We start from the raw sequence: 279516 nt of genomic DNA on the forward strand, positions 1-279516 counted from the left end.
GTAGCGGGTCGTGTTTGTGTGAGTGTTTAGAGTTTTCTTAACGGGTCGCGTTCGTGTTGTTATCGTGTCGTGTCGTTATCGTGTCGACACGATAACGACACAACACGCTCGATTTGCCACTCCTACATGGGAATATATATAGCTAGCCAATAAATTTACCTATTACTAATCCTGCAATAGATTAATTATTTTTACATGCACTTCATGTCTAATTTGATATTGTAAATAAATGCTATTCTTGTTACAGATAAAAAACCAATTGCATTTGTAGTTAAGGTAAGTAATTTTTCTTTTAAAGTGTAACGAATATTTCATTAATTTAAAGATATTTTGAATTATTGTACTTATTAATTATTTCATTAATTTTTTAGAGATTTTGAAAAGTAATTGAGGATCAAGTAAAAAAAATATTCCTCATATTCACAAAAAATATAATATTTGGATAGTTATTAAGGATCAAGATAATTTTGGTAGTAGTAATAAATTACCTACACCCTCCGTCTCATTCAAGATGTTCACCTATCATTTTTAGTTTATCTCATTCAAGATATTCACTTTTTATATGTGGAAATAAATCTCTCTCTCCTCTCTCCTTATTAAAATATTCAACTACTTTTTCTCTTTACTTATTCTACTTAACAATTCCTCCTAAAATTCGGTGTCACTCAAGAATATGGACATTTTGTGTGGAACGGAGGGAGTACATGAAAAGATGAGCATCAAAAATACATACAAGAAAAGAAGGGCCAACTCAAGAATTCACTCATTCACCTTGTATTCACTCTATACAACACACTTGTAATGCAGTTTCACAAATGAACATGGCATATGCAATAATAAAGCAACCATTTTTTACAAAATATTCATTCAACACCCCTGCCTTAGAAATCTACCATTGAAGTGGATGTCAAAGATGAATTTGGTCAAGTTCAATGCTCTGTTTATTCATCTGATACACAGTCTCTCTCCCACAAGCTAACTCCACTCGATCGAGCATTGCTTTGCGAGGTTTGTAGCCGGCTGTCCTCATTTCGTAGAGAGTTCTAACCGCCTTGACACAGAGGCCATGCTGCATATAGTTCGCAAACATTGCATTGTAACATGCGCTATTCCTCTTACTATGACCAAACTCGAACGCCCTTGTCGCATCACTCAGGGCACCGCATTTTCCATACAAATCCACCAATGCACACTGAACAAAGCTGTCGGAATCTAGTCCTAGTTTCATTGCATTCGCGTGGACTTGTCGACCGTACCTAATAGCACCCATCGTCCTGCAAGCCTTAAGAACAATCGAGAATGTGTACTCGTTCTTCTTTACTCTCTCCTCTCCCATCTCCTTAAACACATTAGCTACGCCCACAAAGTTGTCGTCGTTGCAGCAATTCACTATCCTAGACGTCCACACAGCCGTATCCCGACACTCAACTTGCTGGAAAACACTTTCAGCACCCTCGTAATGCTTCAGCTTCCCATAGAAACTAATCAAGAAACTGCTCAAAGCATCGTTTTTCGAAAACCCCACTTTCCACAACCAGCCATGAACTTGCCTGCCGAGTTCAAAGTCAACGGTGCACACACAAGCTCTAAGCACACACATGAGAATTCCCGGAACCGAAAATCCCATCTGATCAGCACCCGCGTTCTCTAATTCTTTATCACTCAGCATTTTAACGAACAATCCATTGGCTTCATTAAACTCTCCATTCTGAACACAACCAGCAATCAGAATGGCCCAAGAGTTAAAGTCCCGCACTGTCATTTCATCAAACACCTTGCGCGCATGTTCCAAACAGCCACTAGATACATACATCAATAGAATCCTGTTAATCACCGGTAAGCTCGGATGAATCCCACTTGTTCTAATATGCTCGTGCAATTCAATAGCTTTGAAAGGGTCACCAGATTCTGTACATTCTTTGATGAGTGAAGTGTAAATATCTATTGGTATAGGCAATTTAAGGCCGTCCATCAATCGCAAAATGTCGGAGGTGGTGGTGACGGGCTTCTGGTTCGACTTCTTGGCAGGCTTGATTCTTACGGGTTTTAAGGGTGGTTTATATTTAGGTCTGTGAAGGGGCAACTGGATTTGGGTTTTAGGGTTAGCATTGAAATTGTTGGGATTTTTCAATTGGATATTCATGTGGAGGAGTGATGGGGTTCTGGCTGCTGTGATTTCCATTTAGCAAGAGCATTGATATCGATGTGGTTCCTGCAATTCTTCGCCTGTAAAGTAAGTCTAATTTATGTTATACTGAGAATTTTGACAAAGAACTCGATTTGATTGGAATTGAAAAAATTAATCTAAGCTAAATCGCATAGCATAGCAAAACCGAAAGCAGGACAAATGCTTCTGTAATGGAGTATGATGTTTTCTGCACATCAATTGTAAAATTCAATGAATTTATAAGAACAAATGCTTTCTTAGTGTTCTAGTAAGAATTATAATCAGTGTGAGGTAGTATACTTACAACAGCAACGCGGCGGCGAAGGTGAGGCAGAGCAGAAGCAGAAGCAGACGGAACTTGGTGGTGCTGGAGGGAAATAGGTGGAAGCGGCGTGATGGAGTTGAATCACGCTGACAACAGCAGCCGGAGATGTAGGAGCGGAGGGCGGCAATTGGCGGCGAAATAAGAAGAATCAAATTGTGAGGAAAATGAGGCGGCGCGTGTCTACCTTAATATCAAATGAATTTAAATTTTCAGATATTAAAAATATTGAGAAATTTTGTAGCGATGCAACGAATACCTACTATGAATCGAAAAAAAAAGAACACTAGATTTTTGTGATTCGATTGTTAAAAACTAGGTTAACTCAGCAATATTTTTAAACTTTGTAAAAAATTTATAGGTTTGTCAATTTTATCAATGTGATTACTATCGGTTGCTATATTACTGTTAACTTAAAGCTATCCACTACGCTGTCTCTATATCATCCCTTAATTACTATTTGAGAGCCCCATTGTCCTTTTTTCCTACATCCCTTAACTAAGGGACGGAACCTGCAACGCTCCGTCCCTTAACCGTCCCTTAATTACTATTTATTCAATTTTATTTTTTATTTTTTTTCCCAACCCAATTCAATTAAAACAAACACACTTTATTAAAAAACACACAACATAATTTAAAATATAAATTTAAAGAAAAATAAAAAAACTACTTCGCCGGCTAATCATCCTCCGGAGGGGGTCGAGGTTGAGGGGGAGTCGGAAGGCCAAGTTGTGCTGCCATATGCACAATTCCGTTCCACCAGGCCGTGAATTGGGCGTACGAGAAGCGGGAAGTGTCCTCGTCCTCGCCCGCCTGGGGTTGTACACCGCCTCGGCCACCTCCACCGCCTCGGCCTACTCCCGGCGTGGGATCAACGGGAAAATCCTCCCGGATCTGAGATAATCCTTGCGAATACCGCGGGGCGGAGGGACGGACATATGCATCAAGGTCAAAATTGGGTGGTTGGTACCCCCCGGCGTCGCCGAACCCTGGGTCCCCGGCGTTGACGAACCGGAACCGCCCAATGTGTTGATCATGGTCTCCCAATCGCCGAACGCGTTGAGATCCCACCCGCCGGAGCCGGAGCCGGAACCGGAACCGCCGTAGTTGTCGTCGCCGTCGCCGGACATCTTGAGTTGTTATATGAAAATTTGAGAGAAAATTTAGATGATATGAAGAATAGATGTGTAGTTGTGTGTGAAATGAGGTTGAGTTTAGGAGTATTTATACAGTAAAAAAATAATTAAAAATTAAAAAATTAAAAAAAAAAACAAAAAAAACGGTATTATTACCGTTAGAAGAAAAATTTCTTTTATTTTTTTTTATTTTTTTTAAAATTCGATTTTTTTTAAAAAAATTATTTATTGCGTCAGCACTTGACGACGCCCACTCGCGGGCCGGCGAGTGGGCGTCACGCACGACGCCGGGTCGCGCCACGTCGCCTAGGCGCGTGGCGAGACAGCCCGTCTCTTGGCTCGACGGGACGCGACGCGGGACGAGACGCGGGACGGCGAGGGACGGGACGGCGAGCTGCAACGCGTCGCGCCGGGGTCCCGTCTCTCCGGGACGGGACGCAAGACGCCGGCGAGATCCGTAGTGGATGGTCTAAGTCTTGATAGTTGATGTGTTAATCAAATTTAAATGTAAATACTCCCTCCATTCTAGGTTATTCGCACTTTTTGTTTCTGACTCGTCTTAAACTACTTACACTAATATACTATACTAGTTAATTAAGTGTTCCCTATTAAGTGATTTCTCATTACAACTACTTAATTACACTAAAAAATCAATTTCAAATTTAAACTTAAAAAGAAAAGTGAGAGCAATATTGGATAATATTGGAGGCAGGAAGTATTAAATTCTTACAAACACCGTGTGTAATTGTGTATTGTAAGCATAGAGATGATATTGAAGAAAAAATAGTCTAGCTCTAGCGGGCATTATTCACCTTGAACTTTTGAATTAAAAGGAAGAGTGAGATTAAGCTCTAAACCTCTGTTTATGCATATTTAGATGAACAAGAAAACGCCTGACACCTAATATGTGAATCAGCTCCCTACGTTAGTGGTAAGCCTTTCTCACCACTACCTAACTAAAGCTTTTAAAGTATACATTTTGCTACTCTTTGTATTCTTGAACTATTCTTGCCATCAATATATCAATTCTGGTCACCCATTCTGTAACAGATTCCCGTTTTCTTGCCCGATAAGTCAGCCCGATGATGCAGCAGAAGACGTGGTTTCATTGCCTACCTGCACCCGATTTGGTAGAGGCCTAGCAATGAGGCCATCTAAAACCCAACCTGCAACCTCACTATCCTTTTTGACATGGTTGAATTCCCTTTGCACATATTCCAAAGATATTTGAAGCTTCCCCCCTGCTCGGCAATCGTCTACGATACTGCTCGACTTTATTCCCGCATTTTTCTCCAACCAGTACAAATAACAGACATGATACAATGACCTCAGCATGTCTTGTGGGGATGAGCTCTCTTTTAGTGCCACCTAATTCATACACAGGAAATGGAATACATTCAGAATGAAAAATATAAGTGACTTCTCAGTAATATCAAAAAAATTAAGATGAGATTTGATATCTCAAAAATGGGATAGTAATCACTAGTGGGGGTATAGCAATTGGAGATTAATGTGAGGTAATGAAACATGTGCAAATTAGAAAAAACATACACAATATCCTCCTTCGAGCTCTGTCAGGATATAAGCCTCATCTTTGTATAAATCAAATAAAGCAATGGCATCTTCCCTGTTTTTCAGAAACTCGGAGGGCTTGGAGCCCAGCTGTAACCGACGATCAATTTGAGCTGCAGCATCCTTCGCATCAGTGGATAGCAAGTCCAATTGTTCCTAGATAAAACAGGACATCGAATAACTACCCACACATGGTGCAATGTATTATACTGTCTGATTCAAATTTTCAACTGAAATTTTCCAGTAGATGGCACAAGTACTATTAAGAATTAGTTTCTCCTGCTGCTTTTGATTTGAACAAAGTTTAACATGGATCTAATTTTTTTATCAGCCATTCTTCACATGATAAGAATTATACTTGCTTTTCAGGATTGAATAATTTTTCAAACCACTGCCAAGTTAGTCAGTGTACAACTATCACATTTTAACTGACAGAGGCAGCAGACTCGGATAAAGGTATCATATGACAAGTGTGCAATTGTTACTGTATTCGATCTCTCGATTCATATTTCATGCTAAAATACTGAAAAAAGATAAGAATAACGATACAAGAAAAGAAACGTACTTCGGATGTTGGCTTTACAATCAAAAGGGGGAAAGCTGGAAACAGAGGCTCCTCATCATTAACCTCTCTAACTGAAGGTACAAGACCGCTGAGCAGATACTCACTGAAGAGTAAGCCTGTTGGGAACACAATAGAATATTTATCAAGTCATACGTCGCATATATAGGAAGAAAGGGCAGAAGAAGCAAAGCGAATGCAAGTCCTACTACAGGAATCTTGTTTAAAAAACAAAAACATCAATCACAAACATTTTTTGGGGTATATTTTATTGTGTACCATTGGGAATTTTTTCTCATTAAATTTTTAAAATTTTAAATCCAGGTTTCCACATATGAAGTATGAACTAATTGACGGCCTAATTTCATGGTTACTCCATTGAGTCATAGAATCATTAAACCTAACGGATTCGTAACATTTGTTCGGAACTATTCTCCCATCAGTTAGTACATCAAGTTCAAATATATCACTCTGTCTCAGACTCTCAATTAGTATATCTAAGTCGTTTACCTTTTCCTCTCTCATGCACATACAAATAGATTAGGTTAATAGTCTTCATACATTATAGTGCCCCCTCCATAAAGCTCCGCTTGGTCTATGAGAAAACTATAACTATCTTACGAATTTCACCGTGAGGAGGAAAACAACCATCGAATTGCAACACCAGTAATACTATCTATAAGACTTACCAGTAATACGATCTACAAGACTACAACTGGAACAAGTTGTAATGCAGGAACTAAAGTAACAAAAGACAAGCCAAGGAATTACTTGCACGATATGGATTCAATGTCCTTATCTGGATGGACTGATATGATTTCAGATTGCAGAACATGTGGACCCAAGTTATAACACCAAAAGAAGCAAGAGCAAGAGGTGTAGAAGACTGTACGGCATTAGCCAATACTATGCCAAGCATGATTCCAATTGATTTGCTCACCATTCCCTGAGCTTCACCCTTTGCAATTACCTGTCATTAAAACACTCCTTCTAAACCTCAATATTTTAAGAAGCAGCTACATCCGATGATCATATGAAATAACAAAAGAAAAGGGCCTATAATTTAGTTCCAAAACAAGATTATTGGGTTATGAAGATTAAATCTATAGTGTAGATTATACCTCCGCAAAATTCCTCTGTGCAGCAAATCCAGCATAGAAACAACTCCTAGTAGCTGCCTATCAAACAAAAGTTTCTTGTGTAAGGAGAATAATAAAATAGTAGTATCTTTCTATATAAAGCACATAAGATATGTGGAATAGTTTAAGTTTCTTCAAGGAAAACTAAACTAATAGAAACAACCCACTGGATTGAGAAAATGAGATATGAAGAGACCAAAAAGTAAACCGATTTAACTTGCTGATTATACGAACACAATTGCCCAAGTAATAGAAAATCATAGGAATCTAAAAGTTGTTACTTCAATAAAATACAGCCATACACGAACATAGTACAATTTCTGGCATTAACTGATTAAACTTGCTGATCTAACAAAGAAAAAGAAACCAAGTTTGAACCCTTATTGTAATTTGCTAAAACCAAGCTAATCACTAGTAGTATTTTAGAAGAGTAAGCAATCTTCTTAGATATCATGAATATACCAAGAGCTGCATAAAATTGACATACATTGACTCGTATATGGAATTTCTTCCAAGAAGTTATAGTCTGCAAGCAGTTACAGTTACATTAAGTTAAAACCAACCTGAATTAACGCCCCTGCAGATCTTCCAGCTCCAGCCAATGCACCAATTGGAACAAAGAGATGAGGGAAAGCAGGGGTCAAGATTTCCATCCCAAAAGCAGCATTTTCTAGAAGATCAGCAAACAACCTCCAACCCTTTGGATTCACGTCAAAATGTCTCCCGTATTTCGACAGCATTATCTTGCTTACATACCCAATCCCATCCTTCAGCACCCAATTCACTGCCGCTGCTGTAGGAATCGCCCCCTTTCCTAAACCAATAGCATAAAGCATAGCCTGCACGTTGATGAAACAGTAACATAAATTACTTTCATCATTAACAACGACATTTTCAGAGATTACAAACAAGGTCGAATCACCTGAGTTGCAAGCACGCCGCTGATTTGTGCAGCAATGCCTTGAACCCCTCTCCAAAGAGAATACTCGAGGTAGTCGCTCGTAACGCTATCAGGGAACCCTTCCGGCAGCAACAAACCCGCCGCTAAATCCCTACATTTCGCCCAAACATCTCCCAAGGTCGCCGCAGACGAGGTCGGATTCCCGTCGCTTGACCTCCAAGGCCAAAACAACACTTTCTCATGCACAACGAATTCATCTCTGCTGTAATCAGGCAGCAGCTCGATCCTCTTACCGCCTTTAATTTCGTAAACGGAATCATCGTTATCTCCATTTTCCGCTCGCGCCGGAGAAGATGAGAGGATGAAGTAGCTCGCTATTGAAAGAAGTAAAGCGCGAGATACGGAACGCGATTCTTCTCTATTGCTGAAAATCAAATGCCACGGCAGAAGAAAGAGCGATTTCCGATTAAAATTGAAGGAATTGCCGCTGCCGTCGTCGCCGCTGCCTCCATTTCCACCACCTCCAGAGCTACCACCTCCATTTCCGCCGCCTTTGTGGAGAGTTCGGGAGGAGTAATGAAGCGGCGTAAAGCGGTTGTGATTGAGGTGAAGAATTGTGCGTGCGCCCGTGAGGTGGGTGGGGAAGGGGGAGGCGATCGAGAGAGTAAAGCTTGCGGCAGAAGTGGTGGTGGGAGGGGTGGAAGGTGAAGACGGTTGGCGAGGAAGGGGGAAGGGGTTGCAGGCCGAGCAACCCATAATTGCGGCGACCGCGAGAGATTCGATGCGGCGGTTACGGGAAGCTTTTTTGCGAGTCTTTCTCAGTCAAAACGACAACGGAGAAACTACTCTATTGGGCCCTTCTCTTTTGGGCTTTCAAATATGCCGTTTTAACTGGGCTATTTTATCAGGCTCATTCTAGGCCTGAATTTTTAGAAATTGTGTTGCGTCGTGGAAAAAGAAAATAAAACAAAAAATAAATAAAACTGATATCGCCATATTCTTTAAAAATAAAAACTTTTGAATACATAGTAATATAAAATTAGTAAAATAAAAAGAGATAAAAAAATATATATACAATGAAAAGATAAAAGATAATAAAAATAATATTTATAAATTTTGGGGTCCATATTGGATATAATGTTATAATAATTGTAAATAAATTTATTTATATGAATAAACTCTCTGTCCTAGTTAAGAAGCCATATTTTTTAGTGGCATGAAATTTTAAGAGGAATTATTAGGTAGAGTAGGTAGATAAAAAAAATTGTTAAATATTTTAATGAAAGAAAAGAAAAAAGAAATTCATTTCTAAAGGCAAACTAAAAAGAAAATATAGAAAAGGTCTTATTTTTAAGAAATATATTAAAATAAAAATAATTTTTATTTATAAGAGAAACTATATTTTAGTGGTCAAGATAAAGTAATGACGGCAATATTGGTAAGTGGTAAGTTCAAGAAAAACCACGCGGACTTTGAATTTTAAGGATATCTTCAAAATTCTAACATTAAATTATTATTGAAATGTGAATGTGAATGTCAAACACTTGGAAGATAATAATGAAAGCTAGACTTGGATCTTAGTTAAAAATAGTTCAAACTATTCTGCATCTCAATAGACAATAGTTGATCATCTTCATTCTCGTTTCAATCTTCCAAAGGCAACGGACAAGAAATCTATCCATGGCAGCAGCTTTCGCAGCTCTAGTTTCTCTTGAGAATAATCTACTCCTTATCTACAATCACCCCAAACATTCGTTTCAGTTCGAGGAAAAACAGATTCAGTCCCTTGGGGGAAGTGTCAGTTTCCTGATCAAAGCTATGACAATTCTCATGGAGCCACAAAACAAGCTGCAGAAGCTTTAGAGATGCGAATTGCGCATGCAGCTCAAGTGGCAGAAGATGTGATCGAATCACATATGGTCGATCAGATCCGTGGTGGAAAGACAAGATCATGTCGTTTCCTGCTGGATCTGCAGAAAGCAATCGAAGGCATGGATTACATGAGGAGAAAGGCTTTAAACGTGGGAGCGCGAAGTGAAAGGGGCCATCAGCAGCAACAGCAGTAGCCGCGCAATCAACACCTCTCACCTTTACCATGGTCGGATTTGATCATATCTTGTAGGGATCAGACTTAGATTGGATTCACTATTTACCAAGACCTATTTGATCTTCATTAGGGAGCTCAGTCAAACTCCAACCATGCGACTGATATTACAATCAAAGTAACAAATAATCTTGAATACAGAATAGACCTATCTATTACACAAGATTACAGTTCACTCCAAACTCCAGCTTCTTCAACCCTGCACACTTGACAAACGAATTAGTACTACAAAGATCAGATCCTTTCAGATCTGAAGCAGTTACACGTATGAACACAAGATGCAATGAAAGAAAACACAGAAGAAAAACTGCTTTGGCTCAGACACTCGCCGATAGCACAAGTCTATTCTCAAGAACACAGATCCAAAAGGAGCACAGCAGAATCAACCGGTGATTAACCTCACCCTCCAGATTCCAGCTCAAACAGACTCCTACACCCCAGATCTACACCGTCTGAGAACACCTCACACCGAAACCCTCAAAGACAGAAACCCTAGTTCTCAACCAACACCGGCAACCGAAGTAGTTGCCCTTACTGCTACTGTAGCAAGGTCTACAGCCCTTTCAACCGAGAGAGAACTCACAGAAACCGTCGGAGAAGAGAGCAGAAGAGAGAGAGAGACAGAGAGAGTTTCGGAGAGCTTCGAGAAAGAGAGAGAGTGAATATCAAAGAATGAATAGAAGTGAATGGACTCACCTCTCACATAACAAGCACACACCACAATCCAACAGCTGAAAGCCTTGATTCGGGTGAGAGAACACGTGGCTGCATCTGGAGAGTGAGAATTAGTTTTGGGCCAAGCCCAACGCAGCATTGTCTGGGCCAAGGAAAAAACCAGCCCAAATGAAGGTCCACCAATTTATTCAACATATCTTACTCCAACTTCTGGACCTTCTCACTGGAGTTCCCTCAAGTCGGCGAGTCATCCCCATCCAAGGCATGGGGGGAACCGGTAAGACTACGCTTGCTAGAAAAGCATTTGAAAATAAATGTATGGTGGAACACTTTGACGTTTGCCTCTGGGCCACAATATCTCAAGAGTATAGCCTTCACAAAATTTTGTCAGAGCTCTTGTCTCATCTAAGAAAATCCGATAGTGGAACTGGAACTGGAACGGGAACCGTTGATGAATTGCAAGAAAGGTTATACAAGAGTTTATATGGGCTAAGGTATTTGATTGTTCTAGATGATATGTGGAATGTTAAAGCTTTGGATGATATGTTATTCCTGTTTCCGGATACAAACAATGGAAGTCGAATTATTTTGACTACCAGGCATTCAGATATAGCCAACGCTTTAGGCATTTTTCCTGTTGCAATGAGTCTTCTGGATGAAGACAATAGTTGGCATCTATTTTGTCAAATAGCATTTGCAGAGCAGCAAGGTTGCCCTCCTGAGTTGGAGGAGGCTGCAATGAAGATAGTTGCAAAGTGCAAAGGACTTCGCCTCGCAATTGTTGTCATTGGAGGTCATCTCAGAAAGTCCTCAATGGCTCTAGACTATTGGGAGAATGTTGCAGAATCAAATTTGAACGATGAACAGTGCTTGAATGTATTATCTTTGAGTTATAACTACTTGCCTGTTCATCTGAAGCCATGTTTCCTATTCATTGGAGCATTTCCAGAAGACTGTATTATCGATGCGTGGGATGTTGTAAAACTTTGGATTGCCGAAGGATTTATACAACAAGGCGAATATTCCAGCTTGGAAGAGGCTGCAGAGTATTGTTTATGGGATCTTTATCTGAGAAATCTCATTGTAGTTGATAAGTGGGATCAACGTGATGAAATTTATACATTTAAAGTACACGATCTAGTAAGAGATATGTGCCTGAAGATTGCCAAGGAGGAGGAGTTTTTATATGCGTTTGAAACTCCAAGAGCCATAAATAGAGAGCGTCGAGTTGTAATCAATGGAGAGACGAATCATGAAGTAATAGCCTCTGATGCTCCAGTCCGTTTTCTGATGTGGGAAAGAGGTTGTTATGATACCAGCAATCTGTATGACTTGAAACTGTTGAGAACGTTGCGAAACATTACCACAACATCAATAAGTGGGTCTATTCTTCAGCAACTGAACTTACGGTATCTTAATGTTGATCTTGCTTACACGATTCGCCCAATGCTTTATCATCTCAAGTCATCAATGTCATTGCTTTGGAATCTGCAAACTTTAATAATTAATATAGCAGATCAGTCAAAAGTGATTGCACCCTATGAGATTTGGGAATGCTTCAACTTATGTATCTTGAGGTTGACAAGATTTGTCTCATTGATCCTCTTCCGGTGGACAGGGAAAATCGCTTGGTAATGAGAAATCTAGGCTCACTTTATAGAGTGGAGAATTTTAGGCTCAGTGATGAGGTTTGCAAGAGAATCCCCAATGTCACGGAACTAAGGTTATCCTATTGTGATGAAGTAAGTTCGAATTATTGTCCCCGCAATCTTAGCTGTTTCTATCATCTGCAATGCCTATGGTTGCAGTTTGATGACAGTTCCAAGTGGCGTGAGTTTGTTACGAGCCTCACTTTCCCAAGCACGCTTGAGTTCTTGTGTTTAAGTGGTTGTGGTGTTGATTGGGAAGAATTGACAATGATGGTTGGATCATTGCCCAATTTTTTTGAGCTTCAATTACTTCAGGATTCAGTCACTGGATCTATTTGGAACCCAGAAGAGGAGAAATTCCTTAGATTGAAATACTTGACTATTCGTGGTTGTGATGATTTAGTTTATTGGAATGCAGACAGGTTCCATTTCCCCGTCCTGAAAGGTCTTTACCTTGGATATTTGTGTAAATTGGATGAGTTCCCTTCTGGTTTGGGAGAAATAGCAACACTCGAGTATATTGAATTGGAATTTTGCAGCGCATCTTTGACCATTTCAGCAATGAGAACATTAGTTGAACAAGAGGAGCAAGGTAATGACAGTCTTCGGCTTGATGTATATTTTCAGGGTGATAAGGAAAGCTTCAAACAAAAGGTTCAAGAAGAAGGTCTCACAAGCACTAATCTATCTCTGCATCTCCAGAGATCCTAAGCCCAAAACAACACTACTTTCTCATGCATGACGAATTCATCTTTGCTATAACCAGGAATGACCTCGATCCTCTTTCCCCCATTAACTTCATCCACGGAATCGTTGTTATCTCCAGTTTCAGCTCGCGCATGAGAAAATGAGAGGATGCGTGATACATCTCCAATCTCTCCTGTTCTGCTGGAGCTGATCCAACCTCTCCAGCAACTGTTGTGGCTGATCAGACACAAGCCGATGACAGCAATCAAGAGGCAGGCATGCGTGACTCCAAGTCTCGTTGCACACAACGCCCTCCTGTTCGTTTATGTTAGTAGTTAGTTATGTTGGTGTATTTCTTTCAGTTGTTTAGTGTACAATGTAATAATAGGAATAGAGAGTCGAGCGTTATTATAAGTTCCATGTCTGGTTTTCTTGGTTGGTTATTTCCCGATATGCAAAAGAGAGTCGAATCAACCCTAGGTCCTTAGTTAATATAAATACACAACTTATTATCTTAAGTCATTAAGCAATAATAAGATCTTTTTATTAAATTTTCTCTCTTCCATTTAATTCAGCAAATAGTTCTCAAACCAAAATTTTGCCTTCTTGATCGACGGGGAGGAATTGAAGATCGTCCAACACACTTCCCGCTGCCAACCACGATAAGGTGGTTATGGAAACAAGTAAAGGTGGTTCTTCTTTATTGAAATTGAAGAAATTGTCGCTGCTGCTGTCATCGCCATTGGCTCCATTTCCACCACCTCCACGTCCGCGGCCTCTGTTGATAGGTCGAAAGGAGCAACGAAGAGGCTTATAGCGGTTGTGATTCATGTGAAGAATTGTGTGTGCACCCATGAGTGGGTGCAAAAGGGGAAGACGATCCACAAAGTGGCGTATGATACTTAAAAATTTTGATAAGGTGACGGTATAAATTTTAATATGTTGTTACATGCCGAAATTTTGATACTTAATTTACGGTATCGACCTCAATATATGCCATGAGAACGCTATCTGCTGAAAAATACATAATACTATATTTTTATATATTAAAGATATTTATAATATAATACTACTCCCTCCATCTTAAAATAAAATAGACACTTGTAAATGACGCTAAGTTTTAATTTACGGTTTGTAAAGTAGGAGAGAGATGAGAAAAAGTAAGAAAGAGAGAGGGGAAAAGGTAGTGGAAGGAGTATTAGGGGATTGTGAAGTCCATATTATTAGGATTATTATTTGTTGAAAACTTTCCATTACTTGGTCTAAATTCAGGGGACAGCCCAAAATGATAAAACTAGTCTATTTTTTAAGAAAGTATAATATTATATAATGGTATAACGATATTGGGGTCGACCATATCAAAACCCCGATATATTGAAAATGCAGTACCATATTTTATTGAAATTGGTCAAATTGACAATTTTGAATCTTACCCAAAAAAACCACTTGAACTTTGAATTTTCAATTAGACGTAGACAACTATATTTTAATACAAGTTGAACTTGTAATAAAAAATATGAGCTCATTTACCCCCTTCCTTTTTCCTTCTAGCATATCTGTATTCTTGTTTTGTAAATCTGTATTTTTGTAGAAACAACGTTAGCTAGTTGCAATTGTAATTGTACCTTCATTTTTTTGTTTGTAATCTTAATTAAGTTTACAAAATATAGTACTCCAAGAATAAATAGTAGACTGAGATAAGGTTAAAAACTGTAGTTTCTAAGGAGATGTTATAAATAGTTAAAAGACAAGGTCCTACACCTAACAAAGTCATGGAATTGTTAGCCTGCCTTTCTGCCCCAGCGATTTCCACGACGTTTCAAGCCGCATGAGGTGCAGCTTTTCAACGAAAGGCTCCAAGACTTCCGCCTCCTCTTCTGGTGCGAAAGCCATGCAGATGCTCAGCTCTTGGACCACAGCCTCATATTCTCTGCACCGGTTAAGTGTCAACCTCATTTTAGCAGAGAACGAGCTCAGACTACTGCTAGTCACGACTAGACAAAGAAAATCCGCGTTGTCTTACCTTTTATAGTACAGCAGCATCCCGTAATCTCTTCTCAAACACCAGTTGTGCGGCTGAAGGATTAGCAATCTCTCTGAAGCCATGATGGCGAGCCTGAAAGTAAAGAAACATCAAGTTCGGTATTTTCTCAATACGGCCTCTGATGAAGAGACATAAATGCGCACAACGCGAACGTAGAAAATCACATCCATAACCAGTGATTCCAGTAGTTCTAGTTTTGTGGTTTCACACATCCAACATTGAAAATGCAATTAAGTATTCAAGAAATGAGAATCAAACAGTACGTTTCAATCGAATTAGTTGCAGAAATAAGCTGATAGAGATTGAATTTGACCATTATAGTAATTAAGAAACATAAAGATGTTACTAACGACTTAAGCTCTCCTAAAGACCACATAGAATAACACACGATCGCTATAACGTAAGCCCACTAATCCACTATCGAATGATGATTTTCAGCATACAAAAGTTGAATAAGAGAATTATACTATAACAGAGAGCTATGAAATGTTTATTTTAGAGTAGTGGAAATCAGTAGCATTACTATAGGCCTTTTCTGCCCAAATTAACGAATCTCTAATTTAAAATTTCCACATTCATAAAAAATTAGGCTGTTGTTCTTCATTTCTAACCACATTCAAAACGAGACCTTCACATTGATTCAAAAAAATAAAAACACTCAAAGCTATAAATTCAAATTTCCATATACTCCATTCAAAATTTGGCAGGTACGAAGTTATAAAAGGTAATATAAAGCTACCTTAGTTCCTGAGGCCGCAACAAAGGCATTTCTGGACTACCATCTTGGTTGAACTTCTCCTCGGATTTATGAACTGATCTCAGCGGAGAAGTCAACATCAGCCCGTGGTTCATTCTTGAAGCACGTTTCCAGTAAAGCCTCTGCAATATTAGCTATGTTTATTCCCATTGTATGAAAGCATATATCTTCACCATAAAAAATTTAGAGAGATTCATTGAGCAGTGAAGTTCTATGCAATGAAGTACTAGAGTATATTGAACTCACAATCAAATTCGCCAAAGCAATCCCAATTATATCTCGGTTTGTTGCAATCTCTAGCCCTAAAAGTGAGTGGCTGTTTATGTCGAGGCCTTAGATCGTGGATCCTCCACACACTTCCCGTTGACGACCCCAAACAAGCTGTGCCCGGAAGTTATCTTGAATAGCTCCTGTAGATATTACAAAAGGTCAGAATTAAGGGACTATTAACGATACGTCAGAAACTGAAATGTCTGTAAAATCGCTGTTCAAATTCCATAGTCACGAAGTCAGTAAAAATTTGGGGAAATGGCAACGTGAGACAAAATCTAAGACTTAAAGCATTGATGAAATAATAATGAAGTTGAGTAGAGAATGGTGAAAGTATACCACTGGCACACCCAGAGCTTAAAGCAGAGTGCAAATACGAACACTTTGGATCCACGATGACAGGTGACCTTCTAAAACTTCTCGACTCAAAAAGGACTTTGTTCACTGCTTCCAGAACTTCAGCCAAATGACATCCTCTTGAAATGGCATCCAGCTCCGCCAACCACTCATTTATATTCTTATCAGCCATTGACATAGCCTCCACGTTTTCCCTCCCTTTACCGTCACAAAGCAGTGACGTATCTCTCCTTTCATTGTGGGCGGAACAGATGTCAATCTCACGATTGAACGCCAAAAATGCCTCATCCTCAGCCCCAACATAAAGCAACGCCTACAAAGTACACGAAAGCAACATACGAATTATAAGCCATTAATATAAAACTAATGCATCCACAGATCCCGCCACTCACACGTTAGCACGTGTTCAGTTCAAAGAGGCAACGGCAATATGGGAATGAAAGACAGGTTTACAAAGCAAGAAATACAAAATTTACTATTTGCATTCAACAACTCCATCATCAACCAACGGTATTTATTGAAACGAGCATACCAGAACAGGGGAGGACTAGAGAATTTACCTTTGCAAGCGAGATATCTTTGTCTTTAGACTGAAAAGAGATCTCACGTGTAAATTTATCTCTAGCAGCTTCAAGAACCTGATATGTCACACAAAGATAGATCAATGATCACCCTATTATCACCAATTACTGGTATTCGAACGTGGTTATGCCACAAACTAAAGTGGCTACGCCTACAGACAAGCAATTAACAAGAGATCACAAGTGATAGTATTCCAACCTCTTTGTAGAAGTTGGCTGCAGACGAATTACGGGACTCTGCCAGAGCAGAAGAAGCTAGAGGTGAAATGCTCAACCTCGTCTTCTTGGACGCAGCATTTCCAGTAGCCGTAGACAATGCACGGGCATGGCTCATCTTTTCTTTCCCATAACCACTCCAACATCCACCAAGATCAAAATTACACCTGATGATCGTAAAGAACAAAGGGATATTGGATTACACCAAAAACAAGTAGCATCACAAATGCATCTTCAATCCATTTACTAAAACTTTTGCACAAACAAGCACAACCAAAATCATACACTCCAAATCAAATTCATCAACAAAACTGCATGCAAATTTGAGCACAAACAATCTCATCTACATCAAATTCACAACTCAAATAAACAAGTTTACCTTCCATAGTTCCCCAACATGAACAGATGCGTAGCCATGGAAACACGCAGCATTTTCAAAATTTTCAGAGTGAGATTATAGAAAAAAAATGATCTTTCAAGAAATTCCACAAAAGGGTCTTTGTAAAAAGGCAAGGTTTTCTTGAAAATTGAGTGAAAAAAAGAACCCAACTTTTCAGAAAACAACAAATATGGTTGCTGAAATTGGGCTCGACCGGCACCAGCTGTAATTAATGTGACCCCCAAAACAGCATGAAATCAGCAAGAATAACCAGAAACCTTTTTTAAAATAGTAAAGTTGATCAAAGAAATTCAAGAATCAAGCGCTCGGAGCTTGGAAATTGAATGGGGATACAAGGGTTGAATGATGCCATTTTGATTGAGTGAGAACTTCCCAAAAAGAAGGAAGAGGAAGACACAGATGCAGGCGGTGAGTAGAAGCAACTGCAGCTGCAAATGGTAGGTGAATTGTATTGGAAGCTGACATTGCTAGAATTCCAAAGATCCATAGTATTTGAAGCTCTCATTTCTAGCATCAGCAAATTTGATTACTACCCCAGCCCTCTATCTCTCTCTATATATATGTAAATATTACTATGATTTTGATACAGTGGAGAAAGCGCCTCATCTTTAATTAGGAGTATTAATTTTATAATTCCATGCTAATTACTTCTAAATGGGACTATAAAACTTGAAATTATGAATATATGGGTAACAAGTCAGCTTGATTAGGTACATCATTTCTCAAGGAAAAAACGCATCTTTGCCGATTCCGACACATTGATTTACTCAAAATCCATTTCTAACGCATCGCATATTTCTGAAATGGGATTTTTCGAGTTTACTTGTGAATTGTACATTGCTTGCGCTGTAAATTATTGATGTAAATTATGTAATAAAATATTTTGGGGGAAAAATAGAGGATGCTCCAGAAATAAAGTAATGGCAAAAATTTAAAAGATGGGCCGGAAATTACGTCATGTTTTGACTTCTTTACATAGCAATTTGAGTGAGATGAATATGCATTGAGTATTGACTAACAGGGTTTAGAAGAATATGCATTAAGCAATCCTAATTAACAAATAAAATTAAACTAAAAATAAAAATAAAACTGTTGAAATTTATAAAAAAATAAAACACAGTATATACATAGACAGAATCATATAGTACATTAAAATGCAAGTTATTAGGATCTCATGAGATGCAGAGATAGTTAGTGCTTGTGAGACCGTCTTCTTGATGATTATGCTTGAAGCTCTTAAGTGTTTCCTCATCACCCAGAAAATATACATAAAGTCGAAGGTTGTCAGCACCTTGGTCCTCTCGTTGCACTAATGTTCTCATTGTTGAAATGGTCGAAGATGCGCTGCAACATTTCAATTGAATATTTGAGTGTTGCTATTTCTCCAATACCTCAAGGGAACTCTTCCTATTTAGACAAATATCCAAGATAAAGACATTCGAGGACTGGAAAATAGCATTTGTCTGCATTCCAATAAACTAGATCGTCACAACCATGAATCATCAAGTATCCCAATCTAAGGAATTTCTCCTCTTCGGGATTCCAAGTAGATCCAACGACTGAATCCCGAAGTAATTGAAGCACGAAAAATTGAGGCAATGATCCAACCAACATTGTCAACTCTTCCCAATCAACACCACAACCAAGTAAACGCAACATCTCGTGTGTGCTTGGGAAAGTGAGGCTCGTAACAGACTCACGCCACTTGGAATTGCCATCGAAGTGCAAGGATAGACGTTGCCGCTGCCATGGATGGATTTTTGGTCTGTTTTGGAAGATATAAAGGAAAGTGAGAATGTTCAGTTATTGAGATGCATAATAGTTATACTTGTAAATCAAATTTCAATTTTAGCATTTAGTGAAATCACTAGTGCATGTTGTAATCAACACTAAGTGTTCAATTTGTGGGGTCAATTAATAAAGTAGAATAATCCATAGACTAACCGTCTACTGCAACAACATTTCACAATATATAAACAAAAATCATCACTACAACCATAATCACGACAAATCTTGAAAACTTTTTTGGACAATTATAGAATGTATATTGTGGAATCTACTCAAAACTGATTTTTTCTAAATACATATTCCTCCGGTTTAAATATTTAACATTATAATTAGAATATTTTGAAGTGATTAATTAACATAATTTTAATGATTTTTTCAAGAGATTTAAATTCTTGAATGCCCTATTCAGTTCGAAAATCCAATAAATATAAATAATAAAGTAAGAGATGAGGAGTAAAGATTTCGATAAATGAATATGGTCTATTTTTCTATCGTACCGACGGAAAAGAAAATATGACATATTTCTATGGGGGACGGAGTGAGTATTTATTTATTAGCAAAATACTATATTTTCTTTTTAAAAATTAAGATACAAAAAAAAATAACACTTCCTTCCAAAAGGTAAATAGGGACGAGGCTCATATTTTAGTTTCTTCTTCAAATTTTCGTTTTCGTTTTGTTTTTTATTTTGCTGATATTCTTGAAATATCCCTTTATAATGCAATATTGGTGTTGAATTATGCTTAATCCTAAGCGTAGCAACTATTGTGGAATCTGTATCTCAGCACTCTATTTTGGAGGTTGAGAGAGCCCTGAGAGGAATCATTCGAGGACTCTTTTTCGCTCTGGTTCTCGTTGTTGTTGGGTATTTCTTCCCCATGTTGGCAAGCACCGGAGCAATCTCGTTGCAGCCGTGTGTTTCAAGCATTGTGAGAAGAAGAAATGGCTTAGATTTTCCACAAGTTCTCGTCTTCCAGATATTCATGGTGCTAAGTGCTAACCGTGTGAATGAAACCATGATCCATCGATAGTTCTCATGTTGAATTATGTACATGTAAGATGTAACCTAGTAATTTTATTGGAACTCTATTGAGAACATTTTGGTTGCCTTTGAACAAACCAACATAACACAACTTCATCCTCTTTTGTACTACAATACAGAACACTCCAAATCAAGAATTCAAATACCGATTTAAGACATAATCATCTAGTTTTAAAGATAAAGACCAATGCCAAAAAAAACATCACGAGTGTGTGTATCTCAAGGAAACATCTTCAGTAAGTTGGGAGTTTAAAGTTTGATGTCTAACCACTGATTGTAATACACACAAGTAGTCGGGGAGACGACCCCATCGGGCGTGCACACAGCAATCCTGGGACACGAGCCACAAGGAATCGAAGCAAATTTACCTGTAACCGAATCCTTTTTAGCCCCTCCTGCTGCTGCACTCGGAAGCTTGTAACACGTTTCACCTATAGGAATCCGGAAAAATAATCCAAAACCAGTGCTCTTCACCTCCACCAATTCATTATCTAACACCATCGAAGTCAGCAGCTCAGTCAGCTGCGGCTTAGGGATTTCAACGGTAGCCACTTTGCCCTCCGACACAGCCTTGTGCAGCCCCTCCACAGTAGCAACCTTGCTCTTCATCACCTGCGTGCGGCAGAACCTTCTAAGAACATCAACAAACCCGGTGTCGATCTTCCCATCCTCGTACCAGATGCCCCCACTAACTACGTCAGCTGGCTTAAACTCGACCCCCATCAAGATTTTCCTTGCTGCACCGCCACGCTGAATGCCTTTCACCTCTTTGATCTTGCCATTAGCCAGGAGAGCTTTGGTTGCTTTCGTGATGACGGGGTCGGGGATCTTGAGCTGGTATTTGATCTCTCTAGGTTGAATGCCGGAGCCCTCTTTGCTTAGGATCAAATCAAGGATGCTCTGCTCATCACCTGATAGACGTGATGATTCCCTAGGCCTTTTGTTTCTGCCGAGTGTAACAGCCGCCCGATTCATCCCTATCAAAATCAATCGTTATGCAATTTCCCCCAAATTTATGAACCCTTCAGCTTCAAAATAACACCAAAATGCAGGTAACATTGTACAATTTCACCAATTCAAAATAACCAAATTTGCAGTTTGAAAACCCTCACGCAATTAGTGATGATTGACTTAGCATATATCATGAATCGATACCACACCTTTTAGAGTAGATCGGAAGGCCTGGCAGGAGAAAACCGGAGAGCGAGTTCAACAGTTGCAGGTAAGAGTTTGTCAGTAGTGACGATGTATCTCAATTAACCGCTAGGTTTGCTCTGTTTTAGTTCGATCGCACTTGCGATTTGCGAAAATTGGGGTCGATATCCATATCAAATAGAGTTCTGGAGCAGTTAACTTCTGGGAAATTTGCCTTTTCTTATAAAAAACGACTGCAAGAAATATAAAATCAGCAATGGTGATGTATGAATTGTGTTCAATTTTTTTACTTTCCAGACGCAAAACTGCAGAGGAATAGCAGCTTCTTTTCACCGGTTAAGGAGACTGTTTCGAATTTTGAGTAAAAAAGCAAAGCGAGAAACGTCAAATTGTTCAAAACAATGAAAATGTTCTCTATATTCGACGATTCATACTTACATGTTGAAGGTGGAAGCGCTAATATGTTGGTGGCGGCGTCTCACGTCTGTATCAGTTATTTTGTGCTAGTTTATAGGTGAAGTTTTCGGTTTCTGTTCAATGCATTGGATCATTTAGTTTTACCTTTTTAATACTCCTTCTACATAGGGTTACATTATTTTTTAAAAAAAAAACTAGAGCCCAATGCGACTCTTTTCGTTCACTATAGTAATAAACATTTTTTTTTTTAATCTCTGAATAAAACTTTCCTTTTGTGTTTGATAACATAATTCAAAATTTTCTTTTTTAATTCTATTTTTCTTTCCCTCCAATTTATTACTGTCATATTAAAATTTATGTTATTATCTACCAAAACTTAGTAGTAGTAAACAATTGCATTAGTGTTTTTTTAAGAAGAAAGAGGATAATTTATTGGGTAAGCAGCCATTTAAATTATTAAATTTAGTCAAATTATGATCAATCTCGTAACCTTTGAAATTGTAATATTAAATTACCAAGATTCAATTTTTCTCAACATTATGGGATAATTATACCATGCATACAAAATGTTTCATTAATATTTCAAATTAGTACAAAGGTTTTAAGTTAGCATATATCATACAAAAAGTTTGATTAGTGTTTCAAATTAGTACATTCCGTCAAATAACACTAACACCGTTAACTTTTTCTTATTTTTCATCCTTCCCTCCACTCCAAATTACTATATTTCTTAGTACTATTTTCATATTTGCATGATACTCCTGGAAAATTAATTTTCTAATTGATTAACAATAATACTCCTAGAATTTCATAGGAGCTTTTCCTAAAACTGTGCCTTAGTATCACATACGACCTTCTTAAAAGAATAGATAATATTTAGTCAATAAGTGACCACTTTTCTCATGCTTGGCATCCCATAAATTTTTATTTTTATATTTGTCAAATCCAATGAGAACTTATGTTCAAAGAAAGATGAGAGAAGTAGTGGAAACAGCAGTATCAGAAACAAGAAACAAGCAAAGAAAAAAATGAAGGGATTTTTCTAGAGCAAAAAGCAATGGGGTCAACAATTCATTCTGAAATAGAGGAGTGTAATGCTATTCTGCATCTGCTTCAGTTCAATACTAAATATTTGAAACAATGAAAAAAATTCGACAGTCAGACTCTACAACAAGGCAAATCAAAGCAATAAGACAAAAAATGAAGAAATGCACATAGCAGCAACGAGGCAGGAGGTGGCAAAAAAATCCATCTTCATTGCTGTTCAACTTAGACCAGCAGCAATGGTGTGCCATCATTCTTCAAGTATTATTCATTTTAATCATTATTCTAATGAAAATGGAATTTCATTCTAGGTGTTTATCACGATTTTTATTTCACGTATTATTCATTTTAGGTGTTCATCACGATTTTTATTTCCAGGAGTATCATGCAAATATGATGAAAAAATAGTATTAAGAAATAATTTGGAGTGGAGTGAAGGATGAAAAATATGAAAAAGTTAAAGGTGTTAGTGTTATTTGACGGAATGTACTAATTTGAAACACCAATCAAACTTTTTATATGGTATATGCTAACTTAAAACTTTTTGTACTAATTTGAAACATTGATGAAACATTTTGTATGTATGGTGTATTTAGGGCATGAATAACCCTGTCTCCATTTCCGGCCCCAAGTCCCCTCCACGTCATCATTCCCCTAAATTTGAGTCCCGACCCACAACTGCTCTAACCCTGCAGGCCCCAACCCGGGTCGCAACTAATAAATGACATTATTCACAACTCCAACTTATTTTACTCGTAAAATAGAATACGTTGAGCAATTATAACACGAGAAATTTATTTTTAATACAAAAACAATAAATTATAAACTAAAAATTATGAAAAAATTAGAAAATTAGAAAATTAAAAAAAAGTGCAAAAAAGAATAAAAATATTAAAAAAAAGTGATGATTGGATCTCGCCCCTCTCCCTCTCCATCTTCTTCCTCTTTTCTCCATCTTCTTCCTCTTTCTCCTTCTTCTTCCTCTCCCCCTCCCTCTTCTTCATCTTCCAAAAATTCAAAAATCCGTGAACAGTAGTGTCCCGGCCCACAACAAACCGGAAGCTCCATCGCCGCAAGGCCGGGCCGCGGGGCCGTCACCGGACCGCAAATGCGGCCCTGGGACCGGCCTGGGCCGTGCCGCATCCTCCTCCATCGGGTGGGACGGGCCGGGACTCGCGATTTGCGGCCCGGCCATCCGCGTTAAAGATGCTCTTACCCCCCAACATTATATTATAAGGGCTTGATTGGTAGCCCTGAAATAGCATGAAAAAGCATTGTTCACTATCTCTATCATTCGTTTGGTAGCCTCGAAAACACTCGCCCAACCTGGTAAAAAACAGGCGGGTTTCACACTCTCATATACTAGTACTATCTTTGTATGCAGTGTAACTCAATCAGGGGAAAAATCTCCATTACGCTAAAAACAAAATATTCTCCCATTTTTGCCCTCATTTCCCCCAATTTAAAACAGTTGTTGCCCACGTCTCCCTCCATTTTGCCAGTCGTTTATTCAATTGACGATGACTCCGGCCGATTTTTGAATGTTGATCGCGGTGTCCACCAAGTATTTGTAGCTAAGACTCTGAGGGAAATGCAGTATCTCCGGCAGATCCACCGCTGGAATCGACAGACAACCGGGGATCTCTACTGCATCCCCCAATTTTCTGCCGGTTTTGTCGTGAAATTGCGGACAGTATATCAGAGCGCAGGGGCCGGACGAGTCGGTGGTGTTGTAGAAGTAATCGGGATGTTCAAACTCTCGCAAATATCAAACGCGTAATTGCATAAGAAATCGAGAACTACATCTCTAAGGTTTGATTTCAGCGAGATTTGAGCTAAGGCTTGTCGAAAATTAGGGTTGTTGAGGTGAGGGGTTTCGAAGAAGAGCTCGACGAGGGTGAAATTGGCGCCGGGCAGGAAATTGGGGCGGGGAGGCAGAGGAAGGTGATGGAAGAAACAGTGGCGACGGAGACGGTGGAGAGGACGGCGACGGGGATGGAAGGGTGGTGTTTGGCGATGAAAAGTGCAAGGCATGTGAGGGAATTGAGGTCTTCTGGTGTGGATCGCTCTTCCATCTCCATTTATGTTATCTTCAACCTTCGTTTTAGAAGACCTATGAGAACAATAACAAATTGATGCTTCGGTTGTCAATTGTCATTCATAAACCAAGTCAGGGACAATTTAGTCATATTGTAATTATTTTCACACACTTGCCCTTTCAACTAAACAACTACTACATTGGGCTTTATGGATGTATTTTTTTTGTACCAAACACCAAAAAAAGCTATCCACATAAATGACAAAAGCCCACTATCTCCTAAACTATGAAAACTACTACTCCCTCCCTCCGTCCGTCATTAGGAGTCTCATATCTTGGCGGCACGGGTTTTAAGAAATGTTAAAGAAAGTGAGTGGAAAAAAGTTAGTGGCATAGGGGTCTCACTTGTATATATTAGTTTGAAATGAAATGTGAGTGGAATGATTTAGTGGAAGGTGAGATCCTATTTGGTAAAAGTGAACCGGGATCTTATTCACGGACGGACTAAAATAAAAAAACGGGACTCCTATTCGCGGACGAAGGGAGTACTTACTAAGGTACCGCCCCCTAAGGGTAGGTAGTATTCATGAACCGTCCCAACAAAATAGCATAAAACTCAATAAAATATGGAGAATGACGGTAGATAAAGATACAATCCATGAAACTCTCGCAAAACATGTTTCACTTCATTGTCACTCTTTTCATTAGAATTAAAATTGCTTTCACCACCCAAGGATCAAGAGATTGAGTCGGATTGAAGGGTTTTTTTCATTAACTAAGTCTAGAACCGGAGATGCTTATTAATTAAGGGTTTTTTCATTAACTAAGGCCTAAGGGTTCGTGGGGAATAATTTGAGTCGGATTATGTCAACTTGTTAAGAGTTGACTTAAGTTTTGTAATGTTTAACAAGCTATTAGGTGGTTTTATTTATTATCAAGGTAGTTTCCGATATAGTCTAGGTTGTTTCTCTATTTTGGTCTTTGGGATAATTTGCTCTAAATATGCATATCAAATATAAGTGTGGCTCTCTAATTACCTACTAAGTTTTGAATTAATGATTTTGAAGAAAAAATAAACCCTAAATTGCTTGAACTTTGCAATTGGGGAAGCCATAAGAGCTAATTAATTACTTACTGTACTATTTATCATACACTTCATCATTCTTAAGAAAAAATACAAAACCCCAACTCAGAAAAACAAAACCCTAGAGTTTGCTTGAAAATATTGAATTGAGGAAACCCTAATACCTATTTTTCAAGTATTAATGCTTTGATTTAAATAGAGATGAGTCACACATTTAGCCTATTATTTTTTTTTATCTAAAGCGGTTATAAATAAATTGTGACACTAAAGGTATTACTGTAAATTCATTTGATAGGAAGTATTCATGGTTTTATGAGACAGGGATAATAAAATACTAGTAAAATATTTGGTTTGGCCTATATAGACAAAAATTAAAAGAGAAAACCACCAATATTTAACTGGAAGTTTGCTGCATGAATTTTTTTCTCCCATGATAAGAGCAAGGAATTGACGACGAAATGGGCATAAAATTGGTAAGACACTTCTTAAACTAATAGGTTGATCAGAGGTTCGAATGATCAATTGTGTATGAATTGTAGTTCATGATAAGAAGGAAGTATTTTGTCTTATCATACATTAAATGTTAGAAATTTCAAATGGTAATGTGGTTGCAGCTCTCTATATAAAACAAATCAAGGAGTCACCTATGTGAAATGAAATAGCTAATGATGATGCATTACAATAAAGGATATTTGTTGAAAAACTCACAGACAGTTACGATGCCTGAATTTTGGGTTCTTGAAAATATAAATAAAAAACGTTAAGATGCCGAAAAATATAAACTAGTGATAATAGGAATTGTATTCACTTATACATAAAATAAGATTTGTATTGGAAATTCAATGTAGTTGATGATGTGGCGAATTTTTGATGGGAATAAATGCAAGTAATAAATGATCACAACACGGAAAATTACGTGGTTCGATCTACTGAGGTAAATCTACGTCCACGGGAAGAAAAGAGGGCAAATTTGTATTGCTTGGTCTCGCTTACAAATTACAATACTGATTTGCTATAAGATTCAGGATCTAGAGAGCTTAACCCCTGTCTATCTGATCTAGGTTCTATTTATACATTGAACTAAGATCGTGGTTTGCAGCACCACTCACTAGATCGTGGATGGTTGATAACTGCTTAACACCACTAAATAGATCGTGGGTGTAATGGAGGTCGTGGAGATCCTGCATGGGTCCACTATCTCCTTGTTCGGTCGAACACTGAGACCGAACTGCTGAACTTTGCCGATTAGCTTTTGCCGATCTGAGAGTAGAGCTTGATTGGTTCTTTTGCCGATCTGAGAGTAGAGCTTGATTGGTTGGCTTTTACCGAGCTGTAGGCTGCGACCGAACTCTTTGGTTGTGCCGAACCGAACTCTTTGGTCATGCCGAACTGATACTCTTTCTTGGGTTTTGAGAGTAGAGCTTGATTGGTTGGCTTTTACCGAGCTGTAGGCTGCGACCGAACTCTTTGGTTGTGCCGAACCGAACTCTTTGGTCATGCCGAACTGATACTCTTTCTTGGGTTTTGGGCTGATGGGCCGTCACTGTTATTGGGCTCGCAACTAGGGTTTAGTTGTTTAGTTCGTACCCCATCACCACCCCCCCCGAAAAGCGAAGTGAATCACTTCGGCATTTTGGATAAATGTAAGGGGGAGGCTGACGTCAGGGGACGTGCCATGCGCGTGTCTGCATTAAATGTGACAGTAAATCCGGCCGTTGAATCCAGAAAAAGTGGGATTTGAAACGGCGCGACGGATTTGAAATTCCTTTGCGAATCCGATAAATATTTCCTTTCTTCATCATTGGAAACACTTTTGCGATTATTTCTTCTGTATTCTCTCCCTTTTTCGAAAAATTTTCTTCCGCTTCTTCAAGACTTTCTTCAGACTTTCGACCATCAGAGAGTAAGAATCATGTCTTCTTCTTCTGAATCTGTTTCTGAATCAGGTAGCGGTAGGAAGGGGGGTAAGGGGTCTTCTGGCCGGAAGAAGTCCGGGGAGAAGACGGTAGAATATTTTCCGAGCATTTTGAGTAAGGATACTGTGATATCCTTACACGGAAAATATTTTCTACCTGGGGGTTTAGTGGTAATTCCCTACGACCTTCATAGGGCTGATTCGCCGCCGGAGGGTTACGCCACCGTTTACGAAGCCTGCTTGGAATGCGGGCTTCGTTTCCCTCTTCCCCCTGCCTTTGTAGAGCTTCTTGATTTTTTTCAACTCCCTTTAGGTCAAGTGACTCCGAATTCTTGGAGGCACTTATCGGCCTTTGCTGCCGAACTGCGTAGATTAGGAAAGGATCTGTCTCTGAGGGCAATCCTTAATTTCTTTCAGTTTAAGAGGAAGGGATCCTGGTTTTACTTGATCCCTTTACAGCCCTTTAGAGCCTTTTGTAAAACCAAATGGCCGAAATGGCAAAATCGTTTCTTTTTTTACAATAGGACAGCGGCTCCGGGCTTTCCCTGGAGAGGGCCGAAGTCCGTAATTCCTCATCCTCGGTTAGAACCGTTGAACGAGCTCGAGGGCGAGCTCAATAAGATTCCTATGATTAGGAAACAGTACTCGGAATCTGAGCTCGTCAAGGGTGACTTCGTGTTCGATATCTCGTCTTCGGACGAAGAGACTGAGGGTGAGGATTTCTTTTTTATGCTTTATTGCTTTAACGACGAAGACTAACCTTGTTTTCTTGCTTCTTGGCAGTGAACATGCTAAACAAGCTCGGTCGCAAATCCTCCGAATCTAATGAGCCGGAGAGACAGAAAGCCACCGGCTCGGCGTCTGATGCCGAGAAGAATCCGAAAAGGCAGAAGACCTCTTCTTCGGATCTAAAAAAGCCGGAGTCGACTTCGGCAAAGGGGAAGGGGAAGATTCAGAAACCCCCAAGAGCGCCGGAGAAAGACATTGTCTTGGCGGCCCCTTCGGAACATGTCTGTGAGCCTTTTGCATGGCCAACGGACTTTGTAGAGGTGAATTCCCTTCTTGATTTTCTGGCCTTGCTTTTTTCCTATATTTTTTGTGGCCCCTCTGTTGACTTTTTCCTTTTTCCATTTTCAGAGGAACAATATGCTCTCCAAGCTCGTCGCCGTTGAACTCTCCAAAGCGTCCAACGATTATGCTGAGATGCAGAGGAAGTTGAATGCTGCTCGTCACCAGGCCGAACAGGCTCGGGCAGACTTTGAGAAGGCAAGGGCCGCTAGGATCTCGGCTCAGGATGAAGCTCAGCGTGCCAAAAACCAGCTCATCATCCAGAGAGAGCAATCTAAACAGAGGGAGGCTGCCGCCGTGGTTGCTCAGGGGGAGGCTCTCCGTGTTTTCGCGGAGAAACTCTTTTTGAGCAATCAATTTTCGGCCTTTATCGGTGATCTGCTGAAATTGATGACCGATAACGCTGAGCAGGGACCCGAAGTCGTCCTGCCGCTGTATGGCCGAGAGATTTCAGCTCGTCTCCAGAGTCTGCCGCTCCTTGAGGAGCTTGCTTCTTCCTCGGTCCTGCTCTCTGCTGAAAGAGTCCGTAACTGCCGCGCTGACCGGGACGAGAACATGGAGGTCATCTTTGCCTCCTTGGGACCTGTTTCACCCGCTTCAATCTTTAACGAAGAGGGTGGGCAGGAAAACGAGGCCGGCAAGGAGACCGAGCAGACGGATCAGCAGGCCGGCGACGGGCATGCCGAGCAGGAGGTGCAGCAGATCGGCGATGGGGGCACCGAGCAGGCTGGAGGGAGTAGGGAGGCCGAGGCTGAAGCCGAAGTAGACAAGGAGAAGGAGGCTGAAACCCACAGAGGAGCCGGAGACGAAACTGGCGGAGTATGATTTCGTCTCCCTTCTCTTAGTTTAGTTTCTCTCTCCTTGTAAAATGGCCTTGAAGCCCTCCTTGTGTAAAAAATTTTTCTTGTGAATGAAAAAATTCTTCTTTCTACACTCGTGTCTTCTTTATAGCTTTTCGTAATCTCTTTTACTCCTGTTGTGGTTTACTACCTGCTCGGTAAACTGAAATGCCGAACTGACATAGCTGCTTTGTATTCTTAACTCTAAGGAGCTGGAGGTACTTCACTGGAAGCGGCTATACTCTTCGGCTTTAAACGAAGTTGAGAAAAAAGCCATAGATGACCAGGTGAAGTATGACGAACTCTTGGCTCGGTTAGTGGAGCTGGAGTCCAACAATAAGGACTTAAAGTCCATAAAGAAAGATCTGGATGCCGAGCTGAACACTGTCATCGCTGAGAGGACTGCATATGAGGATTTCATCTGCGGGCGCGGGGGAATGACCATATCTGAAGTTCAGAATCAAGTTGATGAACTGTGGGAGGAGCTTCATGTACTCCGGAAGAACAATGCGCTGGAGAGCTCGGCTTGCCAACAAGTTGTGAAGTCATTGCGGCGCTTGGCTTCTCGGTACGACATCATTCTTTCCCGGCGTCCCTCAATCGAGAGATTCCTTAGGCGTTTCCCGCCAACAGATGCTCACACTCCAACTCAAACCTCTAATCCACTTGCTCAAGATTCTACTCCAAACCAACAACGGACTCAGGATGAACCGGAAACGTCAAGACGAGAACGTACTCCAAGTCAGCAACGGACTCCGGAACAACCGGAAATGTCAAGACGAGAACGCCCTGAAGTTCGTAGAGGAGTTGTGATTATGAGTGAGCAAGATCAGCGGATGCTTCGTGAAGAGACTCTTCGCCGCCGAGGTGCTAGAACTTCCTGGACTCAGGGAAGGGGCGGTAGGTCGATCAGAGCATCTCGTCGACCTACTTATTCTTCAACTGTTCGGAACACCCGAACTCAGCATCATGAGGATTTTTTGGATAGGTGGCTCAATTTTAGCAACCGTGGACAGTAGAATAATCCTTTGTAATGGTATAACGCCTTCTCGTAGGGCAGCGAAATTGTATGCCGAACAAGACTTAATAAATGAAATTTTTTCATTTCGCTTCTATCACTGCGTATTTACAGTTCAGCGATTTTTTATTTCATTTATTGTACTCGTCCGCGGTCTTATGAAGAAAACTCTTCTTTGACCGGACTCGTCTTCGGTCTTATGAAGTAAATTCTTCTTTGACCGGACTCGTCCTTGGTCTTATGAAGTAAACTCTTCTTTGACCGGACTCGTCCTTGGTCTTATGAAGTAAACTCTTCTTTGACCGGACTCGTCCTCGGTCTTATGAAGAAAACTCTTCTTTGACCGGACTCGTCCTCAGTCTTATGAAGAAAACTCTTCTTTGACCGGACTTAGTTTGTGTCCTTATTTGGCGAGTTTTATCGCTTGGATTGGACTTTCCCTTTGTGTCCTAATTTGGCGAGTTTTATCGCTTGGATTGGACTTTCCTTTTGTGTCCTAATTTGGCGAGTTTTATCGCTTGGATTGGACTTTCCCTTTGTGTCCTAATTTGGCGAGTTTTATCGCTTGGATTGGACTTTCCCTGGTTGACCGAAGTGGTTTTCGGCTTATTGCAGTCCGTTTCAGACGAACTGCTTGTTTCTTAAGCTGAATTGTGGTCTTGTATCTTCCTTAGAAGCTTGGACTCACAATTGTCTTTAATACATGATCTAAAAAGGGGATCAGCCTTTAAAGATCAATATACCTTAGTAATATTTATAAGAGACAAAACGCACATAGAGACTAAACGCACATAAAGACAAATAAAAAAGACGAAAAAGATTTTAAACTTTTATAAAACGACCAGCATAAAGGACAAATAGAAACATGAAAGCACATATCCCTAGGACCGAACTAGATACAAGACTGACCGGACCTTGTCTCTTACAAATGGAACTTCTTGAGGTTGGAAATATGCCATGTTCGGGGTACTTGTTCTCCTGACATGTGAGTCAATTTATAAGACCCTTTTCCCAGGACTTCTGACACCCGATACGGACCTTCCCATGTGGGTTCAAGTTTGCCCAGCTTTTCTGCTCGGCTTACTTCATTGTTTCTCAATACGAGATCTCCCACTTGAAACTGCAGCTTTTTCACCCTTTGGTTATAATACCGGGTTACTTGCTCCTTGTACTTGGCTGCTTTTATGCAGGCCAGTTCTCTTCTTTCTTCGGCAAGATCTAGTTCGGCTCTCAGTCTGTCATCATTCAGTTATGTTGAGAAATTGAGTGTTCGGGGGCTGGGTATGCCGATCTCAACCGGAATTACGGCTTCAGTGCCGTACACTAGACTGTACGGAGTTTCACCGTTGGAGGTTTTTGGTGTAGTTCGGTAAGACCATAGGACTTGAGGAAGATTTTCTACCCATTGTCCTTTGGCTTGTTCTAACCGAGCTTTTAATCCTTTCACCAAAATACGGTTTGTTACTTCCGTTTGTCCGTTTGTCCGTTTGCTTGTGGGTGAGAGACCGAAGTGAACCGCTGTTGAATATTCAACTCTTGGCACCAATTCTTGAATGTCTTGTCGGTGAACTGAGTCCCATTATCCGAAATGAGGATATGGGGTATGCCAAATCGGCAAACTATGTTCTTCCAAACAAAATCCAATGCCTTCGAGCTCGTTATCGTAGCTAATGGTTCAGCCTCCACCCACTTTGTGAAGTAGTCCACGGCAATGATCAAGAATTTCATTTGCCGAGGAGCTTGTGGTAGTGGTCCTACTATGTCTATGCCCCATTGCATAAAAGGCCAAGGGCTTTGCATAGCACATAGATCGGTCTGCGGCATCCTTGGGATATTTGCATGGATTTGGCACTTCGTACATTTCTTAACGAGCTGTACTGCTTCTTGTACCATAGTTGGCCAATAATATCCCCATCTCAGAACTTTTTTAGCTAAAGCTCTAGCTCCGATGTGGCTGCCGCACGATCCTTCATGAACTTCTCTAAGGATGTAGTCCGTCTCTTCTGGTCCTACACATCGCAATAACGGTTGAAGGTAGGACTTTCTATATAGGACTCCTTCATGAAGTTCATACCGAAGTGCTCGGCATGTGATTTTCCGAGCTTCTCTCTTATCCTCGGGCAGTTGTCCTTGATCTAGATACTTTGATATTGGCGTCATCCAGTTCGGCGAGCTGGTTACTGAAAGTACCTCAGCATCATCAATGCTTCTGTGCGGTAATTCCTCCACTTTTGAGCTCGGATATGAGGCCAACTTGCTTAAAGTATCTGCTCGGCCATTTTCCGCTCTGGGAATGCGGATTATCCGAAAATAAGAGAAACTTCGGCTAATGCTTTGCGCTTTGTCCAAGTATTTTTTCATCCTTTCATCTCGGGCTTCACTTGTACCCAACATGTGATTCACTATGACTTGTGAATCACAATGGATTTTGAGAGATTTGATAAATAGACTTTGCGCTAACCGAAGTCCGGCAAGAAGGGCTTCGTATTCGGCTTCGTTATTAGTGGTTGGGAATAAGAACCGAAGTGAATAAGTTACCTCGTGTCCGTCGGGAGCGATAAGTAGAATACCAGCTCCACTTCCCGTCTTATTCGAAGCTCCATCTACGAATCCAATCCAACAGTCCGGCGGCTCTACTTCGGGTTCCTGGGGCTGTGTTGGTTCATCATTGGTAGGGCTTTTCGGTTCGGCAATAATAGGGATTGCTTGATCGAACTTTGCCTCTACCAGAAAATCTGCCAAGGCTTGTCCCTTGATGGCTTTCCGAGGTAGATATTCTATTGAATGTTCTCCCAACTCTATTGCCCACTTGGCAATTCTGCCTGATGCTTCAGGCTTAGTCAAAACTTGCCGAAGTGGAAGATCGGTTAAGACGCATACCTTGTGAGCATAGAAATATGGCCGCAGTCTCCTTGCTGCATTTACTAATGCCAGAGCAATTTTTTCCAGAGGTTGATACCTTGTTTCGGGACCTCTTAATGCTCGGCTTGTAAAGTAGATAGGACGCTGCTTTAGGCCTTCTTCTCGTACAAGTACCGCGCTAATGGTTTGATCTGATGCCGCTAAATATAAGAATATCACTTCGGCATCTGTTGGAGCAGAGAGAATAGGGAGTTCGGCTAAATAACTTTTGAGTTCGTCAAAAGCCTTTTTCTGTTCGGCTCCCCACTCAAACTTTGGTGCCTTCTTCAAAACATTGAAGAACGGCAGTTGCTTTTCGGCTGCTTGGGAAAGGAATCTATTCAGTGCGGCTAGACATCCAGTTAGCCTTTGCACATCATGTATGGACTTCGGCATTGCCATGTTCTGAACAACTTGAACCTTTAGGGGATTTGCCTTGAGTCCGTCCTTTGAAACCCAACAACCCAGAAACTTTCCCGAATCTACCAAAAAGGTACATTTTTGGGGATTGAGTTTGAGGTTGGCTTTTTTGAGCACGTCGAGAGTTGATTTGAGATTGTCTTCGTAATCCGAAGTGCTTCTACTTTTAACAACTATGTCGTCAACATAGACTTCAACCTCTTTTCCGATCAGGTGCCGAAATAGCTTGTCTACCATCCTTTGATATGTGGCTCCGGCATTCTTTAAACCGAATGGCATCTTTTTATAAGCAAAAATGCCGAAGTCAGTAATGAAAGCCGTTTTTGAAGCATCATTCTCATCCATTAAAACTTGGTGGTATCCTTTATACAAATCAAGAAAACAGAAAATTTCGAAGCCTATCAAAGCTTCTACTTTTTTATCTATGTTCGGAAGGGGGTAGCAATCTTTAGGACAGTGCTTATTTAGATCGGTAAAATCTATGCACATCCGCCATCCTCCTTCTTTTTTCTTGATCATCACAGGATTGGCCACCCAAGAAGGATATTTTACTTCGAATAATACATCCGCTTTCAGTAATTGGCGGACTTCGTCATGGATGACTTGATTTCTTTCTGCCGCAAAGAGTCTTTGCTTCTGTTTTATAGGCCGGACTGAAGGATCAATATTTAACCGATGTGTAATTACCTCGGAAGACACTCCGGTCATGTCCAACGGAGACCACGCAAAGACATCTTTGTACTCTTTGAGGAGCTGGATGGTCTTTTCCCGGAGCAGAGGTGTTCCCGCGAAACCGATCTTGACCGTTCTGGATGGATCATCTTCGTATAACTGAACTGTCATCGAGTTCGGCTCCGGTGTGACTTCGGTCATTTCGCCTGCCCCTGACTCCGGCTGCTGTGATTGCTATGCTTGATGGTGCCGATCTGATTGCTCGGCACTTTTAAGCGCAATCTGCAAACATTCTTTTGCTCTCTTTTGATCACCTCGGATGACTGCAATCCCTCCTTTAGTGGGGATCTTGATTGTGAGGTGATAAGTAGAGCAAATGGCCCGAACTGTGTTGAGCCAGTCTCTTCCCAGGATGATGTTATACGGGGACCGAGCTTTTACCACAAAAAACTCGATCATCGTACTGGAGCTAGTAGGCGCTCTTCCCACCGTAATCGGAAGGCTGATAGTACCTTCAGGGCGGGTGTCTTCCTGGGCGAAACTTTTCAGAGGAAGTGGGGCCGGACTGAGCCGAGCTGGATCCACTTCCAGTTTATCAAAACATTCTTTAAAAAGAATGCTAACCGACGCTCCTGTATCCACAAACACTCTGTGGATCAGTTTGTTTGCCACTCCGGCTTGAATGACAATCGCGTCTTGATGAGGAGAAATGGCCGGGACGGGATCTGCATCTGAAAACGTGATTACTTCCTCCTTCTTCAGCCTTTTATGCATAGGCTCCTCTCGATTGACGCCTCTGCGTTCTGCTTTTAGAGACGACTTAGTCTTCCCGGCTAGGAGAGCGTCAATAGTCTGGATTACTCCGTCATATTGCGGCTCGTCATCGTCTTCGGGATCCTGTTGCCTTTTAGGATCCTGAGGAGCGCAGTTCGCACCTCTCTGTTTCTTATTCTTCTTCGGCAGCTTGCTTTGGTATTTTTTTAACGTCCCTGCTTTCACAAGAACATCAATACCTGCTGCCAAATTTCGGCACTCCTCGGTATCGTGACCGTGGTCTTGATGGTAGGAGCAGTACGTATCCTGACTTCGGCGCGTGGCTGATTTCGTCATCCGCTTTGGTTTTTCGAACATATCAGAATGCAGTTCGAAAATTTCCGCTCTCGACTTGTTCAATGGTACGAACTGAGCGGGCGGTTTCTCAAGATCGAGACGTGGTCCCAATCTGCCTTGTACCGGTGCCCTTTGAATTCTTTCAAAAGGAGTTCGGCGAGGAAGCCCCTGATCGCTATGATCGGGCTTCTTTTTGTCTCCTCTGGATGAACTGTCTAAAGACCGTTTTCGACGGTCTGCCTCATCGGCACGAGAAAACTGGTCCGCAATGTCCCACATCTCTTGAGCTGTTTGCGGGCTGCACTCAACGAGCTTTCTGTAGAGAGCTCCGGGCAGAATTCCATTTTGGAATGCCGAAATGACAAGTAGATCATTGAGATCATCTACTTGTAGGCATTCCTTGTGGAATCTCGTCATGAAGTCGCTAATTTTTTCATCGCGACCTTGACGTATAGAAAGCAGCTGAGCCGAAGTGATTCGGGCTTCCGCTTTCTGGAAGAATCTCCTGTGAAAAGCATCCATTAGATCTCTGTAAGATCTAATGCTCCCTTGAGGGAGGCTGTCAAACCACCTTCTTGCGTTCCCGATAAGCAGCTCGGGAAACAGCTTACACATGTGAACCTCATTGAGACCTTGGTTCGCCATATTATACTGATAGCGTCCCAGGAAATCATGAGGATCCACTAACCCGTCATAAGTCATTGACGGAGTTCGGTAATTCTGTGGCAATGGAGTTCGGGTGATATCATCCGAAAATGGAGTCTTCAGCGCTCCATACATGGCGAATCCGACATCTCTTCGGTATGGTGGAGATGGAGTTCTCCTGTGATTTCGGTACCGAGGAGGAACAGGAACATGTCGGTGGTGAGGATTCTCTCTCCTGGAAGGTGCGACACTACTGCGGTAGTGACTTTCATGTCTGGAGGGGGAGGGAGAATCCGCCGTTTTCTCCTCCGGCTTCTGGCTCTTTTGCAGGAATGTTAAGAACTCATCCTGCTTCTCAGCCAAGAACAACTTGACAGCCTCATTCAAAGCGAGCTGCTGGGGAGGCTCGGTGCGATGACTTTTTGAGTGGTTCGTTCCTTCACCGTGAGAACTGGAGGCAGATTTCTCCCGAGGCTGTTTTCCAGACCTATGGGCTGGACTAGCTTCCTCACCTTCATCACGGACGGAAGTATGGGTATTATGTGATCTGGTACGCATTTTTTTTTTTGGTAGAAAAGGATCAAAAACTCGCTTTTATCACAGTTTTGGTTCTCTGTTTCCCACAGACGGCGCCAGTGATGATGTGGCGAATTTTTGATGGGAATAAATGCAAGTAATAAATGATCACAACACGGAAAATTACGTGGTTCGATCTACTGAGGTAAATCTACGTCCACGGGAAGAAAAGAGGGCAAATTTGTATTGCTTGGTCTCGCTTACAGATTACAATACTGATTTGCTATAAAATTCAGGATCTAGAGAGCTTAACCCCTGTCTATCTGATCTAGGTTCTATTTATACATTGAACTAAGATCGTGGTTTGCAGCACCACTCACTAGATCGTGGATGGTTGATAACTGCTTAACACCACTAAATAGATCGTGGGTGTAATGGAGGTCGTGGAGATCCTGCATGGGTCCACTATCTCCTTGTTCGGTCGAACACTGAGACCGAACTGCTGAACTTTGCCGATTAGCTTTTGCCGATCTGAGAGTAGAGCTTGATTGGTTCTTTTGCCGATCTGAGAGTAGAGCTTGATTGGTTGGCTTTTACCGAGCTGTAGGCTGCGACCGAACTCTTTGGTTGTGCCGAACCGAACTCTTTGGTCATGCCGAACTGATACTCTTTCTTGGGTTTTGAGAGTAGAGCTTGATTGGTTGGCTTTTACCGAGCTGTAGGCTGCGACCGAACTCTTTGGTTGTGCCGAACCGAACTCTTTGGTCATGCCGAACTGATACTCTTTCTTGGGTTTTGGGCTGATGGGCCGTCACTGTTATTGGGCTCGCAACTAGGGTTTAGTTGTTTAGTTCGTACCCCATCAGTAGTAATATAACTATCGTCCAAGAAAACTAGAATAATTATATTTCTATATACATTTGTATTGTAAGCATTGCATTTTTTGCAATGTGCATTGTAGTCTTATTATTCTCAAAGGGAAAACGAATTTTTTCAATATATAGATTCCGCGTTGTCGTTGGATTGATATTTCTTTGGCACAATACAATCTTTATCTTTTCAAGATGTATCTCCCACAATAGTAATTTTCGGATATCCCGCAGACATTTTTCAGTTGTTTTTTGAAACAATTATTTACCCTATAACTTCATTAATTTTATAAATTTAGTTACAAAAAAACTCGTATCTATGTTTGTATACATTATTTGGCAGAACAAAAGGAGTAATGCAACCACTGTCACTATGAGACTTCTCACATCCAGCGAAAGATTCACAATCATGCATAATGCTCAATAAACCATCCCAAACATAGAAATACTGAATTCATAAATTTTTTAGAATTTTAATTATTTTACATAAAATACTGAATAAAATAAAGATTATGAACATTGAATAGAATTCTTAACTAAATGGGCCCCATTTTGGAGGACCTTCAGAATATATGGGCCTGGGTCCAGTTAATGTGGTCATTTCTCATCCCCATCCCAATTGTTCTTCATCTTAGGCCCAATGGGCCCATCCTCCCCAAATACTTCCGGCGGCAGCCCATTAACCAACTTCGCCAACTGCTTCTTCAAAAACCCCGGCAGGAATTTCCCAGCATTCTTCAACTCCTCCACGGTATCATAACTCCTCGTGGGCCCCCATTTCCGGTAGTAATTCAGCCACGGCGGCTCCACCACCCCCTCCCCGGCCACCACCGCGAACCTCGCCCCCGTGTCCATCACCACCGCGCTCTTCGCCGCATCGTTCCTTAACCCCACAAAATCCCCTCCCTGCACAACCAACCCCGCCTTACGATACGCCGCGTGCCCATTCCGCGACGAATACACTGAAAATCTGTTGCCGCCGCCACTGAATTCGAGTTCCGACGAATCCACCCACTGCCCGCCGCCGTGCTCCGCGAAGTAAACTCTCCGCAGAATCCCGTCGAGATTGCTGATTCTCAGTGTCACGTGCTCCCAGTCCCCCACGTGCTCGCCGATTTTCCCCAATTCGACTCTTTTGAATGGCCCCACCTTCGCAGCTGCCGGGCCGTTGAACGGGTAGAACACCCACACCTGGATATCCGTCGCTACAAAAAAAACTTTTCTTTTAACCAGACAAAAATAAATATAAAGACGCACTACTAAAAAAAAGTCTCTGGCAAATTATATTAATCTTTTGCTTGACGCTGTCGTTTTGTAATTTGTATCCCTTAATTTTAGTTGAAAACACAATAATGAAAGACATTTTTTTGAAACGTGATGGTATATTTACAAACACATGGACATCTTTAATTAATTAGATTAAAAAATGTCATTAGTCATTCTTTGTAGTGCGTACCTGACCCGCCAAGAACTGGTTTGAAGTGAAGATAAGCCATCGCGCTCGGCAAATCCCCCATTTTAACCCTAGTGCCGTCTGGCTCTGCCGGGAGGTCGAGCCAGTACAACCCGTCATTCGTACCGCCTTGTGGGAGGTTCGAACCTTCCGGTAGGACCGCAACCGGATTCGACTCCTCCCCTTTCTTGAACAGCAAGGCACCGTTGCTGAAATACCAATTCACAGAGGAAGGGAGGTATTTTTCACGAGGGTGGAAGTACATAAACGGAGCATACGATGCAAACACAGCTTCAATTTGGGCTTGATTAGGCATGGCGGATAAAGCTGAGTCCTTGTTAATCAAACAAGATAATGGAGTAAGGGTATTATTGTCATTTCCTTGGATTGTAAATGTACCCACGCTTACTGATTTGGCATTGCTCCCTCTTACTACATACACGTTTCCCCAAATCTGGCTCTTGGTCTCTGCCTCGTCGGTGAAGTCGGCCCGGACGCAGCAGATCTTGTCCAGGGCCGGCTTCTCCGGCGAGGCGGTGACGACTAGCCCGATGGCTCTGAAGCCGTCGGGCGGAGTCGGGAGCCAGAAGTGGGCATCATCGTTTGTCGAGATGAGAGTGTAGTCAGTTGGCTGCTTCAGAATTTGACCTAATGTGTCGACTGCGTTCGTTTTAGCGACCAAAACCCAACCGAAAAGCGGTTGGTTGTTGGGCTGAGCGTAGCTGCCGAGCATGGTGAATCCATCCGGTATTGGGGAAGGTTCTAGAAAGGTGGCGCCTAAATCGGCGGGGCCTCCTTTGTAAGTTGTCGAGATTTTTTGAAACGTTGTGACTTGGCGGACTTGGAGGCCGCCGAGATCCATCTCTCCCGTTGCGAAGCCGCCGCCCGGTGGCCAAGTAGGCGGTGGGGAAGGGAGTTTGAAGACGGTGTCGATTGGAAGAGGCACGGCGGCGGATTTGACGTTGGAGGAGGAGCGGAGAATGTTGTCCATGTTGATGGTTATAGTAGCAAATTAGAATGAGGGTTTGGAGAGAGTAGAGAAGGTATTTATAGAGTTGAATTAATAGAGGGAGCATATTCTAAGCATTATCATATTGAGAAATCCGCACACGGTTGATGCAATGATGATGATGCATTGATGATAATAATGATGTGATGGTGACGTGGTTTATGCGATTATGAAGATGAAGAAGAAGATTAAGTTATTTTTGTCGTGTAAGTAATTGATGCATGGCTTCTTTTCCAACTGTACGTGGAAAAACAGCAAATGAAGATTTTATTTTTCATTTAACTTATCTAATTAGTTACTGTATTTCATTGTATATTGAGGTACCGTTAAGTTGGTATGACTGTCTATTTAGGATTAAGTTGTGTGATTATTTTAATTGGAGAAGTTAGGATGACTAGACTAATTATCATTATTCTATTTATGATTAAATTGTGTGATTATTTTAGTTGGACGGGATGATTCATTATCCATTTATGATTAAGTTATGTGATTATTTTAGTTGGATGGGGTGACTATGACTAATTATCATATAATTATCCACTTAGGATTAAGTTGTTAGATTTAATCTCTGAAACTAATTATCCTAAAAGATATACGCAGTACCATAAATGAATGAATAATGAGCTATGTTTGAATCCATATTTATCCATAATTTTAGAGTTATTGCTTCTTTTGTTTGAACATTTCAGTCCAATTTAATTACTTTTGGTATATTTGTTTAAACTACTTAGCGGCGACACATATTGCTTTTTGATACCTCAATTAAAGTTTATAGTTGAAACTTGAACGAGGGTTGATTAATTCCCAAACCCTACTTTTCCCAACTTAAAGAAATTGATAAATATCACAAATCACTTATTGGTGGGTACAACACTAATCACATGAGGCTCGGTGGTTGTTACTCTACGTTACAATTAGTTTACAATGCAAGTAATTACACCTTAAGGTACCAATCCTGGTTCTTATAATAAACACAAAATACTACTCCATGATACAAATGATACATATGTTGCAATAATTATGAACAACTAAATCTATAGAGAATGTCCGAAAAAGCATTGGTGAAAAAGAATAGCGGCAATTCGTTATGAAATTAGTAATTAGACAAAGCATCGATAATATTTTCTAAAAAATTGGTGATTTAACTTTTAAGAGAGTTCCCCACGACTAATTTTTCAGAAGAATCTGACGTGGCTTACTGCCTTAAAAAAGTGGAAGATACGCCTAAATTAAATACAGAATTTAATGCATTATGCATGCTGAGAATTCAAACGTTAAGTCATTAAGGGAGAGAGAATTTTACATTTAGCGCACGTTTTTAACTCGTCATCAATAAAAGGGAGAGAGCTGCGAGAAAGTGATTTTATTTAACACGACAAGTTCAAATTGGTGAATAATAGAGGAATAAGATTACGAAAATTGGTCTCTCGTTATTCACGGATTATAGAAATATTGTGATCTAGATTGAACCTATTAGAATCAAATATTAATTTTAAAATTGAATGTTCGAATTGATGCATGACAATTTTATTAAGATCATGTTCAGGAATTATTTTGTCAATTAGCACACTAATTACTTGTGACAATGACCTATTCTTGCAAGTTTTGACCAAATTAATTACTTAATTTGCATATAATGATTTATTTGATAATATGAGTTGGTGTGTCTAGAGTCTAGAGTCTAGACTAATGATAATTCATACTCCCTTCGTTCATTGATAAATGAGTCATTTCTATTTTGAAAAAAAGTTTTTATACTTCATTATCTCTTCATCTCTTTTACTTTATTCATCATCTATTTAAAAAATATTTTTAATATGTGTGCATAAAAGAAATACTCCATATACCTTAATTAACAAGGAGCTCAAAGAGTATCACATGAATTAAAATTAAAAATATTTAACTAGTTCGGTCAAAATATTGTTGAGATGGATGCTTTATATTGAAAAGTATGTAGTACTTAATATTTATACATTACTCCACCAAACATATATTTATGTTTATAGAAGAAAAACCTTTGTCAAAAATAGTTCTTATCGATTTTTTTTAAAATTTACAATTTTGTTAACTGGCAACTACATTAATACAGAATTAATTACAATAGTCATAATTTGGTTAATACTATTTAGATATAAGTGTCCATAAATCAATAAATAGAAATTATTACAATAGTCATAATTTGGTTAATACTACCATGTAATGGCGATGACTGATTTTTTTTAATCTAAAATAGTACTAGTACTCAGTATAGTAATTGAATAGAACTCTCTTGTACTTTTAAATATTTCTTCATTAACATATTTACTTATTTTTAAATGTTAAAATACAATTAAAAGTGAATGCAGAGTCTAGTGAGATATAATTTCCACGAATATCATTTTGTAATTAACTTTTAGAAATTCTAATTTAAATTTAGCATGACCCTTAATCACATTCACCGCTATACTCCCTCTGTTTGCCAATAAAAATATCACTTTGACTTGCCTCCAATTTAAAGAAATTTAATGAGATAATGAATAGTAAGTACAAAACACAACACTATAACTCATCCCCACTCCAATTTTTATTGAGCTTAGGCCCCGTGGGCCCTTCCATCCCAAATAATTCATCAAGCAATTTCACCAAACCCTCAACCGCCTTCTTCAACTCTCCCGGCAGCCACTTCTTCGCCCTCCTCACCTCCGCCGCCGTATCGTAATCCTTTGTCGGCCCCCATTTCCTCTCATACCCCAACCACGCCGGCTCCGCCACCACCTCCGCCTCCATCTCCGTCGCCACCACCACAAAACTCGCCCCTGTATCCACCACCTTATCGCTCTTCTCCCAATCGTTTCGTATCCCGACCCCATTCCCGGGCCCCTGCAGAAACGTTCCTGCCTCGTAGTTCCCAGCGTGCCCGTTCCTCGAAGCGTACCACACAAATCTATTCCCGCTTTGAAACTGCAGCTGAGTTATATCGACCCATCTCCCGCCGCTGTGTTGCGAGAAGTAGACTTTGCAGAGAGCGCCGTTGAAGTTGCTGACGCGCAGCGTCACGTGCTCCCAGTCACCCACGTGCTCTCCGGCTCTCCCGAGCGACATTTTTTTTATAAAACCTAGTTTTGCAACCACGTGGCCGTTGAAAGGATAAAACATCCACACCTGAGCGGAGCCAAGAATTTAATTTAGTAGGGGCAAAAATATGCATAGACAAATAATTTAAACAATTATCCAGGGGCATTTAGGCGAATTCAAATAAATGTTCAAATTTAAAGAAAAAATAGTATGGATGGAAATTTTTGAAGAGACCTAAGAGTCATGTAGCTCCGCCCTTGCCTGAATATCGGTGAAGGCCCCACCGAGAACCGGTTTGAAGTGGACGTACGCCTCAGCGCTTAGTAAATCCCCGCTCTTGACCCAATCCTCGGCTTCATCCTCAGTAGGGAGGTCGAGCCACTACAAGCCGTCGTCTGAACCTCCCGTAGGGAGGTTCAGACCCCCCGACTCGACCCCAACCGGGTTCGATTCCTGGCCTTTTGTGTATAGCAACGCGCCGTTGTTGAAAAACCACTCAACTGATGAAGGGAGGTATTTTTCCTTGGGGTGGAAATAAATGTAGGGTGCATAAGCTTGAAATAAGGTTTCCATTTGAAATCCATTCAGCTTTCCGGTTGTGTAATTAGGGTTTGTATTGATCAAACAAGACAACGAAACGGCGTCGCTTTGGAGGGAGAATGTGCCTACACTAACCCCCTGCGCGCCGGCGCCTCTGATTTTAGGCCTCAATCCATATACATTTCCCCAAATCCAATCGTCGATCTCTGCATCGGCGGTGAAGTTGGATCTGACGCATTTGATCTTGTCTAGGGATGGCTTTCCCGGCGAGGTGGTGACGACGAGGCCGAGCGATTTGTAACCGTCGGGCGGAATTGGGAGCCAGAAATAGGCGGGGTTGAAGATGGAGTTGTTACCGTTAGACCAGACTAGAGTGTAATCAGTCGGCTGCTTCAGAATATCCGATGAATTATCGGCGGCTTTGGCCACCAAAGTCCAGCCGAAAAGCGGCCGGTTGTTCGGCTGAGCGTAGCTGCCGAGCATTGAGAAACCATCGGGGATGAATGGTTCGAAAAATGTTGCGATTGCATCGTTTGGGCCTTCTCCTTCGGTCGACCAAATTTTATGATATTCGGATATTTGTTGCACTTTTAGGCCTCCTAGATCAAGCTCTCCCGTCGCAAAATCACCACCTGGTCATGATAAGAACGCACATTTTAGGTCAAATAACTCGATCTGATGATCTGCCGTTGCAAAATCACTACCTAATCAAGAAAATACACACATTTTAGATCATTTTAAGTCAAATAACTCAGGTATCTACCCTAGCAAACGACCCTAATGACTGTTTCATAACGATGCGTATCAAATGAACTGAATTAGACACAAATTAGGCCAAATAACTCAGATCTCTGCCGTTGCAAAATCACAATTTGATCATGATAATACACACATTTTAAATTATTTGGGGCTAGATAACATGATATCGACCCTAGCAAACGGCCCTTAATTATGACTGTATCATAACTATGTGTAGCTCATGTGTATCAAATGTATAACAAAATCAATGAAGTATTTATACCTTGAGGCCAATTGGGGGGTGGAGAAGGAAATATGAAATTGGTGTCGATTTGGAAAGAGTCAGCTTTGTGCGAAAATGAATTGGTTGTGTTGTTGAGAGCGTTGGCCACCTCCAAAAAATTTTAATGTAAGAATAAGTGAGAATTTAACAGTGGTAGAAGAAGATCCCGTAATAACAGAAGAGGAGGTTGTGTAAGAAGCATATTAATATAATCCCATACACACTCATTAGCTTTGTTGAGCGAATTATATACATATAGCTTACCATTCTAAAATTTACAAAATAATCTCATTGATTCAAGTATGAATGTATGTATCTTTAATCAAGCCACTGATAAAGGAATCTATGATTTGCAGAATTTCTCATAAATTCAAGTGTGAATTTTGAATTTTGAATTTCTATAATTTTAAATTTAGTCAACTCCCTTTTCAAACTTATTAAGAAATTTAATTACAAACTTAGCATAATATTCTAGTAGAAAATGGAAAGATTCTTAATTTTGAAAACTACATTAATTAAAATAAAATATCATACCGATCACATCTTAGGGAATAAATTATCATGACAATCACATCCTGTAAAAAAACATTATGATGTCAATCATATCCGGTATATTTATAACAAATTAAGAAAATTTTTGTCATGACAATAGCTCTTGTAGAAATATTAACATATCAATCATATCTTCCATATATATATATAAAAATACATATACGTTAATAGGTATTTTATGAAGATAAAAGTTAACTTGACTGAAATACATACCAGATTCAATGAAAAATGTTCCATGTGTAAATACATTTTCTATATATAGCGCCATTCCAATTCGTACATAATTCAAAAGTGAGCATTATATGTTTTTTTTTAAAAAAACTTACATTTCACACTAGCTAGCAATATACTGGTAAAATAATTCTATAATTAGTATTGACTTATGAGTCTTGGCCTCACACTGCTGACAAATGAATAGTATCGAGTATTCTCAAACTAATTTAATAAAATGATCATTAGTAACTTAACTATAATAAAGTAATTGTGTAAATAAAGAATGAGTTATGAGATAAAAAAAAATAAGAAAGACTAAACATGTTGTTATTGTGAAAATAAAAATAACTCAATTACTATTTAACGATCAGAAAAATATGTAGCAACAATAATGAGACGAATTCATCTAGAACCACCTAAATTCATCTAAAACCACCTAAAACCACCCACTAACTGACTTGACATGAAGGGTTCCTCAAGAGCACCTGCTATTACTGTGCATTATTAATACTGATTGCAAGAGTAATTATTATTCTTAATTGCATTTGGTTCAACATAAATGCAATTCATCAAATAAATCAATTCTATATCAAAACTAAGGTCAAGTTAGAGCTTTTAAATTAGGGTGAACAACCACATATATTACGCCGCATGACATAATTATAGATTTATTTTATATTGTAAGGACAAGTTAAGGAATCAATCCTTTTGTAGTTGTGGAAAAATCAAAGATGTTGTATATCACTTTTAATGATAGCTGACAATCCTTAAAAATCTCAAAAAAACTTAAATTTTACCATAACACTATCGATTTAATAAGTAACGATGTTGTACATTGGTTTGTCTATTGGTCTTATAGCCCATCTCTCATCCGTCTTAGAAGTCTGTGGATATTCTTCTTCAGCATTTTCATCACCTCCTATATCGCAAAAATCCCCACTTGATCCCATTAAAGGTTAATCAATGACAAGACTTTTTAATAACGAAACATCAAATGTACTTAATTAGAAATGTGAGTATACAAATCTTGTGGAAAAAGGAATTGGTGGCGTTGAGATGTTAAGAGCACAATTCTCTTAACGAAGAAACCTCGCTGATTACGTACGCAACACACCAATTTCCGGCGTCCCGAACAATGGGATCGGCGGCTGAACTTGTATCTGGCGCGGAGAACCCTCCTCCGTCGGCAGTGTTTGTAAATATTAGAGTATTGCACAAGTAATGTGGGCAAAATAATTCTTCATTGATTGAGAACGGAATTAATGAAAGCCATATTTAAATACTAATACCCTAGGGTTGGTTCGACCTAATCCTATACATCGGGAAAGAACCAACAAAGAAAACCCGACGGAGCTTATAAAACGCTCGACCCAAAAACAATTCGAATTACGGAAATAAATTACGGAAATAAATAAACAAAAAGGAAATAAAGAAAAAGAAACAAAAAACGTCTCAACAATTCATTCGTGCCTTTCGTCGAGCAGCTGGGTCTCTACTTGGTGACGAAGTCTTTGTAGCTTCCTTGCTGCTTGATCTTCCTCCTCGGTCTTGACTTACTTCCAGTGATGATGTTGTCGACCTCCTCAGCTCCCTCAGACTGCTCATCCAATCCTCCGCTGGTCGATGACTCTTCTTCATTAGCTGTAGGTGAAGTAGGCCGAGTCAGAGGTGGCTCGGCCATCGCGACGTTGCTCGGCATCGCTGAAGCTCGTGAATCCGTCGAGTTCGTAACAACTCCCCCGCCCTTAGAAACTTCCTTGTCCTCAAGGGAGAGGGTAGGATATTTTTTCATCAATTCCGCCAACGGTTCCCAGGATGGGGAGTCCGTCCCATCAGACCAACGAACTAAAGCATGTTCTACTGCTGCGCCTTTGTGCCACAATATCTTCGAATCCAAAATAGCCACTGGTTTGGCGATGGATCGATTCCCTATGAATTCCTCCGGGAGGGAAACGACCTGGTCGTCCTTTACGAATGCGCGTAGCAGGCTGACATGGAATAGATCGTGAATGCGACTCCCCTCTGGCAATCTCAGTTTATACTTTATACGCTACTGGTCCTATCCTCTGCACCACTTCAAACGGACCGTAAAAGTGCTTAGCAAGCTTTGCAGATACTGGTTTCGCCACCGAGTGTTGCCGATACGGTTGTAATTTTAGCCACACAAAATCTCCGACTTCAAACTCGATGTGACGCCGATGCTTATTCGCCGATGCCGTCATTCGCTGCTGAGCGCGTGTCAGGCTTTTGTGCAATTCCACGAGGAGTTCTCCCCGTTCCCGGATCAACTCGGCTACGCTCTGCGGTGTATTTGCCGATGGGACCGTCGCCACCAATAATGGAGGTTCTCGGCCATACAATGCTCTAAACGGCGAGGTGCCTAGGCCCGCGTGATGGAAGCAGTTCAGCGCTAGTTCGGCCCATGGGAGGAAGTTCGACCACGTCGACGGTTTATCCGATGTAAAAGCCCGGAGATACTGTTTGAGACCCTTGTTACGACTCTCCGTTTGGCCATCCTATTGAGGGTGATACGCCGTGGAAAAATGTAATTTGGTTCCGCTGAGGCGAAGTATTTCCTCCCATACCGCGTTGAGGAACACCGAATCCCTGTCCGACACCAATGTTTTTGGAAAGCCGTGGTGGCGGACAACAGTATTGGCGAATAGGTGAGCCACCCACAAGGCGTCAAAATGAGTAGGCAGGGCCGCGAAATGAGCATACTTGGAGAGTCTATCAATCACCACCATGATAGTGGTGTATCCTCGTGACTGCGGGAGGCCCGTGATGAAATCCATGGAGACATCGTCCCAAACTTGAGACGGAACCGGTAAAGGCTGTAGGAGGCCCGCTGGCCTTTGTGTCGAATACTTGGTCGATTGGCACACCGCACATGCATCCACAAACTTCCGAACGTCCTTTCTCATTTTAGGCCAATAGAATCCCGCCGATAATAGGCGAAAGGTACGCTCGTGACCGGGGTGGCCCGCTAACGGAGTACAATGGTGTTCCTCCATGAGCAATCTCTTCAATTTTGATGCCTGGCCCACCATGATCCTCCTATTAAAATAAATCAATCCGTCCGCGACGGCGAACTGAGGGGGTGCCACTCTCGATTTGATCTGCGATGTGAGCTCCACCAATTCCTGTTGGGAGGCTGTTTCCCTCCGTAAGTGATCAAGCAGCCTCGGTATCGGCTGTGCGACAGTGGCTAGACATGCGGCGTCAGCCGCCTGTGCCGCCTGATCTGGCCCGGCAATGTCCTCATTCTCCTGCGGCAGATGCGTCTGATCCTCGTCCTCCCTCTTGGACAACGCATCGGCTGCTCTATTCAATGCGCCTTTCTTGTACTCTATACGAAAGTTATATCCCATTAACTTTCGTACATATAGTTGTTGGTCCGGAGTTTGGACCACCTGTTGCAGCAATTCCTTCAAGCTCTTCTGATCACTGCGGATTACAAATTCCCGGCCTAGCAAATACTGTCGCCATTTTTGAACAGCCTCCACAATTGCGTAAAGCTCCTTGTGGTAAGTAGAGGCGACTCTGCGGCGCGGGCCCAACTTGCGACTGAAAAATGCGATAGGGTGGCCCTCCTGAATTAATACTGCCCCTATCCCCGTGCCCGAAGCATCCGTCTCGACATAAAAAGTTTTGGAGAAATCCGGCAGACGGAGCACCGGAGTCGACGACATAGCTGATTTCAGCGCCAAGAAAGCCTCGGTTGCGGCCTCAGTCCACACGAAGGATTCCTTCTTAAGTAAATTCGTCAACGGTGCCGCAATCACCTTTTTTCGAATAAGAAGCACTGGCGAAGAGAAGGGGCTCTGACTGTGTTGGATTATGCCTTGAGATAACATCTCTTTAACTTGACGTTCTATTTCATTCTTCTGAAAGTATGGGTAGCGATACGGTCGAACATTGACCGGTTTCGTACCCGGAAGCAGATGTATTCTGTGGTCAAACGGTCGGGCCGGGGGCATGCCGTCAGGTATATCGAGCATCAAGAACTCGCCGAAACTCCTCCGGTAGGTCCGCGGAAAATTCGAGGGGCGTAGCTGGGTCGGATGGTGTGCTCTCTTCCGGCTCCAGGGCGACGATTTCATAAAATTCATGAGTCGTAGAGCATGACGCCAACAATGCCAGAGAATGCAGCGAAATCTGCTGTGGCCCGGGTCGGCTTCCCTGTATCAACACCGATGCCCCCCCTTTCTGAAACTCCAACGTCTTACCCACAAAGTCAGCCGATATACGACCCAATGACTCCAGCCAATCCATGTCGAGTATCACGTCCCATCCATGTACATCTAGAATGTGTAAATCTGTCAGAAAATCAGTACCTTGTATCGCCAACTTGGTTCGTCTAGAAATGTGGGAAAATATGAGCGAAGCACCGTTTCCCACATACACCCGGAAAGGGCGAATACGTGATAGCTGAAGCCGCAAGTTCTCCGCAAAATGAGAGTGGAGGAAATTGTGTGTACTCCCCGTGTCTATCAAGATCCGCACCTTAGTAACGCCTATTTCCCCCACGACTTGGAAAGGGATAGAGCGGTTTCCTCCGGTCAGCGAATGGAGGTGAGAAATATCTTCAGTAATCAATTCTTCCTCGTGCAGTCGTTCGTCAGCGGTCTGATCCGTGGTCTCTCACTCGGCGTCCCCTACATAACACAATAGTCGTGCTACACACACATGGCCCGGCGTATACTTCTCCGGGCAATGCCAGCACAGCCCTTTCCGCGAGCGTTCCGACTTCTCTGCATTAGATACGCGGATCGGCGTCACCCGAGGGTGCTCCTGCTCCAGGTTTGGTTGACTTGGTTTCGGTACCAGAGCCGAACCGGGTGTCTGTGCGGAGGAGGGCAGCGTTTGACGGGTGTCCTTCGACGGCCACTGCCATCTCTGCGACGACGACGTCTGCTGATATCTGCGATCCTGATTTGCCGCCAATCGTAAGGCTAGTGCCATAGCCTCGGCCAACGATTGCGGTTGCTGCAACTCCACCTTTTCCTGAATGGGCATTTTCAGGCCTTCGATAAACACCGGGAGTAAAATGTAATCGGGTACCCCTTCCACCCGATTAAGGTATTTCTCAAATGTGTCGTGATATTCAGCTACTGAACCTGTTTGCACCAGCTTGGCCAAGGGGCCAATATAATTCCTGAAGCTCTGCGGATCAAACCTGTGGCGTACATCCTCTAAAAATTCAGGCCACTTGACGTAGCGGTTGTTGTTCCTGTAATTAAAAATCCATTCTGCGGCCGGGGGATCGAAGAGCATCACCGCATAATGGAGACGATCCTCCTCTGGCATCATGATGTGATCAAAATAGTATTCTACTCTCGAAATCCAGTTCGTGGCTTTCGATCCATCGAAATGAGGCGCACGCATCTTCACCCCATGATGCGCCTCCGAGCCATATGTGTACTGGGCCCTTTCCCTGGCCATTGGTGGGTCCCAACCAGATCCGCGGCGCCGCTGATCACGCCACCCCCGTTGGCGTGCCGCCGGTGGGTCCCAACTTGATAGTCGACGGGGCTGATATGGGACCACCCGATCATCGAGAGCCCCATCCTGCTGCCACTCGGCTCTTCTCCACGAGTCATCACGACGGGCGTGACCGCCCCGGCGGCCTCCCCTTGCACCCCTTCTGTCGCTGAACCCTAGTAGGTGTTGTCGAGGGTTTGCGACTCGCTCTCCGCCCTCAAACTCCCTATATTCAGCGTATTCCCGATCATCACCATCCAATTCATCGTCTGCGAAATCCATATCCCTGGATCGTGGCAACTCCAAATTATCCACCCGCACTTCCAATTGATCGAAACGTGCCATTATCCGATCAAAACCCTGGGTGATCGGGTCCGTTCCACCCGGTTCGTTCCATTGGCGGACCGATGCAGGCTGATCCACCCTGGGCAGTGGGTGGGATGTCCCTTCCCCGTCACGACGATTCCCTAACGGCGGGCGGCGATTCGAACCAATAACTAATTCCTGTGCGTTCCCCCCGGTCAACACCGGCGGCGATCGCTGCAATTCCTCCACTGGATCCATGAGTCCAAGGTGAAAGCACCAGTTGTTAAGAGCACAATTCTCTTAACGAAGAAACCTCGCTGATTACGTACGCAACACACCAATTTCCGGTGTCCTGAACAATGGGATCGGCGGCTGAACTTGTATCTGGCGCGGAGAACCCTCCTCCGTCGGCAGTGTTTGTAATTCTTAGAGTATTGCAAAAGTAATGTGGGCAAAATAATTCTTCATTGATTGAGAACGGAATTAATGAAAGCCCTATTTAAATACTAAGACCCTAGGGTTGGTTCGACCTAATCCTATACATCGGGAAAGAACCGACAAAGAAAACCCGACGGAGCTTATAAAACGCTCGACCCAAAAACAATTCGAATTATGGAAATAAATTACGGAAATAAATAAACAAAAAGGAAATAAAGAAAAAGAAACAAAAAACGTCTCAACAATTCATTCGCGCCTTTCGTCGAGCAGCTGGGTCGCTACTTGGTGACGAAGTCTTTGTAGCGTCCTGGCTGCTTGATCTTCCTCCTTAACGGACTTCGGCCCTCTCCAGGAAAAGTCCGAAGCCGAAGTCCTATTATAAAAAAAGAAACGATTTTGCCATTTCGGCCATTTGGTTTTACAAAAGGCTCTAAAGGGCTGTAAAGGGATCAAGTAAAACCAAGATCCCTTCCTCTTAAACTGGAAGAAATTAAGGATTGCCCTCAGAGACAGATCCTTATCTAGCGCAGTTCGGCAGCAAAGGCCGATAAGTGCCTCCAAGAATTCGGAGTCACCTGACCTAAAGGGAGTTGGAAAAAATCAAGAAGCTCTACAAAAGGTGGGGGAAGAGGGAAACGAAGCCCGCATTCTAAGCAGGCTTCGTAAACGGTGGCATAACCCTCTGGCGGCGAGTTAGCCCTATGATCGTCGTCGGGAATCACCACCTTCCCCCCGGGAAGAAGATATTTTCCGTGTAGGGATATCACAGTGTCCTTACTCAAGATGCTGTGAAAGTATTCTACGGTCTTCTCCCCGGACTCTTTCCGGCTAGAAGATCCCTTACCCCCTTTCCTACCGCTACCTGACTCAGAAGAAGAAGAAGAAGACATGATTCTTACTCTTTGAAAGTCTGAAGAAGTTCTGAAGAAATTCTTGAAGGAGCGGAAGGAAATTTTGCGCAAAAGAGAGAGAATGCAGAAGAAACAATAGCAAAAGTGTTCCAATGATGGAAAATGGTAATATTTATCAGATTCACAGAGGCATTTCAAATCCGTAGCGCCGTTTCAAATCCCCCTTTTTCTGGATTCGACGGCCGGATTTGCTATCGCATTTAATGCAGACACGCGCATGGCACGTCCCCTGACGTCAGCCTCCCCCTTACACTCATCCAAAATGCCGAAGTGATTCACTTCGCTTTTCGGGGGGGTAGTGATGGGGTACGAACTAAACAACTAAACCCTAATGGCGAGCCCAATAGCAGTGACGGCCCATTAGCCCAAAACCCAAGAAAGAGTATCAGTTCGGCACGACCAAAGAGTTCAGTTCGGTTCGGCACAACCAAAGAGTTCGGTCGCAGCCTACAGCTCGGTAAAAGCCAACCAATCAAGCTCTACTCTCAGATCGGCAAAAGAACCAATCAAGCTCTACTCTCAGATCGGCAAAAGCTGATCGGCAAAGTTCAGCAGTTCGGTCTCAGTATTCGACCGAACAAGGAGATAGTGGACCCATGCAGGACCTCCACGACCTCCACTACACCCACGATCTATCTAGTGGTATGAAGCAGTTGTCAACCTGCAAGCCACGATCTTGGTTCAAATGTATAAATAGAACTTAGATCAGATAGACAAGGGTTAAGCTCTCTAGATATCGAATCTCATATAGCAAGTCAGTATTGTAAGCTGTAAGCCAGATCAAGCAATACAAATTTGCCCTCCTTTCTTCCCGTGGACGTAGATTTACCTCAGTAAATCGAACCAAGTAACTTTCTGTGTCGTGATCTATATTTATTACCTGCATTTATTACCATCAAAAATTCGCAAATCATCACTCCTCGGTCTCGACTTACTTCCCGTGATGTTGTTGTCGACCTCCTCAGCTCCCTCAGACTGCTCATCCAATCCTCCGCTGGTCGATGACTCTTCTTCATTAGCTGTAGGTGAAGTAGGCCGAGTCAGAGGTGGCTCGGCCATCGCGACGTTGCTCGGCATCGCTGAAGCTCGTGAATCCGTCGAGTTCGTAACATGAGACTTCAGAGCATTTGCCACTACCAACAATATTTATGTAAGAATAATTAAGTAATCTAAGATGCGTAGAGCTTCCCTTAACTTAAAGTAAGAGTGAAACGTATGTGGCTAGGATGCATATCATTCCATGTAAGCTCCTTCGTTTATATCTACGTGTTTGAATAGAATAAAATAGTATTATCTATATGTAGTAGAGTATCTAGATGAATATAATTTAGATATAGAAATATATTGAATTTTCTAAATATTAATAATATCTAATAAATATTTAGATTTTTATAAAATACTATTATCTAATAAAATATAAATAATAGAATAGAGAAATCTAAATTGTAGTAGAAATCTCTATAATCATGTAGTTTTATTTATAAGCAAATAAAATTGTGTAGATATAAAATTATATAGAATTCCCATTTAAATAAATTAACATATAACTAGATTTGTATAAAAGTTTAGATATATCGAATATAAAATGATTAAGTAGAGAATTCTAGAATGTGTGGGAAATGCTCACATATGTGTGCATATACATATATGAGCATGTTGTACTTTCATTTTGCCTAATTTAGAAGTTGAAAGATTGAAGTGTTTCTACAAAACCAAAATGTACATCATTTTCCATCTACAAAATGTTATTACAAATATTTTCTCCAAACTATATTAGTCCTTCTATATACTCCGCATTTCTTATATTCATCACACTTTACTTCTCCGCCATTACCAAACAAAGGACTTACACTAACCATGTCACTTTTCAAAATTATTAAAAAGTTTCAAACATATTACAAACTTGATTGCAAAACTTGCTCTTATTTAATTTGCACGACCTGAAGCAATTTATATTATTTGCATGAGAAGAATGACAAAATCTAGAATGCATATGGTAACAACAAATCGTATATCCTCATTGTTGTGGGTTGGGTAGGACAACAACATACATTGAGAAATTTTAAGTAGCAAACTTTTGCTATACTAAGGTGATGGCAATTGATAACCGTTGAACAATGGTTGAGACTTGAGTTTATGAGGGAGAGTGCAGAGTAATTTTAAAGGGTTTTGGACTTTGGATAGAGTTAATTAGGGATTTCTGGTTTATGTAATTGGAATAGATCTATAAAATTCTAATAATAATAATTAAAAAATTAATTTTGTTTTATTCTTTTACTCTGATTTAATTAAAGACCTGAGGAATTGAAAATTAAAATGATATTAGTATTTTTTCAAAAATCTAATCTTTAAAATAACACATCTATACATTTATTACTAATGCATTTTCCAAAGCAATTTAAGTAATCGTTGTTTGGAAATTCTACATCTTTTATCCTGTGCGTATACCAAATCAAGAAAAAGGAAAAGCGAAAGGAAGAAATAAATGATTTCAAAATAGAACCTCGGAGTAGTCGATCTCGTAGGATAAAAAATGTTGTTTTCTTCTTTGTCTGTGGTTCAATCTACGCTTCTATACATGGAGTACCTCCTAATTCAATTAGTTTTTGTAAAAATATAGTAAAATAGGCTTTGTAAATAAGTTTGTTTACTTCTTAATTTTCTTGAAAGATAACCAGCCACAAAATAGAACAGAGACGTTACCGGTTTAAGCACTTAATTAGTGATTTTACCACGTTTCATTATACTCCATACTTCTATATAATGATAGTATGCGAAAAAGAAACAGACTGTATTACTATAAGTTGTAAAATAATTAGTGGCCCACTATATAATCAGCTCCTTCTCCCGATAGATTGATTATTGATGGGCCTCCAGCCTCCATAGCCCATAAAATTTGGGAGTATAAAATATGTAATATGCGTTGTGATATTCTATTTAATTGATTATACAAGAATAAAGTTTATAAATATAGTTCATTACTAGATTTTAGTAACTTATCTCGTGAAAATGAAATTAGTATCTATGTACACGACAGACGAGCCTTGACTTCACACCTCTAACAACCAATTTTATACTCTACTTATTCTGTTTTGGGTACGAAATTTTAAAAAGTTATATCTTTTACCCTATGAAAATAATGACATTTTCATTTTTTGTCCGTAGTAGAAAACTATTTTATTTTCATTTATAAAAAAATTTATTCTAAATTTATTATTTATATAAATCAATTTATTTACAACTCATGTCATTTTATAACTTTATCTAATTTTATGGAGAGAAGAAGTATTCTTAATTAGATTTTCTTGAACTTAATGCTAATACTCCCTCCGTCCAATAAAAATATAGACAAGGGATACGGCATGGGAATTAAGATAAAATTGGTAAAGTCATAAAGATGAGGAGAATGGTATGATATCTTAATATTTCTTAAGATTCGTGCCATCAAGAAATGAGACTCCGAATGACAGACGGAGGAGTACCTGATCCCCTAATTGGCTCGGTGTAGACACTATGAATATTCGAGAAGTAGGCAATTGCTTCCTTGATACGCACTACAAAAATATTTCATCCTTTGGCGCCCATTTCCTCATTTCAGTTTCTGCCTTTAGGGTTTTAAAGTCTCTTCACCTCCCCCAATATCACTCCAATTCCAAATCCAAATCCAAATCCAAATCCAAATTCACGCACGCGACCAACAAATTTCCCAAATCCCTAACCCTACATCGCCTCAACATGGATTCGGTCAAATTGACGCAAGGCGCAATAGCTTTCATGACCAGCGACGCCGCCGACGCCGACAAGTCCAACTTCAAGCCGGTGTTGCAGGTCGTCAGTGTGCGCCTCGTCAATACTCAGAATCAGACCGCCGAGCGCTACCGCGTCCTGCTATCCGATGGTGATTTCACTCAGCAAGGAATGCTGGCCACCCAGCGCAATGAATTGGTGAAATCGAATTATCTGCAGAATGGCTCTGTTGTTAGGTTGACGCAGTTCGTCTGCAACGTTGTCCAGAATCGCAAGTAAGTATTCTTCAATTTATGTTGTGTTTTCCTTTTTTTTATTAAAATTGAAGTTATTATTTTGTGCCCTGGCCATGTTGCTTTTATGCATCGAATCAGACTTTGTAGTTGCATTTCTGTTTTATTTCTCGAGGAAAGTATTAGATCTGACTATCAAGATCGAGTTTTGGTGACATTTGATTGCTTTTTTTTTGCTTTTGAATCTGAAGTAGCTGCACTTGCTTGTCATATATTTGTTAACAGATTGGTGTGTGCTAAATTATAACGGAGCAATTTCATTTGAATATGGACAGCTTAGTTCCAGTTCCTACTTCAGATATTGATACTGTTTCAGATTTCATATTTTTGGTTGAGCTTTAAACATTTTTCTGTTGAGGCCAAACCAAATGAATACTAGGTGTTAGTCCCCAATCTATCGATCCATATGCATGCAAAGAAATAGAAGTTTACATATTTAAGTAATTTATTTATTCATGTTTAGTGTTTTTCAGTAGGTGTAATATCTGTATAATTTCATTACACATTTACACTCCACCTTTCTTGTGCGGTCGTAGTTTTACTTTGAGCTCCTTAACCATATTTTAGCATTGTGCAGGATTATCATCATCATTGATCTAGATGTGATAGTTGGAAAATGTGATCAGATTGGTCAACCAAATCAGTATCCAGTGAAGGGTGATGGCCCTGTCCCTGCCCCTGGCCCTGCTGTAACCAGACCATTTGCACCAAGTCAGCTGATGAATCAGCCAGCTTACCCTGCCGAGTCATCATTTAGCGTTTCTTCTCCAATGCCACCTGTGGGTGCTGGTCCTGCTGGAGCCCGATTTCAACAGTCAGGGGAAGAGTACAACGCTGGCACACATTCTTATGGTAGTTCTTTTCCTAGCAATATGAATCCGGGTAGATATAACCCTCCGAATGCGTCGCAAGTATTTCCCAGACCTGAACCTGGTTCAGCCTATCCCAAACCTGATGTTGGTCCAGGCATTCCACGAGCTCAGTTTAACAATTATGCCCGCCCGCCTAGTTCATTGCATCAGCAGCCGTCTCCAATCTATTCAAATAGAGGTCCAATTGCCAAAAATGAAGCTCCTTCAAGAATAATACCAATTGCAGCATTGAATCCGTATCAAGGCAGGTGGACAATTAAGGCCAGAGTGACAGCAAAGAGTGAACTCAGGCTGTACAGCAATCCTCGAGGTGATGGAAAAGTGTTCTCGTTCGATCTGCTTGATTCTGATGGTGGAGAAATAAGGGTTACTTGCTTCAATGCTGTTGCGGATCAATTTTACCAACAAATTGAGCCTGGTAGGGTTTATATGATCTCCAAAGGAACGCTGAAACCTGCACAGAAAGCATTTAACCACCTACGCAATGATCATGAGATAATGCTGGATAGTACATCAACTGTGCAACCTTGTCATGAAGATGATAGGGCCATCCCACAGCAGCAATTTCATTTCCGCCCCATAAGTGATATTGAAGGTCTGGACAACAACAGTATTTTGGATTTGATTGCTATTGTTTCTTCAATCAATCCACCCAGCTCTATAATGAGAAAAAATGGTACTGAAACTCAAAAAAGAACTCTCCAATTGAAGGATATGTCTGGGAGAAGTGTTGAGTTGACTTTGTGGGGAAACTTCTGCAACGCTGAAGGACAAAAGCTACAATCCATGTGCGATTCTGGTCTTTATCCTGTTTTGGCAGTGAAATCTGGCAGGGTTAATGACTTCAATGGGAAATCTGTGGGCACCATATCCAGTACTCAGTTGTTTATAGAGCCTGGTTTTCCCGAGGTTGAGAAACTTAAAACTTGGTTTGACAGCAATGGTAAGAACACACCTGCTATATCTCTTTCAAAGGAATCAGGCCCAGCCCGTACGGATGTACGCAAAACCATATCTCAGATCAAAGATGAAAAGTTAGGGACCTCTGAGAAGCCAGATTGGATAACAGTATCTGCCTCAATAGTATTCATAAAAGTTGATAACTTTTGTTATACTGCATGTCCAGTCATGATTGGAGATCGACAGTGCAACAAAAAGGTTACTAACAATGGAGATGGGAAATGGCGTTGTGAGAGATGTGACCAGTCAGTTGATGAGTGTGATTATAGGTATATCCTCCAGATGCAAATCCAGGATCACACTGGCTTAACATATGTGACTGCATTTCAGGAGACCGGAGAAGAGATAATGGGTAGATCTGCCAAAGAGCTGTACTACATGAAATATAACGAACAAGATGATGATAAATTCTCTGAGCTGGTGCATGATGTCCTTTTTACAAAATTTATCTTTAAATTGAAAGTGAAGGAAGAGATTTTCAGTGATGAACAGCGGGTAAAGTCAACAGTAGTCAGAGCAGATAAGGTTAACTACCCAACAGAGACCAAGTATCTGCTTGATTTGGTGTCTAAGTTAAAAGATGATGACTTAGGTTCACTACCTCCTAAAAGTGAGAGTATGTCAGCAGTATCCGGGCTGACTAGTGGTGGATTTGGTGGAAGCAGACAACCTGAAACTGTTGCAGCTATGAATTACAGCGGAGTTGCTAACAATGTGGCTAGAGAGGGTGGTGCAAGTATGAGTCAATATGGTAACCAGTATGGTGGCTCGAGATATCCTTCAACCGGTTCGACTGGAATGTATACAAGTTGTGGTAGCTGTGGTGGCTCCGGGCATAGCTCTGGAAATTGCCCAAGCCTCATGACTGGTGCTGGACAATCATATGGAACTGGGCCAACTGGCTTTAGCAATAGGGCGACGCCTGGGGCTGTTAGTGGAGGTGGTGCATCTGGAGACTGCTTTAAATGCCATCAACCTGGGCACTGGGCCAAGGACTGCCCTAATGTTGGCAACGTTCCTCCTGCTTATGGGGGCAATAATGCCAATCCCGACTGCTTTAAATGCCATCAACCTGGGCACTGGGCAAAGGACTGCCCCAGTGTTAGTGTTCCTCCTGCTTATGGGAGCAATAATGCTAATCCCGGGAGATACGGAATGGCATCGAAGCAGTACTGAGATTCTACTGGCTGATGATATCTTTTTTCGAACATAAGGATTGCCTCTATGAAATTAAATATTTTTGGTTTGGGCGGAAGCAGGCTTTCAAGTCGTGTGTTTTAATTTTCTATGAAGAGGTGTTCATCATGTAATGTCTCTGGCTTCTTGTTGGCTATGGGTTTTGTTACGAATGTACTGCTTAAAATGCTTTTGTAAATTAGTCATATCCTATCTTTTGTGGAATAATTTGTTTCGATTTTTCGTCATAAGCTCTTCATACAAACTTCTGACTAACCATCATTTTTAAAAAGTGTAGTATGGCTACAGGGATAAGGTTCAAATCAATTTTTATTTGTTTTATTGATAGAAAAATCATGAATTTTGATCCATCTTGGCAGCTTACATTAAAATTTCTGAATTCAAATTTTTTAAGAATTTAGGTAAAATTGTATCTAGATATTCGAAAAGTTCAACAAACACAACACCAGAATTTGATATTTTTTTTTACACTTGTTGGAGGTTTGTTGGTTTGTAAAATTGTATTATAGGATTAAATATTTAATATATTTGGTTCATGAGATTGAATCTCACAACTCAATCCTAGATGAATAATCGCATGATCATTAATCATAATCAACTCCCACCATTAAAATAATCTCACAGCTCTATCTATTATTTTATAAAAAACCAAACACCACCTTAGCAAATAATTCAACTAGCCATTAATTTGAAACATATATACACCAAATCAACAACTCTCATTTTAGTAGTAGTAATTTGTTACAACTTCTAAAGCAGACTTCGAATATGAGGTAAACTTCTTAATTAAAAATGTATGGCACACAGGTGAAAATAATTTTGGCAAACAGCTTCATGAAATGCAATAAACCACCCACACTATTAAGGTGGCAAGTCAATTAGCAATTGGTGCAGCAGCGCCAGAAGAAATTACGAAATTTCCAACTAGCTATGCTCCAAGCCAGAAATCTAACTAGGAACTGTGAGTTTGATGGTAAATACTAGCTAGCTAACAGGATCACCGTTTCTTCAGTTGCTTTCCTTTGCGGGCAGTGTAGACATAGATGCTTAAAGATCTGGCATTCCCTTTCCAGTTGTAGGATCATAAGTCTTCTCGAGAACAACATCTATTGGAGTGTCCTTGGGACCGACTGTAGAACAAGATATGAGAATGAGCAAAAGAATTGATTTCAAGCACAAAAGGATCCATAAAGGATTAGATAGCTCTAGGCATATTATGTGATATCATATTCAATTAGTGACTATCTATTAGTTTGTGAAGCAATTAGCAAAATTGAACTATACTAAACAGCTAAACCTATTTACAAGTTGCTCATTTTACTGGCAATTACTGCCTGTATTAAACCAAACACAGAGGCATATATAGGTAAATCAGCACTCATTAGGGATTACAGCAAAACACTTCTTACATTTTTCTGTCTTCTCCTCGCAATCTGGGTTCTCTAGGGTTTGAGCTTTGAAGTGATAGTATTAAAAAATATGTATGCGAAGGCCCAGCATCGTGCATATCATGTAGAAAATTTTAAATATAATTCATGACAATCCGCCTCTAGTGTCCTTCTCTGGAGGCAGATACACCTCAAACAAGGCCAGGATAAAGCAAATTCCACATAGAAAAATCAAAGAAAATTTCTAGCAGTTCATATCTGATTCGGTGTTCCACAAATTTAATTGTACACTGTAGATCAAAAATTAAAGTGAAATTCAGAGTACATCTAATTGAAGTTGTAACTTGAGTATCAGATTTGCTTAATTGACATGACATCTCTTATTGAATGCATTCTGCGAGAACTGTCGTATTTGTTGTGAGCAACTCAGCCAAGAGAAGGTGAAACTATTCATAATCATGATACAAATTTTAAGCATCGTCAGCTACAGTCATATTGCAGTCTAATCACCAATGTCCCTATACTAAAGCATAACAATTAGAGCATCCGCTCACAAATAGGTGTGTTTCAGGAATCAGGACTGCATTCAGCCATTAAATCTTGTCTGGTCTTGAAAAAAGCAAAATTATCTTACAACAAGTTCAATATATACGGCTATACGCAGGAACAAGCTCAAAATGAAATGAAAAAAAAGCATGTACATAAATATGCAGAAGAAAAAGCAAGAATCTTACCAACTGTCGGTCTAGGGGTTGTCCTCATCTTCAATATTTCTGGACGAGGAATTATGGATCCCGATGTTCCATTGCCTCTTGCTACTCTTACCTTGCTACCATCTTCTAAGTACTTAATTCCAACCTTGCAGGGCTTCCTACAGGCAGGCGAAGATCGTTAGTCACCACTCTCATGGGACAACAAAAAAAACAAGCAAAAGGCATATTATCTCACCCTGTTACTGGATCAACAACCTGAACATTTGAGACATGAAGAGGGGCTTCGACAGTGAAAATCCCGCCTTCATGACCCTGCCCTTGCTTGATATGTTTCTTCACCTGCAAGGAAATTATTATCGGATAACGTGTGAAGTAAGGAATCGATACACTGTGAGAATGCTACAAAATAAGAATGAGATATGAACTATCAGCGCCTAAGCAAGATAAAACCAGATTTGGCATAAAATGGTGTGATGCATCCCGACGCGAACAAAAACCGGATAAAGAGCCATTCATCAGCTCAGCCAATGTGTTTTTTCCTTTGAGAGTGAATTGAAATTTCACCCATTTCTATTTTCATGTATAAAACAACCACACATGGCTAGAGAGAAAGCTTGTTTCGCATTTTCACTTGAATCAAACAAAGTTTTGGACAATAAATCACATCCAATCAAATAGTACAAATTTCTTACCAGATTCTTTCCCTCAACAATAACACGATTTTGAGATCGAACTACGCGCTTAACAAGACCAGTCTCACCTTTATCTTTACCCCTGATTATCATGACCTGCCAATCATAATGAAGGAAAATTCAGAAAAAAAATCACTGGCAAAAATCAGCGAAACTAGTCAAAAAAAATCAGAAGAAGCAGCATATGATTTCAGTTGCGCTTACATTATCACCTCTGAGAATCTTCCAGTGATGAATCAGTTTCTGTGCTGACTTCCAACCCATTTTGTCCTATACCGATTTCAGCTTTCGAAATTAGTTCAAAACATCGTTTATACAGCTAAAAATTCTACACATTAGCAACCGGTTGGAAATCAATAAGCAAAAGATGAATGGATACCTGAAGATTTCAGATTGCCCAACGCAAATTAATGAAAAGGGTTTTAGTCTTCACTCATGAGACCTGTTCCAGAATTGGGGTTTTTCCAAGTGAAGTGATTAAATTTTGGGCCGAATACATTGGGCTTTAATCATGGGTCGGCCCATTACAAGTTTTTTTAAGTCTTTCTGGCTTGGGCTGCTAGCAAACGTTCTATTTTCGCCCATTCCTAAAAATTTCATCTTTTACCATTTTTGGTAATGAACCCCACATTGCATTAACTCATTCTCATTCATATTTTATTATAACATTAATACTCCCTCTGTCCGCGAATAGGAGTCTCGTTATTCCATTTTAGTCCGTCCGTGAATAGGAGTCCAGGTTCACTTTTACCATAAACAGTAATAGGGTCTCACATTCGATGAACACATTTCACTCACATTTCATTTAAAACTAATATATACAAGTAGGACTCATATTCCACTAATTTTTTCCTACCCACTTTTCTTAACATTTATTAAAATCCGTGCCGCCAAAAAATGAGACTCCTAATAGCAGGCGGATGGAGTATATAAAAGTATGACTCACATGTTACTAACTTTTTCAACCCACTTTCTATAATATTTCTTAAACCCGTGTCGAGTCAAATGGTGACAAATTATTAGAAACGGAGGGAATATAATTTTAATTCAGCCTATAAAGATTAAATATGAACACAATTTACTTTATTAAGTAAATTTTCAATCAGAACACAAACTTGATCCAAGTGGTAGAATTTAATAACTTAACTTCAGGTTTGCCATATGGGTTAAAATAAAATAAGTAATCATATATTATTGTTGAATCTTGCTGAATGCGGATTATGTAGTCAAAAGTCAACTCATGCCGATGTGAAGTTTATTCCAAAAAATACTTTGTAATTTATTTCAAAATAAATTAACTCGAGAATAAAAATAGAGGATATAATACAATCGGAAAATAATGATAGATCTAATGATGTTAATCATCAAGTACTACAAAAAGGGAGGAAATTCTTGAGCTGTATAATTAAAGTGTGACAATGGCCGAGCAAAGAAAAAAAATGTGTACTAGCAAAAAAAGAAAAAAGTAGTAGTATGAAATTAACAAATGATGTCGGTGATGCAAAAAGTCTTTCTATACATTTATCACAAACCCCACATCAAAACCTAAATGAAATGGAGAAGGAAAAAAAATAGAGGTTTGCTATTTTATTTGGCTAAATACAGATATTTTAGGGAAGGCATATTTTTTACAAAAAGAGGGCAAATTTGTTTACCTTTATTTAATTTTATTTGTAATGCGAGTAATATTTATTTAAGAATAGTTTCTCCTCTTCTCCGTATCTCCTTTTTTTTATAGCAAATTATCGTAAAATCAATTCATTATGCGGCTTTGGTTGTACGGAATTTGGAGAATAAATAAGTGCAATAGGAATATGTGAATGAAAAAGTGAAATAAGAATATATGAATAGTGGCTCTTTTGCTTGGAATATTAATTTATTAGACACAATTGTGGTGATAATGTTATCCCTCAAAAATATCCGACCAAAGAGGAAAAACTTCAAGCCAAAAGCTCTTTAAAGCTGGCCCCTTTGTGTTGATACGAACTTCGTGAATTTTTGTCTTCAGCCAAAACATTTAGCCGATAAATTTTTTTTTTATCAATTATAGAAGAATAAATTTGGCATTTATTTTATATAAAGCAAATAGTGATATGAAAAGGAGAAAAAAATAAACAAATACTCAACAAAAGACGTGTTATTAAACAATAAGTCAAAATCCATGTGAAGCGAACATGGGGAGGGCACTAAATGCTAACTATATTAATTGGTAGTAACAATTTAATGAGGGGAAGGAATTGCTTATTATTTGGGTCATGATAACAGAATTCATTTAATTTACTATATTGGTGATTAGCATTAAATATTTATCTGCAGCACCGTCAAGCACTGAATACTATTCAAGATATTCAGACCATCCACTACGGGTCTCGCCGGCGTCTCGCGTCTCGTCCCGTCTTGTCCCGCGTCTCGTCCCGGCGAGCCACGAGACGGGCTGTCGCGCCACGCGCCGAGGCGACGTGGAGCAACCCGGCGTCGTGCGTGACGCCCACTCGCCGGCCCGCGAGTGGGCGTCGTCACGTGCTGACGCAATAAATATTTTTTTAAAAAAAATTCGAATTTAAATTAAAAAAAAAATATGTAACGGTAATAATACCGTTTTTTTGTTTTTTTTAATAATTTTTTTGATTTTTTATTAATTTTTTTACTCTATAAATACTCCTAAACTCATCATCATTTCACACACAACTACACATCTATTCTTCCTATCATCTAAATTTTCTCTCAAATTTTCATAAACCAACTCAAGATGTCCGGCGACGGCGACGACAACTACGGCGGTTCCGGTTCCGGTTCCGGCTACGGCGGGTGGGATCTCAACGCGTTCGGCGATTGGAAGACCATGATCAACACATTGGGCGATTCCGGTTCGTCAACCCCTGGGACTCAGGGTTCGGCGACGCCGGGGGGGTACCAACCACCCAATTTTGACCTTGATGCATATGTCCGTCCCTCCGCCACCGGTATTCGCAGGGATTATCCCAGATCCGGGAGGATTTTCCCGGTGGCACTGGCGGTGGAGGTGGCCGAGGCGGTGGAGGTGGCAGTTGCGGTGGAGGTGGCCGAGGCGGTGGAGGTGGCACTAGCGGTGGAGGTGGCCGAGGCGGTGGAGGTGGCACTGGCGGTGTACAACCCCAGGCGGGCGAGGACGAGGAGGAAGAAGAAGAAGAGGATCTTGGCCGGCATCCGTACAGCAACTTCGAAACGATGGCGGTGTACAACGCCTGGATCACGGTCTCGTACGATCCCATCGTCGGGAATCAACAAACCCAGAAGTGTTTCTGGGAAAAGGTCTGCGAGGTCTACCACCAGATAAAGCCGAAAGGCTCCCGCAAGCGCAAAGTTAAAATGCTCCGCTCTCACTTTGACCGAGTCGACCGACAGATCAAAAAATTATGCGGCATCTACTCGACTGAAGAGGCGCGCTACCAAAGCGGCGCCACGGCCACCGACATTTTGACGTCCGCTTTGCGCGCCTACTACCAGGACGAGGGTCATCAATTCAGATTTGTTGATGTTTGGCAGGCCGTCAAGGACGAGGAACGGTGGGCCGGAGGTTTCCGCTCCAGCTCGGGCTCAACCTCGAAGCGCACGAAGCATACGACGAGTGGCCAATACTCGTCTGGTGGTGCGTCTGGTGGTGACACCGATGGCATCAGCCAACCTGAGGCTGAATCCCGGGAGTTTGCGGGTACGGTCGGCGATGCGGGAGGATCCGCGTGTGGGCGCCGTCGGCCGCAAGGGACGAAGGCGGCGAAAGCGGCTAGAGCAAGGAAGGGCCGAGGCGAATCAAGCCAGCCGGCCTCGGGCTCGCGGGGAGGCTCGGACACACTTATGGTGGCGTACATGACCGCCACAATGGCGGACACTTCCCACTTCTCGTACGCCCAATTCACGGCCTGGTGGAACGGAATTGTTGCTATGGCAGCACAACTTGACCTTCCGACACCCCCTAAACCTCGACCGCCTCCAGAGGATGATTCGCCGGCGGAGTAGTTTTGTGTGTTTTTTTATTTTGTGTCTTTTTTATTTTGTGTGTTTATTTAGTTTGTGTGTTTTTTAATAAAGTGTGGTTTTTAATAAAGTGTGTTTGTTTAAATTGAATTGGGTAGAAAAAAAAATTCTAAATGAAATTGAATGAATAGTAATTAAGGGACGGTATAGAGACGGTTAAGAGACGGAGCGTTGCAGGTTCCGTCCCTTAGTTAAGGGATGGAGGAAAAAAGGACAGTGGGGCCATCAAATAGTGCTCAAATAGTAGTTAAGATACGGTTTAAGGGACGGTATAGAGACAGCCTAGTGGATGGCCTCATTCTGTTCCATTTCGTTTTATTTGTGAGATATAGTATATCGGAGACATAGTACATATTGCTACGTGGAATACTATGGTATTATAGATTAATAATATACTCGATATCATTATTTGAAGGATTGTACAATGATGAGATCAATGTCAAAATAATTATTCCATTGTGGGCATTATATATTCAGAGATAGAACTTTGATCAAATTCTCATCGCTTTCATTACATTCAAAAATAGCTAATTCATGAACTCTTAACATTTTCTTTTCAATTGTCATACTCCATATGTGGCTTTATCCTATAAGAATATACACTTTTGATTAGACACAGATTTTAATACACAATTGATAAAGTAATTGTCAGTAGAGAATGAGTTCCACCTCATTAGAGAGAAAAGAGTTTCCAAATTTAGAAAATGCATATTCTTGTGGGACAGACTAAAATAGAAACATTGCATATTATTAAGGAACGAAGGGATTAATTTAGATTAATGGGGAATTATGCAATACTCCTATGATTTTGAATTTAAAATATATGTTATTTTTTCATATTTGTATATCACTCACAAAACTATTGACTTAGTATAAAAATATAAAATATAAGACTAAGCTAAAGTTTTACATAATTTTTCCTCAAATCTAAAATAGTAAGATAATAAAGAAATATGTCAAAGTTGTTATATGATTCTATAAGTGATGGGATTGATCTTGACCAAATTTACAATTTGCCCCATTTACTTCTGATGAGACTCGTTTCATGCATATGTTATGTGATAAAACTACACTCAAATATGTAATCTAACATCTAATTTTGAGTCAGGTGTGTATAAAAGTCCGCTATATTAGAAAATGAACTGATCAACTAGGCGGACGAACGGATCAAGGAGAAGGAGTTAATTGCTGCGCAAACGGCTCAAGTTAGATCAAATGGCATGCGGCAGGAGCACCCGATTAGAAGATTGATGCGTCACACAAGAAAGATCCCCGAGGGTGAAGGGTAAGAGAGACTTTTCGAAGGATAGTAGCCCTAGGGATCATGACCTCACGCCTTCCTATAAATGGAAATATAGAAGGAGGAAGGATGAGCTTCCAGTTCATGACACTCAGTGGACTTCAGCTCTCTTCTAGAGCTGAAATGGGGGCTCCCAACACTCCAAACTCCTGATTCTCGTAGCATACACACTTGGTTCCTATTTAGTTTTAGTTTAGTCATGGTTTGGTGTTGGTTTTTATCACTTTAATCGTTTGGTTCTGTAATTCCGCTTCGAGAAGGGGCGATGAAACAATTTCTATCTTTGATTTTGTCTACTTTTAGTTTATGCTTGATTTTGTAGACTCTTGATGTTTTGATTCAGTGAAATTTAGTGTTATGATTTCGATTTTAGTTGTAATGTTTTGTTTACCATGCATGAATGCTCTGATTTACTTTCGACTTTCTATTTATGATGCATATCTCAGCTAAAACGTTTTGTTACGGTTTGATTTGGTTGGATCTGAGCTTTCCATCGTTGTTTCTGCATGAATGCGAAGAAAATTAGGGATAAGCTGTGTTAGGATGTTTAGATATGATAACTGATTTGTGATTTCTGCATGATTATGGTCTTATTTACATAGGTGTCGTTTAGTTCTTAGGAGTAGATTTAAAATTACAAGTTGTTATAATGGTTTCGTTGTTCGTAATTGTTCAGATCTGATTTTGCTCTGTTTTTCATCTTGATTTCGTGAAGAAAATGAAGTTGTTAGAAAAGTTTTGCTTTATCCTACGTTTTGCAGTAGACTGACAATCATCCACTTTATTCTGTTTGTCCATTTCAGGAAAGTTCGGCATGAGTTGATCAAGTAGATTTTAGTTTAAGTTTTAGCGAAAGGATCAGTCTAGTTAGTTTAGTCTCTCAAGTCAAGTAGTTAACTTAATCAACTGGAAAGCGTGGCCGCAACCAATCACATTCGTGTCCGCAACAAATGTAAAACACATCGTCTCTGTGGGATCGATCCTTACTTCCCTATACTAGTAAATAGTATTGTGGGTTAAGGTTTTGAAAGTCTCTCGAGTTCCTCCATTCACCTCACTCAAGCCGGATTAAGGCAAGTTGATCAGTCTGAATCTCTACTGGACCCACTCACCAGCATTCGCAGGTAGAATGCACACATTTGGCCAGCTGGATCAGTTTGACAATCTAACTTCAGCAAGCCACAACGATAAGAAGAAAGAGACGAAGCGATTTGAGAGTACTTTCAACTTCGTACTCCCTTCGTTCCACAAAAAATTAAAGACATTTGAGACGGTACGAGAATTAATGTATAATTGATACAGTAAAATAGATAAGGAGAATGGTAAATTTAAATAGTGTTAGTGGATAGTAGGACCCAAATTATCTTTATTGTTTAGTGGTAGGCTCTAGTTATATGTAAGTTGTAAATATATATATATAGAGGTGTGATCAAATACAAACTCTCATTTATAATACAAACTACAAACTTTAATCACACACCATCATACTGTTAGGAGGTTACAAATTCGATGTCACCGGGCAGTACAATTTATGTCAGCGGGGGGTGTATATGGAAATTGTTTTTTGCCAGCAGTTACATACATCCTCATTTCACTCCAATTTGGTATAATCATAACCAGAATTGTTTGTAACCGTTTCTAGGCGTAATTAGTCAATGATGACGCCCTAATTTATCTCCATTCTCCCAAACTACCATTATTATCATTTTTTGGAAAGATATTACATTACTCATTCAGCCATAAAATATAACATATCTTAATTATTCAACATTGCAATATCAACTCCGATCTCCTGTTGAAATTCATATCCCAAATCTTTGCCGGCGTTCTTCTCCGGCATAAGGTCAACGTCCAAGTTTGTGTTGAAATGGAAATGGCTTACGAAGCTCAAGGTATTTTTCTTGCTAATTTGAATAATATGTGTAACATAATGTTGAAACCAATGACGATTATGTTCGATGTTTTTACGTTCAAGATTATATAATTTTTTATGCTTTTTCTGATGCTCCATGCATAATCTGCAAGTAATGTGTTTTATCTGATATAGTTTGCGATGATATTCTGCCAATTTGGCCGCTGACATTCCATGATGACATTCTTGGATGATGATTCTCTATCGTGTGTACAGCTGCAGTTAGATTTCGAAATGGTTGATGTCCCTGTGATGAATTTTCTGTCATTTTTTTGGTGAAAAAATTGTTGAATATATAGTGTAGAAGTTGTTGTGCTTGACTGAAGAAGACATAGTACGTAGAGTAGATTATGCATAGACATTAGGTTATATTGCGAAATGGTTGATGAATCTGTTTTCGAAATGTAGATTTTGTGCAAGATTATCTAATTTTTTATGCTTGTTCTGATGCTCTATACATAATCTATCAGCAATGTGTTAAAAAATATCAATGTAGCATGTTTATTGAAACCCTGAAAGTTGCAAAAGATCAATGAGAGCAACCACAGGAGTATTCCATTCTGTGGTGACACCATATTTCAACGACAAACTATTAGTAGAGAATGTCAACAGCATGTTTCAACCTGGAATGTCAGCACAGAATGCCAATAAATATCAATGAGAGCACCCACAAAAGTTCAATGAGAGCACCCACAAAAATGTCAATGAGTAATGTCAATTACAGCAACAAATAAAAGATTTAATTCATATTGTTTCAATGTCAACGCCATCTTATATCATATTTTACATATTATATCAATGTCAACACCATATAATTTCAATGTCAACACCATATTATTTCAAAGACCAAAAAAAACAAAAAAACAAAAATAAGGTCAATAACACATTCCACCGCTCATAGGCAGGCTGTCACTCTGGCATGAAAACACATAGAGCAAAACAAGAAATGTTAATGTGCATTTTCAACTAGTCATTTGTTAAAAAATATCAACTAGTCATTTGTTAAAAAATATCAATGTAGCATGTGGTGAGCAGCCACAACAGTATTCCATTCTGTGGTGACAGCCACAACAGTATTCCATTATGTGGTGACAGCATATTTCAACGACAAAATATTAGTAGATAATGTCAGCAGCATGTTTCAACCTGGAATGTCAGCACAGAATGTCAATAAATATCAATGACAGCATCCACAAAAGATCAATGAGAGCAGCCACAAAAAATGTCAGTGAGTAATGTCACCACGGTTTTGAACTAGAGTTTTTCCGTTGGATTTCTAACCTTCGACTGACTCAACAGACTACTTTAGCAACAAAATTACGGCAATAAAAAATGTCACCACGGTTTTAATCTAGGGTTCTCGATGGATAACTCACCTTCGGTTGACTCAGCACGTCGTCGAACACAACTCATATCGCCGGGGCCGAGAGCTCGCTTCAACACCGCCGATGAATTGATTACGCCGCCACACACGATTCGGTTCAATTCAGAGGAGAGTCGAAAAGGTGGAATGTGGGGAAAGAAAGAGAGGCGTTAATAGTAGTGAGCGTTGAAACGACAGAATTAACGGGATTTCATAATCTCAACAAAATTAATTATATCAGTTTATTTTTTTTTGTCCTTAAATTACCCTCTACTGACTGATTTATAGGAAACGTTGACATTTGAAGATCTCATATATTAAGACCAAAGATTAATTATAACTAGTGGCTGAGATTTAAGTTTGTAGTTTGTACAATAAATGGGTTAGTAGATTATCATGCCACTATATATATGAGTAATTAGTTTGTGAGAACTTTCCATAAATAGAAATAAGATACTCCCTCTGTCCGGCATTAGGAGTCCCGGTTAGACATTTCCATAAAAAGTGAAATAAAAATATTATTAAATAAAATACTAAAAAACACAAGTAAAAACACATCCAAAGAAAAAGCAAATAATAATGCAAATGGGTTCCACATTCCATTACCACACACTCCAATTATTACTCACTCAAACATTTCTTAAAACCCGCACTCAACTCAACCGGGACTCCTAATGCCAGACGGAGGGAATATATTTTTATAGGAGAAATAAAAAAGGAAAGTGTCATTATCTCGAATGGAGTATAATTTGATAAATTAATAAAATACTAGTAGTACTATATAATTATATATTTAAACGATACAATAATAAATAAGCTCAAAATTACTCACTCATACTTCCTCCGTCTCACTCTAAATGGAACATTTCTAATTCGACACTGAATTTTATGTAAAGTTGTTTTGTGAGTAAAATGGAGAAAATAAAATTAGAAAAGGGAAAAAAATAAAGAAAATGATATTTCCTATTTAAGAAATATACTCCCTCCATCTCAATAAGTTCAGTCGTAATCCTTTTTGGGATGTCCTAATTAAGTTGATTCATTTCCTTTTAAAAAAAAACATCCAATCAGTCTTATTTTATTCCACTATCTACTTTACTCTTCTTTACCGTTCCCATTTTATTCTTCTCCTACTTTTCAAAACAATTTTCCACTATCTATTTTACTCTCTCTTTATCTTTCATATTTTATTACTCTCTTATACTTTTCAACACAATTTCTAATCTCTATGCCTAAAAATTAGTATATCTCAACTTAATTGGGACTAATGGAGTATCAATTAGAATGCAAAAAAAAATAATCTCCCTCCGTCCCACGTTACTTGAGGCATTTCTTTTCGGCACGAGATTTAAGAAAATTGTTTTTAGTGAGTTAAATAAAGTAGATGAGAGAATAAAGTAATGGAGAGAAGAGAGAGTAAAGTAAAAGAAAAAATAAAGTAGGTGTGATTAGATTTTTTGTTTTTAACCAAAAAAGAAATGACTCAAGTAACTTGGACAACTCAAAATAGAATAGACTCAAGTAACTTAGGACGGAGGGAGTATATTAGTTAGAGTGGGACGGAGTCATGCAGTCCCAACCAGTGTTTTAAAAACCGGACCGGCCAGTTCGACCGTGAACCGGTAGGTTATACGGTCCGGTTCGGCCATTTAAACAGTCGACTAGTTGAGCTGTTTTAGACCGGAAAAACCGGCCGGTCGTGCCGGAAACCGCCGACCGATTGAACCAGTTTTTGAAATATTTTCTGAAAATCATATTCTGCTGCCGTCGCGAACCTTCAATTCAGCTACTCTCAGATGCATAATACCTTTCCACTGCATCTTTTCTTCCCTTTCTCCATAGCCCCCTCAAAATAAATATCATTAATGTTCAAACTTATGGATCGAAAATTTGTATATCTAAATTAGTGAACATGTATATTTAAATTAGTGAACATCACAAGATTGAGTGAGAGAATAAAAAACTAAAAGAGGATTGAAAAAGACTTAACAACATGGAAGAATATCTCAAACCAAGGAGGCTGTGGGGGTTTCAAAATGGTGATGGGAGGTGGACGATTTTTTGAAAGGCGGCAGGTTGTGGGGATTGAAAATAGGCTTAGGGTATTTAAGAAAAGTGGTAAGTGTCGTATGGGCTTAGAGCATCCACAACGGCGGCCGTTCCGGCGGACGTCCACCATTAGGCAGCAGGGAGGCGGACGCGGAGTTCCGCGGCATTCTGGGGACGTTCGTCTTGATGTCCGCCATTGCGGTGACACGACGGACGTCCCGATTTTTCATTTAAAAAAAACTCTATATATACGGCTCGTTGAACTTCATTTCATTCACACCACTTGTTTTAACGAGTTTCTCTCTCTACTTTCATTTCTTTTGAAGATATATGGAGCACTTCGATAGTGATTCCCCCGCCACGAGCGAGTCACAAACGCCGACTTTTTCAGTTAGAGTTGGGGAAAATGCCGGCGGAAGTGCACCGATGTCTGGGGTGATGCCCGGAATGGCGCCGATGATGCCCCAATCCCAAATGGCGGGATGATGCCCGGGTACTACAATATGTACTCCCTTGGTGTGGGATGATGCCCCAAATGCTCTAAATGTCCGGGATGAGTGTCGCGATGAAGGGGATGATGCCCGTCATGCCCCAAATGCCCGGGTTGAGTGTCGCGATGCCCGGGATGATGCCCCAAATGCCCGGCATGATGATGCCCGGGATGATGCAGGGCATGCCTGCCGCTGCGAGGGGAGAGCAGGCAGGGGATCCCTCAATCACCTGAGGACAATGTCTATCGCCCCTACATGGATCTATTGTCGGGTGATTCCCCCTAGAGTACTCCTCTGGAGACTCAGTTCACCGGCATCGAAACTTTTTCTTTTGAGGAGTTGGGGCTATATCCGGTCAGGGATTCTCCCACTGATATGCCATCGGCGGTAGGGAGGACGCGAAGGCAAGGGAGAGGGAAGGGCAAGGGCAAGACCACTACCTCGTCTGTATTTTATTTTTTTTGTTGAAATGTACTTTTTTATCTAATAAAATTATCATTGCATTTTCTCCGTCCGTATTCGTGTCGAAATTTTAATTCCGTAAATTGTTTAACTTGGTGAATTTGTGAATTTTTATTATTGTGGATGTCCGTCGGGATGTCCTTGGGGATATCCGTCATTGTGCAGTGGGATGTCCTTATGACGTGACAGTGCAGTGAGATGTCCTTATGATGTGGCAGGAGATGTTTTTGGGAAGTCCGTCGGGATGTCCGCCGCGACATCCACACTACTGTGGATGGTCTTAGTGTACTAGAGGCTTGCATTCTTTTTTATTCAATTGTAATAAAATATATATACAAGAGGCATGCTTTTTTATTCAATTATAAATTCATAATATTAACTTCAACTACATAAATGTGTATGAGCCGAGGAATTAAGCTAAGATAAGTATTTTGGATTTTAATTTTGAATTCTATTTTATTTAAAAATACATTATATATCTTTATGTAATAAATATATTATTGCTACATTATTCCGGTTCAACCAGTGGTTCGACCGATCAGACCAGTTAAATCGTGAACCAGTAGCCTCGTCGATTCGCTTCTCGATCCGGTTTTTAAAACATTGGTAGCAACGTTTAACTGATCGGCTAATAAATGGGGATATGTGGTGGGTCCCATTCAATATACATATATTTCAGCAAAAAAAAGCCTACCGACGGCGCAATCCCAATCCATTTGAACAGTTCTATTTCAATACTTACGCCACGTGGAATCCTCTCACTGGACCAATTTCACCCTCAGTAACAGTAAATACGAAAATTCCACCCAAAATAAGCAGCAAAGCTTCAAGTAGAATCCTACCCATCTTCCTGGTCCCCGGATAAAATTACGGCAAGGAAATCATCAAACCCCTTTGCGACGGAGAAAGCCGACACCTAACCACGCCCAAGCAATAGTAGAAACTAGAAACAGTTACCAAGCTACAGAGATAGATAGAGATACAGAGAATGCAATGTTCACATGCATCTTTCTTTTATCTTTAAACTTTTTTGTTGTGATGCTTTGAGCCAACATCCATACCTCATCCTCTTCACTTCACTGCTCCCTCCCTCTCTCTGATTACCTATTTAGAGACCTCCTTTTTCTCAATTGAGCAAACTTTTCTACTAGTTTCGCAATTCGTTTCTATATTTTTGTTGATTTGGGAAAATACTAGCCTACATTGCCCGGCCAGATCTGAGGTGGACACTGCACTTTTTGGTGATTCTGAAGTGAAAGATTTGTTAATTATATGTAAAGATTGAATCTTTTTAGGGTATTTCCGTTATCAGTAGGGTGTGATTAACTAATTCGCCCTTCTCAATCGGGTTTGTTTTTGTCACTTAGTTCTGCTTTTGGTTGGCTGAGAGTGATCCTTGAAAACAGAAAAACTGAAGTTTAGCTGTTTGTACTTCTTTTCATCACTCACTTTCTCTCCTTTGATATGTGTTTCTGTGATGCCTATATATATTCGTTGATTTTGCATGTTCACACAGTTAGGTGAGATTGATGGATTTTGTTCCTTTTCTGAATTAGTGGTGGAGGGGTCCCTTGTTAAGTTGGCTGAATTCATAAAGCTTTTGGCCCCAATATCATGTGCAAAGTAGAAAATCATGCACATAAAAGTCTAAAGCGTCTCCATTGCTTTTAAATATTCTTGTTTTTTTATTCAAGGCTTAAAGTCAGTTCATAATGGCTTCTCTTTGACCATTGTTGGATCAACAAAAATTTTCTTGTTTCTCTCTGACTTTGGATTTTGTTTGAGGAGGTATTACATGTTAAGATCCATAGCATAGATGAACTGTTGCTTATTAGTTTTATCATAATAATGTCATCTTTTTGCATATATTATGATTCAGAGGATTCGGTGATGATGCTGATTTTGATTTCTCAGATCATTGATTTCGTTTACTCTTGCAGTGTGTAGAAAATTCTCGAGATAATGAAGCACAAGGATGGGAAACCGATTCATCAGCATGATAAGGTTTCTAGGAAAGTTCCCATGGCAATAATGTTTGTGGTGCTGTGTGGATTTTCATTCTACTTGGGTGGGATATTCTGTTCGGAGAAGGACAAATATGCAACTAACGAGGTTGCTAAGGTGGCCAAGAATCCGAAGGAAAAGCCTGTGATTCCAGCTGCAGGGGCATTGCACATCAAAGCTGTGAAGTTCAACGAATGCCCTGCTGATTTCCAAGATTACACCCCTTGCACAGATCCTAAGGTGATTTTCATTTCTACTTGTGAGATTTTGATAATTGGGAATGCCATTGTGAAATTGTGATGTTTTTTTTTTGCAGAGGTGGAAGAAGTTCAGCCTCCACCGGCTTTCATTCATGGAGCGACATTGCCCTCCTGTGTTTGAGAAGAAGGAGTGCTTAGTCCCGCCTCCGGATGGTTATAAGTTGCCTATTAGATGGCCGAAGAGCAAGGACGAATGTTGGTACAGGTATTATTTATCAACAAAATTTTGTTTTCAGAGCTGTTTATGATGTTGTATCTGTTGGAAACTTGATACGTTTGATATTTGGATCGTCTCAGGAATGTGCCATATGACTGGATCAACAAACAAAAGTCGAACCAGCATTGGTTGAAGAAGGAAGGGGAGAAGTTCCTCTTTCCTGGCGGTGGCACCATGTTCCCCAACGGTGTCAGTGAATATGTTGATAAGATGCAGGACTTGATCCCTGGAATGAAAGATGGCACGGTTCGGACAGCCATTGATACCGGATGTGGGGTGAGTCCGACTTTATATGCTTCAATAGCATCCTTGCATAGTATGTAGTATGTCTGGTTTATCAATCTAATGCTTCGAATTGATGTAAAAATATATTGATTTTGCATTTCAGAATCAAACAAATTTATCTTCATAAAGTCTTTCTGTATCATTCGTAAATGTAACCAGATGCAAGTCTTTCTGTTTCGTTAAGTTAGTTTTCCCATTTTCCCATTATAGCAATAACACCCGCAACATCAGAAAATGTGGCTGTTTTTTGCTTGAGAAATTGTTTAACTTTTTATGCTTGATTCGTTTAGGTGGCTAGCTGGGGTGGCGATTTACTAGACCGGGGTATTCTCACAGTTTCTCTCGCCCCTAGAGATAACCACGAAGCCCAAGTTCAGTTCGCTCTCGAACGTGGAATTCCTGCAGTTCTGGGCATCATATCAACACAGAGACTTCCCTTCCCTTCCAGCTCTTTCGACATGGCACACTGCTCTCGATGCCTCATTCCATGGACTGAATTCGGTAATCCACCAGTTCCTTCTTTTTCTGTTGCCTTAGCTGTACATAGTGACTGAACACTGCACTTACTATCATTCTTAGGGGGAATATACCTCTTGGAGGTGCACCGTATCCTCCGGCCGGGTGGTTTCTGGGTGCTTTCCGGCCCACCAGTAAACTACGAGAACCACTGGAGAGGATGGAATACCACAATCGAAGACCAGAAAACAAATTATGAGAAGTTGCAAGAGCTGCTAACATCAATGTGCTTCAAATTGTACAGCAAAAAAGATGACATTGCTGTCTGGCAGAAGTTATCAGACAGTAGCTGCTACAAGAAGCTCGAAACCCCGGATACATACCCCCCCAAGTGTGACGATGGTACTGAACCGGACTCGGCTTGGTACACTCCCATCCGGCCCTGTGTCGTTGTTCCTGACCAGAAGTATAAAAAGATAGCACTGAATACCCTTGCCAAATGGCCCGAGCGGTTGCACACTGCTCCCGAGCGTGTCTCTGATGTCCGTGGTGGCAGCGATGGCGCTTTCAAGCACGACGATAGCAAATGGAAGACTAGGGCGAAGCACTACAAGAAGTTGGTCCCTGCAATAGGAACTGATAAGATCAGAAATGTAATGGACATGAACACTCTGTATGGAGGCTTCGCTGCTGCCTTGATCGATGCTCCATTGTGGGTGATGAATACCATCTCCTCCTACTCTTCCAACACACTTGGAGTCATCTACGACAGAGGACTGATCGGAACGTATCACGACTGGTAAAAATACCATTCACATTCTACAATCATAATACTCATCTTTTAACCATGTCTGATGATGATCTTCCCTTTTTTCAGGTGTGAAGCTTTCTCGACTTATCCACGCACATACGATCTTCTTCACCTCGATGGCCTTTTCACTGCTGAGAGCCATAGGTATGCAAAGTCATTTCATCATTTTTTGAATTACGTTAGTGCTAAACTTGTTGCACCTACATAGGTGTGAGATGAAGTATGTTCTGCTTGAGATGGACCGGATTCTGCGTCCCAACGGGTATGCTATCATCCGGGAATCGAGCTACTTCGTGGATGCTGTGGAAGCACTGGCTAAAGGGATGAAATGGGGTTGTCGGAAGGAGGAAACGGAATACGGATCGGAGCAGGAGAAGATCTTAATCTGCCAGAAGAAGCTGTGGTATTCATCTAAGCAGAGCTCAAGGTGATATTTTGGGATCAAAGGAAGCATATTTACATACAGAGATTGGGGGCATTATATTTATCCACACAAAGACAAGTTCTACACTGCCATTTTGATCATAACTTTCAATCCAAGGAGGAGAACTAGCACATTCAATAACCAAGTTCTAATATTTTAGTTTTTTTTTTAATATATACGTACATTCTTTTACAAGATGGACTGTATCTTATTCCTCCTCTCCTTGCATCTATTTCTTCACCCTTTTGAAGCTGGGAAATGTGTTGGAAGTGGGAATCGGTAGACAAACTTTTTTTAGTATCTTAATGAGTATTTGGAAACTCTTTAATTGTAGTGTTTCTAATAACAAAGCCTTATTTCCATTTAGTTTCTAATATTTAATTGATTTCATCGTTACTTGGGAGTATCTATTGTTAGTGTCGATTATGATTTATGAGTATTGTAATATCTAATCATACGGTGGTCCAAACTACTTTAGCTATTTATACTTTAAGTAAGAGTTATAATATTTAATTAATATATTAAAGTTAATTAAATATTTTATTACTATTAACTAATCTCTCATTATCGTACTTAAAATACTAATTTAATTACACTAAAAAATCAATCTTAAATTAACAACTTAAAATGAAAAGTGGGAGTAATATGGTAATATCTATTCACATTTTTTTCAAAATCAGTTATCCAAAAAATATAAGCAATATTACATGGAAAACATGTAAACGTGGTATGCATACTTAATCTAAAAGGTGTTATTGGAATCAAATCCTAGTTATTTGACTACAAAACCACCGAATTCATTCGTCCCAAGTTAATCTAGTCGATGCTTTTCGACAGGTGTGATTTAAAAAGTTGTATTTAATCAATTAAATAAAGTAAAAATTAAAATAAATAAATTAAAAGAATAATTTTTGCCAAAATAAAAAGTAACTCATTTAACCTAACTAATATGAATCTATTAACTTGTGTGGTAATTTTAACACTAGTACTACTGAACATGACAAGGTGTTCCTTATAAAAAGTTTAGTAAATGACATGACATTTATCAAATGATTGAAATATCCTAGAATGTGAACTTAGAGTCCACAACGGTGGCCATGTCCAAGGCATGGCCACAAAAAAACTCTTTCACCAGCCACAAAAACTTGTCCACAGTCACAAAAAACTTGTCCAGTCCAATAGTGGACGCGTTCACAACCACAAAAAACTTGTCCTCATCAGCTTCCCGCTGCACTTCTTCAAGTAGAAGAGTGGATATTGGAGTGGTGTGAAAATAATGATAGGGAATGGGTGTATATATTTGGAAAAAGAAGAAAAAATAATAAAAAAATCTGCGGCGGCCGCCGCCCTCAGGGGCGTGCAATAGGGCGCTGCGCTGCCGGGCCCACCGGCTCTTCCGCGCCGAGCAGCTGGCGCATGCCCTTCCACCCCCACCCGCCGTGTCCGCCGCCCTCAGGGGCGTGCAATAGGGCGCTGCGCTGCCTGGCCCACCGGCTCTTCCGCGCCGAGCAGCTGGCGCATGCCCTTCCACCCCCACCCGCCGTGTCCGCCTGTGTCCTCCATTATGGGGAGGCGCGGGCCAGCCACTTCCCACTGCTGGCGCCGTGTCCTCCAATTGTGGACACCCTTATTTGCCCCATTGCAAGTAGCAACTTATACAAATGGAGCCTAATTTCCCCACGGAATGATGTTTATATTTTTTTGGTTCATGCATTAATATGTGAACTTATTGTGAGTAACATTTAATGAATGAATTAAGTAGTAGTATCTTTTTGCAAAAAGAATAACATGTGGAGAATAAAGTATTTAGGTAAGCTGGTTGGTTCCGTGAATGAAAAATTCTGAGCGCTTTAAATAAGGAAAAAAAGTTGAACTACTTTCCCATAAATCTGTGTTTCCAAACCAAAATTTATAAAAAGCGCAACCGATACATTGGATAAGTCAATGTATCTCGTATGTGTTGGTATACAACTAAAATTATTTTGTCCATGCCAATGTATCTCGTATGTGTTTTAAGTTGTATTCTATTACTCCTCATATGAATAGAGTCACATTGTTGCACAAACATTATTTGTATTGTAACGTCCTCTCAATCTCTTTTCTTGTTAATACATCTTATATTTTATTTCTTCATGAGCAGATTTTAGTGGATTTAAAGAATTTCTTCTTTTCTCTTTTTCTTTTAGCTTTTTTATTTTTTATTTTTTTATCATTTTCCTTCATCTTTCCCATGTCTAACTGCTAAATATAGTTTTTATTTTTATTTTTATTTTTTTGGTACATTCAGTCTCCTAGCAATTAGAGCATTAGCAATAGCACCCGTCTCGGTGGAATTCCGATCGGCGTGTCGTAAGTCCGCGCGGGACGTCCGTCATTGTTCAAGGGAGGCACGGATACGGACATCCGCTGCGGACACCGGAGTTCCGCGGCGTTCCGCGGATATCCGTCGCGACGTCCGTGCGGATGTCTGTCATTGCGTTGACTCCCACGGACGTCCGTGCGGACGTCCCGATTATTGCACTAATTTCTTTTTTTAATAATTCTATAAATACGTATCGTTGAACTTCATTTCATTCACACCACTTGTATTAATGAGTATCTCTCTCTCTCTAAAATACTTTTCTTTCGAAGAACAATGGAGCACCACGATAGCGATTCCCCCGCCACGAGCGAGTCACATGCGCCTTATTTTCCCATCGGCGGTAGTACGCCGATGTCCGCCGCGATGCCCCAAATGCCGGGGATGATGCCCCAATCTCAAACGTCAGCGGGGATGATGCCCGGGTACTACAACATGTACCCGCAGTGGTATGGGATGATGCCCCAAATGTCCCAGATGCCCGGGGCGAGTCCAGGAATGGCCCAAATGCTGGGGATGATGCCCGGAATACCGGGGATGATGCCCCAAATGCCGGGAATGATGCCCCAGATGCCCGGGATGATGATGTCGGGGATGATGCAGGGATTGCCTGGCGCTGCGGGGGGGGGGGTAGGCAGGGGATGATGCAATCGCCGGTGGACAACGTCTATCGGCCCTATATGGATTTACTAGCGCCAGACAACCCGCTAGTACTCCTCTCGAGACTCAGTTCACTGGAATCGAGACGTTTTCGCTTGAGGAGTTGGGGCTATCTCTGATCCGGGATTCTCCCACCGACGCACCAACGGCGACAGGGAGGAGGGGCAGGGCAGGGAGAGGGGTCCAGCGGGAAGAAGTGGACCGTCTGGAGCATGGAAGAGTGCATCGCGCTGGCGAAGGCGTGGATCAGTGTTGCGGAGGATCCGTACGTCGGGGCTAACCAGCACATCGACAGGATGTGGTGGCGCATTAGCCAAAGTTACCTCCAGTTCAAACCGCTAGGGGGGAAGCCTCACAACGGAGAGCAATGCCGGAAACAGTGGGAGCGGCTGAGGAGGCAGCTCAGCCGATTTGCCGGCATTTACACAAACAACCTCCGCTCGGCAACCAGCGGCATGTCTGCCGAGGATGTGAAGCTCCTGCCTCACCATCAGTTCATCGACACTACACAGGGGTTCGGGGAATTCAAATATTGGGAGGTCTATCTTGTGGTGTAGACTTCGGCCAAGTTCACTGCGGGTGTTGAATCTGGCTGGCCGAAGCGGACAGAAATAAGCACCTCCGGGGAGTACAGTAGCAGTGCTAGTTCCCACGAACTCCCTCCCGGCTGGGCAAAAGTCCGCGGCGCGGATGGCGAGGGGAAGCGCCAGCTGATCCGGCGAGGCCCAATCGGCAGCACCCACCCAAAACGATCCAGAGAACTCCTCATTCGCCCGCATCGCGGCACATGAAACCTTGTTACGTGCAATGGTTGAATGGCGCCAATCGACCGACCGCCATTACAAGCGGTCGCTTAAGGATATCATTAATAGTATGCGGCGAGATTTGGGGTTCGGAGACATGTCGGAGAGTGACGACAAGGGGGGTGGCGGCGGCGGGGACGACGAGGGGACTGGCGGCGGGGAATCCGAGTTGTGAGAATGCGGTTTTTTTTAACAATGTAATTTTTTTTAATAATTATGTATTTTTTTTAATTTAGTATGTTTTTTTTAAATAAAGTGGTTTCATTTTCCCAGTATTTGTGTCGAAATTTTAATTCCGTAAATTATTTAATTTGTGAATTTTTATTGTGGGAAGTCCGTGGGGATGTCTTTGGGGATGTCCGCCACTGTGCAGAGGGATGTCCGTATGACGTGACAGGAGGTGTTTTTGGGATGTCCGCGGGGATGTCTGCCGGGACATCTGCACCACTGCTAATGCTCTTAAATGTGGCTACGGTGACTGCTACCAATTAGCCATATATATGTACGACGAAAGATGCGGGAAAATTAGTTAAATTTCATTATAGTTTCTTGGCAGTGTCCCTTGTTAATTATCTCACTTTATTTTTACTGTTTTTGGCAGTGAACTTCATATTTCTACTGATTTAGTTTTACTCACATTTATTATGTAAGTACTCCCTCCGTCTCATGTTACTCGGACTTTTCATTTTAGGCCGTAAATTTGGGATTGATTTTTTAGTGTAATTAAATTAGAATTTCAAGTGTAATGAGACATCACTTAATAAAGGATCTCTTAACTTAAACTAACATATTAATTAAATGCATTAATTCTAACTTAAAATATAAATAGTGTAAGGAGTTTGTAATGAGCCGAAAAGCAACAGTGCAAGTAACATGGGACGGATGGAGTATATAAAAGTCTGATCCACACTCAACTAACTTTTTCAATCCATTTTTTTTACATTTCTTAAACTTATGCTGAGTCAAAATGGGACAGATATTAGGAGATAGATGGAGTAATACAATTGACTATTTTTTAAAGTTGTTGAACTCTCCGGAATTTATCAAATTTCATGTTTTTTTCTGGCAATTTTCCATTATTTACTACTCTCTCTGTCCTATAAGAGTATTCGTTTTTGGTTAGGAACAAGTTTTAGTGCACAAATGGTAAAGTAAGAAAGAGAGTGAAAGAAAAAGTAATTAAAGTATTGCTAGTGGAGAATGAGTCATATCTCATTAGAGAGAACATAGTTTTCAAAATTAGAAAGAACAGCCCAAAAAAGAAAGAGTGTATATAAAACCATTTAGGACGTACACGTGATGGTAATTGAAGATGTGCATTGTAGATAACTTTCCCTATATATAAACCATGACTAAACCATCATACTACACACACAACAAACTAGAGCAAAAAACAATGGATGACAACACACCATCTTCTGATCATCACATCATTCACTTAGGGGACGATCAAAACCACAAGTCCCACTCCTCCGACGCAACCAAACTACGTCGTTTAAGCTTCTCCAAGCCCAAATCCCGCTTCAACGAATTCTCCCGCCTCGAAACCCTCAACGAAACCACCAACTCCGACGACAGCGACTCCTTCCTCACCTCAGACGACGGCGACGAAGAAGAAGAAGAAGAGCGCGACAACGTCGCACTCCCTTCAAGGAGCAGGTGAAACAAGAAAAGGAATTCGCTCATCAAGATCCGGTGGAGAATCCTAATGGAGTGGATTTTCTTGATCCTTATCACCACGTGCCTCATCCTCTCCTTAACCATCTCATCCCTCAAGGAAAAACGCACGTGCGGCCTCGAGCTCTGGCGTTGGTGCCTCATGATTTTGGTCACCTTCAGCGGCCGCCTCGTCTCCGGCTGGATAATCCGCGTCGCCGTCTTCCTCGTCGAGCGCAACTTCATGCTGCGGGAGAAGGTGCTCTACTTCGTCTACGGCCTGATCGATCCAGAATTGCGTGTGGCTCGGCCTCGTCTTGCTCTCGTGGACCTTCATCTTCAACGTTAGGATCCACAAGAACAACAAGCTACTTAAAAAGCTCTTCCAGGCGCTCGTGGCGATCCTCGCCGCGACCGTCTGGCTGGTCAAAATCATCCTGGTCAAAGTGTTGGCCTCGTCCTTCCACGTGGCCACCTACTTTGACCGGATGAAGGAGAGCATGTTCCAACACTACGTGCTGGACACGCTCTTGGGCCCGCCCATGGACGAGGCGGCGGTGGCGCGGGAGAGGAGCGTGGGGAGGGTTTTGTCGAGGGGGCGCGGGACGAGGAAGATCGACATGGAGAAGCTCAGGAAGCTGAGCATGCAGAACACGGCGACGGCGTGGAGCGTGAAGAGGCTGGTGAACTATGTGAGGTTTTTTGGGCTGTCGACGATCTCGAAAACGGTGGATCAGTTCGGAGGGACGGAGTCGGAGATCACGAGTGAATGGGAGGCTATGGCTTCTGCTAAGAGGATCTTCAAGAATGTTGCTAAACCTAGGGCCAAGTAAGTAATTATTTCATCGATCCACAAAATATTGTCCTAATTTATTATTTTATGGCGCTTACTTACTTTTTTTCTTTCTTTCTATTTTACGTAGTTGACCTCACACTTCTAAATCAATTCTTTTAAAATTGTAACTATTTTTAAAAACCTTTTAAATTGAACGTGAGGACATATTTCATAGTACTCCCTCCATCCCATAATAGATATCACACTTTCCTTTTTAGTTTGTCCCATAAAAGATGTCACATTCCTTTTTAGTTTGTCCCATAAAAGATGTCACATTTCATTTTTTAGAAAAAAGTTCTCTCTCACATTAATATAAATATAATATTTTATCTCTCCACTTAACACATAAAACAACTTCTCCTAAAATTTCGTGTCACTTCCCAAGTATATCATTTATTAGGGCACCCGCAACGCTGTGCCGTTGCGGTTCCTATGCCGTTCCGGCGGAATGGTTCCGCGGCGGCACGCGTTGCAGGCTTCGTTCCGTCGCCATTCCGTGCCCATGCCGTTCCTATGCCGTGCCGCGTTCCGTTCCGGAGGAACGCAGAACGAAACGTTCCGCCACGCGCCGAGGCGACGTGGCGGCCTCCCATTCGACGCGTGAAGCCCACTCGCTGCCCCGCGAGTGGGCCTCGTCCCGGTGACACAATAATTCAAATTTTTTTAAAAAAAATTCGAATTTAATATTAAAAAAAAAATTGCAACGGTAATGTGACCGTTTTTTTATATCCGTTTTGTATTTTTTTTTATTTTTTATTTATTTATTTACTCTATAAATACTCCTATTTCATACTCATTTCAATCACAAACACACATCTATTCCTCTCTATTTCCACCACAATTTTCATCTCAAATCAACTCTGCTTTCCTTCTCCCAAATTTAATAAAACTAATGGATCCTTTTGAACAAATGCGTCAAATATTGCAACAATCACTTGAAGAAGATCGACGACGGGAGGCCGAAGAAGCCGCGCCGCCCCAACGACGCTCCCGTACGTACATCCATCGTAACCGGGAGGAAGCCGCTGCAAGGTTAGTACGCGACTACTTCTGCGATAACCCGGTTTGGGGAGATACGTACTTCTGTCGCCGTTTCCGCATGGGGAAACCTTTATTTCTCCACATCGCGAATACTTTGGCAGCCCGGGAAGAGTTCTTCCAGGAAGGGTACGACGCGGTCGGCCATCCCAGCCACACGACGCTGCAGAAATGTACTACAACAATCCGCCAGCTTGCGACTGGACAAACGGCCGACATGTTCGACGAATACCTCCACATCGGAGACAGCACTGGGCGAATGTGCTTGCTCAAATTCTGCAAAGGCGTCCGATAGCCTTCACCGATGAATTTCTCCGGAGGCCAAGCACGACCGATTGTCAGTTCCTGCTCGACCTTCACGAAACAGTGCACGGATTCCCCGGGATGCTCAGCAGCGTCGATTGCATGCACTGGCAATGGAAGAATTGCCCGGTGGCGTGGAAGGGGTCCTACACGAGCGGCCACAAAGGCACCCACCCAACCGTTATACTTGAGGCCGTTGCCGACTACCGCCTTTGGATCTGGCACGCGTACTTCGGGGTCCCCGGGTCGAACAACGACGTAAACGTGCTCCACCAGTCCGACCTCTTGACCGAAGTTTTGGATGGTAAAGCGCAGGCCATCAACTTCGTCGCCAACAACCGGCTTTATAAAATGGGGTACTATCTCGCCGATGGCATCTACCCGAAGTGGCCTACCTTCGTGAAGACGTGCAGTGGGTCTGCGAACCCAAAGCAGGCTCTTTTTGCGCAGAAGCAGCAGGCTGCTCGCAAGGATGTGGAGAGGGCGTTCGGGGTTCTCCAAGCGCGCTTCAACATCATCAAAGCCCCGGCTCGTACGTGGTTCATGGAAAACATGGTCGACATCATGTATACGTGCATAATCTTGCACAACATGATTGTCCAAGACGAAGGACCCGAGGCGGGAAATTGGTTCGACGACGAATCCCCCGGAAGCTCAACCGCAAGTAGTCCGCCTCGAAGTGGAGCGCATCCGTCTATACAAGAACGATTATCTATTCGTGCAAGGACACGCGACTCTAGTGCCCACACCCAACTTCAACAGGATCTAATTGAGCACATTTGGGCAAATTTTGGCGGATGAAATTATTAAAATTTTGTACTTTTATTTTTTTAGGATTTTAATTGTGTGCTTTTTATTTTTTTAGGATTTTAATTGTGTGCTTTTTATTTTTCTAAAAGTTTAAATTTTTTTTAATGTTGTGTGTTTTTTAATAAAGTGTGTTTGTTTTTTAATAAAGTGTGTTTATTTAAATTGAATTGGGTTGGAAATAAAAAAAATGAAATTGAATGAATAGTAATTTAAGGAACGGTTAAGGAACGGAGGGTTGCAGGTTCCGTTCCTTAGTTAAGGAATGGAGTAAAAAAGTACAGTGGGGCCCTCAAATAGTGGTTTAAGGAACGGTATAGGAACGGTATAGGAACAACGTTGTGGATGGCCTTATGGGACGGTGGGAGTAGTATAATTTTCATAACCTAATTATTGTGTCTTATGATAACAATCTTTCTCGGACTAGGAACTTGTAACTAATTATAACCATTTAATAAATAAGTAGTATACACTATTTAAGCTAATTATCAATCGTGAAAGGTCATCTACGCATGCATGATGTCAAGATTTGATAGATATTCCATGATGTACTTGTCGTAGCAAGTGGGAGCAGTTTATTGAAGTGGAATCCATTTTATTTCCATCTCATCACCTCTTATGTCTATTATTAGTAGTATAGTAGTACTTAGGCGTGCACAAACCGAACCGGCCCGGCAGTTAACCGCCGGTTCGCGCCCACCGGTTCATGAACCGAAACGGGACCGGAACCGGCGGTTTGAGCCATCCGGGGGGTTGCCGGTTCTAACGGGCCGGTTCAGGGTCGAAGGATACGTGAACCGGCGGTTCAAAACCGGTATGAACCGGCGGTTCAACGGTTCAAACCGCCGGTTCAGGGTCGGCGAAATCGTGAACCGTGAACCGGCGGTTCGGCGGTTTGAACCGCCGGTTCTACCAAATTTTTTAAAAAAAAATTATTTATAAAAATTGATTTTTATATTTAAAATCAATTTTTACAAACAAATGAATACAAGAAATTCGTAATAGCCCATATATATTTGATGGGCTTGCGAATTTATGAAACCATTCTTGATTGTTTCTATTTTATAGAGACATCCTTGAATGTTTTATGTTCCACTTTCGATGTGGGACAAACGCATTCTTGGTTGTTTCTCGTTTATAGAGACATCCTTGAATGTTTTATGTTCCACTTTCGATGTGAGACAAAATCATTCTTGGTTGTTTCTATTTTATAGAGACATCCTTGGGCAGTTTCCTTTTTCCTTTATTTTCACTTCAAATTATGATAATATACTAGCGTATTATTATAGGATATCGTTGTGATAATATATTTTCAAATTTTCTATTCTATGGACCGAGTGATAGAAAAAAATGTTCTCATGAAAATTTTACAATCAAATTGAAGGCATGTGTGACATGTCCTCTCAAACTATTCTTATCTAGTTTTGCACTTTATGATAAAAATTGATTAATTTCAACAAAAAAAAGTATTGTGCGAAATAATCGATCTCTTAAAAAAATATTCATGGCGTTGACTTAAATATGTTGACTGTGGGAGGCGGCAATAGTTTGTGGGTGTGAGCTGTCATATGCACTTTTTTTGTTTTTTTTTCTGATAATCGATTTAGACTATAATTTTGCAATAGTGATACTGTGAATCCACTGGTCCGTACAAACTAATTGTGGGTGTTGAAATTCAGAATAAGGTAGCACTACCTGAGAGATGTTACACATTAATTTCAATGAATTCATTATATCATACTGTCACGTTTTGTTATCCACTATGAGAGGCAGTCACTTTTATTTTTACACTTCGGTCCCAAATTTCATGTCTTTTTGTCATATTATATTTCACAGCCGCAGCAAATTCATGTAGCTTCACCACAGCTAACACTAACCTATATTAGTGAAACATCACATATCCTCAAACTTGGCCCTCCCACTAACTTTTATCTGCAAATATTCCTACTGTTTTCACTTTTGCTCTTCCATCTATGGTCAGTTGGTCACTTATAAGTTACAACTCTAATATATAAATAGAGGGTTTTGTTATATGCAAAACTAATTTTAAATGCTGAATTAATATATGAACCATTTTATGGATCATTCAACTCACTAAGTGTCAAACATATTGCACAAAAAATGTTAATAAACTAAAAACAGACTAATAATGAATTTCATGTTATCTAATACTACATCCATCCCGCTTTAGGAGTTCCGGTTGATCAATTTCGGGCGTCCCGCTTTCGGAGTCCAGTTGGGATAAACTAATAAAAAATCCTACATAATAAGTACAAAAATGTTAAAAGGGGGTCCTAACATCCACTACAACATTTATTTATTACACACTCAAATGTCAAAGCATATTAGAAGATACACCTTCCAAGAACAGAAGATTGCAAGATAAATCCAAATCCCTTGATTGATACACAATTGATTACAACACTAATTGTATTTCCATAGTTAGACATAATTCATGCCTATATTACAAAGGCTGTAAATCATTCTGTATTCATTCGAAACATATCAAATAAACATATCAATCTTCTTCTTTCAATTCTCTTTCGCCATTATGCACGACCATAGGAATTCTACCTCTCTCGATCACCATCGTTAAGATGGTATCAGAGCAGGCTATCCCGGGATCGAGACTCAGAAAATTATCATCATAGTCTCGGTACCTTTCCCGACCTTTTAGACCTGCAAACAAACAACCGACGAAATGTCAGACCATGGATCCGAAACCCCATCCAACAACAATCAACCAATAACCCTCTCAGCAGAGCAATTTGCTGAATTCTTGAGACTGAATGGGTCTCAAAAATCATCAAACCAGGAGCCTTCATCCCATCCAGAATCATTAGGCGAAGTGCACATCGCCACCAAGCTCGATGGGGATAACTATCCCCTATGGGCGAAATTGATGAGACGGGCCATCGGTGGGAAAGGGCTGTCCTCTCACATCTCTGGAGTTTCAGACCCACCACTACCGAGTGACCCGACATACAACCGATGGCAGCAGCGAGACGACTGCTGTTTCAATTGGATCATCGGAAATATTGACGCCAGCCTCGTAAATGAGGTATCCCAATACGCAACGGCTCACGACTTATGGGAGAGTCTGGCCACTATGTACGGGAGCGGTGCGGACCAGTTCCAGATCTCCGATCTACACAGGCAAGCTTACAGCCTGAAACAAGGAAATTTGTCATTAGAAAGCTTGTGGCAAAAACTTCAGGATCTATGGATCTCCATCGACACCCGAGATCCAAACCCCATGGATACACCATCTAGCATCGAAAAGTATAATCAACACATACAACGACACAGATTATACCAATTTGTGTGGGCATTGGATAACCGGTACGACAAGATTAAAAGAGAGATATTGAACATGGATCCGATACCAACCGCAAGGAAGGCTTATGGAATGGTCAGGCGCGAGTATGTCAACGAGAGACTGATGAACCCAACATCAAAGGACCCGGGAATCGGAGTCGGACTAGGCGTGTTCGACCGAAACCGAAACCCTAGCCCACAAAATCCGCCGCCTCCACCGCCTTCCAAAACCTACCGACGGGAAGAGGACAAGAGCAAAATGGTGTGCACCCACTGTGGGGGAAAGAAACACACGAAAGAATCGTGTTTCCACCTCCATGGGTTCCCGGAGTGGTGGGAGGAGATGAAAAAAGCTCGACAGAACAGAGGAGGCTCAAATCGGAACAACAGCGGCGGGGGAAGTGGGAGAGCAGCAGCAGCCGTAGTGGGAGGAGACCGAGTTGCCTTCACCGACTCTCCGGTGGGTAACGTCGGTCCACCATCCACAAACAGCAGCGACGACGGAATACGGGCAAGCGGAGGAGGAAAAGCAGTAACATCGGCGTCTGTAGCGAGATCGTGGTCGGAAGGTATGATATTACTGATCACCCACGCCGTCGGCGGCGAGGAGAAGACGGCGGAGGTTCCCATAGGCGGTGAGGCGGCTAGGATTTCTACCCCAGCCGTGCACTCAAATACACCCCCTCCTTCACTAAATCCCAAATCAACCCCACCAGTTCACCAAAATATGACTTAAACCCCGGCCATCAAACCCCTTCTCACAAAGCACCCCAGAAATCCATAAAATCCCGAAATCTACCCGAAACTTCTCCGAAATTACCAAATACACCCCAAACTTCTCCAGAATCCCGAAATCTACCCGAAACTTCTCCAGAATTGCGAAATATACCCCATACTGCCAAAAACTCGCAATTTAGCCCCCATCCTTCTAAAGACATAGAAATACACCCCTCAATACCATGTAAAAATTCGTACGACACCCTAGCATGCGCCTCTACCTCCACATCAGGCCCAAAAGACCCTCATTGGATTTTTGACTGTGGGGCGACAGACACAATTTCCTATGAAGCCTCTGATTTCTTATCCATATCCGGTTCCAAAAAAACCTATGTCCAAACAGCAAGTGGGGACCTAGCACAAATTCAAGAGGCAGGCACAATCAATATATCGCCCACTTTATGCCTTTCGAATTGTCTTTATGTTCCATCCATGTCACATAAGCTCCTGTCTATTAGTCACGTCACTAAGGAGCTTAATTGTAAACTACTAATGCAACCCCAATTTTGCATGTTGCAGGATATCAAGACGGGGACGATAGTTGGGCGTGGCACTGAGCGACACGGACTGTACTATGTGGACGAGATAGCCCAACAGAGTACTGCTATGATGCTCACTCACGGACCGACCGAAAGACAGGCTTGGTTGTGGCACCGTCGGTTAGGACACCCATCTATGGGATATGTTCGTCTTCTTTTTCCACATTTAGTTACTTCTGTGAAATCTTTCCAATGTGAAACTTGTGTGTTAGCTAAAAACCATAGACATTCCTTCAAGTTGAACAATACTCGAATGAAATCCCCTTTTGCTTTAATACATTCTGATGTGTGGGGTCCGGCTCCTACTACTGGGGGCCAAGGTTTTAGATATTTTGTGCTCTTTATTGATGATTACTCTCGCATGACATGGATCTATTTTTTGAAAAACAAGTCTGACGTTGTTGATAGGTTCATAGACTTCTATAATCTTATCCAAACTCAGTATAATCAAAACATCCAAATCCTTAGGTCCGACAATGGGGGGAATTCATCAATACTAGAATGCAAGACTTTTTTAGGACCAAGGGGTTAGTCCATCAAACATCATGTGCCTATACTCCAGAACAAAATGGGGTAGCGGAGAGAAAAAATAGATACATTCTTGAAATTACACGTGCTCTCCTAATTGAGTCCAACATTCCGAAATCCTTCTGGCCCGAGGCTACGGCAACAGCAGTATACCTCATGAACCGGCTACCCACTGGCATCTCGAATTTCAAAACACCTCTAGACATTTTTTCAACCCACTTCGAAATCCCTTCAAACTTGTCTCTAGAACCTAAGGTGTTTGGTTGTTCAGTCTTCGTCCATATCCCAAAACACGAACGTTCCAAGTTCGACCCCTGTGCCCTTAAGTGTGTCTTTCTGGGCTATGGAAAAAATCAGAAAGGGTATAGGTGCTATGATCCAAAGACCCGTCGAATGCACACAACCATGAATTGTAATTTTGTTGAAGGGGAATATTTCTATAGCCAATCTAGCGGTCAGGGGGAGACTCAACCCACGGACGATAGTCCAAATTCAGACCTATTAAATTGGCTACCAATACCCAGAGTTAACCCAGGAAACCAGTCGGGGGGGAGTCACAACCAAACTCTGTCACGAACGTTGGTCCAACAGAGGAAGCTAGCAGCACCGCCGGGCCGTCACTTCTAGTAATACAGGACGCAGAGCAAATTGACATGAACCAACCATCAACCCCGTCTTCGATTCCTGAGGTAACTAATTCCAATAGTGAAAACGTGTCTTTGGTGAACATTGACCATGATAGGAACACTGGAGAAGAACGTGGAGATCCATACGAACTACCTCCAAGAAGTAATAGAGGAGTACCTCCTCGAAGATACTCCCCAGACTGGAAAGGGAGAAAGACGAGATATGCAGTAACAAACCTTGTGGAAGGCCACATGACGGAAATGGCCCGAGCTTTCGAAACTGCCCTATATGAGGAAGAAGAAATACCACAAACATTCCAAGAGGCAGTGAAATACAAGCATTGGAGGGAAGCTATGAAGAAAGAAATAGACGCCCTCCTTAAGAATGGTACATGGGAGAAATGCACCTTACCTGAAGGAAAGAAGCCAGTTGGATGTCGGTGGATATTCACCATTAAACGAAGAGCAGATGGTTCGATCGAGAGATACAAGGCGAGACTTGTGGCGAAAGGATACACTCAAGTGTATGGAGTGGATTATGAGGAAACCTTTTCCCCAGTGGCCAAGTTGAACACTGTACGAACCTTACTGACTGTAGCAGCAAGCAAAGACTGGCCCCTACATCAGTTCGACGTAACAAATGCCTTCCTTCATGGCGAGTTAGAAGAAAACAAAGAGGTATACATGGATGTTCCCCCAGGTTTCTCTGAAGAGTTCAACATAGGAGAAGTCTGCAGACTAAGGAAAACACTGTATGGACTAAAGCAATCTCCACGAATTTGGTTTGGGAGATTATGTCAGGCGATGTTCAAACATGGATTCAAGCAAAGTCTTTCTGATCATACACTCTTCACAAAAAGGAGAGATGGAAAAATGACGTGTCTAATCATTTATGTTGACGACATGATCATCACTGGAGACGATACTGAAGAAATCCAAAGTCTAAAGGAAAACTTGTTCAAAGAGTTTGAAATGAAAGATCTAGGAGCACTAAAATACTTCTTAGGAATAGAAGTGTTAAGATCTAAGCACGGAATCTTCCTAAGGCAAAAGAAGTATGTCATCGATCTACTGACAGAAACAGGTCTTCTCGAGTGTAAACCTGCAGAAATTCCAATGATCCCTAACCATGGATTGAAGATGGATGATGGAGCAGACCTTGCAGATAGAGAAAGGTACCAACGACTAGTGGGAAGACTGATCTATCTCTCGCACACAAGGCCTGATATTACATATGCGGTTGGAGTAGTGAGTCAATTCATGCATCGACCACAAGTCAATCATATGGAAGCTGCATTAAGGATAGTGAGATACTTGAAGGGAACTATTGGCTTTGGAATATTCCTACAAAAGGGGAGTGACTTGGAAATCGATGGATACACCGATGCAGATTGGGCAAGTAATCTGGTGGACAGAAGATCAACAGGAGGGTACTTTACCTTCGTTGGGGGAAACCTAGTGACTTGGAGAAGTAAAAAACAGAAGGTTGTGGCCCTTTCCAGTGCTGTGGCCGAATTCCGAGGTATTAAAAGCGGATTGATGGAAATTCTATGGTTAAGAAGGCTGTTGACAGAACTTGGCTTTGCGCCAACACGGAAGAGTCGCTTGTTCTGTGACAACAAGGCGGCAATAAGCATCTCCGAGAATCCTGTGCAACATGACCGAACAAAACATGTGGAAGTTGATCGTCACTTCATCAAGGAAAATCTTGACGGAGGTATTATTGAGTTCCCATTTGTTCGTTCAGAAGAGCAGCTTGCAGATATATTGACAAAAGCAGTTCCCCCGAAGATCTTTAAAGAAATTTTGGGCAAGTTGAGTATCGGAAATACCGTTGCTCAACTTGAGGGGGAGTGTCAAAGCATATTAGAAGATACACCTTCCAAGAAGAGAGGATTGCAAGATAAATCCAAATCCCTTGATTGATACACAATTGATTACAGCACTAGTTGTATTTCCATAGTTAGACATAATTCATGCCTATATTACAAAGGCTGTAAATCATTCTGTATTCATTCGAAACATATCAAATAAACATATCAATCTTCTTCTTTCAATTCTCTTTCGCCATTATGCACGACCATAGGAATTCTACCTCTCTCGATCACCATCGTTAAGATCAAACACTTTCTTAAAACATGTGCCCGACTCAACCGGGACTCCTAAAGCGGGACGGAGAGAGTAATGATCTTTCAAGTTTTGGTTATGTGTTTTGCATTAATCAAACTCCTATAAATATATGTGTATGTGTGTGTGTATAATGATGTTATATTGAATCTCTATGAGTACTAATATAAATATGAGATAGGTACACTAAGACAAACAAAATGCATTCAGCCTTGGTGTTTTTTAATTGCAAGACATATAAATCGTTCATTTCAAAAAAATTACTATGATGGACAAGTTATACTAGTATATATGCTGATTGTGTCTGAAGTTTCAGATTAACATCGAAACAATACAAAAAACTAACTAAATAGCATTTGAACATTGTATTAATGATCAATGGTTAATGAAGCTATGGGATTTTTAATACTTGTTCTATGAAGGTACATTGAGGAGGAGGATCTGATGAGATTCTTGAAGCAAGTTGAGATTCATACCATATTCCCCCTCTTCGAAGGCGCGGTAGAAACTGGCAAGATCTCCAAACCCGCCTTCCGAAACTGGGTGGTACCTCCCTATACTCCTAAAAGTCCGGATGCTGGCTTAGATCAGTTAGATTCATTGTTCGTTGTCATTGTGAATGACAGGTTCGGGCTTACTATGAACGGAAGTCTCTAGCACATTCCTTAAACGACACGAAAACAGCAGTCCAGCAACTTCACAAAATAGCCAGTGCCATTGTGAGCATGATCATAGTAGTCATAATTGTCCTAGTGATGGGGCTGGCTTCGACCAAAGTGATAGTGTTCATCATAACGCAGCTCCTCCTCGTGGGGTTCACGTTCCAGAACATGTGCAAGACCGTCTTCGAGTCCATTGTCTTCGTGTTTGTGATGCACCCCTTCGACATAGGCGACCGCTGTGTCATTGATGGTGTCCAGGTAATACAACCAAAACACATCTCAATATCAATGATGAGTTAATGTTTGTAGCGAGTGATTCAATTGAGAACTATCTTTAAAATGAGAACTTGCCAGCAGCACAAAATATATCTGTTGGCAGCACAAAACATATCAGTTAGATCAACTGATATGTTTTATGCTGCCCATTGATATCAGTTGGCAACTGATAAGTTCTCATTTTAAGATAGTTATCAACTGAACCACTCCCAACGTGTGTATAACTATGTATGTTTATGCAGCTAATAGTTGAAGAGATGAACATACTAACAACAGTGTTCCTTCGCTACGACAATGAAAAAATCTACTACCCGAATTCGGTCCTCATCACCAAACTGATCAGCAACTTCTACAGAAGCCCGGAGATGAGCGACACCATCAACTTCACCATCGACGTCTCCACGCCAATGGACACGATAATCACACTAAAGAAAGCAATACAAACGTAAGAATCTACCTTTATATAAGTTTTTCTCAAGAGTAACTTTCGATGACTCTGCAGGTACATTGAGAGCAAGCCAAACTACTGGAACCCGAAGCATTCAATCATAGTGAAGGAGATCGAGAATCTGGACAAGCTGAAGATGGCCTTATGCGTGCAACACACCATCAACCATCAGAACTACGGGGACCGGAACATCAGGATAACGGAACTGTTCCTCGAGCTGAAGAAGATCTTCGGAAACCTCAATCTCAAATATCATCTTCTACCTCAGGAGATTCATCTCACGCAAGTCGACATCAGCTACTAATTGAAACATCCTCTACTAATTACTTATTTTATCTTCTTCAATTCTACGCGTTGTAGTAAATCTTCAATATTCTGCACGTTTTAAAATCCATAAAATGAAAATTTAAACTAATGGAAGTTTTAAAATCCATAAGGAAAAATCAAAATTTGAAATTTGAACATATATTTATCTTCCTTAGATACCATCAAGAGGAGTAAATACGATTTAGGAGAAAAGCTAAATATATTTTTAACACAATAATATTATATGTATAATTTAGAAAATGTTTCAGTTCCTGACCATTATAATAAAATACCCATTTTTTTCTTGAAAGAACATTGAGATCACATTGTATGTATAACATTGCATGAAAAGGAAGTTAAGAGATCACATTGACATCTTTCACATAGTATGGTCCTACGTAGGGATGTCAATCGGACTATCCCGTTTAGGTTCTGGCCTAACTGCTTTGATTTTCGAGCTATTTGGGTACGGGCCATTAATTACCAAGTGCCCCAGGCCCTGCTTTTCATTCTCCAATTTGTTATTTCAATCTTTTATGAATGTGGATAGAGAGATGTTTTGTTAACATATCCAGCCGAGAAGTTAGTGTTGGGCATCAGTAGTAATCCAGGATCGATTATAAATAAACACAAGAAAGAAATATTATTATACTCAACAATGGTTTTCGAAGCATCAAATACACCTACATAACACCAACACGAAACCACACTACAACACTTGAGGACACACCCAAGACACAATCTTGAAGGACACACCTCACAAGACACCCGAGGATACCTCTAGCAAGATGAGGACACACCTCAGCCACTCTTATCAGTTAGCAAATATAACAGTAAGCTCTTGTACGACACTTGCAAAGGCGTCTGTACCTCCACCTATGGCGAAGTCGTATGTGCTTCTACCTCTATCAAATTCGCATGTGCCTCGAAAATAAATCCAGAAATGCACTAAGAAAGATACTGAGTTTGTATCCTATCCCTGTTGGTTTCCCACCAATGCTTGGCATGCACCTCTCCAAATTTGTCACAGCTGCAACATATCAACAAAAGCTGTTAACTCAATGTAAAGGCAAACCATCTATGCATTGTTGGAGAAATCGAGACCTGAATCTGACACGACGAAGCTCTCTAGTGCCATCCCCAAGCTGCCTGATGGTGATCTCAACACCAGGCTCGTCTTCCTCTATCCACTCCGATTCAATGTCGCTCACAGAAATCGAAACCTGCATTCCAAAGTAACTGCTAGAGTATAACAGCAAGTGTAGCTATCGAATAGCGGATAAAAGGGCACTTACTCCATCCTCAGATCTCCCTGAAGTGTTCATAGCCTGCTGATTGAATCTCTGCACATTGTATAGCTCTATTACCCTATCATAATTCTCACTCCACCATTTCTGTGCTTGCCACTTGTTGAACGTGTCCCGGCTTCAAATACATCGTATATAAATTTATAGGCCTAAAGCAAAGTAGGAAATAGTGACTCTGACAATAGGTACCTGAAACGGATTCGTTTAAGGTCATTCCCTCCGCGAGGGAGAGAGACAAAGGTGATCTGAACACCGGGCTCAACTTGGGCCGTCCATTGTTTAGGCCCTTCTTCATCTTCCAGCACCACTTGGGACGGGAAATCCCAAGCCGGAGTGGACCTTGTGCTCCCTGGTGGCAGTGGATATGCATCTGAAATTCTATCAAAATCGGGACATGATCTCTGCCCTTTCTTGCAACTCCCTTCTGCCTCACTGGGCTTCCCTTTACGAGACACTTTGAATGTCATGTCCTTAATCACATCACCAAGTATTTGAGGATTAATCACATCACATGACCTCGAACAAGCCAATCAGTAATACTAACATCATGGTATTGAAAAACACATCTAACGTTATGAAGTTAACGTTTAGTTTGCCTTCATATAGCCATAGCATTTATCGCTGATGGGTGGGGGAACTAGGGCTGACAATTTTCGACACCACACGATAATCCGACACGAAACCGCACGAAATTATTAGGTTGAGATCAAGTCTTATTGGGTCCATGTCCTTATCGGGTTGACCCATTAAGAACCCGATAATTTCGGGTTGGTTTCGGGTCGGATACGGGTAACCCATTAAGAAATAATATCATTATTATTTTAAAAAATATATATTACTCTAACCGTTTAATTTCTTATAAATTAGGTTTAAATAGTATAAAAAGAATTTTAATTGTGTAAATTAGGTTAAAAATTAAGTTTTAATCTTGTGATATCAGATTTTAATCGTGTAATATCATGTTCGGGTCGTTATCGTGTCGTGTCAACCCATATTATATCGTGTCGATAACGGGTTCGTGTCAGGTGCGGGTCCTATTCGGATTTGAAGGTAGCAGGTCGGGTTCGTGTTAAGATTTACGGTTGTCTTAACAGGTCGGGTTGGGTCGTTATCAGGTTGACCCGAAAACGACCCAACCCGCACGATTTGCCAGCCCTATGGGGAACTTCAGGCCATCCACAACGTTGTTCCTATACCGTTCCTATACCGTTCCTTAAACCACTATTTGAGGGCCCCACTGTACTTTTTTACTCCATTCCTTAACTATGGAACGGAACCTGCAACCCTCCGTTCCTTAACCGTTCCTTAAATTACTATTCATTCAATTTCATTTTTTTTATTTCCAACTAAATTCAATTAAAAAAACACACTTTATTAAAAAACAAACACACTTTATTAAAAAACAAACACACTTTATTAAAAAACACACAACATTAAAAAAAATTACAACTTAAACTTAAAAAAATAAAAAGCACACAATTAAAATCCTAAAAAAATAAAAGTACACAATTTTAATAATTTCATCCGCCAAAATTTGCCCAAATGTGCTCAATTAGATCATGTTGGAGTTGGGTGTGGGCACTAGAGTCGCGTGTCCTTGCACGAATAGATAACCGTTCTTCTTCAAGTGATTGTTGCAATATTTGACGCATTTATTCAAAAGGATCCATTAGTTTGATTAAATTTGGGAGAAGGAAAGCAGAGTTGATTTGAGATGAAAATTGGGGTGGAAATAGAGAGGAATAGATGTGTGTTTGTGATTGAAATGAGTATGAAATATGAGTATTTATAGAGTAAATAAATAAATAAAAAATAAAAAAAAATACAAAACGGATATAAAAAAACGGTCACATTACCGTTGCAAATTTTTTTTTTTTTTATTAAATTCAAATTTTTTTAAAAAAAATTGAATTATTGCGTCACCGGGAAGAAGCCCACTCGCGGGGCAGCGAGTGGGCTTCACGCGTCGAATGGGAGGCAGCCACGTCGCCTCGGCGCGTGGCGGAACGTTTCGTTCCGCGTTCCTCCGGAACGGAACGCGACACGGCATAGGAACGGCATGGGCACGGAATGGCGAAGGAACGGAGCCTGCAACGCGTGCCGCCGCGGAACCGTTCCGCCGGAACGGTATAGGAACCGCAACGGCACAGCGTTGCGGGTGCCCTCATGGATCTACAGACAGCTTCCTTAAACATAATAGTCCATGAGTTGTTTTGTTGAATTAAAAGTTCTAGAAACTAATATATCAGACATATCACACCCTCTCATTTTGAAGAAAATACACAACGGTATAAATTAGTTAATATGAACTACAATTAAGATAACTGCATAAATCAGCAGCAGTCTACAGCTAAGGTAAATGGTAGTATACTATATATTGATTTCATTAGTTCAATAAGGGAATGTTCTACTTCATTTTTCAACTACTTAACTTCTTAAGATTATGTCTGTCTTCTTACACATTCTTAGTCCAAGATGCTTCCAACTAGAGGAAGTGATTATAAAACAAATGAAATTCTTGCATAGCAAATCTTGACAGAAAAAATGATCAAGACTACATGTGATCCTCTACTTAAAGTGTGTCTTAAAATAGGTACCTATCCAGACAATGATATGATCCCAATGCAATGCAACTATGTCCTAATAAAAAGAAGAGACATTGTTCACAGTTATCACAGGAATTATTGGCATTGTTGGGTGGGGACCTTCACATAAATTGCATTTACACAATTCCTTCTCACATTAAATTTTTTAATTAAGAGGAGAGGACCCAAGGAACTAAAGTTCATATTCCTTCCCATTAGAAGATGCATCTCCCCTTCAATTTAAGCTGCTGTCTCACCAACTAGGTTCCCTCGTTTTTGAGTTCGGCTTGGATAAAATGGAGTAGTGGAAATAGCAAAAATATCTAAGACTAGGCAAGCAAAAGTTAAGGTGTTTGTGGTTGATGAAATCTCTATTTTAATCTCATTTTTTAACCATACTTACTATCATCATATTTTATATTTCTGTTCCTACCTCTAGCCCCGCAAAATGGATTGTGAAGGCAAAGCCCAAAATCAAACAATAAAATCAAGTTGTATAAGTATTTTTTGTGGACCCAACTACACAATAATTTATACTCTACACAAACAACACTACATATAACATATTACTATTAGTCGAGTAAGTACTATTCCGTCCCAAAAAAAAATAGTCTCCATTTACCATTTTAGTTTATTTCGTCCACTAAAATTAGCCCAAATCTATTTTTGTCAAAAAAAATCACCAACGTCATTACACTATTCATTGAGCATTTTTTATCTTTCTCTCTCGTAATTTACTCATTTCGTAATAAAAATAAAACACATGGAACCTGCGTTGTGAGGCTTTCGATGGCGTCTTTGGTAATGGGAGTCCCACGCGAGGCTTCCTCTCCGCCATCTTCCGTTGTCTGCTTTGAGCAAGTTATGCACGCCAGCATCGTCTTACCCTTCTTTTTTACTAGTTCCTGACTTTCTGTCTTTTTTATGTCCTTGTTTTCTCTTTTACCTGCAGTGAAAATGGGATATTTTGAATCAATTTAGATGGAAAAATATTCATGAACAATTCTCTTTCTTTATGTAAAAGGATCAGTAACATCTGGTCTATTAATTGCAATCAATGCCTGAGCTCAATAATTGAATGTAAAAATTCCAAAGTGGTCTGCTCTGCGACTGCTTGAATCTACTCAAGGAATATTAAAATCGATATTTTTTGGGCATAAATATTACTCCAGTACTCTATACCATTCAACAGAATAACCACACCTTTTTCTCAACTTGTGAATGTGTGTATAAACAATGATTTTAGTCAACAAAAATTCTCGTATTATACAAACAATGATTTTGGTGTCACACGACAATATATGAAATGAATGGGAAAAAATGATCAAAGCAATGCTGATAATTAATGAAAAATGTGGATGCAATTTTATTCAGTCCGAAGGAGAACTAAACCGTATTACTCATAACTTACCTCCTTCACCACCTTCTTTACTTTCTCCTCTAATTTCAAAGCACAAACGATAAAATCAACAAAAGGAAGTGCGATCTCATGAGTTAATCGTAGTCTTCAAAACCTCTATATGCAAAAAAAGGTTAATGAAATAAGTTAATTTCCAGACACTGATTAGTAGTACTAATAAATAGATAATCATTGAGGGAGAGATTTGAACATTATGTAAATGCAGTACCTCTTTGCACAAAAAATTTAAGTCTACATATAACGAAAAGGATCGATATGCATACTATATCAAATACTCCTACTATTTGTAATGTTTTATTCTCTGGTGTGCATAGATGGAAACAAAAAATGAGGAGTTGAGACAAAAAGAGAGAGAGCAATGTCCGACGTTGTATTGCGGTATTTATAGGTGGGAGACGTGACGCCGTCATGTTCCATCGTTATCTAACGGAACCGCGAATCGCATCGAGGAGTTGTACGTCGCGCTCCGACGAACTGTACCCAGCTGCAGGCACTATGGTGTTTAATTTTATATGGACATTCGCAGTCAGGGTCAATTTTTTGTTATGAGATTGAGGTCGACAAACCGGGCCCACCTGTCACGGTCACCAATTCGTGTGGATGGAATGCCACGTGGATTCTTCCAATTGATTGGAATTAACATGGTCATGCTGGTTGCTAAATGGAACGGGAGTTGAGAAATGATTTTGAGAGAATCAAATCTTGATTTGTTCCCTTAATATTATTAGAGAAAATCTTTTTTATATAATATAAGTGAAAATCTTGATTTGCTGCATTATATAGTCTTGTAATAATAGCTCACCTTACTTTTTTAATACTAACATAATTTGAATTTACTTACTTAGCATATATTCTGGCAACTAGATTGCTTATAAATTTATAATTACTACAAGCATACTCACCCCATACCCTAAACCATATCATAATTTAATTTTTCTCTATTGTCATACAACATTATATTTATTTCTTATTTTTTGTTATATACCAGTATATAATTAAAATAAATAACTAAAATGACATTAATTAAATACCAAAAATTACACCATTTAAATTACTATAATGACAAATTCTAAATAAACTTCAATGCTAAAATTGTCGGTGGGTGACCAAACTTCATTGATGCAATCGGTTTGGAGGTGAATGTAAATTGTGATTGTATTTTTTTTAATTATGAATAAAAAAACTTATGGAGACTTCATGTAGTCCTCATGTCATGTTAAGGCATTAGTTGAATGAACATTATCATGTATAGAGAGTATTGTTTATCTACTAATTACTATAATACCCCTGAAACATTTTCAAGTTTGATAGATGAAGGAAAATCTGACATATCCCACAGTGAGGGGTCACAATTGTTAGGTCCTACTATAAAACTTCATCTCTACAAAAGTGCTATTTGTATGGAGTGGGATCGTTGATTATCACAAAACAATAGTTTTAGCTTGCTCACCGATGCAAGATGATGCACTAAGTTGCTGCCGTGGAGCCTCACTTGCCGCCATTTCCATCAATCTAAGCATATAAATCCTGCCACAACAGAATAAGCACAAACTCATTGCATATAATCGCGACTAACTTAAAAGCTCAGCTCCTATTTTGATACAAGAACCTATGCCAAATTTCCACGAAGAAACTGAAGTCGTTAACTAGTCTCTTACCTAGGAGCGTCGCGGTGTCAAGATGCAGTTTATGAGATCCCAAAACGGCTCTTGAGTGAAGAAATGATTTTCTCGGAACTTTTTGCTAGCTCGGGAATAGTTGTTTTACATACTGAAACATTCACATATACACAAATACTGTAAGAATATAATTCATAGCTCTTCATCTTACTAAAAATGTTTTCATCGGTGCATGCAAGAACATATGTATCAGTGTCACTAGACCTGGAAAATATTGACTTCCTATTGTTATGTTTCTTAAATGATACTACATCCAAATATGTGATATAGGCTATATTCACCATGAAAAAGGGGAACAAAGATCTTGGTGCATTCAAGTAGGAAGATAATGATTTACTATGAACTATAGTTAATGAGTAAGAAACAAGCTTACGACGAGATGCAGTGGTCTGTGCTTCTGCTATAAACTCGGCATATGAAGCCTGAAACAAATTATGTATATCATATTATTAGACAGATTGATGTCATGAAACACACTACATCTTTTTTCCAAGAAAGGGGGTTCCCACCTTCATTGCTTCTCTGCCTTCATTGATTCGATCAAACATCTTCTTATGTTCTTTATCTGCCTCATCCATGATTCGCTGGCATTCTTGAGTGTGGATCTGTTCAAACAAAAAATATGCAGATACAAATACATGTCAGACAAAGTCTAATACTTGAAGCACAATATGCATCAAATTGGATAACTGAGCTTTTGGCACATGGAAAGAGCTGGACATGTAAAAGCGAAGATCAGTAAGAGTATAATGTACATGGAAGGCGCTGTATGACATTGTTCACGAAGATCTACAAATTTAGGAATTAAGAGTGCACACTGTACACATAAGAGAAGATCAGTTAGAGTATAATGTACATGGAAGGCGCTGTATGACATTGTGCACGAAGATCTACAGATTTAGGAATTAAGAGTGCACACTTGATACGATCATATCTATCATATCTCTTAGGATCTTCTAATTATTTAGTTTTCCCTTATTCACCATATCTTTCCCATATTTGTTTAGATATTTGTTTCTTGTTCATTAAGTTAGGGTAGTAGATTCTAGTATTATAAATAGGAGAGCTTGTTATCATTTTAATCATTCAATGAATATATTATTTTCCACAAACTTGTCTTGAGTAACAAGAATATCATATTTCGTTTCCAAATTGTTGTTCATCGGAGAACGTCCGAAAATCAGCAATTCGTGAGCTTTCCTTCGAGCACGTCGAAGGTTCGATCACCTTATCTCTCCGAGAAGTTAGCCATCCGGCCTCGTTATGGAGAACGTCCGTAACAACTGGTGCTTTCATCCCGTGCTCATCCTCCGTCTTCGTTCATCCGTATCCCCCAAATTATTTCCCACCCCCCGTCGAAAAAAAAAAAAAAGAAAGAGAACAATCAGCCGCAGCTCCACCACCACGGCCACACCTAATCCTCCATATTCTTTCATCCCGAAACTCATCATCATCTGTGAAAACGAAATCTAATGGAGTTCGAAGTGCCGGTGACTGAAACACTGCAATTGGGGCAGACGTGTCAGCGGAATATCGGCGAGATTGGAGGTAGGCCTCAATCGACGGACCCGATCGCGCTTGGGTTTGAGCAATTGAACGCGCGCTTCGATAAGATGGATCGTCGGGTCGCAAACTTGGAACGACGCGCTGATTGGGACAAGCGGCATCGGCGTTACACCCAGCCTACGTACCGGCGGCCACAACACCACCAGTCGGACAGGTACACACCGTCGCCTCCATATCAGCCGGATAGACACCGCCCGTACCACCTCCGCCAAACTCGTTATCAACTGCCCGAGCACTATCATCCCTTCGACTATGGACCGCCACCCACGTACAGGGGGTTCCCGCTTCGTCAATTTCTGCAGCTGCAGAACGAGCCTTCTCGCCAACCATCCTGTTGGGACCCGCCGGGCGCTGGGGTGTCGATGGGTAACCTGGATTATGAAGAGATCGCATCCATATATTACCCTGATTATGATTGTGACTCTGTTGGATATGATGAGGACGCTGATGTCCACCACGACCCATCTAGCAACTCACAACTAACTGTCATTGTTGTCCCGCCACCACCACCACAACGCTCGTCATCTTGCTTGAGCATGACAAGCCACTGCCGTGCAGCAGCGTCACTGCCCGCTGTAGCTGCTGTCCCATCTTCGAATCTGCCCCCAACAGTTCCGTCTTGCAGCCCCGACGACGACAGCGGAGAGGAAGGCGGATTGTTAGATGAACTGCCTCCACCAGCTATGATCTCTCCGCCGTGCAGCCCCTATATCAGTGGAGAGGAAGAAACATTGTTAGATGGCGACGAGGAGGTTGATTCCATTGAGGAAATGAAGAAGGTCGTCGCATCTCTCGATGCTGTTCGAATGACATCTCCCGATGTTGTTGGGAATTGTTTGAGTGAAAATGGTGGTGCTTATCTATGTGCATTAGTTGGAAATAAAGTTGCACCGTCCTTTCCAATACATTTGAAGGAGATTGCCTTTATCTATGGGGATTTGCATGTTATGGATGCTACATGTTTGAATCCTCGATCAACATCGCTCGACACCGATGCGAGGTTGATCCCTCCGCGCAATGACACGTCATGTTTGAGCATTCTTGGAAGCGTGGACAAGCTTTTCGTTTTGGCATGGAATTTTGCCGACAACATTGGGTCTCCTTTGTTGATTTTTGACAAAGGTGAAGAAGGGGGACGTTCAGCTGTTCGGTGTGTGTTTGATCCAGGAGGAGTTGTCTCGCCGAAGCTTCTGATTTCAACTCTCATTTTTGCTTCGTGGTCCCCACCTTGAGGACAAGGTGGATTTCAACCGTGGGGAGTTGATACGATCATATCTATCATATCTCTTAGGATCTTCTAATTATTTAGTTTTCCCTTATTCACCATATCTTTCCCATATTTGTTTAGATATTTGTTTCTTGTTCATTAAGTTAGGGTAGTAGATTCTAGTATTATAAATAGGAGAGCTTGTTATCATTTTAATCATTCAATGAATATATTATTTTCCACAAACTTGTCTTGAGTAACAAGAATATCATATTTCGTTTCCAAATTGTTGTTCATCGGAGAACGTCCGAAAATCAGCAATTCGTGAGCTTTCCTTCGAGCACGTCGAAGGTTCGATCACCTTATCTCTCCGAGAAGTTAGCCATCCGGCCTCGTTACGGAGAACGTCCGTAACAACACTGTACACATAAGAGAAGATGTATGCCAAGCAACCTACAAACAACATGTCTAGTTCAACTGATAATGGTGAAACGTCACGTCATCAACAGAGATTAGAAGCATCTAAATCATTCTTTTATTTAACTCGAGTAATTTATAAATACTAAACAACAATTTCAAAAGAAGGCACAGTAAGGATCTCAGATTGCTCTGTTCTAAACAAGGTGGCCATTGCTCTTCGAAGAGTCCAGTATTTGAGATAGTGTCAGCTGAAAAGATGATGCAGTGAAAACATTTTCATCGCATCACAAAACTAATTGTACTCAATAATCATAAAATTGGTCAAGAGAATATTCGATCTCCAAGTTTGTTCTAGTATTTAGATGAGGAAATATGCGCTATAATATACTCTCCAACATTTTTGCAATTGATAACAATGAAAAAGTAATGTTGATACGATAATGACTATGACATATTTGGATCACAACTTATATTCTGGTTTTACATCATTAAGCTTGGTAACAGCAAAACCATGTATCAATTTGAAACTACCAGCAGCAGAGAGATTGCAACATGCACGAAAATTCAGAGAAAATGACTCTTAACAAGTACTCCTAAATCCTAAAGGTTACTTTCTTAATTGACTGCATAATTTGTTCTAGAGTAATAAGCATATCTAGAGAACCATATCGCAAATGTTAAATCATAGATGAAGAAAATTAATTATAATGTATAACTACGAATAAAACAAACATGAAGTACGCAGATTATGCATAGCACTTATTCCACGCAGAGCTCGAGGAGTTTACAGAAAAAAGGGAAAAACAGAGTTCTCATTTCATTTCGTCAACGATACGCGAATTAGAACTAGCATTAACCCTTAGCGTCCTGATATAGTAATTAAAGCAATACTTACGGCATAAACGGATTCACGATCTACACAGTTTACCAAAAAAATTAAGAAAATATCGAGAGAGAGAAAAACCTTGTAGCGTTTGTGCAGGCGACACTTTGAAGACTCAAAATCCTTCGCAATTTCAGAATGCGATCTCTCCATCTGTTGCTTGACGGATTCCATATTAGAAGACGCCAGATCCTTCAGATCAGCGATCGTGTTCACACTTTTCAGCGGCGGCGATGGAGAGAATCCAGTAGGCTGAATTAGCTTCGAACCTGATGCTCTAGAAACGCATTTTTTGTTGCTATTCTTCTTCAACGACGAGGAGATACCTGCCAGTGCATTGAGATCGAAATCGAACAGCACTGCCGGAGACTCGGTCGGCGATGGACTCCTCGTGGCCGCTGTGTCCGGCGGTGGTAGAGGAGATGATCCTAGGAGCGCGGCTGCTGATGATTTTGTCGATCTCTTCCTCATCTCTAGCTGTCTTTCAATTTTTGCCGTGTTTTTGTGATTGATTTTGGGAAGTTTGCTGCGCGTGGGAATTTATAGTGGCGCGGGATTTTTCAAGTTTGAAAAAAGGATTATATTACAATGGGAAGGAAGCTACATGATTTTTGAATAATATTTCATTTAAAAATAATTCATTTTTAACATATTTTGTGAATATTAACTTTAAAATATTATTAATATACTGTATTTATGTTTTCAAAATTTTCAAATTATTCTAGACAATGTAATAACTTTTATATTTTCATCAATTATTCTTATTTTCCATGACAAAAAACTAATACATCAAGTTAAAGTTTAAGGCAAAATTTGTTTCCCTCAACATATGAAATGCCGTTGAGTAAGCAAAAATAAGAATGATTACCATTTTGTGCCCGTGAAGATCTTTAGCAAAAATATCTCACAAATTTTCGTTTTCCATTTTAAGTTGAAGAAGACATTTTTCTGAAATATGCAGAAGTTGGGAACACAAAAAATAATTAACATTCCTCGTTTTTTGCTAAAGTGGTGTCGTTTCATGTATTGAAGTGAAAAGAACTCTGAATCTCAAACTCTAAGATCCATGTATTGAAGTGAAAAGAACTCTCAATCTCAAACTCTAAGAGTGTCCACAATGGGGGAGCCGCGGCCCGTGGCTCGGGTGCGCGGCCCCCACTGCAGAGAGCCACGATTCGCGGCTGAGCCAAGGGAGCCGCGGCCTTCACGCGGCTGAGCCGTGTGAGCCGCGGCCCTCCACTGCAGCGGGCCACAAAACGTGGCTGGGGCGCGAAAAATTATTTTTTTAAAAAAAAAAATTCAAAAATACTTTTATAAATACTACCATTTTCATTTCCATTTTTTCCACTCCATTTTACACTTCAACACCACAAAATCCTAATTAAAATCCTACCAAAGATGCAAGGTGGAGATGGTGATTCCCCGGGGTATGGAGACTCGGGATACGGCAACTTCCCAAATCAGATGTGGAGTCCACAGTCTTTGCAATACCGGGTTCAGTCGTCCTCCCATCAGCAGAGGAACATGTTCGCCAACCATCGGGGTTCGGTGACTACCGGCCGAATATGGACGCGATCAACAACCCGTCTCAACACTTCCAATCCTCCCAATTCCAATACACCCAGTCTCCTTTGTCTGGATCTGATAGATTCACATGGGAATAGTTGATGGGTACAACGGAGAGCCCGACATCCGGTAGTGTGGAGGTGGTGGCCCCCACCGGGGGTGGCCGAACCGGCTGTGGTGGGGGGCGAGGCGGTGGCCGAGGCCGAAATGGCGGCGGCGGCAGTCGTGGGCGGTGAAATGGCGGAGACGGAGAGCAGGGGCCCGGCGGAAGCGGCGGCCGTAGCGGCAGCCGAGGCGGCGGGCGGAGCGGTGGTGCTCGGCGGGGGGTTCCGTACAACGACGATGAATCCCTTGCTGTTGCGTGGGCCTGGGAGGCGGTCACGACGAATCCGGTCATCGGCACGGATCAGACCGACGTTTGCTTCTGGAGGCGCGTCTTGACGGTGTACCACGGCTTCAAACCAGCAGACAGTGTCGAGTGTGATGAAGGCCAGATCCGGAAGAAGTTCGGCCGGATCAGTAGAGCTGTGAAGAGGTTCAGTAGCATTTACGAGAGACAACTCCAAAATGCCGAAAGCGGCCGCAGCGAAGCCGACGTACGGGCGTTATCGTATCAGTTGTTTAATACTGAAGACTGGCCCAAGTTCACCTACTGCAATGAATATATGCTTCTCCGAGACTCCCCTCAATTCAAGGCGATCTGCGATGATGACACCGGTCATACTGGGAAGCGGACAAAGCTCCGTGCCGACGGCACCTACAGCAGTGGTGGCGACTCACGTGCATTCGACCTGAATGACTATGTGTTGGAGGAGCCCCACTCGACAATGTTGAGGCGCCATCGCCCGCAGGGCCAACAAGCTGCCATCCGGGAAGCTAGAAACGTATCCCAAGTCTCTGCTGCGAGCGCGTCAGCACCGCGCTCATCACCGACCGCGGCGTTGGCTCAAACACTGGAGGTACAGATGATGAAGCAACTTGGGGATAACTTGTCCTTGTACGAGAAGTCGACAGACCCTCTCACCAAGAAGATGTGCTACGACCTCATTCTTAGATTGAGGTCGAAGTTGGGGTGGGCCGATGGGTCGGAGACGGGCGGAGCTAGCGGCAGTGGGGGCAGTGGGGGTGGTGATGAAGACGTGCCGGATTCTGATGACGCCACCGAGTAGGAAGGGTGGCGTCTTTTTGTGTAGTGTTTTTTAAAAATTTTCGTTGTATAATTTTCCTCTATCTATAATACGACAAAAATTTGTCTGTAATTCGCTTTTTTATTAAATTATGTTTATTTTTCAAATTATTAGGCTAATTAAATTTGTTGTAGTTAAATTAAAAAATATAATTAAAAAAGTAAACAAATTATTTTTTTTTTTGGAGAGGGCCACATTTCGTGGCCCTTGTTGTTTTTGTTTATTTACCATTGCGGAGGGCCATGGAGAGCCACATTTCATGGCCGGACCAACTTTGGTGGACTTCAAGGGCCACCATTGTGGACACTTTAAGAGCATCTCCATCAATGCTCTTATTAAAGAGCATGAATGTGGGCCCGGATCCACTTTTATTAATTTTTTACTCTTTGTTATTTGGCAAAAGCACAACACCAACATCCATGTTTTTCCGCAAGAGCATGCTCAAGGGTCCCACCATTCTATTATTTAATTTAAATACTTCAATTATTAAAAACATTTCCACAATATTAAATGCATTAATAATACGCAAAATACTATTACAAATTACTAACAAATTAAAAGTTACATAATTAAAATCTTAAATTTTTTTTAAAATCCTAAAAATTGAGATTGAGAGAGTTGTTTGCTATAGTGTCATTTTTGTGTGTTTGAAATGAGAGTATTTATAGATGAAAGTATGAATTTTGAGATAAAAATAATGAAAAAATAAATTAAAAGTGTAGAAAAAATGTATATATTTTATTAGGAACTGGGAAAATATTTTTTTTATTAAATCTGGATTTTTCAGATTTTTTCAAATTTAAAAAAATAATAATAAATAATAAATCAACGGCCAACCAGAGCATGCCACGTCGGCTGCTCGTGCTCTTGCCGTTGGCACGGACGTGCTCTATGCATCGAGCAAGGCCATGCCGCTGACAAGAGCACAGCGGCGAGCAGGGGTCTGCTCTTGCCGACGGCACGGATGTCGTCCTTGCGTAAGAACACCGATGGACATGCTCTAACTAGTTGAATTCTATCACCAAAATTTATGTAAAAGACATTGTATGGAGTAGAAAATATTGAAAGTTTGGAAAATTTATTGAAAATATGAAAATTTTAAAAAATTAGAATTTAATAGAGATTGAGAACATAAAACACCATTAAATCATATTAGTATAAAGTATAAACCTTAAAATCCTAGTCACATATTTGAATGATTAGTTAGATTGTTATGTATAAAACCTGTATGCATCATCAAATCGCTCGCAGATAGGCCCTAGCGCCCGGCCCATTTGCACTTTATGGGCAAATTTCAACCTCATTTTAACAAAAATTTAAATATAATATCACCAACTAAGTAAATTGAAAATATAAAATCTTTCATTGTACATATGATGACAAAGTACCAAATAATGTCACAATGTTTTATTTTTAAAGCGAATATTTGGAAATTCGACTAAGATCTCTATTTACAATCATGTTCACAGTCACAATAAACATCTGTAGTTCCGGGAAAAAAGTAACAACGAGAAGATGGATGTTTATTATAATAGTAATTGTTGCAGAGTTGGACACATCGAGCTTCACTTAGTGTCACATTGCATACACCCAAGATGCTCACGCACCGGTATATTGGAGGAGGTCTAATAAACTTCAGATTTCCCATTTTTGTGTCATCTGCATTTATTCATCAAAACTCATTTGTTTATATATGAATAATTCTCATAAAATAACATAAAAAACTTACAAATTTATTTCACACTTACAATTTGAAGGGGCGTTTGCAGCTTCTTCACCAACCGATGGCATTGGAGGATTACCAAGTCGAGCATGTACCATCAGTGAACTTTGAATACCTGTGACATTCAATATAATTACTAGTATTATTATGCATCTCATTCTAGAGCTCTTTCTACTTTTGTTCTAGTCTAGTAATGGAATTCCATTTTAATGAAGAGGTTTAGATGTATTCCGACTCAGGGAGTGACGCACAACAATTATGTGTCGTTATTAATGAACGACGCACAACCCTTATGCGTCTTTGGTTAATGACGCACAAGGGTTATGCGTCGTTCAAAGACGCATAAGAATTATGCGTCTTACCCTAGTGATGCATAACCCTTATGCGTCACACTGGTAAGCATTTCCGCCTGTCACCCGGTGACCCGGGTTCGATCCCCGGCAACGGCGCAATTTTTTAAGTGATTAGTATTTGATAAAAATGAGTTATTCTAAACATTTATTTTTGGCAATGCTTACCAAAAATTATGCGCCTTTGCCGGGGATCGAACCCGGGTCACCCGGGGGACAGGCGGGAATGCTTACCAGTGTGACGCATAAGGGTTATGCGTCATTAGGGTAAGACGCATAATTCTTATGCGTCTTTGAACGACGCATAACCCTTGTGCGTCATTAACCAAAGACGCATAAGGGTTGTGCGTCGTTCATTAATAACGACGCATAAGGGTTGTGCGTCACTCCCTGAGTCGGAATACAACTAAACTTCTTCATTAAAATGGAATTCCATTAACATGCATTACCCAAAAAAGAATTGTTCCTCTCATTCTACTAAAATAGAAAATCAAAATAAAGCTTGAGTAACAAGTAACACCAAGGGAAGATTCAACATTGTTAGTGTGACAACTTGTCCACTTACCTAGAAATTCCTCAAAGAAAATAAAATTGAAAAACTAATAACAGTATAACACCAACAATATAATTGATTGGAATTTTACAAGCCTGATAGAAGAAATTAAATGGAAAACTTACCAAAAAGAAAGGCAAAAAACATGATAATTGTTAGCTTAGAGACATTCCTCATTGTGATATTGGTATTTTTAATGTCAATGACTAGAGGAGAGATGAGGATTCTTCTTTGAATTGCTCCAACCATAACTTTGTCACGATTTATAAGAAATTAAATGAAACGAATTCAATTAATTAGTCAACTATCCAACTATATTTGATTCTATATATTTTGGGTAGATGGTATGGCAAATGGAGAATAAGTTCAGACTATATAGATTTGATTATTTCAGAAAAAAATTGTTATGAAAAATCTATAAATTTTGAAATTTGCATGTTTAAAATCCTTTTGAAATATTTTAAATATTTTTGGACTACCACTAAAGAGTATATTAAAACCTTAAAATATCTGCATACATTTAATGTACTCTCTCTGATTTGCATTGTATTTAATGTCTCTCCTAAGTTGACGTCTTCATTTTCAATATAATGAATGTTTTGCATTTTTCTGAACTTTTTAGAATCAAATTGACCTCAATCACTAAATGTTATTTTGAATTTATGTAAAAAGTATTTCTCTTTCCTATGCATTCATTTAATGCTATCTATCTATCTGCATTGCATTTCTATTGGGTTGATATCTTTATTTATAATATAACAATACACTCTTAGTTCCCTAAAAATTTACGGAGTAATTTTTATTTTTATTTTAGGTCGTTCTATAAAAATAATTCTTTCTATTTTTGGTAATTTATTCTCTCTAATAAGATGGTTTGTTCTTCACTAAATGCTACTGTATGATTACTTTTCTTTTTAACTCTCTTATTTTTATCAATAATGCATTAAAATTTGTATCATCCCAAACGTCTATATTTTATAGGACAGAAGGGGTAGTATTTTTCGTATAATTAGCATGTAACAGTATATGTATATACAACTCCCATTAGTGCATGACTCATGTAGTAAGCATTAGCAGGTAGTCTGAGGTGTGGTACAGGGTCAATAATTTTAAATCTATATGATAGAGGAGTACAACTGTACAAATTTATTTTTTCGAGTTCTAATTGATTTTAAATCTAATTAAACTACTTACTATTTTTCGGGTTATTTGTCCAACCACTTATAAAAGAATTGGTTATTTGTCCGGCATTCTTATTATGTGTGATTTTGATAAAATCAATAATAATATAATACGAAATAAAACATGAATTACTCCGATAACAATAAATTATAATCAATAACATATTTTAAGTAAAATTATATATTAATATCAATATAGTAAGTGTATATAAATTAAATATATACTATAAAAATGTTAATATCCGATAACAATAAATTATAAGAATATTAAAAACTATTAAAGTCTATGTATAGTTATAAACTTCTATATTGTAAAATTTAAGTGCTTGTAAAAATATAATTAACAATTTCTTCAAAGAATATAAAATTAAAATGAATTATTAGTTTTGGTGGAAAAAAAGTTTTATATTTAATGTATAAGAATAATTAATGTTCATAATATTTCAAAATGGGCATGTGATGAAGTGGTAAAGGAGTTGGTATTTAAAGATGAGGTCATTTGTTTAAGCCCTAGTAAGAGCATCTCCAGTGGGCGGATGTCCCACTCGGACATCCACTAGGACATCCCGAAAACACCTCCCGCCACGTCACTAGGACTTCTCATCCCACTGCCACGTCACTAGGACATCCCCTTCACAATCCGCCCTTCCCACTAGGACTTCCCGCAATAAAAAAAATCACAAATTTACAAATAAAACAATTTACGTTTACGGAAATAAAATTTCAACGAGCCGTATATATAGAGTTTAAAAAAATTTAAAAATCGAACGTCCGACCCGGACGTCCGACCCACGCCACAATGGCGGACGTCCGCCCGCCCGTCGCGCCGACATCCGAGGACACCCGACGTCCTCACAGGACGTCCGTATCCGACCTCCCCTGCCATAATGACGGACGTCCCGGTCGCCCGTCGCGCACGTCCGACCGGACGTCCGCCATTGGAGATGCTCTAACAACAAATAAAAAAATGTTTTGAAAGGAGGAAAATTAATATTGACCTTTTGTGAAGTAAAGTATCTGCTTATGTGTAATCAAATATAAAAGTTATTGTAAACAAAAAAATTCCATTGTACATATGTTGAAAAATAAAATTTATGACACTTTGGAAATTAACTACGATCTGCGACAATCGTGTTCGCAATAACAAAAAAACGTCGGTAGCTCCAGGAAGAAGGTCATACCGAGCATATGGGTTCACCCCGAAGTAGTAATCGTTGCAGAGTTGGATACATCGATCTTCACTTAGTGTCACACCACATATGCCTAAAATGCTCACGCACCGGTATACTGGAGGAAGCCGCGTATCAACATTCACATTTTCTATTTTTGTGTCACCTACACATATGCATCAATAATCATTATTTATATGTAAATAAGTTTTTCGTATAAAAGTATATAGACACCAGATGAAAACCTTTTTTTCACACTTACAATTTGAAGGGGCATTTGCAGCTTCTTCATCCAATGAAGGCAGTGGAGGATTACCAAGTCGAGCATGAACCATCAATAAATTTTGAATATCTGATTATTTAATAAATATTAATATTATCATGCAAATCATTCTACTTCAACACGAAAAAAGAAATTGAATAAGATGGAAAACTTACCGAAAAGAAAGGCAAATAACATGATAATTATGGGAGTAGAAACACTCCTCATTGTGTTGTATTGCACTACCTCCGTCTCACCGAAGATGATCCACTTTCTTTTTTGGTTTGTTCAAACAAGATGACCCATTACTAATAATGAAAATACTTTTATCTCTACTTTATTCCATCTCTCTTATTTTACTCTCTCCACCTAACACACAAAATACAATTGTATAAAATCATGTGCCGCCCAAGGAAGGGGTTATCTTCCTTGTGACGGAGTGAGTAGTATCTTTTGTTCAAAAAAATTCCTAATTAGTATTTTCAATATCCAGGAAAAGTGGAGAAATTGTTTTGTGAATTGCTTCAGCCATAACTTTGTCATAATTTATAAGAAAATGAAAGGAAGATAATTAATGTACTATTCCACTATGTTTGACTATAATTCGTGGAGATGGTATGATAAATGGAAAGTAAATTAATCTCGAGTGTAAACATTTATGCCATATTTGGTTGACGGGAAAGTAAAGTTGGCAGGGAAAATGATTCCTGGGAAAATGAATCCCGAGAATATGATTCCCAATAACTTTATTTTCCTATGTTTGGAAAATATCAAGATTTTAAATTTTATATTTGATTGAAATATCAAACTAAAAATATACTTATTATATTTTATTAATAAAGAACAATAATAATAATATTTTTAATAAACTATTAATTACAAATAATAATTATTATTATATTATTATATTTATTATTACGATGTATAGTTTAAATATGGATTATCCATCACAATATATAATAATAAAATTATAATTATAGTTACATGGAGTATTATAATAATAAATATTATATTATTATTATTATTATTGTTATTATTATTATTATACTTACAGATAATATAATTAAATAAATTTTATAATATAAAATTTTACTACAATTTTATTAATTAATTATTAATTTATAAAATATTAATTACTCCCTCCGTCCCCTAATAGGAGTCGCTCTTTGACCGGGCACGGGTTTTAAGAAATGTAAAGAAAAGTTGGTTGAAAAAGTTAGTGGAATGTGGAACCCACATTTTTATTGTCACGACCGCACTTTCTAAGGATAGAAAGCCAGGTTGATCGCGACTAGGGGAGGATGAAAGAAGCGGGGAAGAAAGGGGAAAAACTGTGACACAACTGAAACTTGAACTGAAATAACTCAAATAATATATATCAGAGTGCACGATACAAAGAGCGCAAACTCGACTTTTACATTGCAGCGGAAGAGTCAAGAGCAGATAACGTCGTGTATGGAGACACGTCGCATCCGAGTACTATTCTATCGAAGGATCTTCATCGTCTATGCTCAACACCGCCCGCCGTCATCACTGCTCAACCTGCACATTTTTAAAACATATGCAGGGCTGAGTACTTGGTGTACTCAGTGGACACGTGCCAAAATATATTTTCATAAAAACTGATTTTGTCAAGCCACTCTTTGAGAGAACTCGGGGTTTTAGGAAAAGTCCGAGAACACTAAAACAATTTTCTCTTCCTTTTTCAAAAGCGATCTTTCGATCTATTTTCCTGGAACATATGCCATATCTGACTAACTCCTGGGGAACAGAAGCCTACTAACCTCCTAGTGAATAGAATTCACGAAACTCTTGGTGAAACGGAATGTATGGGCTTCAACCGCTTACAAACCCGAATTCACTAACTCTTGGTGAAACGGAATGTATGGGCTCACCCCACTTACAAACCCGAATTCACTAACTCCTGGTGAAACGGAATGTATGGGCTCAACCCACTTACAAACCCGAATTCACAAAACTCCTGGTGAAACGGAATGTATGGGCTCAACCAACTTACAAACCCGAATTCACAAAAACTGAATCTCCTGGTCTAGTAGGGACATCGTCCTTGCTAGTCAGTCGGATAGGCAACGTTCAAAACAAAACATGGCTTGACATAACCTTTGCAACCTTATTTTTTATCATAAAATATTTTTGACGTAACTCATCTTTCTTTCATCAAAAGCCGCACACATAACCTTCAAAACTTCTTTTTTTTTCTCGTAAACGTATTTGGATCAAAACTCATTTCTATCGGTCAAAGCCGAACTCAAAACTTCCGAAACTTCATTTTCCTCGTAAACGTTCTCTCAACGGAACTCACTTCTATCGGTCAAAACCGAACTCAAAACTTTCAAAACTTCCATTTCCTCATAAAACACTCTTGAAACATAAACTCATTTTTCTATCGGTCAAAGCCGAACTCAAATATCAACGAAGGCTACACTTCATAAGCACCAATAAGGCAACACATAACATCATATTATAGCATCAAGCAAATAGCACTTTTCATAAAAACTGCACATCAAATCGCGAGCGCGCACTTGACAAGTTAATCCTTCTTTATCCGGGCATTTGGTAGCTTGGACAACAATCACCCCGACCCGGGAGTGAACCCATGTGACCCGGCTCTTTTATATTGCTTTTGTGGACAATTGTGGGTTAAGCATCCGGGACAATTTTCAGGGTTTATGATCCCACTTTGGAACATGGGCCGTCATACACATCACAATTTCCTCCACTACCCTTTTGCATTATCTAAAATTAAGACATACCAAATTGTTGCCAAATTCTCCACGCCTGCTTCTTCTCTCTTCACTTGCAGCTAGGGTTCCTCAACACATCCGAGACCAAAATTGCCCTAGTAATCCACAGATCTAAACGACGAGGTCGGTCAAGGAGTCCGAATCTGAAACTCCATTGCTCAAGGTATGGCGACGGTACTCTTTCTATCTGCATCTCATTGTCAATCTTTACGGTTAGATTCACTCAAAGCTGGAAAACCTGAATTGTGCTTGGGTACTTTTGGTTCTGTTCGAAATCGAACCCCAATGTGTATTCCTCTTTTCGAATCGGAATTAGCCAATTACCCAATTGTCCAGATTTGCTGAATTGGGTTTTGGTTAGTAAATTAGTAAATTAGTCAATTACATCGTAAATCAGATGTCGTGCTCGTTTGTCAAAAATACCCAAATTGTTGTTCGATTTACCTATACATTGTTATTTCTGTAAACCGTTGTGTCGAGCAGCGTCCTACGCCGTCTGTGCAGTTAATTTGGGATTATTATGGCAAGTAGAAAGGCAGTTAACGAAATGATTATTCAGATTGCTTCTGATATCATTCGGGACCATCAGTTCGACATCATCTGCGTTATCCTCATCTACCTCCGAAGCATTAGTCGGGGACGACGTTTCACTACTACCGCTAATCGATCCAGATATTCATATATCCGGCGGATACCTGAACAGGTTCAACGGCTGAACCGACTTACTGGTGTGACTGATGTGGCTTGTATTGAAAATTTGAGAATGGATAGAAACGCCTTTGGGAGGCTGTGTATTATGCTTCAGCAGACTGGTGACGTTGTGGATGGTCGGTATGTCACCGTGGAGGAACAAGTAGCAATTTTTCTATCAATTTTGGCGCATCACAAGAAGGTTCGAGTAGTGAAGTTCGAGCATTGGAGGTCAGGGTATACTGTTTCCAAGTACGTTCATGCTGTCTTGAGGGCTGTGATTAAGCTTCATCGTACATTCTGGGTGGTGGCCGATGCTGTGGGTGACGACTGTGAGGATCACAGATGGAAATGGTTCAAGGTTGATTTGCTTTTCCAAATGTGCTCTGCTGTTACTAGTAAGATATGACAAATGTTTGCTTTGCGCAGGGGTGCCTGGGAGCCCTTGATGGCACGTACATCAACGTGCAAGTTCCTAATGCTGACAAGCCTCGCTACCGCTCACGAAAGGGTTAGATTTGCACTAATACCCTAGCCGCTTGTGATCGTAGTATGAGATTCGTTTACGTTCTCGCCGGTTGGGAAGGCTCTGCCGGGGATGCTCGTGTCCTAAAGGATGCCGTTAATCGTGAGTATGGCTTCAAAGTTCCACGAGGTATAAAATTAAAGTTATGAATTTGAAATATCCCCTGCATATTATAGAATTTGAAAATGACTTAATGTTGGTCAATCTTTTGTAGGAAATTATTATCTTTGTGATAATGGGTATGCAAATTGTGAAGGATTCCTAACACCCTATAAAAGTGTCCGCTACCATCTCAAAGAATGGGGCCCGGCAAGTGGAGCCCCTCAGAATCCACGTGAAATCTTCAATATGAGACACACACGGGCTCGCAATGTCATCGAACGAGCATTTGCCGTTTTGAAAATGCGATGGGGGATACTTAGGAGTGCTTCTTACTACCCGGTGAAAACACAAACGCAGCTCATTTTAGCATGTTTTCTTCTACATAACTACGCTAGAACAGCAATGCCAGTGGATCCCCTCGACGCCCTCGCCGGCGTATATGACGAAGACTTAGTCACGGGGGCGGACGACCCCAATGTCCCTGGAGAGTATATAGACTCTGTGGAGCCCTCCAATGCGTGGACACAAATGCGAGACAACTTAGCGGGTTCTATGTGGGATGAGGTATAGACATAAATATATTCAAACAATGAACTATGAGGAAAATTAGTCAACAATATGCTAACCCATGTCGGTTGATCTAATTGTGCAGTATGTAAATCACCATCTCTGATTCGGACAAGCCACTCACGGGTAAACGACTTGTCACCAGAAGCTACTACTTCGTTGCCCCCTTTTGCGTAGCCGTCGATATTCCTTGTTTTCGTTAATTACAACATGGAATTGTAATATTTGAACGCATTAATCGCGTCATCGATGACAATTATTAGTGTGGGAAGGCTGAACTTGATTAGGTTGGGAATGACTTTCTGGATTTTGATTTATATTATGTTAATGATCATCTACTATGGTTAAAATAGCCTTACCAAATGCAAAGTAAAAAACGTTAAATACCAAGCACCATGGGATTAATATATGCATAATGCCATGTTCCGAGACGGTTTTTTTGCTTGGAAGAAAAAGAGGATGACTTGGGTAGAGAGGGGGCAGAGACGATTTGAGCAGAAAAGAGAAAATGAGATAGGCGAACAGGGAGGAATTTGATTGATTAAAAAATTGAGGAGATTGATTTGGGTAATTGGAAGGCACTACTCCTGGAGTGATTTTGGAAACTTGAAGAAAATTGTGAAGGGGAAAGTGACGTATTGCATCATAATGATAGTTTTAGATTTGTTGGATGATAAAATGATAGTTTTGCATCATAAAATGATAGTTCGAGGGGATAAAATGATAGTTTCAAATGATAAAATGATACTTTTGCATCATAAAATGATAGTTTGATGGGATAAAATGATAGATTCAAATGATAAAATGATACTTTTGCATCATAAAATGATAGTTTGATGGGATAAAATGATAGATTCAAATGATAAAATGATACTTTTGTATCATAATGATAGTTTTAGATTTTTTGGATGATAAAATGATACTTTTGCATCATAAAATGATAGTTCGAGGGGATAAAATGATAGTTTCAAATGATAAAATGATATTTTTGGATCATAAAATGATAGTTTGATGGGATAAAATGATAGATTCAAATGATAAAATGATACTTTTGTATCATAATGATAGTTTTAGATTTTTTGGATGATAAAATGATAGTTTTGCATCATAAAATGATAGTTCGATGGGATAAAATGATAGTTTCAAATGATAAAATGATACTTTTGTTTTAAAATGATAGTTTTAGATTTTTGGATGATAAAATGATACTTTTGCATCATAAAATGATAGTTTGAGGGGATAAAATGATAGTTTGAGGGGATAAAATGATAGTTTCAAATGATAAAATGATACTTTTGCATCATAAAATGATACTGTCCATTACATAAGAGTTGATAATATGTGCATAATTCCATGTTTCTATTGAAACATGAATCCAAAAGAGCACTACATTAAAATTGACATGTCTTTTGCCATGACAGAATATTGATTAATATGTGCATAGATCCATGTTCCTATTGAAACATGAAGACAAAAGTGCACTACTTCAGTCATGTGCGGTCGGCGATTCTACTTAGGGCCAACGTGGTAAAGGGCGACTGATATCACCCCGTGGATTTGGGCTATTGGACGCCTGTGACGATCCACCAGGGGATGCCTTTGGACTAGGGACATGGAGGTGGACAGGCAATGAACGCGGAGGTGGCATCTTCGTGATGGCTTTCCCCCGAGGTCCTGGCACGTAGAAGACAGTGGGCGGCTTGTTGGAGGACTCTCGGTCAGAGGACTCGACCTCATCGTCGAACAGTTTGCGCTTCACCTTTTCACTGATCACAATCGCGGGTGAGTTAACCTCTTGTGAAAAAGGAGAGTCCACTGCAGTGAGGTCTATCACTTCGCGGCGGGGGATGGTAGTGTCGGATAGCACTATGACATCTTTTGGGACATCGACATTCAATTCTTCGGAGCCCTCTTGTTTCACATCTAGTGGGCCGAAAACTGAGGTGAGTAGGCGGTATTCCGGCTCATCCTCATGGTAGTAGGCAGCGGATAATGGGTTCTCCTACACAACACACATGCATGTTTAGTTTACTTCAAAATTGAAAAGTGTTAAAATGGACGGGCATTACCTTCATAACCTTTCCCCACACGCTGTCCGCAGCATCGACAACCTTCATGTTGGGATACCACCATACTCCAGGGGTGGACACAAGCATATGAAATGTCTTGTACCGTGATGCAAGGAAGTGCACCCTAGTCTGCAGCTCATCAACGCTGAACTTGATAGCAGCGACGGCCTCTACTTTTGCGCGTGCAGCGACGAGAGCCTCGTCAGGTAGGCCAGAATAAATTTCACCGTGCTCTTCCTTCACCCGCACAAGTTCGGATAAGAGTTGATTGTCTAATTTTGCTGACCACTTCCCTTTGAAGAAAAAGATTGCTTGTGGTGGAATGTCCATAGTTGACTTAGAGAAGATATGAGGAATTTACTTGGTGAGGTGAATGTGAGTTGAGGCAGACAGTATTTATCTTTATCACTCTAATCACAGTGGACTATTCGTGACTTCACCCTCATTTAATATTTTGATTGTCAAATATCTACTAACACTTGAAATGCGTTGAGGAACTCCATTTAATAGCAACTCTACCCAGTACAGAGGCGTCAATCCAATTCGGCGGAGTGCATTTATGCGGGTAGATGGTGGCAATTAATAGACGGCGTGCATTTGATGCAATTGGTTAGGTGAATAACACGTTTTTGAGTAAATACATTTCTCATTTCATACTCAACACAACCTCACCAAAATCAAATCACAGATCCTTATCTCCCCACTCTAGCTACTATGGCTGCTTCGGGTCACAACCCCCCATTTGTCAAGATCTACCATTCTCAAGTGCACGGCTCAAGTCTTGTAAGCAATATGCATACAAGTTTACTCCGAGCTCTATATCATAAAGAATAAGCCTGAGCATAATCATAACATCGTTAATTTTTTGTGTACATTGCAGCGGATTCCTCCTCAATGGGTACAACTTTATGGACGGGATCTGCCTCCTCAATGCTTCCTTGTGATGCCCAACGGTGGGAAATGGGATGTGCGGTTGCTTAACGTCGAAAACGGATGCTATTTCAGGGCTGGCTGGTCTTCATTCGTGGTTGCAAACAACATCAAAAATGGGGATATTCTTGTCTTCACCCACGTCGGAGCTGGTGTTTTCCAAGTAATCCGGGCTGCCGCATTGACTGGTTGCCCTCCCATCTATGATTATGATGGTATGTATTGATTTATACACTAGTATCTGTATGCGCAATCTCATTCTTCTATAGCATACACACCATATAATGCAGGGGCGTTGTGGCCCGTGTCGGAGACTGACCTAATCCCGGACCTGGAAACAAGCGATGACTACGAGTCATCGGAGACAGACTCTGTTGCCTCTAGCGATAACGCAGATGGCATATTGCCTATAAAATCCTTAGCCATCGAAGAACACCCATCATTCACAGTCACTTTCACTAAAACAACAATTAATAAGACATTGGTTAGATCTCCACCTCCTATTCCTTTTCTTTGTGTTTTACCTACTAATGCTGATTTCATTTCCACTATTTGAAGGAGATACCCCTCAGCTTCTGGACAAAATTCATTCGTGAGAGTGCTATAGAATGTGAGACTTATTTCACAGTTTTTGGAGGTACTTGGGAAATGCGGCTCGCAAAGCACAAAGGACATATTCGGGTGAAGCGTGGTTGGAGTCACTTCAAGCAAGTTAACCGACTCAAGGTTGGGATGACATGTTGCTTCTATCTAGTGGACACAGAGGAGGTGCACTTCTATGTAGCAATCCATCCATAACCCCTGGCCGTAAACGGGAAGGTAATATGCACTGATCAAACTGCTTAATGACTTGCATTTTATTGTCGTCGTGTGCTAGTTTTACTTGCTGCAGACTTGTACAATACTGCTCATTTTGATCTGTTAACATAGCTATGTGATATGTAGAACTACTAAGAACATTCAGTTATTTAAGTGTGTTAATTGTTATTGCTTGCATGAATGTATTCATATGGGTTGTGTGTAGGTCGTGCTCAATCTCGACATATTTGTGGTGTGCATATTGTTTGGAGTATTCATCTTGAAATATCATCAAGTAAGCTAACCATAATCCATTAGTAGTGGCCTACAATGCATACCATATTCACATTACAAAAAAAAGAACACACTATAACGTGTCTATTGATTGTGGCCTAATTAGTTAGACAAGCCACTACTTAGTACTACAAAAGACTACTTAGTTCGACAAAAGACTAGATCATACCCAATCATAACCCCAGCACAAACCACGACCATGCCATACTAGTTGCTAGTGTAATGCTCAAGCGCATGCCACACATAGGGTTGGCGTGCTCCCTCCGGCAGACTCATGAAGTAGTCGAGCCGCTCAACCCTCGCAAGTATAGCGTCGGAGGCAATGAAAACTTGAGACAAGGTGAGCCCTGGAATAAGACCCATCATCTGGAAAACCTCCTTCCTCGCCTTTGTCACGTCAAACTCATACCCGATGCGATCCGACAGACGATCAAGCCTTGCATTTGTGTCCTCGTGCAGTTTGCCTAAGACGTCGATGAGACCATCAAGTGCATCACCCCTTTTACGCTTCCTTGCTCCACGACGCTCGCTGTCCACTGCATTGCTATAGACACTGTCGGTCTGCTCGTCAGGGGGCCACGGTCATTCAAACCCACTCCGGCGTAGTCATCTTCTCCTTCCGGTTGGCTTGCATACGCGCCGGGGTTGTTGGAATCACGAGATCCAGAGACACAAATTTCATTTGCACGGTCAGTATCTTGTGCGTTGTTGCCGGTAGCCCGATCCTTCCCGAACACCATCTTCCAGTCAGCATAATACGGCCACGACTTGTAACGAAGAAAACGAGCACCACTGTCAGCCTGAGACAACCAAACAAAGTCATTCAGTGGGGAAAACGATGATACAATGCTCACTCGTGAAACCTAATATACTGAATTGGTAAACATTTGCTAGAAAAATAATAAACCGATAATGATAAAACTTGCATACAACCTTGATTATTTCACTCCAAACATGCTCGTCACAGTCGATCTTGAAGTCGCCGTGGTTGTTGAACCCAACACCACTTCTTTCCAGAATTGAGGACACAGCAGAGTAAAACTTTTTCCAAGTGTGAAGCTTCGAGGAGATGTGGGGGCTGACCCTCAAATCAGTGTTGGGAAACTCGCGGCGCATGGATTCTTCCAACTTGAAGAGATACCCAGATCTGAATCCATTGTCGGCCTTCCATCCAGTAGCAACCAACTCTTTCAGAGACGCTATGAAGTGCATCTCCTCCCTGTCGCTCCATGCCCTCCGAGAGCGGTCACCGTGGCCTTGACCGCGGAGGACCGCCCTCTTCCCATAGCTGAAAATCGGCAAAAAAATGACTAAAATAAATTCAACATTAAATCAATTTATGTCCGGATGTATTCAAACTAGGCGTACCTTGACTGTTGCCTCCTCCTCCACGCCTGACCTCATTGCGCCTTGAATCCCCCATTCAATGAGCTTTGCATCAATTAATGTGGTTGTTGTTATTGAATATGAATGCTTCTCTGCTATTTAACAATGAAATCTCCAATTAGGGCATTCAAATTTCCATTTGCCGCTATTGTATTTGCAGAATTTGACATTTGCCGCCTTCTGCGAAAGAATGGCGAGGCTTAATTGGGGATGAAATTGCTGAATGGTTTCTAGAATATGCAAATTTGGTACTGCAACAAATTAATGGGGAGAAAATTGGGAAAATATTTTCAATCCCAAAAGTAGGGGAGGGGCTACCAAACGTGAGCCAAGACATGATTTTGAGTAATAGAGGCTACCAAAAGGGGGACGGGATTTGATTATATCAATGCGTAATCCGCCATCAATATCCATTTTACAATCATAACATATCTAATACTGTCCCCTCTACCAAACGGGCCCTTAATGTGCTCCACGCCGCTGCCACTCGGCAATCTTAGCACAAGCTGGCCGGCTCGGTGGCTGCTCGCAGACAGGGCTGCTATTCGCCCGTGTCCAGCCACCGCCGTCAGTTCAGAGTCGCCGCCGGTCCTTCCACCTCCGTCTGCCTCTAACTCGCTCCGTCGAGCGCTCAGGGAGGCAGCACCTCACCCGCTTCCCTTGCGGTTTCCCCCGTCGGAAACTCCGCCACCATCGCATTCTCCCCTCTCCCGACGAGTTGACGTCGCCATTGTCCCTCCGTCGTCTCCGCCGAATACCCCTCTCTTAGTGAAGTCATCGGTGGAGAGCAGGCTTCGCCTCCTTCTCCCTCTTCTCTGCCGCGGCCCGTAGCCACCCCGCGGAGCTTCCGGGGTTCCGCCATCGCCGGACTGCCTTTCGGCCTAAGCTAAGTCTTCACCCTCTTTCCCTCTTCTTACTCGATTCATGTCGAGTTATGCAATATTTTGGTGATTAAGGACTTTGCCTAGTTGTGATCCAGTTTAATCTTGCTCTTTGGTTGTTATTGTGAGCTGGCAGTAGCTATGTGATTTTTAAAGCATCTATTTGTTGTTCACAGTTCACCCCTATGTTTACCTCAAGCTTGGTTTCAATGGGGTTTTAATCTATATGGTATATGTTCCATAGTTGCTACTGTTGTGAGGTTCCTATAGCCATGTTTCTACGTTCTTGGGCCTAGTATGATGTCCGAAACATAAGCAGAGGGTGTGCTAGTGTTTTACCTCTTTCTCGATGACTCCTTCGAACGCCGGACTGCCCTTAAGCTCGCCGCCACTCCCTCCTCTCTTGCTGCACTTCTTGTGATTTGTGAATTTAGAGAGGTGTGAGGAAGGAGGTGGTGGTGGGCTGGTATTTATAGCCAAAACTCCTTGGCATTTTTGTGTCTAATTTGGGATAAAGATTCCTTCACTTTTGAATTTGAGCTTAAAGCTTCTATGCCTAAATTGGTGTAAGGCATTGGAGAGCTCCACTTTCTATTTTGAGCTAACAACTCACTTCTCTTTTTGAGTTGAGCTAAAAAGCCTTCTTGCGAAATTTGTGAAATTCTTGGAGGACCTACTCCTTGTATATTGTGCTTCCCATTTTTTGCTACAAGCTCATCCCCTTTTGAGCTTTATGATTATAGGGATCATACTTAATTGATGCAAGCCTTGGGGTTGAGTTTGCTCTTTGCTCTAATGAGCTCGGTGATAAGCTCACTTTGCCGAGGCCCTTTTGGTCTGATTCCCTCTTTGATGATACCTTGAAAAAAACAGATTGGCTGACTCTTACAGCTTTGATTTGGGTTCTTAGCTATCTTGTTTAGCTCATCTTGTCCCCTCCCACATTTTGGTTTGGTCTCCCCCTATTTCCCAAACTATGAGTCTATGCTAATCCCTTTTTTTGTGTAACTTGGCAGGGTCCTCAAGATGCACTTGGCTGCCACAATTGCTTGGAGCTTCATGGGGATCGAACTCCGAGAAGTATAGAGGGAAAGAAGAAGACAAGCTTTCCTTTGGTTAATGGGGCCATTGAATCTGGAGAGGATCAGAGGAGAGATTTGCTCCAAGAATAAGTGATCCTTTTACCATTTTTAGCTAGCAACATAGTCTTGGAGTTTTACATCCCTAGAGTAGCAAGGCTATAGCCCATAATTCATGGTATAATGTAGGTTGGAGTTGTCTCTTTCATATATGTGATCCTGTATTAATTGTATCTCCAAGTTGTCCTTCCAACAAAAGCATTCATCTAATTGATAAATTGGCATTTCTCTTTTCAACAACTATAGTTCATAAAAATTAAATTCCTTGCACTTTAATTCCAAGTGTTTCTTCGTCCAAATTTTTTTTATACTCCAAAAATCCGTGCACGAAAACTGGGGTGTTACATTTATATTGGTTTTATAATAAAATGTAAGTGGATTGAGTTAGTGGAATGTGGGGTCTACTACCATTTATGGTAAAAATGAAGAGTGACTCTTAATGGGGGACGACCCAAAATGGAAATTAGCGACTCTTATTCGGGGACGGAGGGAGTAGTATTTATTACTATTATATAGCAATTTATATTATATAATTATATTTTAATTATTTAATAAATTATTAATTATTATTATGATAATAACAATTATATATAAATATTTATAATTATGATAGTTTTAATTATAGTTATTTATTATATTGAAATTAAGTATGATTTATAATTTTAAATTATTTTTTAAATACTGTAATTAATAATAATAATAATAATAATAATAATAATAATAATATATTGCATTAAATATGTAAGAATCCTAAAATTGGGAAAAAGAATACCTAAGAAAAGTTATGATTCAGAATCCTGGAAAATTGTACTAACTTTCCTTGTTCTCAGGATTCTGATTACTTTCCCAGTTTGATTAAAAATCGAAACAAACATAGGAATTTAAAATTTAAGGAATCATATTACTTTCCCAGACAGAATCCTGACAACCAAACATGGCCTTCAAGTTTTTATGAATGTTTTGACGAAAATATTTTGGAGATTACCAAGTATAGAATATTATATACTCCTATACTCTAAACCCCATACTCCTATATGTTAACGGTTTTATACGATTGGTCAAATAAATCGTCTCCATTGGATTTTTGGATACATATATATAGGGATGTATTCATTTCCTTTTCCTATATTTCCTCCTTTTTCCTTCTTAATATCAGCCATTAGATTAGAGAAATGGACGGTCAAGATCAACATTGGGTAATTAATCCCGTGTTGCATTATTTGTCCTATTTTGTGCATTATGAGGGTACAATAGTAATCTAATAACGGCTGGAAACCGCTACGAATAATGCACCACATGGTCACGAGTAATGCATATAATTGACTATATAATGCACAATATGTGAACTGCAATGCATACGAATAAGATGTACCATGTTATGATATTTGGACACACGTTTCTTGTTTCCCCTAAGGGTTTAATAAGCTTAGGGGCTAGGGTATAGTACGTAGACACGTATGTAATCTTCACATGGTAACAAGTAATGGATATAATTGACTATATAATGCACAATTTGTGAACTGCAATGCATACGAACAAGATGTGCTGTGTTATGATGTTTGACACACGTTTCTTGTTTCCCCTAAGGGTTTAATAAGCTTAGGGGCTAGGGTATAGTACGTACGCATTAATAACAAATTATAAAACGATACGAATAATTCACCAAATTGTCACGAGTAATGGATGTTATTAACTATATAATGCACAATATGTGAACTGCAATGCATACGAATAAGATGTACCATGTTATGATGTTTGACACACGTTTCTTGTTTCCCCTAAGGGTTTAATAAGCTTAGGGGCTAGGGTATAGTACGTAGACATTACTAACAAATTGTTGTTATTGGAATATACGTATGTTCATTATTTGGTTTAGGTAGTGCATTATGTAGTTGTTAATTGTCATTATCTCAGTATATTATGCATTATTAGAGGTATTGTGTATATGGGTTAATCAACGGATTGAAGATTACATATGTGCATTTAGTAATGTCTACGTACTATACCCTAGCCCCTAAGCTTATTAAACCCTTAGGGGAAACAAGAAACGTGTGTCAAACATCATAACATGGTACATCTTATTCGTATGCATTGCAGTTCACATATTGTGCATTATATAGTTAATAACATCCATTACTCGTGACAATTTGGTGAATTATTCGTATCGTTTTATAATTTGTTATTAATGCGTACGTACTATACCCTAGCCCCTAAGCTTATTAAACCCTTAGGGGAAACAAGAAACGTGTGTCAAACATCATAACACATCACATCTTGTTCGTATGCATTGCAGTTCACAAATTGTGCATTATATAGTTAATTATATCCATTACTCGTTACCATGTGAAGATTACATACGTGTCTACGTACTATACCCTAGCCCCTAAGCTTATTAAACCCTTAGGGGAAACAAGAAACGTGTGTCCAAATATCATAACATGGTACATCTTATTCGTATGCATTGCAGTTCACATATTGTGCATTATATAGTCAATTATATGCATTACTCGTGACCATGTGGTGCATTATTCGCAGATACCAAAATGTGGCAGTTACTTTTCCGTCAAATGTCAATAATAACCCTGTAATGCATACAACCACCTTCTATAATGCAACACGGAACCAGTTTTATAGAATCAATCTGATCCGTTGATGCCTTAGATCTAACGCGTAATATTAAGAAGGAAAAAGGATCTAAGATGTGAAAAGGAGAATAACGCTCCCCTATATATATATATATATACTGCTTTTATAAAATTAAATTTTTTGGACTAAATCATAGTAGTAGTATTTCATGATTCGGATTTCAGATTTTTTATATTTGACGGATTAGATGGGGCAATTATCCAATCTGAATCCAAGAATGCTCACCCCAAACGAAAATGGAAGGTGGAAATTAATTGATGTTCGAGAATGAGGTTGTCTCGTTCAAATCTTGCTACGAAATTCAGATGATGTAGACAATTACAACTCACACATATATGACATATTGATCACTGCCAACCATGCAAGATTTGTTGTATTCATTTAAATACTATGAATGCTTTACATATAATCAGGCCAGCCGAAAAATGGGTTGAATACCAAGACTTCCAAATTTAAAGAGTCATCGGTTCAACGCGCCGTACTACCTCAATTGAAATTGATTTAATTCCTCTATTTAAACCTAGTTAAATAGATCAATAAGCATAATGCAGAGGGTGGATTTATTTCCGAAAGAGTTAGTTCGTTCAAATTTTAATTATATAGAACAATGGTAAAATGTACTAAAATTACAATTTAATAATTTACTTTTGAAAGTTACTCTTGGGTCTTTTTGAAAGTTACTTTTGAAATGTTAGTAGAGTATTTTTCTATTTTATGAAATTTCAAGTTAATTGAGTCATTTCTATTTTTGGCAAAAAGTAATTCTCTATTCTACTTTATTTTCTATTCATCTCTATTACTTTACTATCTCTTACTTTTTTTCACCATGAATTCACACTCTTCTTAAACTTTGCAACTAAAAGAAATGTCTCTATTAACAAGGAACGGGGGAGTATAAGACTATCCATAATTAAGTAAAATTTTGTACTAATAAATTAATTTTTTCCCTAATTATATATGTATATATACTCCTCCGCATTCCCCTCTAAATATTCCCCGTTTTTTCATAATTTCTCATCCTTTTCTTTTTCTCTGTCAACACAGCCATGAGTCTCTTTGGCCTTGGCAGGTAATTATTTTCTTCAAAAGTGACATTTTATCTGATTGTGATCTCTTGCTGTGTGAATATTCACGTCAGATCTGTGTTCGTCTATTGAATTTCTGATTTGTTGGTTGATTCTGTGTTGTTTCTTCACTCAATTGATTGAATCATGTGGGCTTTTTGCTGTGTTTCCGTGATTTGATGTTCATATCGAGGTTGATTTTTTGATTGACAAAGAGGTGTATGATGAAACAAAAGGTTATTTCTCTATTTTTATGTTTTTATTATATTTGGTTGAAGTTAGCAATACTATTGGAATTGAAGTTTAGAGTTTTGATGGTGTGAAAATGCTCTATTGGATAGTTGAATGTGAAGAAAAAGAGGAATTAATTTTTTTCGTTACGGTATCTTCTCTGATTAGCAAAGCCCAATTAAGTTTTCTAATACTTCTAAATCACAGTCGTTATCTGCATTAGATGTTTCATTGCAGTTGTTTATCCGTTTGCAAAATCAAACAGAGGCATATTAGGCCTGCCATTTATACCGTAGGTTCATGATCTTGTTTCATTCCCTCACGTGTCGTAGACTCTTGTCACAAACTACTTTCTGTAGGTATAAATGAATTTGAATAAGGAAGAGATGTAGCATCACAAAGTTATAGCATGTTTTTATTGCTATTACATTTGTATCTTCCTAATATGTGGATAAAATACGGGACTTGTTTGTAAAATGAGGCAAAATGCGTTTGACATGTGCTTCATGATTAATGAAAAAAAAAGAACTGCATTTTTTTTAACACAGATATCACTTGAATGACTTAAAAATAGTGCCTAACATGTAGAAAACTCTTCTTGATTGTTCGTCCAATTAGCTTTGTTTGTGTAAGCCGATTGGATGTTGTTTTTTTCTAGGAGATTGTCTGATTGTTCGTAATGTGTGAGTTGCTCTTTTGGACAGGAATCAAAGGACATTCCGGCCGAAGAAAAGTGCCCCATCAGGCAGTAAGGTGTATTTCTTTGCAACTGAATATATTTGACACCCTTCTTAACTGTTTTGGTCTTAACTCTGCTTCCTTTCCAGTGTTTGTAACAAGCCTCTGCTTGAAACATAACAATGACATATTTCGTATTCTAATATTAGTTTGTCAATTTTTGCTTTCTGTGATATTATGTCATCTTCTTTGTAACTCAGATATTATGTCAATCTTTCTTCATTTTTTATTTCTCAAACCATTTTTAAAAAATTCATCATGTAATGAATGGTGTTTCTTGACCAGTCGCTGTTTTAGTTTCACTTGCTCTAGCTAATGACGCTAGACCAAGAGAAAAGGATGTCTGATTTGATACAGTAAGCATGAGGATATAATTTTTTTTCTTTTCCTTTTATGTTCCGAGCCATCTTCAAAGTAAAGGAAATTTTATTTCAGTTTTCCTTCTTGTCATTGTTCAAATCTTTTCTCTGCTGCCTAATTTGTCTATCATGGTTGAGATCCAAGATGATAGAACTTTGGTGGATTAGTTATGCCTTGGTTATTTGGTTGAAGGTATTGGTAGAGAATAGGAGTACATCGCATTCCTGTGTTTAACTGTCCGACTATTGCCAATGGCTGCACGCACAATGCATTAACCTGACTTCATTATTAAGTTACAAGTTATTGCCCACTGAATCTGTTACAATTATATGCTGTAGGGTGCACAGCTTAGACAACATATTGATGCCACTTTGGGTAGTGGAAACTTGCGAGAAGCTGTAAGACTACCTCCTGGTGAAGATTTTAATGAATGGCTAGCTGTTAACAGTACTCTCTCTCTCTCTCTCTCTCGTACACATATATGTGCTTGCTTGTGGTTATGCCTGTGCACATCTTGAGTATCACTCGAAGGACTTCAACTAGTGCTTAGTAGGATAAACAAAATTAATTTACTGATTTTCGTATTAAAATTCCGTGCAAATGGTTAACACCCCCCCCCCCAATAAAAAAATTTAAACAAGAAAATAAGATTGTATTTCCTCATTGATTGCTCATGATATGATGCCACTGAGAAGCACAATATTATTACTCTTTTATGGACATCAAGATTGTGTTTTATGAAGGCATAAAAAATGATGCATAATAACAATTTCTACATGATTAAAAACAACAGTTTTGTACTTAATTCTTCATCTGTGTATCTAAATTAAAGAAGGTTTCTTGATTTTCCATCTTCAGCTGTAGATTTCTTCAACCAGGTGAATCTTCTCTATGGCACCCTCACAGAGTTCTGTACGCCAGAAAACTGCCCTACAATGTCTGCTGGTCCCAAGTATGTCTAGCTGATTATTATTTCTGTTTATGTTTTGAGAAACAACCATATGGGTACTCTTTTACCATCTGAAAGTAGAAAGGAGAAAAAAATTAAAGATGAACTCCTTAAGTCTGATGCTAATACTGTTTCCAATTCATTTCTTGAGTGGCATTCTGTATTGTTAGGAATGTTTGAATCTCATCCTCACTATATGCTTCTTACATATCTGTTGGTTTAACCAAGAAGCAGAACGTATATGTTTCCATATGTATGTATAAGAAGTATGCATGATATGTAGACAAACACATTTTCAGGTACGAGTACAGATGGGCGGATGGTGTAACAATAAAAAAACCTATTGAAGTTTCGGCTCCTAAATATGTCGAGTATTTGATGGACTGGATTGAGACGCAATTGGATGATGAATCCCTATTTCCTCAAAGGCTTGGTAATGATTATGTCTGATTCAACTTATCAGTGCTGTCTACATAGCAAAGTGTTTTCTCTTTTGATAAATGTATTGGCTCAATACTGATGGAGGAACATATGCAGGTGCACCATTTCCTACTAATTTCAGGGATGTTGTGAAGACTATATTTAAGCGGCTATTCCGCGTATATGCTCATATATATCATTCACATTTTCAGAAGATTGTGAGTCTTAAGGAGGAAGCTCACTTAAATACTTGCTTCAAGCATTTTATACTTTTTACATACGTAAGTATTCTGATACTTTGATTTTACTAGTCAAAGCCTTTCTTCAAGCTGAGCTGATTGCAAGATTTTATAGTTTCTTTGCACATAATCGAGCATCGTTCACTAGCTTTAACTCTGAAGCTCTGTTGTGCAGGAATTTTCGCTGATAGACAAGAAGGAACTCGCTCCGCTACAAGAGCTCATTGAATCAATTGTCCCATATTAAACATCTCGTTTCTACTTATGAAATAAGTGTGTTTAGATTTAGTTCATCTGCAACTGATTTTACTGTAACAAATAACTCAACTGCTGGTTTTGTCCAATATTAATGTTAATGCCAAAACAGGTTTGCTTCTGTTGTCTTTCTACTATGTAATACTCACATTTCTACAAAAATCACAACTTAATGTTGGCATTATCTTTACATATACAATTCAATACCAAAAGGCAAAAACTATAAGGTGTTCAAATCTCTTGTCAATTTTTGTATATATACTCCTAAAAAAATAGACAACCCCCCAAATTCTGATCAGTGGCTGAATCTGGGGTGTGCATAAACATATGCACCAGAAGCAGAAGCGAGAACACCAAACAATTGAATGAACAGCTGGAGATTAGCCAGCAGCTCGCCGCGGGCTTCGTGCTCGAAGGAACGACAAGTGATTTTGTCGATGTTGAGCACACAGCCATCCGGCATCATTGAGCCATAGAGAGTGAAGGCAGTCTGATAGAACCAAAGGCCTTGGAGTGTTATAGCAATGCCACTGGTCAAATCAGCTGGGAAGCTGGTCGGCATTAGTGCTCCTGCGATAGTTGATGCTATACATAGGCCTATCAGGAGCACCAGGACACGGTGGTAGTACCCCTCGAGCCCCTTGTGCGTAGTCGAGTGGAAGTTGAACAAGAGGTACTCTGCTGTGAATGCTGCTGCAGCAATCAGGCACAATGCACCTTCAGACAATGGCAGATGCCTGTAAACAGAATAACAACATCATCTTGCAAGTTGCAACAAATCAATGTACATTTGCATCAATCCTCATTGATCAATGCAATCTGAGCAACCAATATATATATTTTCTGACAGACTAACCTTGTCTGTTCACAGAGGAGTGTGATGACTCCAAAGATGAAGAACATGAGGAGCATTGCAGAGTGCTCAAAGTTGTTGACGTGAGAAGGGTTCAAGGCGCCATCAACAACGATCTTGAGGTGGGTTGCATAAAGAAACTCTATGCAGAGATCAACAAAGCCTCCACCAAATGCTCGAACCGGGTTCCAAACCCTCACCCGGTACGTCTCAGGATCCGACACATATCGACATATAGAGCACCAGACGTGCCACATCCCAACAACCAAAAACAACGTTCCTGGAACCATATGCCCCGGAAACGATCCCATCTTTCCCAACTTCACAAAACAAAAGCAAGAGACAAGCTTTTCTTTTATCTATATCATCATCTTGGATCCATTCTCATCTTCATCAATAGATAAAAGTAGTCGAATTTGAAGAAACGATCATACTCTACACAGATCATACAGTTAAAACTTTTTACTCAAACAAAGAAGAGAGATTGCAGCATAGATAAATTATGAGTTCTAAAAAGCTTTTGGAGTTAATGGGCATCGAAGAAATTAAGTTAGATGAGATGGGGATGGGTGAAATCACACTCGTCAAAAAGGAGCATGATTTTACAAAAGACTTTAAATAATGAACACATCATTGAATTAGTGTTTTTTTTCTCTCTCTCTCGCGTGAAACATTACACTAAAAACACGTATATGAGGACGTTTGTGGGTAATGCCTGGCTGGGTAGTTGCAACTTGCATGGAAATAATCTCATCATAATTACTACTGTTATTTACTCAAACAAAATGAATCAATATTTTGATTATTTTCTATAACCGTGATCACATGGAAATTTGATGAGATAATATTAATTATTAAAATGTAATAGTACAAGTTTTATTTGCTTTGTTTTCTGAGCTACAATGTGATGTCATCGATTTTATGTTTGCTAAATTTGTAGTATAGCCTTTTTCAATTACTATAAGATACTAGTACTTAGTTTAGAAGACTTCTTCACATAAAATCATGATATTTGAACATTGTAACTGTGTTCTGGAAACTTGACGATGTATTAATTATTATATATTGTTACAAGTTTATATGTGGATGCTTAAAACAAGTTTATCAATTAATTTATCTTAGTTGGGGGATTTATTTAGAACGTAAAAAGTATGAAAATGTCATTCATGGGGTGAAGGCATACACCATCTCTAACCATACATCAAATCTCATAGTATATTTTTTTTGTGTAAAAAATTTCTCCAATCATACTGCAAAACTCAAACCCATTCTCTATTTTTCAGCGGAGCAACACCAAATATGAAGCTACTGCAAATATTTTATGGGACATGCACTAAAAAATTGTACTCCATAAAATTTGAATCTAGTATAAATGGTTAAAGTAAAATTACTTTTTAATGTGACATATACTAAAAATTAAGAAAAGTAAAAAAAACACCTTAAATGTAAAATATATTAATGTCTAGGATTTTATATGATAACTTTTTTCAGGGATAGTGAAAAGTAGAACATGCAAAATTAAGGGACTATCTGTTCACTTTTTTTTACTTAAACTAATTAAATTAAATGAATAAGAGAAAGAAAAAAAAATAGAGAGAAGATAGAGAAATAAATTGGCAAAAATAACATTAAGCAAAAAAGTGATAAATAGCACAAGTGACTGAAAACAATGTATAACTACTCAATAAAATAATATGTGGTGCTATTTTTTAGTAATTAGATCAGATACTGCAAATATGCAAACTTAATTGTTTCAGTCATGAAAGCCTAATGGCGTGAAAGCGTCGTATCCTTGATCCACCATTCCAATTATCTTCTATTTCTATATAGGGTTTTTGGCTTTAAAAACCAAAAACTTTCACCAAATTTCGGTTTTTCCCACGAACTATGAGATTGGTTTTTAAAACCACGAACTTTCACATCGTATGCCATTTTGGTTTAGGGTTTAGGGTTTAGGAGATTTTGATTAATTTTGATCGGTTTTGATTATTTAAGTGTTTTAATTCTTGATTGAGGGTAAAACGACGTCGTTTTCCGGCATCCATGTCATTTCTGCGGCTGTCCACGTTGGACAACTTCTGCACCGGAAATGTGTTATTCGGGTCGGGTTGGGAAATGGCATACGATGTGAAAGTTCGTGGTTTTAAAAACCAATCTCATAGTTCGTGGGAAAAATCGGAATTTGGTGAAAGTTTTTGGTTTTTAAAGCCAAAAACCCTTCTATATATAGTGAAACTTTTTATTATTTTCTCAGTTAGATAGTGACCGTGACAAGTATTATACATATTTTCTCATGTTTTTCAAATAAGAAAAATAAAACAAGTTATATAGAGATATTACTTGTTTTAATTATCTGTCAACTTCATTTTGGATGCTTTAATTATTCAAAATATAAAAAAATCCATAGAAACAAGAACACGACACCCCTATTTATGGAAATCGGAGTAGCTATTCACAAGTACTAATATTTTTTGAGATAATTAATTATCGTTCTTCTCAATTAAACCGAATGAGAATAATTCATTTAAATAATGAATTGATTTGAAAGAAGTAACAATTTTAAAAAATAGTTAAAATTATATTGTAAACTAAATTGTCAAACTGCAGAAATAAATACATTATTCCTAAACATTCGCTATAAAACATGGAGTAGTATTTAAGTTAAACAATTATATTAATAAACGAAAAATGGATTTGATGCTTTTACCATAAATTAAATTTTGGGTCATTGTCCGAGAGATAAATGATATATGTCATCAATTAACGTGTCATCTATAATTTTCATCATTTCTAATCTACCAAGATATATATGACATGCAATAATACCATTCCGCAATTCATTAATTAATGATTGTATTGGACTCGTTTTTATCTTATTTGAGGGAGGTATTAATATCTCTTTGGATCTTAAGAATATCGTAATTTAATTGATGTCAAGATATGAGAGTGAGAGCGTGCTTGTGTGTTTATTACTCACAAATCAAGAATATTGATAAAGTGATTTAATTATCTTCATTTTGTGGTAATCTTAGAATTACTTTTACGACCAACATTTAACTTTCGAGATTATTTAATCAAAATACAATATCAATTAACATATTACTGATTAATTTAGTTTGTGACTGCATCTGAGCTAACTAGATTAAAAAAGGCTAATTTCTTTTTCCCTTCAAAATTTCAGACTATTTTATAACCCGGCTCAAAAAATTAGTCCACCAACTGTAATCAACAAATTTATTAGGCCATCCACAATAGGCGCCCAGCGACCGCCCAGCCGAGCGCCGGCGCTGGGCGGTTCGCTGGGCGCCTATTGTGGATGGCCTACGGGCGATTGGAGAGAGAAACCGCGCAGCGCTGGGCGGTCGCGTGGCGCTGGGCGGTCCGTTCGGCGCTATTGCAGCGCCCGGATCGCCCAGCGCACCGCCTAGCGCGAAAAAATAATTTTTTTTCTTTTCGAAACACTATATATACGCGCTTTGTTCGTCATTTTCATTCGCACCACTTGTTTTAACGAGTATTCTCTCTATCTTAATTTCTGTTCAAGATCAACAACGGTAAATGGATCTCAACAACGAGCCCAGTTCCGGAAGTAGCGGGTCACAAACTCCGGCGATCCCTGTGGGAAGTGGATGGGGACAGGTGCCCAGGTACTACAACATGTACTCGTGGCAGCAGATGATGCCCGGGGCCCCAACGGGGGGGAGTCCGCCGGGGGGGTTTCCGCCGATACCGGGCTGGGCACCAAGTATTCCGACCCCAACGGGATGGGCACCGGGGATAACGAGTATTTTAAAATTTATGTACTTTTTTTTATTATTGTATTTTTTTTAATTAATGTACTTTTTAAATTATTGTACTTTTTAAAATTTTAATAGTATTATTAAACTTTTCCCGTATATGTCTCGTAAATTAAATTTTGCATATTGTGTGATTGTTAATTATTTCATTTTGTATATATTTGTTAATAGTGATGTGGATATTAGTGGCTAGGCTATGGCTGGGCTATTGCTGGGCTATTTGCTTGTTTTGATGATGTGGCAGGAGGATTTTTAGTGCTGCTGATGTGGCAGTGGCTGGGCTATGACTGGGCTATTGCTGGGCTATTCCTATTGTGGATGGCGTTAGTATGTTGTCGAAAAAAGATGTCATTACGTACATTATATTTATACAAAAATCTACTATTTTAATAGCCCAGTCATCGTGGCAAAACAACCTATTCCTGCGGGCTAAAGGGGACGCACTAGATCGTGTCAAGTTTTTAAATTTGTAATTTCAAATTTTCACATGTTTATGCAATGATTGCATCTCAACTAACTAGATTGAATCTAAACATAAATGTCGTATGCTTTTTTAAATACCAAATTATTTATTGCAGCACAAATCGTTTTGGAATTATTCATTTTGAAATCCATCAATTTAAATTTATGGCTTTCACCGTTGAAAGAAAAATTAATTCTATTTAAATAAAATGAGTATGCAGTGGTGAGCATTCGATTTCGATTCGTTTTTTTTTCTAAATCGTATCGAACCGATCCGAAAATCAAAATTTTGTGAAACTGAAACGGAACCGAACTAAACAAACACCAAAGTTACATAAATATATTAAAAAAATTCGAGAAACCAAAATCCAAACTACAAAACCGAACTTGATAAACCAAAATTAGACAATATAACAAAAAAAAACAAAAAAACAAAAATCTGAAAATTAATTTTCTATACTTAACACAATCGTATCAACCAATTTACAATTTTTATAAAATCTAAATATTAGTATTATATTTATTAATATAAATCAACATAAAAAATTTATTTTAGGTATAGATTAGAGGATATATACAAATAGTAACAAAAATTGGTTTTTCAGGATTTTTTTGGATCCGAACCGAAAACCCGAAATTAACTGCAAGTTTAGACCGAATCAAACCGAAAAATCTAATTGAATTTCAAATTTTGATTCCGATAGAATATTTGAGTTTCAATTATTTTGCTCACCTCTAGAATCATGTAATCAAATAATCAAAACATTTTTTTTATTAGACCAAGGGTGTCGACCAGCAAATCATTGACTATTTCTTGTGTTGATTTGTACGCACATTTAAGGATAATGCCATCTATCCCAAGAATTTGAGGTTGCTTTATATGGGACCACCAAGTATTTATTCTACATTTGAGTTGACACTCAATTTTAGTGAGATAGACTAACTTATTTGTACAATTTACAATCAACAATGCCATATACCGATTTATTTTACCCAAATTTAGCATAACTAACCATGAATGTGAAGCACAATCTAATTAAAGTAGGACTGCTTTTGGACGAATTTAACCTTCTTAATACTTTCAGAGCAAACATATCTTTAATGGCTAATAAAGTCAATTGCCATTCTCGATGACACATACATTTAATTTTGAAAAGCTTGCACAATCAAATGACATATTTGGGTATTTCAGACTAGGTGTAGAAACAATAACTAAAGTTGGGAATAACTTTTTCATAAAAACACACCAAAGTTTGGAATTGTTTTAACGCAGTCTAGTTCTGTCTTAATATCGCATCACCGAATTTATCCTTCAAAAAAGTTGCCTTTTCCTCGCAACTCCAAGTTTGATATTGAAAAGAAAATGAAGCAAAAATCATTCTCTAATGAGTTGGTCTTTTTCTGCACTAAAATTAATCAATGTTTTTTTTCATGAGATTTTAAGAAAGTGATGTTTAGTGACTTTAGATAATTATTAGTACTATAAAATAGGAGAAAAAAATAGAGAAAATAAGTGAAAATAAAATAAAATACATAATAAAGTAAAGGAGATTAAATTGATTGACTTTTTACTAAAAGAATAAATGACTATTTAACCTGAGATGGCTGCAGTGGCGGATGCAGAAAAATATTATGGCAGGGGCTGCATTATATACTTCTTCCATCTTCAAATAATTGTTTCATGCTACATATATCCTTTTTCGTTCGTGTAAGGAAAACTATATTATTTACCCTCTTTTATTTTATTTAATAATTGGACTCCGATTCCACTAACGACCCTTATTACATTTTATTAAAATTAATATATAAAAATATGACTTAAATTTTATTAAATTTTTTCACTAACTTTTTTTAACAGTTTTTTCGATCCCAAGAGTTAAAGTAAGATACATAAACTAACAAATCACGAATGGGGGGAATGATTTTTTAGTAATATACATTTGAAAAAATATAGTAGACAAAATATTAAAATTTCAATTAATTAAATCAAAATTGTCTTACAATAACGTTGTAAAAGATACTACATTTGTCTCATAAAAGATGTCTCACTTTTCTTTTTAGTTTGTCCTACTAAAGATGTCACATTTCAATTTTTGGAAAATAATTTATCTCACATTAATATAAATATTATATAATTTCTCTATCTACTTAACATACAAAACAAAACCTCCTAAAATCTCGTTTCGTCCTATAAGTGTGACATCTTTTGTGGAACGGAGGGAATAGTAAATATTACTCCATCTTTTGTGGGACAGAAGGAATAGTAAATATTACTCCACTTGAGACAAACTTCAGATTATCCAACCCGAACACATCAAATTAACTCTAACCCAAACATATTAAACTTAAAAAACAAAATTCTAACATTCAATCCACCATAATTTCTTTTATATTTTCATGCTTAGAATATAATACATAAAATTTGTTAAAACATAAATATTTGCATAATTGAACCGGAAAGAAAAAAAAAAGAAAAACTGAGTTAAAAGTTGAAAAGTCAATTAGACATGCACTCTTTGAAAATTGTACTTTTTAAAAAAAAATTATTATGTATTGTACTATTTATTTCTTGGAAGTTGGGTCATCTTCTTCTCCAAAAGGCCAAAACCATGACAGCTAATTTTATTTCTTCATTTGCCTCTACATATTTTTCGAACAGAAATTCATTTCAGCCCCTTCCATCATTCAATCTCCAATAATTTAGTCTTTAATTTAATAGCATTGATTTAGGAAGGACTGAAGATTATATATTGAAAATTTCAAAAAATTTAACAATAGAAAATAAAGAAAAAAAAATTGTTGGCATGTGCTGAAGCCCTCCCCAGCTCTACCTGTGTCGTGTGTCCGCCAATGGATGGCTGGTAGAAATATACGAATCGATTGTCTAGAACGAAAAGAGCATTGTATATATTTTATGTAAGTAATTCTGTTTGGGCACGGTAACTCACTTCATAGTTCATACTCTCATTTTCAAACTAAATTTAGTATTTTAAATTGGGTAGCTACTTCATCATTATATAATTTGCAATCTTCAAATATCTAAATCCTTTTACCAGATATAGTAACGTTGATTTTTTAGCCTATAGAAAAGGTCTGACCAACCTTAGATAACCATCTCAAGAGCCATTTTTTGACTCTACTACACATGATTTGAAGAATAATATGTACACCGAATATACAAAATTAAACTGGTTTTAAATGTACAATTATTAAAGTAAAAAAAATAAAAAAAGAGAGAAAGAGAAAAAAATAATAGAAAATTTTTTAAAATTTAAGGAACAGGCTAAAAAAAATAATAAACTATTATTTTCGAGGAACGGGATAGTACAAAATAATTCTTATATTACAAAAAGGAAAATGAGTGATGGGATATTTTTGGGGAATATTTACTCATACTCGACACTTATTATGAAAGGAAATTTAAATCCAACTCCCATTAATAATTAATACAAATATTTTAAGAAAATAGTAGTAATCCCTACGAATAAAGACAAACAACATCCCCAGTCCATTCTGGACTTTATAATTTAAAAACATTTTCTGTTGTTAATCCCACTGCAAGCAGAAATAAAAGTCAATAAACAAAAATTTTAAAAAAAACTCCAAATATATTTTGGTATATTCTATTTTTAATTTTCATTGTTATTTTCCTCTCCATTTCAAACTCTCCTTCAACTTTCCGGCGTTAGTCTTTTATTATTCGGTGGCCTGAAACATATTCAGATCACTAACTGTAAAATTAACTTCCCTAATTTCTCTCTCTTCCCCTCTCCCGCTCTCGTCTGTTTCTCTCTCTCTCTCTCTCTCTCTCACACACACACAAACACACGCACTTGTTCATCACCCCAGCAATCAATTGCAGATGCGCCTGTGTAAATTGGCGAAGTGGTGAATTCTGAAGATTCTGGCACGGGCGTCACTACTGTATTGCTCGAATATCCCTCTCTCTCTCGCTCTTTGTTATTTTATGTGTTGGTATTTTTCTCGTATATGACGTGCTGGAATGTATGCATTATACCTGCTGTTTGGCTTCACATTTTCTCAACTCTAATCTTTTGAGTTGATGCTTTTTTTGGAATTTGCTGAAGCAGATCGCTGCTGTTGGAGGCGATCGATGATCAGTTGGTGCGGGTTTGGCAGGAATTGCGGCTGATTTTGTTTTTATTTGGTAATTATCTTTTGTTAGGTGCAACTGTTCAACACTGGAGAAGTTGATTCCGTGAGATAGAGGTTAGTTTTTTCTTCTTCGTCGAAATCAAATTTCTTCAGTTTACCGAGATCGGGACCTTTCCAATTTTATCTACGGTAAATGGTCCTTTAGTAGTTGCATAGGCTTGATTAACTTTCCAGAAGTGAAGATTAGCTCGGAGTTTCCAGAACTGTTTTGAATTTGCTGCTGGAACTTTGAAGTGCAGAAGAAGACATACGTCCGGAGATGTCAAACTCGAAGGTGGTTTATGAAGGATGGATGGTGAGATATGGGCGCCGGAAGATTGGAAGATCATTTATTCACATGCGATATTTTGTGCTTGAGTCTAGGTTGTTGGCGTATTACAAGAAGAAGCCCCAAGACAATGTGGTAAATTTCATTTGTAACGATTATTTCCCCTTTATATGTAGTATTTCTAATTGGTGTTGTTGGAGATTGTGAGTTCTATGATATGAACTCCTCTCCCTCTACCAAGAAGGTCATATGCTAATGAATCATGTAAGATGGCTGCAGTTCAAACTTAAGAGGATCTCCTACTGTCTAGTTCATATGACTTGGAGCTACTTAATTTTCTCATTTTTAGAGGGAAACTATTTTCCATTTCTATTGATTACAATCACACAACATTTTTTTTATGTTTCTCCTTCTCGTATGGCAAGGTGCCGACCAAGACGCTTCTTATAGATGGCAACTGTAGGGTGGAGGACCGAGGACTGAAGAACAATCATGGTCATGTGAGATACAGTTCACATTTTTTAAATCTTTTTTATACCCTTGCTGAATATTACCTTGTAGTATTATCTTGTGATTTAAAATAATGTAAACAGTAGTTACTCTTTCACTCTCAAAGGAGACATGCCAAAAATAGAGTGGTACATATTGTTCTTGGATCGTTTTGTTCAACATATCGTTGTTTCAGTTACCGTGAGCATTAATGCGGTTCAGTTTGTTGATCTCACATCGGCAAACTTGAGTCCTTTTTCAAAAAAATAACATGGGTTTCAAGTTTCATTTTTTATAGTTCAGTTACTAATACTTGCTGAAATATTGATGTGTGAGGAATTCCCTCTATAAGATGCATTGGTTCTTCAGTAGAGAAAATGTGAAAATTGTAAATTAATTTGATCAATAGATATAAACTCATTTAAGAATGACTTGAAGATTCCTAAAAAAGAAAGAAAAAACAAAAGAATCACACAACAGACTCAAGACCTACTCATTCCATGTTCACTGTTTTAACTTGTCTCTATGGAATGTGGACATGTATGGTTGAATACTTGTATTCACTAAAGAAAAGGGAGGAGCATGTTGTTAGGAATTGTGTTTGAAAATATTAATGAAAAAGAGACAATACTGTAAGTGTCATATTCTAGGTAATTAGTGTTCATTGAATGCTTGCGATGAATTAGTCATGATTTTGGCGGCACTGGATTACTAGCTTATGATATCTCTTAGCAGTCAAGCTTAGAGATGGGCCTTATAGGGTATCATATTGTGGTACTGAATCCCAGCTCTCTGTTGATCACAATCACGTCCCATTTTGTTTTCATGGTGCCCTGAGAGTGTGAATTCACTTCTTGTTTTGGATCATAATTATGCACTGTGGGAACGGTAATGGGTGGATACTGGATAACTTACTTGATTGGCTTTTAATAAATAGTACTCCCTCCGTTTCTCTATAGTTGAGTCATTTTTCCATTTTGGGAAGTTTCCTCATAGTTGAGTCATTTCCCTATATAGTAACTTTATTCTCTTTCTTACTTTATTCTCTCTACTTTACTCACTTTCTACTTTATTCTCTATATTTTTTTCCCTCTCTTACTTTTTATCTATTTATTTAACACATTCAACATCCCTTTCTTAAACTCCGTGCCGAAAAGTTTTGCCTCAACTATGAAGAAACGGAGGGAGTACTAGTATGCAGCATATTCAGGATTTCAGCTACAAACCAACAATTTTTAAGCAATAGAAGTCTATTGTTAGTATTCCAAGCTGAGTCCAACAACATCAGGAGTAATTATTTACTAGCTAGGTTTACTATTTCTGATCTATGTTTTTATTACTTGATCGTGAAATGCTGCCTTTTGTCCCTGTTCTCCAAATCTATTGGCCTTTTAAGAGCATTCTTTTGGTACATATGCAGTAATTGATTTGAATACATGTGATAGTTTTGATGTTTTAACTGTTTGTATTGATAAAAGCTGTTCAGGTATACTTTTGGCTGGTGCCTATTTTTAACATGCTCTGGTGTTTGGCAGATGGTGTACGTTCTGTCTGTATACAACAAGAAAGAGAAATATAATCGAACCACAGTACGTTACTTTTGCATCTGGAGATATTTGCTGTTGTTATATTTGGTTAAATTATTATGCTGCCACTGTGTCATTAGGAATCCTATCATAGTATTGTTTTGCATACAAGTAAGAGAGCCTTTGCTTTAACATACATGACAGGAATCTTTCATTTATTTTCCCCTCATATTTTCCTACCTTTTTAAATAATTATGAATTATGATGTTCTCTTTAAGCATATTTTCAGTACTAGTTTTGTAAGTTCAGACTTTTACTGTCTGTCTTTACATCTGGTATGCCATTCACTAAAATGATTTTCTGGCAATTTAGTTTGTTAAGATGGCATGGGCACCCTCATAAGTCCTTTAGAATATATTCTTAGTTAAAGCTCTTTGAATATGAGATATTCTTAGCAACTAGAACTTCAATGAACAAGACTTGATTGATGAATAAACATGACATAATTTGCGTGGGACACACAGAATTTTTAAAGGAGGATGTGATGCTTCTGGTTTATTTGACGTTCTAGCAATGCTTATAAGGGGTGATTTCGACCAAGTTGTTTAAGAACACAACAATGTGAATGAAGTCAACATTGACATGCACGAATTAATATAGTTGTATGTTGTGAGCTATCTGGATTTTGTTTGAATTTGCTCCCTGTGGTTCCTCATACAGCATCCCAGATTCTATCAACAAAATTTATCCAATGTTTACTCTAAAATGACATCATGTTTCAAATGAAACGACAAAGTTTTATTATTAAAAACTTGGGTATGTTGTAATTGCAAAAAATAAAAGTGGTTATAACTGCAATGTTTTAAAAGTCATATGAAAATTGCAAATTTAGTTAAGCATTGTGCTATTTCCAGCAATTAACTCTGTAATTTTTGCTGTTGGGATCTTAGTTCTTTGTGAATTCACGTTGTGGTAAATATTGATAATCCTGGTCCAGATGGCAGCTTTCAACATTCAGGAGGCACTGATTTGGAAAGAGAAAATTGAATCTGTTATTGATCAGGTTTCTTCTATCTTTTGACTCCTCCAGTATTTGCTATTTTGCTATTATATTACTGTTGAATTGACTTTTCTTATAAGACACCAAAGTATCTTTTAGTTGGTGAAAAATCTGACATATAGTTCTCGCCATGCAGCATCAAGAATCTCAAGCTACTAATGGTAACAAATACGTTTCTTTTGAATATAAATCTGGTGTGGATAATGGGAGGAATGCTTCATCATCAGAACATGATAGCCAGTAAGTGTTTTCTGAAACAGGCTTTGTTAGCTTTGGTGTGTGTTTTCTGATTGAGGCTTCTGTTAGCTTCATCGGCATAACATGATTGTCAGCAAGTGGTTTCTGAATGTGGATCTTATGCACAGGATTTCATTAGATTACATATCACTTAAGTAAGGCTTTTGTTAGCTTGCTCATGTAAAAGATAAATGTATTTCTACAATAATTGCTTTTTAATGCATTTCATTAGAAAAGCAATAATTGCTTTTCTAGATTTAGTAAAATCTTTCTTTAGGTTTTTGCTAAGCATGAGGGTAATTCAGTAGATGGTGGATGGTTTTGTATTGAATTGCTTTGCATCTGAGCAAGTAGTATGCTTCACTGACAGCAATTGCTGGGCCTAAATTGTTTATGTTGCGTTGGTTTATTCGGATTTCCTTTCAAGAGACAAGGGAGCAGCTTTAGATGGCAGGGATATTGTTGCTTTGCTGATTAATCATTGTAGCCATGGGCATGGTAAACTGCATGTGTCCCATGATGTTGTTCTAGGGATTTAGACTTCAGATCTAAGCATAAGGCAGCTTCAATTGATTATGGTGATTGTATTTTTTTTAGAATTTAGTAGGCTTGTTCAATAAAGATGTCAAGAAAACTTTGAAAATCAATAATAATATAAACAACTGCTCTACATTCTGTCAATCCAAGTCAAACCAATCCGTTATACTTGAACCCTTGAGCGTGCTTTTTCAGTGGAAACAAAACCATGGTTAAGTTTTGGCATGGTTCCTGAGGTTAAAGTTTGAGAATCCCCAAAGTTTGGCTAAGTCCTGAAAACGCCTGGATTATCATAATCCTTGCTGAGTATCAATTATTCCAGGTTTCGTGAAAATATAAGGAAATTGAATTAAGAATGTCAGTGTCTAAGTTTCTTCCTTTCTCCTGGATACTTCTTGCACTGTCATCCATTTAATCTGATCTTTAGGCCTTTCGAGGGTCATTCTACTCATTTTTCTCTTTCTTGTCCTTAACTAATTATATAATACACAGAACTATTCCCAAACTAATATTTTGATATTTTCTTTATAAAAATCTTGTTCTATATCTTTACATCGATGAACTTCCGTTTGAGTACAGTACTGTTGCTTTATGATACTCGTTGAGTATCTAAAATTTCTCATGCTATAGTTGGATTCTATGCCTAGCAAATGTTATTTCATATGTTGGAGGCTTCTGAGCTGTTATTTCTGTGTCATTCTGATGCTTTCCCCTTTTAAATTTGTTTGATATTTTTCTTCTGCAGGTTTAGTGCTGCAGAAGATGATGATGATACTCATCGAAGTTTGTTACGTAGAACAACAATAGGAAATGGTCTTCCTTCTTCAACTTGTCCACTTGCTTCATAAATTTATTTCATGCTGAAACTTAACCACTAATTTTTCATGTAGCAGGCCCCCCTGAGTCCGTTTATGACTGGACAAAAGAATTTGATTCTGATTTGGCTAATCAAAATTCTAACAACCAGGCATTTTCTAGAAAGTATTGGCGCCTTCTCCAGTGCCAAAATGGTGTGTTGATGTTCATAACTTACGTCGAATTTGATAGATTCGCTGTCAAGTTTTACAAACCTTTTAGTGTGACATGGGATAATATATGAAACAATATTATCTTGATTAATCGTTTTCTTTATGGGAAACTTTCTAACTCTCACGACTGTATTTTTTTATGTGAACTTTTAGGTCTTCGGATATTTGAGGAGCTTGATGAAGTAGATATTCTTGTAAGAAAGTTTCTTCGTGTTAATTGCCAACATATTGTTGAAGTGCTTTTGAATAGGCTTTACATGGATTTCTGTAGAGAATGTGTTACTTACAAATTTATTTATGTAGCCAAAGAGCTGCAGTAGAGCAATGAAAGCTGTTGGGGTGGTGGAAGCAACCTGTGAAGAAATATTTGAACTAATAATGGGCATGGATACGACACGATGCGAGTAGGTCTCTGTCTCTTTTAAATTGGATTTTGAGAATTCCCAAGTTATGAGCTTTTGTTGCATGTTGGGAGCAGTTTGTGATAGGTAATGCTCAATAGAAGGAAAAGTTACAGTTTACATCAAGGAGGTTACTTTTATATTTTTTCCTTGTATCATATTTGCTAATGAAGTAAGTTACGATAGTGAAGAAAACTTCATGACTTGCTCAATTTTTTATTTGGTTATATCAATTTGTGTTTCCTGTTCCGTGAATGTTGCACTTATTTTAATTGCAGCCAGTATGTAGAGATGGTCATATTCTTTATGCAGCGTACAAAAGGAAAAGTTCATCATGGCACAATTCACAATTTCATTACAATGTGTAGATCAGAACTAATAACCTTTGTTCTTCTACGTTAACAGAAGTGTATTATGCATGTAGGTGGGATTGCAGTTTCCAGTATGGTAGCTTAGTGGAAGAAGTAGATGGACATACAGCTTTACTTTACCACAGACTTCAGTTAGATTGGTTCCCAACGTAATGTGCCCTTATCATATCATCTTTCTAGAATGTTAGTATTTACATTACATTTTCTTCAGTGCCGTTTCCTGAGCATTGGTTTAACTGAATGTAGATAAAGCTCCTTAAAGATACTATACTCAGCCGTTTTCTTAATTTCTCTATTATTTGCTAGTTAGCTAAATTTCTGTCAGCAAATAAAATTATGTTTTCGTCTCTTTTTATGGTGGCATTATATGGATTTTATAGTTCAATGATCTGTTCCCTATTGAAGGAGACAACTCATATGTCATACAAAAATCCTGTGCATATATTCTTTGAATACATCTGCAGGGTACACCATCAAGAATCCTTACAAATATTGTAACCCATTACAGGTTTGTATGGCCTCGTGACCTCTGCTATGTGCGCTATTGGCGTCGGAATGATGATGGGAGTTATGGTAAAAGTTTTAGTGCTTTCCTTCCTCTTTTATGTGCTTATAATATTTTAGTGCAAATCTCTCTGTTTTAATCCATGTTACTTTGCAGTTGTGCTATTCCGTTCTAGGGAGCATGAGAATTGTGGCCCTCAACCTGGATTTGTGCGAGCTCATATTGAAAGTAAATTCAGCTTAGCTTTATTAGTATATAAACAGCTGTTTCTTGAATCAATTCTCAAGCCATGTTGTCTATACTAATTGAATATTTTTACAATCTTCATTTTATGTTATAGTCATGCTGTAAGATTCACCTGAACCAATTGCAGGTGGAGGATACAATATTTCACCTCTGAAACCTCGTAATGGGAGGCCCAGAACACAGGTCCAACATCTTATGCAAATTGATCTAAAAGGCTGGGGAGTGGGTTATGTATCATCATTTCAGCAGCATTGTCTCCTTCAAATGTTAAATAGTGTTGCTGGTGAGATCTCTTTTTATGTGATTTAAATTCTTGAGATGTACTCCCTCCGTCCCTGAAAAGTATGAACATTTGGTTCGACAGGGGTTTTAATGTATAATTGGTAAAGTAAGAGAGAGAGATAAATGGTAGTGTAAGTAGTGTAGTGTAATGGTACAAGTTGAAAATAAAATGATGTGTAGGGGTAATGTGTTGTTTAACTATTCCATAATTAGACAGTTCATACTTTTCACGGACAGATTAATAAAGAAATAGTAGTAGTTCATACTTTTCAGGGACGAAGGGAGTAGCAGATATTGTCCTCTGCACTTTTGGATCTATTTTTTCACTGTAGCCAAATTAAGTTTAAAATATTTATAAAAAAAGATAAAGACACTGATGCTTCAACTATGAGCTATATCTTTTTTCTTGACCCTGATCTTTAATTCTTTTGTATGAATTTGGTGTGATCTCTGTAGATATGATTTTTGTTTTCCTTCTGTATTTAGGATTGCGAGAATATTACTCTCAAACTGATGAAAGACCAGTGGCTCCTCGGATTCCTGTTATGGTTAATATGACATCAGTATCCAGCTCTTCAAAGCGGAGTAAGAAGCTCCAGTCATCTTCTGCTCACCATCGCAGTCCTTCACTTGATCAAATACATGCAGCAAACAGAAATGCTGTTTTAATGGATGAATACTCTGATGAAGATGAAGATCTCCAGGCAGATCAAGAGGTTCACATAATACTTATGTGTCTATAGCATAGTTAAGGTTTATTCTGAAGTTTGGGTTTCTGTCATCTATAGGCTTTGTCGTCTGCCTTTGAGGTTGAAGACAAGAGAACTGGTATATATCTACTTTAGTGATTGTCTAAGTGATATGGAATTATGATAATGTTGCGCTACAATTCATTTGTAATGTTTTTCTTTTATTCATTTTAGGCCATGAAGAAGAGTCTACAGACCAAATAGATTTATCCATATTCTCTGGTAACCTTCGACGTGATGATCACGATAAGGCTCGCAACTGTTGGACATTGTCTAATGGAAACAACTTCAGAGTCCGGAGCAAGCACTTCTGTTATGACAAATCAAAAGTAAAAATACTTTCTTGTTTGTTGCAGTTGCAGATACATTTTGATTGCAGTCTAGGCTGCCTAAATTTGTTTAACAAAAAGTCTAATTGAATTTCTGCAACACTTTCTGAAGATTCCTGCAGGCAAACATCTTATGGATCTAGTTGCTGTAGATTGGTTTAAAGATACAAAAAGAATGGATCATGTAGCTCGACGCCTGGGTTGTGCAGCTCAGGTGAATTTCTATGGCTGATTATCTTTTCATTATTAGATCTGAATTCCTTTCTGATAATGCAATTTTTTTTTGAAGGAATTGCTTTTGCCTATTTGATCAAATTCCAGTTTGTTCATTCTTGCTCTTGATATATAACCAATATTATGTCTTTCTTTTTAGGTTGCTTCAGATAAAGGACTTTTCTCTATCGTGTTTAATCTTCAAGTGAGTTGATTATGTTGCTGAGTTCTGTCATATTTATTTTGTTTGTTTGTTTGTACAGCTAATGAGAATATTCCCTCCTAGGTACCTGGATCGACACACTACAGCATGGTATTTTATTTTGTGTCCAAGGAACTAGTACCAGGATCTCTTTTGCAGAGGTTTGTCGATGGAGATGATGAGTTCCGCAATAGCAGGTTGAAGCTTATTCCATCAGTACCTAAGGTAGCTTTCTTCTGCCCATTGATAAGGAGCTACTAGTGCCTATTCACTAATGCTAAATTTTTTTTTGAAGCCAACTATGTTAGATTTTGTGTAGCTAATACTTCTTTGAGCCGCTATGGCTTTTGATGCTATAACCAGTAGTAACATATAACTAAACATTCATGTTGTCACCGTAATTCTGATGCGAACAAGAAAGAGAAGAGAGCTTATAAAGATCTGTATATGTTAGTAGTTGAAATGTCTGTCTGCCTATGTATAGATACTCATACATATATGCAAGTCATTCTGTTCCAGAAAAACCTTCTACGACTTCTTTTTCATCATGAATGTCTGCTCACAATTTCCAGGATTCACATGATAACCTGAAGTAATCAGAATTTCAAATGTCTGAAACTAGGAGTCCTTTTACTGATTTCATAGATTTAAAACTCTTGTTCTTGTTTCAATGCAATCCATGTCATTCTAATTTTTACTAAAATTACAAATCACGCAGGGTTCTTGGATTGTACGCCAGAGTGTTGGCAGCACCCCTTGTTTATTGGGGAAAGCAGTTGATTGCAACTATATACGTGGTCCGAAGTATTTGGAAGTAAGACCTTTTCTGTACTTTTGGGGATTGTGTAATACCTTAAGGATTTATAATTTCATAATTTGGTGAGTGGATAGTTTAGTGAATAGAAGGATACAATAAAATTACTATGATACATCTATTATTCACTGTACATTTAGAAGAAAGAGATGATAAATCATATCCCATGTCATTAGTGGCATAAATAAATTGCAGTTAATCACTTTAAAGTTGAAACCAAAACAATCAAGGGGCTTTGGGTTATCCACCTACTTGAAATCAAGACAAGTAAAGTTGGAAGGTTCTTAGAAATCCACCCTATCCATCATAGAGGCCGTAGCATATACTTAAACAATGCACTAGCTGTACATTTCTCATCCGATTTCACCACTTTGGTTTTTAATTTTTTGTAGGTTGATATCGATATCGGTTCCTCCACTGTGGCAAATGGAGTCCTGGGCCTTGTGATTGGTGTTATTACGACACTTGTGGTCGACATGGCTTTTCTTGTACAGGTATTCAATCTCATCTGACAATAGCTCATATAATCTTGGGAACAAACTTATATAGCTCATATAATCTCAAATGTTCACATGAATGTGTCCAAGAAATCACCAGCTAGCTCACACGGATTATAGGATTATGAAGGATTGAAAATGTTTAAGAACTAATGTAACTTGTAACCATAAATTTTGTACGACGAAATTATGTTGATATATACCCTTAATGTGATTTTGTGAATTGGTGCAACGGTCAGGCGAACAGTACAGATGAGTTGCCGGAGCGGTTGATCGGTGCTGTGAGAGTGTCTCATATAGAATTATCATCAGCTATTGTGCCGGTGCTGGAGACGGATTCTTCAGATTCACAGAAAACGTAGTGGATTGTATAAATGATATTGTTATTCAAGTACATATATTACTACATTCATTTAATACTCCCTCCGTCCAGCAATAGGAGTCCCGTTTTTCCATTTTTGTACGTCCGGGAATAAGAGTCCCGGTTCTACTTACTATATTTGGACAATTTAATTACCCTCCCCTTTCTCACTTATTTACATGCCTGCCATCAAAAAAATCACCCCACCCACCTCCCTCTCACACCATTTGACGATTAATCTCATTCTCTCCATTCTCACTCTCTCTCTACCTCTCGAGAACCCTACCCGTTCTCATTCGCCGCCACCTCCGGCCAAAGGCGTCCCAACCACCTCCTCCCCCTCCCCCTCCTCACGTTATCTTCAATGGATCGCAGCCACTCAGAAACCCTAACCCCCATCTCTTGTCGATATGCAATCCGAACCCCCAATTGGCCGCCCCCTCTTTCCCGTTCTAATCCGATGCTGGAATGGACCTTCGACACTTTGGAGGTTCTTAGTTTTCTGAGAACCACCCTTTATTTAGGGTTTGGAGGTTCTTAGTTTTTGGGTATTTAGGGGTTTCCGAGGGTTTGAAATGTTATGTGATTTAGCCATCCCCAATTTGGGTTAGGAGGTTTAAGGGTTGGTGTTCTACTGCCCTATGATGAAATTGGTGTTCTTTGGCCGATTTTATTTTCACCCTCAATAGAGTGAAAATAATTGTCTTGATTTTACTTTATTTATTTTAGCATTAGTTTCACGCTTTCAACATTTTATTTTTATTGTTTTTATTTGTGGGAATTCCAGTCAGATTACAAGAAATCAGCTTGAGAATTTTTCAACTTTCAACTTCAGTTGTAGCTATTGATCTTGTTCCTCCCACTGTGTGGATGTAATGTACACCGACACAATCGACACAGTTCATAATTTGATACTACTATTTTCTTTAAGTTTATTCTTTTTCTATCTAAATGTATGGACTTTGACATTTTCTAATGTATCCTTACAGAATGATTTCTAGACATCAATTCTTTTATGAATTATATCCAAATTTCAGTAAAATTTTGCATATTAATAGTCCAAATTATCATTTTGGATAGTCACATTTTTAAAATAGAACTTTTTTTTTCTATTTTATTTATTAAAACTTCAGTAATAATACTATTTGGCATAATAACGTCATTGATAAATTGAGAGCACTAGTAATGGGGCCGATCGCAGGGGCCGATCGCAAGGGCCGAGCGATCAGCCCCTCCGTCGCCTCTCATAGGCCTCCATTGTGGGGAGGGGGCCTATCTCTCATCCCTTTCGGCTCCGCCCCATGCCCGATCAATCGCCCCAGCTGATGGCATATAGGCTCCGCATCGGCCCTGCGATTGGCCTCCATTGTGGAGGCTCGAGCCGATGGCGGAGTCGATTTTCATATTTTTTAAACTAATTTTTTAATTTTCTTCTCCTATTATAAAAACCTCAATTTCCTCTCCTTCATTTCACACACCCACATCTTTCTCTACTCCACATTTTTTTTCACTAGAAATGTCTTTTAATTTCACTTCAATATTGTAATACATTGAAGAATGAATATTTTAATTAATTTTATTTATATTATTTTGACATTTATGTTTTATTTAGTTTTTAAAATGAAATATGTTTTTTGTTCTCAGATGTGCTTCGGAGATAGGCCACCACGGCCGTGCTCTGATAATGTACAATTAAACGCCGCCTCTCGATTTAGGGTTCACAACGGCTCTCTCTCGCGCGCCGCTTCCTCCCTATATATATACGGCTGAATTCTCTCGTCAAACCTCATCTACTTCACATTCAGCCACAAATTATTATCATTTCTCAGATTGTTTCATTTTATTTCTCTCTTCTTGTATCGGCTTGTTTGTATTTCACACTCGAAATCATGTGATGAGAAAATTAACTGCAACAATATGATCGGAATATTTTCTATGATTCCTAGTATTTAAGTCTCTGATGATTTCTTATTTCTCAATTCCATTCCATTGGTTTCCCCCTTTTTTTTCTACTACTAATATTATTCATTATTTTAAAAAATGATTTGAAGGAGATATGATGATTACATTATTTGGTCCGTGTTTCTGAACTAACCCTGACTGATAAACCTTTCCAAACCTCTGATCTCCTCATTTCCACATACGCTGTACATTATTATTGTACAGTATTTTTTATTTTTACAAATCGGCAATTTTTTCTGTGGCTCTGTGATTATCTGCCTATTTTTAGGCGATATACGCTTTGGAAGAACTCTTCCAGTATGAGAGCTGCTTGTTTCCATAAATTGTTTCTTTGTTTTTATTAAGTTCCAAGTTTTTTCTATTCTACTGTGATGATTTATGAAATAAATTCACATGTCAGACTTCAGAGATTATATATAATCTATGAGAAGACCATTTCATGATTCCTGAGCAGAATTAAGATATGCATAAAAACAATTTACAATCTTTCGGCCGATTTTGTTACGATAAATTTAAATTGCAAGTTTTTATGTCTCAATTTGATTTAGACGATTGTAAAAAAGTCAAAACAATTTAGTTCTATTTTGATAGGAGTAAATAAATAAAACTTGTTAGAACTTGAATTCATTTACCTTAGATCAAAGACAAATTATCGTAATAATTTATTTATTTTATGTCACTGTATTTGGGTATAAATTAGACATAACGTTTGAGATAATCTTCCACTGCAGTATAATTGACATCAGGGTAGAGTTGAGAAGCTTCTTCTCCTTCACTTCCTATTTCAAAATTGGTGAGACATCCTTCATACAATACATCGTGGTAATGCCCTAATCCAACTTGCTGTCCATAATCAAGATCTTCAATAAAATTGAACATAACAAACAATTAGCAACCTTACCTTGTTTGTGTGACACAATTCTCCAATTGAGTTGAGCAAATAAATCACCTTTCATGGTAGCTAAGAAATCTTCTTTGGAGATTGTAATCTTGTCCAATTCTTTTCCAATTAGCTTTTCCCATATGCTCACAACTTCTCTCTGAGAAAGAATGTTTTTGGGAGGCCTAATATATAACGTCTTATTGAGTGTTCTTGGATCATCGATTGTCTTTATGGTGTAGCTGGCTACGTCATCTTCAACTACATATATTGCTATACACATAGCACCATTAGTCAAATATCAATATATAGTTATGGGTAAATTGTGTTAAAAACTATGAAATTTTGGTTCGTCTAACCACTTAAAAAATCAGTCGGAAAAATCATGAAATTTGGATTTATTTTTAGTTGTTTCACGGCTAAATAATATGACTGCCTATCGTGTAATAAATTGGTGTTGTTGTTCAACCAAACGAAGCCATTTGTTTAGGAATAGATGATATCGATTAACTCATTCATGGTGATGTCTACATACGGTTTCTCGGCTTCACTAATAGATGCAATTCCACCTAAATTTTATGGCATAGATTGTTTGTTTTATGGCTGTTTTTTAGCAATTTACCCTATATAAATGTTAATGTGAAGATAAGACTAAAATGAGAGTGACGGAGTTTGAACTCTAGACCTTTTTTACGGCCATCTCCGTGTATGGCCACGGAGTCTCTTGATGGAAGGATTTTACCAAACTGACACAGACCTCCAACAAAATAGCCCGCGAAACAGTTAGCTGAAACATACGTGTACGGAATCCCAGTTTCTTCAATGGCTTTCCTCACCACCATTTTGTCTTGAAACATCACATTTCCCGGCTCTGTCGCCTTCTCCATCCTCGCCGGATCTGTTCCAAATTCCGATGGCAAAAACCTCTGTCCACATAATTAACAGTGAGTCCTACTTTTATATACTACTATTATTTTAATATTAAAAATATGAGTTGAATACATAATCCATTTATCAAAATAGTAAAAATAAAATAAAACATTTAACGATAGACCTTGACATTTCCAGCCTCCTTGATTGCTCGAACAAGGTTGAGCTGCAGCATGATGCTGTGGCTCCGAATGTGGACCCCGGAAACGGCGCAGATGACGACGTCGACGAGCTTAACGGCTTCTACAAGGCTGGCGTGGTCGCTGAAGGAGGCGGGGACGAGGTGTGCTCCTAGCATTTTGAAGGATATTAACATCTCTACTTTGTCTATGTCCACACCAATCTCGCGCCTGCTCAGAACGAAGGTTTCATGGCCTTCACGTAAACTAGCTTTCACCAGTCTCTTTCCGAGATAGCCAGTCCCCCCAACTATCAGCACTTTGCTTTTCGCCATTCTTCCCTATCTTTTTTTTATGTATTTGAATTGGTTACAACATATTCTTGAGATTATGGATTTATAGATATAACTCTTTGTGTTTTTCTCTCTTCCCTCCAAATGGGACAATCTTTCAAGGGCATTATTTTTCTATATATTGACAAAAAACGAAAATTATGAATTGAAAATTTTGAATTGTTTTAGCTTAGAATAGGACGGGTATATTCTGATAGTTGAAAATATTGCTATATTGTTATTTAATAAGTGAGTTATCGTTTCTAATTTTCATGTCATTAAATTTTCCATCAAGTTAGACGACTAAAGAGTGAAAATGATACAAATTGAAAATTAACCAAAATACTGTCAAGAAATATTCGAAACAAGATATCATCATCAAATTCAAAAGTGAATAGCAACTACTAAGTTCTCATTTGGTCATGTTTATAGGTTTCCAACCAACAAAATTTGGGTGAAATATCTCTAATGTGTTGCATCATGAGATGGGAATACACCCAAATCATTCCTCTTTGTCAATTAAAGATAATGTACATGAAATAAGACGACCACAATTATTAATTTAGATCTAAAATAGAAATAAAACCCATTAAATTTGCACCAACAACAAGCCAACCTTAGAATGATGTCTTGAAATTAAAGAGTGGAAAAAATATTAGAATCTCAGCTATGCTTCGACTTGTAGGTGGCGTTAGAATGCGTGCAAGTTAGAGTTAGGTAAACAACCAAAACAAGTCTCTTGTATGTTTCAACTCAATAGTACTCACTTTTACGTAGTACTACATTTTACCACCCTCCATCAACGATTTCCCGTTACAAGTCTTATTTTAAATTAGAGTATTAAATTATGAAATCTACAAATTTCTGAATTACCTCATTCGTGTAAAATTTGTCTTTAGTGATGCACAAATTGTGATGTTGAGTTAGTTAAAATAAGAAAATAAAAAAGAAATTAAAGGAAATGAAAAGAAAAGAAAAAAATACTACTTATTTTAATGAAAAAGACTACTTTAACCATTGTCAAAAATACTAACAATTAAATTTTTGTGATTTACTGTACTATTATATTCTGTTTTCCAACCTCATGGGATAGACTAAATTTGACCAAATTTTATAATTTAAATGATTATTGTCACTATAATGAATTGGTTAGCTGTGTTACGAGTATAATATAATTCTCATTTCTAACGAGGTACGTGTAAAGTTAATATCCTTAGGTATATATTTTTTACTTGGTTGGTACACAATTACAATTTTATTTAGGGAAAACTGCCATTAAAATCATGACTTTTTATTCATTTATGATTAATCTCTAACTTGTAGAAGTAGTTAATTATAACTTTTGTACCATTAACAATTGTATAATACAATTAAAATTATAATGACATTTTTTAGTATTTTGTACATTTTGTCATTATTGCTTCACCACATAATAATAATAATAATAATAAATTATTATTATTATTATTATTATAATGTAGAACAATGCTAAATTTGTTCAGAAGTCAGGTAAAAGTTAAGTTAAATGTTAAATGCCATTCACTAATAGAGATTGACCAGAATCAAAAAATATAATTTGAATAATAATTTTCCTTTTAATATATATATTATGAAATTCAACATTGATTTTCTTTCATAGGAAAACATCCACCAAAATAAATCTTCCCTATCAGAGATTCAACACCATGTGTGTTAGAAAAGAGATCCACAGATGACAGATTGACTTTTATTTTTGTAGATAGAAAAAAAGATTGAGTGAACAAAATCGTGGCCGTACTCTCTAGAAGTTTTTTTTATACTATAGGAATCCCCTAACTTAATTAATAATGTATAAATGTCTCTAATTTATCCTAAGAGAAGCGAGTTACATTCATTTTTGGAATGTTCCACTATAAGTGGATCATTTCCCTTTTTAGCAAAAAATATCTATCTTACTTTATTATCCACCTACTTTATTCTCTCATACTTTACTCTGTCTACTTTAACTTTTTAAATATCAATTCCTTAAATCTCGTACCCAAAAGAAGTGCTTCGCTTATTTTGAGACGGAGGGAGTATATAATACTTTGTCCGTTCTCTAAAAATAAAAGTTCTTTTCCTTTTGGTATGTCTTTTAGAAATTTTCTATTTTAGTAAAGTTTTTTTCTCTAATGAAGTAGGACTCATTCCCACTCATATTTTTTTCTATCTCTTTTAGTTTACTAATTTTGCATTAAAATTCATAGCATTTCAAAAGTTTCTATTTTTAGGGGATGGAAGGAATTTATTTTTTTCCTATATACAGAAGGTAAATTACAACGTGACATTTTGTTATAGTGTTAAGTATACTAAATTACTATATTGTGCTACTTTGGAATGAAAGAAAAAACATATTGCAAAGATCATTTCCTTTAATATTAAAAGAAAATCTGCTCGAAATTAAACCCTCAAAAAACAAATAAATCTACCCAACAACTAACTAGCTGATATTAACATAAAACTTCAACGCTAATTATCATACGAAGCACAATTCTTGTTACTTTTTCTTAAAATTAAAGAATGCAAAAAATATTTGACAAAAATGTTTGATAACGACTACATAAATGCGTCCAAGTTACTCACGCTTTGCTGTCATGATTTAAAATTTAGTTATACATAGAATGGATACGTACATTACAAATTTATAATGTAAGAAAAATAAAATTTAAAAAGTTATGTATAGCTTTTGTGGTAGCCCTTTTATTTCTAGAAGTAATTTTATAATTACTACTTAAATGTTGTTATACTCCCTCCGTCCCGGACTACTTGCACTTATTTCCTTTCTGGGCGTCCCAAGTTATTTGCACTCTTTTCATTTTTAGTAAAAATTATCACCTACGGCCGCAATTGTTGACTTTGCTATACACTCATTCCTTAATCTCCGTGCCGAAAAGGAAATGTGTGAGTAGTCCGGGACGGAGGGAGTACTATTTAACTTTTTTTTCCATTCAACCTAATAAATGTAACCGCTGGGATTAAAGAATTAATTTTTCGATCAGCACTAAGTGCACTTTGACTTTCTTTGCCTAGAAACATTGAGCCCAATCTTTGAACGACATGAAGAGTTATCGTGGCCGTTTCTTTGAGTGGATCTTTGGAAAAAATTTTAGTAGGTTAGTGGTAAATTAAATAGTATTATGATTGAGGATATAGTGAGTGATATGAGACTCGTTCATTAATTAAATGGTTAGTAGATTAATTTCTGTTTTTTTGATATAAAGCATTCATCCCATTTTTTCTTCAAGATATCTACAACGGAAAATAATTACCAATCTATTAATAATAGTATCATGATCTTAATCAACAAACATTGTTAATTGAGTTTGCATCTAATATGTCTCCTCAAAAACACTAAATCGATTCGAACTTCTTCAAACAACAGAAAATTTAAGATTCAAATTTTACCATTTCCCCATTTCCAAATTAGAGAAAAGGGTTAAATTCAAATATATTTCTCAAGAATATATGCATTTTTCCTTTAAACAATGGCAAATTTTTATTTCTTACTAAAAAAGAAAATCGATTCAAAAAATCAACCGAACTAATTTTAAAATTTATGTAAATTTATCTTTTTTCTTAATTAAGTTATAATTGGTGGCATATGTGATAACCGCTGAGTTTCTTTTTTTTTCTGCAGCATTATGGCAGTTAAATAATTCATTTCCGAGTTATTACCGTTTTATTATATCATGCGAGTTGTACATTTTATTACTATTATTTTCATTTTCGAGAGGTGAAATTTGACAATTTGGACGAAATTTGTTTATTTTATTTACTTTTATTTTGGTACCACTGTTACTTTTAACAATAAGGGAAAAACGTAGATGAAAATTTTGGAATTTTTTTCGTAACACACGCATAGAATGATGAAATTATTTTTCTTGGTAGAAATCTTAATTAGGAAATTGACGTTACTATTGGAATGTTGGGACAGACATGTTGTCGTGCTTAGAGAAAAAATCAACAATGTAAGCTTAGATCTCGTTTTCATCACTAATTAATTGGGTTTAAATTACATTTCACCATTGTACCTCTCCTCATACATTTCTGGAATTATATCTCTTAAAAGCGATTAACTAGATATTTGCCAAAGATATTAGCAAATTATAAGAAAAGAAAAAGTCCAAATCATCGGAAGGCCTTTCTTTTTCATTATTGTTGACAAATAAATTATTATGACATGGCCCTTAATTACATAGGTCAGCATGACACAGAAAGTATAGAAATTTGGTTCGGCATATTAGTTCCACTGAGAGATGATGATGATGATGATAATAATAACAATAATAATAATAATAATATAAGGAAACGAGAATTGAAAATATTTGTTTGGGTGTAATGTCAAATTGGAACAAGTAATTAGGGCAGCCCACCAAACAAATATAGACATGAACCATAACTCCATAAGGACTAGTGTTGTGTAGGCCAAAAAGGACCTCTCTTTAGTAGTATAAGTACAATTAATTAATACTACTAGTAATTAGTATTGACTAATAATTACTCAAATGGGTATTTTTAAGCTTGGTAATCCTACATCTGTGTCACATCACAAATCGTTGCAAAAGTCAATTAACCTAATCGATGGCTTTAAATGGCATACTCACCCATCCCAAGTTAATTAAGTTGTAGTGAAGTAGTATTTCTTTTTGAAACATCAAATTAATTGACTCATTTTCTTTCGCCAAAATAATTAAATCTTATTCTCTTTCCTAATTTATTAGGAGTATATTTTAGACTTTATTATTCTTGTATCTCATACTCCCCCGTCTCGGATAATTCGTCTTACTTTGACCAGACACATGTTTTAAGAAATGTAATGAAAAGTGAGTTGAAAAAGTCAGTGGAATGTGGGCCATACTTTTATATATTAATTTAATAAAATGTGAGTAGAAGTGAGTTAGTGGAATATGAGGTCCACTACAAAAAATGGTAAAAAATGAAATGAGACAAATTATGTGGGAGGGACCGAAATTGAAAAATGGGACAAATTATCTGAGACGGATGGAATACAATATTTTATTCTCTTTTCTACTTTATTCTTTTTTATCTATTATTTTATTCTCCCTTATCTCTTTTACTGTTATCTATAGTCAATGCTATTCAAAATATTTGTAATTAATTTCACATAATTAAAAGCATGTGTGATTTTCTTAGTAATAGCAGTGAACGCAATATTCATAATTAATTTGAATAATCGATTCAAACCAAATTAAAATATAAAATTCCGTTTAATATTTAATTTCTAATTGAATTCCCATCCTCGCCTAACCTTCTACAGAAGAAAAGCAATACTAGAACATAAACATTAATTGCACCACTTGTTTTGAACATTCGAGCTCAATGAGAATATATTAACATTTTCATCAACAAAGTGAAAAGCAAAACATATATAAAAAGCACAGCCAAACCAACTGAATTTTCAAATTAGTCATGTTGGTTAAATTTCATCATCTTTCTGATCAATATCCCTACATACATAGTACCTAATATTTAGAGTATATTTCAATCAAATACTATATATATATATATATATATATATATATATATATATATAGGGAGATGATCAAAATAAGTATGTGTTTAAATCCAGAAATGCAGACCAAATCTCAGCCCTAGGATTAGATGATCTAATGGTCAATAATTAACCAAAAACACGGAAGGTCATAATTAAGCAATTTTAGGTCATATTATAATATTTTGATTTAATGTCATACTAAGATCGTTTTAGGTCATGCTTTGTTAGCATGACCTACAAATTACCTAATTATGACCTAAAAATGCCCTAATTATGATATTGTTCTGCGTTTCTGTATTTAAATCCAGTTTTGCATAGATCAAAACCCTATATATATATATATCATCATTCTCTCAATTCCCAGTCAAAGACAAATTTACTTAAAGAGTTGTTAAATTAAAATTTTTATAAAATGGGAAAAAGTAGAATTCTTGTTGTAGGTGGGACCGGTTACATGGGGAGGAGGATTGTGAAGGGCAGCCTAGCGGAGGGCCACCCGACCTACATTCTAAGGAGGCCGGAAATCGGGATGGACATCGAGAAGCTGCAGGTGCTGCTGGAGTTCAAGAGGCAGGGGGCCGTGCTGGTCGAGGGGTCGTTTCCCGATCACCAGAGCCTGGTGGAGGCGCTGAAGCAAGTCGACGTGGTTGTATGCACCATGTCCGGGGTGCATTTCCGGACCCATAATTTGCTGATGCAGCTTAAGCTTGTTGATGCTATTAAAGAAGCTGGAAATATCAAGGTCATATTTAATCATATGCATGTTTTTTTATTATTGAGTGAATACAAATTTAAAGATTTTTTTGAACGGGTACTAAATCTACGATAGATAGTTATAACCACCCTAGTCCTCCATCTAACAGAAAGTCTTGATTCTCATTAAGATTTTATCATCTACACAGCTTAATTGTTTTGTCACTTTTATGTTTTAAATAAACTTAGCCACCCATTTGAATTTTAAAGTTAGTGCCGTGTTATTTTTATTTACTACTACTAAGATAAGGTGTGAATGAGATCTGGTGGCAACAATTAGGATATTTCGGTAAATTAGCAAATACTCCATATGTATATAAATTATCATTTCAATCAAAAAAAATATATTTTTATTATATTTAATCTTTACTCAATAAATGGTTAATAGTGGAAGAGTGATGTAAAAGTAGTGTCATTTCAATGTATGGAGTGTGGTAGTTATTCGGACCATACTAGGAGTACTAAAAGGTCGGTCTGCCTTAGATTGAGCCACATTGGCCGAATAGCCCGAAACCAAGCCGGAAAGGCCAACACAACTACTCCCTCTCTCTCTCTCTATCCAAAACAAAAAATCAAAATAGAAAAGATGAGAGTATTTTTATCGGGACGGACAAAGATATGATATGTAGTAGTAGTAATTGACAATATTTATGGATTGATCGAAAAGAAATTCGTTACTATTTTTATTCATCTAAGAGCTATAGACCTATAGACTTATCAATAAGAATTAGATTAAACAGAATCATCATTGTGTAAATATTTTCTCCTATACCAAGGTAAGTAATTAAAGAGCTATAGACCTAAATTAGACTATGAATAGAATTACCATTTTGTACATATTTTGAGACTTTTAATCGCGGACGAAGAGAGAAATTGATTAATGTTGATTGCAGCGTTTCTTGCCTTCGGAGTTCGGCATGGATCCCGCCCAAATGATGCACGCGCTTGAACCAGGTAGGGTCACATTCGACGAGAAGATGACGGTAAGGAAGGCCATCGAGGCAGCCAACATCCCCCGCACCTACATCTCCGCCAACTGCTTCGGCGGCTACTTCGTCGGCAACCTCTCTCAGATGGGGACCCTCCTCCCCCCCAAAGACAAAGTCCTCATCTACGGCGACGGCAACGCCAAAGCCGTCTTCATGGGCGAGGACGACATCGCCACTTACACCATCAAGTCCGTTGACGACCCCCGCACCCTAAACAAGACCGTCTACATCCGCCCACCCGGAAACATCCTCTCCCAGCGAGAGCTCGTCCAGATATGGGAGAATCTTTCCGGGAACACGTTGGAAAAGACCTCCATTTCCGGCCAAGACTTTCTTGCTCTCATGAAAGGTATTTTTTCTTTTTTCATAAAGAGAAATGACTCAACTAACTTGAGACAGCTTAAAAAGGAATACAATTCAACTATCATGAAATGCAATGCAGATGCTGACTTCGCTGGCCAAGTTGGATTAGGCCATTTCTATCACATTTTCTACGACGGCTGCCTCACAAGCTTCGAGATAGGGGAAGACGGGGAAGAAGCTTCTAGACTCTATCTGGAAGTCCAGTACAAGCGCATGGATGAATACTTGAAACTTTATCTCTAAATATATTGCTTGTAATATCAATAAAACTACTCTCAAATTGTTCACAATTAAGTCATTAATCAAGAGGTCTGTATATGTTCCATCTGTATAATACAGTATATTAGCAAATTCAGTTAGATACATCCTCATCGATTTTGAAGTGGTTTGTGTTTGAAACCTGATCCGGAAACGCCTATGAAGTCGTAGCTACTTCTGGAGTTGAGATCAAACTCGATGGAAGGCCCTTCGAGCTTGATGTCTTTTGTGTCACGTGCTTCCTCTCCATTCCTGTTGTCTCCATTGACGGTGTGAATGAAGCTCGATAGCGCCAAGTTGAAGTCTGTTAGCTGAGCTTTAATCGAGTGATCCGAGTTAGCAGAAAGGCTCAGTTGCGCTCTTTCTAGTATGGCTTGCAAGTACTTCCCTTGTGCTTCTATTCTCATTTGCAATCTCTTCTGCACCTGTTTTTAGAAACACGAATTCGCCTATTATCATGTAAAAGGTCTAAAATGGAGTTGTTATGTTTCTTGAACACGTCTACCTCGAGCTGTTCTTGTAGCGTTTTCTGCACCTCGATCTGGCACGTTACTGCTTCAGCGAGGGGAACGTCTCTGCACATCATATTCAAATTTATTAGTTTCAACCAACGAAGAATCTCCTGTTGCGTCTAACGTAAAATGGTTTAAGCAACGCCTACGTACCCTTGTTCGCTATTCATGCTCGATGAATTAACGCTTGTACTTGCAATGTGCATATACGGATTCTCTACAAACACGAAAGCAGAAACACCAACTTTGAGCCATGGAAGAAATTAGTAGTAGATGAATTTTCTGAATGTTTATACAGATTTAAGTTTATGATCTCCTAATAGCTCATATTTTCTCTCTAGTTATAGACGAACGCGCACATTCCAATCATCCGTAAAGATCTCCTATGCGAACAATGAATCAATACTAGTATAAGGAAACTCACCAAAGCTGTCTATGTTATGTTCAAGAGCATAATTCTGCTGTTTGGCTTGCTGCTGTCCAAGCCTATACTTCTGCGCCCGAAACAAGTATAATGAGGAGACGAACCGATCAGAGTGATAACGAAGATCGTGTAACTAGTTTACCTGTAAATGGCTCTTTAAGTGATACAATGTGAGCCCCTTTAGCCCCATCACTCTCAGCACTGATTTTGGAGTAGCCTCTGAAAATAGCAGCCACTTTAACAAACAAATAATTTACTATATATGTCAAGGTAAATTACTTTGATTAAATCCTTAACCAACTGCCTATTTACAATTTATGGAACTCAGAAACCCCTCTTTTTCACATAGCTAGGAAGTGCTCTATGATAATTTGATCAAAACCAGACCTCTGTTTTTTCTTGACACTCCAAACTATTTGATCAACAAAACAGAATCAAGAAATGCAATTACCATAAAAAGATTGCATTTTTATCACAATTTCACAAACAAAGTTGCATAAATCCTGAATAACACACACACACAGAGTGAGATATCGATTGAAGAAAAAATAGACTGACTGTCAGGGCCACCAAGCTTTGTGACAGCATCAACAAAACGGTCGTGCAAATCAGCAGTCCACCTCAGCCTCGGCTTGGGGTCTCTTGTCAGAACCACGCCGCCGCTGCCACCAACTCCGCCGCCACCGGCATACATTCTGTCCATCGCCACCACCACACCGGAATTCACCTCATGAATCCTCTACTAAAGCGAAAAAGAGACTCAAGAATCCAACGGAGAAAAAGGGAGACGATTATATTTATGTGTATAGACCTGTAAATGTGTGTAGGGATTAATGAAGTATAGTACGATGAAGAGATAAAGAAGATGAGATCAACCTTCCTAAATTATTTAGACCGCGAATAAAAATAAAGCTTGTAGACGAAAAAGTTAGTGTAATGCTGTACTTTTTTATAGTAAATTTTATACATTCTCGATTAAGACATAGGTCGACTTGTCTCGTGTTCTAAAAAATACTTATAACAAAAGTTAGTAGAAAAAGTTAGTGGTGTATGAGTCATACACTTAAATACTTCTTTTCTATCATTATTAGTGACATATTTTTATTTTTAGATTGTCTCATTAAAAATGATATATTTTCTTAAATAAAAACAATATCATCTCTACTTTATTATTTTTTTTCTTAAATCACAGAATAACACTACATAAAATCTTGTGCCTATAAGCAAATATTTCACGTTTATTGAAATGAAAATATATTAATTTTATAATAAAATAAGAGTGAGATGAGTTAGTGGAACATCTGATACATTATTAAAAGTATTAAATAAATGAGACAGTTAATCATAAACTGACGAAAAGTAAACTTAAGATACTTAATCATAGAAAAAAAAATTAATAAAATGTAAGTGAGAATGAATAAGTGGATTATGAAAGTTATTACCAAAAATAATAAAAATAAAATTTAATAATTTTGTGGGATTGGAGAAATTGGAAATATGTGATAAAGTCTTCTATATATTGAAAAGACACCACACCGTGACAATAATTTGTACTACTAAATATTTTTTCCAACGACAGACAAAGCCCGTGATTTTTCAACTGTTCATGTTGGTGTAATAAAACACTAACATGCATGCATATAAATACACACAAATGAATTGCATCATGAGTTTTTGGACTTATGCTATGTGGGCTTTGTTGGGGAATAAAGAAGAGGAGAATGGGGAGATAAATTCGGCGACGAATCTGAAGAAACATGATTGCCGAAATATGAAATGAAGAATCTTGATCTGGTGTGACGCGGCGTAGGAAATGTGACTGTAGAGTTTCACCATGTGAGGTCTACGGACGGTGTAGGATGAGATGCGGAGATGGGAGGAGAGGGTGCGATGCAGTGGAGAAAATCCGGTGACACGTGGAAGGCAGCGCGGGGTATACGCGAGAACAGGAATATTCCTGTGGTCACGTGCCACGTCTTTCAATCTAGGGACGGCCATTGGCTGGCATAGCATATGGAATTCCCTTGTATTGTATTCATGCAAATTGCAATTCATTGCACCATACGATCTCCAACTCCAATCACAAAAAAATAATAATCTTATAAATACATAAATACGTACTAATTTTAGCAGGAGGCCCAAAATGAAAAATATGACTAATTTTATGAACGGAGGAGGTAGTATACTACTACTCACTTCGGCTGGCATTATAAAAAATTTTATAATTTCATTTTGAGATATTCAACATTAATGACACAATTTTTTTTGTTATTTTTATTAAATGATCACATATTTCACGTTAACTCATTTCACTCATAGTTTATTATAAAAATGTATGTATAAATTCAACTCATACTACTAGTACAATTTTTCCTCATTTTCTTTACATTATTTCACTCATAGTTTATTATAAAAATGTATGTATAAATTCAACTCATACTACTAGTACAATTTTTCCTCATTTTCTTTACATTATTTAAAAGACTAAAGTTTAAAGTTTAAAATTCTTTTGGCACTATATAGTCTTCCACACACATATGTGTGTAATTTTACATTTTAAGACTTAGTTCCGCGAACGGTGGGTGACAATGTTCTTGAACAGTTGAGAGTTATTTTTTTAATTTGAGAATATTAAAGAAAATAAGCCAGACTAGTTTAATTTGGACAAACTCAGTTTTATGTTGGTTTAGTCAAATAGAAGATTTTATATGAGGTCGTTCGAGTAATGCTATATGTATCTGTACACCTAAAATATGTATATATTATATATACACTCTTAGGAAAACTGAAAATGTTATTCTACTTCTTTATCACGACCGGGAAGAAATTAAAGGGAAAAAAACAAATATTACTCACTCCCTTTTAACTAAGTTGAGTCGTATTTTTTTTATGTCACCTAAGTTGAGTCATTTCTCTTCTTGACAAAAAGACAAAACATCTCACTCTTACTTTATTATGTTACATACTTTACTCCCTCTTTATCTTTCTTACTTTATTCATCTCTCCTACTTTTCAACACAATTTCTAATATTTGTGTCCAAAAATTTTGTCTTTATTCTATCACATACTTTACTCTCTCTTTATTTTTCTTACTTTATTTATCTCTCCTACTTTTCAACACAATTTCTAATATTTGTGTCCAAAAATTTTGTCTCATTGCAGCAAAAGGCGATTTCGTCGCCTTGGCGGCCCCCACACTCCGGCCCGACATCATGTGAGGGAGGGTTCAATCAGGGTACACAGTAACCCGTTAAGAGAGAGGCCTTAACCCACTGGCTGCCAGAAGCCCATCTCCCAATGCCTCACACTTGTGCCGGAGAGATGGAAGCAACTACACGACAACAGTGGGATTCGAACTCAGACTCATTGCAGCAAGATCTGCCCCTCCGTTGCCAACTACGCTACGCCCCTGCGGGCAAAAAATAAAAAAAATTATTCTTCCTTTTACTTTATTATCTCTTCATCTTTTATATTTTATTCTCTCATGCCTTTTTCACTATCCATTATTTAACACACTATTTTAAAACTCTTTAATAAAAAAAATATCTTTATTGACAAGAAACAGAGGAGTAAGTACTAATCTACTATTGTTGGGTTGATATATATGGAAACTGTCAATTCCTTAAAAAGTTAGAGACATATTGAAAGACAAGATATACAATAACACTGACACGTTACATAAAGTGATATGAGAATATTTTTCATTGAAACTGCTCCAATGTCTTTTGGACTATTTTTTTAGTTTGTCATTCATTTACTTTGCTCAAATTAGGTGTTACTACAATCTTTTTTATTTAGAATAAATGAATTGGTCAACAATATGCAATAATGCATAAGCATTCCAAAGAGTTTGATGGTTTCTATATAGTACACCATTTAATATGAGTAGAATAATTGCATGAAGAAATAATACTGTTTAAAAGGACCAATTGCCACAAAAATTATGAATTCCGATGAAATTTTAGTTAATCTGCAACTTTAAAAAATAGTCAATTATATCACAATTTTGACATTTTTCACAATTATATTTAGATTTGGAAGAAAATCGCTGGAGTATATAATTCGGAAGTCAAAATACTTTAGTCTAACCTTATATTCTATACTTTCATATTAAAATTATTGGCTCTTGTGAGTGATATACAAATTTGCAAAAAAATAATTTATTTTCACTTTTTCAGCTTCTAAATTCAAATAAAAGAGACAGTTGAGGAAAGTCTCAAAGTTATGATATTACTCCCTAGTATTTTCGAAAAAATGCAGAATTGACCAGAATTTTAACTATATGATTTTTTTGACAATTTGCCCTAAAACCCATTCTCTTTACATATGGATGGATATACATAAACATAATGTTCAAAAATTAGCTGCCCCAAACATGGTAACTAACATTCTTGTACATCCCACAAACGACGACAACAAGAGCAAAGAAGCAGTTACTTTGGCTAATTATCAATAACACTTGAATTTTTTGTTTTTGGTGTTTGGCCTAAATTCTGACCTCTAAATTACAAAAGAAAAATACAATGATATAATGATTGGAAATACACTAACAAGGCAGTATTTGGTACGCACATCATAATAGGGGTAATAAACCCCATGGTTGTTTCTTTTGGACTACAGTATGGGCATCTCTAAAGCTTGCAAAACATCCTTCAACTCAAATTCACGAGTTTGTTTGTTGAAACGCTCGACCAGTTTATACTTGACATCATTCACGTAGAACGATTGAGCAGCCTCCAGAAGCCACTTTGCTTCTTCATCACTCAGCTTGCTAGTGAAGACAATGTCGCCACGAACAAGCACCAAGTCCTTGCTTTCTGCAAATTCTTTGTAATACGACGCTGTCATGTATGGAGCAGCTTGGGTTCCTCTTGCTCTGTAATCTTCAAGACCAGTGAAAAGCATGTGTGGCATCTCAACTGTAAGACAAACGAGTCCGATACACACGGATTCATGATAATGTGAATACAGCGACAACAGAGACACTAGCTTAACACGAGGTTTAGTAAAATCTGGATACTGCGATTGTCATACAGACCAGTAAAGAAGTTGAGGTCATTTTACAATTTTGTTCATATTCAACATTAGGCCACCCTTAATATATAATAGCACAAAACAGAAAGAAGTAATCCTCTTAACCTTGCACAAACATTGTGGTGTGCCCATTTCCTTTCCACACAGGAATCACAAAATATCGGCTGCAAAGAAAGAAAGAGAAAAGATCATTAATCTTTTGATGAAGACATGTAAGAAAAGCAAAAAAGGTGGACTACTACCAATCCGAAGCTCTTTGTTCCATCAGGTGGTACAGTTTTGCTTTCATCGATATACCAATGTGACCCCTTCCCAAATGAAACTGCAAAAACAGCAATAGTCACCACCATATATTATGAGCAGAAAAAGGCATGTAATATCTATGGAAGAAAATATTAACAGGTAAATTACGAGACTTTGTTTTGACAATTTATGACATAAGATTTGTTAAGCGCGTCTGTGTGTGTTAAGAGAACACAGCAAGTGAATTTAGATATTATGCCATCCAGACAGAAAAACGAAATGCTTAAAGTATTATTACATGGGAAAATACATTGAAACACTGATAAGATTCAACATTATTCATAATCAAGACATGTTCCGCATCTTCAAACATGGAAGATTCAACCTTTGGCTATTTCACAACAGAGCTACTGTGTATAACATACCAATCACGCACCGTAATCCTCAGGCACTAATTAACTAAACAATTTAAACAAATTTCAAGCTGCTCCCTTATGTGGCAAGAAAATTAGCAGAAAGGCAGCCACAAACTATGTCTGAAATATAACACGGGAAAGTTGCCATCAGAATTTGCAGCTAAAGTCAATTTGTCATGCTTTCTTGAATGAAGTATAGACGCAGAGAGAAACCAAAGCTTCAGAGAGTCCAAACAGCATTGAATTTGAATCATTTGATTTAAATTAACATACATCATCCCAAATGTCAGCGAGTTCTTCAGGTGATTTCGTCTTAGCCATTTCGACATCAAGGATTGTGTCCAAAGGCTTTTCCTTCAATGGTGCAAACCCAGTCACAAAGCTGAAGCTCCTGCAGAACTCCTGCGATCCCCATTTAAAGAAATTTCTAGGCACTGGAGTCTTGTCAAAATCCCTTTGCAGAGTTGGAACTACACGAAAATAATGTCTTGTTGCCATAGAAGAACATGAAGCATTTCCATTGAGAGCTCTAACCACACACAATACCCTCCTCGAAGCCTTGGACACAAAGTGTTGCATCATATATATCTTTTCTGAAATCAAACAATCCAAATTTACATCAATGATATAATAATTTCTTGCGGCACAGTCTCAAACATGAATGCTAGAAACCATATAAACAACAGGTAATCCAAATGTCACAGGTGTGAGCTGAGTTCCATAATGACATAACAATATCTGGCAAATAGAAGAAGAGCAGTTAATCGCGGTTTCATGAGCTAATCAGAAATGCAGTTCAGTGAGGACTTTCATCGAACAGTTGGTGACAACAAAAGTAAATCGTATATATAGAGCGAGAGTGCGCCTTGTTTGAAATTCTCGGTGAAAGTTGGCCCAACATATGTATTCAGCTTACCTGATTACAGCAAAAACCGCTTGATCCTTTCAATAGAGAGAGCAAGAGGTATTCTTTGTTTGTGTTCTAGTAATTCGACGAATATATTGAGTTGCATTATTTAATTTGTTTTGGTACTCCATAAGTATTTTCAGATTTTCTATTTTGAAAAACTTGATAATTTTCCCTTTTGTTTGAAAATAAATATTTAATTATTATCAATTGAATTAGATAAAATTTTCAAATATTGTTATTCCTTTTGTTTTGTAATTATTAATTTTATAATTACTTTTTTCTTTTGTTTGGTAATAATTAGTTTTGCAAAATTTTGGTTTTGCTTTAAAAATCTTTCTGTGAGTTAATGAACTTATTAATTTATTTTGAGTTTAGAGTTAAATTAATAATTTGCTTTAATTTTACAATTAATTAATATTTTTGTATTGTCATATCTTGATGACTTATTTATGTGACTATGGAATGTCAAATAAAATGATGTTAAGCAACAACATAATATCATACTTATTATACTAAATTAAATAATTTCATTTATTAGATTAAAGTTTATATTTACAAACTAGAGATGAGAAAAGAGATGCAATGAATTATAAAAAAGGAAATTATGTAGTAATTTAGTATATTACGATATCGTTGTAAAAATCATGAATTAAATATGCCCGGTCAATGGATTTTGACCAAATAATAAAAGTGACGAGACATTTAATTTTGTGAAATTAAATGATATAGCGTCGATCTACATTTTACGTAGATAAATGTAGTATATTCACATTCTCAAATCCGATTTCCGGTGAGTGAGAAATGGTGGATTAAAGTTGGACATAATTAGCTTTTAATTAAAGCTTGGAGTTGGAGCTTAGGGAATAATTAACTAGTGTTAATTATCCCACATAGGAGAAGTAACACATATTTTAATGTGTTTAAATTAAGTGACTTTATGTTACTTAATAATTATAGTGGACCAAGATGGGTGAAACCGAGAGCTCTGCATTGTCTTTCTGTCGAAGCTATGTCCTCTCCTTCATCCAGTTCGCCGGAGCTCTGTTGATTGCGGTGCTGCATCGCCAGAGACGTAGCTATTTTACCTTTGGGGACGACACGCCAAACCGAGAGCACTACCGGGGCGTATCTCGTCTTGCGGGAAGATACCTCCTCGACTCGGCTAAACTTATTCACGGTTACTGTTTCAATTTCAGTTGTAATTTTTTGTTCAGTTTCTCATTTTGTATTCCTTCTTTGGGTTTGTATTACGCCCGGCTTTTATCTCTTGTAATCCCAGAATCTAATAATCGTTTTACTATTACTTACAATTTGGCATTTGGCATCCCTTTGATTGGCGGCAAAATGAGAAAAAAAAGAGCAATAACTTGGTTATTTTTCAGGCAGATTTTAATATTGAAATTTAAAATTATAATTTAATGAAAATCTAAGAATTTATGACAAATACGGATATGAAAAATCAGAAAAAATGAATGAACCAAATAATTGGGGACTCGGATAATATTAAGAATTTAAATTAGTGATATAAATCATGAGTACGACCTATTAATAATACAATGTCACACCCAACATGCAGCATGTTTATCATCAGTAATAAAAATGTGACATAGGGAAAAATGGTACATTTATCAATCCCACAACCTAGCAAGCTCAAGTAGAAGAAGGCAACATGGAGGAGAAATCCGGCGGCAGCGTCATCAGCGGCTCGTCTCCGGCAACCTTCCGGTGCGCTACCCCTAGCGCGTACCCTAACGCCCTCGACACCGGCATGGAGACTGCGTTCCCTATCTGGCAATACCGCTCTTTAACGGTGCCACAAAATCTATAGTAGTCTGGGAACCCTTGCAGCCTCGCGCATTCACGTATCGTTAGCCGTCTATCTTGATCCGGGTGCAGTATCGACTGCGCCCGGATATGAGGAAACGTCACCACCGTCGACACTGTCTCGTCCCACCATAATCTCCCATACGGCCTCTTCGACTTCCCTAGCTCGTACGTCAACACGCAGTCCGGGACGAGCAGCTTTCCTGTTGGCAGCACCACCGGCTCTCGTGTTGGATCACGACGCACCACCTTGTCCTCTCCGACCACCACTCCGGCCAGGTCCCTGAAGTTGGCTCCCTTCCGGTGCGGGACTTGGCACACGCGCATGTAGTCGGAGCAATCCAGCTTCATCGGCCGGTGGTCGTAGAGGATGCCATGCGATCCGGCCGATATCTTCCCGGTCGTCGTCTCGTCTTTGCTCATCCGTATGCGTTTCTGGAACTCCGACTCCGGGGGTTTCTCGTACGCCATCTCCTCCCGGGATTCGTCGTTCGTGACGGGCGGGAGGTCGGAGATGGCGTCCCCGAGGACGATGGCGGGCCGCAACGCGTGCGGTTGGCCCTCGTCGTACGCCACGATGTTCCTCTCGAACTCGATGGGGGCCCAGTACCTGGCCACGACATCGTGCGTGGGGAGCGGGAACTGCGGCAGCACCTGGCTCGGGTGGGCCCCCCAGATGAAGACGCGCAGACGGAACTGCGGGAGGCCGTAGCACCCCGAGGCGATGGTGCCGAGCCTCGCTTGGTATTTCATGAGCACGAGACGGCTTAGAGCGTATCGACCGAGAGAGCCTTTGTCGAACCTTATGATGTCGACGACGTTTTCCATCAGGCAATACTTGGGTTTCAAGAACTCCACTATGTCCATGAAAACCACAATCTGGCGGTTTTTCTCGTCTTCCAACGGAGATTTGTAGTTTCGGTGGCGATTGTAGCCGCTTACACCCTGGCACGGCGGCCCTCCACAGATTACACCGACATCGCCCTGCAGAATACAACCAACATTACTTACTATCCTGGTGTTTAAGACTTCTTGAACTTATTAGAAATGGACCACTCACACCCGTAAAAAGCCTTGTAAAGGGGTAGGGTTATTCATACTTATAGATGAGACATGATTTAAGAGATTTTTAACAGAACTCACAGGAAGTGGTAGGATTTTAGACTTGAAGCCTCTTCGAACAAAGTCTTCTATCCGCTCGTGGCAATTGCTGAAATGGACAAGACGGATTAACAGGATGTGAATCAGCATAAGGATTGCTAATGTAGTTCATAGTTTTAGTTCCACACCTCAATCCTTCGGCTGCTTCCCATGTATCGTCATCTGGGCCGTACCCCTTCCAACGTACCTTAACAAATTCGTTTGTGAAAGTGAGATTTTAGGCGAATCAAAAACTAGCAAGAGATTCCTGAGCTAATTCCATGTACCTTGAAGAGTAGCCCGCATTTTCCACTTTCGTTAGGATCACCGTAGCAAATGTCAACCAGATGAGAGACCTCGTACTCATCACTAGATTCCTCTGTATCCGATGAAGACAAACAGGCTTCTTTGGCTTCTGGAAGTTCCTCTATCTCGCATTTTAGTGCTCTTTCTATATCACAGACATACATCTTGCATAAACTCTCCCATTGCTTTAGTAGTTCTAGGAAGTCCTCAGCAGCTTCATTTCTGACCTGCAGAACAATTCAGATATCGTCACGTAACCAAACAGACTAACTTCATCGAAATGTGTTTATCGAGTTGGTTACATTTGTTTCTGGATGGTTCAGTTTCAAACTCTCACATGCAGCACTGTTATAATCAACAGCCCATCTCTGAGAAAAACGATGAAACGAGTTAGACTGATGATAAGATAACAAGGACTTAAATCAAGATTTATAATCGATCGTGAATACCGTCTTGACATTTACACTCGAAAGTTTTGCACCAAGACATAATCCAGTGGACATTCCACCACATCCAGCGTACAAGTCCAGTAGCGCTAATTCTTGCTCAGGAGACTCGTACTCGGGTAAAAGCGCCAAGGGTGTCAGAGTAACTGGTTCTTCTTCGGGAGGCTTTGAGTTCGACAAGAATGGCTCAGTCCCCGTGGAAGTTTCTGAAATAAAAATGTGACAGTAATGAGTAACGAGTCCACTTCGGAAGGATATGTTGTTTATTGTGATACGAACCTGTAACTAATGACCGAAATGTTGAATAATTCACAGAGTACTCCATGTCATAATAAAATGCAGCTGACGGCACAGGGTTTCTTTTTAAGCACTGCTGCAGTTTGATGAGAAGAAAGACCATACAATAGTAAAAAATTAGCGAGAAATTGTACGAAATAACATAGAGAAAAGCACTCCAATTGGTAACATACCATAGAAGGTACTTTTACTATATTAACTTTTGAGATGATGCAATCTAATACGTTGTCGTTCATTAAGGTGGAGTAGAATATGCGCCTTTTGTCATGCGATGAAGCAGCGTTTTTCAAAACCTGAAGAGTCCACAGGCAAACAGAAAAAAGTTTCAAATAGATGAATGAGACAAAAACTTAAGATGCAGAATGGGAAACGTGTTATAACAACCGTATCCTCAGCCCTGAAGAACCACTGAACCCTGAAGTAGTCTTCTCCCGCCGTCGTTTTGAAGAATTCCAAGATCCTCCCTATGTGTTTCTTGCTTCCTTCGCCCTGAATGAATTGCTTAGGACATCAATCTTGCAATATTAAACCATAACCAGATGAGTGATTGCTGATCACATACTGTTTAGAGTTCCAATAACTAAGAATTGAACCAAAGATGATGATTTTCACCGAGCTTAGCATGACTTTCGAACATAAAAACACATCCAAACAGGACGTTGTAAATGTAATGAAATTTACCTTAACAAAAACACAATCTCCAATGTTCAAGACAGAGTTCCCTACTTTGGCTTGAGCGTAATGGCTTTCCACATTCAGTATAATTTCATCATTATCATCATCAGTGCTGAAAGCGAATACGCAAAATTTAAGATTCAGACACAGTAGAAAATGTTAGAGACGAAGATGTGTAGGTAACACATGTTGATAGGTTCACTCACTTTATTTTCCAGTTTTTGCCCTTTCCTCTGCTCTGTGTAGTCCAAAATTAATCGTAGTTAGAAATGTTCGTGTCACTGTGTAGACAATTCTGATAAGCCTAAATGCCAGATAAAAACTAGCAACTCTTTCAAGACAATATAAACTATGAAATATGCTTTGTTTTCTATTGGGAAGTGCTGAACATAAGCAAACAGATAGTGTACTTAAACATGTATAAATCAACAAAGGCTATGGCTATACAGTTTCATTCGATAAAAACAGACAAGAATGATACACCTATCAGTTAAAGGAGGCTTTCAAACAGACATTCTAAATCATCTAATTTAAGCAGCAAATCAAGAATTAGATACTCATGTCATTACATTGAATTTAATGAGCAAGCATTCACCTTTAAATCATATCTCCATTGCCACCTTCTCCAAGCGTCTTCCTCCGGAATCGGCTCCCCTACAAAACAGCATAAAACACCCTTCTCATTCCTCTTCTTCTTCCCCGACCTCACCGAGCTCTCTTCGTTCCCTCCTCCTCCCTTTTGATCAGCTTTTCCAAGAGCATCCTCAGCCACATTCTGTTTCAATTGAATACTCCTAGACCTCACCACGCTTCCATTCCGATCACGCTTCCTAGCAGCATCCTCAGCCACAATCCCTTTAAATTGAACAATTCTAGACCTCAGCCGCTTCTCACTGATCACCCCCTCTGAACTGCATCTCTCCTTACTCAACAACTCAACACTCTGTTCCGCATTTCTTGAAACTGGAGTCAATGCCAACATCTCAATTTCAGCAGCTGCCTTACCTCTCCCTCTCCCTCTCCCTCTCCTCTCACTCACAACTCTCTTCATCAAGACAGTTCTCGATCTCAAGCACCTCTCGCTCAAAACCACATTCTCGCCGTCAGTCAAAGTCAACGCCGGCGCCGATGAAGAGGGGGGAAATGTCGGCGATGTTCTTGATTGGGGAGGGGGAGTTTTGGATGCAAATCTGGTCGATCTGCGGAGTGAATTATCTCGTAGGGGCAATGAGAGGGCCCATGCATCGTCGGGTCGGGGCTCCGGTTTGTTGCGGGTACGGGTTGAAGAAGCAGCAGCAGCAGCGGGAGAAGAAGAGAATCTAGAGGATTTTCTGGAGGGGAGCTGCTGAGGAAGCTTCTTCATCGCCGGTGACGGCTAGATTTGAGCGTGAGGAACAATGAGAGAGAGAAGTTGCAGAAATGGAAACTCAGAGGAAAGTAAATGATGGTAATAATACACTGCTGAGGTGGTTATTTTTCTCTTTTAGTTACATCATGATGCAGACATACAGTATTTATTAAGTGCATTTTTGCAACTGTGCGTTTTTTTCAGTGGAAAACATAGTTTATGGTATTCCTCACTACTCCAGTTATTGCATTAATTTTTATGTAAAATAATTCGTCTTTTGGATTTTAATTATTCACTTCAAAACTGGTTTTTATACTACTCCCTTCCCATCCCATCCCAGGTAATTGAATATTATACATGAAATTTAAAAATTACTCCCTCCGTCCCCCATTTGGAGTCGTTGTTTGACTCGGCACGGGTTTTAAGGAAGTGTTTGAATGGTTGGTGTAGTAAATGGAGGTAGGTAGTGGAATGTGGGACCACTTTGACTTTTGGTGTAATAAATGTAATTGAATCAAATTCAATGTTTAATTTTAATTTAATGTTTCAATTTAAACAATGCAATTAAATTAAATTTTCAATTTAATTGTGTAGTCATTAACTAAATTCATTAACAATGTGGGACCTCAATTGAAACCATGTTTACTGCCTTACACAAAATTGAATGAAAAAAAAGTGCAAGTTGCACTATAAATGCAAAATTAAAGCTGCAATTGTGTATAGATAGGGCACGTTTCCTATTTCAGTCTCCTGCCAAAAATTGAGAGGGAATGCCAATTTAATTTAGTGGAGGGAATTCTTACAAGTAAGGAGGGAAAATGTACAAGGACATTCAAATTGTTCACCACTCCTATAAATACATTCACTTCTACTCTTCATTTACTTCCACCAACCAAAACAAAAAAAAAAGGAAAATCTATTGGTTTTGTAGTATACCCTCAGAAAATTTTCATCACTGGGTAATGGAGAATGAGGTGGTCCAAGTGTTGGACCCTGATCAGGAGCAGCAGGGGCAGTGGCAGGGGCAGTCCGGATGGCATCGGCCTACATTAGCCTTGACTAGCCAACAAAAAAACCTCATTGCACAGTTTCTTCTACAGCGAAGTAGTGCTGGAGTGCTGCCAAGAGGTTCTTGTGCAGAGGCTGCCAATAAATTCAACATCCACAAAAGGACAGCAGAGAGAATATGGCACATCAGTAAGCAGCAGATGGACAGAGGGGAACCTGTCATGATGCAAGGCAAAGTAAAAGGTTATCAACACAAAGACAAACTCATGTTAGATGAAGACAAGTTTAGAAACCTGTCCATGCTTGAGAGATCAACCATAAGGAAGGTTGCTTCTAAGATGGAAGTAAGCAAGACAACAATTGGTAGATTTCTTAAGAGGAATCAATTGAAACCTCATACAAGTGCTATCAAGCCTACACTTACTGAAACCAACAAAATTGCAAGGATAAAATGGTGTCTTTCTCATATTCAGCCAACACTCGCTGAAGGTAAACTTCTTTACCATTCAATGCACAACATTGTCCATATTGACGAGAAATGGTTCTACATGACAAAGACATCAGATAGATACTACCTGTTGCCGGATGAAGATGTGCCATACAGGTCCTGTAAGTCCAAGAGATTCATCACTAAAGTGATGTTCATGGCTGCTGTGAGTAGGCCACTATGTGGGCCTGATGGAGACATCATATTCGATGGTAAAATAGGGTTATTTCCATTCACAGAACAGATACCAGCCCAAAGAAGTTCAAAGAACAGGCCAAAAGGGACAATGGAGACAAAGCCAATTCAGTCAATTACCAAGGAAGTCATGACAGCTTGTCTCATAAACCAGGTATGCCACTTTTTATGCCAATAAAGCTATCAGACATCATATTCATGTCATCACATAGTCACATACACAGTTTGTTGCCAGATTATACCATCAATCAAAGCCAAATGGCCAGCCAATGCAAGCAAGAAGATTTTCATACAGCAAGATAATGCCAAACCTCACCTTAGAGCAGCTGATCATCAATTTGAGGCACTTGCAAGTACTGATGGATTTGAATTCCATCTAATTAGCCAACCACCCAACTCCCCAGACACAAATGTGTTAGACCTCGGGTATTTCAGGGCAATACAGTCACTACAAGATGACAAGATGGCCACAAGTGTTGATGATTTGCTTAGGAATGTGTTTAACTCATTTGAAGAACTCTCACCACAGACCCTGAATAGAGTTTTCATCACTTTGCAAAGCTGTTTGACAGCAATATTACAAGTGCATGGGAAGAATGATTATAAGATCCCTCATATGAACAAGAACAGGTTGGAAAGAACAGAGGGGTTGCCTTTACAACTTCAGGTTGAAGAAGGATTGGTGAGAGAGAGCTTGGAGTATCTAAAGCTGCCTGAAAACAACACTGGGGACTCATATGACATAGGGCGGCTTAACCATGCTTTAGGGTACTAGACATAAGTTTAGGGACTGGAGTTTACAGTATAAGCACCAACATATGTTGGTGTTTAAGATGTAAACTCTATTTTTTGTGAATAGACTGCATTTTTTGTTAATGCCATCAGAGAAGTGTCATCACATGGCATCAGCCTCCAAACCCTTCATAGGGGGTGGCTTACTAAGCTAAATAGGCTGCATTTTGTATAAACATCATCAATGTACAAACTACAAACTAATCAGTGCATATTTTTGGTATTATCACTTCTAATCAGCCTCCAAACCCTTCATAGGGGGTGGCTCTTTTTCATTTCCCTCAGAAAAACTTCATCACAGGGCATAAGGCAGTCAACACAAGGCCTAGGAGCAACACATTACACTTACAACAGCCTCCAAACCTAACACAGGGGTGGCTGGGTAAAGTATGCAGAAAAGCTTTATCACAGGGCATATGGACAACAACACAAGGCCTAGGAGCAACAGAAGACACTAACACAGCCTCCAAACCTGACACAGGGGTGGCTAAGCATCCCCTCAGAAAAGCTTCATCACAGGGTGTATAAACAACATCAGATTGCACATATCACAATCATCAACAATTCTCCCTGCCTCAATATCACATAAACATGGATCAATATCATATACACAGTCAGGAACAATACCCACGGCCTCAATATTACATCCTCAAGGACCAATATCACATAAACAGTGAGGAACAATTCCCACATCCTCAATATCACATACACATTCACCAATATCGCATAAACAATCAGGAGCAATTCCCACAGCCTCATACATGGAGCAATGCACATAAACATGAAGTAATTCATATAAACATGGAGTACATCAGAAATAGGCTACATTTTCCTAATGTCAAAAGCCTCCAAACCCTAAAAAGGGGGTGGCTCTGAATTAGAAAAAAACTCACAAATCAGAAGATATCCTTCATGCAAGGAAACATGATCAAGAGCATAGCTTTTTCATTGTTGGTGTACTCCCTGTTTGGCTCTACCGCCGGCTGCATTGCTCCATCTATGCCTTCCCCGATGTCATCCAAACCGAACAGAGGTGCTTCGCTTTCCCCCAGATTAACATAGCCTGAAGGCGGCTTGAAGTCCGGCCAATCAAAGGGGGCTTCGGTTTCAGATCCGTCGAAACCCTTAGCCAGATCTTCGGTTTCAGATCCGTCGATTAATGGGGACGGAGATTCACTGTCAGGAACGTAGAAGCCCTCGGACGGAGGCTGAGTTTCAGATCCATCCATAGCGTCCAACGGATCTTCGGTTTCAGATCCGTCAAACACCAAATCGGGAGGTGTCGGCCCTTCACAACCGTCGTCGCCTATGAACGGTGGAACACCGTGAACCACGGACCGACGACCTATTGCGTCGCCATCAACCCAGTCCGGCGGTGATTCAGGGGTGTCCATCGTTTCGGAGGGAGGCGGAGTGAGGCAGAGAGAAAGAGGAGTAATGAGAGAGATGTTTACGGGAGTGAGAGAGGGAGAGAGTCGGGAGTGAGAGAGTTGAAATCGAGAGTGAGAGTAGACTAGGGTTAGCACTTTCTATTTTCTTTTTTTTTTAAGTGTAAATAATGGCATTTTATGTAAAATTTGGTAAAAATAGAGGGTAATTTTGATGTCCAAAAATGGTAAGTGGGAAGAGTGACTCTTATTGGGGGACATCCCGAAAAGGAAATTAGCGACTCTTATTCGGGGACGGAGGGAGTAATATATATTAAAGGTTAAATTAAAAAAAATAAAATAAAATATTTTAATTGAATATTATACATGAAATTTAAAAATTAATATATATTAAAGGTTAAATTAAAAAAAATAAAATAAATTTTTTATCAAAAAATAAGACTTAACTACTTCAGGACTAATGGAGCATATGCTAGTCTTATTCTAACTGTTAGACTTAATATTACTATGCGGTAAAAATGTCAAATGCTCTTAAATGTCTAATTAATTATAGAGGGAACATCATTTTTTGTCTACGAACTTTGTCAAATTATCATTTTAAGTCCGTGAACTTTGAAAATATCATTTTAGGTCCGTGAACTTTGAGTTAGTATCATTTGAGGTACTTTTTACTATTTCCAAGTTTTTTTGGATGAAAATACCCTCAATACCTTAAAGTGTATATATTTTTAATAAATTTATCATATACTCATATTTTTTTATAAATATTTTTACAATATATTTTTGACAAATTTTCTAAATATAATTTGACCTTAAATATTATCAATTAATTTTGTGACATGCAAGTAAAATTGCTTCTTCAATTTTTTATATTAATTTTTTTTAAAATTGAATAAAGAACTTTCTTTAATAATAAAAAATTGAATAAAGATCTTTTTATAAATATCTTTACAATATATTTTTGACAAATTTTCTAAATATAATTTGACCTTGAATATTATCATTTAATTTTGTGACACGCAAGAAAAGATCTTTATTCAATTTTTTATTATTAAATAAATGTTCTTTATTCAATTTTAAAAAAAAATTAATATAAAAAATTGAAAAAACGATTTTACTTGCATGTCACAAAATTAAGTGATAATATTTAAGGTCAAATTATATTTAGAAAATTTGTCAAAAATATATTGTAAAGATATTTATAAAAAATTATGAGTATATGATAAATTTATTAAAAATATATACACTTTAAGGTATTGAGGGTATTTTCGTCCAAAAAAACTTGAAAATAGTAAAAAGTACCTCAAATGATACTAACTCAAAGTTCACGAACCTAAAATGATATTTTCAAAGTTCACGGGCCTAAAATGATACTTTGGCAAAGTTCGTGGACCAAAAATGATGTTCACTCTTAATTATAAGTACCTCCACCGAGTCTATCTAGTACTTCCCCCATTCCATGTTAATAGAGTCATTTTATTATTTTGAGAAGTTCCAAGGTAATTGAGTTCATCTCTCTTACTTTATTCTCTCATACTTTATCCAATATCCACTTAACACACTATTTTTAAACTCCGTGCCAAAAATAAATGTATCTACCCTATCGGCGTGTTTCTCTAAAACGCTAACGGGACTGGTGAGTCAATACAGGATGGGTGTATTGCTTGGTTAAAATCTCGGACGAAACATCAAAGTGTAAAACGCCAACCAAGGTGTAATTAGTGAACAACTTACGCGACTGCACATGGTGCGTAGTCTATATGCACGAGATTTAGCATCTTCGGTCTTATATTTGAGATTCTCTCCCAAGCTCACAGCTGTAATAAAGTACAAGCTCCCCCGACATCGCTCCTCCTAGCAAGAGCAGCTTCACATAAATTGTGGTACAAGCAAGCAAGCGTCCCACCACCCCAGCTATAGCTAGCACATCGTTCTACATCCATGAAAAATTACAAGTAGAAGAATGAAATTTTATTTCCGGAGGCGTTCGGGATCATCAGACCACCAAGTAACAGCAGACAATAAACACAAGCACGTTTAACATATATATACTGGTCGTGTTCATCACTCAACTCAATCCTCAGTTGATTTGATAAGCTTGTCTGCTCCAAACCATTTCTTTCAGCTCAATTGTATTTGGTACAAATATAAGATAATCCAAAGACAGTTACATCCAATAGTTGGCATCCTTGGTGGGGATGTAACCCGTCAAAGCATCCCCGTCAACTTTGAGGCCCCATAAGACCTCCACGTCTTCCAAAGTCACTGTCGCTTCATCGACTGGAAAGTGAAACGTGTGAGTCTCTGGCCTGCAGCGTTCAATCAACGCGGTAATAAGATGGTGGTCAATGTCCTTTAGTTGACCACACCTCAATATGCCGCCGAACCCCATCTCGTCTACTACTGCGAATACACAGGGATGTATGGGAACATCCCAAATTATTCCTTCTTATCTTCTGCAGCGGGCGTCTTCTGTTTCAACTCCTGCCCATATATTATTAGAGACGTGTTGTCTCTGAAGATACAAGACGGAAGGGTCCTCAGGATCACATAAGAGTCTTCGACGAGAACTTGAAGATGATGCCATAATTCACCTACACAACATTCACAATTCAAATTAAACAATACACAAACCCACACCAATTTCAATAATGGGATACGATTTAAGCCAATATCACAAAATGGAACACCAATATCAAATAATGCACAAATTCACCTACACACCATTACACAAATTCACCTACACAAAGTTACACAAAATTATAACACAATTCACCTACACAACATTACATAAAACAAACTAAACAATATACATCAACCTAAACAATTTCAATAATTTGTCACTATTGAACCCAATATCAAATAATGTAACACCTAAACCCAAATAATGCAATACCAATTTAAAACCCACATAAACCAAATCAAGTTGCCCAATTTTTAAGCTAGAACAACACTAGGGTTTAGGTTTTTAATCAAATTTATACCATAACTAAACACCAATATCTCAACTATAGATCAACAATAATGTCATTCAAACAAGCCAATATGCTAAATAATAATGCAACACAGAATTTCCACTCAATTTAAAACTCATTACAAACCCTAAATAACTATCAAACAATTACTCTAATATTGTAAAAGATAAGCATACTAACCGAAAAGTATATGAAATATGGGGAAGAATAGCACCGATTGATGGAGGGAGGGCGAAATCACAGAGAAGAGGGCACTGTGTGGATAAAATCGCGATGTGTGTGGCGTGAGTTTCACGATTTAGGGGAGAAGAGTATGATATATCATTCTGCATAAACATGCCAGTGGTGTTGGTGTCTTTAATTAAAACACGCCACCGTCGTTGGTGTTTTTACTTTAAACACGCCAATGGTGTCGGCGTTTCTAGTTTAAAAACGCATGCGGGATAGGCGAGTATAAATTATATTTTATGATTTATTTTATCCGAAATTTGCTTGACACGCCGACGTTGGCGTTTTTTAATTAAGCACGCCAACCAAGTGAGCATGTTACGATAAATACTGTATTTGCATAAAATAAGACGAAATTGTAAAACGCCATTTTACTTAAAAATACGCCAATATGTGTGGCGTTTTTCACATAGTGGAAAGAGATCTAATAAAATGAGTACATTTTTGTTATTATAGCACTAGAGTGCCCCCAGGCCCCAGATCCAATTTTCTCCTCTCTGAGATTCCCCCATTTGGAAGAAGAACATAGAGATGATGCAGAGATGGTGCTGGAGGCTCCGCTCTTTGGCAGCCCTTGCTTCCTCTACCCACCTCCGCCCTCCCGCCGCTGCTCGTCTCCTCCACACTGTCCCCAATTTATTCCACAAACCCCCACTCGCCTCTCGTTCTCTAATTGCACCCAATTTTACCTCCCACATCAGCGCCTCCACCTTTCCCACTCCTATCACACAGTCGCCTCTCTCTGTAAGTGTCTCATTTTAGCCCTGGCTCCTTTTTTCTGTTGTTTTCTTGTATATGTGTTCCTGGTGGTTGAAAGCTGGCTTTTATGCTTGATGTTGGGTTATTTCCATACCAGAATATCTGAAGGTGCTTGCGCATTTTAGATTACATTGCTCCCCCACCTTCCACCATTGTGTGTGTGTGTGTGTGTGTTAAACATTCTTGATTTAAATTTTAGGAGATGTTTATCGATATCAAGTAATTAGGAATGTTAATTGCTATTTCTATCATCAGCCTATTGGTAGAATGTGATGAATTTTTCTGTAAAGGTTGCTACTTTGTATTGGGATCCGTCCATGTGTCGGATCATCCTACTCGATTGAGTTCTGGGTCAGTTTGAACTGTCAATCTTAAATGTTGTTATCTAAATGAGATTTCACAAGTTTCCGACACTTTTTGCGTATATCGGTATTATACTCTCCACCGTCTATGGTCATTTTGGTCTTGATTTGTTGTGTTTTCTCCATTTGTTTCTTGCTATTAAAATTATACTACATTTTTCATCTTGTCGACATCATTGGAATAGAACATATGTTTGCTGTGATAGGGATTTGTTTATTCATATCCTCTCATGTCTTGTATCGAAATGGTATCTTTTTAGTTGATCCAAGTACGGCATATCACTGCTAAGCAGAGGAAGAGGAAGTTGAAGAGTAGGAAGCCAATGACTCCAGTAGTTTCCAAAGTCAAAAAAGTCAAAATCAAAGGCTACTCGTATGTATATAATGCCTTCGATAGATGCACTATATTTTGTCAATTTTCTGGAGCTGGGCAAGAAACACTGATAATGTGATGGTTTTTGTTATTAGGTCTTATAAAAGCAGATTTAGGCTTATGCATGATGGGCAAATCAGGCGGTGGAAGGAGGGGAAGAGGCATAATGCATTCTCAAAGGTTTGCATACTAAGCATCTCTTAGATATTTAAATATATATACTAGAAAAAACGAGTAGCTATTACCGATAGGGAAGTTGTCGAACAGGTTACTTGAGACGTCTTCCTTTTTCCAGTAATTTACCACCTAAACATAGATTATCCTAGCTCTAATAGAGCCCTTGACCTGGTAAATATCATATGATCATAGATCTTCTCAACTTTGGAAGAGTTGGAAGGTTTCTATTGAGTACGTTTCACACTATATGTAAAAGAAGTTAGTACGTTGAGAATTATTGCAAGTTTTAGCTATAATTTCTTTAATAGTACTTCATGTAGAAGTCTAATTTGGTATATAAAAATTTTTAGCTATACTTATTGCAAGGTTTAGGTATAATTATCAGTACAAGGCTTACTAGCTAGAGGATTTGATGGAGTATGTCCTGAACTTTCCATTGCATCAGATGAGGATCACATATGAAATATAAGAACATTCCGGTGCCTATCAGTTAATAGTAGCAGCAATTATGCAGTTTGTAGTACAGTTTGGTGGTTTTTTTCTTTTTCCACATCTCTTTTCTCTAGAATGTGCTTTATGGTCAGGTGTTGTAAATAATACTAAGGTACTGGATTATCCATAAACAAGGAAACTAATGCTTCAGAGAACCGACTACGTACTAGCTGAGTTTGTGGAGTATTCTTTAAAATAGTTTGTTTCCGCGTGCTTCACTAAATAAACAATGATCGGATATTTGGCAAATAATATATTTAACTGATCCAGTATTACTCCATTTTATTTTCGTTCTACTGATTTCACCTTTCCCTTTTCTGCCAAAATCATTCTCCTACTCTGATTCCTCTCCTTTGATGTTTTCCACTGGCATGTCTTCAAATATAAAATATACTAGTAATAAAATTACTTGGTTTGTTATTGCAGTCTAAGAAGTCAAAACGACGACTGAGACAACCTGGTATTGTTCCTGCAGCTTATGCAAAGGTAATGAAGAAGCTAAATTTCTGCGCTTGAAGCAAAGTTCGCAATGCAGCAGCCTCGTTGTCGCTGGGAAGGCTGCCCTTGTCATCAAAGCATACTTCATCTCATGATTTCCATACAGCTTGTAAGTCAGTTTGTCAAGGCTCCTCTAACTGGTTGATAGATTTAGTCCAGATTTGCAGTTTTGCGGATTACTGCATTTCGTTTGAATTGGTTGTCTTGATGGTTCAATTGTGCTTTCCTCAACAAGACAACTGCTCAAAACGCTGAGATGTATAAGGTGGGGTTGCAGCATATTTTGTGCTTGCAACATTAGAGGATCAAGAAAGCTGTTTGTTTTTTAAAGTTTCAGATTAATTACGATTTCTATCTTAGAGATTTTATTTTTGGCATGATAAATGCATCCTTGATTTTAGGAATTTTCTTACATGTAACTTCTATTTATATCCCAAAACTTCCTTAAAAGCAAAAAAAGGCTACAAATCTATAAATTAGTTGACAAAACAGCAATTCATACACTTGTTATCCTAAAAGGTTTCTTCTGATCCTCATCATTTGGAGAAGCAACACAGGTTAACTTTACATGCCACGCCTCTTTTACAAAAAGAATATGAAATAGATCCAAACTCATCAAGTACATCAAAAAAGAGAAAATAAAGAAAGAAAAAAGCAAACAACAAATAAATGAAAAGGGCAAACAGTCTTTTAAACTTCAGCCTTTCCTTTAGCTAGAACCTCAGATAAAACAGTAGTCTTGGAACGATCAGCAACAAATTCAGGGGCAGGGGAGTTCTTCCCACTTTTGATGACGTGCCCGGCTGCTTTCGCTCCTTTGAAGCTGCTGATATTTCCGAATATCAGAATAACCATCCCCACGAGCCCTGCACAGAACGATGCTCCAAACGCTCTGCCAACGTTTCCAGGTATGGAAGTTGCTACAGCGAATCCTGCACAAGCTCCCAGTGCTCGTGCCCATGAAAACCACACAGAAAATGCACCTTCTTTACCTGCAGGGGAACAATCCAACCACAGAACCCTCCCGAAAGCATGCAGGAAACCTGTCAAAGTGTGTCGTTCTTCAGCATATAACACATTTGCATAAGTAGCAGGGACTCAAAAGATAGGTATGCACCTGTGGCGGATCCCTGTATAGCTGCGAAGAAAAACAGATTGCCTTTAGTCCACATGGCTCCTTTATAATAGAAACCAAACCCTGATGCCAAAGTGGACAATATGAACCCAAGAAGCTGCATCTTCTCCGCATCTAATTTCATGGTTAGCTGAAGTGGATGTACCAATGGAAGAGAAGCTATAGGAACCATGAAATATGTTAGCCATAGAAACAATATGTTCTTTGTTTGGAAGCAACTGTATCCCATGGCATGAAGCAATGCTGCTCCGAAAATGCACATTGACATAAAAGATGATAGGAAAACCGCAGCAAGACTCCCTGCAGCATGCGGGTATCTGAAGATGGACAACACGTGCGTTATGGGCGCAGAATGTGATGGTGCGTCGTTGTAAGTTGTCGTGGCTCTGTCCGTGCTGAAAATGTGGAGCAATCCTAGACCCCAGACAAGGCCACTGAATATGGAAACAACCCACATTGCAGTGAAGTGGTCTTTGTGGCTGAACATGTGGTATGTAAAGGAAGACATGATTGCAGCTCCCAAGCAGCCCGCTGCAGTTGAGTAGAGGGACAGACGGCTGGTGAAGGATCTTCTGTTTGCAAACTGTTGCTGCGGTATGACGGAGCCTGTGAATCCGCGGATCATTAGGCCAAGGTGGCGGGCATGAGCTGCACCAACAATGGTGTTTGCTGCCACGATGATGGCAATGTATGGTGGAAAGATCCACGACTTCTTGAAAAAGCCGGCTGGGAGGCAGAAGATGGCTCCGATTATGGTGGCTGCACCAGCTATAAGCTGCTGATAGTGGCTATAATCAAGGAGGATCGAAACAATGCCCAATACAGGCGCTGAAAGAATTAGCCCCATGAACCAAGAGATCGAAGTCCATTCCAGCGGGGATACATTCTTCCCACCCAGTTTAATTGCCCTGTGCACCAGTTCTTCATATCTGCGATTATCCGTGGAGATCATTAGCTTTAGTCACACAGAATACCAGTTACTATAGCTACAAACATAAGATTTCAAACAAAACATGATTCAATAGTTAATAACTTCAGAAATTGCTTCCAAATGTTTGAAAACATTTCACAACTAAATGCCTAGGGCTTTTTGCAGTTTGCTTTTATTTAACTAATCTATGTTCCTTGAAGTAATGAACAGATCTAAAACGGTTCAAAATACTTGAAAACTTTTTTCACAACTTTAGCTCCAAAAATCCAGCCTAAGCTGCCTACACGGCCACATTAGGCTGTATTTCTTCAAAAAAACATTCCATTCTCAGGTGATTTTGGTGTTCCTTGCTCACATTCATGCTGTATTTTGAATTTTTTACGGTAAAAATGAACAAAACAACTACAAACGAAGAGAAATCTACAAAATCAACAAATTGCATGCTGTAGCAGCTAAAACATGACAAAGGGGGGGGGGGGGAAATGAGTAGTTTGAGGAGAAAGGAAAAGAAAAATAGGGCTAGGGTTTGGTAAGTTGACAAGTCTGGGAAGGAGATAAGTATGTAGAGAAGTTACAGTAGCATTTCAGTGTGCTTGCAGGTGACATTCTGGTAGCTCCTCTCCCAGCCCTGCGGCGGCGGAGGCGGATCCGAGACGGTCTGGCTGATAATAAGCGGGAAGACGATGGGGATGAGGACGGTGTGGACGAAGTAGGAGCAGAGTCCGTACATGTACCAGCCGAGAACTTCAGCTTTGGAGGGTTTCTCCTCGAGTCCTCCTCCTCCTCCGCCGGCCTTGTACATGTCCTGCGCGGCCACATTGTGAGAGTCTGGGGTAGTAGTAGCCATGGCTGCTTCCTTTTGCTGCGAGCTGATTTCTGCCATGGATAAATATATAGCGCAGCAGGAGGTGTGGGTGGAAAAGAGAGGGTTTGGTTTGGGGGTTGAAATTGTGGAGTGTGGCAGTAGCAATGAGAGTGTGAGGGGCAGAGGTGTGGAGAAATTTGCAGAGAGTGATAGAGCTATGTAGCGTAGCAGCGTCACAGCTGGTGTTGTGGTGTTTTCGAGAGAGAGGGTTTTATGATTTGAATTGGTTTAGTTTTAGTAGGTAAGAGCATCCGCGGCGGTGGCGAAATTTTAGTAGTTAAGAGCATCCGCGGCGGTGGCGAAAAAATTTTAGTAGGTAAGAGCATCCGCGGCGGTGGCGACTTTCGCCACCGCCGTCTAAACATGCCCACGGTTCACGAACCGCCGGTTCCGGTTCGGAACCGCCGGTTCCGGTTCGGTCGTCTTCGGAACCGAACCGTGAGGCTATTTCACGGTTCCGGTTCCGGTTCGAAAACCGGCGGTTCCGGTTCCGGTTCGGAACCGCCGGTTTTCCGGCGGTTTTGGCGGTTCCGGTTTTCGAACCGGCGGAACCGCCGGTTCAATTTTTTTATTTTTTTTTTTAAATTTGAAATTTGGCTTTATACAATAAATCGGAACAAGACAATGCATAATTCAAGCACAAATAAGACGAATAAGGAGAAAATGAAATAAATTTTATTGATTTTGAGTTGTAACGGACAACGATACATTACAATTTACAATACATAAATATACAATACAACAACATACAACAATATAATATAATTTACAAGTGTCGCCGCCTCGTGGGACTCGGAAGGTAAATAAAAAAACATGAAATGGGGGGGGGGGGAAGGAAAAATTGAAAAGGGCTTGGGATCAACTTAAACTTTCAAAGTTAAACTTTTCAAATTTAAGTTGAGTTGCCTACGTATCCACAATTTTATTGAGGAATCAAAGCCCACGTAGTTCTCTTACCTTAGGATCAACCATTTTTTCTTGCAAAATGTTTCCCATTTTCTAAGCAAACACATATCAGCACGCCATATACACATTGCTGCATTTCTAATAGGGGCAATTTGATCTTCCAAAGCAATCAATGCATCTCGAACACATTGATTGCTTTGGAAGATCAAATTGCCCCTATTAGAAATGCAGCAATGTGTATATGGCGTGTTGATACGTGTTTGCTTAGAAAATGGGCAACATTTTGCAAGAAAAAATGGTTGATCCTAAGGTAAATTGTACTTGAAGATCATTAAAATATATTCCTCATTTGATAAATATCTTATTGGTGAAAAAGTGGGTATCTTTGAGGCAGATGGTACTGGAACACAAATTTATATATGGAATCTGGATGATACTTCAAGATCATATATAAATTTGTGTTCCAGTACCATTTGCCCCAAAGATATCCACTTTTTCACCAATAAGATACATATCAAATGGGGAATATATTTTAATGATACATTACAATTACAAATAAAAAAACATGAAATGAGGGGGAAAAAAAAATTGAAAAGGGCTTGAGCTCAACTTAAACTTTCGAAGTTAAACTTTTCAAATTTAAGTTGAGGTGCCTACGTATCCACAATTTTATTGAGGAATCAAAGCCCACGTAGTTCTCTTACCTTGCTTACCTTTTTGGTCGGCTGTGCTCGCCGTTCACCGCCCCCCGTCGACTCATTGCTAATGTTGAGTGCTCTCGCTTCTGACCTCGTCATCGCCATCGGAATGTGTATACGTTTTCGGAATGTACCGTATCCTCCACCCCTTCGGAATGTACCGTATCCTCCACCCCTTTTACTTCTGACGGGTAAATGTACCGTATCCTCCACCCCTTCGGAATGTGTATACGTTTTCGCAATAGTTGCAATACACATTATAAGTGTTAGGATCGTTACTATCTTGTACCTTCTTGAAGTGTTTCACCATGATGTTGGAGGTTAAAGACCTGTCAGCTGGTCTAGGAGGTTGAGGAGGACGAGGTTGTCCACGACCACACCGACTCCTTGGTGGTGGTGGGGGTGGCATTTCTTGAACCTCTTCTACCTCCTCCCCCTCCTCCTCGTCGTCATCATCATCATCGTCTTCATCAACATTCACAGGGGTTGGACTTTGTTGGGAATAGGCACCGCGACCGGGAGCACCACTACCGGTACCAACATAAGCATCGCCTTGGTATTGAGAGCGAGAGAGAGCAATAGCATGTGCCACATCTTGCTCTTCTCGAGCCTACAAAATAATATTTGTATTGTAAATACAAAATAAAATTATGAACAATAATGTAATGTAATTCAAAATTAATTAAATTAGTAGATAATAAATATTAACCTGCCACTCATCCATGTTCATTTGAGAAATTTCATCAATAACGGATCTCCGAGATGGCCTCTTGGCCTTTCCCTTTCCCTTATCAACACGACCTTCTCGGGATGAAGACATATTGCTATGTAGAAGTAGAAATGTAGAAATATGGAATAATATTTTTTTTGTTTTAGCAATTGAGAAAGGAAGACAACTTATAGATAGAACTACGGGAACAAGTATAAGTGTATAACAATGCGTAATAAGAGTAGCACTTGCGTAATTAAATGGAAGCACAATAGCACAAATGAGAAATTGGAGACAAAGAGAGAGAATTGAGAGATTGAAGAGAGAAACTCTTATTAACACAAGAGTGGGGTGAATGTAAATGAGGATAGGGGGGTATTTATAGATAAAAATGGGGGAAAATGGAAGAATTTCGAATTTGAAATTTGAAAAAAAAAAAAATCAATTTTCGCAAAAACCGGCGGTTTTTGTCGGAAAACCGCCGGAACCACCGGTTTTCCGGCCAAAACCGCCGGTTCCCGGGCCGGAACCGCCGGTTCAGTCAACGAAACCGTATGCAAAAGCTGCGTTATGTCGCCTCGTTTCTCGCGCCGCATCCGGAAGCCCTGAACCGGCGGTTAACCGCCGGTTTTCACGGTTAACCGCCGGTTAACGGCCGGTTAACCGCCGGAACCGGCCGGTTTTTCAGCTGAAAAGTTGCCGCCGGTTCCCCCATCAAAATGCCTCGAAATTAGCACCCGAACCGGTGGTTCGGCCGGTTAACCGCCGGTTCCGAACCGTCCGGAACCGCCGGTTCGGTCACGGTTCCGGTTCGAAATATCTTGAACCGGAACCGGACCGCAACCCGAATTCCGACGGTTCCGGTTCGGGAAAAAGTCCATGGTTCCGGTTCGGCGGTTAGCCGCCGGAACCGGAACCGGTGGGCATGTTTACCGCCGTCCGCGCCGTTGGCAAGGCGAAGGACCGCCGGCGCTGCTCGATGTATCGAGCACGTCCGTGCCAGCGGACGCACACGTGTCGCGCTCCCATTCGTCAACGGCATAGCCGTTGTTTAAACTTTTTTTTTTAAATCGGTTTTTTATTAAAAAAACCGATAAAAAAAAAAATTCACTTCCCCAAAAAAATATATCCGTTTATAACCATTTTTTACACCTTTTTAATTTTTTTTTCATTTTTTTTACCCAAAAAATACACACTTTCATCTATAAATACCCCCAATTTCACCCCAAAAATTCACATCAAACTACACTTTCATCATCATTCTCCAATATCCATTCTCATCTCCATTCTCTCATATCCATTTTCATCTTCATTCTCTCATACCCTACAACATCACTATGTCCGGCCAAGACGATAACCCTTCGGGCTCCCACGGTTGGAACCCCGAATGGTTCGGTTCACAACCGTTTCCTAGTCCGGAAACGGAATATTTGGCCCCTCCTCAAACCCAAGATTCGGCCGTTCCGGGTGGCTATCGTCCATACCCAATCGACGACCAAGGTGCCTCCGAAGGGCGCTATGGGTGGACACCGGACCGAGCGGTTCCCAACGCCGCCCCCAAGGAAGGAAGAAGGCGGCGGCCAACCGTCGTCGCGGCTCGACTCCCGAAGCCGCTCCCGCTCCCTATGTGCCACCTCCACCCCCGAACAACTCGCTGTGGATGCTCTTAAGCCAACTCAATATGGCCGATAGGTCATCTATGACCCCCACGCAACTTGAAACACACGAGACCATGATAAAAGGTCTCCAAAAACAATTGGGGTTGATCCCGCCGGATGCGTAGTCTTATTAGGAGTTTAATTATGTAATTTTTAATTTTTAGGATTTTAATTATGTAATTTTTAATTTTAAGGAGTTTAATTATGTAATTTTTAATTTTTAGGATTTTAATTATGTATTTTTTAATTTTATTTGTAATTTGTAATATTTATTATGGTTTTTAAATGGATTTTAATATTATGGAAATGTTATTGTTTAATTGAATTTTATATTAATTGTGCTCGTCCTTGCGGAAGAGCACAGTTGTGGGTGTTGTGCTCTTGCCAGAGAGCAGGCATGAATAGTACCGCCCGGGCCCACAACCGTGCCGCTGGCAAGAGCACGGTTGTGGATGCTCTAACGGCACATCACGTAATCCTATCTTTTGTGTTGTTACAACAAAAAGGAGATTCCATCGCCTTGGCGGCCCCCACACTTCGGCCCGACATCATATGAGAGGGTTCAATCAGGGTACGCATTTACCTTTTAAGGGGGAGACCTTAACCCACTAGCTGCCAAAAGCCCATCTCCCAAGGCCTCACACTTGTGCCTGAAAGATGGAAACAACTATACGACAGTAGTGGGAAATATCTTTTGTGTTATTATTTTTATGTTTGGTTTATTCCATACTAGTATGATAGCTACCACCATATAATATAAGGTGACAGATAAATGTTACTACTTTCAATTTTTACATAATCTTAACCTTTTGTTTATCTATGTTTTTGTTTCCTTTATCAATATTTACTATGTTACTCCCTCATCCCTCCATCTCATCTAAATAAAACGTTTCTGTTTTGGTATGAAAAATGAATTTAGATTATGATGTTTTAGTGAATAAAATTGTAAATAATAAAATAGGATAGAGAGGAAAGAAAGAAGTACTAAATAAAGTAAAAGATAAGAGTAAAAGAGATTATTTCCAAAATAAGCAATGTCTCATTTAGGTTATGACATTCTAAAATTGAATAGCACAACACATCACTTAGGCTAGGCGAAGGGAGTATAATACTCCGTATCAAAGAACGAATAAAATAAAATAAAGAAGTGAAGTAATAAAAATATGAGTGATGATAAAGTGTAAGAGAACATAAAAATATGAAAGATACTAAAAGTGTTGTTATTTTTAAAAAAGTAAATGACTAAAAGATAAATATAACTATTTATAGGCTGAAAGATTGTATGGACTCAACTGAAAAATGTTAAGTTCCTATAAATAACATTACTTCATCCTTCCTTTTTTAAGTGATTTTTTTAGACTTCCAAATAAAGTTAGTCATATTTTTAGCGAAGTTCAATATTCTTACTTTATTTTTTTCTTATATTTTATTCCTTTTACACATAATTAACAAAGCATTACTGTCTTAAACTTTTTAAATATCTCTGAACGGAGATGGAGTATTAGATAGCACAGCTATGTGAGAAAAAGAAAGAGGCCTTTGAATTCTTAACCATTGCCTCTGCTTGAAATAAGACTTGCTAAAGTGGTAATTAGCCTTAATTAAACGGCACAGTGTACATGGCAACCTAAAAATTCCACTTGATGTTAGTTTACCCTAACAAAACTTTTCTTTTTTCTTTATTCCCAACTTTATCTTAAATTTAACAATCATCAAGATCACAGAGTGTATTTCCTATTTGAATTCTACTTTTTAATTTCATCACTTCAAAGAAGGTGAATTCCTATAAAAATAGAATAAATAAATCAAAGCATGGAGTAAAAGAAATACTGTATTTGACATTAGTGATGTGGGGTAAGGTCAAAGCAAGCATTACTTTACCAATAGTTCCATGATTTGTGCCGTTAGAGGATGTTAACTTTTGGACAACATTGTTGGAGTGAAATTATAACCAATTTCATCATTGGGAAACATATGATATGATTGTTGAAAAATGGATTTACTTTTTCTTTTATGTGACTATGACTTAATTTGATGGATATCTTGATCTTGTTGACCACTTTTGTGGTACAGTCGAACACATTATTTTGATTTCTGAATGGCCAGAACCCATTGAAAAAAGACCATGGCCCATTTTATTTCTAATAAAAATTGAAAATTAAATATAAACTCTAATTTGATTGGTGAATCCTAATTAATTACTGTATTTAAAGTTATACTAAGACAGTAATTTGAAAAAAAAATTACAATCATGATTCTCTCAATAAATCTATATCTGTATCAATAGCCTATAAACCATGCATGATGTCAAATTATATTTAAGCAACTAAGTTATTGAAATTAAGTAAGTGGACAAGCAAGGTTTATTTTTCATTTTAGAGGAAAAATTAGGGATTAGGGATTCAATTAAAAAATAAAAAATACCCCATATTGAATGGTACAGAATGTTGGTAACTGAAAGTTTTTTTGGACATATTACAAAAGGAATAATACTGTAATATTTGGATGAAGAACAAAATACACCAAAAAATGGACAATTAATCTATGTTCTATCTTCCTGATAACTGAGAAAGTGTGACTTGATTGTCTGATGACTGCTGTGGAGTAGCTTTGTCCACTTGTTGAAATACACTATTTCTTGTGATGAATGATGGATTTTTGGGCATTGGCAGAGTTGCTGTCTCATTTTTGAGCATGAATAAAACATCTTCAATGGTTGGTCGATCCACTGCATGATTCTCAACACACAGAAGCCCAATGTGAATGCATTTCCGCAGCTGCTCTAACACACATGACTCCTTCAACATTGGATCCATCAGTTGCAACGCATCATCTTTTCTCCACAGCTCCCATGCCTGCAATTAAACACGTTCGTTTCCAAGAGTTTGACACAAATTGATGAGAGATAATGAAATCATACGAATCTCACGTATTCCACGATGCTCAAGGGGCCTTCAATATCGTGGAAGCTGTTGTTTTTCCTACCGCTCACAATCTCAAGTACTAAAACTCCATAACTATACACATCGGATTTGACTGAGAATATGCCTTGCATTGCATACTCAGGGGCCATGTAGCCACTGTGACACATTGCATCTATTTTTTAGTTATGAATAATTATGCATCAAGGTCTATAGGAATTAATCATATGCTGCATGACTTACTAAGTCCCAACGCGCCTGTTTGTGTTGACTTCACTAGTGTCTTCTTTGAAGATCCTTGCAAGACCGAAATCAGAGATCTTGGGAGTCATGTTGTGATCAAGTAGTATGTTGTTTGGTTTCATGTCACGATGGATGATTCTGAGGCGGGAGTGCTTGTGGAGGTATAGTAGCCCCTGAGCAGTCCCCTCGATGATGTTGAACCGTTTCTCCCAATCTAGCTGCTCCCTCCCGGATGGACCTGTGTTTGTGCAAATTTTTACTATTCACTAAACTAACTTGTTAATTTGATGATTGAAATGTGGATGAGGAGACTTACTGAAGAGAAAGCAATCCAGACTTTTGTTAGGCATGTAGTCATATATAATCATTTTGTCCTCTTTGTGAATGCAAAATCCTATAAGCTTGACAAGGTTGACATGCTGCAGCTCAGAGATGAGGATGAGCTCATTTTTGAACTCAAGCAAGCCTTGTCCTGACTTTCTCGAAAGAAGCTTCACTGCTATGTCTTGGCCATCTCCTGTTCTACCCTGTACAATAATGTTGTTGATTGACTGATTCACAAAGACAAAGTAAACAAGTAAGTGGTGTCTTAGTTATGAATGACCTGACCTTATAAACAGGGCCGAAACCGCCCTCTCCGAGTTTGTTGTTGGAAGAGAAGTTGTTAGTGGCAGATATGATGGATGCATAAGTGAAAAGCTTAAGCTGATGACCATTGGCTCCTCTGTTGTCGAGCTCGTAACTTCCTGTGTATCCGTCCAGTGTGAGGAGTTCATGCAATTCTTCCTCCCTTTTCACTGATGGTCATCCAAATATAGCATGACAATTGAGATATATAGATTTCAACATAATGAAAAAGAGAAATACAAACATGCCATGTATTGCTCACCCTTACGATTTCGCATGATCAAAAGAACAAGTGCCAATATAAGCAGTACAACTGCACTGACTACACCCAGGATTATTCCTATATACTTCTCTTTTGCTGTCACAAAAATTTCAAGTTAGGTCATGAAGAAATGAGGAAATTAATCCAGGCAATATGATAAAAGTATACTGAGAATTAAATAAATTGATTGCATACCAATATAGTACAATCAATATGTGTATTAGACTGAGAAAAATGAAATTATAGAAACATGAAATCATTCTACCAAGATGTTTCTGTAAAGTCCAATCATATTTTCTATCATAGCGTATCAGAACAACTAACGATCCAAAGTAGAAAATGTGCTAATAGCAAGGTACCTTTTGGTGAAGATTGAATAACATATATCTTCGGCGCGTTGCCTGAAAAATCCTGCTCCCACTTCAAATCTCTACCAATCCAATAGCTGCAGCCGTAGCCTTCTCCTCCTTGATATCCCGCGCATTCACAATTATCCCATTTCCAGCAGGCGTCCCTGCAGTCACTCAGGCTAAGGCCCGCGTTGGTGTTGGTAGTTGTAGGCACTGGTGGCGAGTTGGATGTAAAGTATCCCGACCTCAGATCAACCACCTGACGCCGTTTCAAGCACTTTGGCTGCTCCCACAACTCACACCCTTTGTCGTATAAATCATCACCAGAGTTGTAACCGTAGCAAACGCTGGCCATAACCAGGACCATAGGCCTGTCGATGGTCGTTATGTTCCCCGTCTCGTCCAGCAGCCACCCTGAAGTAACCTTCCGGCTGTCCATCGTCCACCTATTATGGATCACTGTATACATAAAGTAGTCTCCTTCGCTTGTTAAGTTATAGTTGAAGTTGTAAGGATCAGGCCTCCTATAGAAATTCTCGAAAATCTTGACATTCTCAAAATAGTTGGAGTCATAGTCCACGAGGCGTCCGCTCCTCCAGTAGGCCATCCCTCCCCGTCTGATGACCAGCTCGCCTTGACTCGGATCCCACTCCAGAGTGAAAGGGCCGGGAGCCGGATTAGACGGCGTGAGCCATGAAGTGATCCTGGTGTTGGCTGATAGTTTCATTCCTGAGAGAAGGGTGTGAGTGGGGTGATCATAGCTCTGGCATAACAGTTGAGTAGCATTTGAGAGAAGTATGAGATTCCCATTATTCAAGAGTGTGGCGGTTATGTTAGTTGTAGTGGTTTGGGATAGGCCGTTGTAGACGTGGATGGGATCGGTCGCCTCTGGTGCCGAGGGTCAGCAGGGGAGTGGAGTTTGTAAAGACAGGGTGGTCCCGGTTGGCAATCCAGACTGCTTTGTGATCAACAGGAGCGCCCTGGCCGCGGTTGAACACGACTGCTATGTAGGTGTTGTTTGAGAGTGGATAGGCTTCAGGGGTGTAGAAGCGTAACGTGAAGAGGCCGTTGGGAGAATCGAGTTGAGATGGTCTCCTTGTCTCAGAGTGTCGATGGAGGAAACTAGTTTGATGATGCTGAGACAGAGTGTGATACATATCCATACCAAAATTGATCTGCGGGATGAAGCCTTGTTGGGAATCTTCATCATGGTGGGTTTGGAAATTACGAGGATCAGTGTTTTTACTTTTTTTTGTGAGGTTTGAATATACCATTAGTTGGATATTTGGATTGGATTGGATTGGATTGGATTGGATTGGATTGGATTGGATTGGATGGGTGGAGATTACTCATTACCAAGTTTTCAACCATTACAAACTTTGACTTAGTTTTTTCTTCCTCCTTTTGATTTTCATTCATATTTCTAAGGCCAATAAATGTTTGATTAGTTTCCGTGTTCGTTCTGTGTGATTGTCCGAAGTTTCTAGGAAACAAGCTCCTTAATTAGGTTCCGTTTACTCATTATACATTGAATGGCATGCATAAACTTCAACAAGCAAATAGGTGGGGAAAGAAAATATGAACAAATACACCATTCCATCTCATAAAAATAGAAACTTTGAGAACTGCACAAATTTTTATACACAATTTATAAAATATAAAAAAGAGATAAAAAAAAGTTAAAAAATTATTAGTAGAAAATCAACCCTAAAAAAAGAATATAGGTGCATAGAAAATAATATTGGTTGGAGCTTTATTAGGACTATTTTCCTATAGTCAAATAAGTCTATATATATTAAAAATAATACTTCTTCGGTTTACCATTCATTGGCTCGATTTGACTTGGCTTAGATTTTTTTATGTAATATCTATAAGCTTAAAATAGAATATAAAAATGCAAAAAAGACTACTTTTATGGGATGTAAGTGTTGAATGCTTTTATGGGACGTAAGTGTTAGGTTTGGTATACTGAAAAGTATGTTTCGGGCTAGTTGGCGAGAATTGAATCTTGCTTGTATACGAAAAATTCTACAATCCACTTTTAACTCGATTCAGTATTATTCGAGCAGTTTCGCACGAATAGAATCACTATTATTATTACATTGTATGTGCTTGTGCATTTATAAGATGTTTTACAAACATTTTAATACATAAGAAGCAAACAAAGCCTAAGTCTTTTACTTAGTAGACCGGTTGTGAGCGTCGTCCACTTTAAGGTAACACGGTCAGATCTATGCAATGCTTTGCAAAAGAGAAAGAAGAATTTCACAACCCAGATAGGCTTTGGCTACTTATCGTGAAAGGTTGCAATGTCAGTCCGATTATTTCTAAGTATTACTGAAATAAGATGACGTTGGTGTGGTATAACACTGAACGGATCTAACAGCAAGACATGTCTTTATGCTATCTACTGAAAGACGAGTTCTTGATAAATAACTATTTCTTAATCTATATACGTTAGCATTGAGCATGCGGTATTGATTATGCACTACTTTGACTTATCAAATGGTGCGGGTTTTTCGCAACCCAATAATCCTGATATATTGGGTAGTGGTGATTAATATCTAACGGTGCTAGGATTGCTATTATGTTGAATCGTGCGCGAGGTGAGTCTCGTTTGATAACGTCCTCAAGAGGAGCTTGAACAAAGTTTTATTATTCGGAAACTGGCCAGTTGGAATTTAATTATTCCATGAATAATAAATGAGTGTTTCTTGCTGAGTCTACTCTTGGAATTAATAAGATGTTAATTAAGTCCATAGCAGACTTCAATTAATTAATGGACATTTCTATCTTAAGCGCAACAAATAAACATTTAAACAACGTAAACCCGGATTACTTGTAATTTCGGATTTGGATGAACAATGCAATATTACTTCTGTAGTGGCTGCTTGTAATATTCCAATATTAGCTTGTATTAAATTGTGGGTTCAATTTAATTAGTAAAAAGCTAATTGGGTGAGGCCATATCCAAAACATCCCGTAGATCCCTGACTGGGCCCAATATGAACTTAATATAAATAGGAGAATAAAGGAGAAAGAAAACACACTTAATTGTTTTCAAAAAATTTCGTCCACTCCTATATTCCATAGGGGACGTTTTTCTCTCTCCTCCTTCGCGAGGAATTTCTGTCTTCTTTATTTGAGTCATAGTATTTTGATAAGATCAACATACACCGATTTCGAGATACAGTTCTGGAACCAGTTAGAAGATCCGTGGTCTAGTATTGAAGATCATGATGTGGAGAAGGCGCGAAGAATCGATGATTCTTTGGACAATAAATTCGGTAACTCTAAACCGTAGAAATCATGTTTTAGGATTTATACTTCTTTGAACATAAATTATTTGCATTCTAGCATACAATTATGTGTTAACATGTGAATAGGTTAATACCATAATCTGTCAAATAGATCTTACGTCTGATTTATTTATTTTGTATAAATCTTCCGCTGTGCAATAGGATTCAAACCCCAGCAATAAAGAGTATGATCTAATATTGTGGTATTCATATAATTGTTGATATTGTAATGTGAATTTCATGTGTTTAGGTAATAATTTTGCTTTTTAAAAATTTATTTCTAATGGAAAGAGTATTTGAGAAGATATATATATATATATATATATATATATATATATATATATATATATATATATATATATATATATATATTTTAATTTTGAAAAGATATTTTTTACTTTCTTCCACACAAAAGATAAACAGTTAGTTATTTTGTTTACCTTTTTTAATTTTACTTTATTCCTTTGGATTTCATTACTCTTTAAAAAATGTATAATTCTCTTTTGAGAAGGTAAATATGAAATATATTTTTTGAATTTACATTTCCTCTTAGTAAAAAGTAAAATGAAATATTTATTGGGTCCATCCAAATAAAAAAATGTGAGACATTTTATAGAAACGGAAGGAAGTATTCACTTTTCATTCATATAGCTCTAGTCGAACAATTTATGAGTTGAATAGAATATTAGAGCATTCACAATGTGAGCCTTAAATCCGGAGCCCATCTCAGAGTCATCTCCATTTTCTCCTGCCACGTCAGTAGACCATCTCAGAGCAATGGTTGCCCATCCCAAAGCCTATCTTACAGTTCATCTCATTTCCACATCGGTACTATTTTTATATATTTCACTTTTAATTATTGGTGTAAATTAAAGATAACATATAAATAATAAAGATAACAAATTTTATAAAAAAACAAAATAAAACATCCTACAATAAACATCGCCGGAATTAGTGGACTTATCGGAATTCATTTTGCTAGAGAGAAGTGAAAAATTAGATTGGAGAAGGATGAATTTGAATTTATGGGGAATGAGGTATATATAGTAGATAAAAGAGATGAATTAAATTAAAAAAAGGATATCGGCGTCTCGATCGGCCCGAGACCCCGCAATGGAAGCCTATCGCAAGGCCGATGAGGGTTGATATCCACATTGGCTGGGGGGATGCATCAGCACAAGGGCGGATGCATTAGGGTTGGGAGATCGGTCCCCTCCCCACAATGGGAGCCGATCATAGCCGATAGGGCGGCCGATTGCTCGGCGGTGGCGATCAGCCACCATTTTGATTGCTCTTAGGGGAACAAAGAAACGCTCTTATGAATAGTTCCTGTTTTTGGTATTTTTTGACCAACGTATTTTTGCAATTACAATTATCTTCATCTCATCTCATTTTAAAATACTCTCCACGTCCCGTAAAAATAATGTACACTTTTTTTATTTAGTATCATGGAATCAGAAAACGTGCTAATAGCAAGGTACCTTGTGGTGAAGATTGAATAAGATATATGTTGGGCGAGTTACCTAAAAGATCCTGCTCCCTGCACGTCATACCTCTACCAATCCAATAGGTGCATTGGTAGCCGTCTCGTCCTTGATAGCCCATGCATTCACAACTATTCCATTTCCAGCAAGTGTCCCTGCAGGCTGAGTTACCTAAAGGACCCTGACCTCCTCAGATCAAACACCTGACGCCGTTTCAAGCACTTTGGCTGCTCCCACAACTCACACCCTTTGCTGAGAACATCATCACCAGAGTTGTAACCGTACCAAACGCCCCTGTCATCGTCATCGATGCTCGTTATGTTCCCCGTCTCATCCAGCACCCACCCTGGAAGTAGCCTTCCGTTCAAGCATTGTATACATGAAGTAGTCTCCCTCGCTCTGGTTAAGTTATAGCTGAAGTTATCATCAGGGCTGGAAAAGAAATCATTCACAGTGCGATGTGGTGGGATGAATGAAGTGGAGTATAATTTTAACCCAAAACATATTGTATGGTACTAATAATGATTTTATTTTGTAATTATATAATTCACATAATTAAGTGACCAAAGAAGAAACAAAAGCACGAGAATAAAACTACAATTGCCATATGAAAAAAAAGCTATCATAATCAGCCATCACTTTACTCATTGTTTTTCTTGCTTAATTTCTGCAATTATGGTTGGTTACATGCATCACACGATGATATATATGAAGTATGAACCACTGACTTTTTAGTCAAAACACAAGAGTAGTAGTATAGTTTTCTAACGTCCCGTTATGGTCAGAGGAGATTTGAATTTTTCAACATCCAATATTGCATGTTAAAAAGTGCTAAGAAACAGACATTTCTACTGGACTTGGTGTTATTTATGATCTGAGATTGTAGGTCATGTTTCTTGTTTGATAAATGTGAAGAGAATTTCATTTGTTTGAGGTGATATATAACACAAATAATTATATTTGGATGAAAAACAAAAAGTGGACATATATTCTAGACTAAAGGTCCTTTTTGGTCCTAAACATACGGCGATTTTTTTATTTTGGTTAAAAATATTATCTTTTGAATTATTCGGTCCATCACATTTGAAATCGGATCACATTTAGTCCGAAATGAACGGAAATGTTAAAATTTAACGGTCAACGAAAACCGCGACGATGGAGGCGATCACAATGCCGGCAATCGCTCCGGCGGAGAGCTTCTTCTTCTTCGGATTAGCGTTTCCGCACGAATTGAGAGGCTCGCCGCAGAGCGATGTGCCGAGGAAGGAGGATTTAGGGGTTTTCGAAAGGGAATTGGGGATTGAGCCGATTAGGTTATTGCTGGAAACATCGAATTGAACTAGGGCGGGGATAGGGCCGGAGAAGCGGTTTTTATGCAATAGAGAGTTCCTAACCGGGTCAAATTGGCGAAACCCGGCGAAATCGGGCCGGATAAGTTGTTCTCCTCTAGATTGAGCCACACCAGCGAGGTGACGGAGAAGAGGGTTTGGGGAAGCTCGCCGGTGAAGAAATTGTGCTGTAGGTAGAGATTGCGGAGGGAGGTGAAGAGGTCGGGCGGAAGGGGGTCGGAGAGGGCGTTGTAGCGGAGGCTGAGAGTCTGCAGATTGGTCATGTTGGAGAAGGATCTGGGGGGAGCTCGCCGGAGAGGCCCATTCCGGGGAAGTGGAACTCGACGACGGAGGAGTTGTCGGGGGAGCAGTTGACGCCGGGCCAGGCGCAGGGGGTGGGGCTGGAGAGGTTCCAGAGGAGGACGTGGCCGCCCACGGCGGCGCGGTCGGAGGCGATGTTAAATTTTAACAGTTTCATCCATTTCGGACTAAATGTGATCCGATTTCAAATGTGAGGGACCGAATAATTCAAAAGATAATGTTTTGGACCAAAATATATTTAGGACAAAAAATGACCTTTACTCTATATTCTATGTTCTATCTTCCTGATAACTGAGAAAGTGTGACTTCATTTTTTGATAACTGTTGTGGTGTAGTTTTGCCCACTTGTTGAAACACACTATTTCTTGTGATAAATACTGGATTTTTGGGCATCGGCAGAGTTGCTGTCTCATTTTTCAGCATGAATAAAACATCTTCAATGTTTGGTCGATCCACTGCTTGATTTTCAACACACAGAAGCCCAATGTGAATGCATTTCTGCAGTTGCTCCATCACACATGAATCCCTCAACATTGGATCCATCAGTTGCAATGCATCATCTTTTCTCCACAGCTCCCACGCCTGCAATTAAACACGTTCGTCTCCAAGAGTTTGACACAAATTGATTAGAGATAATAAAACCATACGAAACTCACGTATTCCACGATGCTCAAAGGGCCTTCAATCTCGTGGAAGCTTCCATTTCTCCTACCGCTCACAATCTCAAGTACTAAAACTCCATAACTATACACGTCCGATTTGACTGAGAATATGCCTTGCATTGCATACTCAGGGGCCATGTAACCACTGTGACACATTACATTTATTTGTTACTGTATTAGTTATGAATAATGGAGATGGTTCATTTCAGTACTCTTACTAAAGTTAGAACACATAGCCCTAAACCATATCAGTTTGCAAATACCATATTATTAGTAGGCATTACAAATATTATCATCTGATTCAACATTAGGAACTGATATATTTTGTAATGCCAACATTAACAAACTGATATGATTTTTCAGTTCTCAAAGTTTTCATTTTAACTAAATTCTCGAAGGAACCAATCCCTATGAATAATTATGCATCAAGGTCTATAGGAATCATGACTTACTAAGTCCCAACACGTGTGTTTGTGTTCACTTCATTAGCGTCCTCTTTGAAGATTCTAGCAAGGCCAAAATCAGAGATCTTGGGAGTCATGTTTTGATCAAGTAGTATATTGTTTGGTTTCATGTCACGATGGATGATTTTGAGGCGGGAGTGCTTGTGGAGGTACAGTAGCCCCTGAGCAGTCCCCTCGATGATGCTGAACCGTTTCTCCCAATCTAACTGCTCTCTCCCGGATGGACCTGTGTTTGCACAAATTTGTATTCACAAAGCTAACTTTTTTGTGATTGAAAAGTGGATGAGGAGGAGACTTACTAAAAAGAAAACAATCCAGACTTTTGTTAGGCATATAGTCATATATAATCATTTTGTCCTCTTTGTGAATGCAAAATCCTATAAGCTTGACAAGGTTGACATGCTGCAGCTCAGAGATAAGTACGAGCTCATTTTTGAACTCAAGCAAGCCTTGTCCTGACTTTCGCGAAAGAAGCTTCACTGCTATGTCTTGGCCATCTCCTGTTCTACCCTGTACATTAATGTTGTTGATTGACTGATTCACAAAGACAAAGTAAACAAGTAGTGGTGTCTTAGTTATGAATGACCTGACCTTATAAACAGGGCCGAAACCGCCCTCTCCGAGTTTGTTGTTGGAAGAGAAGTTGTTAGTGGCAGATATGATGGATGCATAAGTGAAAAGCTTAAGCTGATGACCATTGGCTCCTCTGTTGTCGAGCTCTGTATGTCCCTCCAATGTGAGAAGTTCATGTAATCTTTCTTCCCTTTTCACTGATGATCGTCCAAATATAGCATGAGAATTGAGATTATTGATTTCAATGGAATGAAAAAGAGAAATACAAACATGGCATGCTCACCCTTACGATTTCGCATTATCAAAAGAACAAATGCCAACATAAGCAGTAGAATTGCACCCACTTCACCCAGGATTATTCCTATATACGATTTCGCTTTTGCTGTCACAAAAATATCAACTTATCTCATTTGGTATCACAACAACTAACGATGTAGAATTAACCGTCAGTGAAATGCATATAGCAAGGTACCTTTTGGTGGAGATTGAAGAACATATATCTTCTCATCGGCACCAGAATTATCCTGCACCCATTCCAAATCTCCCCCAATCCAATAGCTGCACCCATAGTCTCCTCCCATATAATTCGCATAGCCCGCGCATTCGCAGTCACTCCATTTCCAGCAGGTATCCCTGCAGTCACTCAGTATAAGGCTCTGGTTTCCATCGATAGTTGGCATAACCGATCTCCCTCTCACGTCCCTAAAATCTCCCGACCGCCGATCAAACACCTGATTCCTATTCCTGCACTTGGGCAGCTCCCACAGCTCACACCCTTTGCTGTAACCATCACCAATAGAGCTGTAACCGTTGCAAAGGCTGGCCATAACCACCCTCAGGCCCCTGTCATCGATGGTCGACACGTTCCCCGTCTCGTCCAGCAGCCACCCTGAAGTCACCTTCCGGCTCTCCATCGTCCTGCCTTGGATCACTGTGTACACGAAGTAGTCTCCTCCGCTAGTTAAGTTATAGTTGAAGCTGTCGCGATCAGGCCTCAAATAGAAATTCTCGAAATTCTTGACATTCCCCATAGAGTCGTTGTGATAGTCCACGAGGCGCCCGCTCCTCCAGTACGCCATCCCTCTCCGTCTGATGACCAGCTCTCCTGTGTTAACGAAATATATAAATATAGCTAACCATCTGTCATGATATCAAAGCGGGTCGCTGGCTAAAAAAAAAAAGTTCTGAGGATGGAACCATATGGATTTCTATGAACCTGGGCTCGGATCCCACTCCAGAGAGAAAGGGCCGGGAGCCGGATTAGACGGTGTGAGCCATGAAGTGATCCTGTTGTTTGCTGATAGTTTCATTCCTGAGAGAAGGGTGTCTGTGGGGTGATCATAGCTCTGCCACAACACTTGAGTCGCATTTGAGAGAAGTATGAAATTGCCTGTATCGGTTAGTGTGGCGGTTATGTTAGTAGTAGTGGTGTTTGATCCTTGGGCGGTGTAGACTTGGATGGGAAGGCCTAAATGGCGGGTGATGGTGAGGTCGCCGCGGGAGCTGAGGGTCAGCTGGGGGTCGGAGTTTTTGAGGATGGGGTCGTCGCGGTTGGCGATCCAGATTGCTTTGTGGGAGACAGGAGCGGAGGCGCCGCTGTTGAAGACGATGGCTAAGTAAATGTGGTTTGTTGATTGGTTGGATTCAGGGGCGTAGAAGCGTAGGGTGAAGAGGGCATTGGGGGAGTCGAGTTGAGACGCGGAGTCGAGATAGTCTCCTTGGGTAAGAGTGTTGGAGGAAACTGCTTTGATGCCGACACACATTGTGATGCATATCCACTGCAAAATTGAAGGAGCCATGGCCATGGGGTTTGGAAACGATGAGGATTAGGTGTTTCTCCATTTTTTTTGTGAGGTTTGACTTGAATAACATGAAAACAACTGTAGTTGTGAGGCCACAACACGCTTGACTTATGTGTGATGTAGTTGACTTAGCAGGACCTCAAATGAACTTTCTAGGAAATAAGCTAATACTGACTGGTCTGTTACTCAATTACTCCTACTCACAACAGCCATACACACGCTTTAGCAAGCAAATACGCGTAGAAAATACACAAAAGATGTAGAAAATAAAGGTAGTTTTCGTAAAAACTTCGAGAATCGAAAATCATATCAGTTCTATAATACTATCTCCGTTCCATTTAAGATATCCATCTTTTCTTTTTGGCTTATCTCACTCAAAATGTCCATTTTCTTTCTATGTTTAAAAATAAATCATTCTCAACCTCTTCTCATTAAAATATTCAACTACTTTTTTCTCTCTACTTAACAACTTTTCTTAAAATCTTATGTCACTCAAGAATGTGAATATCTTGAATAGGATAGAGGGATTACATTAATACTCCTAGTTGACCACACGAAAAAATATAGTATTAATATTGAGGATTGTTGTTATTGTTGTCGGTTATTGAACTCATAGTCCAGTTACATACTAGTACAGTAGATAATTTTGATTCTTTTCGAGTGGGAAAAACCAAAATTAGTAGGGCTTTTATTGACCGATTATTTATTGCTCACAACAGTTAAATAAAATTCTCTATATTTCATATTATTAGAGACTTTTTTCATTTTAGTTTGTCCCATAAAAAGTTATTCATCGTTTCAAATTTGTTCCATTTGTTCATTTTCGTCCGTTTAACAAAATTTGTCTCATTTCACTTTTTACTACCATTTTTTACTAGCCCCATATTCCACTGATCCATTCTTAGTCACATTTTATTATAAAACTAATATATAAAAATAGGACTTACATTCCACTAATTTTTTTAACTCACTTCTCATTACATTTTTTCAAACCCGTGCCCGATCAAAGTGTGACAAAATTTAAGGGACAGATGAAGTATTTTTTTTTTGTAACTTTTTTTCTAATGAGGTGAGCTCTATTCTTCAACAACAATACTCTAATTATTTTTTTGGGCTAATTGCCTTAAAAATCGTGAACTTTCACAAAAGTTTGGTTTTTCCCGTGAACTATAAATGATGCGCTAAAAATCATGAACTTTGCTCCTGTGTGCTGATTTCCCGTATCGGGTATTCCGCCTAAGATGGCGATCATCCGAGGTGGAAAACGTCACCGCCACGCTGTCCGACACTGGGAACTTCTTGGGGCCCGCCGGCCTCTTCTGGCACAGCTTCGACCAGCCCTCCGACACCCTCCTCGGAGGGATGAGGTACTAAAACTTACTACTGTCTTCTATTTACACAAAAATAATGACATACTCACGTTGGAATGTTTTGAAAAAATACTCTGTAAAAGGGCTTCACTATGTTATTTAAAATTTTCTTTACTTTTTTGTTATTTTAGATAAGTAGACTCTATCATTCACTAAATTATTAAAAATTAGTACTACTTGTCTTCCTTAAATTTAGTTGAAACATACACAAAATAAAGATTTTTTAAAAGTACCAACACAGATTGGCGTCTTAATTGCATTAAAAAATGTCCTTAGTCATTCTTTTTTATGGTGTAGGCTGAGCGTTGAACGAAGCATCAATAGGAGCTGGGCGCTCACTTCTTGGGCTGCCGAGAACGGATCCGGCGCCGGGAGCTTATTCTATGGAGTGAGATTCGAGCTTGCGGAATTTAGTGGTGAGGAGGCGCGGGGCGGCTATATGGAGGAGCGGCGAGCTGAAATACTACCGCGAAGGCGGGGCAGTCGCTGGCGGAGTTCGAGAATGTGGGCATCGGGCGCGATGTGTTCAACTTCAACTTCAACTTCATGGCGGAGGAGGAGGAGGACTATATTATGTTCTCGGTGCTGCCGTTTCCCGGGTCTCCGGCGCGGGTTTTTTCAGGGTTGAGGCTGGAGTCCGATGGGGACATAGTGGATGTCGACAAGTCCATGATTCTCGCGCGGCCTGATAGTGCGGCGGTGGGGTTACGTGCGTGGATTGGTTTTGCATTGGCGGCGACGGTTTTGGACTTGATGTTGGTTGTGATATAAGTATCATATATTAATTTTTTGTTTGCATTATGATCACTAGTTTAGTATGTTTGTTGATGTTATAAAGAGAATTTCGTGTGTTTGAGAATAATATAATAAAATCGACTATATTTAATTTTTAGATGGAAGTGGAATGTCTTTATTGTTTTGATGGGACAATACTTATATCATAAGCATGTTAATTTAATTGAACAGACTTTAAACACTCATTAAATTCAGCATGTACGTGTTATCAAAACAATGATAACCAAAATCAAAGGCACTCATAATAGTCAAAGAAGTAGTAGTAATTAATTTTGACCTTTTCCAATTCATTGCAGCAAAAAAAAGGTGATTCCAAACTTTCCTTTTTAATTTATCCAATCCAAAATGACCTATTATTTAAAATAGAAACTCATTTGTCTCTATTTTATTTTTATTTCTTACTTTATTCTCTCCATCTAACAAACAAAATAAAATTATATAAAATCTTGTGCCTCCCTAGGAAGGGGACGTCATCTTCCTTAAAACGGAGGAGTACTACTTTTATTCACTATAGTATTCTGTTTGGGTCATCAGCCAAAATTTATCATTATCTATTTATAGTAAGTTTTCCTCTAATGCACAGAAAATAAACATATTTGTTGTTTTCTTACTTTATCAATTTTGTATTAAAATTTATATTTTTTATTATTAAAATTATTTTTATGGACTAAGGTAGTATATCTACACTATAATGCTATTTTTTTTGTGATTTGTGGATTATTTCACGGTAGCAAATTTATCTAGTGCATATTTAAAATAGTGATTATGAGCAATAACTTCTATACTACATACTTTTATAATACTGCATAAATATCTAATTGTTGATTACATTGAATGAGATCACTGGCAAAAAGAAAAGATCAATGCACAAATTTTATTGAAAAAATGTCAAGCTGATCCCATTCTGCACATGAAGGGATAATTCTTTTGTTGTTCTAGACTACCATTAACATAAGTGTACTGAATTTTTTTTTCCTGCTTTGGGAGAGACGCATGCGTCTCCCTTTAATGAAACGCATGACGGAGATGCATCTTTGTGTAAGACGCATGAGAGACATGCGTCGTTTGTTTTTTTATTTTTTTAAGAGACGCATGAGCATCATGCGTCACTAAAAGTCTAGAACAACTCTACACGGCAGCATCTAGAACAACTCTTTCTTATCCTAAAAGTCTAAGACTTTGACTAGCCAATATACACAGAGAATTTCAACAAACAAAAATGAAAACTGGAACAGAAAGAAACATTGCATCATCTCCTTCAAAACACACACACATCCAAGCTGATCAGAAAGTTGAATTCGAAATTTTGCAATTAAGACTGAATTACTGCAGCAGTATATGAAATTCCACTAAAATTTGGGGAGAGAAAAATTTAGAGATTAAATGCGAAGTAGAAACATGATCAATACGTATATTTAAGAAGAATTGATGCGAATTCCTTGTCAATGGAATTGGTGAGCGGGAGCAGAAACTGTCAAGAAATTGCAGCTAGTCAAAGTCTTAGACTTTTAGGATAAAAAAGAGTTGTTCTAGATGCTGCTGTGTAGAATTGTTCTAGACTTTTAGTGACGCTCATGCGTCTTAGGGAGAGACGCATGACTTCTTACACAAAGACGCAGCTCCGTCATGCGTTTCATTAAAGGGAGACGCATGAGGGTCATGCGTCTCTCCCAAAGCAGGGAAAAAAAAGTCTAGTACACTTGTGTAATGTTAATTGTAGTCTAGAACCATAAAAGAATTACCCCTGCCCATGAAAGAATGCAATTTTGTTCTTCTGCTTCAGTCACAATATTTCCACAGCATATCTAAAAACTGCTTCCGTATATATATAGACCTAAAGCCTGGAAATTAACATGTTCTTGAGCTCTCTCCAAAGTATTTTTCCTGCAGGCGATCGCGGTATAGACGAGCGAAAGTATACCTTCCTCACTTTCTTATAAGGTGCAACCTGCACCAAACAACCATAAATTGTGACAACAACAAGAAGGAATGCTATAACAGTATCGGTTAGCTGGCGAAAGCAGCGAGAAGAGTGACCTGCTTCGCCACGTAACTCATCGCAGCTGCTTCGGTGAGGAAACTGCCTTCTCTGGGAACAACAAATGCAACGGGGATCTCTCCAGCTTCTTCGTCCTTGATACTGCTTCGTATGAAGGGTCAAAATCTCCCAGCCAGAATTTGTTTACTCGCAAAAGGAAGACAAGAGACTTGTGTGATCTGATTCACTATCATTCATTCAAACCACCAGTTTTGCAGTATGCAATGCACAAATCTATATAGCAACACATAAGAAAACACAGAAACTAGTTTCATGGCTAGTTTTTGGAGAAATAAGAATCATATATGTCTTAGAGTAATGGGGATATGACCATTTCACTTTCATCTGCTAATAAAACTTGCATTTCTGAAAATTTGATGGTTAGGCAACTAATATCTACTTTACGAAAAAAATATTGAAAGGATAAGTCTTCACTGATCAACACTAATCGGAGCAGGATACGTTTAAATCATCCGACCTTATGGTTTTCGTTTCAGAGCATAAGATGAACTAGCAATGACCCCTCAAATAATTGAATCAAACATTTCACAATAACAGACACAAACTTCCTCGTGTCTTAGAAGCAAGAATTAGTAGGACTCAACGACAAGCAGATCCGCACAGCAATATGCCGTGTGATACTCCACAAAGGAATTTATTCTGACTCCAATGAGATTAGAATCCCAAAACTTTTCCTCATCAACAAGATCATCAAATATAAACTAAGTAGGGAAAAACACTATATTTGGTAAGTTCATTACTAGAAGATCCATGTTAAACTTCAACGTAGTATTAGATACCCGATTAATGGACAGAATATCTTTCAACAACTCGCTCTTACCCTGTAACAGCCGCATCAAGAATTTCATGGCGTGTCATCAAAACTGTCTCTAAATCAGCAGGAGCAATCTGAATATAACAGAATGGACCAAACTAGAATCAATAACCACAGTGCAGTAATTCTATATCAAACTTATACACAGAAGTTCATGAATATAGGCAACTGGAGTCGCTTAATTAGCGCAGACAGTGGCGGAGCCAGAGATTTCATAATGGGGGGTCCAAAATTAAACTTCAAAAAAAATTACATAAATTAAATTATAAGGTTCAAAATGTAAAAGTCAAATGCAATCACATCATAACATTTGTCTTCTATTCTTCATCTTCTGAAACCGCTGCATAATAGTTTCATTGATAACTTTAACAAACACATCATTTTCGATGTAAGGAACTAAGCAATCATTCAATAGTTGGTCTCCCATGCTATTACGTAGAGAAGTCTTGATGATCTTCATTGCTGAAAAGGCTCTTTCTACTGATGCAGTGGCAACCGGTAAGATCAATGACAACTTAACTAATGAATAAACCATTGGAAAAACTTCATGTTTCCTTGTAGAAACCATCTTTTGAGCAAGACCACTGATTCATGATATTTGTGAAAACTTTTCATCTATGCGCACATCGAAAATAACGATCCATATACCTACAAAAATAGTCAACACTGATTAAGTTCAAAATATTTGATATTTTCTGTATGCAAAACTATTAACACACACATCAAATAAAGAATTGGAGTTATAAAATTCCAACTACAGAACCACCGTAGTCCGTAGCCATTGAATTACATAAGCTATCTTCTTTCTCTCCCTTTGAATTATTATTGCAGCCAAACAAAAAAACAACCTATGTAGAAAAATTAATTGAATTATATTTGAGTTTTGAATATACCTAGTTCTAGTTTACCAGATTTCAGACTTGGAACGGCAGAATGAATACTCTAAATTCAGACTTGGATTGGAACGGCAGAATGAATACGCTAAATTAAGAGGCACAATTCATATATATTTTGCTGAAACCTATCTCTAATATTATACTCCCTCTGTCCCATGCTACTCGCACTTTTCATTTTAGGCCGTAAATTTGGAATTGATTTTTTTGTGTAATTAAAAAAGAATTTTAGGTGTAATGAGACATCACTTAATAAAAGAGCTCTTAACTTAAACTAACATAGTAATTAAATGCATTAATTCTAACTTAAATTATAAATAGTGTAAGGACTTTGTGACGAGCCGAAAAGCAAACGTGCGAGTAGCACGGGACGGAGGGAGTATTTATTATAAATTATAATTATTGTGAAATTACTAAAATACCCCTAAGTTTTTTAAGAATTAGTGGGGGACCATGGGCACCCGGGCACCACCCTCCCTCCGCCCCTGAGCGCAGACGAAGGCAAACCTGGAAGCCTTTATACTTGATGACCTCTTTCAAGCGGTCAATCACATACAAGTATCCTTCTTGATTGAAATAAACAATGTCTCCCGTATGTAGCCAACCGTCTTTGTCAAGTGCAACCATCGTTGCTTCGATATTATTCAAGTACCCTGTAGCAACATGATCTGAACATCAATATCTACAGAACTTCTTCGAGTTTATGATGTTAACGACAAAGAGGAAAATCAATTACCTTTCATGTTTCCAGGCGAGCGCAACCATAGCTCACCAACGGAACCTGAAGGCAAGTGAGCGCCTGTGACCCAATCTACCACTTTAGCTTCTACATTAGGCGAAAGAAGTCCTGCAGACGAATATCTGTGAGCTCCGATGGTGTTGTATCCACGAGTTGCCACAGCAGTTGATTCTGTCATGCCATAACCCTGAGCAAAAACTCATTCTCATTCTCTATATATTTCGAACAAACTACTTATAATATACTCCTATCAGGTTCTACCATTAAATTATCACAAAGGGATTAGCCATAAACTAAGAAAGAGAAAGCCATCTGCATATGAAATACCTGAATGAAATCAACATAGGGGAGTGACTCAACCAGTTCAGTGATGCTTTTCTCGCTCAACGGAGCTGCCCCACAGCAAACCTGCTTCAAACTCCGAAATTTACTGGCACAACCTTTCTTAACTTTCTTTGTCAATGCTACCAGTATCGGTGGAACAGAATGAAGGTGAGTGACACCATATTTCTCAATAGATCTCGCCATTTCAATAGCATCGAATCGTTTCATAGTGACAATAGTACCCCCCAAAGACAACAATCCCAAAACAAATAGAGACAATCCATAAACATGGAACATTGGGACAACAGCCAGGTAGACATTCTCTGAACTGGGATAGTCATAAAGAGAAGCCTCAAATCTCACAAAAATCTCAACCATAGCTATGAAGTTGCCATGACTCAACATAACTCCTTTCGACCTACCAGTAGTGCCCGATGAGTACAAAATTGCGGCAGTGTCCTGCTGCCTAATTCTAGGCCTCGGTGCCATTGCATGATCACTAGAAATCAGGTTATGGAAAACAGAATCATCACTAGACAGGGAGTTAACATCTAAAGCTTCGGGCACCCCGACTACACGGCAACCCCCTAATGCATTAACTAACTCATCAACTTTACCAATGGCAGCAAATGCTAGAGATGCATTACAATCAAGAAACTGTCTTTTTATCTCCAACAAACTACTCAAGGGATTCATGGTGGTCACAACGGCACCAAGACTCAAAGCACCCAAGAAAACTATAGGGAAACATACAGAGTTGGGGAGCGAAATCAAGATTACATCACCTTGCTTCACTCCCAATTGGTGGAGACCAGCTGCCATGGATTTCACCAAAGGTGAGAGCTTAGAGTATGGAACCGAAAGCCCAGATGCTGAATCAACGAGTGCATGTAGGCCATTGTGTTTATGTGAGAAAATGAATGAAACAACATCAAGAAGAGGCTCAGTAGGAAGGTTGATAGATGGGTATTTGCTGGAATATATCCCTGTTTGAGGTGAATACCAAGAAGGATGGGATTCTGTCAACTTTCTTGTTTCATCAATCCCATCACTCAACTCGACGTGGGCTTTCGACAATGCAGCCATGGAGAGACCAGAGGAGAGGAGACAGGATCAAAGGCTAAAATGCTTAAATTAAGACAAGCATGTATTTTTCTTGGCTATTTAAAGTAGCGCCAGAAGAGTAGTACAAAGGAATTTGCGAAAAGCACCACAAAATAAATTGGATATAAAAATGTAATCCCACACTACTTGTGATGCGTATCTTCTCAAAAATGTAAAAACTGCATTTTTAAGAGCATCCACAGTGGGGCGGACGCATCGGGCGGACTATCGTCCGTCACCTTCGTCCGCGGAAGATAGGTGTTGGAGCACGCATCGTCCGCGGTATCGTCCGCCCCACTGCGGGCGACGCAGACAATCCCGCGGATGATGCAACGCGTTTTACATTTATTTTAATTCTTCAAAATTTATATATATACACTCTTCCATTCACTCTTTCTTCTCATTCTCTCTATTTCACTTAATACAAAATGAATCCCGATGATTTCCCAAGTCCGAATAGTCTGATGTTCGGTGGTGGTGCACGGTGGCCGGGTACAGACCCTGATGAATACCGGCCCTTCGACTCCAACACCTAGTATGATCCCGATTTCAGCACGGATTCGTACTGGCGAAGCCGAATACCTCAAGTGGATGATCGATGATCTGCCCCGCAAGTTGGGAATGATGTAGAGTATGCCCTTTTATCTATAGTGAACTTGTTTTTTTATTTCTAACTCTTATAACTTTTTTTTATTAAGTAATGTAGGATTTGCCTTAAATCGTGGTGTTTTTTTTATTATTTTGCATGACATATTTAAGGGCATCAGCAGTGGGGCGCCCTAAGGCGCGCCCTAAAGCCCGTCCTATGCACCGCCACGTCAGCATTTTATCCCCACCCTTTCACCTGCAGTGGGGCGCCTTATAGGTTTTACTATTGTTTTGTTAATTAGTTTAAATGTTTTCAAATATATAAATGCAAACTAATTAAAAAACACAACAATTAACTAAAAAAATATACGAGTTAGAAATAAAAAAAAAGTTGACTACTCTACAAAAGCCTTCCAACTTCTGGCGCAGCTCATCGATCAACCCCTGGAGGTATTCGGCTCTGGTCGGGTCCGTACACTTAATGAGGGCGTTATGCGTGTCCAACAACATCCGCGCCATCGAGGTCGTTGCCAACTCCGCGTAGGCAAGTGCCGTCGGGATCGGCGATGGGGGGCGGCCACGGCTTGCGAGGAGGATGTCGCCTTCCCCTTGTTCTTTGTAGCCTTGACGCCTACAGGACGCCGGGAGGACATCGGTGTGCCGGAACTCTCATCCTCCGTGTACTTCTGGTTGAGGTCCACCGGATATGCGCCGCTTTCGCTGCTCGTGTAACCACCAATGTCGGTGGTCTTCGTCCTCTTCGTCGCAGCGGTGTGTAGAATCCCGCTTTGGAATTTATGCTTGTCCTTCAAGAGCGCCCAGACATTGAAATGCTTGAAGTCGTCGTACATGGACTGGTACGACAACAGTGCTCTATCGCGCACATCGCTCAGGCTCTCGCCGCTTCCCTGCTCCCTCGAGCACTTCTCGTACTCCGCCGCGAACAGGTTGACTTATTTCTTAACCTGATCCCAGTGCTTGCGGAGCTGCTCCCTATGGCGCTTGTACGCGCTCGGCGGCTTCGCCTCATTGTAGCGCTCGACGATGCGCTCCCAGTAAGCAAGCTGCTATTGGTTGTTCGCGAATACCGGGTCATCCGAGCTATCCACCCAACACCTCGCCAAGACGAGGGTTTCATCCGGTTGGTAGTTCGTCCTCCCTGGGGCGTACTCTTCATTCGTTGCCGGAGGTGGCAACTTGTACGCCGGGTACTTGATCCGCTTCTTTCTGGCGGGGGGCGGCAGCGGCCGACGGGGCGGCGGCAGAGGGGACGGCGGGGCGAGTTGGAGACGGCTCTATGTCAGACAGACCGTACGAAACCGTACTGAATTCGGGATTGTACTGCGTGTCGGGGTCGAACGACCGATATTCATCAGGTTGTGTACCCAGCCAACGTGCACCACCTCCAAACATCGGACTATTGGGACTTGAGTAATCACCGAAATCCATTTTCTAGTGTAAATTGAGAGTGAAAATGCGAATGAAAATGTTACAAATGAAGGTGGGGTAGGGGGTATTTATATAAATGAATTTTTCGAATTTAAAAAAAACAAAAATAAAAATGCGTTGCATCGTCCGCGTTGCCCACAGTGGGCTGACAATAGCGCGGACGATGCCCTATCGTCCGCACTTCCTCCGCGGACTATCTGTCGGGCGAGGACGATGCATCATCCGTCGTCCGCGCACCCACAGTGGCGGACAATGACGCGCCCGAGGCATCGGACGGCCTATCGTCCGCCCCACTGTGGGTGCCCTAAAAACATAGATTGGAATTTAGGGCATCCCACTACAGGTGGAAGGGTAGAAGGATAGAATGATAATGTGGCGGAGCATAGAGCACCCTATAGGGCGGACTATAGGGCGCCCAATCGTAGATGCTCATATCAATCTAAATTTTACGTGTCCTGAAATTCGCGAGCCAATTTGGAATAAAACTAGTGTTGGGATCCTTCTTACTAGAATTAAAAGAGATAAACAATACCGAGCGTAATACAACCCAAGAAGGAAGAACTGAAAACTGAAAATTACACGAAAATCGAAACTGTCAAAGGAAATTAAACTTAGCCGAGTCGAGTAGGCCTCTTTCCGCAAGACGAGATACGCCCCGGTAGTGCTCTCGGTTTGGCGTGTCGTCCCCAAAGATAAAACGGCTACGTCTCTGATGAAGCAGCACCGCAATCAACAGAGCTCCGACGAACTGGATGGAGGAGAGGGCATAGCTTTCGACAGAAAAACAATGCAGGAGAGGGAGAGAGCTTATGATGCTATATGCTTTGTGAATGTTCTATGTTGATGCATGGAATGACTATCCTATCTATAGGCCTAGTCCACTGCAGGGGTCAACTCAGCCTTGATGGCTGACATCATGGCTCATTATGGCGGGCCTGTAACCGCCGGCCGTTACGAGTTTGAAAGCTGGAGTGGTCGACGTTGAATCTAGACGCTGTACACGCCCTAGTTCAACCGTCACATGTGGACTTCGTGAAGCGACTTGATCAAGACACTGGTCAAGCCATCGCTTTAGGCGCAGCAGGCCGAGTTGATCAGGTTGCTGATCAAGGCGCAACATGTCAAGTTGATCAGGCTGCTGCCCAAAACAGAGGTGGTCCAAAACATTAAGTCTGGATCCAGGGTGTAACACCCCTAAAATTTGTGACTTATTTCGTTTTATTAATGTGGATGTTGATTTGGAAATGCATTTTTTGGAAATTGATTTCTATGTGATTGTGTTAACGATGTGAAATTAATGGTTGAGAGTTATGTGGAATAATATGATATGTTTTCCAATGGGGGGATTTAATTAAATAGGATCATGCATATTTGTGCCAGCCACTTTATTCGAATTCTTTTCGGCCTTTCTATTTGTTGGAAGTAATATCTTCTTTCTTGGATTTAATTAATTATTTTGGGATATTTATCCAAATTAAATCCAAAACCAAAATATTCCTAATTTATTCTCCATGATTTTCGACCCTTGCCCCATTCCTTGGAATTTTTGAATTTCTCTTATACTTGGGAGAATAAATTACTTTGTAGACTTAATTGGTACTTTGATTCTTTCCATCTTTAAGACCCTTAAATTTTCATCCCTTATACCTTTCAATTACCTTGTGGGATTAATTTATTTGTTACCTATTTTGTAGGAGTCTTTTACTACAAGAAATTACCAAATTTAAATCCTATTCCTATTTAATTAAGGATTTAAATATTAATTTTTTTAAATACTCCCTTTAGTACACGCCCCTTTTTCCCTATTTCTCTCCACAATTTCTTTTTATTTGTTTATTTAAGTGGGGGATTAATCCTAGAATATAAAAGGGAGAAACCAAACCCTAGCCCCATTATTTCAACGCCTTTTTCCTCCTCCCTCTCCCCCTCCCACACGTTTTCTCCCTCCATCTCTTCATCCTCTCCAAAAATCCTCCATTCATCTTTGTTCTTGCATCCGTTGGAGTTGATTTTCAAGAGTTTCCGACGAATCGCATCAATTCTTGTTTCTACCGATTCGTTTTTATCAAGAAAGGTATATTTGATTCACTTTCCCTCAATCTTTCCATTTAATCCTTGTTCTTGAATCCTACATACATATAGTGAGTGTAGGAATCATAGATCGCAAAATTAATCGGTGGGAATTTGTGTTTGCATGAGAACTTTGATGAATATGCGATTTTGAATGAGTTCATGTGAAGTTTGATTTGAATCTTTGGTGAATGATGTGAGTTTATGGGAAAACATGATTATGAGAACCTTTTAAGCATGATTATGTGTTTTCCAGCATGAAAAGTTGGGGTTTGTTTGATGGAAGATGAAAACCCTATTTTCGAAACTATGAACCTGAAATCTGTGGTGCACGACCAGTAGCTTCTGATCTGTAATTGACTCATCAAACGAACGAATTTTGATATGAAATTTTTACTGAATAAACTTCAAGGTGTTTTCTGTGTCTCGTATGAATTTCAGCCCTTTTTATCAAAAAATGAATTTTTAATAATTTTTTGAAGTTGACTGCGCAAATCTGCCAGAAACCTGTGTTCTCTCCAAGAATGTTTCGTTTTCTTTTTGACTGACCAAATGACCTCCGATTGATGTGATTCTTGAACTATATGAAAATTTGAAGTGTCTTATAAGTCGTGTAAAATTTTTAGCCTTTTTAGGCATTGGATGAATTTATGGTAAAGTTTTCAAATGAACTACGCAGTGCTGTTAGAAATTTTATGTTCCGACTAGAGAGTTTAATTATTAATTTGACTGACTAAACGACGTGACTTCAGTGTGAAAATTTTTCAGGATGAACTTGAATGTGTATTCTATGTTGTGACCAAAATTTAGCTTCATATGAGGTCGGGTGAATATTTAGTGATTTTTATAAAACGGTCGCGCAGTTCTGCCAGTTTTCTGCTTTGATAAAAGGATACTTATTTTCAAGTTTAAAAGTCTTATATGATGCATGTATATCCAAGGAACGTGTTTAATGATGTGATCGCGTGAGATACGTCGAAATATAATATGGTGTGTTTTTCCATCTTTGTGACGAACGTTGGGTTGGGTAATTTTGAAAGAACGGTGAAAGAAACGATAGGACATGCATGGTAATATGTTTTTGTGGAAGGCTGACTTGTGTTGTCGTTGACAAGGGTGATTGTGTATTCGTGAACTCGAGGAACGAGAGTTGCCATAAGTTGGATTGTGAATTGTTAAGCGAACGAGGTGGGCTTTCTTTTCAAACCTTTTTACTTTTCCGAAAATATGATGTGGTGTTATAAGGGTGGTTTAAAGTGTTATGTCATGCCGTGATTTTTTTAATGTTGAGATTTTTGCCTGATGCCTAGTTCGTTTGAGCTTGCTCCGTTAGGCTATAGGGCTATGTTGAGATTGTGCTTGATGCCTAGTTTGTGAGTTCGCTCCATTAGGCTATAGGGTTATGATAAACGAATTCGGGTCTGAGTAGGGCCGCAAACCCTATCAGGTTGTGTACACAGAGGGGATCGTGAGCCGTCCTTGCTAGTCGGCCGGTCACGTGGGCGAATAGTGTGGCCACACTTTCGTCGCACTATGGTAAGAGGATGTGATTGATTGATTGATGAGAAAGTGGGGAGATTGTTTTGACTGGCCGGTCTGTGAAAAGTGTTTTTGTGATACTCGTGATATTTCTTAAATAAACGTAAAAACTCGAGTTCACCGGTATGGATGACATAACTGTTATAAAATATTTTCGGCATGAGCCCATTGAGTACAACAAGTACTCAGCCCTGCATATACTTTTTCTTTATGTGCAGGTTGAGGGGTGATGTTGCAGCGGATGTTGAGTGAGCTTTAGGAATGGGGTGATGTCGCATTAAGGACTGTCCAATTCTTGGGGAATGGGGAGGATCCCTACTGTGTTTCAAAACATAGCACAAAATTAATACTGTGGTACAAAACGCATAAATTATTCAATTTCTCTCTTTCTATTTTTTTCTTTTGTAGTTAATCATTTTATATATCTGATGATTTCATTAACATTTAATTGGGTATATATTCATCATTGAGTATTAATGTTATTAATTTTAGCTATCATTCTTGAAATAAAATAATTAGCTCAAAAATATACTCCTTTTTATATTTTTCTTTCATAATTAATTATCTTATACTATAATTGATGATTTCATCCACATTTAAATATTTTGAGCTGATGATTTTGTTTCAGAGCTGATAATATAAAAATATAAAAACAAAAATGTAAAAATATTGAAAAAAACAGAAAGAGAGAGATTGATTAGATTTCTGCGTTTTGTGCCTAAATAGCTGCATTTTGTATCACAGCATTTTGTGCTGAAACACAGTAGGGGATCATCCCCCATTTAAATATAAATTTGAATTTGAATTTTAATTGTGGTTCAATTATTTTATTAATATTAAAAATTATAAATTTAACTATAAATGACTTGTAACTAGATGAGACAGCTAAAAATAAAATTCATATACTGGAAATGAATTGCAATAAAAAAATAATTAAGGAACGTAAACAAAAAAATCTAATAAAAAAATGATTCAAAAACTAACATATACAAATATGAGAAGATGAAGATGAAGATGAAGATGAAGATGAAGATGAAGATGAAGATGAAGATGAAGATGAAGGTGAAAGTCCGTACATATTCGTATGTTAATGAATAAAAATAGTAAAAATATTATAAAGGAAAGAATGAACTACACAAATAGACCCTAATATTTTAGTCATGAACATGGATAATTTCTAAAGAATTTTTATGACTTTTCTGTGTTTTTTTTCGACCCAAAATGCTCCTAGGTATGGAGAGCATGGAGGTATATAGCATAGTTTCATTTTCCTAGTATTTGACAATATCTTATTGGGATTAAAGTGACATTAACTCCAGCCCAATTATCTGGGTTAAGTGACGATATCTTATTGGGATTAAATAGCCTGGAAGATGTTTTCTTGAAGAAAATTTTCTTTCTGAAAAAATGAGCAGGAAAGAAAAGGAAATCGAACACATACACTCAATATTTCTCTTTATTAATAGGTATTTTGTACGTTGCTACCAACGTGTGAGTTGTATTACAATTTTATGTAGAGGTGGTCTAATTTAAATAACTTGGATATTGAAAAGATTGCTAGAAATCTTTGTAATATTTGATCAATTCATTATATATAATTTGTATTTTGAATGTGAATAAAAAATTGTTTGTAGTTGTTATCAATTACCAAAGTTGTCGGTGTGAAGGAGAGAAGCGTGAAAGTTTAGACCATATATATGTCTCTCATAAATTCATAAGAAGAAAAATTGTAAATAAAAATAACCAATCAATAATTGTTCAAAAATGTGAACGATGTACTCTCCAAGTATCACTATCTCTCTGCAATTTTTATTTTAAACGTGTGAATCTCTTTCTTTCAATCTATCTCTATAAATATGGTGTGAATTGTGTAAATCTATCATTAACAATAATCTACCAGGAATCAAGCATGCAATCAATTTTTGATATGTCGAGGTGTCTAGGCAAGTACCACCTTAACTCTCTCTTCAACTTGCTTTCATTAAATATGTCTTTATATCAATTGATATTTATGAGTTTATGTGGTGGATATATAGGGAAGGATTCGTGGCTGGAGTTGGTGGGGAAAAAGGGCGAAGAGGTGGCTGTCGTGATAGAGAGCGAGAATCCATATGTGAAGGCTATAGTCCTGAAAGACGGAACTCCTGTTACTAAGGATTTCCGCTGCGATCGCGTTTGGGTTTGGGTTGATGACTGCGGATATGTTGTTCGCACTCCGATCATTACTTAAAATTTTATTATATGCTTCAAATTGAACTTTTCCTTTTTTATTTTAAGTAGTGTTGAATAAAGTGTTGGATTTGAAACTTAAGTGTTGCTCATAATATAGGGCGAGAAATGCCAATAGATAAATTGCATTTTGCATGTCTTGTAAAAATACTTTGTGAATGATATTGGGAAATAAATTTGGCGTTTAGATTTGTTGGTTCTACTGATTACAAGAGATAAAAGCCGGGCGTAATACAACCCAAAAGAAGGAATACAAGAAACGAAACTGAACTGAATTACAATGAAACAAATAAACCGTGAATGTTTAGCCGAGTCGAGGAGGCCTCTTCCCGCAAGACGAGATACGCCCCGGTAGTGCTCTTCGGTTTGGCGTTTCGTCCCCAAAGGTAAAACGACTACGTCTCTTTTGATGCAGCACCGCAATCAGTAGAGCTCCGGCGAACTGGATGGAGGAGAGGGCAGAGCTTCGACAGAAGGACAATGCAGAGAGAGGGAGAGAGCTTATGATGATGCAGAAGGCTTGTAATGGTGTACTAATGCAGTGGTATGGCTAGCCTATTTATAGGCCAAGCCACCATGCAGGGTCAACCGAGCCATGAAGGCTCATCATGGCAGATTCGTAACCGACGCCGGTTACGAGCGTGTGGCAGGCGTGTGCCTATCGCATGTGGAGCGTGTGGATTTCTCACGTGGCAGCCGTGACTGTGCCTCGCTTGACGACGTGTCAAGCCACTTGGATTGCTGACTCGGCGGTGGTCCAAAAAGAATAGTTTGGGCCAAGCCCCAAGCCCAAAGACCAATTGCCAAGATCCAAGTCCAAGTACAAGATCAAGATCAAGATCAAGATCGAGATCGAGATCGAGATCGGGATCAGGCCCGTGCCCGGGCCCGAGGCCCGCGGCCACGCCCACGGGCTCGGGCGGGGCGGGCGGGCGGCGGCGGCGCGCGCGTGTGCGCGCGTGTGCGTTTTTTCACCCATCTTGATCCACTATAATTATTAAGTAACATAAAGTCACTTAATTTAAACACATTAAAGATGTATTAATCTTCCAATGTGGGATAATTAACACTAGTTAATTATTCCCTAAGCACATGCTCCAAGCTTTAATTAAAAGCTAATTATGCCCAACTTTAATCCACTATTTCTCACTCACCGGAAATCGGATTTGAGAAAGTGAATATACTACATTTATCTACGTAAAATGTAGATCGACGCTATATCATTTAATTTCACAAAATTAAATGTCTCGTCACATTTATTCTTTGGTCAAAACCATTGACCGGGCATATTTAATCCATGATTTTTACAATCCCCCACATGAGTGGAAATAGCCAAATGCATATGCATGCAGACATAAGCTCAACCCTCGAGAGGTATATAAGCATAAGGATAGGTAGTTGTTGACTTTGAACCCTCCATAGTCGACACCATCGGATACACAGACGGCTTAGTAGCGCGATGCTTTGAACTAATCCCCCACGGCGTGCACCGAGACAATGGTGTTAACGCTTAAACACCTCAACCTCATCCGTTCTCACGTTTTGTGTCCATTGCGGTCTTGGACACCACTTTGGATTCATAAGTGCATTTTTTATGAAGCGACCACACTTCGCACTTACATAGGTGATTCTTAGTCAAGTACCTTGCCATACTTGGTCTCTTTGAGAATTCCATCTCTTTGAGATCCTTAAGAACCATTAAAAGTCATAGACTTAGCCTTTACCACTAGGCAAGCTCTCCAACACTCTATTGCTCTCTAGGGAATAGATATAGTTGAGTGTTTCTCATGAACTCTCATAGCTTAGTTGTCCATTTGAACCAAGTTCTTGGGATCTCCAGTCATCATGGTTGGGTTACCACTATGATAATTCTTTAGTTTGTGGATTTCAAACCCATTCCCTCTAGCAACTTATTCATTTGATCACGATTTAACCCTTTGGTTAGCGGATCCGCTAGGTTATCTATTGACTTCACATAGTCAATTGTAATCACCCCTGTTATGATCAAATGTCCCACGGTGTTATGTCGTCGACGTATATGTCGAGACTTACCGTTATAGAAGCCATTGTTTGCCCTCCCAATAGCTGCTTGACTATCGCAGTGGATCAACACTGGTGGCACTGGCTTAGACCAACATGGAATGTCTTCAAGGAAGTTCTTAAGCCACTCGGCTTCCTCACCAGCCTTATCCAAGGCAATGAACTCCGATTCCATTGTTGATCGGGCTATACAGGTCTGTTTTGTGGATTTCCACGATACAGCACCACCCCCAATAGTAAAGACATATCCACTTGTTGAAAGTGAGTCTCTATTATCGGATATCCAATTGGCATCACAGTACCCTTCAAGTACCGGGGGGTATCTCGAGAAGCGTAGCCCATAATTTTGAGTATGTTTTAAATATCTCAAAACCCTTACAAGAGCTCTCCAATGCTCTTTGTTTGGATTGCTCGTGTAACGACTCAACTTGTTCACGGCACAAGCAATGTCAGGTCGAGTGCAATTAGTCAAGTACATAATGCACTCGATGACCCGTGCATACTCTTCTTGTGCAACGAGCTCGCCTTTGTTTTTGCTCAAGTGAACGTCGAGTTCAATTGGAGTCTTAACCGGCGCGCCATCATAGGCTTTGAATTTATTCAATATCTTCTCAACATAATGTGATTGTGTTAAGATGATTCCATCATTCGTTCTTAGAATCTTCATTCCAAGAATTACATCGGCTAGACTCATGTCTTTCATGTCAAAGTTTCTCTTTAACATGGCCTTTGTATCGTTAATTACTTGAGTGTTGCTACCCAAGATTAACATATCATCAACGTAGAGACACACTATAACATGACCGTTATTAGTGCTCTTGATGTAGACACATTTGTGGCACTCGTTGATTTTAAACCCATTTGATAACATCACATTATCAAACTTCAAGTGCCATTGCAATGACGCTTGTTTCAATCCATATAGGGACTTTACGAGCTTGCATACCTTTTTCTCTTGTCCAGGTACTACAAACCCTTCGGGTTGTTCCATATAGATTTCATCTTCTAGTTCACCATTTAGAAACGCGGTCTTTACATCCATTTGATGAATCTCAAGATTGTGCAATGCAGCAATAGTGAGAAGCACTCGTATAGATGTAATCCTTGTTACAGGTGAATAGGTATCGAAGAAGTCATGTCCTTCCTTTTGTTTAAAACCCTTTACTACTAATCGGACTTTATACTTATCAACTGTTCCATCGGCCTTAAACTTTCTTTTAAGAACCCATTTGCATCCTAAAGGTTTAGCACCTTCGGGCAAATCAACCAACACCCATGTGTGATTTAGCAAAATTGAATCAATTTCGCTTTGAACAGCTTCTCTCCAATGCAGCCCGTCTGGGCCAGCAAAGGCTACTTTTATCGATGTTGGTTCTTCATCCAACATGAAAGCAATGTAGTCAGGACCAAAAGTTTTTGGTGTTCTGACTCTATTACCACGTCTTAGTACTGTATCTTTTGGATCGGGCCTTGCACGCTTGCGCGATTCAGGTTCCGCATCTGCTGATTTAGAACTAGTGGCTTCTTCAATTCTTGTCTCAGAATTGGTTGAGACTTTTTCCTTGTCTTTGCAAGGAAATGTATTTTCGAGAAATACAGCATTCCTTGACTCAATTGTTGTTCCTACTTTGATAGTCGATATTTCAGACTTGTGAACAACAAATCGATATGCACTACTGTTAAGTGCATATCCAATGAAGATGCAATCAACCGTCTTAGGTCCGATTGTAACTTCTTTGGGCGGAGGAACCATCACCTTTGCCAAACACCCCCACACTTTGAGGTATTTGTAGGATGGCTTCCTTCCCTTCCACAACTCATAAGGAGTGACATCTTTTCCTTTGAGAGGGATCTTATTCAAGATATAGTTGGCTGTCAAAACAGCTTCCCCCCACATGTTATGCGGTAATCCTGAAGTTAGAAGCAGTGCATTCATCATCTCTTTTAGAGTTCGATTTTTGCGTTCTGCAACACCATTAGATTGTGGTGAATATGGAGCAGTTGTTTGATGAATTATACCACTTGCGTTGCATAACTCCTCAAACGGGGCTACATATTCGCCTCCTCTATCGCTTCGAATCATTTTGATTTTACAACCAAGTTGATTCTCAACTTCGTTCTTATAATTTTTGAACGCTTCTATTGCTTCATCTTTACTTCTTAAAAGATAAATGTAGCAATACCTTGTGCAATCATCTATGAAAGTGATAAAGTACTTTTTACCACCTCTTGTTTGCACCATCTTTAAATCACATACATCCGTGTGAATTAATTCAAGGGGTTTTGTGCTTCGTTCAACCGAGTGAAACGGCAACTTAGTCATTTTTGCTTCAAGACAAATTTCACATTTATCTTGGATATCCAATTCATTAGCCTTTAGTAAGTCTAAATTTACTAATCTTTTAATGGCTTTTGAATTCACATGTCCCAATCTACAATGCCACAAATTTGAAGACTCGGTCAAATAAGAGGAAGTAGATGTTTTATTATTATTAGCCAATGGCTTTGCAACACTGCGAGTTGCTACACTAAGCTTGAAAAGCTCATCGGTTACATAACCTTTTCCGAGGGATTTTCCAAACTTATACAAGACAAACCTATCAGACTCAAATACAAGTTTAAACCCCTTATTAACTAGTATTGATCCTGACACTAGGTTCTTGCGGATGTCCAGGACATGCAGCACATCCTTCAAAGTGATTGTGACGCCAGACGTCATCATGAGAATCACGTTGCCAACGCCGAGGATTTCAGACGATGCTTGATTCCCCATGTTGATTTTCCTTCCTTCAACAGCCGTGTAGGAGGCAAACTTGCTCCTGTCGGAGCAAACATGAGCAGTAGCGCCGGTGTCGATGTACCAGCCTCCCTTGTTATCAACAAGGTTAACCTCTTCAGTGACCACTGCAATGAGGTCGTTCTCATCCCAGTCCTTGAACTCCTTCTCAACGACGTGGGCTGCCGACTTCTTCTTCTTGCTGCGGCAGTCTTTGGCAAAGTGGCCCGATTTGCCACATTTGTAGCAGTCGCCTTCAAACTTCTTTGAAGACTGCTTTCCCTTCCCTTTGTCGTTTGGACGGTTTGGGCGAGGGCGTTTGTTGGAGGGTCCGCCCCGCTCCAACAGATTGGCTTTGGCCTCATTTGGGGTGAAGCTCTTAGCCTTTTGATCACTTTTGCGCACGTCGGCCTCGATGCGCAACTTCACGATCAAGTCTTCAAGGGTCATCTGCTTTCGCTTGTGCTTGAGATAACTCTTGAAGTCCTTCCAACTTGGAGGGAGCTTGTCAATGATCGTGCACCTTAGGAATTTGTCGGGCAAGGTCATCCCTTCAGCCACTAATGAGTGGATGATCATTTGGAGCTCTTGGACTTGCTCCATGACGGGTCGAGAGTCGACCATTTTGTAGTCCATAAACTTGGATGCTACAACTTGTTCCGTCCCTGCAGCATTATCTATGCTATACTTCTTTTCTAGGTTTTCCTACATTTGTTTAGATGTGGTTACATTGGAGTATACATTATAGAGGCTATCATCTAATGCACTTAAAATAAAAATTTTACATAGATAATCCCCTTTTCTCCAAGCTTCATAGTCCGCCATGACTTCGAGCCTAGTCTCTTGGTCGCTTGGCGCGGGCGGCTCGTTCTCCGTGAGGAAGTTGGCGACGCCCAATGTTGTCAAGTAGAACAACATCTTTTGGTACCACCTCTTGAAGTCTGATCCTCCAAACTTGGGTGGTTTCTCGGCGGGTGGCATCATTCTTGGTGCCATAGGTGCCGCACTTGGTCCATTGAAGGAACCAATTCCGTTGCCCCCGAAGGAGCCAACAACATGGTTGGGCATAGAGCCCCCACCATTCATGTTGGGCATAGAGCCCGCCATGGTCGTACCAGCCCCGAAGGGACTAGCACCCGCATGAGACCCGAAGGCCCCAGCATTCGTGTGAGACCCGAAGGCCCCAACACCCGTGTGAGACCCGAAGGCCCCAGCACTCGATCCATTAAAGGACCCGAAGGAACCACTAAAAGTGGAACCAACCGACCCACTCGAAGTGGATCCACCAGTGAGCCCAAGGGGGTTAACGAACTCCCAAGGGGTTGTTGAGGAAGAAGGATAGCGCCCGGGAGTGGGCATCATCGTCGGAATCGACGACGTGTTGACAGGTCCAATGGTCGCCATGGTTGAAGGAATGGCGGCGGTGGTGGCGGCAGCGGTGGTGTTGGATTCTGTCGACATCTCCAGCAAAGGTGTATTAAGTTTCGAAATTTTAAGTTCAGTTTAGAGGTCAAAAATCCCTTCAAAAGCAAGTTATCTCGTCTTGCGATTGTTGGTTCTACTGATTACAAGAGATAAAAGCCGGGCGTAATACAACCCAAAAGAAGGAATACAAGAAACGAAACTGAACTGAATTACAATGAAACAAATAAACCGTGAATGTTTAGCCGAGTCGAGGAGGCCTCTTCCCGCAAGACGAGATACGCCCCGGTAGTGCTCTTCGGTTTGGTGTTTCGTCCCCAAAGGTAAAACGACTACGTCTCTTTTGATGCAGCACCGCAATCAGTAGAGCTCCGGCGAACTGGATGGAGGAGAGGGCAGAGCTTCGACAGAAGGACAATGCAGAGAGAGGGAGAGAGCTTATGATGATGCAGAAGGCTTGTAATGGTGTACTAATGCAGTGGTATGGCTAGCCTATTTATAGGCCAAGCCACCATGCAGGGTCAACCGAGCCATGAAGGCTCATCATGGCAGATTCGTAACCGACGTCGGTTACGAGCGTGTGGCAGGCGTGTGCCTATCGCATGTGGAGCGTGTGGATTTCTCACGTGGCAGCCGTGACTGTGCCTCGCTTGACGACGTGTCAAGCCACTTGGATTGCTGACTCGGCGGTGGTCCAAAAAGAATAGTTTGGGCCAAGCCCCAAGCCCAAAGACCAATTGCCAAGATCCAAGTCCAAGATCGAGATCGAGATCGGGATCGGGACTGGGATCGGGCCCGCGCCCACGAGCACGAGCACGAGCACGGGCTCGGGCGGGGCGGGCGGCGGCGGCGCGCGCGCGTGTGCGCGCGTGTGGGTTTTTTCACCCATCTTGATCCACTATAATTATTAAGTAACATAAAGTCACTTAATTTAAACACATTAAAGATGTATTAATCTTCCAATGTGGGATAATTAACACTAGTTAATTATTCCCTAAGCACATGCTCCAAGCTTTAATTAAAAGCTAATTATGCCCAACTTTAATCCACTATTTCTCACTCACCGGAAATCGGATTTGAGAAAGTGAATATACTACATTTATCTACGTAAAATGTAGATCGACGCTATATCATTTAATTTCACAAAATTAAATGTCTCGTCACATTTATTCTTTGGTCAAAACCATTGACCGGGCATATTTAATCCATGATTTTTACAAGATTTTATAAGAAATTGTTCTTGTAAATTTAATATATATTGAGTCATTGACGCACCATCAAAGTTAAGTATTCAAAATTTCTCTTTTTTAAGAGATTTGTTGTGCAAATCATACCAATGCGTGAGTTGTTGTTGTACAATTATATATAGAGGTGGATATTCGAAGATTGTTAGAAATCATTGTAATATTTGAACAAATCATGATATAATTTTTATGTGAAATAAATCTGCTACTAAGTGTTATTAATAGCTTACATTACATGTAATCCAGAATTCGTAGTCTCGTCATCAAAGTGTATTTAGTGTAGATATTTTGTAAGTGGGTCGACCCGACCCGACCCATCTCGGCCCAAGATCTACCCACAAGAGAAACATACTAAGTTGGCCTTATCAATTGGGTGTTTGTATTCAAAACTGACCCGACCCCAAGCCCATAGAAACGCGCCCCAGACCTTGGAACGACCCATGATCAGCCCAACATAGGCCCAACCAAATAATTAGCTCCAACATATTTTTCTCCTTTTGTTTATGTTTTGCAGTTAATTCTAGGACGGGTTTTGATCTATACAAAACTAGATCTTAATAGAAACGCAGAACAAAACCCTAAACAAAATCATACGTAGGGTATGTTTAGGTCATTGTTAGGTTATTTTTAGGTAATTTTAATAAAGGATAAACTAAAATGATCTAAAAATGACATCAAACACAAATTTTATAAAATGACCTAAAACAGATTAATATTGATCTTCCGTGTTTTTGGTTAATTATTGACCATTAGATCATTTAATCCTAGGACCAAGATTTGGGCTGCTTTTCTGGATTTAGATGGATTTTTGTTTGGATTTGGACTACATATATATATATATATATATATATATATATATAGGAAAATGATCAATACAAAACTTGATCTCAATACAAAATTCAGACCAAATCCTGACCATGAGATTTGACAATCCAATGGTCAATAATTAAATAAAAACACGGAGGGTCATTGTAAAGCAGTTTTAGGTCATATTATAAACTTTGGGTTTGAGGTCATGTTAAGATCATTTCATGTCATCCTTACTATAATGACGTAAAAATAAGCTTACAATGACCAAAAAATGACTTTTGTATGCTTGGTTCTGCATTTTTGTATTAAGAATGGTTTTGCATAGATCAAAACCCTATATATATAGGACTTTGATCAATACCAAACCACTCCTAAACCTTAAACGCCGAACAACATCATTATATGATAACCTGTAGTTCATTATAATGAACTAATAACAAACTTATAATGAACTTCAGATTTCTAAACTATGCATGATGATGTAATTGTTTTTAAATCTCAGAATTCCCTATAATGAACTACAAATAAAGTTGTAATGAACTCCGCATTATTATATAATGATGTGTTTGGCGTTTAGTATTTTAAACTAGTTTGGTACATAATAGGGTTTAGGGTTTAGGGGGTGTATTATATACCAAACTAGTTTAAAACACTAAACGCCAAACACATCATTATATAATAACGCGGAGTTCATTACTACTTTATTTGTAGTTAATTATAGGGAATTCTGAGATTTAAAAACAATGACATCATCATGTATAGTTTAGAAATCTAAAGTTCATTATAAGTTTGTTATTAGTTCATTATAATGAACTCCAGGTTATCATATAATGATGTTGTTCGGCGTTTAAGGTTTAAGAGTGGTTTGGTATTGATCACAGTCCTATATATATATAGGGTTGTATTATATACCAAACTAGTTTTAAACACTAAACGCCAAACACATCATTATATAATAATGCGGAGTTCATTACAACTTTATTTGTAGTTCATTATAGGGAATTCTAAGATTTAAAAACAATGACATCATCATACATAATTTAGAAATCTGAAGTACATTATATGTTTATTATTAGTTCATTATAATGAACTCCATGTTATCATATAATGATGTTGTTCAAATGAAGTAATAAACGCACTTGAATAAATTGCATTTTTTAATGTAAACAAAGTAAAAACTCAGGTCAATGAATTCAAATGAAACATATGTTCAATCATTTCAAAACCTACTGGAAGAAAGTAAAAACATGTAGTTTTAAGGTATTACGTACGAAATGAAGTAATAAACCTATATAATGAAGTAAAATGGGCTTGTAATGAAGACCGAAAAATTTACACAGCAGCACATCTCATCAAAAAAACTAGATCTAATGGCACAGATTTGGTCTCTAGTTCGGTCTTTAAAATTGGTTCGACATTGATCACAACTCTATATATATATATATATATATATATATATATATATATATATAGGGATGTATTCATTTCCTTTTCTCATATTTCCTCCTATTTCCTTCTTGATCTTAGCCGTTGATTTCCTGTATCCAATGGCCTAAATTAGTGTGTTTAATCATTTAATTTAATGATTAAAAAAAACGAAAAGGGCTTAATTGGTAATCAATAATTTGGTTGGTTATGGCAACTTCCTAAATTTACTCCAACTCAATCTTCACGGTTATTATTCCTTGCCAAACGCCATTGACGTGAATTTCTCCATTACATCTGTGCTTTATGAGAGGCAGCGACGGGGAACAGAGGTTGATGCGACGTCGGCTCTGTGCTGGATCGCGCACAGCCATGGCGGGAGGAAAACAGCAACATCCGTTCAATGGCGACCCTAGTGGTGGCAGCGGTGGCTGATCAACAGCGATGATGGAGAGTCGCGGCTGCGACGAATCGCAACGGCGCTGAGAGAAGAAGATAGGCGGAGAGCTGAGCTTTCGAGCTCGCCGACGGTGACGACGGAGTACAGATCGGAGGGCAGAGAAAGCGAGGTTGGGAACATGGGTAGTAGCTGCGCGAAGGACAGCAGCCGTGCAGCAGTTCAGCGACGGAACGCCGACGAAGGAGGGAGAGCAGACCTAAACAATGGCTGACGGTGACGGAGAATTTTCTAAGAGAGAGGGAGCGCTGCGTGAAAGGAGATGTTATACTTTGTTGAATTCTGATATGTAGAGTATAATGCGCAGTTTAGTTTCTGTAATGCATCATATGTGATATGTAATGAACATTGATCTTGACCCGTTTAATTAAACTTATGCAGTGTTTCGATGTTTGGCTCACGTTTCCTGTTTTCCCTAAGGGTTTAACAAGCCTAGGGGCTAGGGTGTAGTACGTTCTAAGTCTACATAACGTTGTCCAAATACACGAGCTGCAGTAATTCGTCTAGGGTTGCACGTTTATAGCGCGTAGACATTTTTAAAACAGATGTACGTAATGTACATTTGTTGTAGAGTATAATGCGTAGTTTAGTTTCTGTAATGCATGTTTTGTGATATGTAATTCACATTTATCCTGCCCCGTTTAATTTAAGTTGGGCCGTGTTTAGATGTTTGGCGCACGTTTCTTGTTTTCCCTAAGGGTTTAACAAGCCCAGGGGCTAGGGTCTAGTAAGTACACATTAATAACAACGTTAACAAAGACCATTAGTTTGATTTATAAATAGACCATAGACCCTAAGGGTGAGCCGAAGAGCCGTAGAGGAAGAAAGGGCCCTCGTCTCTTACATAATATGTACATTATGTAAATCAGTCAAAATTAGTGCATATCCGCGATTATAACTAAACACTAGTTTTATAAATCAAACTAATGGTCTTTGTTAACGTTGTTATTAATGTGTACTTACTAGACCCTAGCCCCTGGGCTTGTTAAACCCTTAGGGAAAACAAGAAACGTGCGCCAAACATCTAAACACGGCCCAACTTAAATTAAACGGGGCAGGATAAATGTGAATTACATATCACAAAACATGCATTACAGAAACTAAACTACGCATTATACTCTACAACAAATGTACATTACGTACATCTGTTTTAAAAATGTCTACGCGCTATAAACGTGCAACCCTAGACGAATTACTGCAGCTCGTGTATTTGGACAACGTTATGTAGACTTAGAACGTACTACACCCTAGCCCCTAGGCTTGTTAAACCCTTAGGGAAAACAAGAAACGTGAACCAAATATAGAAACACGACACAACTTAAGTTAAACGGATCAGGATAAATGTTCATTACATATCACAAATAATGCATTACAGAAACTAAAATGCGCAATTTCACAGTCATAGAGCATATTCTCAAGTACACACAAAAAGTTATATAATGCATAATTCAGTACAAATAATGCAATGACATGCAGATATGATGCACATGATTTTGATCCGTTTTCTGTATATGGATTAGTATAGTTATTGTGTAATGTACGAACGCATTATTTGGTGTAGGCATTGCATTATGCACTAGGATTTGTAAATTATGTGGTTTATGTTAAGCAATATGAGAGTTAATCGTACACGTATATGGACAAATAACATAATACACACTACATTGTAAAATAACGTGGACTGCATTTAAAATAAAGGCAATCCGAATAAACGACATGCACAAACTGTTCGGCTGCGTGTTTGAAATTTCACAGTCATAAAACATATTCTCAAAAACAGAGTACTGCCCCAAAACCAATCTCCGTAACCGCCCTTTTCTGTCTTGGATTTAACTGCTTCAAGTAGTTAAAAAATTCCAGCGGTGGTCGTCTACAGTACAGCCGATTAGGCTTTCGTCCCTTTAGCTGTTTCTTTTCAGCATCACCTGCGACCGCACTGGGAGCGCCCTCTGCCAACCTATCCCTGAACCTCTTAGCCAAAGCAACTGGTATAACATCATCTACTGTATCATCTATTTCTGATTGTAGCCGCTTCTCTGAAATAGAACAAACAAAGAAAACTATCATAACATTTTCAATAAAGTCTATATAATACTAATAGATGTTCACATGATAATGCATTAAATATTACTGATAATGCATTGTCTCAACATGATAATGCATTAAATATTACTGATAATGCATTGTCTCAACATGATACTGCATTAAATAATACTGATAATGCATTGTCTCAACATGATAATGCATATAATATTACTAATAATGCATTGTCTCAACATGATAATGCGCATGGGTTATACATAAAATATAGTAAACTGTATAAATGATACCATTCATATAATGTAGTCAATACTACAAAAAATGCAATATTATAGTTTCAAAATGCATTGCCCACACAACATAATAAAAGAAGCTCATTCAAACTGAGGATCTATGGCAACACATCCAAATCCCTGAATAATGCATAATTTAGTTAACTTAATGCATAAATAATGTTCTATACTGCATAGTCTACACTATTAAATGCACAAACGAACTGATAGTGCAGCGTCTCAACATGAAAACGCACATGTGTTACACACATAATGTTTGAAACTATATACATTATACAACTCATATAATGCATTCAATAGTAGAAAAAAAATCCAATTTTACTGTTTGCCAATGCATTGGCCACACAACATAATACAAAAAACACATCCAGACTGAGCAAATATGACAACACATCCAACACCCTTAATAATGCATAATGTAGTTACCATAATGCATAAAGTATGTTTCATAATGCATAGTTTACACTAAAATATGCACATACAAACTACTTCACGAGTTTAATCAACACAACACAAAACACACGACACTATGCACATTGCATAATTTACTGCACATAAAGAATACCAATCATATAATGCACAATATACTCCAAAAAATGTACAATTACAGTTTCATAATGCATTACCCACACAAATTGATAAACTTATTCCATCCGGACTGAGCACATATACACCAACAGATTAAAGAACATTGTAAAGTTATTCCTTTTTAAACTGGATAATGAGCAATCAACAGAGTTGCAAATACCCTTTCACGCAAGCAACAAATAAGATATTGAATAGCGTCGGAAATTTCACCTGCATCCTCTGATGCTTGAGAGAGTGGTCGACCTCTCGTAGGCATTTGCAAAGTTGAATGCTTTCCATTTACATACCTGCAAGATTTGTTGAATATTCGTCGAAACGAGTCAAGGCCGGTCGATTTGTGGCAGATGTAACCACGGTGGAGTGTAATCGCCGAAATATGTCACGGAGGCTGTCAAAATCGATTTGTGGGAGATGTAACTAGGGTTTTAGAGAGTGGAAGGAGTGGGGAGAGTCTAATCGTATGCTGGAGAGAAGTTGGAGAAAACTGAAGAGGCGTAAGATTGCAAATCGCTTAAAATTCGCTATTGCCAAAAATATGGCGGTTCCATTTTACTAACTTTACTATATTACCCCCATAATGCACAACTAAAGGTTCTATAATGCAACGCGGAAATCATTATTAAGGATTAACGTGGTCCGTTGATTGAAAAGATCTAACGGTTATTAGTAAGAAGAGAAAAGAATCTAAGAGTGGAAAAGGAGAATAGTGCTCCCCTATATATATATATAAATTGCGTTTAATCATATTTTCATATTTTCAGTTTTATAGTGCGAAGAGCCTTTCTAGATATAGAGAGAATGGCATATTTTGTGCAAAATTTACTTTAATTTCAAAAAATTGTGGCGTTGATTATATTTTCTTAATTGAAAGGAGCTGGGCATAGACCAAGGAATTAGTTTTTTTTAATAGAAAAAATTGTTTTAATTGTGTGAGAAATAAAATTATCAATTTATACTGAATGAATAATTCAAGAAAATATTGTGAATAGTCGTATACGGTATACCTATGTTAAGTATCTAAGATGTTTTCATTTTAATTATATTTTCACTTTTAGGATGGGAAGATTTATCTAAATAAAGAGATCGACAAATAGGCATGACAATTTTTTTTAAAAAATGTGCTAAATCATTAGTACTTTAGTAGTTATAAAAGGATAATATTTAAGTTGTTTGTGTGAAGGAGAGAATGCTACTTAGAAGTGATATGATCAAAGTTTGGACCATCTATCTCCTCATAAATTCATTATAAACCAAAATTGCAAATAAAAACACAAATCAACAACTGTCCTAGCTTCATTCTAAACGTGAAATATGCACTCTCAATATCTACGCATTTTAAAAAATTTCATTATAAACGTGTTCATATAATCATATCTCTCTCTCTCTCTATAAATATGGTGTGAAGTCTATGCCAATCTAGCATCACCAAACATCTACTACTTCACTAAGCAGGAATAAACAATGCAATCGATAATAGATGATTGTCAAGGCAAGATCTCCTTATTTAATTCTCTTTACATCTTGTTTTCATTAAATTATATGTCTATAGGTAAGTTTTATTAATAAATGTACTATGTGTGTATATATAGGGAAGGATTCGTGGCCAGAGTTGGTGGGGAAGAACGGCGTAGAGGCAGCCGCGGTGATAGAGAAAGAGAATCCGTATGTTATGGCGATAGTTCTAAAAGAAGGAAGTCCGGTTCCTGCGGATTTCCGCTGTGACCGCGTCTTTGTTTTTGTCAACGATTATGGAAACGTCGTTAGCACTCCCGTCATCACTTAAAATTATTGTAGAGCTTTCGGAGGCGGTGTTGCTCCTAAGTTGAGAAATGCTCCATAAATAAATTGCATCTTCGTTTATTGTTAAATCTTTGTGCGTGAAATTGTTGTTTGTGGCTTGGGAAATAAATTCCACGTTTATATTTTATAAGAAATTGTTCTTGTAACATGATACTACATAATAGTATTCATATTCATGCTGTGAAATTGTTCTTTAATTATACTTCAAGAATTGAGAGTGGACACTCAAATAATGATTTTTATAAATCAAGCAAAAATGAAATCACGAAGAGCGTTCGATCAATTAAAACACGACTAGAGAAAATAAATACTATAAGTAAAACAAAATGACTAGTTTTGATTGATGGAGTTACGTAGTAGTATATTATTTTTGCTGGAGTACAAGATATATATTTTATTTTCTTACTAAATCTCTGAACAACTTAATAAATAATTATACTTTTACCTTAAACTCTGTCGGATTCTATTTAATGGACTTAATAAATCTGTTTAACTTTTTTTGGATTTAAGTGTACTTTACCATTTTGGAAAAAAAGTTTATTTGACAATTAATCTAAATATAAATCTACATTCCTTCATTAAATTAGTTCTAGTTTTTTTTTAAACCGTCCCAAAATGTTTGTCGGCGACCAAAAAAAAATAACACTGTTTCGCAAATTAGTCTCATTGTTGTCCCTTATCGAAGTCCCTTCACCAATTGTCTTGGCATTTGGGTTTCTCACTTTTTTTACAAAAATTGTAAGGAGCTGGAAACAATCTTTTAAAAAAAAATACATTCAAATAAAAATTGAAATCGAAAAAACGAAAACTAAATATTGAAAATTGAAATATAATATAAAACTAAAATTGTACTAACAAAATCCAAAAAATCAAAACACAATTAGTATTACCAATTAATCTTGATATTTTATAGAAAAGGATAAGATCGAAGTTGTGTGTGTGATGGATAGAATGGGTGAAAGTTTCAACAACTGTCCAAACTTCATTCTAAACGTGCAATATATACTCTCAATATCTTTGTCTGTACCTATTTAAAAAAAAATCACTTTTAAACATGTATGCATTTCTCTCTATATATATGGTGTGAAGTTTGTGCAAATCTATGATCAACAATCATCTACTTCACTCAACAAAAATAAATCATGGAATCAATAGTGGATGTGTCAAAGTGTCTAGGCAAGTACCACCTTAACTCTCTCTTCATTTTGTTTTCATTGAATATGTCTCTTTATATATCACTTGAGATGAAATATTGGCTTTGACTATGTACAGGGAAGGATTCATGGCCAGAGCTAGTGGGGAAGAAGGGCGAAGAGGCGGCCGTTGTGATAGAGAGTGAGAATCCGTTTGTGCATGCGATAATCATATTAGATGGAACTCCCGTCACCTTCGATTTCCGCTGCGATCGTGTCTGGGTTTGGGTTGATGAATGTGGATATGTTCTTCGCCCTCCCGTCATCACTTAAAATTACTATATCTTTTGGAGTCTGCCTCAAATCCATCTTTCCTTTTTCCTTATTTAATTTTAAAGTTACGTCGAATAAAGTGTTGGATCTGATCTCAAGTATTGCTCCTAGTGTATGCCGATAAAGGCCCAATAATTAAATAAATTGTATCTTGCGTGTCTTGTTAAATTACTATGTCCAAACGATGAGAAAATAGCCATTCATTCTAATATCACAGGATCCTATTTTTTTTTATAGTATATTAGTTTTATAATAAAATATGAGTAAAATTAAGTTAGTGCAATGTTGGATTCATTAAAAAAATACTAGTAAAAAGGAAATGAGACAATTATTCAAAAATGGCAAATTGGGACAACTCATTTACATATGTAACTGAAGATGGTAGTTATTTTCTGTTAAGAGCTTTCTTTACATTTGAAAACCAAACCATTACACACAGAAATCAGATCTCAATAGTGATAGTAGTGATAGTGAGGCTCACTACTCTCATCATATCTATGTACATTGGAGGGTGATTCCACTTCATGATGATAGTGATAGCCGCTGTAAGGAGGCTGTTGGAGTTCATACTGATATACCTGATGACGATGATCCACTTCATACTGGTACGCGCTGTGAGGCTGTCCGAATTCATAGTGCTGCACAGTGTGCGACGCCTCCTCTTCTTCGCCTTCGTCTTCTTCTTCTTCTTTTTTGTGCTCATGATGAGCAGGGGAGGGTGAACTGGGATGGCTTGGAGAAGGGCTGGCTTCCTTGGCCGGGGTCGGATCCGTGTCGACCTTCACTTCAACTAGCTCCACCTCCTCAAATGACCGGAAGATGGGGTGTAGGTATGCGTCTGCCAGGTAGGATTTCACGTCCACGTCAGATGCAGAGGCGCCGTCTTGTGTGTCCTTCAACATGGCTTCCTGAAGACAAGATTCAAGTGAAGTTATATTTGACACGGATTGTGATCAAAATCGAACTAATTCCTAATGCAGAACTGCAGAACTGTCCTTTTTAGTTCATTTTAGAAAATCCAGACTTAAAATACGGAAGTCATGTTTAGATCGTTTCAGGTCATTCTTTCTAAAATGAACTAAAAACTAACTAATAACGACCTTGTGTTTGTTCTGTAGTTTGACATTAAGATTGAGTTTTGCACATATCACAACCCGATTTGACGCTGCCACATTTCTTGATGATGGAGTAAGTTAAATCGGATTACCTCAAGAGGGTACTTTCGGAACGCAGGCTCAAAGCGATTCTTGCAGTATTTGTGGAACGACAGAGTCAGCACGGGCAGCATCACTAGTAACGGAGTCGAGTTTGCAGCCTTTTTCGTGCTCAATAGGCCTAACAGGAGGAGCTGCGAAATGAGCAAGCTTGCTACAATGCGGCCGTGAACATGAGGCCAGAACGCCGCAGCACTCTCGTATTGCTGGTGATACACATTGATCACCTGATGGCGATAGACAAAGTATGCCAAGGCGAAGAAGACGAGGATGAAAGGAAGGAGGATTGGCGTAACGACCATGTAAACAATGCCTAGAAGGAAATACAGCTGAAGGCTCGGTAAAGCCTCTGGGAGATCGACACCTCCAGGGTCCATCGCCATCTCCATGTCCCTCTCGGTTTTCACAATGAACATGTTCTTCAAGTGGAAGATCACCAAAGGCCTAATCCGAAGTATTTCACAAGCGATCCCAGCCCAGCCATCGACCATTATGTATGTGATGAAGAAAGTAGCCTTCATTGGTATTGATACACCAATATTTCTTGGGATTCTGCAGCCAAAACGCGTCTAAATTAGTTCAAAGTCTTCATAAACAACTGCACGAAACAACAAGGAACATTACTGCTCAGCAGATTGGTGAATGAAAGCATCAAGTTGCTGGAATGCAGTTCCTGCCACGATGCTGCCTAGAAACACGTTGACAAGCATGAAGTAGTAGTATTTAGCAGCAGTCCTTCGTTCCAACACTGAAAATGCTACGTGCCCCTCTATCTTCGACATTACCATTAGGATCGCAGGGAGATAGTACAAAAAGATCTTAAGAGTAAGACCGGGAAGGAAACCTTGCAGGAATGACTTCACAAAACTCCTGCAAATCGACATTCAGTTTTCGTGTTGAAACAAAACTGCACATAAAGTAAATTAAATGCTTTGATGTGAAAACCAAGTCATACCATTCAATTAATGGCCCGAGGAAAGGTGCAACTCTCTCCAAGCCCTCCAGATTAGCTAAGGACTGAACAAAAGCAATAGGTATCATGTAGAAGAAGACCAATGCGAACACAGACAACGCTATCACTAGTTGTCGGATGCTGAGTGAAACAAATGGTATGGTAACGTTCCTCCAGTATACATCGCGAGGCTCAGGCGCCCAATTTGTCAGCCATAGTGTGGGGTTCTTGCTCTGTTGTGTCTGCGCACAAACAGCCGCTCCCCATCTTGAACTAAACGACACAAATGCAGCCGGTGTTATGGATTTCGGATCTTTTAGAATCTTTTGGCGCTCCATCGTCAACTAAGAGCATGGCATGAAAATTCGTATTTTGTCAGGACAGGATGAAAAATCAGTTGTTGATCAAGCTTAGCTTAGTGTTCAGACTTACTTTTTTGTCGAGATAATTAATTTGCCCCTTATAGTAGTCGATTGCATCCACTCTTTTACCCCAGAGCCCGAGGCAACCTCTCTACACCATAAAAAACCAGTAAAGGTGAAATAAGTGTTAAGCCAGACAAACTTGTTTTTACGGATTATACCTTCGTCTTAGGCCTCTTGTCTGGATGCCTCTCAAACTTGAGCTGGTAATAGTCGAACCAGTTCTGAAGCCGGTGTCTTTGTCTAACGAGTCTGGCAAACTTATTAGAATTGTACATGGCCTGGTAACAGCACATGAAAGGTAATGAACAAGAGTCGGTTGCTGCGAAAAAAATTGTATGAGAGATTCTATCACCTGGTGACATAGGTAATGATCTGGATGGTTTCTCTGGAAGAAGGTTTGAACGCGGTCAGATATCGAGCGTCCTGAAATATGTGGTACGTTTCTTACAAGAACCTGCAGATTATTGAATAAATTCGATAAGTAAATGTCCATTGTTTCCTTCTCATGATACACCATATCGAAATGATATCATCACATGGACTCATGTAAGAAATGCACTTTCGAGTTACAGAAAAGTCCACACAACTAACCGTGAACTGCTCAGCACGCCTTTCTTGAGAAGCCAAGAATTTAAGCCGCATTGAAGCAACTATATTGTATTCCTTATAAAGCATGTAACAAATCCAGAAAGTAAACAAGTACTCCATTGATATGTGGACGAAAAACCTGAGATTCAACGACAACAGTCATCTCCTCGCCTTGAAAATATGAGGCATGACAAGGAAATGAACTGGATAATGTACTTGAATTTATTTAGCAGGACAAGACATTTCAAGATTTTTTAGGAAGAGGGCCACCAACTTACTTATAAGACTTGGGGCGAACATTTGAGATTGAAAGCTTGTCGATGTCATTGACAACCAAGTCGCGGCGCAAGAAAAATAGAATTCCATCAGATACATTCACTGGAATCAGAATTAAGAGTGCCACAGTTGCTATTGGTGCAAATATTTTCAACCTGATAGAGGTAAAAAGGACAAAGATCAAAACATTATTAAAACACCAAGATTTTTGCATCAAATGATCAAAATATGCTTGGACCCCAAAACAGGACATTTGCTGATTTTCTAAAAAAACTTTCAAGAGCTTTGTTCCTTTCAAACAGTCAACCAAAAGAATCCCACCAACTGCGAACGATATACACAAATGTATGTACAAGGATGCATATTTCTAGTGATGTTCTTAAAAGAAAAGAGCTGAATTTAGAAACTAAGTAACAAAATACATTGTACTGGTGTGTGAATCATTCCTACATATGAAGTAAAAATCATTACTTCAAAAAGAATCTTAAGAATCAATCCCAAAATCATATCAGCTTCTTCTTGAATTCTGAAGATGCACAATGCCACCAGGTATATAAACCGCTAAATTACAAAAATTGAAAAAAGGAAGAACTTTTTTACCAGAAATCACAAATTCCTGAAGATACCAATTACTACTAAAAAAGATGAAAACTTTGGCAAGAGACCACGGATCAAAAGCTCCTCAAAAACTCTAAAAACAAAAAATTCAATTGAAAATCACATTTTTTATCATTGGAAAACATCAATAAACATCATCACAAGAATCTAGTAATCAGAAAAGAAGGAAAATTGCAAGTACCCAAGAGTATAAATCCTCAAGAAAACAGCAGAATCCAGCCCAGCATGGCTAATAAGCTCAGACTCACTCATCTTGAGCGCCTGAGGCATCCAGTTGAGAAAGGTGAAGTAAGTCATGATATTCAAATTGACAAATTTGCCCACCACCCCACCCCAGCTCCTGGGGCTGGTCCTCTTCCCAGCAATGTACCATTTGGGAAAGTAAACTCTGTCGTTGATTGGCTGGATTCTCAGCAAGGCAAACGCCAGCAAGAATGTGATGGTGCCGATTATGTTGATCAGCGCCGACACCCCTATATCCCCAAGACTCGCCATTTCCTCAACTCAAACACAAAAAAAAAGTAATCTTTTGAAAAGGGGAAGGAAGGAAGTAGAAGAAAAGTGGGTAGTTAGTAGAAAGGTCATGTAACAGAACTTTATCAAAGGTGTAGCAAATGAAAGATGCTGTTTTGGTTATCCATTGCTGTTAATTGGCACAATCACAAAACTACAACACCTCATTTGCTGAAAAAATTTGTGTTTTTGGTGGCTTATTTCCTTGTCTGTATGCTCTGGAAAAAGGTTAGTTGATGGGATGTATATAATTTGTGCACATTGATTATTGTAGTAGTGGGTCATGATGGGTAATGGCTTATTTATTTTTAGGTAGAATATTTTTACTATATAGAAATTTGCTCATGCTTATGTGTCGTGTGGAAATTGGAATATTGGGACCAGTGACGTTATTTTTTTGTTGCTTTTGGATTTGGTAAGTGACAGAGAGGAATTTTAGAAGATGGGGATTGGAAATGTCTGGTTTTTAATTGTACTCGTGATTGTGGCTTGTTTATTAGTGGAGGTGGCGCAATGATTTCTTAGCCTGTAGAGTTGACAAAGTGTGAAAAGGTTTTTTTTTTTTTTTTGGGAGTGGGTTTCTTGATTTTCAGGCGGTGCTCCGCCGCGGGGAGGCGGTGGTCGATCATGGCACATCGCTGATTGTTCGCCGCGATTTTGGGTTATTGCAGATGACATGCATTGACTAGATTAGCTCATGATCCCAAAGCTTATCTCGAATATTTAAGTTCGTTACATAAATAATAGTAATAAATTCTGTAACAACTACTAAGAAATGATTATTTTATAATAGGAATATAGGCTGAGGTTTCTAGCTTTCTTTTCTACTAGTTATAACTAAAGCTAAGAAAGTTGTCACTTTTATTAGTAGCAAATTACGATTATTAAAATGAGAAAAGGAAAAGAAAAGGAGAAAGAAGATATATAAAGAAATAATTGAACTTGCAAAGTGGAATGTATATTTTTTTTTCTACCAAAAGCAACATAACGTGAGGTTCTAGTTCTTCTCTCTTTTAGTAATTTATGCAAGTTGCTCATGGAGTATTATTTTAAAACAATTAATCAATTATAGTGGACCCTTGAAAGTTGGACATAATATTCATTGGCATGACCAAATGAGTTGTAAACAAATACTGTACTTTACAGAGTGTGAGAAATAATCTATATTAGTCTTAGATGTCCCTTAATCATGCATCAAGCTATAATAATAATTGTAATTAAGTCTTAAATTAACGTAAAACCTATGTAAAAATGGATTCATACTATGTCCATACGTAACGACTCTAATTTATTTTATTCTTTTTTAAGAATTGGCATATAGACTATATAGAGTTCAATAATCACTTCCATGTAATTGAGAAAAAGTTGAATAATATGGTAGGAGTAAATTCTTAGGGTCCGTTCGGTAAACGGAATTGGAATTGAATTCGAATTAGAATTCTACGATATTGAATTTAGCGGAATTGAATTATATTTCAATTTCAAATTCTTTGTTCGGTAAAAATGATAAGAAATTAAATTTACACACACACACTCGTGTATGACGTTGTGTGTCTATGTGTGTAACAGTGTGTGCGCGCGCGCGGCAGTACGTGTTTGTGTGTGTGTGACAGTGTGTGACTGCGTGTGTGTGTGTGTGACAGTGTGTGTGTGTGTTTGTAATTGTGTGTTTATGTAGTGTGTGAAAGAGTCCAATTTTATAATTATTTGGAATTTTAATTTTATACTTTTGATGTGGAATTCAAATTGTAAAATGGAGAGAAATTAGAATTGTAGTTCAATTTTAAATCCATATATTTTGCAATATCGAACATCGAATTTAGAATTAAAGGCTCCAATTCCAATTCCAATTCCAATTTCATAGCCCCAATTATGTGGTACCCAACGGAGCCTTAGTCATTTTGATTCCTAATTATGTATACATAATATTGTATCACATGTTTCACTTGTTAGGGAATGATCACGTTAAACAGTTTGGTGGTCAACATTTTATAAGCTAATTCTTTGATAATCATCAAAATTCTACGAAATTAGAATTACCTTGCACCGGAAAATAGCCACCATTTAAAAAGAATAAATCTTTTTAATTAATTGTCACTTTTGTTCTAATATGTGTCCGTATCGTGCTGGCGGCGTTCATAAAATACTAAACCTTAAAAATGCGATAGTTTAATACTCCCTCCATGTTAAAAAAATAGAAACATTTGAAACAACGCGAGTTTTAATGCACGATTAATAAAATAAGTGAGAAGAATTGATAAAGTAAGTGAGGAAAAAGAAAAAGGAGTAAAGTAAGAAAGATGAAGAGAAAAAAATAGTAAAAGTAGAGTTAGTAGATTGGAGGCTTCATGTCCGGATTTGGATCCCCTGCTGTACTAAAAGCCACAGCAAGCCATTATTTTATATAAAATAAAATTAATATTTCAACATTATTTTTTATGAATAAAATATGTGTGTATTTGTGCACAGCATTACCTACTATATGTCTTTTAGCACAATAGGGGATCCAAATCTGTCCATATCCTAAAATAGAAAGATTCTAAAGTCTCTATTTTTAAGTAACGACCCAAAATGAAAATAGTTGTTATTTTAAAAATAAGATAGAGGGGTAAAAAAAAGTCAGAGTAGAATATTAGAGCATCTCCAATGCCCGGATGTCCCACTCGGACATCCACTAGGACTTGCCAAAAACACCTCCTGCCACGTCACTAGGACTTCCCATCCCACTGTCACGTCACTAGGACTTCCCCTGCACAATCCGCCCTTCCCACTAGGACTTCCCGCAATAAAAAAATCACAAATTCACAAATAAAGCAATTTACGTTTACGGAAATAAAATTTCAACACGAATACGAACGGGAAAAATTAACAACTTCATTAAAAAAAAACATACATGCTTCGAAAAAAAAATTACATAGTAATAAAACAAAAAAAATACATAGTCATACATTCTCGGCTCACTCCGCGTTGTCCTCGTCGCCCGTGCCGCCCCCGTCGTCCCCGCCGCTGATATCGGCGCCATCATCTCCAATGGGTGGCATCCCCAAATCGCACCGACATCCATCGATGACATCCTTCAACATCCTTTTGTACACCGGATCGGTCGTGCTATGCCACCTATGCATGGTCCGGACCAAGCTAGTCGTTATCTGCGCGCGGGCGAGACGGTCGTACTCTTCTGGGGGAGCAGGGGCCTGCGATTAGACCTCGAACGACCCGCTACCGCTGCTGCTTCCCCTAGCATTCCGCTGCGCAGCCTTTTTCCCAATCCGGCGACGACGACGGCAAGAGTCTGATTGAGGTATCGGGGACACTTCCTCGGCTTCTGGGAGCTCGTGCGAACCAGCACTGCTGCTGTATTCACCGGAAGTGTTGATCTTCGTCCGCTTCGGCCAGCCCGCTTTGACACCCCCACAAAACTTTTGGGAATCCTTCACCACGAGATAGGCCTCCCACTGGTCGAAATCTTTGAACTTCAAGGCTTTGTCGGGGTACTGCACAAAGGCACGGTTCTTCACATCCTCCTCGGACATACCGCTGGATGCCTGGCGGAGATTGTTTTGGTAGAGGCCGGCAAATCGACTAGCTTAGGCCTCAACCGCTCCCACTGTTTCCGGCATTGTTCGGGAATGCGACGCTTCGCCACAGCCGGTTTGTGTGTGAGGTAGGCTTCAGCGATGCGATGCCACAGTCTGTCAATATGCTGGTTAGCACCGACATAGGGATCCTCGACTATTGAAACACAAGCCTTCGCAAGCGCGACGTTTTCCCACACGCTCCAGACCGTCCTCTTTCCCATCTCCTCCTCATCCTCCTCCTCTGCCACCGTTCGCGAGGAAGAGCCCGTGGCTTTCCCCTTGCCCTTGCCCCTGCCCCTGCCCCTTGCCGCTGTCCCCACATCATCGGGAGTTTCCCTGACTGGAGATAGTCCCAACTCCTCAAAAGAGAAAATTTCCATGCCGGTGAACTGAGTCTCCGGAACAAAACTGGATGGGGAATCAGTAGACAACATATCGATAACTGGGCGATAGACATTCTCCGCAAGTGGTTCAGGGCCCCTGCCACCCCCTCCCCCAGGCATGGTCTGCATCATCCCCGGCAACATCCCACCCATCCCCATCATATATGGGGTCATGCCCCGATCCCCATCCCCATCATATTTGGGGTCATGCCCCCGATCCCCGCTGCCCTGGGCATCATACCATCCATACCACCCATCCAATTGTACATATTGAAGTACCGGGACATCATACCACCCATCCCACACGCCATTTGGGACTGCATCCCCGACATTGTCGGAACCGTTGTCGCATTTCCGCTAGAGTTTCCCTCCAGTTCGGCGGGAAACGTCGGAGTCTGGGACTCGCTCGTGGCGGGGGAGTTCCTGTCGTTCTCCATTAAGTAGAAATGAAAGTTGTAGTAAAAGAAGAGAGAAACTTGTTAACACAAGTGGTGCGAATGAAATGAAGTTCAGCGAGCCGTATATATAGAGTTTAAAAAAAATTTAAATACCGGACGTCCGACCCACGCCACAATGGCGGACGTCCACCCGCCCGTCGCCCGCACGTCCGAGGACATCCGACGTCCTTACGGGACGTCCGTATCCGACTTGCCACGCCACAATGGCGGACGTCCCGGTCACCCGTCGCGGATGTCTGACTGGACGTCCGCCATTGGAGATGCTCTTAGTACAACGGTAGCCGTGGAGGGACCCACCTGAGCAATGAACAAAACTGTAAATTTAAGCTCCCGGGAATAAACTGTTTACACAGTGTCTGCAACTTCCTGCATTTCCCAATATTCTAATTCTACTCCCTCTCTTCTTCGCCCCAATCGCCACCATTCTCTTTTCACAAAACCGCACATAAATCTCATCAAAAATCACTAGTAGCTGCAGGAATGGCACTTTCTCGGACAAATCGCCATCAACCCTAATTTTTTGATCGAAATTCCTGCTTGTTGTTCCAAAAAATTCTCATCTGAAGAAAACGGTTGATCGGAAGGTTGATTGACCTCGGCGACTCTCCACTGTTTGAATTTTTGAAGAATATTTAGCTGTGATTAATGAATTGGATGCAATTTCCGATTCGTCTCTGTGTTTTAGGCTCTGAAACTGCTGCATTTGGCGGTTCCATTGGGAATCATTGCTGAAGCAGGCATTTGTTAAATTCTGTTCTCTGCTGGTCTCTATCTGCAGATCTTGCTGCATATGTTTATGGACACCAAAATCTAAATCTGGACTCAATCCTGTTCTAGGTATAAATTACTTGCAGTTGCTATAGTGCTCTGATGGTTAAACTAAACTTTTCTGTTGATTGTGGGTTGAAATTTCAGATTTAGCCATTGAACCATGTCATTTTCTTCTTTAGTTATCTCTGTCTTCATTTCCCAAGATTTAGGATTTTAGAACCTAACTTGTAATTAAACTTAATTGACTGAATGAGCATGGCATCCTCAAAGGAAAGCCATTTATTTTTCTATATATGAAATGTGTTTATAATTATAGGATTCCTCCATTTCAAATATGTGCAAAAGTTGTTTCTCTATGTTACAAGTAGAGATGCCCACCGGTTCCGGTTCCGGCGGTTAACCGCCGAACCGGAACCGGCGGTTTCGGTTCCGAACCGGAACCGTGGCCATTTTCCCGAACCGGAACCGTCGGAATTCGGGTCGCGGTCCGGTTCAGGTTCAAAATATTTCGAACCGGAACCGTCACCGAACCGGCGGTTCCGGACGGTTCGGAACCGGCGGTTAACCGGGTGAACTGCCGATTCGGGCGCGTATATCAAGGCATGGGGATGGGGCCGACGGCGGCAGCTTTTTAGCTGAAAAACCGGCGGTTTTTGGGACGTGAACCGGCGGTTAATCGCCGGTTCAGTGGTATCCGGTTGCGGCGCGAGACACGAGGAGACATTGCGCAGCTTTTGCAGACGGTTTCGTTGACCGAACCGGCGGTTTTGTCCCGGAAACCGGCGGTTCCGGCGGTTTTCCGCAAAAAACCGCCGGTTTTCCGAAAATTCAATTTTTTTTTTCAAATTTCAAATTCAAATTCTTCCATTTTCCCCCCCATTTTTATCTTCGGAGTCCGACGAGGCGACGACACTTGTAAATTATATTACATTGTTGTATGTTGTTGTATTGTATACTTATGTATTGTAAATTGTAATGTATCGTTGTCCGTTACAACTCAAAATCAATAAAATTTATTTCATTTTTTCCTTATTCGTCTTATTTGTGCTTGAATTATGCATTGTCTTGTTCCGATTTGTTGTATAAAGCTAAATTTCAAATTAAAAAAAAATAAAAAATAATTGAACCGCGAAACCGCCGGTTCGAAAACCGGAACCGCCGGAAAACCGGCGGTTCCGAACCGGAACCGGAACCGCCGGTTTTTGAACCGGAACCGGAACCGGAACCGTGAAATAGCCTCACGGTCCGGTTCCGGTTCCGCCTCCGCCAAAACCGGAACCGGCGGTTCCGAACCGGAACCGCCGGTTTTCGAACCGTGGGCAACACTAGTTACAAGCCTCCACAGAGTTTCAACACAGATAATAAATACAAACAGACAACACAAATACTCTGCTCAACTCAACTCAACTCAACTCAACTCATCATGCCTTGGTAGCTTCAAGGGGAGCAGCCGCCCTGCTCGCCACTATCTGCTCGAAGAGCTCTCTGATCTTCAACCCAACGATCGTCTGAAAAAGCCCCGTCCCATTGTTGCTCCCAGGGAAATCCGAATGCTTCAGCATCTGCTGCGTCACTTCTCCATAGAACTTCGTCGAAAGGTTGCTCAAATGGCTCTCCACATAGATCAACTCATCCAGTCTGTCAAACTGCCCATCCATTTCCAGCACAGAAACCTACAAATTTCAATTGAAACATAAGATTTGTTCTAAAAAAATGCCACTCGCCCCTGTATTTATGAGATGGTAGATTATGAAACAAGGTTGGAAATGGAGGGATGGATACATCTTGGCCATAGTAAGTGTCGGGGCCGTACGAGAATTTGATGCCGGGATAGGAGCAAGTGAGTTTCCTTCCACAGGGAATCCAAGAAATGGTGGAGCCTTCATCAAAGAGGTAGACAGGGTTGAAGAACTTGACACCTTCCTTCATTATCAGTCTCACTCTCAAAACCTTTCCCTCGTTGTCGTCCGGGATCAGCTGCGTTGGCAGCACTTCTATCACAGCATCTGCGAACTGCTTCTGTGGATCTGCATTTTAGTTCAAGATCATCATCAGCCTCATTTATGGTTTGTGTGTTTTGTGAAGATGCAGAGGAAGTAGGTAGGTAGGTTTAGTTACCGATGTAAGCATCGAAGTCCAGTTTCCGGGCTTCGATGCTGGCCTTGATGCTCTCAAGGCTGTGCCCTCTTTCAGCCATGTCCCTCTGCACCATTCATCATCTCCAAAATTAGCTACTTGAAAATTATGATGTCAAGGTAAATTACCTGAATTTTGTTCTATTTAGGGGAAATTACCTGAAAATTAGCTACTTGCTTTTTTTGTTCTATTTAGGGAAAATTACCTGAATTTTCCATGCAAATTTGACTTCGTTGCTGATGTCAAGGTAAATACTGAAGTCCAATAGGTCTCTAACGCGTTCATCGTACCTTCAAATATAACATAGAACTAATATTAGAAGATTAGTACCAAAAAGAATATTTGGATTGTGATATATGCGAAATTCGATCTTAATGACTAACTATAGAACAAACACGAAGGTCATTTATTACACGATTCTAAAAAATAACTTCCATGTTTGGTTCTGCAATTCTACATTAGGAATTAATTCTATTTTTATCACAACTCAAAAAAATATATATAGTATCTTATTAATTTTTTCACAAAATAAAAAAATTTAATAGTCATTTAAATTATAAATTTGATAAAATTTTGACCAGGTTTATAAAATTTGAAAGTGAATATTAAATCATAAATATTTTATTGATATTTAAAATAGCGATGTTTTATTAAAATAAGATAGAATACACAAAGAAAGGAAACAAAAAAATAGTTTATTGAAACGACCTTGTTTGCGCATTACCAAAAAAACTATCTTTTTATACAAATGTGACAATAAAGGGAGAAATGAAATTTGTTTATTCAATATTCCATTTTCTTTTGTTATGAAATTGCCCAAAAAGAAATTTCATAATTTAATTAACTACTCCTATTATCCTAATAATAGATAATTACCCTAAAAAGAGTTGATAAAGACTGCATGGGGACATGGACAAAAGGTAAATTCCTGGACCATAGAATTAAGGATAACGAATTCTCACATTGGGTGTAAGCCTTCGATAACCAGGATGTTGGGAGGCTTGATAACCTCCGGCGGGTCCAATAGACCACTCACGTGGTTGTAAATTGGCTTATCAACAGCCGTTCCATCCTTCAACGCCTTGACTTGCTCATACATGAGATCGAAGTCATTCGCTCTGGGATCCAGTGCGGTGACTCCCTTCTCCTTCCGTCCGGTTCTGTCCAGTGAGTGGTAGTCGTCCAGGCATATCACCGTCGTCGTCTCGCTTATCAGCGTGTTCGAGTCCGGGTTCCCGCCCCTCGGATGTCAGCCGCCGCATGAAGGTGGACTTCCCGCACCCCGAGTCGGCGGCTAGGCCGATCACGACGGTCTTGTCCTCGGCGGAGCATGATATCCGACTGCTGAGGTTTTTTTTTGTGGTGGTGGTGAAGAAGAGGATGTGTTTTTGGGGAAAGGGGGAGTGGGGTTTTGGTGGTGTGTAGATTGAGTATATAGTGGAGACTGCCATCATTGCCAATGGTTCTCCTCTTTCTTGGTTATAGGGAGGGGATGAGTGTGAAATTTGATGCAAGGATAGGAGGGTGTTCTTGGTGTTTATGTGGTGGGAAGTGTTGATTTCTCTTGGGGTGTTTTTTGTCAATTGTCATTTCTAAATTTTACTACCTAGGCAATTATTTTGCATTTATAAATGAATTTATGTTTTAAATGTAGGAATGGTGATATCTTGGGTGCCACGTGGCGACGAGGTGATGGGTTGCAAAGAGATTATGGCTGTGAGTGTGAGGATATGGGGAGTATGGACCTTTTATGATCCCACTTCCATGTGAATTTCACCATTGTTTCTACTACGTATATGCAGTCTGTTTAATTTATGTGGTTTACTATAATAGAATATTCCATCCAGTGAATATTTATCTCATATTTTCTTTTCAATATGTCCGTCGTTATATGCTTCATTTACTACTTGAACTTATTCCTTCATTACTGTTATGTAGATAAATAATACTCCAACACTAATCTAAAATTTTATTAAACAAGTAAGGTTCGATTTGCATTATGTTGTCTTACTAATCTATGATTAGAATTGATAGGTCTTGCGATACAGAGAAAAAAAAAATCTCCAAAGTAGTCTGTAAAACCGAAATAAATACAATACCGGTATAAATTTTGTGGAAAAAGTTTCATATTGAAATCAACTTTTACTGTAGGTTCTCTACATCCTAGGAGTAATTGAATCTGATACAAAAATGGTGGAATCAGCCAAGAAGGGATACAGCCCTTAGATGACTTCCGATATAGTACTATCATTTCTGTCCCCGGAAATATGCATATATTTTCTGCAAGGGAGAGAAGAGAGATCAATAAATGGTTACAGACAACAAACATTTGATTGCATCATGCAAGTAATACTAAGGGGGGACGGGACACACTCAACATATATATAGTGGAATCATCGAATTAATATGCATCGTCCTGCGTTAATGAAATTTGGTTGTATCACCGAAATTCATAAAAGTATAGCATGAGTCTTACCTGGAGTACCCATAAGCTGAGCAGTGTTTCCAAGCAAAAGAATGCAAACCCAATCAGGTAAAAGATCTGCAACAGAATGGATCATTATATAATTAGGACTGTGGACACGTAAAATGATACAAAACGATCGTTAAGTGAAGTAAGAGAGCAGTGAAGCTAGGAACAAACAGTAAGAGAGATATCTTCCCAAAACAAATAGGATGTAGCTTCAGAAATAGAGATTTCTTCTGCCTGTAACTTAAGATTCTTCTCTCTATCTATTATCTCCCAACCATTATCATCTTCAATAAAAAGAAACTAGTTTGGGAAAAGGCATAAAGTATAAACAGATTGATTCTTAAAGAAATTGCATGCACAGTGAAGGTAACATTATAATATGCATGACTTTAGCCTTCACTTGCTCGTGCAACATATCCAAGAAGAAGTTTGGAATAGTCACTTCCGTATGTAAATCTAACTGTTTTTCTCCCACGCCGTCTTCCTCTCTTCTTCAGCAAAAGTAAAAGAAATCCTGCTATGCTAATGTTACAGGCAATCATAAAGTGGAATAAATTCTGTCCAAAATTAACATATCTTTGAGAATGCAGAAAATTATAACATATCTGTGAGAATGCAGAATTAAGTCGTCAAAGAGGAATGTCCACTAAGTTAATTATAACATCTCTATGAGAATGCAGAAAATTATACAGGACTCACAAGTCGTACAACTCACAAGTGGCAAAGGAAAACTCACCCCAACTATGACATGGTCCGAAAAGACATCGACAGCTGCAAGGATGCCACTGAGAGAGACAGAAAACAAAAGAATAAGGGAAAACAAATAAATAAATGCTTTAATAAGCTCTGCTTCAAATGAAAGATCTACAAGAAAATTGAAATTGCTTACGTTAATGATTGCCCTTGAAAGACGATTGGAGGTGCAATTGCAGCAACAATGCAGAAACCAATGTGAAACTGTAAAGTAATGGAATCAAAGATCATCAATATGGGCAATCTACCATCATATAGACATATAGTCATATACACATAATATCAAGGTGCAACATCCAAACGTACCATATAGCACAAGAAAAACCACCCAAACTTCAGTGCACTATCAGTCCTGAGGATGAGAACCAGAAGTATGGCAAGAGAAATTAATTCCAATATGCTATGAGTCTGCAGAGAGTAGTAAAAAAACAGATTTCAAGTACCTCATTGCACGATACAAAGGCCTGTACCAGAGCACATATGAGAGGGGGCATCCCATTAGGGCATAGATTATGGCAAGTAAAAAGAGTTTGACCCCTGCAGACAGTAAATGGCATTTGTTACATTACCATAAGCTCCAAATTGGCAACCAACAAAGTTAAAGCACACAATCACACACTTACCACCACCCTTTATCCAGCAAATGGTGACTGCAATAACATTAAATGAAAGGCAAAGTACAATCCCTGTAACAAAAATGCACAAAGATAAGGTAATTACTCCAGCAAAAATCAGAGTCTGAAAACCAAAGTCAAACAATAGGTTATGGAATAACATTGAGCTGATCAGTTCTAATTTTAGAAAACAAGAAACTAATTATGAGGAAGCTACATGAGCCAAATGCAGTTACCAAAGAACAGCTACACTTTATCCTGAAAACAAGATACTAGGTGAATTTGGAACAACAGTATAATTCAATTATTTGAAAAGTCTAAGACAAACTATGGTGCAGTTCAACCAAACTATTGGCAAGGAACGACACTTTAATAACATGTGTCATTTGATAACAAGGAGAGCATACCCACCTAACCAACTTGCAAAAGCCAGATACTGTAACTTCTGAGCATGAACTGGTATCTCATTGGCTATATCATGATGGATAATGGGAAAAAATGGAGGCCAGTTTCTATCGTCAACAGGAACACCAGCTGAATGGAAGTGTTGCTAAATGTATTAGAAACATAAGAACAAAAAACATAACAAGTCTGTTAGCCCTGGTCTTATAGATTACCATTGTTAACAGCATCTTCTCTCCGTTTAATCTCCTACAAGACAAAAGCCAATAAGTATTTTTTTTATTTGCATGATTACGATGGCGTAAAGATATGACAGCACACAAACACCCGAAATAAAGAGGTCAAGTCAATGATTAAGAGTCATCCAGTTCAAGAAGTAAAGTCTATGAACAAAATTATACTCTTGACAATTTATAACTACCTACCAATGTTATGGATGGCGTATGGCGGCTTACGGCGGTGAGCCCAAAAACCGCCACAGGGATATGGCGTATCAGTATGGCGGGATATGGCGGTCGATAAATAAATTAATAAAATATTAGTAATATATGTATATATAAATTCAAAAAATTAGAAAATAATAAAAAATTGTAATATATCAAGTTATCAACTATTAAAACAATAAATAAAGCATAAATTCATAAGCAATTATATAATATGCCTACCATAATAAGTCTTAGTTCAACAATCAAAATATAAAGTCATCATCACAAATTCATAATACATATCAAATCTAAATTAAAACCATCCTCAATCATCACCATCCCCAACATAGTCATCCTCCACAAGATAGTTATCCTCATCCTCATCGATATCATCGTCCTCCAACGAAGTAGATCCTTCTTCTTCATCCCCAACTTCTTCATCTTCCAATTCTTCATCAACAAGCTCTCTTCCTTCAACCACTGTCGCCAATCTGCCTTTCCCTAATTGGCCTTTCTATTTTCTAGATGTGGTTGTGGTTCTTGAGGCTTTCCTAGAACTTGATGATGTAGAAGCTTCTTTTCTTTTCTTAGACCTAGTATATGTGATAGGCTCTCCAATCCCCGACGACTCGTAGACAGTATCCCAATCAAGTGAATCTCCATCAAAAACTCTATCACTGATACAATTTCGGTTACCTTCAAAATCTGGGCAGTGGGCTGCTCTAGACGGATCGGCGGCGGCGGTCGGCGGCGACGTGACTAGGGCCGTGGGACTGGGGGCGCAGCAGGTTGGGTTTGTTTGTGAGGGAAAGAGATACTATGAAAAAAACCCAAGATTTTGACTTAATTGGCATTTTATTTCATTATTTGGGCCGGGTTAAGGGTTAAAAATCATTTGGGCTGTGTTATTTGGTAATTGGGCTGAGGTTTGGGGCAGCCCAACCAAAAGTGACGCCATAACTGCCATGGCACCGCCATGGCGCCTCACTCATGGCGGCAAATGGCGGTCGCCATAAAAAAGTTTTGTGGCAGCTCGTGGCGATGGCGTTTTTTCCAAAACCCGCCATGCAATGGCGCCACGGCGGCGCCATGGCCGCTTTTTAATAACATTGCTACCTACATCAGTTAAATGGATAGTCATCATGAATTGTCAGTTTAGTTCATTTTCTTGTATAGAAAAGACAGATCACGTTGGGTATTTTTAGTCAGACACAAATATTGCATAAAATCAGATGTAATGCAAATAGACTACTGATGTTACAACCCTAAAATACAGACAATGTATGGTCAAAATTGGGAAACATTATATTGAAATGAAAAAGATCAGAAGGTTTCTGAAACATTTGGAATCTTCTTGCTGTAATATAACCTAACTAAAACTCACCCTCTCTTTTTTCCTTAAATCTGCTTCCCATGCGGCAAGTTCGTTCTCCTTTTTCTTTGAATCCTGAAATATTAGGCAATCATAGTTACAATAAAAATTCAATATGACAGTGAAGACATGGGTAAAAGTATACTTCTAAAAAAGATTACATTCATAGCATCTAATTGTATATCTACAGTGGCTTCATGTTTCTGACCAAAACCGAGTGCACCTGCAACCACACTGGGAATGCGAGACTTTGACTTGTCGCCATTCTGGAGAAAAAAAAGCATGTTAGTTGGTCGAGCAACATAGATAACTGGAGATGTTTGTAATAAGTATCAACAAACATTTCAAATTAACCACAATAAGGCATAAATATTTATGGTATGCATCAGGTAAAATGAGACTCGTAAAGCTCACTGGCTGATCCAGAGGGTGCCTGGGTCAGCCGAAGCATCACCAACCAAATACTTTTGCCTTGTATTTTATATTTTAGAAGCACCTTTCACCATTGAAAAACTCGGTTTTGGAATCAAACAAATGGAAAATATGTCATTCTACAACATCATTCTTCTCATTTGTAAGAATGAGACTGCCTAAGAACATCAGAAATGCAGTCAAAAGATACCTTACTTTTGATGTGGTCTAGTCTTTTCTATTTCTCTTAGGGGATAGGAAAAGGAATTTAAACGTTTTACTAGCGATATTGAGATATGTTATCAGAATTTAGGCCAAGGTGTTTCCATCCGTTTTAAAGATGTGCAAAATTGTGAAAATTAGAACCATTTCTAATCAAATTCAGTGTCATATGCTACTTTACACTAAAAAAACCATACAAGAATTCATTGGCGATAAATCCTAAATCGATTTGCGCAACAGAAAAATGATAGCAAAAACAACATTCATTATTTCATATAGAGTCACTCCTCCAATTTAATTCAATTGGAAACCCAACGTCAAATTTAACCGAACGAATATAGCCGCAGGCCTCGGATCTGAACCAAATAATCACAAACTTCCACAAACACTAGAAATAAGCAGCATTGAAGAGAAATTGACGAATGTAATGTTATATTTAGGCAGATCCGAATAATTTGGGAATGCGGTTACCGAAAATGGATTGACTTCAGGTTCTTCCTCGTCGAACGGATTGGGATCGTTTCCCCGATTCATCGCCACCAACTTTTGCTGCGCCTAAATTCCCAAGGAGTAGTAAATTTGGACAGATGTTTTGATGGTAAAGCGAGAGAATGAGAGAAAGAGAAGTGACAGTCGTATTCTTTATTTCGAGGCGGGACAAATGGAAATAATAAGCATATTTTGGATTAACTGAATCCTGCATATATTAACCTCGAATTCCATTAATTAGCAAACAAATTTTCTAGCACTTAAAATCTGATTAGAAAATTTATAGAAATAGGAAATATATAGGCCAGTATCAACAACTGCTATATTTATTTTATTGCATTATCTCACTTTAAAAGAAATTTAAAATCAGTACCAGTTATAGCACTGTAAAATAGTCTTGTTATTCTACTTATTCTTCTGTGAAAATTAATCACTGGTATTATAGGAAATTAAAATGCGAATAAAAATGTAGATAAAATCCAAAGCTTACTTTTTTACCGTTATTATAAATCCAATTACGAGCATTGCACTTTAAAGGAAATGTAAAATCTAGAAGAATTATGTTATTGTTTGGCAAATAAAATTAAAAACCAAAATCAATTTAGATTACAACCAAATTGACTCTTTTGCTCTTATTACAAATCGCATAGCAATTATCTCACTGTAAAAGAAAGTGTTATTACATGATTGATTAATCAATTCAGCATGTATTACTAGCAATTAATTACACTGTGAATAACTTGATTATTTTTTTAATTATTTCATTAATTACAGAAATAATTACTAATTACTTAGTAATTAATAAGGAGTAAATATACTTGAGTCGTATTTTTTTTTAAACATAGCAATAGACGGTCGACAACTTATAGGAATTAATATGAGATTAATTCCTATTAAATATATTATATGAAAAGAGAGAACAAAGAGGGGGGGGAAGCGTAGATTGACGGATTTAATTCTTCATTCTGCTTGATAATAATAAAAGACTCCACACATATTTATAATATGTGTGGTAACAACTAAATAATACTAAAGTATAAATAAACTAAATAAATATGCGGAGAGAATATTAGCTCCCTTCCGAAATAAAATAGAATATCATGTCCCTATCAACTCTCCCACCGTTGAAAACCACCTTACCCTCAAGGTGGAAGTTAGCAAAATAATCTTCCATTTCATTGTCGCTGTCTTTGTTTGGATCTTCGTCTGCAAACAAAATTGTATCGTTTGGGACCGCAACGAGTGATGGAGAAATCATCTTTGGGCATGAGATCTCTTTAGCAATCATCTTTGGGCATGAGATCTCGTTAGCAACTTCACTGACATAACCAATGACGACAACATTAATTTTTGGGCTATGGGATTTTGGAGGAAATTTGGTTTCCACCAAATTCATTGCCTCATCTAACGCTTGTGCCAATTCGTCATCATTTTTTACCGTCTCTTCGATGAAGGGATCAGACTCGACATTTGTTGTTGGCTCATCGTCATTTTTTGAAACGGGCTCAATGATAGAATCAGATGTGGCCTCTTTTTTTGCTAAATATGCAACTGCTTCCATAATTTTGTTGAGAAGTTTATTCGTCTCGGCGAAGTAAATGGCATCCTCATCAAAGTTATGATAAACAACATCCAGAAATTCTTGCCATGAGCAATTAGGATTCGAGCGTCGATACTCGTGGAGCCATACAGATGCTGGATAGTCAAAAAACCTCACAAAAACAGACGATCAGCATCAGAGAACAAGTGATAGTCAAAATATTCCTGAATATCCAAAATCCACCTCACGGGGTTAACACCAGAAAACCGAGGAGGAGAGTCTGGAGGAGAGTTTGACATCAAGACGGACATGGCGGTAGAAATCAATAGGAGGATGAGAACCTAATGAAAGCATCAATTTGATAGGAATTAATATGAGATTAATTCCTATTGAATATATTATATGAAAAGAGAGCACAAAAGGAGGAAAATAGCGTAGATTGGCGAAGGAGAGAACGAAATTCATAATTTAATTCTTCATTCTGCTTAATAATAATAAAAGACTCCACACATATTTATAATCAGGGGCGGATCCAGCCCTTTAGCAAGTGGGGCATTTGCCCCTCCTCACCTCTTCCCCTCCATTCTATATTTATACAAATTTTTCATGTATATATGCAAAACTATACTAAATGCCCCTCCTCAAAAATGAAAATTTTATTCATTTTGCCCCTCCTGCAATGAATTTCTGGCTACGCCCCTGTTTATGTGTGGTATAAAAACATCTCCTATAAACTAGGAAAGCAAATCAAAAGCAAATCAAATCCTAACCACTATGGAAAGTAAATAAAATAATAACAACTAAATAATACTAAAGCATAAATAAACTATATAAACATACGCAACTTCTTCCATAATTTTGTTGAGAAGTTTATTCGTCTCGGCTAAGTAAATGGCATCCTCATCAAAGTTATGATAAACAGCATCCAGAAATTCTTGCCATGAGCAATTAAGATTCGAGCGTCAATACTCGTGGAGCTATACATATGCTGGATGGTCAAAAAACAACCTCATAAAAAACAGACGATCAGCACCAGAGAACACGTGATAGTCAAAATATTCCTGAATATCCAAAATCCACCTCACGGGGTTAACACTAGAAAACCGAGGAGGAGAGTCTGGAGGAGAATGTGACATCAAGACGGACATGGCGATAGAAATCAATAGGAGGATGAGAATCTAATGAAAGCACTAATTTGATATGAATTAATATGAGATTAATTCCTATTGAATATATTATATGAAAGATAGCACAAAGGGAGGAAAATGGTGTAGATTGGCGAAGGAGATAACGAAATTAATAATTTAATTCTTCATCCTGCTTGATAATAATAAAAGACTCCATACATATTTATAATAGGGGTAGTACAAAAACATCTCCTATAAACTAGGAAAGTACATATTCATAACAAAAACATCTCCTATAAACTAGAAAAGCAAATCAAAAGTAAATAAAATAATAACTAAATAATACTAAAGCATAAATAAACTAAATAAATATAGAGAGAGAATATCAGCTCCTTCCAGAATAAAATAAAATATCATGTCCCTATCAACAACCCACCCCCCGCCACTCACCCCACCCGCCCTTCTTCAGTGACCAAGTTGAACACATAAAATCGAATACCAAAACAATCAAACACCAGGATGCCAAAATTTCAATCAAGTAATAGTATTTCCACAATGTTTAAATAGCCAAGCAAGATGAGGCATATTAATATGACAAGAGGCTCGACTTATAAACAGCCGACAAAAAGGAGTAGCAAGCCAAGCCGATGGGAAAATGGCCATGGGTGATCATATACATAAAAGCTTCATACATTTGCCCTCATCTGTCAAAAAAAGATCTCTACAACTGCAATTTCACCCATCATAAACACTATCTCCTAAAAAAATAAAAACTCTTCTTTTGAAGACGCGAGCCAACTCCAAAATTTCAGATTCTCTAGTTAGCTTCGTAGTGTTATCGTCCTGCCATAGTAACTTGCCTTTATGGGTTAACCGGTTAGCAAACTCCACGGCCATGCTTGCTGCGTCTCTCGTTGCTGTCAGGGCATTCAGAACCGAGATGGAATATTGAGGATGGGACACAAGTCTATTCAAGAGGATCAGCGCCTCTCGTATCACCAAACTTCTGCAGAAATGAAAATTCAGTCGCAAAACGGAAGGATTTAGTCGAAAAGCATAAGCAACTTGTCACAAAGATTGAACATAGTTCGTAATAAATATAAAAGACTACACAAACTTAGAATATTATGAAATCTGAGGAGTTGCTTATTCTAACGGAACTTCAAAAATTTATGATCCTGGTGCTGGAAGCTAAGAATATGTTCATTTTACGTAAGATGACCACAGAGCAATTGGACTAACAACCAACAAAAATATTATAAATAATACATGACAGATGAAAGGTAAACAAAAGAACTTGACATCAGAAAAAGGAGACCATCCTCAATGAAGTACTGGCAGAACAAAGTTCTTTGAGCCCTAACTAAACCAGTATATTATGGTGACAAAACATCAGTGAACACTGTATTAAACGTACAAATATGAGTTATAGAGGCTACAATTTAAAGTCAGAAAACATAAAAAAGAAGTCCTGATGGAATTTATAAATATAGTGTTACTTGGTTGATTGCAGAAACTTACTGTTCCATGACAATGCTGGATCTTCTAGCAGACTTTGATTCCTGAAGGTCCAAATCTGATAATATGCTTTGCATAATGACGGCAAGGAAATTGGAGCCCTTTGGGATCCTATGATTTAGTAAAATCTCAAATCCGGATTTTCCTGACGAACCTAGGAAAGCTAGAAAAGATATAGCATTTCTTCGAAGCTTCATTTCCTGAAAGTTGAGCAGAATTTAAGATACATGATCCATTAAAAGTACAGGTTAGGAGACCGAACAGTCTCATTCTGATAAATCTAAACCGCTTGCAGCAAGGAGAACAAAAGCACCCACCAAGCAGAGTCAAATAACTGGTTAGATGATAACCAGGTGAGCAGTGAATATCCAATAATCTAGTTTCTTATCGTGCAGCTTTAGAATTGTACTAGTATACTATTTCTCAAAGATCGGCTTACCTCAGCAGTAGCACTCCCACAGCAAGCTACACAATGTGCCAAGCCAATTAAGATCTCATTTAACACTTGAAAACTCGGGAAATTGTTGCCACTAATATCCTTAGAGTACGACAGATCTCCATCCTCTTTTAAGCAAGAAGAGATCATATCTAGAACTTTGGGACCTATTAAAATACAGCAAGAGAAACAATTATCAATAAAAACTTCTGATTCCAGGAAATGTACATTGAGACAAATAAACCAAAATGGATATAGTGCTTTAGAGATATGTATACAGAAACAAGATGCATAAATATCTCCCAAAAAAGTGTGCGAATAAGTATATAGGCGCGCATATGTTGAGTCATAATTATGTAAGAAGTAGTATTAACTATAAAGTTCAGAAAAACCTTTCCAATAAACACAGAATGCTCAAAGAAACTACAAGAAAATGTTCTGAATAGGATATCAAATTTATTTATCTGGTTACAATTTGCCTTTGAGCCAAATATAGAAACTCACAATTACATAGCAGATAAAGAGCATGAACAGCTTGGTCTTGCACAGAGAACCCAGCTTCCTTCCTCAATAATTGAGATAAAGTATGAAACACCGATTCCCCAGCAAACCTGTTTCCAGAGGCCTCAATTCAGAATGTTATATAAGCAACAAAATGATTGTACCTAGCAAAAGAGTACTTACTTGTCTCTCTCCAAATACGCATTATGTCTCATAAGAATTAGATTCATGACTGAAAGTGCATCACGTCTTACTAGTTCATCATTGCTTTTAGTAGCAATTGTGCACATACGTTCAAGTAAAGATACTTGATAGGCTCCAGACACAGATGCTACACAGCTATGATTAGCAAACCCACTAAAACCGGAGGGTTTAGCATTAGCTAATTTCGGTGCAGGTGGAATTCGGCCCTGCTTCAACATATCTACTATATTTGCAAAGCTTAAGCACTCTTCCTCCGCGCGAAATCCATTTGTATCAGATTCAGCATTTTTAGAGATGGATTCTTCCACTGTAACATTTTCCCTGGAACAGTATACTCGAGAAATCAAAATAAAGTAGAAAAGAACATCAACGCCTGAGACATATCTTTTTTTTTTATTGTTTTACTTTTCTGGGAGGAAGAGGAAGAAGATTCAAGCACGAGGCTTGAAAGGAGGAGGAAGAAGAAGATTCAAGCACGAGGCTTGAAAGGAGGGAACATCTTCAAATAGGAAGCTCTGTCTAAATGCCATAACATGACAACAACATATGACTGCAACTGGCTAATACTGCAGTTCAAATGGCAATAGGCATGATGTAACAAGGGCATATTACTGCATTTTATATATGTGATTAAGCATTTTCCATAACTTGGTTACATGTACAAAAATCTGATTTTGAACATCACATTTGACCAAAATATTTGAAGTAATTACAATCACTTTGTAAGCTAAGTAGCATTATATACCTAATAAGAATGATAATTATAAGAATCATTAATTTTCCAACTTGAGTATACTTTGTATCCACATTTTGATCATAAATTCATAATGAACATCGATTTGCTTATTAACCAAAGTAAAAATATCATAATCGTGTAAACCTCTAACTTACAAGGACAATGATTAAGTCCACAATTTTGTAGATTTATTTATTTTGAGAATCACTAAACAAAAAAGAGTCCCTATTGTTGATTATATTGAGAAGAGATATATATAATCAAGTATAAATGGCTGCTTGACATAGTTATAAAGAAATCTATATGAATCAGTGCAGAAATTACAAAGACATTATTTCATATTGTGCGAACCTTTCACCAAATTCCTTTTCCATACTTGCGGAATCACTCAAAACCTTGTGTAAAACACGAAGTGACCAACGGACAATAAAAACCTGCACATGGATGGACTTTGGCTCAGCAAAAGATATGCAAATGGAAAACATTCCATGCATGCCACCATATATTTAATAATCATGTAAATGAATCATGAAGCTTCTATTTATAATCATGAATCGTGAAGATTATTACTCCCTCCGCCCTTTAAAAATAGAAACTTTCTAATTTAAACTTTTTTCTCTCTAATGAGGTGGGACCCATTATCCACTAACAATACTTCAATCACCTTTTCATTTTATCTCTCATTTAAAATCCGAGCCGGTTTAAAAGTTTTAATTTTTTAAGGACACCACAAGTGATGGATTTATTTTGGGCACAGGATTTAAGAAAATGATACATATTGAGTTAAAGTGGATAGAATAAAGTATGAGAGAGGAAAAAGTAAGAGAGATACGAGAGAATAAAGTAAGAAAGAAAGAATAAAGTAAGAGAGAGGGAATAAAGTAAGAGAGGGTTAAAGTTTTGTTTTTTGTTAAAAAAGGAAATTGATCACTTGTGATGTGACAAACCAAAATGAAAAGTTGATCACTTGTGGTGGAACGGAGAGAGTATATAAAGTTACATACTTACATAGACATAACATATGGACGATTGCAACTTTTGATCAAACAAAAATGAAAATAATAATGTAGAGAAAAACCCACTAATTGTTTATATAATATAATACATTATGTAATTAGATTAAATTAATTCAATATAGCAGTATCTCATAATAAAGAAAATTATATCGAGAAATAAAGATAGCATATCCACTTTGTATAATAGTATCAAGGTAGATGTCTGTATGAAATTAAGTACTAAATAATACTGAAGAGATAACTATCTAATAGTTTCAACAGGGAACTAATAGTAAAATGAAGTTGATTGGGGTTTTAGTTAAGTTGATAATACGAGTGCATAAAAAAGTTTATAGTGTTTTTGTTATAGGCATAGTGAACAAATCAGAATACTAAAAATGGATTTTGGTTCTAGAATTCTAAACCAATAATACATTTATAAAAGGCATAATTAGTAAAATCAATTGTACAAAAAGAAATGTAACTTGACCAACTATTACTTTCTAAAATCAACAGCAATCACCAAAGAAATCTTCACATATGTTGTGAACTCACATTTTCCAGATTACACAGATCAACCAAAGCTTCCAATAAGTCCTCTGGTCTCAATATATCATTACTAATCTGCAAGAAATAGATATACAGCAAGGATGACCCAGACATATAGAGAATTATGCACACCATGTGCTACCTTAGCAAGCAAGGAGAAAAGATGAAGTGACCAAATGAGTAATTGAAATTTTGAATGACTGAAGATGAGAAATGACTACTACTCAAATCATTCTTTGAATGTAATTTTCCATTTTACTCATAAAGAAATGTTATAGCTAACAATGACAAAGTTGATCCTCTCTTTAATATTCTAAGTACAAATAAGGGGAAAAGTACATTCCAAACTCCAAAGTTAGACAGCATAGCTCATACTTGAAAATAGCCACTCGTCATTAGTTTGATATCATGCTAGCAGGACTTTATAAATATGAGCATTTACCTTGGTGAAGACAGAGTAAAGATGCAAGACTTTTTCATATTCTATGGTCTGTAAAGGACCCTGTTGATCAGATGAGGCCATGTTTGAGCCGTTTACAGGGGAGTTCAGGTAACCAAACAGCAGATGAAAATCCATTTCACAAGTCTTATAAAGCTTTGCAACTAGAACCCTTCCCTGTTTCTGGTCATTTGAGTTCCACACACCAAACAACTTTTCGGAGTGGCAAAAAGTTTCTTGCAAAGCCGAAGTGCTTGCTTCATTGGTTTTATCTCTTCCTGTATCACAATCTGTTGTACCAACTCATCAACAACAACAATAGAAAACCCACCCCAAAGAACAGAAACGAAAAGGGATGATTATTAAACAGAGAACATCACATGAGACAGGACAAAATCAAAAATCACATCCTGTTGTTTGATCTTCGAGAAAATGCTCACCTACATTTTGCACACGAACCAGGCTGTTTATTATATGGTTTCACATTTTGACGGGCTTCAGGTATCCCATGATCCAAAGAGTTACAAACGATATCATCCCTATAACCAGACAAAAAAAGTTATTCATGAGTATTCTCAATCTTAATACCAAACTAGAGAACATGTCAACACAATAATGACCCGGAAAGCTATGTCCAAACATGAATAAGGCATAAAAATGATAACAGAAACACAAAAGCAACATAATTTATATTGACATATACGATAAGTAAGCAAGACAATGAAGCATGTAAAAAGCCTTGTGCTTAGTGAGTATATAATATAAACAAAGAGATTACAGAAGCATGCTTACATCTCCATGCCCTTTTTAAGATTAGCTTGAGCATCTTTAGCCTCAATCCTCGAATTCAGTACTTTCAGCTGCTCCAAGTTTTTGTCCTTTTCCTTTCTAAGATCAGAGCACTCCTGCTCCTGAAACCAACAACCAACAATCAAAACAGCACAAACATATACTTCCTCACTTACCAAACTCGATTTTCAAATTTATTTACCAGGTGACTAAGCTGCTTCGAAACACGATTTAGCTCTTTCTGCAATGACAACACCGAATTACGCTAAAACTCATCAGAAACTTTGAATCCACAAATTGATACACGTTAACAGATGTTAACAATCCTGATTGAAGATATGCACATTCAATTATGATCTCAACCTGCAGTGCACCAAGCTCGCGCTCCTTCGCAATGTCGGTTACGGGAAGGGCAAAAGAGTCATGAAAATCGGGAATGGAAGTATGCGGTTGCAAGGTCTGAGGAGTTCTCTGAGACAGTTCGCGAGGAGGTGAATAACTGAGCTCCAACGGCGGCGGCAGGCGCCGAGGGGGAGGGAGAAAAGGAGCCTGAGACTGCAGAGGCTGAAGCAGTGGGTGTTGTCGAGAGGACTGGGTGGAGAGAACGGTTTCCTCCAACTTGACAACCTCTTCTACGAAATCGGCATCCCACTCATCGTCGTCTAAACCCTGATCCGCCATGGTTGTACGGACGCGGAGAGGTGAGTATTCTGCGCGCTGCACTTGTGTTTCAATTGTTGAAAGACTTTTCAAATGAAAAATTGATTAAGAATTAATTCATTTTACAGTGATTCGATTTTGGAAATAATGATATAGTACTACTATTATGTGAGTTAATCATTTAATTTAATGATTTATAGTGCTTGCATTACCAAAAAAAAATTATTAGTGCTTGATTTTTACTCAATGTTAAGAAACTGGTGATATATTTGCTTGTGACTTGTGAATATACATTAAGGAGTGTATACAATTTTTAGAACATTCACAACCAGACTCTTAGCCATCTCTATCTCGTCTCGCGACGAGATAGATCTCGGGGGAGAAATTTTGGAGACAACTCGCCACGCATCCCCCACTTGTGAGCTTGGATTAGGCTGTGACGCCCACTCGCTGGCCCCGTGAGTGGGCATTGTTTATTATCAATTTTATTATTTTTTTAAAAAAATAGAGAAAAAACACCAAAATTAATAAAATTTTCCCAATTTCCCAAAATTATGTAATTTTATGATTTGGCAACTACTCCCTCCTTCCCACAATAGGAGTCACATTTTGTGTGGATACGAGTTTTAAGAAAGGTAAATAATAGTGGTTTGGAAAAGTTAGTGGAATATGGAATCCACTTTTTTATACTATTGGTTTTGTAATAGAATGTGAGTGAAATGAGTTAATTGAATGTGAGACTTACTTATCATTTATGGTAAAAATGAAATGTGACTCTTATTGTGGGACGGACCGAAATGACAAAATGTGACTCTTATTGTGGAACATAGGGAGTATGTTTTTTGCTTTAAATAAATTGTAATTTTAGGATTTTTCAATAAAAATATGAATATTATTTAAAAAAAAATATTTAAGAGATGAGATTATTTGGAGATGGGAGGGTCGCAAGTGTAATTTCATAATGAAGAGATGTAGTAAAAAGTGGTGTTGGGTCATGACTAGTATAGAGATTAGATGAATTGGAGATGGAATGGAGATGAGATTGTGATACTCTTAATATGACTTGAAAGATGAAAAAGATTTTGAAAAGTTTATTGTTGGTTCAATTTTACAATAAATGATATTTGATTCACTAAAATTGAATAGAATATAAAAAGTTATCAAAATTTCTATAAATACTAATTCCATTAATTAAAATTGTAATTTCAATAAAATAGTTTTCAAGGTAGTTTCTGTCGGACTTTACAAATTTATTTGTATTCTTAATTATTTTATTTTATATGTTATGTTTGTCTTATTTAGTTACTTATCTATCTATCTTGTTACTGTATTTTTTATTTATTATACTATTGACTTTAGCATTTTTCTTATATTATCTCAAATTGAGATTATGAATTATTAGTTGTGATTTGTTTTACTATACTTTAATTATATTTTCACATTTCATTTATTATTATACCCATATCTTTATCCGTTACAAATATACAAAGTACAACATGTAAAAATATTAATATGATCCATGCAATTAATTGAAGTTAATAACAAACTAGTAGTAGTAGTAGTAGTATATAATATCATCCCATGGTCCTACTAAAATACTAGTCCATGGATGATTGAATCCAAGAAAGGAAGTAAGGTTGGATTTGTTAAATGAAACATTGCGTTGTGTGATAGACCTTGAAACCTATCAAACCAAGCCAACACGCTGACCACCCAATATACCTCAGCTCCAAGCACACACATTTCACCCTTGCTACATCAACATCGGGCAAGCATGCCAAGATGAGCTCACTTGTGATCACCATCCTCTGCCGCAAACACCTTCCTCAGAAATCCAGACTCGGAATCTACAACCTACAAAACAGAGTACGTAGTGTTGAAATGAAAAGGATGAGATGGATTTTGAAACATTTGGCATCTGCTTGCTGTGACTGTGATATAACCTAACTAAACTTACCCTCTCTTTTTTCTTTAAATCTGATTCCCATGTAGCAACTTCGTTCTCCTTTTTCTTTGATTCCTAAAATATTAGCCAACAAACAGTGAGTATTCGAACTTAATGTTAAATTTAGGCTTAATTTGGATATACTGTTACCGAAAATGGATTGACTTGAGCTTCTTCCTCGTCGTTTCTCCGATTCATCGCCACCAACTTTTGCTGCCAAGGAGTAGTAAATGGAGAAACAGAAGTGACAGTCGTGAATGAATGGAATTAACTCAAACCTGCATACAATTAGTAGTAGGGGTGGCAAAATGGGTAGCGGGTAATGGCTAATTCCCATCTCAACCCGCTATCCGACGATAACGGTAAACGGGGCGGGATCGGGTAGTGTATTTTAGAGTTTTGCGTGTAGCGGGTATATCCACTATCCGTGCGGGTATACCCGTTAGTCCCGAAATAACCGTTATTATTAGTATTAGCCATATTTCATCTTTTAATACCCCTCCGTTCCATATTAATGGAGGTGTTTCAAATAGTTAAAGTGCAGAAAAAAAAATAGTTAAATAATACTCCATCTGTCCCCGATTAATTGTCACTATTTTTAAGAAATATAAAGAAAAGTTGGTTGAAAAAGTTAGTGGAATGTGGGATCCACTTTTTTATATTGGTTTTATAATAAAATGTGAGTGAAATGAGTTAGTGGAAGTGTGACAATTATTGATGGACGAACCGAAATGGAAAAGAGTGACAATTAATCGGGGATGGAGGGAGTAATAGTTGTATACGCACTCATTTTAAAAAATTAAAAATAAATAGTTAGAATGGAGAAAAAAATAAAGTAAGATAGATAATAATGTAGAGAAGAGTATTCATATTATTATGTTTTCAAAATGAGTGAAGAAAATGAAATGTCTCCATTAGGGCGGAACAGCGTGGGAGTACTTTATATAATCTAAGAGTTCTTTTATAACATTTTTATATCACATGCAATTGAAAACTCACCAGAACTAGCTATAGAGTGTCCTCTCACTTTTATTCTTAATCTATTCAACGTTTACCATCGATATTAATAAAGTAAATTAGGGAACATTAACGATTTTTATGGTTTTCAAATTTTTTATTAGGATTTCGGATCGGGTACGGGATACCCGACACGGGTATCGGGTAATCCCGGTATATCGCGGGGCGGATTGAGACAACAAATTTGGTTAAAATCGAGTACGGGTACCCGACTTGTCGGGAACTGGTACCCACGAATTACCCGTTTCGCGACCCCTAATTAGTTGCCACTGTTTTGCATACATATAGAAGTAACTCATAGATGGGATGAGATTTTAATTCGAATTTTAGGGACTCGTCTGTCAATTGATAATTGGTCTAATGATTGAGAAATGAACATAAAAATAGGTATATACATAAAAATGGACTATGCGACTTGTTTGTTGGATACTTCTCTATTTCTAGTACATCTACGGAAAAATAGATATCATGCGTTGGATCTCTCTCCAATCAAACTACACCTCTATTGCAAAATACGAGTCGCAACAATATGTGACTCATACAATGCACCATTTTACCATTTTGATAGTTGTATTAAATAAATCTTAAGAGAAATATAAATAATCCTCTTGCGAAATATAAATAAATTTCAAGGTATTAGTTATATTCGTATAATGAACTAGTACTTTACTTGATGATTTTGATTTTTGCATAATTGTTCGAGCTATTTTGTAGAATCATTCTATCTATATCCTTGGTATGATGGATTCAAATAAAAATATTAATAAACATTTAAGGTAAGCAGAATGATATAAATCTAGAAAATGAATGGTTGTTTAGAGCACCCACAACCGTGCAGATAGGATAAACCTCCTATCGGGTTGATCGGCGTACGTAGATCGGCGATCGATAAATATCTGTCGAGGGCGAGTGCCCGACTCGCCCGTCGAGCTAGACGGTTTTCTCACTTTGGAGAAGAGAATGAACGATAATATTTATATTCTTGATTCATTTTTCAAATGATTACAATAACTCTTATTTATAATGCTAATAACTAACTTTCTTTTTTTTTAAATTAACTCCTATACGAAGGAGGAAATTACAAATAAACTCCTATATTATAGAAAGGAGGAAATTACAACTGATGTCAAGAGGCCTCGAACTCGGCACCTCATACAATAATGTCTAAGCTCTTTGCCGCTAGGACAAAGGCTCTGGACAATGCTAATAACTAACTTAATGAACAAGAAAACAAATATATGGAAAAGATATGCAAATCCTAATTTATCTAACTAATAATGCTCGTATCAACTCCCCCGCGGTTGAAATCCATCTTGTCCTCAAGGTGGGAACTCGGCAACCAAATCTGGCAACCAAATCTAGTGTTGTGCGCGGAACGTCTTCCGTCGGGCAGCGGCGCAACTTTGGTTCGAGATGGTGGAATGCATAACTAGTTGCTCTGTGAGGGTGGATTCCCGTCGGGCAGCGCCGTAGCTATGGTTCGATCGGTGTGGCTAGTTGCTGTGCGAGGTGGATTCCCGTCGGGCAGCGACATAGTTGTGATTCAATCGGTGTTTTGGAGGGTGAGATCGTGATGAAAGCACCAATTTGATAGAATAAACCTCCTATCGGGTTGATCGGCGTCCGTAGATAGGCGATCGATAAATATCTGTCGCGGGCGAGTGCCCGATTCGCCCGTCGAGCTAGACGGTTTTCTCACTTTGGAGAAGAGAATGAACGATAATATTGGTATTCTTGATTCATTTTTCAAATGATTACAATAACTCCTATTTATAATGCTAATAACTAACTTAATGAACAAGAAAACAAAGATATGGAAAAGATATGCAAATCCCAATTTATCTAACTAATAATGCTCGTATCACGTGCTCTTGCCAGCGAGCACGGTTGTGGGCCCGGCCCCACTTTTTCTGCCTGCTCTTAGGCAAGAGCACAACACCCACAGCTGTGCTCTTCCGCAAGGACGAGCACAATTCAATTTAAATAAAAACATTTCCATAATATTAAAATTCATTAAAAATATCGAAATAATATTACAAATTACAAATAAAATAAAAAAGACATAATTAAAATCCTAAAAATTAAAAATTACATAATTAAATTCGTAAAATTAAAAAAACTCACTACGCGTTGCCGAATTTCACCCACATGTGTTTGATTAGGTCTTCTTGTAGCTCAACGTGGGTTCAGGTATCGCGCATTGTGTGTCTTGTTTTGACCCTCTCACCCACCGTCGTATGCACACCTTGACGTGGGGGAGACCTGGCGCTTGAGCTTCCGGCTTCATCCTCGTCGTAGAAGCTAGCAGCCCTCGGTCCTTCGTCGGCTATAATCATGTTGTGTAAGATAATACACGTGCACATGATGTTGGCGATATTGTTCAAGTACCATAGCCGAGTCGGGGCCTTCACAATGTTGAATCGGGCTTGAAGGACCCCAAAGGCTCGTTCGACGCCTTTCCGCGCGGACTCTTGACGCTGCGCAAAAAGAACCCGTCTCGGGTCTTGCGGGTTGCTGAGCGTCTTCATGAAAGTCGACCACCTTGGGTAGATACCATTGGCGAGATAGTAACCCATGTGGTATGTATTTCCGTTGACGGTGAAGTCGATCGCAGGTGCTACACCATTCAACACATCATTGAAGAGGGGTGAAGAATAGAGCACGTTCAAGTCGTTGTTGGATCCGGCAACGCCGAAATATGCATACCAAATCCATAGGCGGTAGTCGGCGACCGCTTCAAGGATAAGTGTTGGGCCGCCGCCTTTGTGGCCGCTTAAGTGTTGCCCCCTCCAAGCAGTCGGACAATTCTTCCACCTCCAATGCATGCAGTCAATGCTGCCAAGCATTCCGGGAAAGCCATGGACTGATTCGTGAAGATGAAGCAACCGTTGGCAATCATCGGTGGTGGGTGCCCGAAGGAATTCATCACCGAAAGCTGCACGAACACCCTCGCAAAAAATTTTAAGATAAAGGATTCCAGTGGATTCCATCTTGTGGATCATGAGGGAAACTCATAGTCGAAGTAGAGTTATTCGATATCGTAAACTCTTGTTGTACGGATGGATGACTCGATGAATGCGTCAGATTTAGAACTATACATTGAAGAAGGTCATTGCTACATAGTTAGAAACAGAGTTCATCTTTTGCAACTACGAAATTGTGTGCATTAATGATTAAAGGTTAAATGTGATGTACTATTATTGATTGGCAAATGCTATCAAATATGGATTGCCATTTCAAGTTGTTACACTTTTCTTCAAAGCACCTAATTTACACACAATGCTATTCAAATCAACTTGAGTTGAAGGATTCTCCCACTGTACAACCTCTTTGATCCCCTTCTCAATCTCTTTGCTCTCTTTCAACATCCCATCCATGCAATAAACCAATGCCCCCAAACTCAAAAACTCCCCACTCTCCCCCTCCCTAACAATCCACACCGCCCTCTTAATCATCTCTTCGTCGTCCCTTCCCGGCCTCCCCATCTCCAGATCAACCCCGCCCTCCCCCACGAGCCCCGCCACCGATTTTACCAAAATAACCTCCTCAAGACACTGCACCCCACAACAAACAACATCCTTGAACACCTTTAGTTCAGACTCCACCTCCGTCTTACTACTCAAATCTCTGCATTCCTGCTCGAAATATCCAAGCGCTTTTCTCCCGAAATACAAGTAATCCACCATTTTCAACAGAGACACATTCAGCTTCGCATAGCAAGCGCCATGAAAAGGCAAGAACCAGAAGTTCGGCTCGGCCTGCGCTTCCTCAATCAACTTCCCAAGCTCACTCACATCCGCCCTCAGCTTCCTTATCCTCTCCTCCAATCCCGACGAGTACTCCACGCTAACAGCCTCCACGGCCTCGTGCAATGAGCGCAGGCTCGCAGATAACTGCACCTTCGCCAGGACAGAAGCCCTGGTTGGCTGCAGAAGAATATCCACCATTATCGAGCATGACAGCCCGATAAACGTCTCAGTGATCCTAGCGATGGCGAATTCGCTAGGAGTGCCAAAGTTTTTCCTCCCAAGAATCAGCAAGGCGCCTATGATGGCAGAGACTCCCCCGGCCTGGCCGTACATCCTGCTCTGCCGCAGGAAAGAGCTGAAGATGAACCACGGAAGCAGAGAGACGAACCTTATCTTCACGTAGCTTTCGAACACGAAGCAGCCTATCACTCCATACACTGTGCCGAAAACCGTCCCCTGAGCTTTGATGTTTGCGACTTTGAACGTCGCCTCCCTTGATGAGGCGAGGCTTATCGCCACTGGCAGCCCCGACCAGAATCCGTTTTCCTTGCTGTATAAAAGCCCGAAAAACACTGCCAATCCTAAAGATAGCGAGCATTTTAGTGCTGGCATTAATCTTCCTCTGTTTATCAGAGTTGGTTTGGTGTTCCATAGCTTGACCAGGAAGGGCTGATTCTCTTTTTCTGACT

The 279516-nt window shown here is 38.9% G+C and overlaps 33 protein-coding genes, 2 long non-coding RNA genes, 3 other non-coding genes and 2 pseudogenes across 52 annotated transcripts in view; 14 read left to right on the forward strand and 26 right to left on the reverse strand.

Annotated features, from left to right (window-relative positions):
* Positions 1–758: 758 nt before the first annotated feature.
* On the reverse strand, positions 759–2715 carry LOC121778325 (pentatricopeptide repeat-containing protein At1g31790-like). Of its 2 annotated transcripts, none has more exons than XM_042175652.1 (2): positions 2472–2715; positions 759–2239 (listed from the first exon to the last, which is right to left on the reverse strand). In XM_042175652.1, the coding sequence occupies exon 2, from the start codon at positions 2180–2182 to the stop codon at positions 908–910; it is 1275 nt and encodes a 424-aa protein (XP_042031586.1). In that variant the 5' UTR covers positions 2183–2239; positions 2472–2715; the 3' UTR covers positions 759–907. The 2 variants fall into 2 exon arrangements, with proteins under 2 accessions (XP_042031586.1, XP_042031585.1); XM_042175651.1 differs by having other exon boundaries at positions 759–2226; positions 2472–2713.
* Positions 2716–4420: 1705 nt separating this feature from the next.
* Positions 4421–8606, reverse strand: LOC121778571 (protein root UVB sensitive 1, chloroplastic-like). The gene is made up of 7 exons (XM_042175942.1): positions 7821–8606; positions 7462–7737; positions 6881–6937; positions 6531–6729; positions 5763–5878; positions 5177–5353; positions 4421–4993 (listed from the first exon to the last, which is right to left on the reverse strand). The coding sequence occupies exons 1-7, from the start codon at positions 8553–8555 to the stop codon at positions 4700–4702; spliced, it is 1854 nt and encodes a 617-aa protein (XP_042031876.1). The 5' UTR covers positions 8556–8606; the 3' UTR covers positions 4421–4699.
* A 2236-nt stretch (positions 8607–10842) lies between these two features.
* On the forward strand, positions 10843–12938 carry LOC121779187 (putative late blight resistance protein homolog R1B-16). The gene is made up of 3 exons (XM_042176512.1): positions 10843–11987; positions 12197–12320; positions 12387–12938. Exons 1-3 carry the CDS (start codon positions 10843–10845, stop codon positions 12936–12938), a joined length of 1821 nt encoding a protein of 606 aa, XP_042032446.1.
* Positions 12939–14684: 1746 nt separating this feature from the next.
* LOC121779188 lies at positions 14685–15810 on the reverse strand. The gene is made up of 3 exons (XM_042176513.1): positions 15698–15810; positions 14938–15030; positions 14685–14844 (listed from the first exon to the last, which is right to left on the reverse strand). Exons 1-3 carry the CDS (start codon positions 15808–15810, stop codon positions 14685–14687), a joined length of 366 nt encoding a protein of 121 aa, XP_042032447.1.
* On the reverse strand, positions 14854–18113 carry LOC121778442. The gene is made up of 7 exons (XM_042175795.1): positions 17519–18113; positions 17123–17306; positions 16903–16980; positions 16325–16655; positions 15962–16125; positions 15698–15837; positions 14854–15030 (listed from the first exon to the last, which is right to left on the reverse strand). Exons 1-5 carry the CDS (start codon positions 17569–17571, stop codon positions 16049–16051), a joined length of 723 nt encoding a protein of 240 aa, XP_042031729.1. The 5' UTR covers positions 17572–18113; the 3' UTR covers positions 14854–15030; positions 15698–15837; positions 15962–16048.
* A 2258-nt stretch (positions 18114–20371) lies between these two features.
* On the reverse strand, positions 20372–22073 carry LOC121778558 (DNA-directed RNA polymerase III subunit rpc6-like). The gene is made up of 3 exons (XM_042175930.1): positions 21963–22073; positions 21530–21757; positions 20372–21346 (listed from the first exon to the last, which is right to left on the reverse strand). The coding sequence occupies exon 3, from the start codon at positions 21342–21344 to the stop codon at positions 20619–20621; it is 726 nt and encodes a 241-aa protein (XP_042031864.1). The 5' UTR covers positions 21345–21346; positions 21530–21757; positions 21963–22073; the 3' UTR covers positions 20372–20618.
* A 16604-nt stretch (positions 22074–38677) lies between these two features.
* On the reverse strand, positions 38678–40524 carry LOC121779189. Its single transcript, XM_042176514.1, has 2 exons — positions 39537–40524; positions 38678–39285 (listed from the first exon to the last, which is right to left on the reverse strand). Exons 1-2 carry the CDS (start codon positions 40522–40524, stop codon positions 38678–38680), a joined length of 1596 nt encoding a protein of 531 aa, XP_042032448.1.
* Positions 40525–43977: 3453 nt separating this feature from the next.
* On the reverse strand, positions 43978–47621 carry LOC121779190. Its single transcript, XM_042176515.1, has 2 exons — positions 47480–47621; positions 43978–44768 (listed from the first exon to the last, which is right to left on the reverse strand). Exons 1-2 carry the CDS (start codon positions 47619–47621, stop codon positions 43978–43980), a joined length of 933 nt encoding a protein of 310 aa, XP_042032449.1.
* Positions 47622–56641: 9020 nt separating this feature from the next.
* LOC121780389 (replication protein A 70 kDa DNA-binding subunit A-like) lies at positions 56642–60334 on the forward strand. The gene is made up of 2 exons (XM_042177982.1): positions 56642–57083; positions 57679–60334. Exons 1-2 carry the CDS (start codon positions 56797–56799, stop codon positions 60107–60109), a joined length of 2718 nt encoding a protein of 905 aa, XP_042033916.1. The 5' UTR covers positions 56642–56796; the 3' UTR covers positions 60110–60334.
* Positions 60335–60790: 456 nt separating this feature from the next.
* Positions 60791–63410, reverse strand: LOC121778122 (50S ribosomal protein L24-like). Its single transcript, XM_042175422.1, has 6 exons — positions 63303–63410; positions 63128–63193; positions 62924–63019; positions 62467–62570; positions 62253–62389; positions 60791–61260 (listed from the first exon to the last, which is right to left on the reverse strand). The coding sequence occupies exons 2-6, from the start codon at positions 63185–63187 to the stop codon at positions 61178–61180; spliced, it is 480 nt and encodes a 159-aa protein (XP_042031356.1). The 5' UTR covers positions 63188–63193; positions 63303–63410; the 3' UTR covers positions 60791–61177.
* An 11933-nt stretch (positions 63411–75343) lies between these two features.
* On the forward strand, positions 75344–79337 carry LOC121780467 (probable methyltransferase PMT21). 2 transcript variants are annotated; one of them, XM_042178104.1, is made up of 8 exons: positions 75344–75736; positions 76455–76758; positions 76835–76983; positions 77076–77271; positions 77571–77781; positions 77860–78535; positions 78614–78691; positions 78756–79337. In XM_042178104.1, the coding sequence occupies exons 2-8, from the start codon at positions 76477–76479 to the stop codon at positions 78976–78978; spliced, it is 1815 nt and encodes a 604-aa protein (XP_042034038.1). In that variant the 5' UTR covers positions 75344–75736; positions 76455–76476; the 3' UTR covers positions 78979–79337. The 2 variants fall into 2 exon arrangements, with proteins under 2 accessions (XP_042034038.1, XP_042034036.1); XM_042178102.1 differs by lacking the exon at positions 75344–75736 and adding an exon at positions 75802–76302.
* A 2865-nt stretch (positions 79338–82202) lies between these two features.
* Positions 82203–97081, forward strand: LOC121779191 (annotated as a pseudogene).
* A 575-nt stretch (positions 97082–97656) lies between these two features.
* On the reverse strand, positions 97657–102689 carry LOC121779334 (protein BREVIS RADIX-like). Its single transcript, XM_042176656.1, has 7 exons — positions 102560–102689; positions 102343–102447; positions 101702–101877; positions 98536–98778; positions 98335–98464; positions 98144–98262; positions 97657–98069 (listed from the first exon to the last, which is right to left on the reverse strand). The coding sequence occupies exons 3-7, from the start codon at positions 101767–101769 to the stop codon at positions 97988–97990; spliced, it is 642 nt and encodes a 213-aa protein (XP_042032590.1). The 5' UTR covers positions 101770–101877; positions 102343–102447; positions 102560–102689; the 3' UTR covers positions 97657–97987.
* Positions 102690–103644: 955 nt separating this feature from the next.
* Positions 103645–108594, reverse strand: LOC121778832. The gene is made up of 5 exons (XM_042176233.1): positions 108188–108594; positions 104540–104635; positions 104404–104452; positions 104010–104121; positions 103645–103878 (listed from the first exon to the last, which is right to left on the reverse strand). Exons 1-4 carry the CDS (start codon positions 108575–108577, stop codon positions 104039–104041), a joined length of 618 nt encoding a protein of 205 aa, XP_042032167.1. The 5' UTR covers positions 108578–108594; the 3' UTR covers positions 103645–103878; positions 104010–104038.
* Positions 108595–115653: 7059 nt separating this feature from the next.
* LOC121779192 lies at positions 115654–116458 on the reverse strand. The gene is made up of 4 exons (XM_042176516.1): positions 116274–116458; positions 116098–116187; positions 115784–116001; positions 115654–115683 (listed from the first exon to the last, which is right to left on the reverse strand). The coding sequence occupies exons 1-4, from the start codon at positions 116323–116325 to the stop codon at positions 115654–115656; spliced, it is 390 nt and encodes a 129-aa protein (XP_042032450.1). The 5' UTR covers positions 116326–116458.
* Positions 116459–118804: 2346 nt separating this feature from the next.
* On the forward strand, positions 118805–121182 carry LOC121779470. Of its 2 annotated transcripts, none has more exons than XM_042176796.1 (4): positions 118805–119913; positions 119982–120207; positions 120293–120744; positions 120833–121182. In XM_042176796.1, exons 1-2 carry the CDS (start codon positions 119383–119385, stop codon positions 120066–120068), a joined length of 618 nt encoding a protein of 205 aa, XP_042032730.1. In that variant the 5' UTR covers positions 118805–119382; the 3' UTR covers positions 120069–120207; positions 120293–120744; positions 120833–121182. The 2 variants fall into 2 exon arrangements, with proteins under 2 accessions (XP_042032730.1, XP_042032731.1); XM_042176797.1 differs by having other exon boundaries at positions 118805–119025; positions 119422–120207.
* A 3652-nt stretch (positions 121183–124834) lies between these two features.
* LOC121779471 lies at positions 124835–128461 on the reverse strand. Of its 4 annotated transcripts, XM_042176799.1 has the most exons (4): positions 127445–128461; positions 126207–126404; positions 125772–126126; positions 124835–125638 (listed from the first exon to the last, which is right to left on the reverse strand). In XM_042176799.1, the coding sequence occupies exons 3-4, from the start codon at positions 126048–126050 to the stop codon at positions 125303–125305; spliced, it is 615 nt and encodes a 204-aa protein (XP_042032733.1). In that variant the 5' UTR covers positions 126051–126126; positions 126207–126404; positions 127445–128461; the 3' UTR covers positions 124835–125302. The 4 variants fall into 4 exon arrangements, with proteins under 4 accessions (XP_042032733.1, XP_042032734.1, XP_042032735.1 ...); XM_042176800.1 differs by having other exon boundaries at positions 125772–126316; XM_042176801.1 differs by having other exon boundaries at positions 125772–126319.
* Positions 128462–131842: 3381 nt separating this feature from the next.
* LOC121778550 (MOB kinase activator-like 1A) lies at positions 131843–135274 on the forward strand. Its single transcript, XM_042175924.1, has 7 exons — positions 131843–131959; positions 132890–132938; positions 133622–133730; positions 134142–134235; positions 134532–134665; positions 134770–134933; positions 135067–135274. The coding sequence occupies exons 1-7, from the start codon at positions 131937–131939 to the stop codon at positions 135136–135138; spliced, it is 645 nt and encodes a 214-aa protein (XP_042031858.1). The 5' UTR covers positions 131843–131936; the 3' UTR covers positions 135139–135274.
* A 22-nt stretch (positions 135275–135296) lies between these two features.
* Positions 135297–136630, reverse strand: LOC121778549 (transmembrane protein 45A-like). Its single transcript, XM_042175923.1, has 2 exons — positions 136003–136630; positions 135297–135883 (listed from the first exon to the last, which is right to left on the reverse strand). Exons 1-2 carry the CDS (start codon positions 136308–136310, stop codon positions 135442–135444), a joined length of 750 nt encoding a protein of 249 aa, XP_042031857.1. The 5' UTR covers positions 136311–136630; the 3' UTR covers positions 135297–135441.
* A 7231-nt stretch (positions 136631–143861) lies between these two features.
* On the forward strand, positions 143862–155479 carry LOC121779768 (protein ENHANCED DISEASE RESISTANCE 2-like). 4 transcript variants are annotated; one of them, XM_042177182.1, is made up of 24 exons: positions 143862–144182; positions 144350–144488; positions 144669–144837; positions 145128–145202; positions 146727–146780; positions 147715–147780; positions 147914–148017; positions 149297–149364; positions 149442–149561; positions 149733–149773; positions 149883–149983; positions 150405–150500; positions 150860–150924; positions 151013–151084; positions 151230–151385; positions 151871–152100; positions 152173–152212; positions 152308–152462; positions 152575–152676; positions 152836–152880; positions 152962–153102; positions 153596–153691; positions 154084–154185; positions 154428–155479. In XM_042177182.1, exons 3-24 carry the CDS (start codon positions 144694–144696, stop codon positions 154548–154550), a joined length of 2196 nt encoding a protein of 731 aa, XP_042033116.1. In that variant the 5' UTR covers positions 143862–144182; positions 144350–144488; positions 144669–144693; the 3' UTR covers positions 154551–155479. The 4 variants fall into 4 exon arrangements, with proteins under 4 accessions (XP_042033116.1, XP_042033115.1, XP_042033114.1 ...); XM_042177181.1 differs by having other exon boundaries at positions 143863–144182; positions 144347–144488; positions 144674–144837; XM_042177180.1 differs by having other exon boundaries at positions 143863–144182; positions 144674–144837.
* Positions 155480–156433: 954 nt separating this feature from the next.
* LOC121780493 lies at positions 156434–156515 on the forward strand. The gene has a single exon (XR_006046037.1). It is a non-coding gene; the product is annotated as a small nucleolar RNA Z199 (small nucleolar RNA).
* Positions 156516–156600: 85 nt separating this feature from the next.
* On the forward strand, positions 156601–156678 carry LOC121780478. The gene has a single exon (XR_006046022.1). It is a non-coding gene; the product is annotated as a small nucleolar RNA SNORD18 (small nucleolar RNA).
* Positions 156679–156871: 193 nt separating this feature from the next.
* Positions 156872–156968, forward strand: LOC121780494. Its single transcript, XR_006046038.1, has one exon. It is a non-coding gene; the product is annotated as a small nucleolar RNA R64/Z200 family (small nucleolar RNA).
* A 192-nt stretch (positions 156969–157160) lies between these two features.
* On the reverse strand, positions 157161–158924 carry LOC121778590 (bifunctional pinoresinol-lariciresinol reductase-like). Its single transcript, XM_042175959.1, has 4 exons — positions 158446–158924; positions 158077–158317; positions 157461–157664; positions 157161–157371 (listed from the first exon to the last, which is right to left on the reverse strand). The coding sequence occupies exons 1-4, from the start codon at positions 158773–158775 to the stop codon at positions 157208–157210; spliced, it is 939 nt and encodes a 312-aa protein (XP_042031893.1). The 5' UTR covers positions 158776–158924; the 3' UTR covers positions 157161–157207.
* Positions 158925–164692: 5768 nt separating this feature from the next.
* On the forward strand, positions 164693–166716 carry LOC121780365 (isoflavone reductase homolog). The gene is made up of 3 exons (XM_042177955.1): positions 164693–165047; positions 165952–166396; positions 166490–166716. The coding sequence occupies exons 1-3, from the start codon at positions 164718–164720 to the stop codon at positions 166651–166653; spliced, it is 939 nt and encodes a 312-aa protein (XP_042033889.1). The 5' UTR covers positions 164693–164717; the 3' UTR covers positions 166654–166716.
* Positions 166717–166728: 12 nt separating this feature from the next.
* On the reverse strand, positions 166729–168532 carry LOC121780366 (myb family transcription factor PHL11-like). Its single transcript, XM_042177956.1, has 7 exons — positions 168481–168532; positions 168163–168415; positions 167747–167823; positions 167605–167674; positions 167334–167397; positions 167174–167243; positions 166729–167093 (listed from the first exon to the last, which is right to left on the reverse strand). Exons 2-7 carry the CDS (start codon positions 168305–168307, stop codon positions 166779–166781), a joined length of 741 nt encoding a protein of 246 aa, XP_042033890.1. The 5' UTR covers positions 168308–168415; positions 168481–168532; the 3' UTR covers positions 166729–166778.
* A 3490-nt stretch (positions 168533–172022) lies between these two features.
* On the reverse strand, positions 172023–174344 carry LOC121778560. Its single transcript, XM_042175935.1, has 5 exons — positions 174214–174344; positions 173571–173890; positions 172881–172960; positions 172744–172802; positions 172023–172523 (listed from the first exon to the last, which is right to left on the reverse strand). Exons 2-5 carry the CDS (start codon positions 173877–173879, stop codon positions 172219–172221), a joined length of 753 nt encoding a protein of 250 aa, XP_042031869.1. The 5' UTR covers positions 173880–173890; positions 174214–174344; the 3' UTR covers positions 172023–172218.
* A 1366-nt stretch (positions 174345–175710) lies between these two features.
* LOC121779961 (DNA (cytosine-5)-methyltransferase CMT2-like) lies at positions 175711–180387 on the reverse strand. Of its 2 annotated transcripts, none has more exons than XM_042177450.1 (12): positions 179491–180387; positions 179102–179133; positions 178902–179007; positions 178605–178709; positions 178394–178513; positions 178203–178293; positions 177927–178129; positions 177780–177845; positions 177459–177704; positions 177321–177379; positions 177175–177241; positions 175711–177015 (listed from the first exon to the last, which is right to left on the reverse strand). In XM_042177450.1, exons 1-12 carry the CDS (start codon positions 180256–180258, stop codon positions 175858–175860), a joined length of 3021 nt encoding a protein of 1006 aa, XP_042033384.1. In that variant the 5' UTR covers positions 180259–180387; the 3' UTR covers positions 175711–175857. The 2 variants fall into 2 exon arrangements, with proteins under 2 accessions (XP_042033384.1, XP_042033383.1); XM_042177449.1 differs by having other exon boundaries at positions 178203–178296.
* An 818-nt stretch (positions 180388–181205) lies between these two features.
* LOC121779194 lies at positions 181206–182708 on the forward strand. The gene is made up of 2 exons (XM_042176517.1): positions 181206–182087; positions 182169–182708. Exons 1-2 carry the CDS (start codon positions 181206–181208, stop codon positions 182706–182708), a joined length of 1422 nt encoding a protein of 473 aa, XP_042032451.1.
* A 5081-nt stretch (positions 182709–187789) lies between these two features.
* On the forward strand, positions 187790–190354 carry LOC121780325. Of its 2 annotated transcripts, none has more exons than XM_042177896.1 (4): positions 187790–188060; positions 188698–188810; positions 188906–188990; positions 189906–190354. In XM_042177896.1, the coding sequence occupies exons 1-4, from the start codon at positions 187848–187850 to the stop codon at positions 189993–189995; spliced, it is 501 nt and encodes a 166-aa protein (XP_042033830.1). In that variant the 5' UTR covers positions 187790–187847; the 3' UTR covers positions 189996–190354. The 2 variants fall into 2 exon arrangements, with proteins under 2 accessions (XP_042033830.1, XP_042033831.1); XM_042177897.1 differs by having other exon boundaries at positions 189955–190354.
* A 130-nt stretch (positions 190355–190484) lies between these two features.
* Positions 190485–193099, reverse strand: LOC121780323. The gene is made up of 3 exons (XM_042177895.1): positions 192619–193099; positions 191095–192041; positions 190485–191020 (listed from the first exon to the last, which is right to left on the reverse strand). Exons 1-3 carry the CDS (start codon positions 192924–192926, stop codon positions 190668–190670), a joined length of 1608 nt encoding a protein of 535 aa, XP_042033829.1. The 5' UTR covers positions 192927–193099; the 3' UTR covers positions 190485–190667.
* Positions 193100–199309: 6210 nt separating this feature from the next.
* Positions 199310–211278, reverse strand: LOC121779813 (G-type lectin S-receptor-like serine/threonine-protein kinase B120). 4 transcript variants are annotated; one of them, XM_042177250.1, is made up of 9 exons: positions 210630–211278; positions 209886–210518; positions 209697–209795; positions 209536–209610; positions 200653–200756; positions 200360–200570; positions 200044–200281; positions 199809–199959; positions 199310–199734 (listed from the first exon to the last, which is right to left on the reverse strand). In XM_042177250.1, exons 1-9 carry the CDS (start codon positions 211216–211218, stop codon positions 199429–199431), a joined length of 2406 nt encoding a protein of 801 aa, XP_042033184.1. In that variant the 5' UTR covers positions 211219–211278; the 3' UTR covers positions 199310–199428. The 4 variants fall into 4 exon arrangements, with proteins under 4 accessions (XP_042033184.1, XP_042033183.1, XP_042033186.1 ...); XM_042177249.1 differs by having other exon boundaries at positions 199800–199959; XM_042177252.1 differs by lacking the exon at positions 199809–199959 and having other exon boundaries at positions 199606–199734.
* A 3936-nt stretch (positions 211279–215214) lies between these two features.
* LOC121779380 (4-coumarate--CoA ligase-like 6) lies at positions 215215–219295 on the reverse strand. Its single transcript, XM_042176717.1, has 6 exons — positions 218213–219295; positions 217883–218072; positions 217654–217799; positions 216260–216327; positions 215418–215520; positions 215215–215328 (listed from the first exon to the last, which is right to left on the reverse strand). Exons 1-6 carry the CDS (start codon positions 219293–219295, stop codon positions 215215–215217), a joined length of 1704 nt encoding a protein of 567 aa, XP_042032651.1.
* A 24582-nt stretch (positions 219296–243877) lies between these two features.
* On the reverse strand, positions 243878–248397 carry LOC121779994 (CSC1-like protein At1g32090). The gene is made up of 10 exons (XM_042177509.1): positions 247804–248397; positions 247007–247159; positions 246732–246867; positions 246493–246594; positions 246299–246418; positions 246148–246228; positions 245719–246059; positions 245388–245633; positions 244757–245315; positions 243878–244457 (listed from the first exon to the last, which is right to left on the reverse strand). Exons 1-10 carry the CDS (start codon positions 248115–248117, stop codon positions 243999–244001), a joined length of 2511 nt encoding a protein of 836 aa, XP_042033443.1. The 5' UTR covers positions 248118–248397; the 3' UTR covers positions 243878–243998.
* A 6272-nt stretch (positions 248398–254669) lies between these two features.
* LOC121778144 lies at positions 254670–257108 on the reverse strand (annotated as a pseudogene).
* LOC121778145 lies at positions 256669–257339 on the forward strand. Its single transcript, XR_006045623.1, has 2 exons — positions 256669–256810; positions 257116–257339. It is a non-coding gene; the product is annotated as an uncharacterized LOC121778145 (long non-coding RNA).
* Positions 257340–257518: 179 nt separating this feature from the next.
* On the reverse strand, positions 257519–262803 carry LOC121778303 (secretory carrier-associated membrane protein 4-like). The gene is made up of 12 exons (XM_042175633.1): positions 262605–262803; positions 261662–261766; positions 261513–261575; positions 259919–259952; positions 259713–259835; positions 259311–259373; positions 259131–259224; positions 258994–259039; positions 258824–258891; positions 258671–258719; positions 257938–258003; positions 257519–257741 (listed from the first exon to the last, which is right to left on the reverse strand). Exons 1-12 carry the CDS (start codon positions 262665–262667, stop codon positions 257709–257711), a joined length of 807 nt encoding a protein of 268 aa, XP_042031567.1. The 5' UTR covers positions 262668–262803; the 3' UTR covers positions 257519–257708.
* Positions 262804–265785: 2982 nt separating this feature from the next.
* Positions 265786–272239, reverse strand: LOC121778635 (protein SENSITIVE TO UV 2-like). The gene is made up of 12 exons (XM_042176020.1): positions 271820–272239; positions 271659–271697; positions 271460–271578; positions 271112–271206; positions 270671–270957; positions 270235–270303; positions 269036–269118; positions 267928–268269; positions 267748–267854; positions 267247–267410; positions 266811–267007; positions 265786–266295 (listed from the first exon to the last, which is right to left on the reverse strand). Exons 1-12 carry the CDS (start codon positions 272135–272137, stop codon positions 266025–266027), a joined length of 2091 nt encoding a protein of 696 aa, XP_042031954.1. The 5' UTR covers positions 272138–272239; the 3' UTR covers positions 265786–266024.
* Positions 272240–273649: 1410 nt separating this feature from the next.
* LOC121779568 lies at positions 273650–274308 on the reverse strand. Its single transcript, XR_006045847.1, has 3 exons — positions 274212–274308; positions 274074–274136; positions 273650–273970 (listed from the first exon to the last, which is right to left on the reverse strand). It is a non-coding gene; the product is annotated as an uncharacterized LOC121779568 (long non-coding RNA).
* Positions 274309–278314: 4006 nt separating this feature from the next.
* The window catches only part of LOC121779195, a 2735-nt gene continuing 1533 nt past the window's right edge, over positions 278315–279516 (reverse strand). The window contains exon 3 of the mRNA XM_042176518.1: positions 278315–279516. This exon is cut by the window's right edge and continues 394 nt beyond it. Within this exon, the coding sequence (XP_042032452.1) occupies positions 278315–279516 (1202 nt within the window).

Source organism: Salvia splendens, chromosome 19 (genome assembly GCF_004379255.2).
Source record: "Salvia splendens isolate huo1 chromosome 19, SspV2, whole genome shotgun sequence".
NCBI lineage: Eukaryota > Viridiplantae > Streptophyta > Magnoliopsida > Lamiales > Lamiaceae > Salvia > Salvia splendens.

What these genes read in the sequence shown, in the direction of transcription:
- LOC121778550 (XM_042175924.1), top strand. Translation starts at nt 131,937, where the DNA reads ATGAGTCTCTTTGGCCTTGGCAG. An exon ending in GTGCCCCATCAGGCAGTAAG is followed by an intron (nt 132,939 to 133,621) that starts GTGTATTTCTTT and finishes TATATGCTGTAG; the next exon opens with GGTGCACAGCTTAGACAACA. An exon ending in ATTTTATACTTTTTACATAC is followed by an intron (nt 134,934 to 135,066) that starts GTAAGTATTCTG and finishes TCTGTTGTGCAG; the next exon opens with GAATTTTCGCTGATAGACAA.
- LOC121779334 (XM_042176656.1), bottom strand. Translation starts at nt 101,769, where the DNA reads ATGGCGGAGAGGAAGCCTCGCGTGGGACTCCCATTACCAAAGACGCCA. An exon ending in CTTAAACGAATCCGTTTCAG is followed by an intron (nt 98,465 to 98,535) that starts GTACCTATTGTC and finishes ATGTATTTGAAG; the next exon opens with CCGGGACACGTTCAACAAGT. An exon ending in CAGGGAGATCTGAGGATGGA is followed by an intron (nt 98,263 to 98,334) that starts GTAAGTGCCCTT and finishes TTTGGAATGCAG; the next exon opens with GTTTCGATTTCTGTGAGCGA.
- LOC121779471 (XM_042176800.1), bottom strand. Translation starts at nt 126,050, where the DNA reads ATGCACTTCATAGCGTCTCTGAAAGAGTTGGTTGCTACTGGATGGAAG. An exon ending in TTTGGAGTGAAATAATCAAG is followed by an intron (nt 125,639 to 125,771) that starts GTTGTATGCAAG and finishes TGGTTGTCTCAG; the next exon opens with GCTGACAGTGGTGCTCGTTT.
- LOC121778590 (XM_042175959.1), bottom strand. Translation starts at nt 158,775, where the DNA reads ATGGCGAAAAGCAAAGTGCTGATAGTTGGGGGGACTGGCTATCTCGGA. An exon ending in AGGAGGCTGGAAATGTCAAG is followed by an intron (nt 158,318 to 158,445) that starts GTCTATCGTTAA and finishes TTATGTGGACAG; the next exon opens with AGGTTTTTGCCATCGGAATT. An exon ending in TTTCTTAGCTACCATGAAAG is followed by an intron (nt 157,372 to 157,460) that starts GTGATTTATTTG and finishes ATTTTATTGAAG; the next exon opens with ATCTTGATTATGGACAGCAA.
- LOC121779380 (XM_042176717.1), bottom strand. Translation starts at nt 219,295, where the DNA reads ATGGCTGCATTGTCGAAAGCCCACGTCGAGTTGAGTGATGGGATTGAT. An exon ending in CCTATGTTGATTTCATTCAG is followed by an intron (nt 218,073 to 218,212) that starts GTATTTCATATG and finishes GTTTTTGCTCAG; the next exon opens with GGTTATGGCATGACAGAATC. An exon ending in CTTGATGCGGCTGTTACAGG is followed by an intron (nt 215,521 to 216,259) that starts GTAAGAGCGAGT and finishes CATACGAAGCAG; the next exon opens with TATCAAGGACGAAGAAGCTG.
- LOC121779189 (XM_042176514.1), bottom strand. Translation starts at nt 40,524, where the DNA reads ATGGACAACATTCTCCGCTCCTCCTCCAACGTCAAATCCGCCGCCGTG. An exon ending in ACCAGTTCTTGGCGGGTCAG is followed by an intron (nt 39,286 to 39,536) that starts GTACGCACTACA and finishes TTTTTTTTGTAG; the next exon opens with CGACGGATATCCAGGTGTGG.
- LOC121779190 (XM_042176515.1), bottom strand. Translation starts at nt 47,621, where the DNA reads ATGCCGAGCAACGTCGCGATGGCCGAGCCACCTCTGACTCGGCCTACT. An exon ending in CGACAACATCATCACTGGAA is followed by an intron (nt 44,769 to 47,479) that starts GTAAGTCAAGAC and finishes TATCATGACCAG; the next exon opens with GTGGTGATTTTGCGACGGGA.
- LOC121779961 (XM_042177449.1), bottom strand. Translation starts at nt 180,258, where the DNA reads ATGAAGAAGCTTCCTCAGCAGCTCCCCTCCAGAAAATCCTCTAGATTC. An exon ending in TCTTCAGGGCTGAGGATACG is followed by an intron (nt 178,514 to 178,604) that starts GTTGTTATAACA and finishes TGGACTCTTCAG; the next exon opens with GTTTTGAAAAACGCTGCTTC. An exon ending in CGAGTGTAAATGTCAAGACG is followed by an intron (nt 177,846 to 177,926) that starts GTATTCACGATC and finishes CGTTTTTCTCAG; the next exon opens with AGATGGGCTGTTGATTATAA.
- LOC121779813 (XM_042177249.1), bottom strand. Translation starts at nt 211,218, where the DNA reads ATGGCCATGGCTCCTTCAATTTTGCAGTGGATATGCATCACAATGTGT. An exon ending in AACAGGCGCGTTGGGACTTA is followed by an intron (nt 199,960 to 200,043) that starts GTAAGTCATGCA and finishes AATGTGTCACAG; the next exon opens with TGGCTACATGGCCCCTGAGT. An exon ending in TCGTGGAATACGTGAGATTC is followed by an intron (nt 199,735 to 199,799) that starts GTATGATTTCAT and finishes GTTTAATTGCAG; the next exon opens with GCATGGGAGCTGTGGAGAAA.
- LOC121778832 (XM_042176233.1), bottom strand. Translation starts at nt 108,577, where the DNA reads ATGAGGAAGAGATCGACAAAATCATCAGCAGCCGCGCTCCTAGGATCA. An exon ending in GCCTGCACAAACGCTACAAG is followed by an intron (nt 104,636 to 108,187) that starts GTTTTTCTCTCT and finishes TTGTTTGAACAG; the next exon opens with ATCCACACTCAAGAATGCCA. An exon ending in AAGGCAGAGAAGCAATGAAG is followed by an intron (nt 104,453 to 104,539) that starts GTGGGAACCCCC and finishes AATTTGTTTCAG; the next exon opens with GCTTCATATGCCGAGTTTAT.
- LOC121779188 (XM_042176513.1), bottom strand. Translation starts at nt 15,810, where the DNA reads ATGAACCACGGGCTGATGTTGACTTCTCCGCTGAGATCAGTTCATAAA. An exon ending in TTGCGGCCTCAGGAACTAAG is followed by an intron (nt 15,031 to 15,697) that starts GTAGCTTTATAT and finishes CTTTACTTTCAG; the next exon opens with GCTCGCCATCATGGCTTCAG. An exon ending in ATGCTGCTGTACTATAAAAG is followed by an intron (nt 14,845 to 14,937) that starts GTAAGACAACGC and finishes TAACCGGTGCAG; the next exon opens with AGAATATGAGGCTGTGGTCC.
- LOC121779187 (XM_042176512.1), top strand. Translation starts at nt 10,843, where the DNA reads ATGGGGGGAACCGGTAAGACTACGCTTGCTAGAAAAGCATTTGAAAAT. An exon ending in CTTCAGCAACTGAACTTACG is followed by an intron (nt 11,988 to 12,196) that starts GTATCTTAATGT and finishes TCCGGTGGACAG; the next exon opens with GGAAAATCGCTTGGTAATGA. An exon ending in GGTTATCCTATTGTGATGAA is followed by an intron (nt 12,321 to 12,386) that starts GTAAGTTCGAAT and finishes CTATGGTTGCAG; the next exon opens with TTTGATGACAGTTCCAAGTG.
- LOC121778558 (XM_042175930.1), bottom strand. Translation starts at nt 21,344, where the DNA reads ATGAATCGGGCGGCTGTTACACTCGGCAGAAACAAAAGGCCTAGGGAA.
- LOC121780389 (XM_042177982.1), top strand. Translation starts at nt 56,797, where the DNA reads ATGGATTCGGTCAAATTGACGCAAGGCGCAATAGCTTTCATGACCAGC. An exon ending in AACGTTGTCCAGAATCGCAA is followed by an intron (nt 57,084 to 57,678) that starts GTAAGTATTCTT and finishes AGCATTGTGCAG; the next exon opens with GATTATCATCATCATTGATC.
- LOC121779768 (XM_042177182.1), top strand. Translation starts at nt 144,694, where the DNA reads ATGTCAAACTCGAAGGTGGTTTATGAAGGATGGATGGTGAGATATGGG. An exon ending in TGTGCGAGCTCATATTGAAA is followed by an intron (nt 151,085 to 151,229) that starts GTAAATTCAGCT and finishes AACCAATTGCAG; the next exon opens with GTGGAGGATACAATATTTCA. An exon ending in GTGGTCCGAAGTATTTGGAA is followed by an intron (nt 153,692 to 154,083) that starts GTAAGACCTTTT and finishes AATTTTTTGTAG; the next exon opens with GTTGATATCGATATCGGTTC.
- LOC121778560 (XM_042175935.1), bottom strand. Translation starts at nt 173,879, where the DNA reads ATGATGCAACACTTTGTGTCCAAGGCTTCGAGGAGGGTATTGTGTGTG. An exon ending in TCGCTGACATTTGGGATGAT is followed by an intron (nt 172,961 to 173,570) that starts GTATGTTAATTT and finishes CTGTTTTTGCAG; the next exon opens with TTTCATTTGGGAAGGGGTCA. An exon ending in CACCACAATGTTTGTGCAAG is followed by an intron (nt 172,524 to 172,743) that starts GTTAAGAGGATT and finishes TTTGTCTTACAG; the next exon opens with TTGAGATGCCACACATGCTT.
- LOC121779470 (XM_042176796.1), top strand. Translation starts at nt 119,383, where the DNA reads ATGGCAAGTAGAAAGGCAGTTAACGAAATGATTATTCAGATTGCTTCT. An exon ending in ACAGATGGAAATGGTTCAAG is followed by an intron (nt 119,914 to 119,981) that starts GTTGATTTGCTT and finishes TGCTTTGCGCAG; the next exon opens with GGGTGCCTGGGAGCCCTTGA.
- LOC121778549 (XM_042175923.1), bottom strand. Translation starts at nt 136,310, where the DNA reads ATGGGATCGTTTCCGGGGCATATGGTTCCAGGAACGTTGTTTTTGGTT. An exon ending in CTCCTCTGTGAACAGACAAG is followed by an intron (nt 135,884 to 136,002) that starts GTTAGTCTGTCA and finishes TTCTGTTTACAG; the next exon opens with GCATCTGCCATTGTCTGAAG.
- LOC121779192 (XM_042176516.1), bottom strand. Translation starts at nt 116,325, where the DNA reads ATGAGGAGTGTTTCTACTCCCATAATTATCATGTTATTTGCCTTTCTT. An exon ending in GTTATTTGCCTTTCTTTTCG is followed by an intron (nt 116,188 to 116,273) that starts GTAAGTTTTCCA and finishes TTAAATAATCAG; the next exon opens with ATATTCAAAATTTATTGATG. An exon ending in GAACACGATTGTCGCAGATC is followed by an intron (nt 115,684 to 115,783) that starts GTAGTTAATTTC and finishes ACACATAAGCAG; the next exon opens with ATACTTTACTTCACAAAAGG.
- LOC121778442 (XM_042175795.1), bottom strand. Translation starts at nt 17,571, where the DNA reads ATGCTGCGTGTTTCCATGGCTACGCATCTGTTCATGTTGGGGAACTAT. An exon ending in AAGATATCTCGCTTGCAAAG is followed by an intron (nt 16,656 to 16,902) that starts GTAAATTCTCTA and finishes TGTACTTTGTAG; the next exon opens with GCGTTGCTTTATGTTGGGGC. An exon ending in AAGCTCTGGGTGTGCCAGTG is followed by an intron (nt 16,126 to 16,324) that starts GTATACTTTCAC and finishes TAATATCTACAG; the next exon opens with GAGCTATTCAAGATAACTTC.
- LOC121778635 (XM_042176020.1), bottom strand. Translation starts at nt 272,137, where the DNA reads ATGGCGGATCAGGGTTTAGACGACGATGAGTGGGATGCCGATTTCGTA. An exon ending in GCGAGCTTGGTGCACTGCAG is followed by an intron (nt 271,698 to 271,819) that starts GTTGAGATCATA and finishes TTGTCATTGCAG; the next exon opens with AAAGAGCTAAATCGTGTTTC. An exon ending in GCCTGGTTCGTGTGCAAAAT is followed by an intron (nt 270,958 to 271,111) that starts GTAGGTGAGCAT and finishes TTGGTACAACAG; the next exon opens with ATTGTGATACAGGAAGAGAT.
- LOC121780467 (XM_042178104.1), top strand. Translation starts at nt 76,477, where the DNA reads ATGAAGCACAAGGATGGGAAACCGATTCATCAGCATGATAAGGTTTCT. An exon ending in AAGGACGAATGTTGGTACAG is followed by an intron (nt 76,984 to 77,075) that starts GTATTATTTATC and finishes GGATCGTCTCAG; the next exon opens with GAATGTGCCATATGACTGGA. An exon ending in CCATTGATACCGGATGTGGG is followed by an intron (nt 77,272 to 77,570) that starts GTGAGTCCGACT and finishes TGATTCGTTTAG; the next exon opens with GTGGCTAGCTGGGGTGGCGA.
- LOC121780325 (XM_042177896.1), top strand. Translation starts at nt 187,848, where the DNA reads ATGATGCAGAGATGGTGCTGGAGGCTCCGCTCTTTGGCAGCCCTTGCT. An exon ending in TCACACAGTCGCCTCTCTCT is followed by an intron (nt 188,061 to 188,697) that starts GTAAGTGTCTCA and finishes GTATCTTTTTAG; the next exon opens with TTGATCCAAGTACGGCATAT. An exon ending in GTCAAAATCAAAGGCTACTC is followed by an intron (nt 188,811 to 188,905) that starts GTATGTATATAA and finishes TTTTGTTATTAG; the next exon opens with GTCTTATAAAAGCAGATTTA.
- LOC121780323 (XM_042177895.1), bottom strand. Translation starts at nt 192,926, where the DNA reads ATGGCAGAAATCAGCTCGCAGCAAAAGGAAGCAGCCATGGCTACTACT. An exon ending in AAGCACACTGAAATGCTACT is followed by an intron (nt 192,042 to 192,618) that starts GTAACTTCTCTA and finishes GGATAATCGCAG; the next exon opens with ATATGAAGAACTGGTGCACA. An exon ending in TATACAGGGATCCGCCACAG is followed by an intron (nt 191,021 to 191,094) that starts GTGCATACCTAT and finishes ACACTTTGACAG; the next exon opens with GTTTCCTGCATGCTTTCGGG.
- LOC121778325 (XM_042175652.1), bottom strand. Translation starts at nt 2,182, where the DNA reads ATGGAAATCACAGCAGCCAGAACCCCATCACTCCTCCACATGAATATC.
- LOC121778571 (XM_042175942.1), bottom strand. Translation starts at nt 8,555, where the DNA reads ATGGGTTGCTCGGCCTGCAACCCCTTCCCCCTTCCTCGCCAACCGTCT. An exon ending in ATTGAATCCATATCGTGCAA is followed by an intron (nt 5,879 to 6,530) that starts GTAATTCCTTGG and finishes TGTTCCCAACAG; the next exon opens with GCTTACTCTTCAGTGAGTAT. An exon ending in AGCTCGAAGGAGGATATTGT is followed by an intron (nt 4,994 to 5,176) that starts GTATGTTTTTTC and finishes TGTATGAATTAG; the next exon opens with GTGGCACTAAAAGAGAGCTC.
- LOC121780366 (XM_042177956.1), bottom strand. Translation starts at nt 168,307, where the DNA reads ATGGACAGAATGTATGCCGGTGGCGGCGGAGTTGGTGGCAGCGGCGGC. An exon ending in ACTTAAAGAGCCATTTACAG is followed by an intron (nt 167,675 to 167,746) that starts GTAAACTAGTTA and finishes TTTCGGGCGCAG; the next exon opens with AAGTATAGGCTTGGACAGCA. An exon ending in AGCATGAATAGCGAACAAGG is followed by an intron (nt 167,244 to 167,333) that starts GTACGTAGGCGT and finishes TATGATGTGCAG; the next exon opens with AGACGTTCCCCTCGCTGAAG.
- LOC121779994 (XM_042177509.1), bottom strand. Translation starts at nt 248,117, where the DNA reads ATGGCGAGTCTTGGGGATATAGGGGTGTCGGCGCTGATCAACATAATC. An exon ending in TTGAGGATTTATACTCTTGG is followed by an intron (nt 247,160 to 247,803) that starts GTACTTGCAATT and finishes TACCTCTATCAG; the next exon opens with GTTGAAAATATTTGCACCAA. An exon ending in TTAATTATCTCGACAAAAAA is followed by an intron (nt 246,060 to 246,147) that starts GTAAGTCTGAAC and finishes CCATGCTCTTAG; the next exon opens with TTGACGATGGAGCGCCAAAA.
- LOC121778122 (XM_042175422.1), bottom strand. Translation starts at nt 63,187, where the DNA reads ATGGGTTGGAAGTCAGCACAGAAACTGATTCATCACTGGAAGATTCTC. An exon ending in AGATTCTCAGAGGTGATAAT is followed by an intron (nt 63,020 to 63,127) that starts GTAAGCGCAACT and finishes TATGATTGGCAG; the next exon opens with GTCATGATAATCAGGGGTAA. An exon ending in AACCCCTAGACCGACAGTTG is followed by an intron (nt 61,261 to 62,252) that starts GTAAGATTCTTG and finishes CTTGTTCTACAG; the next exon opens with TCGGTCCCAAGGACACTCCA.
- LOC121780365 (XM_042177955.1), top strand. Translation starts at nt 164,718, where the DNA reads ATGGGAAAAAGTAGAATTCTTGTTGTAGGTGGGACCGGTTACATGGGG. An exon ending in AAGAAGCTGGAAATATCAAG is followed by an intron (nt 165,048 to 165,951) that starts GTCATATTTAAT and finishes TGTTGATTGCAG; the next exon opens with CGTTTCTTGCCTTCGGAGTT. An exon ending in CTTTCTTGCTCTCATGAAAG is followed by an intron (nt 166,397 to 166,489) that starts GTATTTTTTCTT and finishes AATGCAATGCAG; the next exon opens with ATGCTGACTTCGCTGGCCAA.
- LOC121779194 (XM_042176517.1), top strand. Translation starts at nt 181,206, where the DNA reads ATGGAGAATGAGGTGGTCCAAGTGTTGGACCCTGATCAGGAGCAGCAG. An exon ending in CAGCTTGTCTCATAAACCAG is followed by an intron (nt 182,088 to 182,168) that starts GTATGCCACTTT and finishes GTTTGTTGCCAG; the next exon opens with ATTATACCATCAATCAAAGC.
- LOC121778303 (XM_042175633.1), bottom strand. Translation starts at nt 262,667, where the DNA reads ATGAATCGGGGAAACGATCCCAATCCGTTCGACGAGGAAGAACCTGAA. An exon ending in TACAATTAGATGCTATGAAT is followed by an intron (nt 261,576 to 261,661) that starts GTAATCTTTTTT and finishes CTAATATTTCAG; the next exon opens with GATTCAAAGAAAAAGGAGAA. An exon ending in CGGACCATGTCATAGTTGGG is followed by an intron (nt 258,004 to 258,670) that starts GTGAGTTTTCCT and finishes ATTCTGTTGCAG; the next exon opens with ATCTTTTACCTGATTGGGTT.